The sequence below is a fragment of the Parasteatoda tepidariorum genome, chromosome 6, assembly GCF_982258835.1.
Source record: "Parasteatoda tepidariorum strain Cologne lab strain chromosome 6, Ptep-v5.0, whole genome shotgun sequence".
Taxonomy (NCBI): Eukaryota; Metazoa; Arthropoda; class Arachnida; order Araneae; family Theridiidae; genus Parasteatoda; species Parasteatoda tepidariorum.
In genome coordinates, this window is record NC_141760.1 from 85,995,381 (window position 1) to 86,240,703 (window position 245,323).

Consider the following 245,323-nt stretch of genomic DNA (forward strand, 5'->3'; position numbering starts at 1 on the left):
ATAATTTTTTGATTTATGATTAGTTAATAACATTAACTGATTTTGATTATAATTTCAGTAATAGAAATTTCATTTCCCTGACTCACTTAATCTTTTAAAACAATTTCTTACATAGATAAATTTAAAGTTTAATACAAAACAACATCGATAGTTGAAATACAATTTTAAAAAATTTGTATTAATTGTTATTATAATTTTATATAACTATACTATTAATTTGAACACAACTACAATGCACATTAAGATGAAGCTAGATAACATTTCAATAAGTTGTACACATAAATTATGGTTTGAAACTGTATGCGAAAATATTAATTGTAATGCAAATAAATTAATAACACTAAAACAAAACTCTTTTAAGCATAATGATTAATTAAAATAACAATTTACTAAAATTGCAATATTAATAACAATTAACTATAATTTATTATAATAGCAATTATTTATAAAAACAATACATTATAATAACAGTTAATTATAAAAACAATAAATTATAATAACAATTAATTAAAATATATGTTTTTAATTAATTGTTAAAAAGCATTTTTTTCTAACATTTATTTGATTTGAGCAGTTGCTTTATTTACTGGTAAATCGAATGGGGGGAAAATATGTCCTTTTAAAATATAAAACTAATTGAAAAATTTATGTATATAGAGTTTCAGTTTAAAAAAAATAATATTAATTTTACTTTATATGTTATCGAAATTCTTTAAATATTATGTATTTGTGTCGAATAAGTTTTTTTTTTTCTTTAAACATCGTCTTTAAAATATTATTAAAAAGTACTTTCTTTGTTTTTAAAAATGCATTGAACAACTTTGAAAGCAATATATATTGAAATATATATCGCACTCATGACATTTTTTGTATATTTTTGATAAACTACGTGCTACTCATTTATAAGTTTAATCGTCAAAATTATAATTAGTTAAATCTGAGGAAAATTGGCCTAATGAAAAGTTCTTAACTTGTAATTGTATTAATAAATTTAACTTGTTAATGTATTAATATATCTTAATTTAACTTGTTAATAGTAATTGTTAATAGTAATATAACTTAATTTAACTTGTAAATGTATTAATAAATCCATCATTTCTATTAATGATTCAGAAAATTCATAATCCATCAACTTTTAAAGACTCCAATTCATCATAACTTATACCAATTCATTTATTATTTCTAGTGATTTTCAATTCATTAATAAATAGAAAAGATAGAACATATAAATTTCGCTAAAATTGTCTAACATTTAAAACCACAATATTTATAAAAATTTGTTCTAAATCGATAGTTATTACATTGATATCATTTCTATGACTATCGTCAGTAATTTTTTCTTGAACTAAAAATTGTGCTTGTGCATGATAGTGTTAATAAAAAGTAACTGCTAACTTTAAATATTCTTTAATTTATTTTTAAATAGCTACCACATTTTATGTCTCAAACAAAATTCTTAGACCTCACTATAACTCAATCTTTTAATAAACTGATTATAACAATAACTTATTAAAATTATAAAAAACTTAAGAAATATTCAGAGTTTACAAGCATCATAAGTTTATAAATGTTACCAGCTTACGAATTCCGTATGCTTATAAATATAAAGACACTACAAATTCCATGAGTTTAGATATGTTCAGTGTTTACAAACACCATTAGTTTGAAAACATAAAATTCTATTATTAACTTATGATTTCTTAATAAATTCTGCATGTTAAAATTTTTGATAATATGAATTTACGTAAACTATAACTTTAAAAATATTTATCTTTTTCAAATACAAAATGGTTAGAAAAATTAGCAGTTAACTATTAACATAAATTTATTATTATCAAAAGTTTGCAAATATCGCAAGGCATACCGTTATAAATATTAAGTCATACCGTTGTAAATGCACATGCAAAGCCAACAAATGCCTAAAGTTTTTAAATAATATGAATTTTTGAATACTTTAACATAAGACAAATTACTAACTTTAAGACAAATTCAAAATTTACAAATACAAAAAAATTATTTTAAAAAAAAATTAAGAATTTACATTTACTTAAAGTTTGCAAATTAACTAAATTTAAAATGAATTAATTTTAAAAGTTTGCAAATTCCATAATTGTTTAAATATTGACAGTTTACAAATACAAGTTTAAAAATATTAATACTTAATATTTTTAAAACTTGGATGTTTACGAATGTCACAAATTTCAAAAGATTAAGCACTTTCGAATGTTATAAATTTAAAAACAGAGTTCACAAATTAAATTAGTTTATAAATATTAAAAGTTGACTAGTACCATAAACTTTTAGATATTAACAGTTTACAAGCACTATAAAGTAAATTAATAAATTATAATACCATAATTCTAAAGATACAGTTCTAAAGATACAAAAACAGAACTTGTAACCAAGCAAAACAAAAAAAAACATACACATGCAAAATATACTCATGCAAAAAACATATGCAAAACATATTACACATGCAAAAAATATATAAATAATAACAGCTTACAAATAGCATTAGTTACTTAATATTATCTGTTTACAAAAATAAGTTTAGAAAAATATAAAGCCTTAAGTTTTTTAATGAAAAAGGCTTAAAAAAAAGGTTTTTAAAAAAATTATAAATAATGAAAAATATTTAGACTTTGCAAATACTACAAGTTTTGAACTATTGAAAATTTTCAAATAAAAAATATTTTTGGAAATATTCAGTTAAACAAAGCATATTTTTGGCAAAACAAATTCCTAATAGGAGTTTATTCTTAAATCATTTTTTAAAATAATAAATCAAAATTGTGATTATCATTCAGTTAAAAACATTTAGACTTTACAAGTACAACAAGTCTTGAAATATTCAAAGCTTACAATAAAAAAATGTCTAGCAATATTAACAGTTTACAAACACAATTAGTCTTGAAATATGAAGAATCTTGAAATTGAAAAGTGAGTTACTAAATAACGTAAATTTAGAAACATTAAAAATTTAAGAATGCCATAAATTTGTATCTCATAATTTTGAGTTTAAATACTCAATTTAAAAATGCATATTTTGAAATTAAAAAATATATATAATATGAGTATATTGCTAAATAATTTTTGAAATAATAAATCAAAATTTTTATCTTTAAATGATTGGTGAAAGCCGTAATAATTGTCTCCTAAATTAGTGTGTGCTTCTGGGTATAAAAGCTCAACATCACTGACATATACCATTGAGCATTAAAACTATTAATTCATGAATCATTCTTTTGCCAAAACAGTCCCACGAAAGTGACAATGCGCAGGATTCTGAGCATCATCCATCTGCAATCAGCAAAATAACAATTCCTGTGAAGCGAAAGAAAGAATTCATGTAAAAAAAAAACCAGTGTATAACACTTAATTTTTTAAAACTTGTGAAATATAGTTATGATATTTTTATTTTAGTTACAGTTTTATTTCTTACTTCTAACTGAAAACGAATTTTTCATTTAATTTTATAGACATGCTTGACATATTAGTGTGGAATCAGAATTTTCTCCCGACAAACTGAGAGAAAATAAATGGTAAGAGTTTTTTATTATTCTAAGTAGATGGTTAAATTTAATACTACACTGTAAAAAATTCCGGATCAAATTAGGGGTACCGGCCTTCAGGATACCGGTACTTTTTACTGTAAAATCCGTTTTTACTGGAACATGATAGAGAACAAAAAATTAGATATACCGGAATTTTTAATGTAATAATTACAGTAAAATCACTGAATCACTCATATTAAATGAAATTTACTGAAAAAATTACGGTGTAATATTTACGGTAAAATGAATTTCACGAATGATGCACACGAAGTGCCAGTACTATATACCGTAATTTGATCCGAATTTTTCTGACTCCCGCTGAATAAAATACTTAAATACAAACTTAAAAAACTTGGGTACTCGGATTCTTAGAACAGCCTAAAGTCTTACTTCAAAAATTAAAATCACTTCCAACAAACATGAAATAAAAAAAATTTAAAAATAAGCAATATTTTACGTTATAAGCAATATTTTATGTTATAAGCAATATTTTTAGTAATTTTTCAAACTAATGATAATAGTAGAAATAATAGTAATCAGCGATAATAGTGAAACAAAAGCAATACTTTTAAAAAATAGCATGTTGCATTGTGCTTTCTTTCTTATTTTATATTCAAATAAGAATCCAGTTGAGTTATCCTTCAGAAGAAAGATCATTAAAATTGCAAATTCCGTCGTATTCTAAAAGAGCTTCTCAGTAAAACAATAACTCTTGAAAATAAACAATATACCGTTGCAAAAAAAAAACAATAATCATTAAAAACAGTGATAATAAAGATTAAATTAGTAATTTTTCAAAAAAAAACACTTTATCTGGAATAGGAAACAAAAAACATAGGAAAGGAAACAAAGCAGCGAAAATAGATGCAAAACAGTAATCTTTGAAAAACATACATTGCACCGTCCATTCCATCTGCTGTATATTCAAATAGAAATTTTAGATTTTTTTCTTTCAGAAGAAAGATCGCTAAAATTTCAAATTAAAATAATAACCCTTGAGAAAAAACAAGACACTTTGACCAAACATTAAACGCAATCATAGTAGTTATAAAACAATAATCCTTAACAAACACTATCCATTTTTTCCTGTTGTTTATTCAAACGGGAATGCGATTTATCCTTAAATTATTAACACTGTAATTCAATCTTTAAAAGCAGCACACAGCACTATCCAATTTTTTTTCCTTTTGTATATTCAGGAATAGGATTTGTCCCTAAATTAATAACACTGTAATTCAATCTTTAAAGGCCGCACATAGCACTATCCATTTTTTCCTGTTATCTATTTAAACAGGAATGTAATTCATCACTAAATTAATAACAATGTAATTCAATCTTTAAAAGCCGCACATAGAACTATCCATTTTTTTACTGTATATTCAAACAGGAATGTAATTCATTTGACAACTCATTCACGTCTGTATAACTTCTTGAAGTTACTGTCATAACTTTAAATCCAAGAAATCACTAAAAGTTATTAAATCTAGCATATTTTCAAAAGTCAAATACGCTTGTTCGTCGATGTAAATAGCTCGAACAAAACTCATCAGGAAAAGTTATCTTTTTTAAATCTTTCCTTTGTACTTCCAACTAGCAATTTAAATAGTTCAGTTAATTTTTAAAAGCAACGTAGATATATTATGTGCAATAAGAGAACCACAAGGATCAATCTTTACGGTTGAATAAAGAACTTTTCCATTCTGAATCCACTCCAAATTCTAACAAAATGAAATACTGATAGGATTAGCTATATCCGCACGCATTAAGATATTTCTGTACTTAAAAGGTTAAAACTTCCTATTCCTTTTAATCATCAGTATATTTTTTTTTCTAATAAACATTAAAGTATATTTCAGTTTTAAAAGAATATTATTTTAGAACTAATCCGAATTCAGCTGATCTTTTAGGATGTATTACTTGATACAATATGCTTATTACACAATATTTATGACTATTTCATACTTCAAATTATATAATCTCAAAGGAATCCTAGGAACCTAAAATTGGATAGAACCCACTTGCTTTTAAAAAGTAATTGAGCATTAATCCTCACTTTCACTCAAATAATAGTTTTAAAAAAAAAAAAAACTTTAAAAATTCTTCTTTGCTTGAACAAATACAGATTTAGAGCAAATAAATGACCGGATTTTAAATATTTATACTTTCAAAACTATTATACGTATGACAATAAGCGATACGCGATATTAAAGGAAAATATACCAAGTATTTTGTTGTTTGTTTTTATTTTCAATTACAAATGTTCGGTTTGTGATTATTTTGTTACAAGACAAATGTTTAATCTGAAATCAAGTTTGCTTCACGTATTTTATAGTTTCATAATAGTACTTAACTTATAGTTTCATAATAGTACATAATAGTACTGTTGAAATGCGTTTTTGAAATTTAAATTTTTTCAGTATTGCTTATTTAATAGTGCTTTTGAGTTAACACTATACAACGAAATAAATCACATGGTGTAATGTCCGAGGATCTTGGTGGTCATGTGATGTGGGGTAAATACCATTGCCCACACACCTGAGACACTGTTTATAGTCACCGATGCCATGAAGTTAGTTTTTTGAATTTTCGACATCGATGATTCATAAATACGGCATTTGACGTAACAGCATAAAGGAAATAACATGGCGTAAGGACCGGGGATCTTGATAGTCATGTGATTTGAAGTACCTCACACACACCCAAGACACTGTTTATGATCACCGATTCCTTGAAATTGATACCTTGTTTTCGACATCGGTGGTTCATTAACTGTGCCTTTGACGTAACCCTTTAAGAAAATCACATGGTGTTAAGTGCAGGGATTTTGGTGGCCATGGGGTTGGAAATAAATTACCATTGCTCACCTGTCCAAGACACTACTTATAGCCACCGATGTCGAAAACACACAGAATAAATTTATGTACATTTATGCAGCATTAGGGGTCATTAACAGTGAATTGTGAGGAATATAACTTTTCATCCTGTAATAAAAAAGTCGAAGATCGAACATTTGTATTTTTTTTTTTTAAAAAGGTATATTTTTCTTTAGTTTTGTGAATAACTCATTGTATTATGTGAAATGGTTTTAAAAGTACAATGAAATCTATCAAATTGACCACTCTAGCAACTTGGCCCCTTATTCAAGTTAACCTCTATTGTAGAGAACAGAATTTGTTCCATACAATAAAAGAAAGCAACACTTTTGTGATTTAATCATCCGTTAGCAATCCAGCAATTTGAGCTTTATTAAGGTTCAACATGATCCAAAATTTCTAGCATTGTAGGAATGCTCTTTATGAATCCAAATCACATCAAAATTAACTCAGTTTCTCTTCTTTCAATGAAAGAAAACTCTAATTACTTTTGTATTTCAGTTAGTACTTTGTTTGGTTTATACAAATATAAAATTAAGTCGATAAGAGTTATAAAATTAACTTAAATCAGTTGAAGCTTTATATTTTCTTGAAACTATTTCAGATCATTGCTATGCTTGTTATAAATCTTAATGCATATACTTTCATCTTTTATTAGATGAATCTATAAAAGAAGAAAGGAGCAATGAAAGGATACTGCATAAAATAAACCTTGCTCGAAACAAGAAAACCTGAACTTTGACAAAATTGAGATCACAATGAATAATTTCCAGTTTCAACAAAGGAAGAAAAATTTAAGAAGACAATATATGCCACTCAATCCATATTACATGAGTTTACAAAACATTGAGGATTTGCCTTCGAGCGATAGACAGCAATCAGAAAATGATTACGAAAACACATTCTTCTACCAGACACACGGAATAGAAATAAAAGAAGAAGTACTTGAAACGTCCCCGATCAGCACAGATGCGGATGAATCAGCACCAGAACCTAGTAGCTCTACAGGAGTTCAAAATAATATTCAGCAATCATCTACCTCTTTTATGGATACAACCTCGAACATCAATCAATCATCTCCATCTCTTTTGGGTACAACCTTAGACATCAATCAATCACCTGCTTTTTTTGTGGGTACAAATTCAGAAATCAATCAAGTTAGCTCCGAAGATTCCACTCCTTTTCAAACTATTGATATCAATCCACCGATATTAACGCGAGAAGATGTCGAAATGGATAACATGGAGACACATGAAGCTAATCAGCTTCAAACGACGGCTTTATTTCCAGATTCGGAATTAAACAAGAATAGTAACTATTGGCAACGAATTTCACATGAAAATCCATCAATGTCAGATTTAAGTTTATCCAAAAGAAGCGATGATAAGCCACGTGAACGACGAATCTGTAGTATTCTAGAGAATCAATCAAATGCATCTAACAAAAATAATATTTCTTCGTCCATCGGAAACTCAGATCGTGGTCGGTTAAATGGTTCAGTGACTGGGCCAAAAAGTATCAGCTTGAAGAGGAAGTTCAATCGGGCTCAAAATCAAAGCTGGACCATTGACAAAGCACAGAATTATCAAACTGAAGAGAATGCAGCAAAAAATAAATTTCGAAATAGGTCAGAAAACCGTGAAGAGAACGATAAAAATATTTCTCTTCAGGGCAGAGAACTAGAAAATCAGGATGATCTTCGAAATCATAACCTATTCAATACCACGTCTCCTGCATCAGCCTCGGCTATAGAGCCTGAAATAAACTCAAACTCATTTAGTCAAACAATAAGCCAGGTTGATTCAAGTAATAAGAACCATAGAGAAGTTATCAGAAACAAGAGGACAGAAACTGAACAAGATTTTTTCTCCCAAACACAAAACGAAATTCGTCAGAGCAATAATAGTAATCTCAACACAGAAACAAATGAGAATAACCTTTATGTAATTCCAGAAAGAAACAATTCCATAAATGTTTCAAATGATATGAGTCTCATGCCGATGAATCAAAAAAATTACAAAACTGTCACAAAAGAAAATAAGAAACAAGTGTCTCAGAAAGGTAATGATCAAACTCATTCCGAGATGGAGAATTATTTTAAGAATAACACATCTGATAGCAGAAACAAAAATCTATTTTCGAACGATTTTTACATAAATGAAGCAACAGGTATTAATAACAATGCTATGACTTCAATACCCTCTGGTAATGATCCGGAAGGTAGCAGAAATTCCCAACATAACACTGAAAGCAAAAACGAACATAATTTAATTAATAAAATAACTCCTTTTTGTTTAAGTACCTCAACTCCACCAGGAATCGAAAATATTAGTCAGCCGAGTCAAGATGAAGTTTTAGAATCCGATAAAAATGAATCTAAAACAAACGCTGAAATAGAAATGATATCAGATGACTCTGTTTCCGCCATCTTTGCTTCAGACTCTCCAAATGTTCCAATGCAATACATAGATCCCAATCAACAGTTACTTGGAGAAAACGGTAAAGAGATAAACTTTTGCTTGGAAAATAATAATATGTATTCAAATAACATTGCTTACACAGAAGAAAATTCAGAAGTTTTCCATGAGAATACAAACGTCCCTATAACCTCTAATAACATGAATTACAATGATCCTTCCTTTGTCAATTCACACATGACGAATGTTTCGAATATGTTTCTAAATATTGCATCAGATTGTGAGTCATATAATCCATATAATTTAAAAAGCGATCCACAAAAACACTTTTTTATTCCAAATGCCTGTGCTCATAATGACAATAATTCTCAAGTTTTCTACGAAGCAGACGGCGTAATAGTTCCTTATAGCTCAGAAAAAGAAACTTCGGGTTTACTTATGAATCGCACAAGTACCGGCATTTATAACAACAACACTGGCTTGCCCTCTATTGTATCGAACCATCCGAATGAACACTCTAATAATAATACGTTTCAGAATTTTTCGAATTATCGAAACTTTGCGGAGCTCCCCGATAATTCAGAAACACCTCTGCAAGTCAATTCAAATGATGATGATTTCGATGATATCAAAATTCTCTATCAAAGCAGTGTAAAAACAAGTGTAATTCAAAGTAGTGACTCTGAAATTGGGAATTATACTCAAATGAAATCTGGGTCTGTTTTAACGATGGTAGAACCCATCCAAAACTCAGATGATTCTTATTCAGCTCCTAACACTGATAATCAAGCTGCTTACAATAACTCACATAATTTCGATCAAACAAATTACAATAGTACAAGTGAACCATCCGTTGACATTGTGAAAGATTTGGCTGATGCAAGTGGAGTTACAGACGACGACATAATATTTATTGGAAGAATTATAAGGACTTTGGCTACCTCTACAGACCCTACAGTATTTGATACCAGGACAAAGTTTGAGTTCGACTGCATTGATTTACAAGATGTTAAAACTTACCTTCGAGTTACAAATACAAAAAATTCAAAAAGTTATTTTTGTCATCCACTAAGCCAAGCAAAATCTGTTGAAAATATTCAAGCCTTTAACTATTGTCAACAAACTTCGAATTATAAATCGAGTTCAGAAAGTTCTATCAACCACTTAGATCATAATATAAACAACGAGCAACAATTATGTCCTAACTACTCAGACGCTATTCAAAACATAAAGCAGGAGACAGATGAAAATTCTAATTTCAAAATATTTTACTGGGAAATGTCCGGGCCTCCTAGAAGTAACACAGAAAGCGTTGCAAGTTTTAACTCGTATGTTGGAGAAAATTTTAGTTTTACATATGCTCCAATTACTGAAAATTATGCTAGCACTATAATCACCCAAACTCAAGCAGAATGGGCAGCAATACACAATGACTATAACAACAATCTTCATCTTGAATGCATTCAGAATTTTTTTTACATTTGGCCTGTCAATTTTGAATTGATTGCAAGTCAACCACTTGATATCTCAAACAGTCATTCGACATCTGTGTCCGCAACTTTTAATCTTGCAATGGATCCTGAAAGCAAGGGAAATCCATACAGGTTTCTAGGATTAAGTGATTACCACGCAGACGCTATATTTGACATTCTCAAAAGCAAACTTTTACCCCTTGTGCCCCATGGGCAGCTGCAAGAAGAGAGTAAAAGCTTCGCTGAAATGAGTTGTAACGTAACTTCGCAAAACAACATTCGCAATGTTGGTGCCAGTAACTCAGCTCAACATTTCATGCAACAGTTGGTGCATTATCCGTCATCTAACAGTATGTGCAATTCTTTTGAACAAACGGCAAGCTGTGGCATTCCAGACACATTGCTAGAAAACAATGATGGAACAGGTTTTAACAGCAAAGAACCTCTAAATTACAACTATAGAGCTCCAATTCATAATAATGGCATTTTGACAGAAAATGTGAATCCTTTATTTCAAAATAAACAAATCAGTGGTGGGTCAGAATCTGGCCATACCAGTGCATTGCAAAATTTTAATTCGAAAAGACAAGTGCACTCGAAATATTATAGAAACTTGGGAACCATGGCTCCAGGTAGGTTGTGTAATCAACAGGCTTACCATAATCAGCCTGCATTGAAAAACTCTGTGAGTTATCCTGCATCCCAGCAACATTTTTTTCAACAAAATAATACACCGAATCTTGATTCCAATAACGAAAATCAAAGTAATGTGAATGTGCATGCGAATAACTTCAACTCTTATAACCACGAACCAGAACAAAATCTATATGAATGTAATTCATTTCAAAGCCAGTTACCAACGGCTCACTTATCCAAAGGACCAAATCGATGCGTAACTGTCATAAATACTAATGCTGCACTTGGATCGATGGGGCAGAACTACAACAAGAATACAAGCCAACGATTTGATGAAAGCCGTGGAATTTCAACAATTTATCAGTATTCAAATCCAGTCTACGATAATATATCTGACGATAATAGCTCTTTTCCTGCGATCCAAAATACGGAATCATTTCCCCAAAATATATCTTTTGGAAATAAATCTCGCAATATAGTTAACCCTAATGCTATCAACGAGAATTTTCGAAATCGGGAAATTATCCTCCCGCCATCGCTAGATTCTAACCAGTCGAAATCCATAGAACTGCTTCAACAACTTTCTCTAAAACCGTACAACAAAGTTAACAATCTTAATCAACGAGAAGAAAATGTACACTTTAAAGTAACCAAAGGTGGTGCCGCATATTCCTATGAAATGAGAAGGCACGAAATTTCTCATCAAAATGATCAAGAAATTGAACGAAGGCTTCTTCTGCATACTAGTGGGAATATTGTACAGGAAAGCACAAATGCAAAACTTCGACGGTCAAGGAAAGCTCCATACACACAAGCTATTATGGATGCGAATGTTTGTAATAATAGATTTCGAAGATTACCCTCAAGCGAGCAAAACATTTATAAATACGAAAGACAATCCTTAACGGAAAGAAATCCTTCAGCGCACACTGAAAATCTAAATCATCAACCATATATGGGTATTTACTGCCAACACACTAACACCCCAATGTTTGTAAGGAATGCAAGTGGGAACAACCATGTTATCAAAACAATGAATTCAAGTAAAGCCATAGATTTGTCGAACCGAGAACAGACTGGGAATAACATTTCATCTCCTGCCTCATTACCAACATCGTCTTTTTCGAATCCTCCTTTACAAATCATTCCATCAAACTTAAATTTAACTACGCCGTCAACTAGTCAACAGTTCATCAGCACTACTGATGAGCAGACGATAAGGAACATCTACCAAAATATTGAAACGCCTCGTGTAGAACAAAGGCAGAGTAGAAGATTGAATAGATTGAACAGCTGTGATGGAAATAACGCACTTGTCGATAGGAACGTAAATGCTTCAGTTAGTGAAAATGAAACCCAAAGAATAATAAGAGGCATAAAATCTGCTTACGTCGAGAAAAGATATCAAGATATGCTAAACATTTTGCAAGAGAATCAATTTCTTCCATGCTACCACAAAGAACTTCAGTCGTATTGGATAAAAGGACATCACCTTTTAGAATACCCCTCCCAACACTGTGATGATATCAATAAAGTCGTAGTTAGGTCTGGTGAAGAATATCGATTACGTACTCAATATCCGTATCCAGCAGGCATTTCCAGCAAACCCCAAGAAATTCTAGCTATTATTTTTGAAGATGATAAATATCCATCACTTCAAAAACGGCAAACATTAGCAGGTGAAGTGGGCTATACTGAAAAACAAGTTAACACATGGTTCAAAAATCGAAGACAAAGAGATAGGAAAAGGTATGTTAAATTTCTATTTTACAATTAAAACGGGCTCAGACCATGCCATTTGGAACTGATAACCATTTAAAAATAGTCTGGTTTGATTGCAGTAGAGCGTTGTTTGATTTGTTCGAGAGATATAGCATTCGCCCTCTCAATAAGGTATCCAGGTTCGAATGCCAGTGGTATCTGTTTGATACGAATTTTACTCCAGGCTCCCCCCGCGACCACAATTGTGACTCAAAATATCACAATTTTGAAGTAATAGATTAATCGTGGGTTGGAATTCCCTTTCCATCATTCTAACCGAGGGAAATTTGCGTGGTTTTCCACTCCTTATAACAGAAATGCAAGTTAGTTCCATCGAAAATTTCATCACAAATGCTATTTGTCCCAATGAGTGATCCAGGAATTCTCTTGTTTTCTGGGTAAGGTTCAAAATTACAAGGCTTCGCAGTTAAACATTGATAGTCGCAAACTAAGAATTGGGTTGGTTGTTCAGAAATAAAATTTTAAAAAAAGGAAACTAACAAGACCATGATTTACTCAGAATTGGGTCAACGCCGGTTATAAAATAAAATATTTAAAAAAAAACAATAACTGATACTTTCAATTAACCTGATCGATCAATAACCAGACTTTTATCCCCTTTTCTACAAAAAAAATCTATTAATTTTTCTATTAAGTATTCTCTGTAAATTTCTTCTAATCGAAGGAGTCGAAGAATTGTTTTTATCCCTAACTGTCCTTGGAAAGAGGGAATGCCCTTCTAATTTTGAATTTGCTCTTCCCAGTTTCAAAAAAGGAGAGAAAATGGTTTCTTTTATCCCTAACTAAGAGGGAACATCCTTCTCCGTTTGAGTTTAACTACCCCTGTTTCAAAAAAGTATGGAAAAGCTTGAATCATTTTTTTAATCTTAAATTTTTTTTAAAAATAACGTTTACACGATATTTGAAAACTTGTCACTATATATAGTAGATACAAGAGTACATATATATATATATATATATATATATATATATATATATATATATATATATATATATATATATATATATATATATATATATATATATATATATATATATATATATATATATATATATATATATATACATATGGTAGGTAGATATAGTTTTTCGATGAATATAGAGGCTGTTATATATAATCATTATAGAAAACAATAAATATTGAATACCATAATATCTCTGTAATTATCGGTAGTGATGTTATCATGAACAAGTTTTATCCCAGTTAGTTATTTAATTCTAAATAAAATTGCTTAAGGCAAATTTAAGTCTACACAGACTCTGCTGCATGCTCCTAATTTTGACCAGGTCATTTAAGGACGAGTTTTGTCCTGTAGAATATAGACTCTGAGTTTTCGCTCGCTTATTGCCTGCCTTTATCCATCAACTCAAGTGTGGTGCCCAACACATGGGGCTTTATGTCTGATGTTCGACATTGCTTGGTACTCAAGTGATGACGGGTCATTGTCATGGCGATGAGTGTTCAAGATTCTTAAGGAATGAGTCGAACGGTTTTGAGTGGAACTGAATACATCTTGAGACAATTTCGTAAAATAAAAAATAAAAAAACATACATCATCTTTAGGAAAAACATTATGTGAATTAGTAAAATTGATACAATATTGCTATATACGCTATATGGCTATGAATAACGATATAGCGCTATATCGCTATGATGATAGAACGCGATATTAAAACTCCAATGTTGCCCAGCTCAAACTTAAACATTCTCTCTGCTCTTAATCCCCTACATTTGTTTCAGATTGAATCAGTGGAGAATGGGTGCATTGAATAAAGAGGCCGTTTTGATAACAAGGAAATTTAATAATAGTAAACAATAAAACAACAACATGATGGTACGAAATAGGGCTTTCCAATAAGCCATCCATTCCAATCTATTGCCTACCACACGAGTAATTACAGAATTATTGTGAGTGATTACAACGCCCTCTTTTGGTCAGGCAGAAATTTGCATGCTTTCGTTTCATTTTGCAATAGACAAATTTATATTAATTAGACTTACATTATAAAATCAATATTAAGAGCTGAATGAACTAATTCGATATCCGTTTTAGTGGAATATTTTATGTAGCTTTTTCTACTTTTAAAAGATATCCAAATGATTAATTCTCTTGCAGAGACAAAGATGAACGACAAGAAGTAATCATAAACTCGCTTCGACATGGCCTGCCGAACAATTTTGAGGCAAATATAAAACCAGGACGTGGTAGAGGACGTGGAAGAGGACGAGGTAGAGGAAAATATAGTCCATATATAAACCAGTACGAAAATGTAAGAGAATGACATGAACACATTTTTGCACCAACTTTAAGCAGTAAGGTAACTTAAAACTCACCAAACATTTTATGAATCTCTTAAGTTTACACATTAAATAACATTGATGGAATTATTTTTCTTTGTTTTTCTGAATTTCAGGTAATGAAATAGTGCCTTATGACATTTTTTTATGTGTTGAAAAATATTTTTGGATGTTTTCATGAGAACTGCAAGCAATAGAGACTCTTTATGACATTTCTATAACAATTGTAAATACTGAAAATATTTTATAACTGTTCCATGAGAACTGCAACTATTAAAAGAAACACCTTAGCGTGTTTTCTTTAGTATGAGTACGGTAGAAGCTCTTTCCAAAAAACTTTCATACTTATTGAACTTCTTTCGATGCTTCATGAAATTTGAACAAAAGTTTATGAGATTTCTGAAAAACAAGTATGGCGAATCTCAAAAGAAATGAAATGATGTAAGCATTTAAAATTATCAAATTTTGAAAGAATAACTTCTTTCAAAAAATTTCAAGTGTTTTTATATTTTTCTATTAACTTGTTATTGACTTAATACAGAAAAATAAGTCGTATTGATTTATATATTGTCTCTTCTTAAAGCTAAATATTAAGTTTTAAGATAATGAAGTATTAAGATAATTTTTATAAAAATATATATGCATTTCTGAAAATGTCTTCATTAAAAAATATTTTGTACGAAAATATTTATCAATATTTTGTACGGTTTTATGAAAATATTTTGTACGGTAACATGAAAGAATAACAGTTTGAAAATGTTTTGTACTATTTAAAAATATTTTATATGGTTTTATGAAAGAAGCTGACTTTTTCAAGAAAATGAAATGGCTCTCTAAAAAAATAGATTTTGTAAAAATGGAGTAATTTTATGAGAAATTAAATTTTTAAGGAAAAAATTTTAAAAAATATTTTATATACATTTTATAATTTTAAAAAAAAACTTGCTGTGAAACTCATATTTTAATCAAGAATCTCATATTTCATATCGCATATCATATTCAATTAACACGCATTAAAATCATTAGTAATATCTGTCATTTAAATACCTTATAAACAAGTTAAAGCTACTCTCAGTACTTTATGCAAGTGTATTATTATGCGAAAAATATATTATGCATGTAAAAATCGAAATCTCCGTGTATTAAATCTCTTAAGATATTCTGTTTATATGATTTTGAAATATTATTACTTTAAAAAATTTATCAATATAAATAGCTGTATTAGTAGTACCTTATAACCGGTGAAACTAACTTCAGTACCTTTTGCGTGCATATGATTAAGCCACAAGCCTTATATTTTACCACCATTTAATAACTTGATAGAAAACTGATTAAGATAAAAATGAAATCATTAATCTAACAAATCAAATCTCATAAGACATTCAGTTAATATGCTTTAAAAAATGTATCAATATTTATTTAACCTCATTAAGTTATCATTATTAATTTTACCCTTACTAGTAATATAGTTATCTTTACACAATTCAACGCCAGTTGTCTTGAATTTATGGATTTTAAACATGTTATTAAATTTAGAGATTTCTGTTCCTGAATTTCTGAAATGAGTAAGAAATTAAATTAGATTTTACTTTTAAGTTTTAAAATCTATAATTTTTAACAAGTATAAGATAATTTTCTTATCCATTGATTTATTAAACTCATCTATAAAAATCAGTAGTAATGCCTAGATACTGTTTTTTTATTCTAGAAATAAGTATACAAATTGAAAATGTCTCATAAGATTTAAATAAGTTAGTTAATAAATAAAAATAGTAATTGAGCATGCAAGAACTAATGGTACCCAGATACTTTCACAAATATTTTTATTTAAAATGATATTCATCTGTTTCAATTTTTCTTTACAAGGCTTCGATTTCATAAACGCCTGGGTTAACTAAAGCCTCAGATAGGCTTTAGTTAAATATTTAGCTCTAACTACAATCTCAATTAGCAATAACTGCAATCTCATATGTTACTGTATCAGCCTGCAATCTCATATGTTACTGTATCAGCCTGTAATCGCATATGTAACTGTAATCTGATTTGTAATCTCTTGGTTGTAATCTCTTGCATTTATGCTGCATTTTCATTTATATGGTTCAATTTTCATGTCGTTTCTGACAGATTAAAAAAAATCAAAGAAAAAAAGAGAAAAATAAAAATGCAAATTTTGGGTTAAGAAAACAAAATAATTTTTTCTTCAAATTTTACAAATAGTAACAAAAGTTTCCTACAGACAGCTCTGCTATTTTTAAGAACTATAAAATAATGTTTTCTGGTGCGTGTCAGATCATTTTAAAAGCATTTTTTATGACCTGTTGACACACTTTATTACTAATTTCAAATCATAGCTAAGAAGAAAAATCTCACGTTTTTAGTCACTTCTTAAATTTTTATTTACAAGGATTTTTTGTATTATTTGTAATGTACTGTCGATATATATTTATTTGCAGTTTTGTGATATGATATTTTGATGTAAAATGTGTAACTAACTTGGATATAAATATGATATATACAACACTTTTTATACGCGTATTAAATTGATGTACTTTGAAATGTCTATATTAAATAAAGTATTTATCACAATTAAAAATGTCTTCAGACTTCTTCATTTCTTTTCCTTTTTTCGTTAAAAAAAATTATCAATCAAGTGATAACTCTTTTATCAATCAAACTCTTTTTTTATTGCATCCTACTCCTCAACATTTTTTACTCCCCTTCACAATTTCAGTTTTCTAAGTCTTACAGTTTTTGTGCACAAAACTAAGTGTAACATAAAGCAAAGAAAAAACTACCATAAAAGAATTTAAAAAGAATTGAAATGATAAAAAATAAATTTGTTTTAAGTTCATAACCAAAACTGATTTCTTTAGAATAACAAGTTTGAACTCTGTAGCCCTATAATTGCATTTCCGCTGCCTGCAGAGCGACGTGCATGGTATTTTTTGTTACAAGTTTAGCAGTGCATAAATCTCGGACAAATTATTTTTTTTTTTATTTCATTTAATTCCTATGCAATTTTCAACAAATACCTTCATAACTTAAAGTTTCTCACACCTTTTCAATATAATAAAAGTTTCGTTTCATGGCAGCAAACAACTTTGGAATGCCTTAAGCTCGAAGCATATATTCTAATTCGTTATAAACATAAATGTCTGTGTAAATGTTGCGAGATTTCCATTTCATACAAAATATACTACTTAATGTTAATGAAACGTATGTTTTATGTTTTTATTTTTTTTATTTACTTTTTTTTACATGTTTTTGGCCATTAGAATGTACTCTAAGCTATTTTGTTTCCATATCAAACAATTTTTGAAAATTTAGAAGATCAGATTTGAAAAAAATATGCATAACAGTGGCTGACGACTGCACATAGTTTCATTCTACATTTATTTACCCTTAAAAAGGCTACTGTCCCTTCCAAAATTTCTCTCACACTTCGCCCATACACAAGGCACGTTTTCCTGATAACCGCTTTTAGCATTTATAGCCTCCTAAATTAACACGTTTCTTCCTAGTTCGAGTTTCAACTCCTCTGTAATGTGTTTTTTTTTTAGAAAATCATCCACAAACAGCGAATTTTCAACAAGTAACTATTAACGCTTTAATGACATATGTCATTAAAGCGTTAATAGTATATGTGACGTGTTTGGTTATCGGGGAAGCTTTTGTTTCGTGAATCAGGTTATTGGATTCAATCTTTTCACAGTTTCTGCAAACTGATTTGATTGAAAATTATGACTTTTAATCTTAGCATTCCAGTCCAGTTACGTAATTTTTTTATTTTCGTGTTCTTCTCAATTTGTCGACAAAATTTAGGAACTGTGTCAAAAGAAATTAGAAGAGTTTAAGATTATATATTTGAAACTTTTCCTTCAGACAAAATAGAAACTTTTTATAATTTAGTATGAGAAATCAAAGTTTACAAACAGAAGAAGTGAATATTCGCGATCGCAACACTCGAATACGCCATCTGGGGAGAGACCGGTTTCATGCCTTTAGCCCTTCTCCCCTCCCTCTCCTCCTCTTTTCAGTTGTATAGGAATGTACTACGATATTTTCCCCCTTTTTAATATTTTTCCTTTTTATTTCATAAAAATATTTTTTAAAATTTCCATGATACTTTTCTTTTGAACTATGTTTAATGTAGTTTTCAGTTCCATATAGTTTTTCAAGTTAAAAGATTTTAATCTATATGAAAATCAAGAGAGAAACTAACGTACTTCCTTCCTCTATGACTTTCCACACGCTAATGGGGAAAGCATGTGAAGTGTTGCCATAGGAAAAGAGTTCTGCTCTACGCCACCTGCAGCCCATTTCGATCGCCAATACAAATTTAACAAAAATCCAACTTGTTCTTAATGGTGATAAATATTATTTAAAATACACAACAAAAACATATTTCTTCCTTGTAAAATATAATGCTGATAAAGAAAAAAAAGGCGGGACGGGGAATGTGGTAAGCTGCCAAGCTCTTTATTCTTTACTTATAAAAAAATAACAAATCATCATATCATGTTTTGCTCTATTTAACAAATAAGCGTAAGTTAAACATCAATATCAATAAATCACAAATTAAACACTGCAAAAATTTCGCAAAAATTTTTAAAATCGAGGCACAGCAAGCAGCAAGGGAAAAAAGCGCCATCTGCATTATAGAACAATGTTTTGTGCTTGTAGCTTACATAGATTAAATAAAGATATATTTATTATTAAAGGTTACAAGGATTTCTTTAAAGATCTTTTTATCTGACAAATTTTGCATTTGTTTATTATTTACTTAATCGCCGCAGCTTGAAATCCGTTATATTGCTTTCAAAAGATGTTCTATCATGTAATAAACTTTTCTAAATGTTTAAATTTATTTTATTGAATGTATATCTTTTAATATACTGTTTACTCTTCCAGTCTTTTATCATTTTTAGTTTATAATTGCATTTTAGGTTGGTTATAAATGGTCTCATGGAAGGCTGTTTTCTTACAACGAAAATATAACCTAACTTATTATCTGCCGAAACCTGTTAATATGTTTAATCCTTTATAGATAAGCATTTTTATGTCTCTTGTTGTATGTTTCGTAATATGTTATTGGGAAGGTTTCCATACCATGATCGGCAGAATAATCGCCAACTCTTGCAACTTCCATGCTGCGGCCTGCAAGAAACTTAAAAAACATTACAGAAGAGGACCAACTTCAGAGATATAACTCACAGCTTCCCCAGGGAAAACCTATACATGTTGTTTTTTTTAAGAAAAAAATTGCAAGTTTAAAACCCATTTGTCTGATGTCTGTTATAGTTAGTGAAACAGGATCATGATATGGATCATTTGATGGGATTACAAGCTTATTAATGAATATGCCAAATAATGATGCATTTTTGAATTTAGAATAATTCTTAATAGAAAATTATCAGTGATATACATATATATAACTTACTGTGGATAATAAACATCATACTAATGATTTGTTAGACAGCTAAAACTGTTTATTGGTGCTGTTTATTTTATTGCCGAAATACTTGCAATGATGCTTTTCATGTTTTTATAATAAATAATTTTTAAAAAAATGTTAATGCTAATTTTGTTTACGTTTTAGTTACTTTGTAAGTTGATTTTTAAAGAAAGATTTTCGTATTGCAAATTACGACAGAAATACTGAAGTTCCGTTAACTTTCGGGTGCTTAGCCGCAAAAACTAAAATTTAAAAAAAACAATTACAGAAGGTGACCAATTAAAAGGGTTAAACTTGCAGCTGCCCTGGGCAAAATACAATACATTTGTTTTTAGAATTTTACAAGCTGATGCCTTAGTCGTGCCTAGTAGGTAATTATTTCAAAATATCCCCATTTTCTTTTTTAATATTGTATAAGGAATCAAATTTAAACGCATTTTTCTATTTTTATTTACGTTGTATTTGAAATTTAATTTCAAAAACATTGATATTTATAAGACAATGCTTTATTTATTTACAATTATAGTGTTAGTCTGACTGTTAAGGTCACTGAATATTGACTCAATATTGAACTCAGGTACTGAATATTGACTCAATAAATTCTACCACTAGAATAATAACTTGTTGAAAGAATAATTTAAAAGTGTTATTTCTTTTTTTTCTTCAAAAATCATATTTATTTGCTTAACGACATTTTTTAAATTTCTATTGTTAATACCTTTCATGTTTCAAAATTTTAGATTTCCTTAGAACATGAAATTCTTCTCCATCCCCGTTATTTTGGACCTCAACTTTTGGAAACAGTGAAGCAGAAACTTTTTACTGAAGTTGAAGGAACGTGCACAGGAAAGTATGAAGCTTACAAATGTCATTTCTATTAAGTGTTAGCAACATTAAGGAATGTATTATTGCAAATGTCAAAAGAATTTTAAAAAATTTATGCATTTTTCGTGCTTATAAACTTACTGCTGTTGTTTTATTGGTGCATCACTTTTAAATTCTAACTGTCTAAACTAATTTTATTACAGTTGTGGAAAAATTTTACTTATGTTTTAATTGTAGACAGGGGTTTTTTTCCTTTTATTAAGTTTATATAAATTTTTTCCTGATTTATTTACATTTAAATGTTGTAGTTTATATTTATTTAGTACATCACTGACAAAATGTTAAAAATTTGAATAGAAAACTTCAATCTATGAGCAAAACTCCTACCTTCATATCTACATTTTTCCTGTAAATTATCAAAAAGGCCAAGAATCTCTCATGTTCCTTCTCCCTGTATCATTATGACATACAAATAATCGAGGTGCCTTTGTAAATTGCAGTTTTGTAATTGAGTTTTATTTTGGCAAATTTGCACTTCCAATGTTTCAATTTATTCAATTAATTTGTGTTCAGAGTTTCTGATTTTTTTTTCTTGAAAAAAAATGTGGTTTACTTGATTTGAATCAGATTTTCTTTTTCAATTAATATTAGATTTCTTAAAAGATACTTCAGTTTTAATGCATTTAATTTTATAAATATTATCATTGAAATATAATTAAAAGAAAATCATACATTTAAACTTAAATTATTGCCTTAAAACTTGTTTAATGTCTGTCTTAAAAATTGCCAAATGTATAAATTGTATTTATTAGAAAATTAGCAATGGACAAGATGGACAAATTAATATTATTATTTGAACCTATAAATTAACAATTTAAATTACATTTTAATAATTATATTTATAATTTTATATTTTAAACTATTTGTATCAGTTATGTGAAAGCTGATTTTTTTTTTAATGGTTATGTATATCATTGTAATAATGTTAATTTTTACTATGTATAGACATGGTTTTGTCATTGCGGTCACTACAATTGATAACATAGGAGCAGGCTTTATCCAACCAGGACGTGGTTTCGTGGTTTATCCAGTCAAATACAAAGCTATTGTTTTTCGCCCTTTTAAAGGAGAAGTTCTTGATGCTGTTGTAACTCAAGTGAATAAGGTATGATTTAAAGAGAAAAATCTTTTGAATGAAATGTATTTATTTTTGCAAAAATTAATGTTATTTCTACTGTTAAATAGGTTGGACTTTTTACTGAAATTGGACCATTATCTTGTTTTATATCCAGACATGTAAGTTAGTTTTTCTTTTATATAGAAAAGTGTTTACAATTTTCATGTTTCTAATTGATTGGATGTATTACACAGAAACTGTCTTGAAAAGGTGTTGTCATCATAGAATTACAATTTTCTTACTAACCATTCAAGGTATATTACAACTTTAATATGTTCTCCTAGAAAATTGTCAAAAATAAACTGTGGAATTCATGAAAAACATTTGAATATTTAAATTTTGACAAAAAATTTTTGTTATACAGTCAAACCTTGTTGATGTGAACATGCTTACCGTGAATTTCTTTTAACATGAGCTGATTTTCCACTACTTTTGGTCCTCTGTTCAATATAGGTAGTCATTTCTCCCACAGTCTCATAGGTTGTTCTAAGAAATTGATATGACTGATTTGTTTTTCTATAGGGGAAGACATGTGGAACTAAAAATTTTATTAAATTTCGCTAGTGAATACTTTAGTTTACTTTCCTATGTTGGATGCTTACAAAGCAATTAAAACTGTTTGTTCTTTTGTAATGCAAAATGAAAATGTGAATGATTTTTTTGGATACAGTTGATAAGTTAGAGGTTGTTTGGAAAACATGTGCTAATGTTAGTAACCCTGTCTAATTTGAGCAATCAATCAGTTTAGTCCTATTAGTAATTTTTCAGTAATTTTTTATTTGCTTCTATACAATTTTAAATATATATATATATATATATATATTGTCATGCCTCCATGTTGTGATGGCGCTGTCATCAAGGTAGATGTTGTAAAAAAGACAGAGGAGGGAACGCTCTGATGGAGAGCGGAAGCGAATTGTTTAGATGTCTTGGTCATATTAATTTTCTAATCTTTTATCATTATTAATAAATGTTTCTTTTGTGTTGTTAATTGGTTACCATTTATTTGGCCAATTGTGATTTTGGGAAGTATCTGAATGAAGAAGGGAAAAGGAGGAAAAATTATACATTATATCACATATATATATATATATATATATATATATACAAAACACCAAAAAGTGCACTTTTTAAATTTAGTGTGAATTATAATATTTATTTCTTCCTTTATAAGTTTAATTTATTTTTTATAAAGTAACTGTCTGTACTTATGCATAGAAGTTATTATTTGATATGAAGTGCAAAGTAAGAACATTTATTGAAATGAAATTTTTATTAATTTACATTTCAAACTGGAAATTTAAGGTAAGAAAACGCACATAGACAACATATATAGATAATAGAAATCGTCTACATATTGACGAATATTGATCTTTATTTTTAAAAAGATTCTGTACTGATAACATGAACTACTTTTAACATTAAAAAAATTTCTGTCCAAGTAGACATTTGCAAGGTTTGACTACATATTGAACATACTGGGGCTTTTTATAATTGTTTCGAACCTTTAAATTTTTTTAAACTGTTGCTTTCAACTTTTTATATTTAACTAAAATTGCTACATAACTTACCTTAAATGAGTTTAAACTTGTTTTTCTTATTAGCTGCAACATTAGCATTGGAGCTAGCTTGAAACTCTCACAGTTCTGTGAGCAACGGCATGCTTGTGACAATGTTGCCAGCATTGCGCACAAGTAACTTATACTTCCTAGACAAGCTGGTTCACATCTATTTGAAACTGCTTAGGCTTCAAGCCACCTCTAAGAATTTAACCCCAGACCTTCACAATGGCAGCTCAGTTACTATAACCACTGAGCCATCACAACTCGCATGCTGTGTCTCTGTTAGGTTTTTATAGTTTTTTTCTTCATTTTGTCTTTCTGCTCGGGATTTCAATTACCATTTATTCTAAAAGTATAAAATTGTTCAATTGTTTTTAAAAAATTAGTGTGGTGGATTTTTATCTAATAAAATTTGGATCTTTGAGCTATTAAAATTTTATTTCATAACATTATTGAAATGTGTAAATTTAATTCGTATGATCCTGTTATATACTTATTAAATTAATTTCAGTCTATACCATCTGATATGCAGTTTGATCCAAATTCAAACCCTCCTTGTTATCGTACAGATGATGAGGTAAATATATTTCTTTTTACTCAAATATTATTAACATAAAAACACTGAAAAATATTTTTTTAACTTGATAATCTGAGTAAGAACTGTAAATAATCTTTGTAAAAATGTTGATTGATATTCCCTTAGGAAGTTGTAATTCAGCAAGATGATGAGATACGGCTAAAAATTGTTGGCACGCGAGTTGATGCCACTGATATTGTAAGTTTTATTTTGTTATGGATTTCTTTTTATGCTCTTTAATGCACTTTTTTCACAATAAGTGTATTGCTTATTTAGCTTTTAATTATCTGTACTATGGATTTCTAATTTTAATTTTGTTTCTCTGAAGCAATTGCCTTTAACACTGAACTATTTAAAAAAGACAAAACTTATTTTTGTTTAAAATTATAATTAAATGTTTTGGTTTTTAAATATATTTTCCAGTCAGTAGCTCTTAAATCTGTTTGTCAATAAAATCCAGATATAATTAATAGTTCTTATAAAATTCCCTTGAGGAAAGGGTTGAAATTTTTTTATTGTTTTGTTATTTTCTTTTTTTCCTTCCTTAATCAAGTTATAAGTCAAAACATTTAATTTTTTGTTTTTGAAAATTGCCTTGCTATTGTATTCCCGTTTATTTTTTGGATTGTTTTGTTGGAAACAATCTGATTATTTTATAAAAATGTATAGATTACTGGTATTTTTGCCATTAAACACTTAAGAAAAAAAACTTTATAAACAAACAATATTTTTTCTCTGAAACCCTTTTTATTTTTATCCTTCAACAGTTAGATTTTTTTTTATTTATTTTTTTTTTTAGTCAAATCTTACATCAAAATACATATTTCATGTAATATAGTTTGTTTAGTTTCTATTCTTCTGTTCAATATGTAATTTTTGTTATCATACATATTTTTACATTTTGCTGAGTTTTTGATGTGAGCAATTATACAAAATTGTTGCTAGGCAATTTTCTATTCATTTCTTGAAATTTAATACAAATAAATTATTGAAAATTTGTTATATTGGCATTTACAGGTTTATGTTACTAGTTCTTAATGGGATTTTTTTTTTTTTTGTAAATCCTTTTTCTTTTCCAAAATGTGCCAAAGGACTGTTAATATTTTTTCTAAGAAGAAAAAAAAATTATAAAAATAGCATTTCTAGTTAATATTATTGTTTAAATTATCATTTTAGAGTGTTAGTAAAGTCCCATTTTACTGAAATTCGAAATTAATACTTATCTTATCAACCATCAGAGATATAATACAAAAAACATTATTGAAATTTTAGTTAGATCTATTTCTTTTATTGGCTCATTAAGTACAGTACTGTTTTGTATATAAATGTTATTTTCAAGTATTTTATTATTTGATTTTAAAGATTTCATTAAAATAATTTATAAATACAGTAAGACTAAATTGAACTTGTTCAGATCATTGCCTATTTTGGTAAATTAGATACTTTAGAAACTCACAAATCCGAACTACAATCATGTTATTTGATCTTTACTTTCCTACGCTATATTGAGACTCCATTCTAATGATTAACAAATTAAAAACATTTTTTATTACTTATTGTGATTCATATTCACGAGAATTATGAATCTAATGTCAAAAGCATTCTTATTAGTTTGATAGTATTCTTAATATTAAATACCATCCCCATTTTTTTCTTCTCAATTAAGCTATATCATGCTTTGTATAATTTTTGAATATTTCTTCTAACTTAACAAAGTCCTTATCACAAATTTTAAAAAAATTTATATTTTGTCTTTCTATTGTATTATTGACCAGATGGTTGTTTTAGTTATTCTATAATAAGTATTTTTGGAGAAAAAAAATTTTTTTTTGAAGAAAAATATCAGTATGGATTATCTGAAAATTCAGATTGCCAGTGTTCAGATTTGTAAAGTTGTACTTTATTTCTGTTGGTTCAGAAATATTTAATTTTTTAATAATTTTTAAGGAACTTTATCTACTCAAAAATACTTACTATAGTATCCTTTCAATTGTTAGAGTAAATTAAATAATGATAGTTAATAAATCTTTTTCTGTAGATTAATCCTAAAAAAATATTATTTTGTTTTTGATACATAAATTTCTTTCTCTTACAGTTTGCCATAGGTACTCTCATGGATGATTATTTGGGTAAGTTAAAAAAAAAAAAGAGTTCATTACTTTTAGAGATTATATTGTCTGAAAAATAAATTTTGTTTTGTTACATTTCAATTCATTTTTAACTTGTCTATTTATTTGTTTGTAAATTTCTCGCTTAACCCTCTTTGTTAAAAATTTCACCATGTGATATCAATCGCAAATTGCATAAGAGGTTTTTTTTTTTTTTTTCATATTGATTACCCTACAGCAAGAATTTTTACTTTAATAGAATATTTCACTTTAAATTCTGTGTTTTAGAAATGAGACAGTTTTACAAAAGTAGTTAGTTATTTGTCTTGTGTTTGTTGTAATTCTACTAGATTGCAATTTTAATGTTGTAAATCTACTAGAATGCAAGCAATTTATTTCACTTCCTCAAATTTGATGGGGAAAATAATTTTAAAAGCCTGAAATAATATAATAATATAAAACAATTTAAAAGACAAAAAATAGTTCACTATTAATTGTTAAAATTATTAAAATATCTTCATTTGATATTCTGGAAGCAATTTATGCAAGTTGTATATATATATATTCTCTTAACTCTGATTTTGGGAGCATTTTTGAATCTTTTTTTGTGTTTTTTTAATATTGTATTACAAAAAAAAATGTGTAAATTCATTAATTGTAAGGTTAAATTTAAAAAAAATACTGTAATCGTCAGTATAATCTTATTTATATTTTTTTCATAATTAAATAATGCAATTGTAAAACTGTATTTGCAATCCCCTATTTATGACAGAAAGAGCTCTTTTATCAATTTAATCTAAAGGATTATGGATTATAATTATATTTCTATGATATACTAAGCTATTTAAATGTTAATTTTTTCCCCTTTCTAATTTTGTTTGTAAATTGATAAAGAATTGTGTCTAACTCATTTGTATTTCTTTTTAGGTTTAAATTGACACTGCTGGTGGTATACTGCCATGTTTTTATCTGTATATTTGTTTCCTACCAAATTCTGTAAATAAAATACTTTTACACCTATGCTTATTCTTATTTGCAAACCTGTTAAAAACTTTATGAATTATGTACAGAAATTGCATATTTACATGAAATTTTTATAATTTTATATAAAGAGAAATTCTACTTGTTTACATTTATATAAACTTAAGATGCTCAGGTTGAAATATATATTTCAAAACTTAAAAAGTTGAGATAATACATCAGCTGTAGATTTTATAAATCACAAAATTAAAAACTTTTTCTTTAATATGAAGGTTTATCCTACAATAATAGTGCTCTCAGATTTTGACATTTAAACAGAAAACAGCTGCATTTTTAATTATTTGCTTACAGCTGGTACAAAAGTTTCCCTTCTAACAAAAATTAAGTTTTAAAAAAACCTATCATAGTTGTATCACTTAGAAATTACACGCATTTGCTTAGACTTGTTAAATTAGCTCAAATTCACTTCCAGTTAGACTTAATTCTGCTCATAAATAACTCAGGATGTCCTAATCTAGAAAATATCCTAATCAAAGAATTTCATACTCTATTCTGGAAGTTCACAACTTTGTGTGTTTCAATTTATTTGGCATTAAACTTTTTTTTATACAATCAATTATATCTCACAAAAACTTATTCAATAGTACTATCATTTTATTCATCAATTACGATATTTTCTAGCACATAAAACTACTCCTGAATTTTAATTTCAAAATGGTATTGAGTGTATTCAGGGTATTGTTAAAAAAAAGCTAATTAAATGTTAAATTTTGCTTTCTAAAAGTCTCAATTAAATATAAAAACTAACTTTTAATAATTTAAACAAATTATACAGATTTTTAGCCTTATTTTTATATTAATAACATAAATTTATGTATAAAATAAGAATTTGTAATGTTCAGGTCGTGCTCTGATTCTGATGTTGCTTCTATTATTTTATAGAGTAAGTAAATTTTTCCATGCTAAGTGTCAAATTTAAAAGAAAAAAGTATACTATTGTAAATATATATATATATATACTATTGTTTTAAAACCAAAATTAATGGAGGGGTTAAACGATTTTTATTGCAAAACTTTTTGTCAAAGCATGGCTAAATATTTTTGAAAAAATCAAAATACTGGTAACACTTTTTTATGGTATAGTAAGCTACCTTAAAGTACCATAATATTTTTGTAAATATTTCTGTTTCAGAAACTTTCACAAGCAAATATATAAATGTTTTAACTGTCAATAAGATATGGTGATCAGAGATAGTTTACTTCTCTTGAACTAAAGGTGGAAATTAGATGTTTTTACTATTAATACTATATATTTTGTTAAAATTAACCCCTAAAATCATGTTTTAAAAAGAAAAAACTTTTTTATGTAGAAATAAAACTACGAGAAATAAAAGTTTTTCTAGTGAAAATATGGCATAAACAAACCGCTAAATTAGAAATGAACTGCAGAGATGAAGGAAAAATAGGTTCAATAGGTTGTGTGATGCATAAAATATTTTTGACACAGGGAATTTTTTTAATGAAATTCTATAACTATTACACTACTAACGAATGGACTTAGAAATACAATAAGGCAGACTTAAAAAGAGCATATTTTTTTAAAAAAAAAGTATATGCCTTGTTTGTATAAAATTAAAAGTGTATCAGAGTATACTCTTTAACCCTTTGCAGTCGTATGCCTACTCTCAATTGAGCTAGCTAGTATATTAATTCCGACCAGCTTGATACCCATGTATAAACTTAATACAACGGCAAAGGGTTAAAAGAACTTGGTTTCTGTAGAATTGCTTTTTCTCAAACTTGACGAAGGAAATAATTTTAAAATCATGACATTACATCAGAAATATTGCAAAACAAGAACTCAGATTAAATTTTACTTCTACCTAAAACATCTGCATGTATTTGTGCTGTAGAAGAAAAATGATAAATCGGTCATGGAAAATGCATTGTTTGAAAACGGAAATTAAACAAAATTTTCAGAAACATAATTTCACCCTTGATAAAGATTCTCTGGAAGCAATTCATGTAAGTTGGTTCATACTTTAAACATTTTTGTAATAACCCTGAATTTTTGTAATAACCATGAATTTTGTAATAACCCTGAATTTTTTTTTTGTAATAACCCTGAAAATCAATAACATTGTGAAGTAAATTAATTCATTTGATGAAGCATTATACTTTTGATCAAACAATAAGTACATAATAATTACTTATATTTCTACAAGGAATGATTTTTACACATTAAGAGTTTTATTTAAACATAAAAGAGAGTTTTTTTACAAATTGCTTTTGACAATACAGACATACACAACAAATAGAAGAATTTACAATTCCAAGATTTAAGTCTTCTTTTCCTCTGAAAAAAAAAATAAAACTTGTAATATTAGAAAATATTTAAAAGCAGTTAAAAAACAGGGATACTATAAAAAATATTTTAAATAAAATTATTTTTTAAAAAAAAATAATGGGCTTTAAACAAAGGAAAATGCATTTCTCTATTAAATTAAGTAGTTGGTGCAACTTAATAGTTTCTTCTAGAAAACAAAGGGTATTCTTTGGTTACCCAAGTGCAAGGAAATTTAAACATTTTTTTTTATTTTACTTTTTATAAGTTTAAATAAAATAAAAAGTTGGCGGGACTAACAGGAAAGTATCTATTGAGCCATTTCAATAATAGATGCAATTTTTGCCTTTGTGCCTTTTTATAAGTTGATAATGATTCCATTTGTTTTCAGAATAACAATAAGTTTTGTTTTCACGAGATAAAATTTATATTATACAAAATTCATGTTATTCAAACATAGAAAAATTATAGACTCAATATATTTTTGAAAAGAAATTAAAATTTCTGTAAAGCAATGTTTTTTTTTTCTTTTTTTAAATTTTAAAACAAAAATAAAATGCTTATATCCTTTTCCTTTAGTCTCAAAACATGCTATACTTCTCACGATCTAAGTTTATCATGCTTTTATACAAAGTATTAAAAAAAAGAAACTATTTATTAAAAACAGTATTTTATAAAAATTTTGTGTATATAGATTAGATTTTAATTATAGATTTTTAAACATATAAATCTTAAATAATATTACATTAGAAAGTATAATTAAATAATCAAGATATGATTTAAATAATTATATATTAAAATAGCAGTTTCGACAATAAATATAACTATTGCAATCTTTTTTATACCTTCTCTGCATCAAGTAATTCAATTAATAATTATGTAATTCATAGTACACTGGCTTATACACTCGTAAATTAATGATTCTTAAGACTAACAAAGCATGATGTTGCTTTGAGTTATTCAAAGAACAAAGCTGTTTGGTAAAAAAGATTTATACCTTTTCCATCACAGGCAACTATTTTGACTTTATCAACTCTAATCAATTCCTGGACCTCACGAAATTCCACATCTTTTAAGACAAAAGTCCAAACATTATCACAAAACCTGTAAGTTTCCAGATGACCAGCCTAGCAGGAAAAAAAATTTAATTTTTAAGAGAATAAATGAAACACAGAAAAGGAAAGCCAGCAAATTTAAAATACAAAATCTAAAGAGATTCAGACATAATAAAGATGAAATTATGTAGAAGACATTGTATGAGACACAAATAGATAAGAAAAAGCAACCATTTCAGAATGAATTAAATTAAAAAGGTTAAGAGGTTGATTCTTTTATTTTTCTTTTTAAAGGTCATTTATTTTTGCATTATTAAGCTCCAGTAAAAATACACTTCTACTTCATTTAAATAAAATGAGGATTAAACAAAAAAAAGAAAGTTTAAAATTTTAGCTGTACAGCAATTAATGTATATGAAAATAAAATCAATTGCTTTATGTCACTGAGTAAATTAAACATACTTCCTGGGAAAACTTTTTATTTATTTACTTTTAATTTTATTGTAATATTTTTTTAAAAAAATATGTATCTTAGATTTAAATATTTACACAAAAATAATATATTTTATCTTTAAAGGAATACATTAAAGAAATTTTAATTTAACACTCCATCGGGCGCGTTGATCTGACAGATACACGCGTGTCAATATCTCTGCTTTTGTCCCCTAAAACGTTTTCTTACGACCTTGACCTTATCAGTATCTGTCCATCTGGCCCCCTGCTACTTTGGAATGCAGTAGTGACCAGTTCGGTGTAGGAGTATTTCCTGTTTCTAAGCTTGTTTGAAATTTTGTATCTGTTAGATACCCGCGCCCGATAACGTTTGTCTCGTGAAGCTACATGGAAGTATCGAGATTCCCTGAGCGTTTTTGATTCATCTTTTTCCTACGATGAGTGCTAAACGCTTTTTAGATTTGAAAAATCAGAAAGACCTAGAGCTAGTTCATAGTATTCTATTTAGTGATGGAAATGAGGAATTAAATGCCGAAGAATTTGATGAAAGTGATGCTGACGAAGAAGATATTTTAGAAACACGTGAAGTTGATTGTCATGGCAGTAAAAGTGTTTATAATGACTCAGAACTCGGTGATGATGTTAATAATGATGATTTTTATGTAGGAAAGGACAATAATACTTAAATGGGTAAAACAGATCGGAAGAAAAAATTTGACTTAATTTAGAATTGGATTCAATTATAATAATTGATTTGTCACTTTTATATTATGTATTATTTGAGCATAACTGTCCTTTTTATACTTTTTCAACAGTTTAACATGTTTAATTAAATGTTTTTTACAGCATTTAACTTTTGTAATAGCGTTTGTGATTAATAAATAAAAATTATTATTGAAAATATTAAAAAATATATGAAAATTAAATAAAAATTAAAAATATACATAAAAAACTAATATAAGGTCCGGGTGTAAAAGCCTGGACCTAAAAAGAGTAAAAATAGGAGATTTAAAGTAATACATATTAACAGAAAACACACAAAACAGAGATGTATCTGACAGATACATCGCGCCCGATGCAGTAAGTTTCGAGACGCGCCCGACGGAGTGTTAAAGATTAAGAGTCATGAATTTAAAATACTATATCAAAAAATAACAATATAGAAAAGAGAAATTTTTTCTTTTCATAAGGGATAAAAAAAAAACTAACTATAAGATTTCTTTTTTTGTCAAATTATTTAAATTTATCTTGACACGTTATAGAAGTTAGAGTAAACAATGAAGTAACCAAAACAACACATTAAATTTTCCAAAAACTCGATTAAAAATACAAAGACAAAACACTTGATGTAAAACAACAGTTTCTTGAAATATAGGTTTGAAAACTTTCAAATTAAAATAAATGACAAGGTGCGTAGTCAAATCTAAGCACCTTTAAAGTACTTTTTAAGCACTCAAAAAATATTTTTAAGCACTATTTACATAACATAATGCAAAATAGTTTTCAAAGACTTTACATGATCATGATAAAATAACTAGTTTCTGACAAAAAATTCTTTTCTTGATTATATCAGCCACGGTAAAAAGATCAAGATTCTTCGGTTCAATTTCAGAGAGTGGAAAATGAAGTCTGAAATTGAGAATATCTTGTAAAATATAGCAGTTGCTCATGAGAGAGCAAGAATCTCACCGAACCCAGTTCAGTAGACGCACATACGGACTCTCAAGTATTTCATCAAACATGTAAGATGATTGGTGTGTTATCATACATTGCGGGCCGATGGTACATCGAAATAGATTCTGGTGGAATGATTTGTGAAAAGGCTGAATAGAACTAAGTGAAAACTACACTTTTGAATAATACGCAGTCAAAATCGACAAGGTAAAAGAAAAATTAAGTACTTTTTAAAAACACCCCATGAAAAAAGCACCTTTAAGAGCGTTTAAAAAAATGAGAATCAAAAGCAAGCACTTTTTAAAAACGTTACGCGCCATGCATGAGTAGTAAAGATCACTTTTAAGACTTTTTCATAAACCGTGAAGAAGAAAAAAAATTCCTTTTTTTAATTGATAAAGTTAATATGATTATAAGCTTTAACTTTTGCAAAACCTATTATGGCTGTTTGTTTTTGCAGAACATATTATGGTTGTTTGGATATTAAGAAGTAAACTAGCTACAATGCAATGTCTAGAATGTCAGAATCAAGAGAAATAAAAGAAGCACACATTTTTCATCTTAAGGTAGTAGCGCTGCTGAATTTTCTGCTGCTTGTCAGGAGAAAAGATTTCTGATTGCTGAAGTTGTATTTCATGAATTAGCTATGTGTAAAAAATGTAAATAACAAGCTCCAAACCAATAATTTTATATTTAAGTTTTACTTAAAGTTTAAATGAACAATATTTCAAATTAGGATTACTTTCATGGAAAACTTTTTAATTAGGTTTCAGAATTCAACGTCCTAATGGACAAGCTGCATTATGATGGGGATTTTATCTAATTCATCGTATAGCAGGTATACGATATATAAAATCGTATACATGGTGATTCTACAAAGATGGGCAAAATTTTAGGAAGTGATAGTACACACCCAAGTAAGCAATTTTTATCAAAGAATGCATGGTCGGAAAAAAAAACGCAAAGATGCTGGTGCATTATGAAAGTTGTTTGATGCAAACGTGAAAGCTCCATTCCTGTTGCGAGTTACTGTGCTGCGTTACTTGTCGCCAACCTTCGGTCGCTGCATGGAAAGTTCGTGATATGCCAGGTGTGTTTCAGAATGTTCGCCTATCTTTTCCTCGCCGTTGTACTGCGTGCATAGCCGCTGCCGGCCACTGTTTTGAACACTTATTGTAATCACATGACATTAAATTTGCTTTAATAACTTAACTTCATCGTTCTTTGTGTGTTTTTGCCTCATACAAGAACATAAACTTTGACGCCCTCTAGCAGTTTTGCGTTTTGTTTTCGACCATGCATTCTTTGATAAAAATTGTTTGCTTGGGTGTGTACTATCACTTCCTAAAATTTTGCCCATCTTTTTAGAATCACTCTGTATATAGCAATGTATATTCATCTCTTTAGGAGGCAAGATGTAGATAGAAAAAAATGCAGGGCATTATCTCCACAACTAGGAGCATAGGAGTTTATATACTAACTTTGTCGTATAAATTCTATTATCAATATCACTTAAATCTCAGCAAAGGTAACTGATTTTGCCTTAGATTTACAATTTTGCCATTTCAATGAATCATTTTGCCCTTTACATTTATTCTCATCTCCCTAGCTCTCCTTTGCTTCCGTATCCGGAAACAGCCCGGAATAGTCACACAAACTATTTCTTCTTTACCAAGCACAATCCTGTAATAGAAGTATCTGAATTTGTCTCCCAAAAGATTTTATGACATTAAAAATTAAGAAATATTTAAATCATACCTTAAAAGTCAACCTGGACTTCACTTTTTGCGCCAATGCAGTATTGATCACTTTATCAAATTGCAGGAGTATTTTTAAGGCCAACTGATGAGTTATTTGTCCACACTGAAAATGTGTAATATTGTATTAGAATTTTATAATAATGTGTTCTGCATAATAGAATATGCTTTGAATAGCATATTTCAATTTTAAAAAATCTATCACAAAAAGTGGGAGGAGTTATCTATAAATGATACAGTTTTCAGGTCGATTCTGAACAATGTGTAAGACTAGATTTGATGTGTGTTCGAGGTGAAATTAAGTTGCTTAGAGAAGTTAAGGAAGAAACTAAATGGCTATGGAGTTGACTTCATAATGTTTGATTAGCACTATACGAGATAGATCCAATAAACTGTAAATGAATTTTAAAATATTTGAGTTTAATGGGGATATTTTAATGTAATATTTAGGCCTCAATATTTTTCTGCCACAGTATGCCACCACAATTGCCAAGATACCAGAGGGAAACTTCCAAAATTTCTAAAAAAAATATGTAGAGGTTTGCTAAGAGGTATACCGAGTCCCCACTATAATATTTTTTTAATTTTTTGATAGCTGAAATTTTGAAATGCTACAATATGTCTATTACTTTGGCATAGGTACCAATACAATCATTCCAATTTTAAAAAAATAGGTGTTAGACAAAAAGCCATTTTTAAAGAAAATGAAATAAATCCATGTTAACTTACGTGTGTTTGCATTTTAAATTCATGTATTTACATTTGTTTTTTAATTAACATGCATATTTTTAAATACAGTCAAACCTCGATATCTTGAACTTGAAAAGAGAGTAGAAAAAATTTGAGATATCGAAAATCGCATGTTATCGATGGTAGAATAAAGAAAAATGCTCTTTACACACCTTATTTACTATTCCATATTTATTCTAAAAACATTTTTTACACTTTCATTTAAAAAAAGATTCAATTGTTTGCTTTAGAGAAGTGTAAGAAAGTTTGTCTATAACACTTTCTAAGTGGACTGTAGCTTTAAATGTCTCTTCTGACATATTCGGCTGCCTCTCAATAAATCTCCTTACAGTGTCCACTCCAGAAAGTGCTTGTTTGTAAGTAACATTGGGCTGTAAAGCTTTGATTTCCTCATTCTCTTCTTCTGATAGTTCACAAGAAGCTTTCGTTTGAGCGATAATATCATTGTTAACCCACTGACCACACACTGTTATTGCATCATCTACGTTTACAAAGTCATGAAATTTCATTAGTCCGGTCAATCTGTTCCAATCATTTTCAGTGCAGTTTTAAGCAGAATTAACTCTATTGATTGATTGACTACTTTTGTGATCTTTAATGAATCCAGACTTCTTGAAGCCATTCATTATCGTAGAGGAAGACACATCATTCCATACCTTGTCAGTCATTCTTAAATTTTATAAATTTTTTTTTTTGGAAAATTTTTTTTAATTTTAGAAAAAAAATCTGCTTCATTTATGAAAAAAAAATTCAAGTTATGGAGGGATTAGAAAAAAAAAATCGTGAAATCAAGTTTTTTTTTAACATTGAGTGTATAGCAAATTTGAAGGGAATTTTTTTTCCTTTGAGATATCGAAAAATACGTGAAATCCAGGTTCGAGTTAGCGAGGTTCGACTGTAATTATAGGTTTATTTAGGCCTTATCAATAATTTACTTTTCTCAAATATGGATTCAATATTATTGAGCATTAGCATACTAATCCGGTTTTAATGTTATTTATTCACTATTGTATTTGGTGCTTGAGAGCTAAGTTTGATAATTTTTTTCTGCCATTAATTGATATTTTTAATTGCTAGGCTGAAAGTAAAAAAAAACGAAACTTTCACTGCTGTAGAGAATAACAAGAATTCTTACAATAATAAACACAAAAACTTCTTCATAACACACTACTACAATATATACACAATAATTTCAAAAGAAATAGATCTAAAAGCTATTTTACGCTTACTTGAATTAGCTCATCCAGTGATTCCTGCAAAGTATGGCCAAGTGTAGTGTTTCTGTATAGCTGATAACTCATTGCGTAGAATAGTAAAAACAGATTAGAATCAAATTTTAAATAATCAAATTCACAGCTTCGCTTTATTTTCTTGAAATTTGTCAGGATTGATTAAACTTCTGGCTGTCTATCTCTGCCCGACTAAAGTCTGTTAAAATTGGTAGTGACAGTAAATTGGAAATAGCTTAGACTGTGCTTTTAGCTTTGAAATATTCGTATTTTATAAAAGAATTTGTCAGAGGCAATTTTAATTGATTAAAATTTTTTTTCATGTTTTCTAGATAAATATTCAACCAAATATTCGAGAAAAATAATTTAAAGTAATTAATTTTAGATTAACATTTACATGTTTCAAAATGGCAGTAACTATATTCCCTTTTAAAATAAAAATATATAAAAAAGAACTGAAGAAAACTAGTTTTGTAATGATGAGATGACTGTATTAAACTGCTAGTAAACAAAATCACCGTATTAAACTATCTTTATCAACTCTGGACTAATACAAATTCTAACATGAGTACATCTAAATTTTCTGTTGTTCTTCTTTTAATTGTCATCTTTCCTGCAATTGTGTTTTCAAAAGGTGAATTGAGAGTTCTAAATGAAGATACGTGGTCTGAAATTATAACTGGGGAGTGGATGGTTGAATTGTACGTAATTTTATTATTTTCATTTAAATGTGTTAAATAATTTTTTTTTTAAAAATTCTATAAATATTTTGTGTTGATTGCCCATAATTGGGTAATTTATTTTGAAGACTTTAAGACGCATTTGAGTCTCTCTGCTTAGCAAAATCTATCCGCTATCCACTACAGTCTTTTAAAAAAAGGCCTATTCATTGCTTCAAAGATATTTATCATCCCCAAATCATAAGTTTTATTTCCGTATTGATTCAAACAATGTTTCTTGAACTTCTTAGTGCCTGTATTTAAAAAGGAAAAACAATTGTAGTGTCCGTTTTATATTCATTATATATTCTAACAAAGGTCTTCTATTCGGTTAAAAAGAAAAGGTGTGTGTTGTCTTTGGTATACTTTTTCTAATATGTAGAATGAAAGAATACTTTTCATTATAGTCCCCTTTACCATGTGTCTTTTTTTTTCCCACAGTGTTACAACAAAAGTTGAAAGTATACAGCTGTAGCATTGAAATGCACTATACTATCCTATTTTTGAATTAATTAAAATATATGATAATTTGACTGAACTGTTCATCTCTCTGCAAGTATACAGAAGTTCATTCTAAAATATTTCACAGATCACTAAATACTTAAATTCTTCCTTCACGATCTGAATCAAATTTATGGAAGGCAAGTTATATATCCCTTCTTAGTCATTGTGATTTTGAATTATAAATTCTTTTTTCTTTTTGTGCTTTTATCATCAATTGAAATTATATAACTTCAGTCAGTAATTTACTTGATGTCCCGTTTTGTATTATAAATGATACTCTAGATGCCTTTGTTTAAAATAAGCAACCCACTAAAAAGTTTTAATTGGGTAATCTTACCGCTTCAGTTTCTTGAGATTATTTATTTAATAAAATGTATTTAATTTATAAAATTTTATCACTTTGCTCATTCATGTGCAAATATTACAATAATGTAATTGTTCAATTTATATTTTTCTTGTATATTGTTATATTGTTTGGCTGTTCGATTTATATTTGACTTGTATATTAATTGTTATATTGTTTAGCTATGCACCATGGTGCCCTGCTTGTCAACAATTGCAACCTTTATGGAAAGAGTTTGCCCAATGGAGTGATGACTTAAGTATTAAGGTTGGCAGTGTTGATGTTACAACTAGTCCAGGTAAAATTTGTTCATTTTTAGTATAACCCATAATTGTAGTATTTTTTTGATACTCAATGGAAATATGAGCCTTAGAGAAAGCAAGAGGTTAAAAAATCGTTATTAACTAGCTATATTTCATGTTTCTCCTTTATATTGCACCTTGAAGGTTGGATACATCTGTAACATCCTTTCTCATATCCTTTTTTACTTACTCACAGATTTTTATACAACAAAAAATTCCACACACTGATATTTGTACTAGATATTGATTATTCACCATATTTGCTAAATAATGCATTGGAAGATAAGTTTGATTCGTTTATTTACCAGCTCATAAAATTTAACTGAATTTTATATTGAGCTACTTATAGATTTTCATATACAATTAGAAATATAATATGTTATGTATAATTTATGTTATATATTTTTATATGGAGCTACTTATAGATTAACTTATGGTAAGAGTAACAAAATAGTAAAATAATATGTAACTGTAGAAATTATCATTATGATTAATTGTTTATATTTTCCTAGGTCTTAGTGGTCGTTTTATGATTACAGCTTTACCAACAATATTTCAGTAAGTAATGAAACAAATATAAAAATTTTAACTTGTTTTTCAATTACAATGAAACCTCCAGGAAACACCATCTCTATGTAGCAACCACTTCTGAGAGTCACAGAATTTTTTTACATGGATTTCATGTTGAAGAAAACCGTTAGGAGAGACCATTAAAACCTATCCCAGCGACTGGGCAAACCTTTGCACCAAATGCAGAAAAAGTCTAATAAGGAAACACGAGAAAATATCAAAACAAATAAGTAGGATAAAATGCATTCAAAATACTTGTGTGATTTTCTTATTTAGAGCTCTTTTTGACAATCTCTGAAAGAGATCTACAAGCTCATGATGCAGTCAGCGTACACTAAAGACGATGCTATCAATGATTTGTTTTTAGAGTTAAAAGTTAATTACGAAGAAAAGATATTATTTTAGAAAAAACTAAGAATCTCAAACAAACAAACCTCTTCTCATTTTTTAAAGCTAACAAATTTTTAGCAAACTACTTAAACAAAAAACATAATTGTTCAGTTATTTAAAAGTACTTTTGCTCCAAGAAAATGACACTGAGTAAAATTAAAAATTTTTGCGAAAAATCATATAACTTTGATAACATTTTGAAGTTAATGGGAATACCCCTAAGAAAGACCAACCTCCATTAACGACCATTTTACTATCGAACAGAGAGTGGTCGATACCAGGAGGTTTCACTGTATATAAAATTATTGTGTCTTGTAAAAATATTACATTTGTTCTAATATGAAAATATATTTCTATGTATATAATTATATTTAAATTCCCTACAGGTTAGGAGAAATATTTCAGAGATCTAAAAGTTTTATTATGATAGCAGAAAAATATATATATATTGGGCTAACATTACACAAATTTTATTAAACTTAACTAAATTTAAAGATTACAGTTACAGAAAAAAATAATCTTAATTTTTATTAGAAATCTGTCTAAATATTAGTGATTACGATTAAAATTTTGTTATTAGCAAGCTTCTCTGCTTCATAAAAATCAAAAGCTATTTTCAGTCTTGTTCAATCAATGTAAACTCTAATTCTGCACCCGACTTACACCGACCACAGTCCTGGTGTAAATTATCCTCAATGTTAGACTGATCTTAGGTTAGAATCCTCTTGCCATTTAACTAACCTTTTCATCCTTTTCCTCTCAGTGTAACACAAAGGCGGGTTAGTTCCATCCAAAAGTCCTCCACAGGGGCAAATTTCTCTCAATACCTTGATCCATGAGTTCCCTTGTATTTTGAACTGGGTTCAAAATTATGAGGCTACAGAGTTGAATACCAGAAGTCGTAAACCCAAAATTGGTTCGGCTCTTCAACAACTGTTATAAAATAAATTTAAAAAATATATGTGAACTGTCATTTGATTGATGTGTGAATATATGTCTCATTTCACGACTATTCTTTATCTCAAATTGTTATGCCGTGAGTAAAAATAAAGGAATTAAATATCTTTTGTAAAGCATTTCTTCTATTTCAAATATAAAGAAAAAAGAGTAAGATATTAAGAGGATACTATAGAACTAGAGAGCTTATCTGGAATTCTTTTTACCCTGTATAAGTAATTTAAAATTTTAAATCTAGAAAAAGTAAATTCCTGTAAATCTAGAGTGAGACATGCTGTTTGAAATACTGAAGCAAAATTCTCAAAATAAACACATATTAGTAGACTTGTATAATATACGCAAACGCATGAATACTGTTCGCAGAAATTTTTTTACTGTTACTAAAACAGAAGACCCGCCTCTTCAAAGAAAGTTTATCTTTTTTGAGTTCCCGAGAAGAAGAAGAAAAATATTCATTTTTACTCTTTTTCCTAGCAATTCAAATGTGATTTAAAACTACTTTTTCATGATTTAAAATTACAAATTGTGATTCTGATTTACACAATTTAGCAAAAGATTTCCATGGTGCGTAGCGTTTTTAAAAAGTGCTTAAACATGCTTATTTTTGTTTTTTAAAAGCCCTTAAAGGTGCTTTTTTCATGGGGAGTTTTTAAAAAGTGCTTAATTTTTCCTTTTCGAAAATGAGATTTTTTCCTTTACTGTGTCGATTTTCACTGCGTATTATGCAAAAGCGGGGTTTTCACTCTGTTCTATTCTATGTTTTCACAAATCAGTCGACCACAATCTATTTCAGCGTACCGTTGGCCCGCATCATATGCTGGCACCCCAATCATGTTACATGTTTGATGAAATACTTGGGAGTCCGCTTTTGCGTCTACTGAACTGGGTTTGGTGAGATTCATGCACTCTCATGGGCAACTCTGCTGCATTTTGCGAGATATTCTCAATTTCACACTTAATTTTCCATCCTCTGAAATTGAACCGAAAAATCTCGATCTTTTTATCGTGGCTAATACAATCAAGAAAAGAATTCTTTGTCAAAAACTAGTTGTTATTTTATCATGTGAAAACTATTTTAAATTTTGTTAATGTATATATATAGTGCTTAAAAATGTTTTTTGAGTACTTAAAAAGTAGGTGCTTATTTTTTGTTGAGAGATTTGGCTATGCACCCTGATTTCTTAAGCAAAATTTCCTGATTTCTCATGGCTTACTCTAGGTTTCCCTGAACTAACTTTTTTCTATATTTTATATTAGTTATGGAGGGTAAAACAGAACGATGAAAAGTTTCTCCCGTTGTTTAGTTTCTGCTTAATATTATTTAAGACTACATAAAGTGTTGTTTTCTTTCCATCTATTTGTTTTCTCTCAAAATTTTCCTTATTTATCTTGGTTTATTCAAAAAATTAATTTTTATTGAAAAATTGTTCTTATATGAACTGATTGTTTCCAAAACTTACAATCATTATAAAAAAAAAGGATGCTTCATTTCAATCGTGTGGTGGCAGTGTCTTTTTAAAAATAATCGTATTGAATGTATACAATATGAATTTAAAAATTTCCAATCATGTATGCAGTACTTTTAAAAGTACAATAATAAAAAAATAATATTATAACTGAACTTACATATTTTTCAAAATAGTCAATTTATCTGTCACTTTTCAATTTATTTATTTATTATTTATTTAAAGAAAAGTCTTTGTTTTGTAGATTTTAATTCCTTGAATTCGTTATAATCTTAATCGTTTCAAAACTATGATATATGCTTGTAAATTTTGTTTTTGCATAAATTTCTTACAATTTATTTTGTAAGATATCCTTATTTGTGTTGGTTGCAAGTAACTGTTATTTAACAACTTATTTTGGGATTTAAATGCATTGTAAATTAACGTACATTAAAGACAAATTAGAAAGAAAAAAATTTTGCAGTATAGCAAATATGTAGTTGATAATAATTATTGAATGTTAAATGTGACACTTTTAAAGATATCAAATATTTCCTTTATAATTAAAAACCTTAAAATTGTTGTTTTTGAACTCAGAATTTTCTTTAAATTCTTATCTAGTATCATTATAACAATACTAAAAATAGGAAAACATTCCATATTACTAATTCATTTATTGTAACCTATTATGTACCTTATCTTACATTTTTACCTTGCCTCATTACTTTAACATTCTGATAAAAAGAAGTAAGGAAAATTGTGTAGAAGGTCACTTTTTATCAAATTTTCAATGTCTTAGATCTTTTCATTGTATGCTTGGAAGTTAACAAGATCTTACGCATACTTAATGCTATGCAAATAAAATTTGTTTTTCTTTTTTTATTATTTATTTTATATTATTTTAAATAATTCCTTTACTTTTAACATCAGATGTTAAAGATCCGAAAACTTTATTTGTGAAATAAAGGATTGGGAGTAGTTAAAATTTAGTACTGCATTTACTTATTTATATTTATTTGCATACATTACATTAATCTTACATAATCTCTTATTTGTTTAAAGATAACATTTGAACTGTAGAACTTATTAGTATATGGAGGACAAAATCTATTTATTGTTCAAGAACTTTAAAGTATTTTTTGTACTTAAAAAATTAAATATCTAATATAATTTTTTGAATTAAATAAAAAATTAAGCTTACAAAATTTTGAGTTTTACTTTTAGCCACTTGAAGTCTTATTTTTTTCCCCTTGCTATAATATTTTTATTATTTTTTAGAATCCATTTATATAAATAAGTAATTTTTTCCTGTCAAAAAATATATTTTATAGCTTAAAAGCTAATGTTGGGAATTCAATAAGGTATTTTTTTGGTACATTACTTGTATTTCTTTTGATAATATTTGTTTGTGTGAACTTTTTGAACATTTAAATCAGTACAAAAAGGACGTAAAAGCAAGAAATCAATTTTTAATATTCTCCTACAGGCTAAGACAATTATAAAATGCTTAATTATAAAAATTACTTTACTCTATTCATTTTAATATCGGTTTCTAAAAGATTTTAATGAAGATTTAACTTCTAATATCTTTAATGATGGATATGTTTACTCACTAATTCATTTTGAAAAAAATCTGATTTTAATATAGAAAACACTTTTTTATAATTCTTTTTTTAGTTTATTGAAGGTATGGTGGTTTACTTTTTTTTTTTTTTTTTTTTCAGTGTTAAAGATGGTGTATTTAGACAGTACAGAGGAGCCAGAGACAAAGATTCTTTTATAAGCTTTGTTGAAGAAAAAAAGTGGACTTCAATTGATCCAGTATCTAGTTGGAAATCCCCTCAATCTCTTCAGATGTCAACTGTATCTTATTTTTTCAAGCTTGCCATATTTTTGAGAAATATGCACACCAGTCTAGTTCAAGATTTTGGAATTCCATATTGGGGCTCATACATTATTTTTGGACTCTTGACTATTTTGATTGGTGCTCTTCTTGGCTTGGTAAGCTGTGAAATTTCTTTCTCTCCAATATTTTTTTGTAATATTTCAAAAAATATGAATAGAGTTTTTTAGCAAAGTAATGTTCACAAGCATTTTTTGACAATATCTAGGGGAGAGTCAGGTAGCCCCACCCACTTAAGGATTATTGCTTATATTTCTGTATAATATTGAGTAATATTCAATATTTTTGTATGTTTCTATTGTTTTATCATTTAATTAAATAATGCAGAAAATATAAATCAAAAAAAGAATAGTTTAACTTAAAAAAGTAGAAATTTGAAAAAACATGTTTTTCTGCTGTTTTAAAATGTGTCGGGTAGCCCCGCCCAGTTACAAAAATTATGTTTTTTTTTACTGTTTTTTCAGGTGTAAATGAAAGTGACCAATGTATTGACAAAAGATAAACCTCATTTATCATTTTTATCACAAAATTATTTTATTTGTTACATATTTATATACTTTTAGTGAATTCTATCATTTAATAACAACAAATGTCATACTTTTTATTATTATTAATGTATATTAATAGGTTGTTGTTAAAAATGCATATAACATTCAAATTTGAAGCAATAAACTAATAATCTTTGCAACCATATATTTATCGACGAAATAAAATTGGACTGTGATACACGACATTCATGTGAGCGGGGCTACCTGAAATCCAATTTTTTTGTAAATTTGAAATTACTCAAGCAATTTTTCACGTATAAACTTCTTTCTTTGTGCAAATTAAACTTAAGACTGCATACTTTAATGCTGTATGTATAGAAAAAATTATTTTTTCAGTATTAAAATGAAGTTTGATCGAAATATTCAACCAATTTTTCTTAATTTCATGACTACTGTATTAAATATATTTTCAAAACTATTGTTTGCCATATTACCAGCTGCATAAATACTTGAAACTTTGAAAATAATCTTTTTTAATATAACAATTAATGTCCGATGACCCATTGACTTGAAAAAATATTCTATACATATGAAATTGACAGTGGGCGGGGTACCCGACACTCCCCTACCTGTTGTAATTTGCCTGTTATTTGTTAAATTTCTAATGCTTGTTATTGCTAAGAAAAGCTATTTGTCCTTTTAACCTACCAAGCATATTTAAAAAATTCTTTACTGAAATTACAACTATTGCAACCGGAGGAAATACTTTTCAACTGATACCTGTTTACAGTGAATGGAAGAAAAAGTGTTCAAAAATATCAGATGTAGGAAAGTGCGCTAGATTACTTAGAAAATAAATAAGCCCTTTATAGTTAATCCAGGTGGTCAACTCACCAAGGAGTTTATGTTAGCTTTTTTTACTATTCTCCAATGTAAGGAAATTTTAATGTATGTTTCAAAATGGCTGAATATTTACTGGAAAGAAAATTTTCTGTCTAACATAAGATGGTTTTTAAATAGTATTACATAGTGCTGCTAGACAAACTTTACTTGTTTTAGTGATCAACTTACAAGATTGACAGATAATCAGGTTATGAGGGTATTACTCCTATATATTTTATCGAATAATTAAGGTCAACTTGGCAGACTTCATTATGTCTACTAAACTGCATAATTATTTAAATAGCATTTTTAGAATGTGCATACCTAGTAGTTCTTGAAGCAGTAATAATGACATTTGCTATTTTAGTTAGTTTTTCTTTGTCTAAAATTTAAATAAGTGTATTTATCAAAAGTTGTTACCAAGTTTCAATTACTAGATATCTTTAAATTGTTAAACAGTGAAATTTTTTTACAAACTGTGCATTAATTCAACTGAAAATTATAAGACTTAAAGAATATCTTACAAATTATTTGCCGTGATTTGAAGACAAAAAAGTGTCTTTATCAACCCCACTGGCACTGATATGTTGGTTTATATAGCAACAGGACAGCTTTTGTTTGATCTTACTAAGTGATTGCATGAAACAAGTTAAGGATTAATGCTTAACAACAATACTAATCAAAAAAGAAAGTTTGCTAAATATGCTTAGAACAAAATTGTTTTATAGTAAAGTTTTTGTTTTTATAAAATTCTTTAAAATCAAATGAAATCATTTAAAATTCTATACTATGCTCAAATGTCATAACAAATATTTCAATGTTAAATTTTTTAAAACTTTTTTTGTTGATAAAATAGATTGTGAAGTGCTGTAAATCCAAAACCAGCTAAATTTTGTAGCTGTAAAGCTTACGTGCTTTGTATTTTTAAAATGTAGTGTTTCATTGCCATGAGTATGCAAATATTTAACTAAAATACTGATAAAGTCAATTGTATTCGATGAGACCTGAATGATACAGAATTTTGTTAAATAGATAAAAAATTTAAAAAACAAAGTTAACTTAATCCTGCTTATTTTTTAATTAAAAAATTTATCTTAATCACTGTGCATACGAAAATCAATAAATAAAAACTTGTGTTTGCTTTAACATTGCAATTTTAAGAGTGATATAATTTTTGATAGATTTTTGAGTGTATAAAAAAAAACTGAATAATCAAATGGTATAAATGTTAAAATGATAGTCTCTCATTCATTTAAATTTATGAAGTTAATTTATTCTTTAAAAATTTATTAATTAGCGTTCAAATTTCTTGTCATGGGATAGTTCAAAATTATATATTGATGTTTTAACTATGGATATTTATTTTATTTATGGGTGTAAAGTTCAAAGAAAAGAATACTTATTTTCTCATTCCCTCATATTGAAAAAAGGAAACTTTTATGAGGTATTGGTTCTAATGTTTTTAAAGACCAGTGAAAAAGTATAGTTTTGTTTTACCATTTTTTTAAGAGCAGTTAAAGACCAGTGTGTCTTTAAATATGTATATTAGATTTATTATTTTAAACATGATTCAGACTGAAATTATTATTCCTTCACCATGTCATCATTCCCTCGCCTTAATAATAATAAAATAAAAAAAATTTTAAACTTGATAATTTTAGTATTTAAGCATGACTACTATATTTTTCTTACCTAGTGTCTTCTTCTGTATCTTATTGCAAAAAATTATACTTTTCTTTTCTTTGCTACTACCTGAAAATAACCTGTTTGTAGAGAATAACCCAATTCTTATAAGTGCAAAACAACTCCTTCTGATTTCCACATAGTTTTTAAAATCAGATATTTTTAATACAATATTATTTGTTACAAAGCACGGATGTCTATTTCAGTAACCTTTTTTTTAAAAAAAAAAGAAAAGAGAGAAAGAAAAGAGTGATTTTCACAAGTTCCTCTTAAGTCCACATGATTTTTTTTAAAAAAGAAATTTCTTTTAGTTAGCACGACTTTGATTTATAAAATACAAAAAAAAACCGGAAGGAATAAGCATTTCTTCTCTTTCAAAATGCGAGAATATTGTCCTTAATATTACAATGTATATTCTTTAATATGTTTATTAAAAAAAATTGCATTTACAATTCTAAAAAATTATTATGATGATGTTGATCGCCATGACTAATATCATAACGATAGTTGAAGTATCATCATTGACGTTTAGCTGTTACATACACATCTTAATTTGGATGATCAAGATAACAATCTCTACATCAAGAAGTTTTGATTGCAAATAATATTCAAAGGTTGGGACTGGGAGGCCCGAAAGGGCACCCCCAGTCGCCAGAAATTTGAAATTGAAAGTTAATTAATTTGTTCCCAACAGACACTTAAGCATGGAGAAAAGATCCAAGGTTGGCAAATTATCGAAATATAACATAGCCAAAATAAAGCCAACCCCCCATAATCAGTATTAGGTTTGAAAATACTTTGGCGATCGCAAATTGCCAACAAGACTATGAGAATTAATATAACCATGTAAGTGAAACATTTTTGTGGTAAGAAATTAATAATAAAGAATAATAAATAGATTTTTTTTCTTCGATTAGTCGTGGCAGTGAATTAATGAGTCTACATTGGTATTGAAATAAAAAGTTAGCCATTACATTGATCGATAAGAAAAGAATAAAATATTTTATGTTCGCTTTTTATGAAGATGAACTCATTGATTTAACTTAAATATAATTAAATTAATAATGATTAGAAAAAAATAAGTTATTAAAGAAATTTCAAAAGCTAGGAATCGCATGTAATGCCAATTGTGGCATCACAATTATATTCAGTTTTATTCAATGTATGTAGACCTTTTTTATAAACACAACGCTCTTTTATTATTACAAATTGGTTACTATTATATTAATTACTATTAAAAAATATTTTGCAGAATTTTGTTAGTAGTGCTAGATAGATTTGTCGCAGAAAGTCAAAAGAAATTTCTGACTCGGCTTCGTGGATCGAAAATTCTCGAGTGGCATTCTAAGAGGACTCTCATGCGCTATCTTGCGTATTTTGTACTTAACTAACTCTGAATAAGGGACAGTTAATCTAGGAGATATGCCAATAAGATAAACACTCACCTTGTAATAAAAAAAGAACTTCAATATTTTTGCTTTAATTTACTTGTTTAATCTCATTGAGTAGCTATGTTAATAAATTTATTAAAATGCTTCAAAATATTGAAATGTTTCTGTGTATATTATTTTCAGATTGTAGTATGCATTATTGACTGCCTGTGCCCTTCAAGGATTGGTGGAGGATACCAGCCAATTCCAAGAAATTCTGACTCCTCAGATAAAAATAAGGTAAATTTGAGAACTTAATTCATCCATCTATAATTATAAGTTAAGTCTGGTTTATAATCAAAGCTCTATAAAACTAAAAGTTTTACGTACACAGATATTAAACCCAAAAAATTGAAGAAAATGTTTTTTTTTTCTACACTTTTAGTCTTCCTATTTAAAAATATATACCTGTATAAAATTGTGCTTAAACTGATGTTATATGTTTTATGTTTGTCAGAGTTTCACATTAAATAGCTCATAAAAATTTTACTTAAATCCCATAAACTTAATTTATGTTCTCTTTTCTACTAAATGCTATTATATTCTTTGTCTTCCGTTATATATTTTTTTAAATCTTTAAGAACAATAAGTGACTGATGAAAGTAATCTTTTATTTAATATAAATTTTTAAAATATCTATCAAATTTTAAAAATTATTTACTGTCTGCTATCTTAGTGTGAGGTTTACAGTGACTTTAAGTTTTTATTTCTGTCAAATGTTGCTAATTATATTTTGTAACTAGGTCTAAATATATGTGCCATATTTATCGGTATATATTTTATGGTCTCTAATGTATTCTACAGCTGTTTAAAACATAAGCCTTTCTATGAAGACAGGAGTTAGCGATGTTTATCAGTCAGTTTCCAATTTTTGACTTATTCATTGTCTATCGTGAAGCAAATTGTAAATGCTCAATCTTGAGTTATTCAATTTCTAAAATTATCAGAGCCAGAGTGTCCCATGTTGAAAACGTCAAGAGTACTATCAATATGTTCAATCCCCATGTTCACCATTAATAATATTCTGTATTTAAAAAGCATTCAGCACCACAAGTACTTAATGACAAAAAATTTCCAAAGAAATTTACAAACTCACACAGTTTTCACTTCAAGGTCAATAAAATAATCAATTGTAAAAGGCAACCTGTTTTTAAGCATTTTCTAGTGTATTTTTCTTAACCATGGCTTTTATTTTTGATAGTTTAAGCATGTTTAAGGAGCCAAATGATTATGTCCGTTTGATTATTCAGGAGCTAATTGCATAAGAGAGTTCCGTTGCAAATTAATTTTGTATCTTGTATTGGCAGAGATGATTGTGCTCCGGAAAAAATCCGGATTTCCAGATTTTTCGCTAATTGTGATCCGGAAATTTCTGAAAATCGGAAGTTTCAAGAAATCATCGATCACATTTATGTATGAAAATTTTTGGACTATTTATTTAAAAGTATTAGATCTAGAATTTATACTTGGCATCTCTTTCATTTGTAAATATTTTTTTCTGTTGGAATAAGAAATGTGATAGAGGTAAAAGTAAAATTATGCATAATTATTAATTTAAATTATGCTGCATATCATTTATTTTGAATTTCATGTGAAAATATCAATGATTTAAATTTATAAAGACATTAATTTTGCGAAATGCGTCATTAATGATTTTATTCAAGGATTTTTTAGTTCGGCTCACAATCACCCCTCTATTGGAATAAAAAGTAAATTTGGATGGCAAATGAAAGTCTATATATTGGTCTTTAAAAAGAAAGGATCTCTGCAATATCTGATCTTTCTAAAGAACATAGAATGTGCATTCATAAATACAATTCGAGTAACTTTCAATTAACAAATTTTAATTTTTTAATAGCATGAAAGTGATGGAGAGTTTGAAGCAGAAGATGTAATCAGAGATGATAGTGAAGACATTGATTTAAGACGAAGAAGAGAGCAGCGGAATGAGGAATGACAGAAAATTACGTGACACCTAATCCATCCGGCATTATTTTTTAATTGCAGCATGATGAACTATACTTTGCTGTGTATCTTTCAAATGAGTATTTTTTATACAGATTTATTAAATGTAATGAAATTTAAATGAATTGTAATAAATCTGCTTGTAGTTTGATTTGGTACAAAACTTAATTTTATCATTAGGACCATAGTTTTTATTATGTACTACTCTTGGTGCTGAGCAACTAATGCAATAAATATTGTAAGATTTTTTTAGTCGTATCTAACCATGAAATTCTTTGTATGTTTGTGCATTGTAAGAGTATATATTGTTGCTATACGATGTGTTACAGAAAAATGTATATCAACCTAAATATCGTTCTATCTAAAACTGAAATCATTCAAAAATATGTGAATTTATCCTGATCAATTGTTTTTATTGAATAATGTGAGGAGAAACTGATTTTGTTGCAGGGAAACAACCAATTTAGAAAAGGCCCAAAGTAATGCTCAAATGTTGTATAAAATGAATAACTCTCACTTTATATATATATATATATATATATATATATATATATATATATATATATATATTAGGGCGTATCGAAAAAATCGAAATTTCTTACATCTTTTTGCGGTAGTGCGGAAAAGATGTGAACACCCATCATTAAAAATTGTGCGGAATATCAAAACTCTGGGTCAATATCTTCTGTCGCCTCAGTGGGCCGAAAGTTCCGAAAATTGGACCAAAAATCATTAAAATAAAAAATAATAATAAACAAACCCATATTTCGTTTATCGGTTTGGGGTAGTGTTTACAAGTTGCTATTCTATAACAAATACGACCATAAAAAATTTTAGAATTACATTTTAATATCTTCTGCTGCCTCATCGCCACATAATTTTGGAAAATGAAGTAAATAAACTTCGCACTTACCTCATTTTAATGGGAAGAGAGACTTTATTTTACCTCTTAAACATACAAATGACAAAAGCATACCAGGACTCAGGTACCTCAATAATACTAGGCAAAGAGCCCCAATGACTACTGTTTGTAATAATTTTTTGTCTCAAATTTTGACATATGTTTTCTGGATTCTAGTGTCGCTCTAATAAATCTATCCCTGTTCAGCGGCCCAACTCTTTTTCCCGAAGCTGCAGTAACTAGTTTCACAATCCGCTCCACTACTTGTGTGTGTGAAGGAAATTTAATAAAGATCCAGCAGTCCATTGGCATACCGTCCCTTATCATCTTCAGAAGTTCTTGTGAACTGATCTCTCTGAGAACGGGAGGCGATGTCACATAACAAGCTTGCCAGTCAATGAGATCTACATAGTCCGCTGCTTCAAAGTTAAGAGCAGGAATAACGAATCTGCGAACACAATTTCTTTCTGGGCTAACTTCCCTTGTCTTAATAATCCACCGAGCTGCAAGGGTCCTAATATGGCACCCCTCATCCGTCGACATGGCCAAAAGCATGTTTTCTGGAGCTGCAAAGTAAGCGTTGCGAGAAATAATTGGTTCGATTACGTCACGATACTTTTTAGGCAAGTAGCGAGAGGAATTGATAAAATGCCACAGGTGTCAAGTACCGCCGTCTTTTATGGAATGATGAATCTTTATTCGGAACCATGAGGGTGTGTAGACTCTTAGAAGGAATACAACTAAAGTTAGCAACTCGTTTGATGGGTCTAATGCAGATATATATCAATAGATATGTAGATATACCTCATGTAGATATACCTTAACCTAATGTAGATATACCTCAGTATTCGATTAGCAGTTGTTAGCCAGTGAGCCAAATTCAATGTTCGTGGTTCCCGGTCAGCTTGATCTGAACATCAAACGCCAGAACTAATGGCGGTGCAAATGCTTAATAAGTATTTCTGATCTGAACTGAGAGTGGTGGGATCAATATCTGGCATCTCGCATTCAATGCTATTAAAGGTAACAATTGAAAGCTTTTCGCATCCCTTGAGGTTCCGTCCAATGTCTCCGGTGTAAGATGTGGGGCCAGATGACTTGCCGTCAATGGACTCAAATAGGTGTCGTAATGGCAACTCATTGAAATGAAGTAAGCAGATAATCCATTGTACTGCTCTCTGAAGTTTCAATTCAAGCCTGCGTATTACACCATTAAACACTTTTGTGTTCACTACAGTACCGTCACACCCGAGAACAAAAAAGTTACTAAAATCATCCAATAAATCACCTGTTACATATTCGTAAATGCTATTAGATATATGAAGACTACGATCCATTTACAGGCGTAACATGTCCCATGTACATAGAAATAGGTTCCGATGGAATACAGTAATGAGCTTTTACAATTGTTCTTTGGAACTGCTTGCTCTTGTGTGTTTCTGATGTTAAAGTTTTGTCATGTCGTCCATCAAAATAAAGGCCATATATAGTGGAACGATTTTCATTTGATTTTGAGACAATTTCTTTATAAATTCTCTATTTTTCCCTCCATATTTCCACTTTTGTTTCTAACGAGGCTGGTATCTGATTCCGATATTAAACCCAAATCTTTCATAACACTCTATGCTATAGCAGCCGTGGCTCTGTTGGATACACCATATCTTTGACTGACAAGAACTGTCAAAATAGGGTTCAAAATAAGGTTGCTCTACTTTTTTGGCAGATCGCCAAATCCAGACTGTCTTGATTGTGCAAGCAGTAAACAGTTATACAGAAAAGTACCAAAATGCGTCGAAATTTCCAAAAGTAGATGCCGATGAGGCGACAGAAGATATTAATCTGTAATTCTAAAAATTTTTATAGTTGTTGTTTTTAAAATATTGTAACTTTTAAGTGCTACCTCAAACCGATCAACGAAATCTGTGGCTTTGTATTAATTTTTGTATTTTAATCATTTTTAGTCCAATTTTTGAAACTTTAGGCCCATTGAGGCAGCAGAAGATATCAACCCAGAGTTTTAAGATTCCGCTCATTTTTTAATAATAGGAATTCACATCTTCTCCGCACTACCGCAGAAAGATCTAAGAAATTTCGATTTTTTCGATACGCCCTAATATATATATATATATATTATTTTTTTTTTTTTTTTTTTTTTTTTTTTGAAAGATGTGACAAAAAAATTTATAAAAATGTATGCCATTCAATCCTGAAATTGTGTTTTATTCATAAATAAAGAATAATTTAAAAAATATCAGAAAACTCTTAATATGTTAAAAAAATCTTAAATCATTAAGCAACATATTCAAATGCTCAAAGTGTTTAAACTAAATTTTCTTTACAATATTAAAAACTACCTTTATTTAATCAATTATTAAACTATTCCTAAAAATGCAGTAAAAAATAAATTAAAAATTCTCATCCAACTCTTAATTTTTATTTACAAATAATTAGTATTGTTTTATCCTTGAAATAAGTTTTATTTAAAATGATTTTTTTTTTTAAATTAAAGCTGTTTATAATATCATGAAAATTTTAAACCCTTAAGTAACATATTCAAAACTCTTCTGTTTTTTTTTTCCTTTATTATTATTATATATTTTCTTAAATTTTAGTAGTGTAATATATGTTTTAATTCTGCTAAAGTGCTTATTTTATAATTTCAAATGAACAGTTACAAAATTAGTAATATTGTGCAATTACTTTTTATATCTCTTTTTTTTTTTTAAGATGAGGAGTCATTAATTTTAAGTTGCTTGTTATTAAATTCCTTTTTCTTACAGAATTTTAATTATAAAATCTTGTACCTATTAAATGCTAATCTTTGATTAATGCAAAATTAGTATCAAGATTATGAACGGTTTGTTCCCTGTTTTGGATTCAGTATTTTTATATTGTTATTACAGCTATTTTGTATGTTTCCAATGATCTGAAGTGTCAATCAGTTTTATTAATATTTTACCTTTCCTAAATCATTGTTATTTTTTCAATTAAAAAAAAATATTTATTCTTTACAAAACACAAATGAAAATTGTATATTTGCTCAAGACGTTCTATTTATACTGATGATACAACGAGTATTATTTGCTTATTTTCTTTAAACTTATAATAAATAATTTTAGCAATATTTGATAAAAATGACGCATCCCTTGAACATTTGTTTGCAACAGTAAAATAAAAGTTGACTGATAAGTAACTATGCAATTTTAATGTTGAAAAATATTTTCTAAAGTATCATATTGATAGAAAAATAAAAATTTTATATGTTTTATTTTTAAAATATTACGAAAATTTGTTTCTTTCGAATGTTTTCTGAAATTGTTTTTTAGTGATAATATGAAAAAGTACTTTGGTTGAAAAATAAATGACTTCAATTTCTTGCCCAAATTTCATGAAGTCATTTCGCCTATATTTTGGTTTGTGATATTTTCTAATCATTAACAAACTCTATTTTTTACTTTTATATGAGTATTGTGTTTGTTATAATCTTGTATTTCACTTTAATTCCAGAACGTTTGTTTGTGTTTGTTGTATTTTTAGATTAAAAAAGTTAAAGGAATTTGAAGAAAAAAAATTATAATTCAGTAATTGAAAATGTATTTCTTATTGGCATACAACATTTCAGAGGTGCATTCAAAACAATTTTGGTTATGTTTGTAAATGTTTTCAAAAATTTTGATTATGAAAAACATATCTTTCCCAAAATTACATTAATTAAAAATAATTTTTTAATCCTCAGAAACAATTCTGTTGGGAAAAAAATCATGTTTAAAAAAGCGTTGCTCAAAAAATTGGCTAAAAAAGGCCCATCTTTTTATTTGTAACAATTTTTCATTAACTGATGCTTTTTCATTGCAAATCGATTGAATACTTGTGCCCTTTTTTTAAAAAAATATATTAATAAAATGAGTATGTGTGAAAGTGGAATGAGTCTGAGACTTTTAAGGGTTGATGTTTAATGAATTTAAAGATATTGGCAAAGATTATCAACTTGAGTGATTTTTTTTTAACACTATAATTTGATGAAAGACCAAAATCTGTCGATGATTATTAAATCATAAAAAAAAATAATAACTGATTTTTTCCATTTTCAAAAATAACGGCTGCAAGTCCATCTTGCATTGCAGTTTTCATTAAAATGTATTAAATCATCTCATGATGATGGTTGCCTTTAAAGCTAAAGAGTCCCCACTTCTAATAGTACAAATGGTTTTAGTCAAAAATGTTTAAATAATTTTTTTCCCACGAAAAGTATCTAATATTTTACCTTACCTCATTTGCCCATACTGTTGAAATCTTATGTATGATCCCATTTTTATGTTCAGTGAATGAATTTTATTTTGTATGTGTCCATTGTTTTGTCAAAAAAAATCATTCAATATTTTTTTGATGTGATAAAATGTCTTAAAAACATTTGTGTATTTAGTCAAAGTAAACTTGGTTAGTGATCTTTCTATTAACTCTAATTTATTATAAATGGTTGCTTTCTTTAGTCTCAAAACTGTTTGTGTAATTATATTTCCGTTTCATCTGACACTTTTGATAAATTATGACGACTTTCAAAGTGACTTGTTTTCTCATTGTTGTCATGAGCTTGTATGTATATGTGATGAATGAACATTGTTTAACCGACTTGTTTTGGAAAGTTATGTTGAATAAAAAGGTCATTTTGAGATCTAGCCCTTTATTTTTAGCTTTTCAGATACAGTCGATGTTCGATATAACGAATCTCTTCAAGGACTTAATATCGTGAATTAACAAAATACCGTAAATATTAACTCACAGCTAAAAAAAAAATTCTTCATAAATTTTTAAATAAAAGTAATGTTTTTGTAAGAATTAGGTGACAGAGAAAAAGATTTGTAATAATTAAATTTTTTTTTTTGATATTTTATTAATATACTTTGAAATAATACGTCATTGGTGAAAAATACATTAAAAATAATATGCTGGTACGTGGCAGTCGTTATTGACAAATAATATAAGTCAAGATATATGCAAAAACCACACGTTTTAAGTCGAAAATAAACTCTACTGGGAGACGGACATTTCATGATTCTGACTCATCATTAATGATGTCCAGAAGAATCATTCTTTTCGAAGAAAATGTATCCCATTAGCATTTTATTATTCTTATAATATCAGGAATCAGGGGGGGGGGATATTTAGTAATCTAAAAATTTCTTTATTTCACGCTTGTTTCTTAAAAATTTTCTTTATTTAGGAAGTTAATCTTGTAATGTTTTACCATATTTTGAAATGCTTCAAAAAGAAATGCTTAACATAATATCAAGTTCACATAATATCAATTTTTAAAACTTTTTCAGCGTTTGAAAAGTGGCCACTGTTAAAAATGCTATTACTAGCCACTGACAAGTGGCAAAATTTCCTGACTTTGCTCTACCAATCACTTTCACGACATCAATAAGAGGGCCTTCAATATTTTTCCTTGGCAAATTTTTGAATATCAGGTTTTGACTGTGACAAAGCACACTTAAAGCTAATTAACAGCGTTATTTAAAGACAAAAATAATAAATAAATCACGCTATCCTTCTATTCTTTTGCACACCCAGATTGAGAACTGCAGATCTAGTGGGAATGATGTGCATTTCCCTTGGTTATATATTAATGTGTGATCCCTTATGTGCAGCGTGCGAAAAACGAAAAGGAAGGAGCAACCTAAATAACTTTTTATCGAATGATCGGATTTTCCTTTATTTTGAATCAAACTTAATGGTTAACGAGGGTGACACAACCTCAAATATGCTAATAGTGCAGACGATATTTTAAGTTACGAAATCAAACCTAAAAACGAACTTTGAATAATTGAAAAAATTTTGTACACAATTATAAAATTTGTTTATCCAAACATTATCTTGTTATCTAAACAAAAAAAAAGCGAAAATTAATTTTTAATATTTATTATTTTACTCAATAATAGTTTGAAGAAAAAAAATTTTGAATTATAAGGTATTCAAATTTTTATATAATTTTGAATGTAACTTTAGGAAACCAAATACAAACAAACTTGTACCGAAATCGGTCGAATAATTCCTCAGAAATCGAATTTTAAAAACGTCGTATGTTTAAAATTTGATTTCTCAGGAACTGTACTGGAGTGCTATTAAAAAAGAGACTACGTTCAATGCACTCATTAGCCACTGAATCATTCTGCAACAAATGGTTCCACTTTGTTAAAATTGTATCCAGTAATTAATATTGTTTTACACAATCTCCTTAAAAATTTCATGACTTTTAAACTGGATTCCTATCCAATTGTTACTGTTTAAAAGATATCTGAAGAAGTTCAAGCAGTTTTTTTTTTATATAGTTCTAATTGAAAATTGATTCATGGGCATAAATGTTCCATTAATTGACCTTTTAAAAGTATATTATTATTGTTTATTTATCAAATGTCAGTCGTTTGGCCATAAGACAACGGGTCTTCAAGATTTTCCCACTCGACTAGAGCAAGCAGATAATACTGGGCAGGGGCACTCTTCCAAAATGTCGATGTTGAGGGTAATGACATTGCAGACTCCTTGGCTAAGAGCGGAACTGATCTGCCCCTGCATTCTTCGGCATCTCTGACTTTCTCGGAGCTCCACTCCCGTTTTAACAGTAGGCTTCGTGATCCTGTGGCCCCTCCAGTTCATCATTGGTATCAGTGCAACCGCCCAGGTGGCAGCCTGACCCTTCAGTGCAGCAGGGGGGATCAGACGGTTATATCAAGATTTCGAAGCGGTCACCTAAGAACTATGTTGTTCAATAATGGTTCAAGAGTTTTCCCTGTTTGCACTAAGTGTAACGACCAACAAGCTACTCCTGAACATATACTTCAATGCCTAAATATCTCTAAAGTGGACCTCTTTTCAGATCCACTTTTTGTTACAGACTTACTCAGAGTCTCTGGAGTCATGGACTTGGTTTAGCTCCGCTAACCGTGTGGGCCAGCAACAACAACAACACTCTTCCAAATGCAAAGCAGCCGTACCCTGGAGACTCATACAAAAAGAAAAGAAAAAATTCTCGTAGGAAAGTCAACGATGTTTAAACGAAAACAATTAAAGCGATCAATCTCGGTAATTGATATTCCAAAACCAACAAAAAACTTTTTTTCGTAAAAATTTTGCATACTTTTTAACATTGACTGCTTCAATTGATGTCCCGACAAGAGTCTAAAAGACCTTCATGCAACTGAAGCAAAAATCGATCGAACTACTGGTTTTCGCTCAATGTCTGTCTAGTCTAAAAAATGCTTGTTTTGATGTTTAAAATATGTCTGTTTCCTGATGTAACATTACGAACGTTTTTTGCCACGTGACCAGCACGATAGTTCGATGGCTAAGTTAGTTAGAACTTTTTTTAAGCATTTCAAGAAACATATTCTCTCTTTTTAATAACGGTCCCGTGGTCAAAACCAGGAGGATAGAAAAGGAAAACAAAAACTTGGTAACTTGTTTATATAATTCATCTTCATGACAATTTTATGTAAATAATACGCTAATTAAACAATGTGATACCATTTTCTAGTTTCGATATAAATCAATGGGTGACCCTTCAAGTTCGATTGTGACGTAATGTTACAGTTGCAATAACCGATGAGGATCAAACAGCAATCGAAGGAGCACAAGAGATACGAATCGATGGTTCGCGTTTCAGTTGTATAAGGACGTAAAAGTTGCAACTGCAGAGACGAGTCAAGAACATCCTGTGGTTAGAGAACAGTGCATTCCGAAGTTAGCCGTTCGATCGATGTAAAACCGTTTAACAGAGGAAGCACTTTAAAATCCTTGCAATTTCTCATTTAGCTGAATGGAATTCCAACTTCCAAAGATCTCTTCATACAAAAGTAGTTAACCTTCTCATTTCCCGCAATGCCACACTGTAGTAGGGATTCTACTGCTGTTGTAGTTTATTAACTTGAGATGCACCTATGGGTGAAACATTCTTGAGGATGATCCGAAGACATGCCATCACAATTTCAGTCCTTACAGAGGGGGGCACCCCTACTTCGGTGCCGGACGTAGAAAACTTCGAGTTATATATATATCTATATATATGTTCGAATTGATTTTTTATGAAAAGCGTTGTTTTAATTATTTTAAATAAATTGCTGCTGTTTCATTAAATGACTTTTAAGTTAAAATACATATAAAGTTATCTGAAATCTATGTAGTACAATAACAAAAAGAATACAATTTTAAATACGAACAAAAATTAGAAGAGGGTTTTGATTTAAATTTTCACAACGTATCAAACAACTTTAATTCCTTTGTTATCCAATAGATTTTTCTTAACTATAGAGTTATTAAATCCAAATACGTAATCATTATAGGTACTTTGCTAGTCACTTTTAACAGCTTTTATCCCGAAAGGGTAAAATTATCTTTAATTTATTCTTAATTCAATTATTGTCTATAGATTTTAACTAGTGTTGTAAAATTCAAATATATATAATCTTTAGGTACAAAGGCATTTTTGACACCTTTTGTCCTGAAAATGTTAAATTATCTTTTTGAAAAAGCGATGAGTGAATTATCTTTCGGTTATCAGAAATTACAAGCTGAAACAGATTACTAGAAACCAAATGACAAACGTTAGATCAAAAACATAACCGTTTGATAAAGAATAGATAGAATATTTCTTTGAATTTTTCAACTTCGCATTTTAATCTGATTACATCCTTAATGTTTCTGAAAGAGCACTCATTTTCAAATATTTTAAATTTCTGAAATCCAGAATACAAAACCCAGTTGTAATATGTTTTTTGTTTTTATGAATTTTACCAATGTTTAAAATCAGGTACATCAACTCTTTTGTGAGTGAATTTGTTGACCGATCGCGGTTTTTAGTGGTCACCTTGTAATAGAGGAAGAGTTAATACCCATTGGCAAAATAAGTTTTGGTTTGAATTTGATGGCGTCATCACACTTTTCAACTACAATAATCAAGAGTAATAGTAAACTGTGCGCATGCGTTGCTATGGCGACCGCTGCTGTTTGATAATTTTTTTAGAATTCTTTTTTTCACTTTTAATTTCGTTATGCCTTTAGTTGGTGAGTTTATTTTCGAAACATGAGACCAGAGAGATCCTATAAATACTTCTTGAGTTGTGAATAAAAGAGAATTTCATCATTTGAACGATATTTTTGTTTTTATTGTTTTAATTAAGAATCAGAAATTCTAACCTACAGTTCAAACTGGATCATTTTCAATACTAATTCAGGTGAATATCACAAATAAAGAGGGTCCCAAACTTATTGGCACGGTCCCAAAAGTTACAGTTGAAGCAAGAGAAAAACGATGCCAAGGCCCAAACTTACCGAGGCTGAAAAAGCCAAAGAACATAAACGCGAATACCTTAAGCGTTACACACGAACGAAAAAACGAAAGGATTCCGCTCGCAAACGGAAACATGAAGCTTATCCCTCACAAAAGTACCAAAGTGGTTAAGAGAATTGAACCCTACCGAAGAGCAAATGGTGGCTCTCCGAACCCCTTTCAAGCAAATACGAGAACTGGGTGTTGATCACCAGTTAGGGATAAAAGGGAAAATTGTCAACGTACCCAATGACTTGCACAAAACCGTAGACTGTCTTCCACGTAATATAAATGATTCATTCATTATTCATGTAAAATTGAAAAAAAAAAGCCTAGCTTTCAAATCATATTTCATGTATGAACTTGTGAATCCGAAACGGGTGTATGATGCAGCTTACAATCTCCTTCAAACACCATTGTACCAATCCGATAATGTTATGATCTCGATTGGCTGTGTTCAATGTCTATTCACTCATCAAAAGAATTTACACAGAATGTGTCTGAGCTGCATTCAAATATGTGTGCGAAATTGTGTACCGAGCAGTTCAGGATTAACAGTTAAAGATGTCCAAGATGAAAACACAATAAAGTTGCTTTTCCAAAAAAAATTTGACAACCATTTTGCCAATGGTTGTTTAACTGTTTAACGGTAATGGCAAATATTAGATTTTCTGTGTAAAAATATATATCATTAAATAAGGATGGAAACATTTCAGTTTGACTAAAATGTAAAATTTTTATAACAAATAATTGTAATAGATTCAGAATTGTTTAACTCGAATCTTAATAAGTAATTGCTGTTGCTGACAATTTAAAGACTGGTTATTTTCCAGGTATAAAATAGGAATTCTCCAGGTTTTTGTGAAGAAAAAAAATTGCAACTTACCCTGACTATTCCTGTTTTTGGATCTAAAACAAAATTCCCTGACAATTTCAAGTTTTCCATGTTCTCCCTTACCCGTGGGAAACCTGTTTTAATCGTTCATTTGTTTTAATTGTAATTTACAAATGAACTGAACGCAATTAAATTGTAAAAAAAAAAAACATAATTAAAGCATCTTTGGTAATTTTAAACTTGCTTTTATATAACGTTATATGCATCTGGAACACAAATGTAAAAATCACATTAAGTCATTAATGATAATTATTAAAAATATGTAACTTTCATGTCAGACTCGTTTCATGTATTAACGCTTTGCGGTTATAGTCTATCGACACTCAAAAGCAAAGATGACAACATGCTCCGTTTTGTGGATATGATTAACAGTTGTGTTGCCCACCGCTACATTTAAATAATTCAAATATGTCAATTTTACCATGCCATCTTGATCAAATTATTTTGTGGTGCGCCTTCTGAAGCATTGGTGAAGGGAAATAAAACTATGCAGGTCTTAGTTTTTAATTCTTTACCACTTTATAAAATGTCATACCCAAAGTGGAGCAGTCAGCATCCCTGCAAAAGGAATTGGCGCCTGAAAGCTATCATACAACTACAAAGGATTAAAACTTTTAATATAAAGTGTGAGAATGCATTGGTGAATAAGGCAACTAAATTATAGAAAAAAGATATTTTATTGAATACGTTTTATTATATTTATGACATTTGGAAAGTAGGATGCTTGAATTTTCTATGGTGCTTTTAGCAGGACCTTTTTTTAGCTCATACAACATGAACCAAGGAACAAGAAAAAACATTGAATTTGTTTTATTGTTCTTAACATTGAAAAAACAGGGTGACTCTTAAATACAGAGTCTATTGCTCTTACATAGCAAGTGCCTACATCCGCATTCATCTTATCCAATATAAGGAAAAACTTCAAATTTTTTGTTTTTTTGTTCCCTTCACAGATGAGGAACGGCTGTGGGCAGTTTATTTTATTTCGCTCCTCATCAAAATTCACATTTTCCTGGAAAAAAAACATTCATGCATCATGTAGACAATTTTTTAAACATAAATTCAAATTTTGGTGCATTCTTTTTCTATTAAACTCCAAACTAATGACCTTTTCCCCTTTTTTATACTAATAAAATACAAACTGTTTCATTTAAAAATTCAAATTACTTCCAAAAATATTAAACAGTTTTGTAAGTTAGGAGAAAACTTTAAAAGCATATTTCTTTATTCAAAAAATAAATTATAAAATAAAACTCACATCTTTATTAAAATTTAACAATCAAACAAGACAATAAGTACGAAAATGCATTTTGCATAGATAACATTATTCTCTCCTTTCACTTTAGTATGTAAAACGCACTATTATTTATTTATTTATTTTTGTTTAACTCACTGAGCTTCTCCCCATCGTCACTGAGAGGAGAAAGAAGATTAAAATCTTCCATAGGAATACACACATTTCAAAAAACTTGACTCACTCATTCAAAAAAAAAAAAAAAAAAAAAAAAAGATAAGGATATAACCTTGATTTCGGTTTTTATTTTATTTTGCAGCAGTATTACAGCTTACAGCTACATAACTAAAACGTGTATTATAAAATGGAGGAATCATAGAGTACCTTATACTAAAAATATATCGTGATAAAATTAAAAATATAAAATGAAAAATTACAATATAAAATTGTGAATCTAATGTTCATTAGAGCGATGAAAGTGAAATATGTTATTTTGTGAGAATAAAACAAAAACTTAAGCAAAAAGATCAAAATAAAATCTCATACGTTAAATGCTGGCAGGACCTCTGATAATTATTTTAAAGTGGTCCATGCCAAACTTTAAAAGCTCCGGGCCAGCTAATCGCCATCAAATTTTGACCCTTGCTAAAGAATATCAAAGTTTGTTGAATTTTTTAACTAAAATATTTGCTACAACTTTATCTTCACTTTAGCATTCAACAAAAAGAATAGTTTTTGATTTGGCATGCTTTATGATTTATTTATTTAGAACTAAAGGGTTTATTATTCGGATTTATAATTTAAATTTTATAATTTCAGAGTAATGTTAAATACACGAAGATGAAAACCTTAAAAAAAAAAAAAAAAAGAATTTATTCGAATCTGCTTTAGCTCTATGGATAGAAAAACCACGAAAACGCTACACGGCTAGCCCAACGACAATAAGATTTTAATTCATGATCCGTCTACCAATGAGGATATTTTATGACAGAACTGTGATTAGTGCGAGCCGAAAGCAGAATTCGTATCAACCAGTCGTGGGATTCGAACTTGGGTCACCACATTAAAAGGCGAAAGCTCTGTTCTTTGAGCCATCACGGCAAACATTATCATCTTTAAAATAAATTTAATTAACATTAATTATGACTAAAAACCTGATAGGAAATAAAATTCAAATACATTGGACGGTCACGAGTTAATTGCCTACGATTTAAAATAGATCCCATTTTTGTAGAATTGCAATATATACAGTTGAAATCTTAAATGTATTAATATTAAAACGCATTTGATAAAAAAAAAAGTTTAGCCAGTTTTTTCGGGTTTAAACCAAGGATTTAATTCGAATAAAAAAGCTTTAATTTAAAAAGAAAAAGTGCAATAATATTGTTAAAATAAAGAGTAAAAATGAAAAATATAGTTTTAAATGTTGTGCTTTTAATATATTGTGAGTCAAGCTGTATTTTTGTAGATGTATCAAATCTACAACTTTATGAACGACTTGGATGGCATTATAGATCCATACTTTGTTATTTTTGTTATTTAGTGAGGTGTTTCATTAGTACTATAAGCACTTATTAGTACTACTATAAGTACTATATACATGTGTGTACGTATTATTATTTTTTTTTGGAATATATATATACATATATATGAAGAATGAGGAAAAGAACTGCCTTTCATTCCTTCTTCTGGCGCCATTATTCCAGCGCCACAACTTCCTCCGCTCCAACACCATTCCTTTTTAATCGAAAGAAACAGTTTTCGTTTGTTGCTGGAAGAATTAACTTCATAGCCCTGGTCGGTAAGGTGCTGGGCCCATGTCCAAGAGGTCGTGGGTTCGATCCTCGCCGGCCGAAGACTCCCCGTGTAGTAAATGGTGACTGATGCACGTTAAATCTGTCGAGTCTGAAAGTCCTCCATGCTCCCATAACAAATCAATACCTCTGGGGGTACTGATCCAGGAGTTCCCTTGTCTTCTGGATTGGTTCAAAATTACAAGGCAACGGAGTTGAACATTAGTAGTCGTAAACTCATGAAATTGGGTCGGCTGTTCAACGACGGTTATAAAATAAAATAAAATCATAGAAAAAACTGTTAATTCCTCGAAAACCCCACACAACTTTACTAATAGAAAGCAATATAAATATCACAAGTATAGACTGTATGAACAATAAATTATTCCAAAAATAGCTTTTTTTTAAAAAAAATTATAGAATGATATGAAATTAAATATCCAAAAATGTTTTGTACCAAATTACGTAATAAATAACTGAATAATTATAACTTAATAAATAACTGAAACACGGATATAAATCCATTATATTAAAATAAAAATTCAAATTTTAATATAAGATTCAAAATAATTCTAAAAAACTTTACAGATCTAATATATCACCACATACTTTGACAAAAATTCTAGCACGGAAACAGATTTTTTTTAAATATTCCATAATCATCCACATTTAGTACCTACAATTTTTACAATTTCTGTAAATTTCTCTTGAAAAATAAATTGAAAAAAAGCAAACTAACTGAAATCGCTGAACAACATCTCATTTAAATGGAAAGTGCATACAACATGTTCTAAATTATAACATTTTAAAAATAATATTATTTTAAAAATAAGATGTTGTTGTTGTTGTTGTTAATTTACGCCGCACTAGAGCTGCACAATGGGCTATTGGCGACGGTCTGGGAAACATCCCGGAGGATGATCCGAAGACATGCCATCACAATTTTGATCCTCTGCGGAGGGGATGGCACCCCCGCTTCGGTAGCCCGACGACCTGCGCGCGAAGGCGAGCACTTTACGGTAGCACAGTTTAACGAGGACCCATACCGCACACCCTCGGTCCCTACGCAGACTGATCCAAGTGGTCACCCACCCGCACACTGACCGTAGCCAGTGATGCTTGACTTCGGTGATCTGCTGGGAACCGTGTCTTAACGATCAGTCCACTGCGGGACTTTAAAAATAAGAACGAAGTAAATTATTTACTTACCAAACAGTAAAACAGCGTCTTCTTTAGAAATACCGCTGTTAACTAAATGTTCTTTTAATTCTTCTTCATTCAAAATATTAATTGACATATTCTCCAGAAAAAAATTAACCTTAAAATCGAAGTGAGAATATAACTAATTTAGATCGTAGAACGTAACAATTTTATTTAGATTTATTATCGTTTGCTTTTTAAAATAAAACGATACAAATTCCAGCTTATAGCTCGCACACAATTAAATAGTAAATAACTCACTCATGCTTGAGCGAAAACAACTCAAGTATCTCTTAATTTGCCACTCAAATTCGATTTAACGCTAAGTAAATATTTCGCTCCAATACAGGTGTATTCAACTTAAGTTGAGTTTAAAAAAATTTCACTCTTTTTTGAGTCAGGGAATTCATTCATTCATTTTAAGAATCGAAATCGCGTAATTTTCGATCTCTCCTTATAACATTTAAGTTTTAAAAATGTGATCAAGTTATAAATATGCAAAACATCAAAGTTTGTCCTCTATTACGCAGAAACAGTGCAAAAGATATACAGTCGAATTTCTATTTAACGAACTTCCGTTTTGCGAATTTCTCTATTTTGCGAATTTTTTCGAGGAACCAAGAACATTTTGGAAATTTCTTCGTAAAATAACTTCCAAATAGCTAAGTGAATTTTCTATTTAACGAACTTTTCTTTGAGTTCCACTTTTCCTATTTCCCAAAATATTTCAGAACATTTTAAACTTGTTAACGCATTTTATGGGGGGAATGACCTTGAATTGATTTTTGAAGCCACTTAACTTTTAGAGAAAGCAACGAAATCCCTTTCCCTTTTTGTTTGCATTTAAAACGAAAAACTCAGACAAGATTAACGGATTTTATCAGTAGCAATCAAACTTATGAACGCCTGTGGTAATGTATGTTTAAAATTACTTCTATAATAAATGCAGTTATAGTTTTTTTACATAAATTTAGTTTTTTTTAGTTGAAAATGTATGTAGCATGATGGTGTAACACTGGAAAATGTTTTTCTCTATTCTTGCTTTTTATGCAGATTTCTTTTATGGTTAAGATTTATAAAATAAATAGTAGATACTAGTTTACAAGATAAAGGTGTATCAATTGCTATTTTAATTATGTCTAGTATTTATGAATTTAAAACCTGTTTTGCGTCGTTAAAGTACTTCAAAAAGGAGTTTTCCATTTAACGAATTTTCAATATAACGAACTTATTATCGAGATTTAGCGACTTAGATTGATTAAATAGAGGTCCGACTGTATAGGCTTCCAATATTGTTATGAACTGAGATATTTTTGAGATTGTTGATGAGCATGGAATTCAGGACCAGGGGGATTAAAAACTCTTCCCCAGTGAAGACTTAGCTTAAACATTGAAAATAGTGATCTAATTATACTGATCATAATAAATTGACGACGGAGGATTTGAGAAAACTATTAAAGAAAAAGGGAAGAGTAACGAAACATTGGGTTAGCAGACTGCTGCTCAATAAACAAGCTAATTTAATCTGACTTTTTTTTAAAATTACTGATAAAGTTTTTCAACAGATGACTTGGCTAACTGAGGTAAACTCTAAAATAATGTTTTCAAAATAACCGCCATTTACAGAAACAACGCTGCACAGTCCGAAGACAAATTTAACAACACTCGCGCAAATATTTCGATGGGCAAATATTCGCAAATATTCAATAGCTTAGCATGCAACAGTAAGCATAATCTCATAGTTTTCTAGCCATCTATTGAGGAACATAGTAAGACATTTTGAAATTTGGAGAAATTAATTAATCTAGTTTTAAAGCAGAAGTAGCGAATAGTATAAGTTTGTATAGTTTTTGCTTTCTTTTAATTAATATTTATATACTATTTCCGAAGTTGTCATTTTTAAGACACCTGGCAATAACGGCATTTTCTATATTATTAATTAAAAATATAGGCTATTTACATTTGTAAGAAGTTTTATAATTCAGATACTTTCTTGCTTGTGTGTAGTTTTACTTTATATCTTCAAAATTATTAAAATTCAAGTAAATAAAAGTTGCAAGCGGGCTGTAAAGAATTAAATTGGAAAAAATCAGTAATTTACATAATTTATTCCTCTCATTTTTGGCTTTTTCCTTAAATATCTTTCCTTGTGCCACTAAATTAATTTTAAAAACGATTCACAGAAATGTACATTCCATTACTTTAAAGCCAAATTGCGAAGAATTTATTTAAAAATCATATAAGTTTATTTAAAACTCATTATTGCTTCGGTGCCCATAGAACTGTAATCTTTAAACTCTGACAACACGTTTCCAAGAGAGAGAGAAAGTTTTGTGATAAAAACATTTTTCCGGCAGAAAAGATAATTATTATTTCTTTTTTTTCATTTTTAAGGAAAAGAGCATTTTATACAACATAGTAAATAGAGATTATTGATTGTCTTATGAATTAATATTTGTTCTGAATAGTTTTAGAAGGAACACTATATTAAAATCTCATTTTTGCATCATTTTCACTATCAATTAAAAAAGTCAGAATGTATTTGCAGAAAAAGAATCAGATGTCATTAACTTATAATTTAAAAAAAAAAGAAAAAAAGAAAATGCGCGTAATATAATCGAATAAATAAGAAATGGTTGGATTTGTAATAAATTAATGTTTCTTTTAAGGAGTTGAATGGAGGGAATCTTGCCGTTAAATCTTATTACATCATTTTGTTATCATTTTTTAAATCGTCCGTCATTATTTAAACAATAGATTTCAAATATAAGCCATTAAAAAATGCAAATTTCATTAACTAGAAATTTTTTTAATAAAGAATTTTTTTTTTAAAGAAGGAGTGCTTTATACAATTGAGTAAGTAAGAGAAGATAGATTGAATGGGAAATACAGTTGTATACTATTAAATCTTATTATACAACATTTTACAATCCCTCTTAAATCATCCTGTATTATTTTGACAATTGATTCTAAATATGAGCCATGATATTGATAAAAAGATTAAGTGTGATTAGTTTTAACTTTTTTAGTAAAGATTTTTTTAACGAGTATTTTATACAATCGAATAACAAAGTAGAAAAGGTAGGATGGATTAGAATTTGATATTTGTTATGAAGAGTTAAAGGGGAAAACCATTGCTCATCTTTTTTCTTTTGCATCCACTTAGTCACTGGTCTTCGGTAATCGATTTTAAATGTGAGCAGTAAATACATTAGTAAAAATATTTAAATGTTATTAATTATCGAATTTTTCAATAAACATTTTTTTTTTAAAGAAAGAACATTTTATACAATTGAGTAAATAAAAGAAGACAGGATGGCTCAGGAATTACAATATTCGTTAGGAATTTAAGGGGATTACCGTTGTATACAATTGAATCTTATTACAACATTTTATAATCCTTTTTAAATCAACCGGTATTATTTTAAAAATTGATTTTAAATAAAAGCTATAATGCATTTGTAAAAAAAATATTGAGAGTCATTAACTTTCACTTTTTTTAATAAAGGATTAAAAAAAAAGTATTTTATATAATTGAATAATTATGAAAAGATTGGATGTCTCAGAATTTGATATTTGTTATGAAGAGTTTAAAGGAAACACCAATGCATCTCTTTCATCAATTTATAACCCCCCTTTTTTTTAAAAAAAAAAATCAACTGTCCTTATATGGATAATCGATTTTATGTGTGAACCATAATGCATTTGTACAAATATTTAAATATTATTTTTAAATAAGCATTTTTTAACAAAGAAAGAGCAATTTATATAGCGGAATAAATAATCGATGATTAGAGGGCCAAAGTTTTGAAAATTAAGATTTTAATTTTTAAAAAAGTGATTTGTCGGCATAGCAACAATGAGTAATAAGTACAAAATTAATTACTTATATAAATATATTACTCTTCTTTCCTATTTAACTCATAGCACTTTTTTAAAAATATGCTTATGCTTGTGTGAATTTACTTTGTTCCAAAACAAACATTTAAAAACAAATAACGATTACTAACCTCTTTTTAAATTTTTTTTTTAAATCAATTTTTTCGCATAACTACTGTGGGTAAGGGTGGGTTTTTTTAATGGGAAATATGAATGCTTAATTTTCTACCTGAATTGGCAACAGCTGCTTTAAACTAGTATCATGTTTTGTGTGACTTTTTTGTTCCTCAACAAAAATTTAAATTGTAAAGTAAAAAACGAGTACTGTAATCCTTTTCTTAAATTATAATATTTTTTTAGAATTTATTTTTTCGCTTAACTATAATGTACAATTTATGCAAAACTGATTGTATATAGAAAATATATACATCTTTCCTACTTATTTGACCATCTCTGCATAAGAATATAATTATGCTTGTGCAATTTATTTTGTTCCAGACAATTTAAATTAATTTGAAAAATAGAAAACTATTATTAAACTTCTCTATTTAAATTTTAATTATACCTTTCTTTAATTGAATTTTTTGGCATTTTTACAGAATTAATTTATTAAAAAAATATTATTATTCATTCTCTCCTAATTAATTATCTGTGGCTGCCAAAAAATAATTATGTCTCATAATTCCCGCGCTTAAGACGAGACGGTTGTTTCAATCTATTACATAGCGAAATTCTCTCTGCCTGCAGAGCTCCAAGGCCAAACAAGCGAAGTCCAAATTCATGATTCCTCTACGATCGACGGTGAAAAAGTTAACCGAGGTCTTTTCGGTGTTTGTTGATGATAAAGCAAGTGGGAGCAAGTGCGATTGCGTAACACTTCATTTAAGCTAAGTCAAAATTGTCAAAATTACCCTGCATTTGAATTTTACTTTGGAAAATTCGATTTTTCGTAAATATTCTCGTTAATTCTAGCTATCATCTGCTTGCGTAATTCTGCATTATGATAAATTTTGAATTATTCTATCGATTTTTGTTTATATTCTGAATCGAGACAAAACACCTGTTTTTCGATGGCCTCATGCTCGTACAGAACAAGGAGCAAGGGAGACGGAGGTTATAGATTCGATCTTACTAATGGTAAGGGACTTTTTGAATGTATATGTTGTGCAATTTTTTATCACATGACCTTGTTTAGGTCAACATTTATTCTGTTGCTAAGTCCCTGATTAATGTGAATTTTATTTATTTTGAGTGTTTAATCTTAATGAATTTTTTTTAATTAATATTGAAACTTCTAATAAGTAGATTTATTCTTTAAGGAAAATATTTTTTTTTTAAATAATTTTTCTCGAAATGGAACGGAATGTTATTATATATATATAAAAATAAACGCATTAAAAAAATTATACGTAAAAAAATTATTTAAAGATCTTATTAAAAAAGAAAAAAAAGGGAACTTGAAAAAAATAAGAAACTTGGAATTATAATGCTTGGTTAGCAAATTTTTTATTCCGTACTGCGTAAAAATATTAGAATAGTATGTGGAGATACGAACAATATTGCATTTTATGGCAAATATTATTTATTGAATATTAATTAATTTTATTGAATTCTTTTCATTTTAAATTTATAGTGCTGTTGTTTTATAACGTTTTATACATTTTCGAGTTTTCTTATTTTTCGGTATTTTTATGAAATTATACATTGAAGTATGCACATAAAAAATTAGCTATTTTAAATCATCATTACAGAAAATATAACTAATGACTGAATGTAAGTTAGTGTCATTTTATCAATGTCTATACATTGAAATAAATATATAATTTTAACAGATAAGTTCTTTTTTTAATAATTGTAAATATCAAATGATACATTTATGTATTTTCATAGCTTTGAATTTAGCTGTTTTTTTTATACTTTCCATAATACTCTCTTTGCGTTGCTTCCTTTGCAATTATGCATCGGTTTAATTTTTAATGCAGTGATAGAAAAAAATTTTTAAAGAAAAATTAAGCTTCAAAAAATATAAGCTCCTAAAAGTTAAAAAAACAATAAATTTTGATACGAGATGGCGCCACTATGAATACATATATTTCTACAAGTGTGCAACAGAAAAGTCATCTCGGGTATAAAATTTTCTTTTCCAGACAAACATGACAAAAAAATTAAATAAAGAATCATATTTTTCAATTGTTCCTTGAATTTTAAAACATCAAGGATTCATTATATAATGCGCTATTTTACATTAGTAAGCATTTTACATAAATTCCTATAATTGTAGTCAGTCTATAAAATAAAATTATCGTGGAGTGTTTTAAACATAACTACTGTGAGATCAAGTGCTTATAAAGTTAGAGTAATATATTGTTAAATTTCCCTAATAATCAACAACAAAACAAACCAAATGAGATGCAGCATTATATTGACAATTGGCTTTATGATTAGTTTTAAAACAATCTTCTATCAGCCCGGCTAGCTCAGTCGGTAGAGCACGAGACTCTTAATCTCGGGGTCGTGGGTTCGAGCCCCACGTTGGGCGATGTTTTTTTTCCCTCTCTTCATTGTCTTGTAATTCAATTATGAGTACGAGTATTTTTTTTAAAAATTGGTTTTCATATTTTTACCTAGAAGTTAATTCTAGCAATAGTTGCCTAAAATAGTGGGCATCGGAAAAAATATTTTAAATTTATAAATGAAACTGTCAAGATTATCATGATTTATGTAAATAGAAAAACACATTTTTAATACAGCTTTTTTTTTTTTCAGTTTTTCTTTTTTAAAAAAATAAGGCGTATTTTTTCATTTTACTTATTTTTGATTTTCATTCGCATTGTAAAAATTATTCTAATGATGTAATAACATGACATTCTTCTCCAAACGATTGCATAACATTGATAAAACCATACACAAAAATGTAACGTGCTTGAAATTCCTGGTGAACTTAATAAAAATGTATTCCGGCCAGACGACTGCTTGTCCGCTTGACTTCTTTTTTAGGCCATCTCTGTGTAATTGACTGACCCTATCATATTATGTTTCGCCACAATTGTTACGAAGAGCTCAATGCTATCAGATCCACTGTTGTGCCATTATCTCTGCTCGATTCTTTTATTCTCTTCCTTCGTCGTTGCCATAACAACATATGAAGGGGAAAAAAGGAGGATTACAGTTTGAGAAAACGATCATCTTTCTCCCGTTTCCAGTTAAAAGGGGAAAAAATCGCTTTAGGAGTTAAGTGACGCTATTATATGCGATTACTTGCCCCTTTGTTAGAAAACTAAAAATATAATTAACAATATAAAAGCTATTTTTTTCTTCATTTGGATTCTCTTGTTCTGAAATTATATTATTTAATTGTTTATTATTTTTACAATTCAGGGTAAATTTGTCTAGGAATTATTTATTTATTTTTAAGGGTAAAGTTAAGGAATAGTGTATCTTTTTATCAAGACCTAGAAAAATCTTGTGACAAACTTGGAAAATAATCGATCCACAAGGTTAGGGAAGCTCAGAAAGTGCGTTTTTTTCCTCCAAAACTTGTAAAAATTCTGCAACAAGACTGGTAAAAAAACCATCCCTAAATTTGGTTAATCTGGAATTGTCAGAAAATGTGATGTTGGATAAAAAAAAGTTGGTTAATAATTATTCTTTTTAGCTAAAACCGTGAAAAATTTTGAAAAAACCCAAGACACATACACAGTAACAATATGTAGTCAATGATAGAGCAAAAAAAGTTAGGGAATAATTTTTTTGTAGCAAAAACCTTGAAATATCTTGCAAAAAAAAAACAATTTTAATATTCACAGTAACTCTATTAAGTAAATGATGTTCAAAGTAAATGAGTTTCATATCAATTACTATTACTTCTTGTAAAACTTTCACGATTTCTTGTAAATTTTTCACGATTTTCTGTGAAATTTTCATGGTTTAATTTTCTTAGATTTATTAAAATTAGAATTTTAATTGGTACAAGTACAAAACTACTCCTTGTTTTTAACAATTTCTTGCTACGAATTGTTTCTTCAATGTAGCATACTTGGAGTTCAATAATAACGTTCACTATGCTAGTAAAAATACTTTTTTAAAATGTTCAAATAACTTCTTGAGACATTATTATTATTGAAATCAGTGAATAAAAATCTTATCAGGTGTCGTTTTTATGTAAGATTTTTCTGTTTTTTTTTTGTTGTTTTTTTTGTTTATTGAAATTAACTTTAAAAAAACTAAAAATCTAAAGCATTGTTTGAAAATGTTTTTAGTCAAACGTCTATACTATGGTTTAATATCTATCAACAAATTAGGCATTACACAAAACACTGCACTAGATCAACTAATAACTCTATCCATTAAATTGGAAATATCTTTTTTTTTTCCATTACAATTTTTTGTAATTCTTTGCTCTATATAAAACAATTTCCCTTTTAAAATTGAAAATAGCTTTTGTTTCCATTAAATTCCTTTATCTTCTTTACTTTTGCGTTTCTTTGTACTTTTTAACAATTTAGATTAAAAAAAATTTCAATACCTTTTATTTTCATTAAATTTCTATCCATTTCTAGTTCTTTTCTTCCTTTGCATATCTTAACTGTTTCAATTTAAGAAAATTTGTAATATCTTTTTTTTCAATTATTAATACCCTTTCTATTTTTTTTTCTCTTTGTATATTTTAACAATTTCCATTTAAAATTTTGTAATGTCTTTTTTTTCTTCTTTAAAATGTGTTGTATTTTCTCTCTTCTTTTCTTTTGTATAATTTTCCAAATAAAAAGTTGAGACTTAATTTTTTTCATTAATATACTATTTTGTATTTTTTTCCATTCCTTTCTTTATGTACAATTTTAGAATTTCTATTTCAATGTTTGAAATATACTTTTTTTTTTTAATCAAAATCATATCTATTTCTTTTCTCTTTAATTAAAACTGCATTAGAGATCCAAAATGTTCTTTATTTAATGGTTTGAGAGAAAGTTCAATAATTCCGTACATAATGAATCGGTCACAGAAAATTTTAAAAATCTAAAAATTATTATCTTAAATGATTGAAAGTTTTATACATAACTAGTCGATAAAAAATATTAGTTTCACTAAATTGTTCCGATTTGTTTAAAAAAATCTTACCCTTTTTATATTTTTATATTAATTGACTTTTATTTTATTATTTATTTTACTTTATTTTTTTAATTGAATTTTAATCTAACTTTAGATTTTGTTTGCAAAAATGCTTTAGTAATCCAAAAATTGAAAACACGATAAGTATTCTTAATCACATTATCTTTATTACTTCTTCACTTTTAAACTTTAGGTTATAGCTGTTAATTTTTTAAAGTTGAACTTAGTTGAACTTTTTTAAAGTTCGTTATTTTACTATTTTCTATTTAACTTAAATTAGTTTAAGCAAATAGCGAGTAATTTGCTGGGCAGCTAGTTAGTACTGTTATTCAAATTATTTTGTGCTGTCATTTAAATCTTTTATCTTTGTTTAATATTATTATTATATATAATTCAAGTAACTTTTGAGCTGACTGGCAACAATATTCCACTTCAAAAAGTGAAAGTTGATGTATTTTGATCGTCCTCTAAAAATTAATTAGTAAATGAGACTTAAAAGTGAAACATACATGAAAGTAAAGTATTGAAGGTATACATAAAAATTATTAAGCCATTATTATAAAACTGCTGATATTTTGATTAAAAAAGTTTAGAAACTAGCTTATTTCAAAACATCATGATTGTGTTTTTGTTTTAAAGTAAGCTTTATTAAAAGAAAACCAACACACATAAATTAGCGTTTTTCTCATATTTATTTACTTCCTATATTCCAATAATCGAGTTCTCTCATCAATTTATTTCATCACGCAATCGCCCCAACACCGTTATTTCTTTCTCCGAAACAAAAACAAACGCATCTCGCCAAGATAGCTTCATCGCCAAGCTTCTAATCACTGCAAGGAAAACAACGTCATTCAATCTCTACGCTCTTTCCTGACGTCAGATGGCTGTAGTATCGGAATCGGCTTTTTTCGGAAACATTCGGAGAATTGCTCTTTAGGTATGAGGAGATGAATACGTGGAGGAGTGAGTCGTGACGTAATCATGTTAATACGTGACGTCAGGCTTCATTACTGAAAGTAATGTTTTATGTGTCTTCTATGTCATTTTCTAGTGTGGGACGACGCACAAGCACAAAATCTCATTTACAACCCCCTGGGTGTTGCTTCTCCTTTATAAACAAAATGTGTTTTCTGGTCTTATAGTATCAAATTGTACAAGAATTTGTTTACATAAAAACTCCTATAGAGAAGATATTTAGTTCTGCTATATTTAACCTGTTAAATCTCATTCTAGTCAGTCCAGAAATTTATATATGGAATTGTCTAGAAAAAGATGGGTGTTTTTTCTGTCCTGTGATTTCGAAAAATATATGACTAAATTAATAAATTTGAATTCGATGGGGTATTTAATGCATAGGGTATAATGACAATGTCTTGGTTTTTATTTAAAATTTTTAATTCAGAACTATTTTTATGTGAGGCTTATATTGGTTACACCGATACGCCATTTTTTATCGATGCAAATTCCTCAGGGGCTGTTTCAAATATTTCGCAGTCATCTTACGTGAGGAATCGGTTTGTGATTTGCTTATTTTTTCTGACAAGGGCGGTGGAGAGGTATGAGTAATACTTGCATAAAATATTAAAATCCCTTCATTTAACTAATTTTCCAATAAGTAAATAAATAAATTTGGAACAAAATTTTGAGGGAAGAGGAAAATCGGAAATTTTTTTTAATTCATCGTTTATTTAAATTCACCTCTAAAATTAGCAAAAAATCTGCTTACGTAAGTTTTGTACGGCCCCTTATTAACTCTCTTCTATTAATAAATCTGAATTAGGTTTAAAATATTTTGACGCCATCTTGAAATTGGAGTTTTATTTTAGGAGCTGTTTGAATCCACCATTTTTAAATTAGATTTTCAACTATCAGATTCGCGAGTAACGACTCTCAAATTTTCGTTATAATTTGCGGCTATTTACAGTTTTGGGTGTCATATTTATATATTTGGCTGGCTAATAATTTAAAAATCCGGTTCTTTGAAATCAGTCACCTTCGTTTTGCAACGGATAATTGAAGAAAAGTTTAGAATTTTCTTGACATCTTATTACTTTTTAAGCTTATTATAATGAGTCCAGATATTCTAAGGCTAATAAGAACTCATTTAATTGCTCAGCAGCCTGAATCACTATAATTCTCTATTCAAAATGCCGTCATACTACAAGGCTCATTACAATAAACAAAATCTGACCGACTGAGTAAATTTTGAGCTGATTGAAGCTGATATATGCTGATTGAAATAAGCTGGTAAAATATGAGGCCGAATCGAAAAGTTAATTTCAAATTAGCTTGACGCATTGCAAAACGACGAAGGCTGCTTACAAAAAGCCGTTTTTTTCCCCCTTCAAAAAAATTAAGTCTTCAACATATAGCAAGATCAGCGAGATTTTTATGCGGGACTTAAAATACGTTTTTCTCTAAACTGATTTTCTTAAAATGGTTCACAGAAACTGATTTTTAAAACTATTTTGTTAACGAATTCTATTAAAATTGTGTATCAAGTGAGGGACTTTTTTGTTGAATCATATGTTAGAAATTAATATTTTGTTTAAAATTACAAATTTAAAAACCGGGATCGATTTAAGACAGCCGTCTATCGAAAAGTCATAAGTTTTTTAAAAACCGGGATCGATTTAAGACAGCTGTTTATCGAAAAAGTCGTAAGTTTTTCGCGTCAATGGCGATTACGTTTAAGTGTCCTATAAAATAGTTGACAGTATGACATTCGAGCGACGAATGTATAATTTCTGGAATATCTCATATATTGTTTCTGTATGCAGTAGTTGGGAGTTTAAGAACATATATTACCAGAAGAGGAATCTAGTTCACAATAAAAAAAATTTCTTTCATTGCACTACCGCCTGTAATGACCCTTATTTTGATAAATAATGTTACATCAAACCTTTCCCGTTTTGGCCTTGGATTTTCACTTGGAAATTTTCATTATGGTTACATCTTCTGTTACATCATTTAAACTCTGTGTCTTCCTGTAGGTCTTAAAAGGACACAGGGAGAAATTTTTCCTGGCAAATTCTGTTTTCCCTCCATTGGTATTTTAAAATTAAGAGAAAAGTCATTTTAGGTAAATCACGAACTTCGAATCATAAAAATAATTCATGGAAAAATCAATAAATCAATGCAAAAACTTATTGCAGGATAGCTTCACAGCTGCGCAATCCTAATCAATTTTGCCATAATTTGTTTGCATTTTGATAGATTGAATCTTTTTTCAGCATTGGAAAGTTCATGGTTTATTTTAGATATCCCTGGATTCACTTTTCTGTACTTTGAATTTAAAATTACTTATGAACAGACTTCGATAAAATGAAAACCCTTTCGTCGCCACGGAATCACAAATGTTTTTAAAGAATTTTTTTTTTTTTAATGTTTAATTTTTATAGAACTCTACATTGATTACAACCCCAGGGATGAGTTTAGTAAAAAACCAAAAAAAGCTGAAAATAGAAATCCAAAAATGTTAGGTGCAAAAGCACTTTTTAAATAATTGAAAAAATATTTGAAATTTGAACAAGAAAAAAAAGTGTATATAGGAAGCATTTATCCACAGAATGTTATCAACATTTCAATAAAAATATGGATGCGAGATTTTATTTATTTATTTATAGTGTATATGAATATGAATCTCAAAGCATCTAAATCACGCGAATTCGAATCTCGACATCTAATTTTAAAATCGCGTGAATGCGAATCTCTATGTGTGATTTTAAAATCGCGTTAATACGAATTTTGATGTCTGATTTTAAAATCGCGTGAATACGAATCTTGATATTAGATTTTAAAATCGCGTGAATGCGTATCTCGATATTTGATTTTAAAATCGCGTGAATACGAATTCTGGTGTATAACTTTTAAGTCACTTGAACACGAATCATAATAGTGGCTTTTAAATCGCGTGAATACAAAATGCGATTTGATATAAAATCGTAAAAATATGAAACACTTTGCGCGATCTTAAATCGCGATGTGTGATTTTAAATCATGTGAATGTAATTTTAAATCGCGTTTTACATTGGTAGGAAAAACCAGAAAAATGAATTTTTTTTCTCGTAAATTCGAAAATGACAAAAAAGTTTTTTTTTTCAAGAAGATGGTTTTTTTTTTTTTTTTTTTTTTTTTTTTTTTTAAATAATAATAGTAAAAAAAAAATTCGCGAATTTCGTAGGTTATAGATTATACGCATTATATTATTATTATTATATATTACCGTGTATATTATATGAATCTGCTCATGAAGATGAAAGCGAATTTGCCACGAAGGACCCATGGTAATTAATAGCGCCTTTTTTTATCACATTTGTTTCCAATTTAAGATTTTTCTTTAACCTTTATTTTCTTTCATTAATTTTTTTAAATGGCCCCGTCATGCCATGAGCCTTTATTTTATGAACCAAATTATGTTTTTCTGTTTAGTTAAAATACCTAATTAAATGAGCCCATTTAAATACTATTATCAACGGCTAAACTTAATCTGCATTACTGAAAAAAGGTCACAATTCAAAATCCATTCCAAAATCACTTGCCATTAGAGAAGCTGGATCAATACTTTTTTACCACTGTTTTATGGGAACAGAATATTTTTACGAACATTGCTTGAGTTTAGAACTTTTAAAATAATGCAATGATTAAAACTAATTAAACTTATACCTTTGAATTTATTAATTTTTTATCTTAGCATTTTTTTTATCTCGTTGAGAAAAACCTTTTAATTATAATTTGGAATCATGCTGTTATTTATGTTCTATATTCCGTTATGTGCAGAGAAGAACATTCTTCGAATTCCATTGTAGTGACGGAAAAGGTCACAGGAAGAAGAGGGCACACTTTTAACATCCCGCGGATTTCGCCATCCGTTTCTTATCTATTCGCCAAACAAGACAATTCTCCCGAAGTTACTAATTTTTCGACGAAAAGAAAACTATTGGGGTGTGTCGATCTAGCACTTACTGCTATTCTTATATATATTTGAGCACTAGATGCTATTTTATCCGGTTTCGCTACATGAGGAGGAATTGAAAACATACCTGATTTATATATTATTCATAGAAATTCTATGCATTATTTTACAAAGTAGAAAAGTATTCTGAAAAATCCGATATAATTCTGTAGTTTTAGATACAAAGGGCTTAGAATTGAAAAAGTACCTGATTTATATATTTTTCATAGAAATTCTATGCATTATTTTACCAAGTAGAAAAGTTTTCTGAAAAATCCGATATAATTCTGTAGTTTTAGATACAAAAGGCTTAGAATTGAAAAAGTACCTGATTTATATATTTTTCATAGAAATTCTATGCATTATTTTACAAAGTAGAAAAGTATTCTGGAAAACCCGATATAATTCTGTAGCTTTAGATACAAAAGGCTTAGAATTGAAAAAGTACCTGATTTATGTATTTTTCATAGAAATTCTATGCATTATTTTACAAAGTAGAAAAGTATTCTGAAAAACCCGATATAATTCCGTAGTTTTAGATACAGAAGGCTTAGAATTGAAAAAATACCTGAGTTATGTATTTTTCATAGAAATTCTATGCATTATTTTACAAAGTAGAAAAGTATTCTGGAAAACCCGATATAATTCTGTAGCTTTAGATACGAAAGGCTTAGAATTGAAAAAGTACCTGATTTATGTATTTTTCATAGAAATTCTATGCATTATTTTACAAAGTAGAAAAGTATTCTGGAAAACCCGATATAATTCTGTAGCTTTAGATACAAAAGGCTTAGAATTGAAAAAGTACCTGATTTATGTATTTTTCATAGAAATTCTATGCATTATTTTACAAAGTAGAAAAGTATTCTGGAAAACCCGATATAATTCTGTAGCTTTAGATACGAAAGGCTTAGAATTGAAAAAGTACCTGATTTATGTATTTTTCATAGAAATTCTATGCATTATTTTACAAAGTAGAAAAGTATTCTGAAAAATCCGATATAATTCTGTAGTTTTCGATACAAAAGGCTTAGAATTGAAAAAGTACCTGATTTATATATTTTTCATAGAAATTCTATGCATTATTTTACAAAGTAGAAAAGTATTCTGAAAAGCCTGATATAATTCTGTAGTTTTAGATACAAAATGCTTAGAATTGAAAAAGTACCTGATTTATATATTTTTCATAGAAATTCTATGCATTATTTTACAAAGTAGAAAAGTATTCTGAAAAATCCGATATAATTCTGTAGTTTTAGATACAAAAGGCTTAGAATTGAAAAAGTACCTGATTTTTATATTTTTCATTGAAATTCTATGCATTATTTTATAAAGTAGAAAAGTATGCTGAAAAACCCGATGTAATTCTGTAGTTTTAGATACAAAATGCTTAGAATTTCAACAATCTACAATTAATAGTCTACAACTATCTATTAGTTATAAAATCAATTTCATTTTTTTTTTTAAAATTAAGCTTCTGATTAATTGATGATTATCCGAAAACTTAACAAAAAAATTAGTATTAAAAGTTTTCATTTTATTTATTTAAAAAAAAAACATATTGCGTTTTATGGCGCAACTTGTTCAGTTATGTCATAAAACGGGAGAAATTTAACAGGAATTTCTTCCTCTAGTCTAACTGGAATTCCCGAAATTTCTTCGTAGAGCGCAACTCTTTCCGGAAAACCTTGATTCCTGGAGAAGGAGCCTCGACCTGATCAAAATCAATAATCGTATCTGAGAATTGTTGTGAATTTCTTGAGCTTTCCTGGAGTAATCTAATATTTTATTTCTGTGTTCAAATATTTTCTTGTGTCAAAGAGAATTTTCATTGTTCTGATCTATGGAGTATGTTCGGGAAAAAGTACTTGTTTTATGTTTCTTTAGTTTTACAGTTAATGGGGTCAAGTATGAAATAGAAGAAAAAAAGTGTTTGAACATTTTTATTAACTAAACAGGAGCTTGTTCGCACGTTTTGTGAATGTCATTTTTTTGTGAGTGTGTGAAAAATCTGTTTATAATTTACTATTCTAATATAGACGGTAAATCGCCATAGTCTAGTTTAATTTTTTAAAACTTTTATTTATGAACAATCGACCCAATTCTGAGTTTACGGCTATCAGTGTGAAACTCCGTAGTGTTGAACCCAACCCAGAAGGCAAGGGAACTCCACGATCCAGCAAACTAACCTCCGTGGAGGACTCTTTGATGGAACTAACCTGCATTTGCGTTGCATGGAGAGAAAAACCGAGAAAACCTTCCCTGTTTAACCGGACTGTAAAGGGATTATAACCTATGATCCGTCTACCCCTCCGGATATTTTTACATCAGCAGTACGGTCGGTGCGAGCCGGTAACAGAATTCATATCAACCAGCCACCGCTGGTATTCCAACCAGGGTCACCTCATTAGGAGGCGAACGCTCCATCCTCTGAGCTACCGTGGCTCATGGTCTTGCTAGTTATAACCGTTGTTGAACAGCCTACCCAATTTTTGGGTTTACGACTTGTAATATTCAACTCCGTAGCCTTGTAATTTTTAACCCAATCCAGAAGACAAGGGAACTCCTGGATAAAGTATTGGGAGAAATTCGCCTTCGTGAAGGACTTTTTGATGGAGCCAACCCGCATTTGGCTACATGGAGAGGAAGAACACGAGAGCCTCCACGGTTAGCCTGACGGCCAAAGGACTCTTACCCATGATCTGTCTACCACTGAGGATATTTCACGTCAACACTGTGGTCGGTGCAAACCGGATGCGGATTCGTATCGACCAGCCATCGCCGGGATTCGAACCCGGTTTACCTCATTGGCAGGCAACGCTCTGTCCTCTGAGCGATCGCGGCTCATTGTCTTGTAGTGTAAATGTGCAAAAGTAAGGTCATGTCTTTGAGATTTTGTGAAATATAAAGGTTAAAAAATAATGATAGAAAAGGCCCTTTTCATCTAAATAAGATATACGTTCAATAAATTTTAGTTTCAAATCATGGCATTTAATCAGTACTAATTTAAAATTAAACGAGTTCATATCAATACTATACACAGAGCACCGTTTAATGACGTCATAGGCTCTGCTTTTCGAACGAAAAATTTTGTGATGGACATGATTTTAAAATAAAAAAATATTATAAAGAAATTGTTTTTAAGATGAAATATTTTATATTATACGAATAAATAATTTGTGAAGGTGATTATGATAAAAATGTTTTTGTGAAATTTAAATAACTTTGGTGATTTTCTTTCCAATCTTTTAAAACTACTATTTACTCTTGTTAATGATTTGATTTATAGTTGAAATAGTATACGAATTTTTTTTTTCACTGATCGATTTAAATTATAGCATTTTGCTGCTTTAATTTCTCTTTGCGTTTTATAATGATAACATAAAAGAAAAATATAACAAAATGTAAAATATTTCCAAATATTCAAAATTAAAGGAATACTGCAAAGGTGTAAACCGTCTTATCTTTTAAGTTATTTCTGTTATATTAATTATGCATTTACATATATGCATTATTAATTTGCATACATTAATAATGCGATGACATCATTACATAGTTTTTTTTTCACTGATCGACTCAAATGGAAGCATTTTGGTTTTAAATTTTCTTTTGTATTTTGTAATGATCGCATGAAAGCGCATGATTTTTTTTAAAAACTTAATTTTTTTTTTTTGTACTATATAAAAATTGAAATTTTCATTGGTTGCTTTTTGATAAGTCCGTAGCTAGTTCTTCTAGCAGCTAATTATAATCATTTATACCTTAGTCTTCAATTTCAACCTTTTCAAAAGCACAAATTAAAAATCAATAAACCAGCACACTTTTAAATAATTTATAATATTTTTTTTACTAATTTAAAATTAAAAATTGCTTTTAAATTTTTATTAAACAATTTTCAACATCAAAAAATTTTGGTTTTAATATTTTAATTTTATTTTTTCGTTTAAAATATAATAAGTTAAAAATTATTAAAAAAAAAAACATAATGCTATTTTTTTATTTTGTTTTTCAGACCAAAATTTATCAATCGTACGAAGTAAAATCAAACTTAAATAGTTAAAAATAATGAATAAAATAAAAAAAAAATCAGAGGTTACGCATCTTTTCATATCACCTTGGAAATTATCTTCTAGTTCTGATCTTTCTTTAATTAAACCAGAATACTTTCCGATCCTCCATATAAACCTAATTAAAACAGATCGGACAAACAATAAATAAACTGCTGTTTGTAGAAAATGCAACACCATGAAAGAATCATCAGAATCAAATGAAATTTAATGCAGAAACGACTTGTACTGATACAAATAAATGATGAAATTTTCAAAACAAAAGAAACAAATTAAGCGTCCGAAATCAGTATTTGGTGCAGCCACCACGCGCTGCAATAAGTGCTGCTATACGACGTGGCATGGAGTCAAACAGATGTTGAATATCTGCTTGAGGAAGAGAATTCCATATCGCTTGTATGCGCAACCAAAGTTCGTCTTTGGAAACTGCAGGACGCGGATCACGAGTGAGACGCCGACCAACCATATCCCACACGTGCTCAATAGGCGACATATCCGGCGAATAAGCAGGCCAAGGAAGAAGTTGCATGCGTTGTGCTGAACAGAAGTCTCTAACAGTCCGCGCAACATGTGGGCGTGCATTATCCTGCTGAAAGATAGCTCCAGGGATGCCTTGAAGGAAAGGAACGACTTCGGGCTGTAGCACTTCACGGACGTATCTGTTGCTATTGAGATTACCCTCAATTCGTATCAAATTGGATCGTCCATGATACGAAATCGCACCCCAGACCATAACTCCGGATGTTCGACCACTATGTCGTTCAATAATACACTCAGGAAGGCAGCGTTGACCGGCATAACGTCTAACACGAACACGGCCATCATGGGTCCACAAATTGAAGCGTGATTCATCTGAAAAGACAACTTGGTGCCAATCAGCTCGCCAGTCTCTGTGCTCAAGAGCCCACTGCCGACGCAGCCGTCGATGATCCGCCGTGAGGGGAATCCTGTATAATGGCACCCTTGCACGCAATCCACGGCGCAGCAGACGACGACGAATTGACGAAGCCGACAATTGTACACCTGTAGCAGTAGACCAATGTGCTGCCAGCTGCCTGGAGGAAGCTGTGCGATCATTCACCGCCATGCGGAGCAGGTGTCGATCATCGCGCTCTGACGTCACCTTCTGTCGTCCAGTGCCTGTTTTTCGAGTTGTTCGGTGCTCGTCGGTCCACTGCTTCCAAACTCGCATCACTGTGGAACTGTTCCGCTGCATACGAGCTGCTATTGCGCGATAGGAAAATCCTCCTTCTCGAAGGCCGATTATCCTCCCTCGTTCAAACTCCGTAAGTTGCTTGAATTTCTTATTCTTCCGTCGTGGAGGCATACTCAGGTCTCACTAAACGTTTGCCACTAACAAATAATCATAGACTATTTTCAACGTCCCGCTACAGCACTTTATTTATACGCTTTCAGCATCAATTCAGAGGGCGCTGCGCGCGCCACGCACGCGCGATGGCTCTGAAACTTTATTAATTTGCATAATATCCTATAATTGACATTTGCTGCGAATTTCATTTGATTCTGATGATTCCTTCATGGTGTTGCATTTTCTACAAACAGCAGTTTATAAAATAACACTATTGAACAACGCAAAAACAAGCTATTCAAAGGATTGTTTTCAAGTTTCTTCCAACGTTAACATCATGATAATTTTAGGAATTGTTTTGGGAGAGAAAGGACAAGGTTGTTTGAACTTTGATAAGTAGGTCATATGAGTTGGACGACACAGATGAGGCGATTTTCTTATCATCGCAATATTGAGATCATGGCTTTAATTATACCATGAACTAACTGTTCATCCAAGAAATTAAAATGGAAATTAAATATTTATCACTACAGATATTTAAATAACTAGGTTTTTTTTTGTAGTAAAGGAGATTGGTTTGAACAGGGATTCCCAAATGGTGTTCCGCGGAACATTAGGGTTCCTGTTATGATTTTCGAAACCTGTAATTAAATTTAGATCCGATTACTTACTCATTATTTATTTAATATGTTCATTATTTTTATGACGTCATTTAATTAACATGCTTGTGAAAAAGGAAGAGCAAAATTTTAAAAAAAATCTAACAACAATAAGCACCGAAGAGCCATTACATTATGACCACACTGCTAATAACATGTAGGACCATCTTCAGCCCTCAAAACTGCTAGCACCCACCGTGGCATTGATTCCACAAGGTGCTGATAGGTAGTCTGAGGTATTTGGTACCAAGCGCTCACCAACTGGTCCTGCAATTCCCTCACATTGCGAGGGGGTAGCGTGGCAGCACGAATTTGGTTTTCCAAGTAGGACCACAAATGCTCTATTGGATTAAGGTCATGTGAATTCGGGTGCCAAGACATGACTTGAAAGTCACTGGAATGTTCCTTGAACCAATCCATGACGATTCGACCCTTATGACACGGTGCAAGTACCTTACAGTCGTCAGGGATTGTTCTATGAGGATTAAGGGTCCTAAAATGTGCCCCATGAAAACATTGTTCCTGGGGGAGAAACCATGAAAACCTGGGCGAGCTCATTGTTATAGATGGAGGGTGGCCATAATGTAATGGCTCTTCGGTGTATATTGAATGAATAAGAAAAAAAGAGACTCATTTATGAAAAATCGCATTAGTATTTTGCATAGAATAAAAATAACCAAATTCAACAATGAAGAAACATGTGTCTTTAATAACCATTTCGTCTTTATTTGTATTTAATATTTCGGTCCTTTTTCGTCTTTATTTCACTGAAAACCAAGTTTTATCTCTTGTCTATTCAGTTAATACACACACTGAAATCAAATTAGAAGACTATATGCAGCTCTAGACTTGTATATGTCTGACAACATATTTATTGATATAACGATAGAATGAAAAAAAATTCCTTTTTTATTTATTCATTTTATTTTAAAAACGTCGTTGAACAGTCGACCCAATTTTGCGTTTACGATTACCAATGTTCATCTCCTTAGCTGTGTAGTTTCAAACCTAGTCCAGAAGACAAGGGAACTCCTGGATCAAGTATATTGAAAGAAATTTGCCTTCGTTGATGACTTTTTGATGGAACTAACCCGCATTTGCGTTACATGGATAGGAAAACTACGAAAACCTGATGGCAAGGAGACTCTAACGAAGGATATTTTTATATTTGTTTTACATAGAGTGGAAAACCTCTCACGGTTAGCTCAACGACAATCCCATGATTCATCTACCAATGAAGATATTTTACGACAACACTGTGGTCGGTGCGAGCCGGGTGCAGAATTCGTATCGACCTGCTATGGAATCCAGTTTATCTCATTGCGGGGCTCTATCCCCACAGCGTCTTTTTATTCATTCATTAAATATTTTCAAAATAAATAAATAAATAAATAAAATTGCAATCATTAAATATTTTTAATGATTGCAATTTTATTTATTATTTTATTATTAATATTGCAATTTTATTATTATAAATAAAATTGCTGTCATTAAATATTTTTATTTATTTATAAATTTATTTATTAAGTCTCGGGGCTCCGCCTAAAATGATTGATTACTTAGTGTTTCATAGCCGGAAAAAAAACTTGGGAACCACTGGTTCTGAATATAATTTTAAACACATAAAATCGAATTTAATTATCGGTTTGTACTCATGGTTGTTGGTAGTTCCTCAAAGTAGTGGTGATGCAAAAAAGCTATTACCGTTTGCCACCCCCCCCCCCCTATTTTATATTTTCTGTTTCTCTAATTATGTATTTTACTGCAGACGAATTCGTAAACGGACCGCAATATTTGCCCGTTATGACCGAATTCTCGTAAAAAACGTGTTCATGAAAAAAATAAAAGAATTTCATATACTTACTAAATTATATAGAACTTTATTTTTTATTTCTTTGCAGTACAAAAGAAAGTATGTAATTTGCTGTGAACTGTCTGATTGTCTTTTTGTTATGTTATTTGTTTTTTTTTAATAAAACGCATGGCCCGAAAAACATTTGCATCCCCGTTTTCGAAAAAAGTACACGTGTTCGCTGGTCACAAATATGATACTCGCTAAAACCGGGGTGGGCTCTTTAAAAGCGATATATGTTCCAATTAACTATATTTTTACTTTCTACCAACTTAGTAGTTTCGATTATTTTTTTGTTAAATCAAGACTCGTTTGGCGAGTTCTTGACAAATTGGAATTAAAAAAATAAGGAAAGAAAAAGATTTTAAACTGCAATGTTAATTTTAGTTTTTATTCATTAGCTCTAATAGAAATTTATTTGTAAAAAATATTTATGGTAGCCTAATCTTCAATTAGAACAGTGGTTTCTAAACGTTTTCCATAAGTTGGGACTTCTGAATATAAAGTTGCTTTATACGGTCTATATTTAAATAAAATTAAAGAACATATCTTTGATACCTCTTAAAAACGGACTTAATCAAGTCGATCTGTATCTTACTTTGATGATGTAACTTCATATGTGTGAATTTTAAATTAAATGTTCTAAAATAATTCAAAAAAATTGCAAATAGTTATTTTAACCATCTGGTTGAAAAAATTTTTTTTTGTTATTTTGTTGATGTTTTTATTTGCGTAGTGTTCTGTTAATAATTTTCATATTCTTCATCAATAGTTAATTTTTCAAGCATATAATTAAATATGAAATTTACATAACAGTGTTTCATTAATTTAATTATTCATATTCCGAATATTGTTGCTTTTGGTACTTACGTATTATCCTGACGATTATTTCCGTCAAATCTGAAAATAATAAGTTTGGAACTTGTCCAAATTTTGAATATTTTCTCGTTTTCGCATGAAATAAATTATATTTGCATGTTATCTATTTATTGATGAAGAATTATTATGTAACAATTACTTCTGAATATACTAAAATGAGTCAGGTGCGGCGTTGTAGAAAATGATCCACGGGATAATACGTAAGTACCTGTTTTTTTATATCTTTTTTTTTCCCACACGAATTAACAGATTAAATCTAGACAAAAACAATGTTCTACTTTAAATACAGCTTAGTTTCCTCTTTGATATAAAGTAACAATTTGTACCCATGTATTTGAATTATTTTAATTCCAATAACTTGAACAAAAAAATTTTAACATTGTTTCATCAGATTTTAGGTTGTTCAAGTATTATGTAAGCAAATGAGGGGGAAAGAATGAGGTAATTTTCATATTTGTTTATTTTTGTTTACAAGGAGGTGGGAAGGAAAGTATGAGACGCGAAAAAAATTTCACTGTTAATTTACAAAAATAAATAAAAAAAATTATTAAAAAAATTTACGATTTTGTTATTGGCTTAGTTTAGTTAAGTACGAACGAGAAATTTCATAATCACCAAAAACATTAAATGATGATTATACATTATTTGAACTACCCCTTTATGTTCATGAAACAACGTCATAAAGAAATTGTCTAACTTAAACAATAATTATCTTATATCTTTTTTATTTCTGTATGTTGTTTCATTATTATTATCTGAGTTGTCTTCGCCGGTAGCGTGGCCGAGCGGTCTAAGGCGCTGGTTTAAGGCACCAGTCTCCTCGGAGGCGTGGGTTCGAATCCCACCGCTGCCAGTGTAAACTTTTTGCAGTAAAATATCAAAATTATTTTTTAAGATCATATTGCACATTTTTATTTTAGGCAAACATTCTGATGGTATTATAAAATACATTTCTTAGGTTTAAATAATTGATTGTTGAAGTGTATTCAACAATTTTAATTATCGAAAATAGACGCTATTTAACTTTTTGTCGCAAAATATCGAAATTATTTTGTAAGATCATATTGCACATTTTTATTTTAGGCAAACGTTTTGATGGCATTATAAAATATATTTTTTAGTTTTAATTAATTGATTGTTAAAGTGTATTCGACAATTTTTAACTATCGAAAATAGACGCTATTTAAATATAAAAAAGAAATTTATTTTCAGTTTTTTTAATTTAAATAAATTTCCTTTTTAATAAAGAAAAACTTATTATGTAAGCATTACAATCACTAACTACACAAAAAGATAACAAGAAATACAAGCGGCAATAAATAATTTAGAACCTTTCCATGACAATTTATTCCACATTTAAATTTATAATTTGAAGTTAACAATAATGCTAGCACCATAATTACATTCTGATAATAATATTATTATTATTACTAATACTTTTTTTAATTTATTTACTAATAATTCGTCGATTCACTGATTTTCCGTTTTATGACTTTCTTACCTTAATTTTTTTTTTCTTTATTTATTTAACTCTATTAATAATTATTCACAGCAACAGTTGCCATAACGATGTGCTACTCATTATGTATCATTAAATTTATAATTTTTGATAGCTAAAGTTCGATAGCCTCTTTATTTTAGCTACCATGAATTTGCTTCAGAAAGCATATTATAAAATAGCATTCTAAACAATCTTTTTTTAGCCAATTCACGTTGTAAATGTAAATATACTATATAGTTAGGCAGGTGTTCATTAGAATTTTATTTATTTATTTAGTTATTTATTAGCACTTATAAATTAATTAAAAATATGACATTACTTTTTTTAATGTTGATGATCAAAAATGTATTAAAGCTATAAACGTAATTTGTTTACGCTATAAAATTAATTTTTTTTAAAAAGAAATTAATATGGGATATATAATAATGTAAACTTGTACTTGCAATACTTAGAAAAAGAAAAAAAAAATGAATCCTACGTGCAACGGAAATTATATTAGTTGTCCTAGTATAAGTCCTAGACTCATTGCAACGAGCAAATTGAATTGAAATATGAGGGTTAACGTCAATTTAAGTTAGTGAAAGCTAAATATGCGTGTTAAAACAAAGTGTTTTATCTCTCTTATGTATTTATATTTAAATTTTTATTCGATTGCTAATGTTTTCACATAAATAAAAACAAATAAATATAATTTTTTCAAAAAAAAGAAAAAAATCCCAATCCCCTTAACCGAACACTTCCTAAAATATTTGAGGGTAACTAAACAGCTTGAGGATCAAAAATTATGTGAAGCAGGAAGTGCAGACGATCCTCCTTACCGTTATTGTGAACAAGAGAATAGTTTGTTCTCCCATCAGGAAATAGTTTTTTTTTTTCGTTTTACCTGTCAATAGGCATGAGAAATAGTTTTTTTTTCGTTCGTCTTTTTGGTGATTTACTAAATTTTTTTTCCTTCATTTTCCCATATGTCATCTTATTGTCTTTAGCTGGGATAATTGTTAGCTGAGGAAAAATAAAGTTGTTGTTTTTTTTCGATAAAATAAATAAAATTCGAAATAATTTAGTGCTAAGAATAACACTAAAAATAGTTTGACTTTTATTTAATGTCCTTGAATAATTTTTTGTGTGTGCGTGTGTGTTTAATGCATAAATTTGAAAAACTGTTAAGCGTATAAAAATGAAAAAAAAAAAAATGCGTAAATATTAAGTTTAGTTACACTTAGGGAACGATTTCATTAAAAATTTTCAGTTTACTGCGAATTTAAAGAGTATTTAATTTTTCTCTACTGAATTATTTTTAAAATGAAAAAAAAGAAGAAAAAAAAAGTTTTCATGCATAAAGCAAAAATAATGCGTGAGTTATTATTATTATTTTTTTTTAATTATCATTCGTTTTTTTTTCATAAATGAATTTGATTGTATCCTGGAACGATTTTTCCAGTTTTTTAAAAAAAAATGCTAAGTTAAAAAGTAGGAAAAAACATATATTTTGCTTGTGTCACTAACCAACATCTAAAAAATAGTTACCCAAAATAATATTAAATAAATAAAAATTAAAAGAAACCAGATTAAAATTGTAGTTAATAGAAAAGTAGCTATGGTTATCTTAATTAAAAACTAGGAACTTTCCATCATGCCAAGAAAATAATTTATTAGCATTAATTAAAAAGATCTATCAGACAAGAAAGCGTTAAGGCAGTGTGTTGCAAATTATAATAAGTCCATTTTTAAATATCTGGGGCTAATTAATTAAAAAATTAATTTGATGCAAAGCGTAAAGAATGTGCTTTTTGTGTTATTTTAACGAATTTGAAACATGTAGGTCTTAGAGCAAAATCATTAAATAATGTCACGCTTAATTAATATAAAAACTAGTTTTCGTGTTATTTCAATAATTTTAAACTGGTCATTTTTAAGTTCTGAGAAAATTCTATTATCGTTTTTAAATTCAAATAAAGTTTATTAATGCAACACACTTCGGTAAAAAAACATACAATGAGCAGAAAAAAAAATCTGATTATACTTAATAACTCTTGATCTAATGATAAGACTTTCACGTAACAGCTCAACTCTATCTTAATGCTTCAGGAACTGATATTAAACATGCTTATTTTTTCGGTATATTTTTTCCTCTTTTTTCATATTAACATACATTTTCTTGACTCTCAAAATATGGGGAAGGCAGCCGCAATCTGGAAAACATGGTCTCAATAATTAGGTCAAGAGAGCTGTCGAAAGTTCGAACCCCTTCATGTTAGTACGTATTACTTTATTCGTATTTCATCATAACTCAAAAACTTTTCAAGCAAATCGAAAATGTTTGCACACAATTATAAAATTCGTTTATCCAAAGAGCAGTAATTTTTAATAATTATTTATTGTGTTATTTAAAAATGGTCGAATTTTTTTTAAATTTTTAGACAATTTTTTTTAAATCGTTTTAAAGAATGTTATTTTGTATGACAAATTCCAAAATATCAACGAAATCGGTCAAATAGTTCTCAAGATATCGAATCTTAGATATAGAACTCTTTTAAATTTTTTTCATTGTCTGAAATATGATTCCATGGCCTGTGATAGTTGATTCGTTTTGATCCACCAATACGGTTTCAGATACTTTTTTTAATCACTTCTATTTCTACATAAAAACACAATATATCGCTTCAATTGTTGCCTCAACTTCTTTTTTATTAAAGTTAAGCATTGTTTTCTCATTAATCCTTTTCTTGATTGCGCGTAATTGATGTATCAAGAGGTGTGAAAAGGTGATGTCAATAAATGCATAATACAGTCAAACCCCGCTATAGTGAACTTTCAAGGGGTCGAAATTTTGGTTCACTATAATCGAGAGATCACTATATCCGTACTGCAAACAATTTTAACTAATTTTTCCGAACTGTTCCCTTTTTTTTACACATTATTTAAATATATGACCAATAAAGAGAAATATAAAAATGATTAAAAAAACAATATGTAGTAACAAAAAATGTGTTAACTTTTATTTTTTATTACTCATCGTCTTGCGTTCAAAAAACTTAGAGATGGGGAAACTGAGATAGAAGAAACAAACAAGAAAAAATGCTTATGGCTACATTCCATCACTCAATAGATGGTTTTAAAAATCGGTATATTCATTTTATGTAGAAATTTCAAAATTACCAAAAAATGAAGGAAAAAAAGTCAGTCGCAGACAGTAAAAAGTTCATAATATCCAACTTCCTCTCTTCTTTTGGTACCCTATATCCACAAAAAATAATATTAAAATGTGTATAGTGAGGCACTATATCCGGGAGTTCAGTATAAGCCATGTTCACTATAACGGGGTTGCACTGCAGTAAAAATAATTTAACAATTATTTTTATTATTATTAAAATTATTATCTCTTACTTTTACCATTTCATAGACTTACTAATTGGCTGAAAAATTTAGCAATATTTTCTATTTCAAAGTATAATTGAGCAGAAAAACGTTTTTATTAAAAATAATGATTAATTATTAACAGTTATTTCAATCTTAAACAGGAAACTTAATAAGAAATACACTTAAAGTCCTTCATAACAGGAAGAAACTAGTTAATTTTAAAACATAAACAACATAACTACTATCACTTCCTCCTCCAACCCATTCCTGCAAAGATAAATCCGACGTTGCTTCGCCTTCACCCGTAAAAAGCTACCAAAAAAATAAAAAACTTTTATTATACCTTCACAAGGGACAAGAAAGTAGATAGTAAGAGCTCTTTCATTGCTAGTATCAAAAGTAACCCAAGGTTTCAAGCGAGACTAACGGTCCAGCAAGCAAACTCAATAGTTCGGACTTGGCTAGAGATAAAAAAAATGTAAAATAAAATAAAAAAAATAAAAAGAGCCAAGTTTAACTAAACAACGTTCTTCTTTAATTTTACGGGATTTCAGATGTTTATTGAAGCATAGAGGTGCTATATAGAGCGATTCTGAGGTAAATCAAAAGTGTTAAAAAAAACTGAAGTGTAACACGACAAGCGATAGTGCAAGAGTTTCGTTTGATGAGATGTGTTTGGTTTAATATATCGTTAAATATGTAGAGCGATTCAAAGTAGGATCGTAACGGTAGAATTGAAGTAATTGATGTTAATGTCATAACAAGCAATCAAGCATGCTTTATATTTAAGATTTACGTCCAAAAATTACATAACTTTCTAGAAAGCAAACATTTGTATGAGTAGATGTTTTGTAATAAGTCTTTAAGCAAAAAAAGGAAGCAATTTTTAAAAAAAGTTATTTTTCGTTTCGGGGACGTTATTTGATATTGCAATTTGCACTTTTCTTAAAATTTATCATTTGCGTGTAAGTGGTGGCTGTGGTTTAGCACTCATCCATATTGATAATGTAGAGCTTTTAGCTTTTCAAATCGGAAATGTTAACAGAAAAAGAAGAGAAAAAACTGAAGTGTAACACGCCAAGCGATAGTGCAAGAGTTTTGTTGATGAGAGGTGTTTTGTTTAATATATCGTTAAATATGTAGAGCGATTCAAAGTAGAATCGTAACCTTAGAATTGAAGAAATTGATGTTTATGTCATAACAAAGCAATCAAGCATGCTTTATAATTAGGATTTCCTATATAAGATAATTCCATGCCAAAAGTAATTTATAAAATTCCATGCTAAAAATAATTTAAATTAAGTGCATACTATTGAAATAATGAACTGGAATGTATATGTTAGAAAGTGCTCTTGATTTTATAATAGATTTTTGTTAATTTTATAATGTTGTTTCGTATATAATAGATTTTTGCGTTTTATTAATCACCACATTTTACAAATTTAGGATCACGTACCAATGAAAAAAATTTCAGGCATCCTGTCCCATTTTTGTTTTTAAGTCATTTTAAAAACCTTTTAATAAAAATTAAATTAGACCCTTGAAGATTCTATTGGTATTAATAATAGCTGAAACATTTATCACAAACTTTGGCAATGCTACCTTGGACATATATAGGACAAACCAGTAATGCTCTGAAATTTAGGCTGAAGGATCGGAAAAATTTATCCGTTATCATGAGATCAATAGGAACCGTTGATTTTCATTCAATTTCGATCATTCCAAAATTATTTTTTACTCTTCACATATCAGCCGTTGAGACATGCTTCATTCATAATATTACCGATTCTATTGTAAATGATCTCAGTTCTACCCCATATCTACATTATTCATAGATATGTTCTAATTCGATTTACCATCTTCGGCCACTGCTACCTCCTTGACTAACGCTGCTTCTTTTATGTTCCGATCCATCGAATATTATTCCTCCATTTTTGCTCTTTTTCTTGCATCTAAATTGTACATAAGTTCATGTTCAACACGTGGATGATGAACATTCACGTAATTTCTGTGACCCATCTATCGTATATTATTCTTCCATTTTTGCTCTTTTTCTTGCATCTAAATTGTATATAAGTTCATGTTCAACATACGGATGATGAACATTCACGTAATTTCGTTGACCCATCGCATATCATTCTTCCATTTTTGCTCTTTTTCTTGCATCTAAATTGTATATAAATCCATGTTCAACATGTGGATGATGAACATTCACGTAATTTCCTTGACCCATCATATATTCTTCTATTTTTGCTCTTTTTCTTGCATCTAAATTGTATAAAAGTTCATGTTCAGCACCTGGATGATGAACATTCACGTAATTTCGTTGACCCATCGTATATCATTCTTCCATTTTTGCTCTTTTTTTGCATCTAAATTGTATATAGGTTCATGTTCAACACGTGGATGATGAACATCCACGTAAGTTCTTTGTGATTAGTGCGTCATGTTTTGGGCGGTCGGAACATGCTGACCTTGCTTCCATATTAACAGTTTGAGGTCGCGTGTCTGTTTTCAGTTCCATCAAGTATAAACAAAATACGATTCTAAAGGGTTCAGTTTAATTTTCTAGCAATTGTTATGCTTGTTAAAAGCAGTAGCGTAACAAGCAATTTTTTCCGCGTTAATTTAGCTTAGAAAAATATTACAAAACGTGTTTTAAAATCATTTAAATCGAGAAACAGATAAAAAACATTTCGCTATAAATGTTTGAATGTCTTCCTAAATAAATAATCCACGCATCAAAACCCGAGACGGAAAGTAAGTGGGTAAAAAAAAAATAATTACACACATTCGAAGAATAATATTCGGTTTTTCCTCCTTTCGATAAGAGATATCTTCTTGCTGTGTTCTCTCTATGATGTAAAAATGAATTTTGAAGTTTTTATACTGTATTGTGTGACTAGATGCCGATGTGACAACCCTACCAGGAAAAAGTAAACGCAATGCGGTGTCTCAGAGTGCATAATGAAGCCGAAAAATCTTACAAAATAAGCCTTATTAGTTATTAATAGTCCAACCTAAGTGTGATGAAAAAGGTAGTGATGCATGAAAAAGTCAATCGAGTTTCTCTTGTTCCTCGTTTATTTTTAAATTCAAGATTTCGAATAGCTTTCCTTATAGAGTTTTTAGTTAGTTACTGGTGTAAACATTATTTTTCCTTGTTAAAAAAAAGTTTTTTTTCTTCTCTTTTTTTTCATGGGGAGAGGGGAGTAAAAAAAGTGACCGCAAGTTTTCTAAACCACATCCTTTACATTTATTTAATGCTATTTTATTATCGAATATCAATGCGAAATTTTATTTATTTATTTAAATTGCGTGAAAACGAATCTCAATGTGTGATTTTTTAAATCACGCAAATACGAATCTCGACAATTTATTTTAAAATCGCGTGAATGATTTCGATGTTGATTTTAAAATTGCGTAATAAGAATCTTGATGTTTGATTTTAAAATTACGTAAATACGAATCTCGACGTTTGATTTTAGAATTGCGTAAATACGAATCTCGACATTTAACTTTAAAATCGCGTGAATGATTTCGATGTTGATTTTAAAATTGCGTAATAAGAATCTTGATGTTTGATTTTAAAATTACGTAAATACGAATCTCGACGTTTGATTTTAGAATTGCGTAAAAACGAATCTCGATATTTAATTTTAAAATAGCGGGAATGATATCGATATTGATTTTAAAATTGCGTAATAAGAATCTTGATGTTTGATTTTAAAATTACGTAAATACGAATCTCGATGTTTGATTTTAGAATTGCGTAAAAACGAATCTCGACATTTAATTTTAAAATAGCGGGAATGATTTCGATGTTGATTTTAAAATTGCGTAATAAGAATCTTGATGTTTGATTTTAAAATCACGAGAATACGAATCTCAATGTTTGATTTTAAAATTGCGTAAATACGAATCTCGATGTTTGATTTTAAAACCACTTAAATACGAACTCCAATGTATAATTTTCAAGTCTCTTGAACATGAATCATAATAGTGACTTGAATAGTGACTGAATACGAAATACGATATTTGATTAAAAAAAAGAAAAGCATGAAAATACGAAACACGATGAGCGTAAAGAGGAATCACTATGTGTGATTTTAAACCATGTGAATATATTTTTAAATCGAGTTTGTATTCGTAGGAAAAAGAGTAAAAATGAATCCTTTTCTTTTCGGGAATTCAAAAAGACAAACTTTTCTTTTTTCCCCTTCTTTTTGCATGTATGTATGAATTCTTTTTACCCATGAGATTTCTCTATAAATTTATTTTCCTATAAAATTTTCTTGCTATGACACTTATGTCAGATATAGAGTGCTGGGTATCCTACAGAATGCCATTGTTTAATACTTTACTAGTAATACATACATAATACGTTATTCTCTGTGTTAGGTATATGAGTAACAACTTATGCTTTTAGAAAAAAAATTGCGACTGAACAATATGACTTATGTTATTATAAAAATTGTAAAGCCAATTTTTTAAAAATTTGACTTACTCATAAGTTTCAACTGAATACTTTCTCTTCTTATTTTTAAACTATTAGGTGTGGATTATGAATTTTAAATGATTGATTTATTATGCTTATTTTTTTAAATTTTTTTTTTCATTTAATCTGCATTCCTGTATATTTCAGTTCTAGTTTGTGCATAAACAGTTAAAAAATATTCAGTAACTAATTGCGCAGATTAATTAAAAAAATATTTAAAAAATTACTAAAAAAAAAACAAGTGTTTCAAAACTATTTAAATTTTTTAAGCTTAATTTGAAAAACAAACGATTAAAAAGCTTCATGTGAAACAAAAATCTATTGAAAAACAAATATATAAAAACTATTTAAATTTTTTAAAATTAAAACTAATTTTATAAAACTAATTAAAAAAATAACCAAGTAATAATAAATTAATATATAAAATTCAATAGTTAATTATTGTTTTAAAATCAAATATTTTGGTTTAAAAATTAAGGCCTTTAGACAATTTCAAAGAACTCAATACTTACAATGTTTGTTTACATTCATTACTCTGTTATAATCAAGAGTTTTTGAAAAATATTACGAAATGGAATCATACAGGTAGAAAAAACAGTGATTTCATCAATAGGTAATTCGCTTTTAATTTGACACAATAGAAATTTTATTTCTTTTTCTCAAATGTTTGCTTTTATCACCATATTACTTAACACAATACTGACGGGCGTAAAGAATGAATTGTGGTCTGAATAATGCAATTTAAAGGACAAAATATGTTAATGACATTTTCAAGGCTTTATGATTTACTCATACGGGCATTTCAATTTAATAAACAATCTTGGCTCAAGTCTAAATTTCGCTTAGCCTTTACAAAGCATAATTTAGTTTCGTAACTTATATTGTATATAAATTGACTTTTAAATATACAAAAAAGGAACTTCATTTTGTGGGAAAATAATATTTTATTATCAGTATTGTTAAATGATCTTGTTGATGTCTTTTGCATCAAAACCAATTAGATTAATTTTCTAGATATTTATGGGAGAACTTAAAAACATATGGATGGCAGTTTGGAATTTTAATATGAGCTCTGATACCTCTAATGCAGTGTTTCCCAAAGTGTGGTACGCGTACCCCCAGGGGTACAGGAACAATTCAGCGGGGGTACGCGTTCTTATGTGAAATATCTTACAACAAACGAAAATTTCAAAAACTTTTATTTAAAAACAAAGCTAGCCATGATTATACGTATTTTTCTATTGGCTATTTTTTGCTGAGTTAACAGTTAATAATTAGTGGTGTCAACAGCCAGTTGTGATTTTTAACTTTTGCAAAATTTTTTTATCACAGCAAAAGCAATATCATCCTTCTCACTGATGCAAATAAACTTATTGACGAAACTTAGTACCAAAAAAGAAAAATAAACATATTTTTGAAAAAATACATTTATTTTTTTATTAGTGGTACACAGCGTTACGAAAAATTTAGAAAGGGTAAGCAAAAGTCATAAGTTTGGGAAACACTACTCTAATGTAAGGTAATATTAAGATAGTTTTCATTATGGGATAAAAAATTTTTTGTTTTAAGCAAATATATATTAAAAAATTGATAAAACTGGTTTAATTAGAGTCACTTGTATCGAACGCAGTTAGAGTTAGCAACTCAAGATTATCCTAAAAGAGAAAGATGTTGGATTAGGTTACCTTTGTCTTTGTCTCTTACCTTTGCTGATAAAGTTAGGGAAGTTTCACTCGAATTTCGCAATCGAATCACGTCAAAGTTAAGCAAAAATATTATTGATTGGTTAGTTCATCTCCATAAGTATAAAAATATAACTAATTTTTGTTTATTTGGAACATTTTCTGCTAGAAACAGCTTATTAGCAACAACAAAAAAGAGTTTTAATCATAAATTAACTGTTAATTATTCGGCTTAAAATAGCATACAAAAAAAATACTTGATTAAAATGTCGTTCCATTATCATAGTTTTTAAAAGTTGATTATTTTTTAAAGTATATGATTTAAATATTATTTTCGGGTATATTAGATATTCTAAAATAGTTAAGATCAATTTTTTTTATGCATACCTTACATTTAGAGATTCCACCAATTAAAGATGTCTCATCGATAGTTCCGTATTAGTCTCCAAAAAATCTAAGGTTTTGTTCCTTTTCGGTTAATTTTGGTCCTCAGCCAATAGCCGATTGTTACGCTTGCATACGTCGTAACTATCTAACCACGTTAGATACATCGGCACTTCAGTTTTAATGGATACTAACCAACATTGTTTTATTAATTATCGGGACAAAAATAACAATGGAACTAATTTTATATTTTTATTGTACTGCAGTTTTTAAAAATAAATATAAGTACGCTAAAAAGAAATTTTATCGAAATATAAATTTTTCTTTAACGCAAATTTGTACTTATTGGATTTCTTTTATAGATTGTCTATTATTATGAACTCTATTGGTGTTGTACTCAAGACAAATTTTCTATCAAAAATTGAGATACGAGTTATATTTTATTAGAAGCAGGGAAATCTCTCTAAATACAGTAAAATAATTCATATCAAACTTATTTTAGATTTAATAGGATAAATAAGGGAGGAGATTTTTTAAATAACTACCTTTAAAAAAGACTGTAACTCCAGCAAACAAGTAAAACTTTTGAAATTTGTGAAATATAATTTTAAAATATTCCATTCCATTTCAGAAAAAAACATTTTAGATAAATCATTAGCATGTTTGAAATTTTTTAAAAGTAATTTTCAATGAAAGGAGGTGCGAAGTAAGGTAAAGTAGCAGGTATTTGAGAGATTAAGTAGTCACGCTGAAAAAATAATTTGATTTCAAACCAAATTTAATTGTGGAGAGTTCCAAACGGCTTCAAACTTATAAAACTGTTGCCCAAAGTTGTTCAAAAAATGCAAAAATTACAGCACCAAATTGGTTGAACTAAAACCACTAACTGAACTAGAACTGTTTAGTAAGTTGCACCAAATGCAATTGTGAACTATCATAAACAAAATATGACATAACAAAATCATTCTCAATTATTTTTGTAATTCATTTCATTAACGGAAATAAACTGAAAAAACTAGTGGTTATTTTCTCCTTAGATGTAGATTTTGACTGAAAAAAAAAAAAAAAAAAAACTTTTTATGTGTACATGTGCATTAATTTGTCCTATTTTGGCAGTCTGGGCTGTTGCGAAATCTGTGTATTCCCTTTTTATAACAAGAAGGAAAAATATGCTAAGGTCAATTAGCTTTTCGACCTTGAACTGCATTTACTTCGCGAAAGTTTGCCGTAAAATCTTCTCTCATTATTACTATCAGTAAATCTTAATAAACTGTTCAGTTTGTATGTAAATAACTATTTATCTCTCTCTCTACATATATATGTATTTTTTCAAATGTTTCTAGATACTGTACAAAAATTAATGCGTCGCATTATCGAATCCTGCTTATTTCTCTTTGGATCTTCTATTTTTTATAAAAACGATTGTATTAGACCTGAAAATAACAAATAAAAAGTTAAGCAACCGGTCACTTTTTCCGTCATTTTTATTTTATTTATTTATTATTTATTATTATTATTTTGAAAATCGTTTGATGATAAAAGTGCATCAATGCAGAAAGACCCTGGAAAATAGAATTTTCATTAAAATGTCCAATGTCTCCATTCAAACCCATCAATTAGTGATGGAAAGATTCATTTATAAGGAGTTTTCTTTAACAATTCACATATTTTGAATTTGTAATAGATGCATTAAATATATTTTGCCTCCTCAAATATTTTTAAGTAAAATTCTTTAAAGCCAGTATGTTTAACAAACTTTTATCACATATATATATATATATTACTTTTCAGTTGAATTACTTTCTTATGGCCGTAGATTATTTCAAACATGATTCTTTTTAAAAGTATAATTTGATCCAAGACAAAAAGTTTGCAAAAATGGCTATTAAATGTAAAGGGCCTATCAATATCGGCCACCGACTCAGTACGTTTGAGAAAAAAGTGTCTACTAAGTTACAGTTTACCGGCCACTGGCTACTAACTGAAAATTTAAATTTTTAGCTCTACATAGTATATTTAAAAGTTTAAATAACATTCAGCGAGAACTTTATTTAAGGTTATCGAAAAGAAAACAGTTTTTCAATTTTAAACTATTTTCTTTCTTTCTTTAGTTTTTGTTGAGAGACCGCACTGTCGCCATCTTTGATTAGAGGTTAAACTTTTATTTCTTTTGTGTTCGTTTTTTTTTTTTTCTTTTCTTTTTTTTCTTTCCAAATTTCTTACATTTATATGGTATTATTCGGCACAACATTATACTTTTCAAAAAAATAAATTGATTCAATAATAATTAATAATCAAATTTCCTCATTTTTGTGATAAACAAATTGTCATTTTTTTTAAAAAACAAAATTTAATGTATTACAAAAACAAAGTTTTACATGATCCCCTCCCCCCTCATATGTAAAAACAATCAAATTGCAATCCCCTTGTAGTTGTTTACGCAATATTTGAACAGCCCCTTTCAAAATATTTTTCTCAGTTCAGTGCGTAACCAAGATAACAGTCAACTATTTATTTTTATCTAAGCAAATAAAGAACATTAACTGTTCCAATAGAAATTCAGTTTAATGTCATTCAAAATTTAACTGTCGTCGCTGATTGTTTACGTTGAATACAAAATACTGCGAAAATGAACATCATACGTAAGCATTAATCTTAAATTTATAATGTTTGTGGTAAAACTGCTTTTTATTCCCTTTCAAACTAGATGAAGGAAGAAAAAAAAAACGAACGGAAAAGAAAATGAGCGACATAAATGCGTTCCAATTCCAAATGAGGTAAAAACAAAAATAAATAAAAAATATTTTTACTTTCATTCTATTGAGGTCGGTCAAAAATATGAAGAAAAAAAAATTCGATATTGTGATAAAACAGCGGTTCCCAAATGGTGTTACCTGGAACCCTAAGGTTCCGTGGTAGAGTTAAAGGGATTCCGCGAGTTGGCACTTTTTATTAGAAGAGATAACTTTTGAAACCTCTAATTATATTTAGATCCAACCTATAATTAATAATTTATTTAATCGCCCGGTTCCCTTTATGAAATTTATATCAAGTAAAATGCCAATGAAGTAGAAATGGTATTTGTTTAAAGGAAAATATAAAATTTTTAATAACAATATATCAGGCATAAAACCTAATTTAAGATTGATTAATGACAAAACGATGAAAAATCTTTATTCTTCTAATTAAATGTTTTAAAAGTATTCTCCTATAGTACATAACGTGCACAATTACCTTAAACTTTATGTAAAAAGTTGGGATTCCGCCGAAAGAAGATTGATTATTTCGGGTTGCGTAGCCGAAAAAATTTATTATTTTGGGTTGCGAACTGCTGTGCTAGAGAATAGTAATCAAAAGTATGACCGTGGCCCAAACATTGAAATTTCGATAATTCTTTGAAAAATACTTTTATATTCAGCAATTCTTCAGTTATGTTTTCTGCCGATATTCTGAGTATTGTCAGACACTTTTAAGGATTGGAAATTTTCTTCAACTAGAATGTTTTTTGTCTTCACTTTTTCATTACCCGATTTCATTTTTAAAAATTCATAAAATGTGTTAACTTCAAATGCATAATTATAAAAACATTCCAAAAAAATTATTTTGATGTATAAATAAAAATATTTTGTTGCATTTCTTTTAATAACATCTTTATCAATAATCAGTAAAATAATTTAATCAATAATGTTCTGATCAATCACACTATGATGTTCAGGGGCGTATATAGTGTTTTTATCTCCCCTGCAGAGTAAGTTATATGGAATAGTTGCATATGGATTTTATATGGAACAAATGATATTATATGGAACCAATGACATTATGTAGAATCAATGATATTATACGAGTGTTGAGTGATAAGTAATTCGGAAGAAAATAAATAACTTCTATGTAAACAATCTCCAAGTTGATTGAATAATCAGTATTTTCTAATCAGAATAACACTTTCTGCTCTTATTATTATAAGCTCAATTACTCTTAGGCTTATAAGAGGATATTTTCTCATTGCTCAATAAAATCGATTTTTTTTTAAGGTCCAGATACTTTTTATTGTTTCACGATGCTTTCATCAAGACCAGATACTTTCGGGCAATTGAAGACCCATCATTCATTGTTAAATTAATCAGATTCAATATACTTTTCTATTCAAAGCTCCTTTATCAATACAAGACTAATTGCAATAAGCTCAATTACTCTTAGGCTTATAAGAGGATATTTTCTCATTGCTCAATAAAATAGATTTTTTTTTAAAGATCCAGATACTTTTTATTGTTTCCCGATGCTATCATCAAGACCAGATACTTTCGGGCAATTGAAAACCCATCATTCATTGTTAAATTAATCAGATTCACTATACTTTTCTATTCAAAGCGCCTTTATCAATACAATGCTAATTGCAATATTCATGAATTTCGATATTAATGAAATTATTAATATTGAAAATTAATGAAATATTATGAAATTCACACAATATTAATGAAATTCACATATTAATGAAATTCACACAATATTAATGAAATTCAGGTTGATTGAATAAATTTCCGTACTTATTTTAATTAGCCTAAAGACATATGAACTAATTGTTATAAGCCTGAAAAATATTAGGCTGAGTAAAATATACTGGGAAGTTTTCCATATAGCCTGGCGCGTTTCAAAATGACGGTTAACTGCAAACAGTCGGATTTTTATATAAGTCTGCCATATATATGTCGTAATGAGATGATAAATATGGAGATTTGATCAAATCTGTAAAGTAGATTATCAGTTCATTTTAGCCACCGCTCGGTATTTCTTACACTGATTTAAGGTTGAGTGGTTTTTTATCCGATCAATCAGTGATATTCAAGAACTTGGGGAGCGTCAACGAATCATGGTTTTTTATCCGATCAATCAGTAACATTCAAGAACTTTGGTAGCGTTAACGAATCATGGTTTTTTATCCGATCAATCAGTGATATTCAAGAACTTGGGGAGCGTCAACGAATCATGATTTTTTATCCGATGAATCAGTGATATTCAAGAACTTGGGGAGCGTCAACGAATCATGATTTTTTATCCGATGAATCAGTGACATTCAAGAACTTGGATTGCGACTAGGACTCGACGATGTTGAGATTGTGGCATCGCGATGTATTGTCACGATATTTTGGATGTTTCGGTACATTAATGTTTTATCTTTATTACTGCTTAAATTCGCAATTAGTAAGTTGCATTTTTTATTAAAAAATAAACGTTGCATTTTCTTATAATTATTTTTCAATATTTAAAGACATGGATGTCTGCAAAATAGCAGTTAAAGAACATGAAACGGCTGGATTGACGGTAAAAAAAAATCAACAGGATTCGCACGCTCACAATTAAGAGAAAACCCTTCCGTAATTAAGAGATTCAACAACACTTCGATTCTCAATCACATTCGTATTGATCACGGATTCATCGAAACGATGAGTCACGATATAAAAAAGACGGGGAAAGATAGATATCACTGCACACAAAATGATATTCGCGCTTGGAGCTTGCAGATATCGATGTACTATCAGAAACAATGATCAACATCGTGCATGCTGACATCGATGTCAACGATACATCAGGAAATATCGTACGCATCTCAGTCAATCACAATTTCTGATGCTTCGAAAAATTGACAATCCAAACATCGGATCGGCGGTGATTGCATAGAATCAATATTTTCCGATACATATCTTCCAGTCCTAGTTGCGACGGCGAATCATTCAATTTCTTGGACAAATTTTAAAAATCATTGGAAAAGTCTTCGGATTTAAGTACTTGGACTTGGCTTTCAAGTGCGGACTTCTGCATCCAATGTAAACAAACAATCGATATTGTCTAGCTCGACGATTTCTGTTTTATGTTTGTTTGTTTTTGTTTTGACTACGTAATCTTAAATGATGGAGCATATTTTGGCAGAACCCCGGCATTATAAAAAAAAAAAGATCATTAGCAGCTGTAAATATACTAATGAAAAAAGAAAGAGTGAAAGAAATCTTGGTGTATCCGTTAGTTGAAAATAAATTTCAAAAAGAGAAACTTTGAGAATCAGAGAAACATAATTCTTTGTTTTTGATATTAGTTGTTTTATTTGAATTGAAAAGCTCGATGAGAAATAAATATTTACTTCTTAAAAATGCACATTCCTTTCATAATTTATTCACTATAAAAAAATATTTTTTAAAAATGTTGCTACTTTTTTCATTTGCATGTAATGAATTTTATATATTAACTATATGCCAATGAAATATTTTTATAATTTTAATAAGATTTTAAATTCTATTATATTTATCGTAATTCTATTATATTTATTATAATAGAATTAAGTAAATAATTTTATAAAAATAACCGGAATTAAATAAATTAGGGATTATTGATTGAATATAGATATAATCATTACCGGTCCGGAAAAAATAAAATTAACTCTCGGAGCTCCTGTAGAAATATACTGGAAAGTTTTCCATATAGCCAAAAAAAAAAAAAAAAAAAAAAAAAAGAAAAAAAAAAAAAAAAAAGAAAAACCGTCGATTTGATAAATTTTGTTATTATTTTGTCTCCAGACCCCTGTACCCATGGTACTGCACAGCGAACAAACACCGGACTTTCGATTCCACAGGTTTTATGAGAACGTATATTGCATGTACTCGGCGTGTCTTAGCGGACTCGAGGATCGAACCACAGCCCCTCTGGACCGGAGTCCGATTCTGCTACCATAGTCTTCAGAAATTATGCGCTCTAATTATAATGGTCCCGCAATTACTGATAGTAAAGACACGTTTCCTAGTAGAACACCGAATTTAAGCATCACCGGCTGCGGTCCGTAAGTGGGTGGGTGACCACTTTGATCAGCCTGCGTAGGGACCGAGGGTGGGAGGTATCGGTCCTCGTTAAACTACTGTTAAGTGCTTGACTTCGCGCGCAGGTCTTCGGGCCACCAAAGCGGGGGGGCCATTCCTTCTGCAAAGGATCAAAATTGTGATGGCACGTCTTTGGATCATCCTCAAGGATGTTTCACAAACCGTCGCCAATAGCCCATTATGCAGCTCTAGTGTGACGTAAATAAAGTACCTACGTAACTAACTATCTAAATATAATTAGAGCATACATAATTTATTTTATTAGTTTGTGTATCTGCGATGACCCAATGAAATGAAAATAGGAGAAATCTTAAAAGGTCATTAAGGAAATACAACTAGCAACAATTTTAGTACTACTTATTGCTTTTTGTTTCAAATCTAATGTCCTTTGATTTAGTGGTACAGTTTTTACTAAAATTTATAAGTTTTACTAATTCGTATTTTAATTTCAGATTTTTTTTTTTAAATAAGTTGTTTTGTGAGTGATAGATACATTGTCGCGCATATTGTATGGTTATTTGCGCTTTACCTGAGCATTTATGTAACGAATTTCTAACATTAAATTGTCTGTTCCACAAACTTTTGTTAAAAAATTACTCAGAATACAATCTCCTCGAAGTGAAATTTAAATTACTATTCTGAAAGTTATAAAATTTTAATTTCTTTCCGCCATAAGTTTGAGTTAAATGCAATGAATTTAATTTAAAAATATGTAAGCGGTATTCTCAGTTATTTTAAAGTAAAAAAAAAAAAAGAAAAGTAAACCAAGATTTTTATATTAAACTCGAGAGAGAAAACTAGATTTAATGTTTTCTGAACTATAGAGATAGTAACTGTTTCACTTTGAAATTAAAGAACATAAATTTTAAGCATACTTATATTAGTCAGATGTTTTAATAAACTATAATCTCTTTGATTATATGGATGCTTTATTTTATAAGCCTTCATTTTTTATTAGTTAAATGGAATGTTAATTAATGCCATAGGAAAGATCTCTGCTTAGGAGACTGCTAATATTGTATGGAGAACTTTTTATTTTTTATATAGACCTTTCAATAATTTTTATTTATTTAGTCTTTTTAAATGAAGTATACATATATGCCGATCATGCTGTTACTATTTTCTAGTCTGTCACTAGTCCCGTTTAGGTCTAGACAATTGCATGGTCCGTCTAGACGTTTGTTTTCTTTTCGAAGGGGTTACGTGTTTCTACAAGTCTTGGGATACCTAAAATATTAAAACTATGAATCGAATCCGTGTTGTATTTTGTACCGTGTTTAGGATATAATCATTTTTAGTTATTTATTGACCCTGTAAATATTTACAGACTTCGCTTTCCTTTTGAAAAGTTTTGTAAAATTTACTCTTTCTCTGTATGTTAAAAATTAAGTTCAATTTTTGTTGTAAACTATAGCTGTATATTTGATAATAAGCTGGAATTTCTTTTAAGTCTATATGGTTATTTTACAATTAACTAACAAATGACCCCTATATGAGTGTTCTTTTTTTAATTATTATTTTGTTATACATGAGTGTATTTTTTTTATTTTTTAAAATTTTTAAGTGAAATATAACATTTAAATAAAGTACACATGCAGTCTTTAAACTTTTACTTCTAGATTAAGGTCAGTGACTGGGAAAAATCGTTCGAGTAATTAATTGACGATAAAAATAAATTTATTATTAAAGCTACTATGACTATAAAAATTCAGGTGCTTCGTAAAATACATGGCCTCTGACCGTAAATTAACGTTGTGCTCATAAAAGTTGACTTTGGGCTTTATTTGAGACTCGGGCAAATTATGTCTCGATTCCAGGCGAACCATGGAACTAGTACTGTCATCTCTCTAGATGTGAGAGAGTTGGTTTAGGAGGAACCAAAGGAAATTATTATAGACATATAAGGGGGCCCATAACGTGGTACAATATAAGTATGTATATATTTAAAAGTGCGTTAATGGCGTTAAAATGAAGAAATTGTTGCTTATATATTGCATACATATATGGCCTTATATCTCCCCTCAATATTAACCTATTATATTCAAACTCGGCGAGGTATTAGATTATAACATACTATAGTTCCAAAGAAAATCATTATAGACAAATTAGGGACCCAATGTTTTTTGGCCACGGATGGGCTTGATATAGTCTTGGACGGATAGACGTGGATGCGTTCGGGATCTTTGTATCCGTAGTCTGATGCAACCACCAAAGAAAAGGATGTACAGCCCAACTTTTATTAGCAAGCCTATATCTGAGTAGCGGTCAACTCTACTATTTTGCTTAAGTTATTTGCAATTATGAGCACTGGGCTTTTTTATTGTCAGAGAAACGTGCTCTTTGCATAAATTAACGGACAACGGACGAAAATTTCAGAGATTCGAGGAAATAAAAAGGGATAAATAAAGACAGGGAGAATGATTAGACTTTTCCTCTGGGAGAGAAAAATTAATAAGAACTGTTCTTTTTCTTTTTAAATTAGTATGAGTTGGCATAGAGGATGCTCATAATGAAACGTTGTGTTTGTGATTTTTATTTTCTGTATTTATTTTTGTTATATGAAATTTTTTGTGTTATTAAAAAGGTATCTGTAAAGATCCGTTTTAACTATAAACATATCAAAATCTTTGCTGTATGGTATATGGGAATTTATTTAGAAATGTATGGGGGGAGGGGCTTTGCTTGCCAGGTTTTAATACCCATTAAGCACTTTCAATTGTTTAATTGAAACTGAAATCGTCACACATTCGATTTTAAATTTTTGAAAGGAGAATATCAAGGCATTCTTAATTCCTACTATGCTATGTGCACTTGATGATACGGAATTTTAAATGAAACTTTACTCTTTGTACTAATTAAAATTTTATGTAAATAACGTTTAGATTAGAAGTTTGATATGAATGGATAACAAACAAGTTTTGCTTTATTTTATCTAAGGTTTATGGCGTACATAGACTCATGTGTGCTCCCTGCAAGATTTATAACTGCGCCCTATCTAAGACGTTTTTCTGAACTATAATATGCAACAAAAACATTATGGAGATACATTTGGGTATTTAAAATCATTCATTTTATCTGAATTTATATAAATTTATATATTTTAGTTTGTATATTTTAATTTAAATTATTTTAATTTTAATTAATAAGGAATAAATAATTGCGATTGAAAAGCGGAATTTAAAAATCTACTAAATTGGAACATTGTATACACTTACCAACTTACCACATTAAAATAAAATTAATCTTAATGCGCGAAAATAACCCACTATCTTACAATAATTATATTCAAAATTCAGTTAAGGGTTATTACTAATTGTAATGTGAATTAAAAAAATATCTTATAAAAAAATTGTGATTCAAATAGTTGGGATAGCAACACTCTAATGAATGGAGGGCCTCATGTCCAAGTACATGTTGACAGCAATTATGATAATTTCATAAATATCAGAGTTTCAGGCAAAGTTTTTTTTTTTTTTCAGTCAACTTAATAAAATATTTGCATGAAAGTAAATTCTTTTAAATAATTATAATTCTTTTTTATTATCTTAATTCTTTTAATTATTTTTTTTCCTTTTCACTGGACAACTTTGTAATATATTTGCATGAAATTAAATTCTTTCAAATATTAAAAATCATTAAAAACTAAAGAACTGATATTTTTCAAAATTATTTCTCCTTTTTTTATAAAAAAAAAACAGATTTGTCGAAAACAATATAAAGATGGGGGGAGGGATATTGTATTATAAATTGAATTAAATCCATTTTTACATATTGGATTAAAAAGAATTAAATTAATATTTACATATTGATATCTTTATTTATTGATTAATGTTTACATATTAATATTAATACAGAAGAAAATTTTCCTTCTCATTTAATACAACTTTCTTCCGGGTAACTGCAACCTTGTCACCGGTCAATCATTTTAATGAGTGTAAACTATAAGGAAAGTGACCTTCGTCTTCTAACAAACCATCCTTGCGCATGGTTATTGAACCAAACCTGAGAAAGTGATAAAACAAATTATAGAACTGATTTGACTAAAGTCTGGAACCTTGGCCTCCATTGGAACGAACATTGTATCAGAATTTTATATTCAATTCCATTCATAGCATCTACCAGTTCTTTCTTACCCTGATATTCAACCTTGCCCCACTCTCCAGGTTGAAAAAGGAACTTTTATCGATTGACTTAATTTTTCCTCCATCGATACACTTAATTTTTCCTCCATCGATATTTCCCACTGTCGCTTCATTCGTTTTGTGATGAAAATTGTTTAGTTCATATCAATTTAAACGTTTTGTTTTTATTAGATGGCACGAGTAAGTTTGTTATTGTGACGTAGGGTCGAATTCATGACCTTATTATGATTTTGGGTTGTGCAGCTAATAAAGTGAGAGCTTTAAAGTTAACTAAAGATAGCTTTGTTTTTATGGAATTTAATTTAAATTTTGCTCGTGATAATATTGTTTTTGGGTGTTATTTTTTGTTTTTGATGTTTCGGTTGGCTTGTAGTTAATAAAAAATTAAGTAAATGGAAGATATTTTTGAGAATTAAATTTACTTTTTGTAAAAATATTGTTTTTGTGTAAAAGTAACTTTTTAAAAATGAAGGTATTTACATTAAAATGTATGAATTATTTTATATACTACTTGCTGAATACCTGTGCTTCTTGCGGAACAGAAAAGAGCAACAATCAGTAAATCAATACGGAACGGAATCAGGAGCAAAACTGAAAACCTGCTCAGTCAATAAAGCTAAAATACACAAATATTTATTTAGTATTATATGCTGGTGACTTTTTTACCTTGCTGGTTGCTTTTCGTTATAAGGTAAATAAAAAGTATTTTTGTAGTTTATCTCATTAAAATAAAGATTAACTGTATTTAATCTCATTTGACATGATATTGTTGCTAACTCATGATAGTAATAGTAAAAATTTACCACCATAAAGCGATTTTCTCTGGTACTTATCCCTTTCGAATGCCCGTAAAAAACCTCTTCCGAAGTAGGTACATTAAAACTGGACAGTATTGATGCAGTTTTTATAGGTACCAAATGCAATAACTGTACCAATTACCATAATACTAGTAGTGGCTGTATATTATCAAAATTAACTAAGTATCATTGGCACCAATAGTATCATGGCGAATTTTTACGCTTCTTCTAAGCGACTTAATTCCATTTTTTAATTAAATTTGAGTTTTAGTACATAACCTGTTTTTATGTCAATTTTTTTTTTAAATACGAATAAATACTTTACTATTTAGAGCATAGTTTATTTTTTATTTCAATTATTACCTGTTATCAAAACTAATTGATCATCATTGCCGTCAATAATAGTTTTGTGATTTTTTACGTTTATCCTAAACGAGTGTAAACCTTTTTTTTTCTTCATTAATTTTTCTTTTCCGTACATAACTTATTTTTTCAAATTCAATTTCGCTGATTTTAAGTTATCGAGTTTTATAGAAACACACTTTAGAAGCATGTAATTATGAACAAAATAAACACGTGACTATACGTGGCTGATCACTTTACATGTACTATGATGGTGACACAATCTAGTCTGACACACAGAAAAAGATACTATTTTTTTCCTTCTATTAATCCGCTAAAATATGGCAACAATCTACCAACGTTTTTAGCACCAAGCTAGAGAGAAACGCTCAACTTCTAGTTAAAATAATAAATTTATCGTTTTCTTTAATTATTTTTAATTAAATGTATGTTCTTTGTAATCTTTTGGTTATTTGTTTTAGTTTAGTTAATCCTTTAAGCATGTCGTGTGTTAATGAATTCAAAGGTTTATTTTGAAAAGTAAATTACAATTATTTTAAATGTTCTAATTTCTTCCTATTTTTCTCGTTCTCAAATTTATTTCAATGTTGAATTAAATACGTATTAACATCAATTATATGCATCATTAATCGTTTTAAGCTAATAGAAGAATAAATACGGAAAAGCGTTTTAAATGTAGTTTTTCTTCTTTTCTTTGTTTACAGTAGAATTAATTACATGGCAGAATAGATGGAGACTTTTTGTGTATTTAGATCATTTATATATTTTCGAAAATAACTCCTCATAGCTTTCTGAAATCACGTAATTCGTGGAAATACAAAATTCATAGAGATAAAAATGAGGGAAAGAGGTCTAATTATAGTCATTTTCTCTGTATTATTTTATTCTAATAGTGTTCCATGAATTGCTTTAGAATTACAACGATTACTGCTATTAAAATGCGGTATGATGCAGGGTTCGAAAACTTTTAAAACTTTTACATGCCCTGTCGGGTATGTTTGCTTACAAATTACATGCCTGAACATATTTTTCAGTTGTATATTTATAAAAACATATGAATGGAGCTATTATTAATCTGCCCAAAAATCACATTAACTACATTATATATATATATATATATATATATATATATATATATATATATATATATATATATATATATATATATATATATATATATATATATATATATAAAGACTTATTATAAGTATAAATCAGATGTATTACTAATAACTTATAAGTATTAGGTATTGCAAACAAGAAAATATTTAGCACGAATAAACATTGATGGAGTAAATGTATAGTATTATTATTAAAAAGGAAGTTATATGTTATGAGAATTATCAAGTATTTTCGGCAAATGTGTGATGCAGTTCAACAAGTTACTTTCAAACGATGTTACAAAATTTAATTAAAAAATTCTTATGCACAACGCTTGGAGTACAATTTTTTTTTTATTTTATTTATTTTTTATTTATTTTTTTATTTTATATAAACATGACTTTAGAGAAATAAAAATGAAAGAGCTAATTTTGTTTTGTAAATTCTTATTTATATAAGTAAATTCAATCCTATTTAGATGTTACAGAAATATTCGATATTTTTTTATTTTCTTGCCCTTTTGCCACTACTTATTGTAATATTATAACTGTCGTATAGCCGACCCAATTTTGGGTCTGCGACTACCAATGTTCAACACCGTAGCCTTGTAATTTTGAACCCAATCCAAAAGACGAGGGAACTCCTGGATCAAGTATTGGGAGAAATTTGCATTAACTTTTTTGATGGAACTAACACGCATTTACGTTACATCGAGAAGAAAACCGCGAAATCCTCCCATGGTTACCCTGACGTCAAGGGGACTCTAACTTATGATTCGTCTACTACTGAGGATATCTTACGTCAGCACTGTGGTCGATACGAGCCGGGTGCGAAATTCGAATCGACTAGCCATCGCTGGGATTCGAACCCCGTTCATCTCATTGGATGGCGAGCGCTCTATCCCTTGAGCTACCACGGCTCGTTACTATTTATTCATCCCAACAGACATCTTGGCAATTGTCTTTAATAAATGAGGGGTGCTTAAACTTTTTGCGGTATTATTGAAAGTTTACATGCCCTGCCGAGCATATTAAGGTCAAAAATACATGCCCTGGTCATGTCGGGTAATATAATATTCGAGTCTTGACTTGTTGCAAGTTTATTCTCACTGTACAGTTGGTTCAATAGGAAGGTAGTAAATAAGAAAGAAGTAAATAAGAGGTTTGTAAATAAGAAGGTAATAAATAAGAGGTAATAAGAAATAAGAATTTATGCAAGAATTATCTTGATGTCATGAGAATAGTTCTAAAACTTTTAAGCATCTGTTTTGAAAAAATAAGTAAATAAAATGGTGTTTTATTATTTCAGGCACAAAATGCATTAATTTATTGATTCTTGAATGGAAACCATGATTCACTCTCTCTCTTATAAAATAAAAGGCTTTCATAAGCTCAGTTTTAAACATACTCGAAATCGAGCAATATCGAGTCACTTATTTTTAGCATTTCCCCAGGTCCCGGCTTTTCCCACTCTATTACTTATTTATTTCTGACAAAATCTTCAGCCTTTTTATGTTTATATATTTCATGAATAGCAGGTTGCAAGTACATGATTAAAATATTACTTTAGAACTTATTGAATTTGATAATTTATTACCTCATTTGTTGTTCAAAGAACTGCAGTTTTAAAACACCTGATTTTTTAATATTTTTTAAAAGTTAGATAAGATGTTTTACACTTAGTAATTTTTATGTGTCTGGTTGTAAGTAGTTTTAATGTACACCATAATTATAGGAAATACAATTATATAACCCTTTTAGAATGCAAATGTTTAAACTGTAAAATGGTCAGGGCTTCCTCAAAAATTACTCTTTTCGTATTATTTTCGTATTTGTATCTTTTTCTGCATGATGTTTAAGTTTAAATCTTTCGTACGCGCTATTTATATTAAAGAGCCGTGTTGGCTCAGGCGATAGAGACGCTCCGGGTTCGAATCCAACCAATGACTGATCGATACGAATGCAGCCAACCATCATAGCACCCGGCTCACGACGACCACAGTGCTGGCGTAAAGCATCCTCAGTTGTAGACGGAATCATGGGTTAGAGTCCCCTTGTTACCAGGGTAATCGTGGTAGATTTTTATGGTTTTCCTTTCAATGGAACGCAAATGTAGGTTAGTTCCAACAAAAAAATCCTCCACGAAGCAAATTACTCCCAATACTTGATCCCTGAGTTTCCTTGTCTTCTTGGTTGGGTTCAAAATTAAAAGACTGCGGAGTTAAACATTGGTACTCGTAAATTCAAAATTTAGGCTGCTGTTCAATGATGGTTAAAAAAAAAATTATGTTAAAATTATAAGTGTAGATTTATACTATTTTCTTCTAAAGCTTCTACAAATTCAAACGTTTTGCAATTCGTTTTGAAGAATAATTATTGAAGAAATATTGTGGTTTTATTTACTTTATTACTTTTCCATTTCCTTTTAAGTGTTATTCGTAAATTTTTATCAAAAATTATAAGATTAATTTTAAGTTATTGTTAAGTTACTATTTTTATCATACATCATTAAACAAAAAGTGCATTTATTATTAAATTGTTGATGCAATATTAAGTTTGCAAATGAATTGTTAAACATCAAATTATATATATATATATATTTATAGTCAATTTTACGTAAATTATTTTCGAGTTAAGGTTTTATTAATGCAATTTTAAAATTTGGTGTTTGAACCTTTAGTAAATTTTACACTCAAGTATTATTAAATTAAAAATACTTAAATAAATAACAATTTTTGAAAAGTTTGTTACAAATTGTTAAATACCTAACAGGCAATTATACTTTATAATGAATTTAAATTATCACTGCTTAGAGTTTAAAAAGCTTTTTATAATTCTCTTTAAAATATTTTTGTCTGAGATTTATTTTTTGAACTTATAATGGCGTATAATGAGCTTTAAATTTTTCCAGACGGTGAATAAACTTAGAAAATCAATATAAGTAAGAAAAATATTTTATTCAAAACACTTTGTTTCGTATTATTTTATATACAACCTATATATTAAAAAACTGACTGTCTGCAGTGGCTAGACTTGAGATTTCTTCAACAAGACATTTCTGTAAAACTCATCAGCATTGGATAATCGATTGTTTCGTATCAAGCTGTTCAAATAATATTTCTAAATTCAGCTATTTTTTAAATTCTCTTATTTCTTACTGGCAGAATTATAAATAAAAATTTGTTTGAAACGGAAAAGATTTGTAAATGGTTAAAAACCATATAGTTTCGTATTCAATGGTTTTATAACCAGGCAAGTTGTAAACGGTTTCAAAACCGTAAATGTAAAAAAGTGTTTTTTACCGTAAACTTTGCGGTTCATCGGATGGGCAGATTGCTGCCGATTATTTTACCATAGTTTTAGAATGAAAATTCTAACTGATCAAAGATATGAAAAATTCCGAATCAAATTACTGTAAAAAGTACCGACAATTTGGATAATCGATTGTTTCGTATCAAGCTGATCAAATATTATTTCTAAATTCAGCTATTTTTTAAACTCTCTTATTTCTTACTGGCAGAATTATAAATAAAAATTTGTTTAAGACGAAAATTTTTTTGTTGTATTATTTTGCTAATTGTAAATGGTTAAAAACCGTATAGTATCGTATTCATGGTTTTATAACCATGCAAGTTGTAAACGGTTTCATAACCGCAAATCTAAAAAAAATGTTTTTTACCGTAAACTTTGCGGTTAATCAGATGAACAGATTGCTGCCTATTATTTTCCATAATTTTAAATTGAAAATTCTAACTGATCAAAGATATAAAAAATTCCGAATCAAATTACTGTATAAAGTACTGACAATTTGGGTGATCATCCGTAAAATTCATTGTCAGGATCCTGATTCCTCTCCCACGCATTTGATTGACCCTTGACCTGAGGGTCAGAGGGTGAAGGACACTGGAAGTGTCGTCCCCTACATTGGGGGTGGAGCAAAGGACTGTTTCTTAGGAGAAAGAGGATTTTTTAGAGATCAGATTAGTTTTGAACGCAGAAGAGTTGAGTTTTATTAGTTGAACTATGATAGAAAAAGTATAAACGAAAGATGGAGCAGTAGCGCTCCGAAACATTATACTCTACAGCTCATGTATAATTTTGTAACTTTTTTGTAAATAATTATATAATCCAGAATAATGAAATAAATAAGCTATAACTGAAATAATCCTTGGTCATCCTTATTGAGGAGTTCTTTAAAAACGAACCAAGAGACAAAATGTCTCACATTCATTATTACCGTAATTTTTACAATAATATTTATTTAGTTAGAGCGATACAGTAATTATTGCTGTAACAATTTAGGAATATCAGATTTTTTATAAGTATCTTTTTCTGGTAAAAATGGATTTCACAGTAAAAAGTATCGGCATGCTGAGTGCCGGTATTTTTACGGTAATTTGATCCGTAATTTTTTACCGTGTAGTATCCAATTTAGCTAAAGGTTCCACCGTTTATTGATAACTTTGTAAAGTGATTGAACAGTAAAGTGACTTTGTAAAGTGATTTAACAGTAAAGTGACTTTGTAAAGTGATTTAACAGTAAAGTGACTTTGTAAAGTGATTTAACAGTAAAATGACTTAATTTATTTAAAGTGATTTCTAAATGATCCCTTAACATATTTAGGAATAATATACACAAAAAAAACCTTTAATAAACAATTGATAGTGCTTATTTTATTGTTTTTAAATGTTTCCAAATTATCTTGTTCGTTAAATACGAAATCTTATTATATGCGGACTTGTTTTAGGTAAGTTGTATAGTAGTATAAATTAATGCTAAAGACGAAATGTAACAAAGTTAAAACTTGCATCTCAGCAGTAATTTATGCGAAACTTTAAGCAGTTTAATTTTCAACTTTTTAAATCAATTTTTTTTTCTTAGTGAAACAGTGTTAAAACACATTGTAAATATTTAAAATAAACTTAATTAAATAACTGTTAGAAATATTCATTCATTATCCATGATTATATAAATTGATTTATAAATCACTCGTAATCCTAGGATATTATTATTTACTTGTAATCCTATAAAATAATTTAAATAATTCTTAATGGCATAATTAATTTCTCTACGCAGACAATTTGGATTTTCTTTCCTTTTTTTAATGTTTTTATTTAATTAACTAAGGACATTAAAGAATTAAGAAGTAATAAGGTTAATTATATTTATTAACGTGTTTTTATGATTATATTATCATTTATCGGATTTAAATAAAAATATGTTAAATTTTTTAAAACTTTTTCTTGGTTTTTTTCAATAAAATAGAGACTAGTTTTACTATTTTCATAATTAACTGGCACTTACTGAGTTTTATAAAAATGTACTGTATTAGTTATTAAATTATCGCAATAATTGAAACGTTAAAGTATTATGTTACAAGAACGGTTTTTCTTTAGAATTAAAGTGTCCTTTTACAAAAAATTGTACCATGCTTATTAAATTTGAGTAGCAGAGATAAGGGAGAAATCAGGGGATCTGGAAAAGATGAGAAAATCTGCAGAAGTCAGAAATTTTTTATTCAAATAACAAGAAAAAAAAATTTTGTTATTTTTTTTCTAAAAAAAAATTTTGTGCGAATTTTCCCATGATCATGTGCAGTACACAAATAAATAAATAAATAAATAAATAAATAAATAAATAAATAAACAGATTTACTGAGTAACTTTTGATCTGATGATCAGATCATCACGCTCAAGGACTCAATCTTCATGGTTCAAATAAGCTAATTAATTATTGCAGACGATATTCTAAGTTACGAAATTAATTTTTTTAAAGTACCTTTTTTTCTTCGGCGGATTTGGATTTTTTACCCCCAAGATATATCAGCAATCTGGGAAATATGATTCCAATAGTTTGGTCAGGAGACCGGTCCAAAGTTTGAACTCCTGACTGAATCCGTCTAAGAGACAGGCATGTTTATTCAAAGAAAGTACGTTTTTATGCTAATTCGCTACTTAAAATATCGTATGCACTTATTAATTAGCATATTTGACGTCACCCCTTCAAACCTTTAGCATTGAGTTCTAGATCATGAAGATCCGATCATTAGATCAAAAGTTACTCAGAAAAGTTCTTTTTTTTTATTTTGCGCACTGTGCATTCTAATTGGTAACATATGAATTGATATAAAACTATTTTAATAAAATAACTCAAAACTTCATTATGAGTTGACCAATGAAGTAATGTGTTACCACCTATACCTCTTATACAATGACATCATAGAAAGTCCTTATTTTTAATCGGATTAGTAACAAAGAAATGAAATATCAAGCGTGTGAGTTGTCATAAGGATAGAAGCGTAAAGGTACATGTTTACTAATTTCAACGAAAAGCTGAAGCGAATTGTTCATATGAACAAACTAAGTGTTCTATATTATGTTTTAATTATATTTATACAGGTTTGTTATTAATAATTTTATTCATTATTATTGTTATTTATTGAAAAATGAGTATTAGTCAAGCTGTTACGCTTTTTGAAAGCATTATTTATGTTTAGTTTCTGCAAGTTCTTCTATTGCATGTCATTTTGGAATTAAACATCCTAATATTTAGGCCATTCGACAGCTTTACAGTGATAGCTCAAAGGTCTAAACTTTATAAATGCCTTTTTAACAAAGTTGTGAATCTTTAATTGTAATTGTTCCCTTAAAACATAATTATTGTTTTGTTTTTGCAAGTTTTTCCATTGCGTGTCATTTATTTAAATTTAAAAATGTTTAAATTAATAACTTATTTGTGACTAAAAATTTTAATTTTTTAAAGAGGAAGGAAAAACCAAATTAGGGCAAAAAAATTTGGAAAGAATCACAGAAATTTCGTCAAATGGTGAAAAATAATATATCTGATAAATAAATCACGTTTTAAATACTAATTAGAAAAATTAATTTGAAACTATTTCTAATAAGGGTTTTATTACTTCAAAAAATTGTTATTATAACAAAAACTTTAAAAGTACCGAATTACGCAGGAGCTTTTTGAATTAATACTTTAAAGCAATATAATTTTTCTAATTTTTTAATTAAGTATCTTAAATTTAACCTTTTAAAGCGAATTATTAAAGTTTCCAATTGAGGAGAAAAGCAAAAAAAGAGAAGTAACCTTTTATAGCCAACAAAACTCTTCGTATATGGTATGAATTAAACTCGGCAACGTATTCAAGGTAAAATTTGTAATTCTTGATTTTTTTAAAACATAATTAAATCAAATCGGACAAAATAAATTTTATGGTAGTTCTCCATTTCGTTAATGCAAATAAATTCAGGTATTTATTTATTTAGTCTTTTATTTATTCAAGTAAAAAGGATTAAAATTAGCAACAAAAGAAACAGTTGAATTAAGTATTTTTTTTTTTGTATAGGCGACTTCATCGTCTGCTCTAGCGAAATGGATAAGTATCCATTTTATCAGTAATTTTAGAACCTAAAAAGAAATTTTTTTTTTAATAAGAAGGAAACAAAAAGAAATCAGTCATAGAGATTTTTTTTTTCTGTATAGGCAACTTTATCGTCTGCGCTAGCGAAATGGACAAGTATCCATTTTATCAATGATTTTAGAACCTAAAAAGTAAATTTTTTTTAATCAGAAGGAAACAAAAAGAAATCAGCCCTAGAGAATTTTTTTTTTTTTTTTTTTGTACAGGCGACTTTATCGTCTGCGCTAGCAAAATGGATAAGTATCCATTTTATCAATGATTTTAGAACCTAAAAAGTAATTTTTTTTCATAAGAAGGAAACAAAAAGAAATCAGCCCTAGAGATTTCATGAAAAAAGAGTTATCATAATGTCGCATTTACTAAAGTAAGCTGTGGTATTTATTTCTTGATCACTATTTCCACGCATGTTATGTTTAAGCGTTATGTGTTTTCCCTTATTAGAACAGCTGTTTGTATCAATAGATAAAAGTAATTTCTGCGCGTTGAGCACTCTTTTTAGTTAGTTATTTTAAGCATACTGCGCTGTATAAATATGAAAACTGCTGCGTTTTTAGAGCAGAGGAAATGGTGGAGATAAATACGATGTAACACACAATGTCTAAATATAAATCATTTCATAATGCCTGCATCTTAATAAATTTTATTAGATAAGATCAGAAAAAAAAGTGGAAGAACTTAAACTGATCGTAGAAGGTAAATGCGTAATCAAGTATTTATTTACTTACGACTAAACAAACCATACTTAATTTTTTTTTGCAATTATCATACAATATGCACATACAATATATATATACTACTTCTTATACAATACGCACACAATAGCTAATAAAATAAAATTATTAGAATACGGATAAAAAAAATCTAAATAAATAAAAAAACAATAGTGCTTTAAGCAATTAAATGAATTAATGAAAACAGGTACGAAAAAAATAAAGAAAGAAAACGAAAATATTAAATAATAATTCTTGGAAAATCGCCTGAGAAAATATTTTTCAACTTAGTAAAAAGTGTAATGTTGTATGTACAGTTACTAACATATTTTCGCAATTAGATACCTGCAAGTGACGTCATTGTAGGAAAATCGTGGCATTTGTTCATTCAGAAACAAATCTGGTTCGACACACACGAATGACGTCGCTTACAGGTATCCAATTAAATCTGATTTAAGTCACATGGTTTGGCGTATTTACTTCACTTCGTCTCAAGTTGGAAGTACCCAATTAAAATAATACGTTAAATTTTTTTAGTTAATATGTTAACATAATATGTTAATTAATATTTAAATAATATGTTACATTTTTTTTAGATATGAATTTTAAGTCCCAGAAATATATTTTTATATGTATCTTACTTTGTATGCATATAAACGCTTTTTTTTAAATTTTTTATTTTCTACTCATATAAACGTGATATATGTAATTAGAAAAATAATTTTATTATTATAACAAGAAAATAAAGTTTTAAATAAAAATAGAAAAAAATATTAACCTTAATTTAATGCTAAATAATAGTTAATTAAATTTTAATAGTTAATTTAATGCTAAATAATAGTTAATTTTAAAAATTAATTAATTAATTAAATTATTTTTTGAATAAAATATAACATTTAAAATAATTGTGAGCAAGTTTAACTGATTATTTTGAAAATATTAATTTGTGTGGTACCCAACATCCGATACCCAACTACCCTCTAAATTACAGTTTTATGTAATTTATTGAAAATTCAATTAACATCAGTGAATTAATATTTTTTAAAATTCTTAAATAGAAAAAAAACTTCGTTCAAATATATTTTATCTCATAATATTTGTTATTTTAATGCATTTAGGGATAAGTATTTTTTATTTTCTTCAACATTTTAAATTTCTTCTAATTATCAAAACATATGCAATTGTAAGCAATAGCTCATGTTAAGTTTACACTTAATTATTATTTAACATAAAAAAAGAAAAAAATTGTGATGAAACGTTCTTATTTACTTACTTATTAGTTCTTTTTTAAATTTCATAATGAATTGCCAGAATATTAAATGAAAAAAGATTCTTCAACTAATCAGTTAATCAAAATTTGTAAATCAAAAATTAAATATATTTCATTGAATCTTTTTTATCTGTTAATTTAAAATTTTAGTAAAATTTTCCTTATTTCAATAAAACTCTTCAAAATTTCAAGCACACTTTCGTTTATCTTATTTTTGAATAAATAAATAAATAAATTGAAATCAGTGGCGCGACAGCCCATAGAGGGCCAAGGCCTACTGTGCCCATCTCAGTTTTCTTGCCCTTGGGCTCTGTGATGCAGGAGCAGATGTTCCGGTTAGGTGGTCAGCCGAACGCGGAACCCCCAGTGTTTGGTTCAAAAGCATGCTTGGTACTCGACCTACTGAAGGGATGAAAGGCCGAGTCAACCTTGCCCGGCCTGAGGATCGAACCCAGGATTTGTGGCACGGGAGCGCTACCACAATAAATAAATAACTAGAAAATATTTGTAAAATTTTTCTTTTTTTAACTTGTACATTAAATCAGCCGAAGATCAAATAAAAAGAATTCCTTAACTACTTAAATAATTTTTTAACACTTTTTTATGGTATTAGACCCTTGTTTCCATATTTGTTCATTAAAAAAAGTAGCCAATCTTTTAACCTAACTATAATTTGCACTAAAAGCTTTGTTTCATATTTTTCTTTAATGAAACAAGTCAAAAACTGGGAAGCATTCCTGTGTTTCTTTTACAATGAATTTCTCATATTTTAACTTGTACAATATTTTAACAAACTATCAGATAAAAAAAAAAAAAATTCTTAGACAGCTGATAGTCATTTTATATACTTTGTTACAGCATTACACCCGTGCTTCCTTATTTGTTTATTAAAAAAAAAGAAAGAAGATAGTCTACCTGATAAAATATATTCTATGAACCTCTTATACAATATGAGGAAACATCAACTACCAGATTGCCTTGAACTTAGAAAGTGTGGGCTTAGAGGACTTAAGGAATGAATGAGAAAGTAATGATATTTTCTTCTACGGTCATTATTTTTATTTATTCATTAAGTTAATGATCTGATGTCTAATACAGATTTTAATACTTAATGATTAAACTGCAGGAGAAGTGCCAAGAGAAATTATTTTATTCATTTGTTTATATTCTTGTTGTTATCAATGACTTAGTTTCGCATAGCATTGTTATTAAAATTGCTCGTTTATTTAATTTAAATTTACATAGATTCAAATCAATGATTTTTAAGAAAAACTAGTGAAAGTTGTTATAAACCATTACCTTGCATAAAATACTCATAGTTAATGTAGAAAAGTTGTTTTGGTTTTTAAAAATACATTAGGTTTAGTGTTGCATTAGAGCTTTTTTTGCACAGAATTCATATTAAAATTTTTTAATAAAGTTCCTATTTTTTTTTACTGTAGTGATTTAAATAAACGAAACTTAGCGATTAGAATAATGATTTAAATCACTGATCTTAATGATTTGATTTATATAAATGGCACTTTGCTTATACTCTTAGTTGACGTAGAAAAATTGTATTGGTCTTTAGAGTACATTAGTTTTAGTGTTATCTTAAGTCCTTTATACGCAGCATTGTTATTAAATATCCTGATAAAATTTTTAGGTTTTTATTTTATCTATTTTTTACTATAGGGATTTAAACAATGGTTTCTTTTAAAAAATTCGATTCATTATTATCGGTATTTGAATCACTTTATTTCAATACTTGATTCAAATCATTAATCCCCTGCTTAAAATACTCTTAGTTTATGTAGAAAAATTTACAATGTTTTTTTTAAAAAACTATTTTAATATCAGAGTAGACAATTTCCATTATGCAAGAAGTTGCCATCAAATCGACTTTAGATAACCGAGGGATTCGGATTCAGGAGAATCGGATAATCGAGGTTCTAAGGTATCAGAATTGTACAAAATTTGACTGCAAACTACAGGACGAAATTATCGGTCGCCACTGACCACACTAAATATAACGAATGGCGATTAAAAAATTATTTGCCAATCGCCACATGAATGTCATTTTTTTCGTTGAAGATGCACCTCATGTTCATTTTATAATTATTTTTTATATGGAATTATTAATGTGGCGAACTGGGTTCGAATCCCAGTCGATACGAAATAAGTCGAACCGGGTTCGAATCCCAGTTGATACGAATTCCGCCTCCGGCTTGCACTGAGCACAGTGCTGACGTGAAATATCCTCAGTGGTAGACGGATAATGGGTTAAAGTCCCTTTGCCGTCAGGCTAACCGTGGGAGGTTCTCGTAGTCTTCCTCTCCATGTAACGCAAATGCGGGTTAGCTCCATCAAAAAGCCCTCCACGAAGGCAAATTTTCACCCAATACTCGGTTCCCTTGTCTTCTGGATTGGGTTCAAAATTACAAGGATACGGATTTGAACATTAGTAGTCGTAAACTCATAAAATTGGGTCGACTGTTCAACGACGGTTATAAAATGAAATATATGGAATTGTTGTGAATATTTTAAAAGTTGAAATTTTACTTTATTTTGTGCTCGTTTCTTAAAATTTTTCCTCATTTTAGGAATGAACCTTGTAATCTTTACCATATTTCGAGAAATGTTTTACACTACACTCAAGAATTTTTTAATCGTTTAAAATTTTCATTTTTTTTTTTTTTTTTTTTTTTTTTTAAATAAGACCAACTGGCAACTGACCAATAGCAAATTTTGTCCTATTTTCCAAGCAAAATAGGGCAAAATTTGCTATTGGCTAGATTCTAATTTTAATATTTCCTTTTTTCCCTAATAAAATGAAGTCTTCGGCCCATGACAACTGGAAGTTAGTGTATTTAAATTTATGTCATAACAAAAAATGACTTCAAACTTTAAATCACAGCATTTTAAACAATGAACCCAGAAATTAACAGACGTTGCATGCAATAATAATATCAATGGAGACACGAAATTAAATATATTTTATTATCTACGACTGTTGATTCGAAATTATAAATAACATTTTATGCGAATTTGAGACATTTCAAACTCGTTTCTCAACAATGTCGAAGGTAGCAACTACAGCACTTCAGTTAAAACCTTCGCCTGCATTGTTAATAAATAAAATAAAATAAAAGGAAATTCACAATATATTGAATGTGGGGAGGGGGTATAATATACCTATTTAGTAGAACATAATGAATGTAACATGCTTAGTGTTAATGAACTCTGTTATCTTGCGCGTATGACGTTGTGAAAAAGTTGGTTTTTATTATGGAAAAAGTATTCCATGGTTTGTAATATCAATTAGCTTTTTTCAATCTTTTTACTCATATGGAACTCTTGCAACAAAGTTCAAAAAAATTGCTCCGTTCCTATAATAATATTTTTTTCATTATCTTTTTATTAATCGTTATTTTCCTAAGCGAAAAATGAGCATTAAAGTTGATTGTTTCCGAAATCTACTTTCCTTTCAAGAACGATTCTAAGGTAACAATTTTATTTTAGGTTTGTTTTTAACGTAGGTATTTCCTTAAAACTTCCGATTATTAGGTACTTGCAACTCAAGAAATGAAGTGATTAGGCCTATCCATGTGATTTAAATCTGATTTAATTGTATACTTGCAATCGACATCACGCATGTGTGTCGAACCTGATTGGCTTCTGAATGGAAAAATGCCTCGATTTACCTACAATGACGTCACTTGTAGGCATCCGATTTAAGCTTTTAAATTCCATTAAAATTTTTTTTTTAAATTGTTTACTTAAATGTACTTATTAACATCACAGCCAATTAAGTTTTGGTCGAAAACTTTTTGATATCTTGATTAAAATTCTTGGTCAAAAATAGAAATACTTCTATTTGTCTCTGGTAAGTTCTCATACGGTTTCATAGAGAGTTACGTACCTGAACTGGTACAACAAAATGCGAAAAATTATTTCTTATAAACAGAGTACAGAATATCTATTAATTATAGGTTATGAACAAGAAAATAATGGAATAACTCCTAACACAACGTTTATTATCAAATATACGTTTGAAAAGAAATTTATTTACTAAAAGTTTTATTTTAAGTATTCGCTAATTTTGATGATTATTTAAATATTATACTGCAATTTTTTTTTGAATTTATGTAAAATTTTCGATTATGTAAAATCTATATATATATTTCTCTAACACGGCCTCATTACAACTCCCCGAATGGCAACGATAAAAAATCGACCAATGATTGCCGCTAAAAATGTCACATGCCAAATCTAGCTGAGATGGCTCAACATATAGCGCTTTTAAAAACTGAAATAATCAGAGAGAGCATAAGCTAGGCAGAAGTGAGTAGTCTTTGTCGATAGATCTCTATTTTAGTATTTTGTCGAAAGAGCTTTTTTTTCACGAATTTATGTATTACGAATTTATTTGACGATTTTTGATTTATATCACGAATTTATTTGTTTTACTAGAATTTATTTGTTTATGCAGGTTTTTCCATTGCAATTCGCTTATTTCAATTTTTAATAGACTTAATTATAGCCAAAATTTTAACCTTTTTAAAGAGATAACAGTTTTAGAAATTTTATCTTAAGATTTTATACTATAGCACATTTCTAATAGGTTTAACGAATAACATGTCATTTATTTGAATTCAAATTTATTTTAATGACTTAGTATTTACTAAAAATATGTAATTTTTTTAAAAAAAAAATTGTTATATGGATTTGAATGATTGTTTTGAATTTTTAGAACTTTGTGCATTTGCAATGTACCTAAGTTAGTAGCGAGCGAAGCGAGCTTGGTTTGCGAAGCAAACCATATAAGATTGCGTAGCAATTTTCAGGGGCGAGCAGGGGGCGCAGCCCACTAGTATGAATATATTTGTATAGCATTATGGTTTTTAAAAAGAACTATTGTTGTGAACAGATTATTATTTAACGATATGTGATAGATACGTCTTCATAATGATATCTTTTTGACAGGTAAATTACAGAGATTCTCAATCCATTAATTTCTGTTTTAATACTTTATCATTAGCTATCAACATTTGTTTTTCCTTCTTGAATCTTTTCAATTATGATTTTCTCTTCATTGTTACTCACCAATTTATATTAAGTTCTGATATAAGCTTCTTTTTTTTATTAACATATATGGCAACAGCAATTTTTGCTATAGGGGAAAAAACTATAAAGTTTGATGTTAAAAAGTTTTTTTCTTTATCGTAATTGTGAATCGTAAAGCAGAAGTTTTCTCTTTATTCTCTTTATTTTTATCGTATTTTCTCTTGATGAGTTATGATAATAACTTTTTTTGACTAAAATATATTGCAATAGTAATTTCGTGTACGGTTTTACGGTTTCAATACGGTTTTATGGTTCGAAAAGTTTTTTCTCCTTTTTATAATTGCGTATCCTAAAGCAGAAGTTCTCTCTTTATTGTAATTTATTACCTTGTGTTGAGTTCTGATATATATTTTAATTTACTAAAATATTTAGTAACATCAATTTTGCCTTGGGGAAAGGAGCAGTTTGTTTAAAAAGTTTTTCTCCTTATTGTAATTTATTACTTTATTTTGAGTATCTAACCCATTGTGGTGGTCCTGAAAGAGTGGATACCACCTCTGGAGAACGCACTAGGTCTGCTCATCGGCAAGACCGACTGTGCAGCTCATTGGAAATATAAAAAAAACTTTATTTTGAGTTCTTGTATAAACTTTAATTTACTAAGATATATTGCAACAGCAATTTTGCCGTAGAGAAAGAACAATACAGTTTGATGTTTTAAATTTTTTTTCTCTTTATTGTTGTTGTGTATCTTAAAGCAAAAGTTTTCCTATTTTTGTCATTTACCATTCTATATTGAGTTCTGATATTAACATTAATTTACTAAAATATAGTGCAACAGCAATTATGCCGTAGAGAAAGAACGATGCTATTTTATTTTTATAAGTTTCCCTTTTAAAAACATGTTTTAAAATTCCTGAAGTAAATACTTATTTGATTCATTTTATGATGAGACTAAGTTTTCCCAGAAATCGATTAGATTCTGAGAAATTCTAGAAAATTCACTATTAAACAAATTTATTACTACCTTGTACCTATGCTTGTACACGTCTTAAAAAATCGGTTTAACATCGTATAACAATATTGGTTACTGAGCGATAATACATTTAAATTTGAACAATATTTTTGTTTGCATTGCATTGCATAATAAGGTTGAAAATAGATTCATTATATTTGTGGTGATGATATGATTTAAATTTGAGTCGTATTAAGGTTCTGGGTCATCATTCTGCTTTAGCATGACCTAAAATTCAAGAAGTGTAAATTTTGGTATAAAGCATTGTACACGAGGACATGAAACTAACCTTATCTAGACTAAGTCTCGTTAATAATGCTAAAGAAATGTAATTCCGTTTTTTTTTTAAATTTAAAAAAAAGAAAAAACTTAACTTTAAAATTTTGAATTTTTTTTTCATGCTTTTAATTTTTAAAAACGTCATCGTTGTTTTTAAAAACGTCATTTCAGCTTTAATTTTTTGAAAACGCCAAAACGTTTTTTCAGGCTTTTTTTTCTCTTCAAAATTACTCCTTAGAGAAAAATTTAAATTTTTACTAGCTTTTTATAAACATTAAAGGACGTTAACGTTAAGAACGTACACGAGGACATGTAATTAAACTTATCTAGACTAAATCTCGTTAATAGTGTTGAGGAAATATAATTTATTTTGAAAAAAAAACTCAACTTTAAAATTGTGAATTTTTTTCATGCTTTTAATTTTTAAAAACGTCATCGTTATTTTTAAAAACGTCATTTCAGCTTTAATTTTTTAAAAACCTTAAAAGTTTTTTCATGCTTTTTTTTTTCTTTTTAAAATTGCTCCTTAGAGAAAAATTTATTATCTTCCTAGCTTTTTATAAATATCAAAGGACGTTAACGTTAAGAACGTACACGAGGACATGTAATTAAACTTATCTAGACTAAATTTCGTTAATAGTGTTGAAGAAATATAATTTCTTTTGAAAAAAAAAACTCAACTTTAAAATTATGAATTTTTTTAATGCTTCTAATTTTTAAAAACGTCAAAACTTTTTTTTCATGTTTTTTTTTCTTTTCAAAATTACTCCTTAGAGAAAAATTTATAATCTTCCTAGCTTTCTATAAACATTTAAGGACGTTAACGTTAAGAACGTACACGAGGACATATAATTAAACTTATCTAGACTAAATCTCGTTAATAGTGTTGAAGAAATATAACTTCTTTTGAAAAAATAATCAACTTTAAAATTGTAAATTTTTTCATGCTTTTATTTTTAAAAAAAGCATTATTTTCAAAATTACTCCTTAGAGAAAAATTTTAAATTCATCCTAGCTTTTTATAAAAATTAAAGGACGTTAACGTTATGAATGCACACGAGGTCATGAAACTAAACTTATCTAGACTTTATCTTGAATTGGAGAAATGTGATTCCTTTTTTTCTTCTTCAAAAACTTAATTTTTAAATTGCCGCGAATTTTTTTCATGCTTTTAATTTTTTTAAAATAAAGCATTGCTTTCAAAATTACTCCACAGAAAAAGATTGAAATTCATCCTAGTTTTTGTTAACATTTCAGAAAGTTAATTTATATATTTTTTAAAATATTGTAGGAGTAGATCAATATTACTAATTTTATATTTTGTTTACCTTTATTTTTTTAAGCAAAATCAAAATATCTTAACAAAACAGAAAGGGGTAAATCGCAGAAGGTTGAAAAAGATGGTATGGATTTATTGATGGCAGGAAGCTTTTTAGTAGTTAGTTTCATGTCACCTGCTTTTACAAAAAGCGACAGTTCCTTCGTGCCCCCTTCGCCAGATGGTCTCGAACTTGAAATTGATAGTTTTCCATATTTGGCACTTCATCGCTATTTATTCTTTTCATAAAGCTGTTCGTGTTCTATATAGTGAAATTTTTCTGTTTATCATTCATCCTCTGTAATAAATATTTTTTTTATTTTATCAAACTCTTATTATCAGTGATGTTTATCAGTTGTTTATAGGCAAGGGTTTATAAATATAAGAAACTTCTAGAAGTTCGAACCACCACCATGTTATGAAATAGAAAGCAATGTAACTATTTTTTGAATGTATAAAATTACGCTAAAACGATCATTATTTTTAAGTAATACTGTCTGAAAATAATTAAAGTGGTCCAAAGTGTGGTATAAATAATTATTTTATCCTGTCTTTGGTAAAATGCAAGTAATATTTCAATAAAAATATCAACTCATCCTGTCATTTATACATATATTTTTTAGTTAAGAGAATTAATTTAAGTAAAGTAATAAACCCATACTTTTATTAATTATTTTCTGGAATAGTTTAGTTTAATAATAATTTCCTGTAAAGGTCTCCATAGTTTGGCCAGGAGAGAGCTTCTAAGTTTGGATCCCTTAATGTTAATTTTACTTTTTGCGCATTTCGCTATATCTCAAGAACTTTTTATGCGAATTGAAAAAAATTTTGCACACATTTATAAAATGCTTTTTTCCAAGTAGAATTCACCTCAAAAAATAATTTTTAGTAAACATTTATTAAGTTTCATTATTTTATTTAATAATGGTCGAAAAATTTTGAGTTGTAAGGTACAAAATTTTTCACAGCATTTTAATGAACATAATTTTGCATGGTAAAATAAAGTAATTGAGAAAAATCGGTTGAATAGTTTCTGAGAATTTGAATTTTAAATATCTGACTTTTTTAGTCACTTATTCGGGTATTTTTGAAAAATTTGACGCTTATTTTGTAATCTGAAGCAAGGTTAAAATAAAATTCTTCTCGGAAAAAGTTACAAAAAATTTGCAAAATGTCCTCTATTATGTTACGTATATACTCTTAAAGTAGCATTGTTTGAACTGAAAATTGCCCCTAAGAAATTTGCGGTATATATTTCTTCTCACCAATGGTTATTTTTTTATAAACTTTACGCTCACTTTTTAATCTGAAAAAAGTTTTAAAAGAATTCCTCATTGCAGAAAATTATAAAAAATTCATAAAATTCCCTCCAAATTTTTTAACTATATACGTTACGTAGCATGGTTTTCACTAATCAAATGCTTCTTAAAAATTTTGGGTAATTTTTTCTTCACTACTAAAGGTATTTTTTGAACATTAGATGATTTCTTGGCCGTGCCACCATATAAACCATGCCACGTTCAGAGCATATACTATATGGTTAACATAATGGGGGAATTTGTTTATCAGTTATTGCAATGTGCAATTTATTTGAAATTTATTTCAAATGAGTGCCAAATTTTTTCGAAAATAACAATAGATGTGAAGAAATAAATACTAATAACTTTTAATAAGCAATTCTTTAGTCTAAACCATGCGACGTTAAGAGCATATATATCAAAATAAAGGCGGATACTTGGAGAATTTTTTATAATTATTTGCAATGAGGAATTTATTTGAAACTTGTTTCAGATTACAAAGTTATGGTCAAATTTTTCAAAAATACCCATAGATATGTAGAAATAAATACTTTAAATTTTATTAGGAAGTATTTGTTTAGTCTAAACCATGCGACGTTAAGATCATGTATATATAGTTAACGATAAAGGAGGACTCTTTGCAATGAGGAATTAATTTGTAACTTGCTCCAGATTAAAATAACAGTTTCAGATTCTGAAAAATATCACTTTAAAAAATTGATTGATTTTTTTAAAATAAACCGATTTTTTAAAGTGTTATTTCTCAGGAATTATTTATACTATTCATTTTAGTTGTTGTGGAATGACCACTTTTTCCTAGTAAAAGGCAGCTTCTTTTACCCGGAATTACACTTGCTGTAAAAACACAATTATTTTAAAATATCATTATAAAATAATTGTTGTTGTTCAGTTATTTTTCAGCTAAGAAAAATTATTGTCACGATAAAATAATATGATTATACTTGTATAGTTATAGTCTAAACTGCAATTACATTCACATTCCTGAATTTATTTCTTTTTAAGGGGCGTCTATAAATTGCCTGATTAGATAACGGGTGGGCCTTTTGAAAAACTCACTATCTTTGTGAAAGATAATTTAATTGAAAATACAAGTTCTATTTCTTTTTTTCTTCTTTTAAATAAATAAATAAAAATATGATTATGGGGACTCCATAACGGTGAAAGGGAGGTCTGAGATTGTTCGAAAGATGATCATGTGATTTATGGACGTTTCCGTGTTTTTAAATTATCGTAAGAATATTATTTATTTTGAAAATAAATAAAGATTTTAGACCAGATGTAATTTTGTTATAAAATTTATTATTTGTTTTCTCCCAATTGTTTCATTTAATTTACTCGGGAATATTGCCACCACCTGTCTGTTCATGACAAATAATTTACTAAAATAAATTTTGTTTACAAGTTTGAATCACATATTTAATTGGGTATACTATAGCCTACGTCACAGATCGTGTTATTCCTACTGAATTTAACTAGTAAACAGCATTTTCTGCGAACCTGATTTCTAGCAACAAGTAAAAGCATCAAACGAAGTGTCTTGTTATAAGTCGCTACTCGCCAGGTTGGAATTGTATTAGTCTAGTTCCTTTGGAAATAATTTATATTGTTGTTTTACCGAAGTTTATGAATTTAGTAAGCATATTTAAAACTCAGTTTATTAATTAAACTAAAAGGTAAATGTTATTCCTAGTAAGTGGAAGTAGTTATGCTTTTTTCATATTATACCCAATTAAAAATATGTAGGTCGAGATGTAAGATCGTTTGCAGATTGAGTGAATGTTTATGAAAACGATGAACAAATTACAAAACAACTAAACTTTTTGTTGTCGTAAAGCCTCGCCTAAAGATATTCTATTATGTATACAAAATTAAAATCTGTTTACAAACATCTAGTTACTGGAGATAATTTGTCAGTCAAAAATTATCTTAGTAATCAAAAGGAAAAAAATTAAGAAAGAATTCCAAAAATTTTGCAATTTAATTGCTTGCTAATGATAATGTGTTTTGTCCTCGAATTTTAAATCAAATTTATTCTAGATCAAATAGTAAATTCTAAATTGTGTGAAATAAAACAAGCTAACTATATCATATTTATTTAAAAAAAATATAAAATCATTTTTCTTTTGCCAAACTTGAAGCATTCTACAAAACAGGTACAAAAAAATGCTTCAATAATTGTTTCCTATCATGTATCAGAGAATATTCCTCAAAAGAATTCAAAAGCATTAAATTTAGGATATCCAATATATTTTCAAGTTAAAAGTGTAATTAGTATCCTGAAGTTTCTACAGAAGGAGCATTTAAATCTTTAAGTTGACAGTTGTCTCTGAGTTTTTAGATAAACTATTGTAATCGGTTTATCTTATCAACTCAAACATAATGTTGTAGTCTTTGAAGTTTAGACAAGAAAACATCTCAAGCAAACTTCAACCTTTATTCTCCTTTTCTTATGATAAAAAATAATTAGAATTAGATTTATACAAAGAATCTGATTCAACTGGTGTTTGCTCTGTTTGGATAATCTTAACAGTTTCTTTTACGAATTATTTTTTAAGAAGGGAAAAACTTTTTTTTTTCTCTTTGGGTTAGATTAAACATAACAAAGTGTCTTTTGTTAATTTTTTTTTAAAATTTCATTAAATTTCTATCTTATTTTATAATAACAAATCATTTCTGTTTTCTCTTGGTATCTATTTTTAATTTTCCTGTTTGTTTTTTTTCATAGAAAAGAAGGAAAAAAAAGGAAATAAAAAGATAACCTAGTCATTAAAGAGAAGGTTAATGTTCTTAATTAATCACTAATTAATCTGTTAAATCATTAATTGACCTGTACACATCATTCTCTCTCTTTGTTCATTTTATTGTTTATTTTATTTCATAACCGTCTCTGAATAGCCAACCCAATTTCTGGGTTTACGACTACTAATTTTCAACTCCGTAGACTTGTAATTTTGAACCCAATCCAGAAGACAAGGTAACTCCTGGATCAAGTATTGGAAAAAATTTGCCTTCGTGGAGGACTTTTTGATGGAACTAACCCGCATTTACGTTACATGGACAGGAAAACCACGAGAACCTCGAACGGTTAGCTTGACGGCAAAGGGACTCTAATCTATGATTCGTCTACTACTGAGGATATTTCACGTCAGCTCTCTGGTCGGTGCTAGCCAGATAGGGATTCGAACTCGGTTCACCTCATTGGAAGGCGAATGCTCTATCCCCTGAGCCATCGTGGCTAAGTATTGTTTATTAGCAAATAAGTATAAGAACTACAATAAAAAATATTAAAGTAATGAGTCTCGTAACAGCCCGTTATAAGCCAGAAGGCGCCGCAATGTTGTGGACAACGGTGTGGTAGTGGTAATGTGACCAGCATAGCGCCCCGACAATTCTTACTTTACAGATAAGCTAATAACTATTGATCTGAACTTGGGTGTGGGCTTCAAGGCTTCACTGAGAAAGGAACCCAGGACTTCATAAAGCAGCTCAATGCCTCAGCCACTGAGCTATCGCAGCTCATCATAATGTAATCTGACATCGGTCAGATAAGCTCCAGAAGGTCCCTGACTGCAAGAAAATCCTCAACAAGAAAATCCTCAACAAAAAAAGGATCTGAGGTAAATCCACATTAGAATGTCCAAGGCAAACCAGAATATGTTTTGGCGAAGCTGGTTGAACACTGAATTTTTTTTTTTTTAATAGGGAAGATCTTTCTGCTTTCCTCAAAAGTAAGGCACTTAAAATGGCCACTTGCTAATCTGGCCATTTAATATCCAGCAGGGTACTAGGGGATGTATCTTTCAATGGAACAAAGTTCCCGATTAGTATATGAGAAGCTAGTGGCTACAGCTCATAATAAAAACGGCAGTCAGTATTGACGAAGATTTACCATTCTAAAAAAATTTTGTTTGTTTGGTATGTTCATATACGGGGAAATTGTGTTTTTGTGCCTGACTTCATGAGTTTCAAAAAATATCCTATTTACCAATTAATTAGCATATTCAATGCACATGTTACCGTTAAAGTATATAATGCAATTATTTCATAGAATACTTAGTTATTCCATGAAATAACTGATCGTGTCCGTTAAAGTGTGTAATATGTTATTAATTTGACACTTTAACTAGTTATTCTATGAAATAGCTAGGTATTCTATGAATTAACTAATGAGAGCCAGTTAAAGTGTAAAATAAGCAATTGATCTAAAATGAAATAACTAGATATTCTATAAATAAACTAATGATAGACAATTAAAATGAAAAAGAAGCAATTTATCTAATTTATGGAGCGTATAAATGGTATTTATCGAAACGTACCAAAAAATCATTTGTTACAACAAGGATTACTTAAATGACAGTTGGAATTACAAACAACATTATTTATAAAACAAAAACATTTTTTGTTGAATAATTCATAAATGCAGTAGGATGGAAGGTAAATGTATTTGTCGTGCGAGATATATGATATAGATTATTTTACACTTTAACGGGCTGCAGATCGTTATTCTATGAAATAACTAGTTAAACCGTGAAATACAAGAGAGTTTTACACTTTAACGGACACGATCAGTTATTTCATGGAATAACTAGGTATTCTATAAAATAACGGATTTCATACTTTAACGGTAACATATACACCTCTAGTCGTTAGTATTGTATTAAAGTAAAATCTGATTATTAGGGTAAAAAAACGATACTAATGGGAAAAAAGTAAAAGTTAAAATTTAAATTTATTAACAGTAATTTGTTTATTTCAAAAAACTAGTTTAGCTTATCGTTCTTAAATATTTTTTTCCCTTCCTTTTTGTTTTTAAAATAATTTAGTAAATATCTATTCTCTATCTTTTTCTTGAATGAAAAATAGTTTTGATCTAGATTAATTCTAATAAAATGCTTTTTTTTTTAAAAAAAAAATCAAACTGATAAACGAAAAAAAAAAAAAATCAAATAAATGTCGCCAATTACGAACAATTTTGTTTTCAGAATAAGTTTAATGATTCGTAAATGGAAGTTGAATTAGAGCGAAAACATCTGCTTCCTAGCGATGATGATCAGCATTCAGCTTTATCAACTCAACTGAGTGCTTTTTAGCATTTTGTAAAATTATTTTCTGTAAGGGAAAATTAATTATATTCATGCCTGTTCATCGATGTAATAGTCTTACATGTGTCTGTGCACTTTAATGTGTCTAGGAACTGTCTGCTCTTCTCATTCAGAATAATTAAATTAAAATCTTTTGAAATTCGAATGTTTTAAGCAGTTATTATTTGACAATTTCAATGAAAGCGTTGAACTGAATGATAATGATTTAGGATTACTTTAATACACTTGAATAAAAGTAATTGATTACTCTGAATTAATTGTTGCTAGTTACAATTCAATTGTAGTTACATTTTTAGCTAAGTTCTATTAGGGTGCTTTTTCTTAAATAATAATTTTGGTTTCGTTTATTTCTTTGGAACATGTTGTAACGATGTATTTCTGTTTTATTCTAGATTCTGTTTTATTCTATGTTTGCAATTCAATTGTAGTTAAATTTTTAGCTATGTTATAGATGGGTGCTTTTTCTTCAATGATAATTTTTAGGTTTTGATTACTTCTTCAATAATATTTTCTAGGTTTCGTTTATTTCTTTGGAACGTGTTGTAACGATATTTCTGTTTTATTCTAGATTCTGTTTTATTCTATGTTTACAATTCAATTGTAGTTAAATTTTTAGCTATATTATAGATGTGTGCTTTTTCTTCAATCATAATTTTTAGGTTTTGATTATTTCTTCAATAATATTTTTTAGGTTTCGTTTATTTCTTTGGAACGTGTTGTAACGATGTATTTCTGCTTTATTCTAAATTCTGTTTTATTCTACGTTTACAATTCAATTGTACTTGAATTTTAGCTATGTTCTATTAGAGTGTTTTTTCTTCAATAATAATTTTTAAGTTTTGTTTATTTCTTTGGAACGTGTTGTAACGATGTATTTCTGTTTTATTCTAGATTCTGTTTTATTCTACGTTTACAATTCAATTGTAGTTAAGTTTTTAGCTATGTTCTAGATGGGTGTTTTTCTTCAATAATAATTTTGAGGTTTTGTTTATTTCGTTGGAACGAGTTGTAAAGATGTATTTCTGTTTTATTCTAGAATCAAGTATGCAACAACCACTATAGATTTTTAGTTCAGATTTTTTTCTAGAACTAAAAATCTGTAGTGTAACAAATTGTGTAAATTATTTAGTATAATTACCGTTTGTGGTTTTCCTCTTACTGTAACGCGCATGCATAGTTACATCAAAAAGAAAGTCCTCCACGAAGGATAAGTTGTTTCAATATTTACGAGTTCCCTTGTCTTTTGGATTATAAAATAAACTAAAATGTACTTGCATCGCTCTGTTGCTTTTGTTGTAATAAATAATGCTTGTTTCCGACGAAGGATTTTATCTTATTTTATTTTCACTAAACATGAAGAAAAAAAAACCTGAAAGTGAAAATATCAATCTACTAAAAATATGTTTGTTTTTTGACAATTAAGTTTGCATTAAATCGCTTTCAGTTAGCAATCATTGGTGATCGTTCTTGTAACTTCCTTACCTCAAACAAGATAAAAACTAACACTATCTAATCTGTAAATAATAATCAACATAGTAATGTTTATGCAGATCTATTTATAGTGTATTCTTCGACTTAAAGTAAATAACAGTTATTTCTTATCTGTTCGCACTCCTGCTTGCACATCTATCTATATAAGAGATATCTGTCACTGTTATAAGAAACATTACTTTTTTGTTAAAAGAAAGTATTTTATCCTGAAATTAAATGTAAAATAAATGCGAAAGTGAAAACATAATCGACAGTGTAATATTTTGTTAAAAAACAAAAAATATTTCTTTACACCAGTGTTACCCAAATTTATGACTTTCGTGTACCCTTTCTAAATTTTTCGTAACGCTGTGTACCACTAATAAAAAAATGAATGTATTTTTTACTATAAAAAAATTGCACGGAAGTTAAAAACCACAACTGGCTGTTGACACCACAAATTATTAACTGTTAACTCAGCAAAAAATAGCCAATAGAAAAATACGTAATTGTAAATTTTCATGGCTACCTTTGTTTTTAAATAAAATTTTTTGAAATTTTCGTTTGTTGCAAGTTATTTCGCATAAGAACGCGTACCATCGCCAAACTGTTCCCGTACCTCTGGGGGTACGCGTACCACACTTTGGGAAACACTGCTTTACACTAATGGCAGAGATCGAACTTATATTTTATCCAACTTATACGGATAGAAGAAACTTTATAAATATACATAAACAATAATATTCTTGTTAATAGATACAGATATGATGGAAAGATATCCTTGTTTAAAGTAAGTTAGAATGAAAGCAATTATTGTCTTTTTAAATATTTGTAAGTAGTTTATAGCAAACAATTTCATCCATTAAAAAAAACTATCTGTATGCGAAATATGGAAGAAGAAAAGATTCACTTATAAATTATTTTGTTTTTCTTAATATGTTTGTATGTACTTAACCATACACAAATTTGATTTCTCAATTACACAGGGGAATAAATTTTTTGTTGCATTTATAGAAATACTTGATCTTCTCTAATTTGGGTGTGGAGATTTTGAATGTGAAACTAGATTTGCTCCTAAAGCTACAGATATTTTTTTTAAATGACATTTTTTTTTCTTCGAAATATAGTAGTTCAAAATAGTTAACTGGCGGTAGCGAAAATTTTGCGACAAACTTCTTACATAGGGCAAGTCATCAGGATTTAAGTTGCATAGGAACTCATGCCCGGAAATCTCATACGGGAATAGGGGCGCTTCTCTTTTATTAACTATTTCTTCATGCGTTTTGAACAATCAAAATAGGAAGGCGTCTCTATCTGCGTACGACGACATTTTCGGCCAGACTTCTTGTGAAATTTTTATCCTGATGATTAATTGCCCGAAATCCCCTAGAAATATGTCGAAACCTTTTCGTGACCTAAAACTTGTATATTTCGCTAAAAAATATATTAAAAATGTGATTAAAAAAATATTTGTAACTTGGAGAGAGATTTATGTGACCCCATGTTATGCATAGCGTTTTTAAACTTATACATTTCTCTAAGAATTATAACAAAAGTGTGATTTTTAAGAAATATCGGTAACTTGGAGAATGATTATTGATTACAGATTTGATTTGAAATCAGCGATACCAAAGTACCTAAGATCTGTTAAAAAAATCTTATGAAACAAAAAAAGAAGGAAAAAAAAGGAGAGAGAATTTGTTCTCCACTGTTTAACAGCTTGAGTGATCACTTTCATCAGCTTGGGAAGGAGCCGAGATTGTTCGGTATCGGTCCTCGTTTACCCCGTTCTACCGTAAATTACTCAACTTCGCGCAAGTCGTCGGATCTCACTCACTAAAGTGTAACTTTTTTTTATGTAAAAAAAAGTACTTGACCTCCTAATTACGCGTAAAATAAATGTGGTATGAAATATCCTCTTCAGATATTTCAATATTCAAATATTCCTCTACAAATTAAAAAAATATTTGTTTTTAGTAATAAACCATTCTAGTATTTAGATTTGCTTTACCAACTGTTGGTGGCCTTTCTCCAAACTACATTAAAAGTTTTTTTTTTAAAAAAAATTTTTAATTAAAAAAAAATAAAATAAAAAACAACAATTTCAGTGTTTAATTTTTCAGATTATAATTGTTTTTGTATTAATTTCGAAAGTTTTATTGACTTTCGAAAATTAAAGTTATCTCTTATCAGCTCTAACTCGCGTCCATGTAACTTAAATTTAAAATTTATCTTTCTCATCGCAGTGCAATTAGTGAAACTGTAAAAAAACGTTGCTTTTTTTTCATTTGGAAGAACTTAACTTTCAAATTAGGCATAAAATAAATACACGAGAAAACTATAGAATTAGTTAAAAGTGTTTTTTCCTCTTTGAAATAAGTTTGTAATAAAGCCTAAAGCAAATATTTAGAATTGATATATTAACTGCTGGTGATCGTTCTAACTTATTTGCTTCAGACAAGATTTTTGTAAAAGTCTAAGCAACTAAACCAAAATATTTGATCAGATAGTCTTATTTTTAGCATATTCGTTTCCTTTAACAGCGTAAGTGGTTCTTTCTTAACATCTCGAATTCCTGTTATAAAAAATGACTTGAGGATCATTAAGTTTGAAGTAAAACATAAAACAAATGTATTTACATTTAATTTATTAACTATTGAGGATCTTTCTAACTTATTTAATTTAGACAAGATTTTTTAATGGTCTTAATAGTAATTAAGCCAAAATATATTTTCATATAGTCTTATTTTTAACATATTCTTTTCCTTTAACTACCTAAATGGTTCTTTCTTATCATCTCAAATTCCTGTTCCAAACAATGAGTTGATGATCATTAAATTTGAAGTAAACCATAAAACAAATATGAACATGATTTATTTACTATTGGGTGATTGTTCTTTCCTTCAAACGAGGTAAAGAAAAAAACCAGCACTATCATTATTTAATTACCAGAATATTGTTCTTTATTCAATTGTAATGTTTTCTTCAACTTAAGAAAACAAAAGCTTTTTCGTATCAGTTCAAACTAACCACCAAATAACTTAAACTTAAGATTTAACTTAAAATCTCTGCTATTAGTGGAAATGTTACTTCTTTTCCATAGAAAATACGCTACCTTCTAAATTACACATGAAATAAAGGCAAAAGTGAAAATATGGATATCATTTTTCTTAAAAAATGAGTTTGAAGCAAACCATATAACAAATATTTAAATTTAATTTATCAACTATTGGTGAGCATTCTAACTTATTTACTCCAGGCGAATTTTTGTTTAAGTAACTAAACCAAAATATTTGCACATATTATCTTATTTTTAGCATATTCTTTTCCCTTTAATAACCTAAGTGGTTCTTTCTTATCATCTCAAATTCCTGTTCGAAACTATGAGTTGATGATCATTTAAAAAACATTACCTTCTAAATTACGCATAAAATAAATTCAAAATTGAAATTATAGAATTCATTTTTCTTAAAAAAATAAGTTTGAAGCAAACCATATAACAAATATTTAAATTTAATTTATCAACTATTGGTGAGCGTTCTAACTTATTTACTCCCGGGGAATTTTTTTTTAAATAGCTAAACCAAAATATTTGCACATATTATCTTATTTTTAGCATATTCTTTTCCCTTTAATAACCTAAGTGGTTCTTTCTTATCATCTCAAATTCCTATTCAAAACAATGAGTTGATGATCATTTAAAAAACATTACCTTCTTAATTACGCATAAAATAAATTCAAAATTGAAATTATAGAATTCATTTTTCTTAAAAAATAAGTTTGAAGCGAACCATATAACAAATATTTAAATTTAATTTATCAACTATTGGTGAGCGTTCTAGCTTATTTACTCCAGGCGAATTTTTTTTAAGTAACTAAACCAAAATATTTGCACATATTATCTTATTTTTAGCATATTCTTTTCCCTTTAATAACCTAAGTGGTTCTTTCTTATCATCTCAAATTCCTGTTCGAAACAATGAGTTCATGATCATTTAAAAAACATTACCTTCTAAACTACACATAAAATTAATTCAAAATTGAAATTATAGAATTCATTTTTCTTAAAAAATAAGTTTGAAGCAAACCATATAACAAATATTTAAATTTAATTTATCAACTATTGGTGAGCGTTCTAACTTATTTACTCCAGGCGAATTTTTTTTAAAAGTCTTATCAGTAACTAAACCAAAATATTTGCACATATTATCTTATTTTTAGCATATTCTTTTCCCTTTAATAACCTAAGTGGTTCTTTCTTATCATCTCAAATTCCTATTCGAAACAATGAGTTGATGATCATTTTTAAATGTAATGATCACTTGCACTCCTGCCAAGGTTGGATCAAAATAGGGTGTCTTTTCTTTGAGTGTGCGTGCTATTAGAGCATTGAGTTCCATTTCTTAGACGACACGAAACACTGACAGTCAGAGGGTCAGTAATCTGTAATTGACCTTTCTAGAAAAGATAATATTTAGTTATTTTTAACGTGTGTGGCATTATATTATTCGCCTATTATGAAATATACCTTTACTCAGAAATTCTACTTTAAGCCTTCATTAATATGATTCGTAGCTTGAAAAATAAATAAATTTTTATATATTTATTCATGCATTTTGCCTAAGGGGTTGTCCATAAATTATGTCACACTTTATTCTGATGTTTTCGACTCAGTCTTCCCTTTTGCCACAAAATGTCACACTTCACTGTACCACCTTTGTGACATGTCACACAATATTACTTGCACAATGCTGGTAGTTAAAAAAACAAATGACTTAGTTATGGACCATGCTTCGAGTTTTATATTTAAATAAAACATACAGAAATATATTTTATTTTATTTTACAACAAGCTTTGAACAGCCATCCAATTTTGAGTTTACGACAACCAATGTTCAACTCCGTTGCCTTGTAATTTTTAACCCAATTCAGCAGACAAGGGAACTTTTGGATCGAGTATTGGAAGAATTTTGCCTTCGTGGATGACTTTTTGATGTAACTGACCCGCATTTGCGTTCCACGAAGGGGAAAACCACGAAGCTTCTTATGATTCGCCCCACGACAAAGCGGCTCTAACCCATGATTTGTGACCATTACGTCTACCATTGAGCCATGATTCTAACTATGACATCTACCACTGAGGATGTTTTATGTCAGAACTGTGTTTAGCGAGAGCCGGTAGCGGAATTCGTATCGTCCTGACAACGCTGGGATTCGAACCTGCTGCCCCTCATTGAGAGGTGAGTGCTCTATCCCCTGAGCCACCGCGGTTCATTCAAACATGCATAAAAATAACTGACATAAAATTTTTAATTTGTTGATTTTAAAGGTTATTATTTTAATCAAAATGTGTGTTGTCATACTTCTTGTCACGCACTCCCACCCCTTGTCACTAATTGTCACAATCCTCTCCTCTAAGCATGGCATCATTTATGAGCAGCTCCTAAATCTTATCCTCTTGTTCATTGTAAAGTTATAAGATAATTAATATATACATATTTATTAATTTTTATGAATTCACTTTCATATTTGCAAAGCTGGTATCTTGCATTTGAAATGATTTGCTTGAGTAGTACTCCCCAAACTTTTTATCTCCGCGGACCGGTCAACGTTTGATAATTTTAACCGCTGCCCTCTGATGGGGGCGGGGCGATGGTTTACATTTTAGATGGTTTGATTTAATAATTTTAATTTAATTTTTATTTAAACATGCCTTCAAAACAAAATACAGTTACATGCGGGTATGGGTGAGTATTAAGAGATGAATCTCAGTTTTAAGTTTATCTCAGATTAAGTTTCATCTCAGCTTCCAGTTAACCTCTCGTTCTTAAAAAGTCTCACAAATCTGAGAGAAATACACCACAGTAAACAAGATTGAAATATTTTAATGTTCCTTGGACTGCCTGGTACCGTAACGCTGACGGTGGGGGGGGGGGATCCTAGAGCTCTCAAATTTCTACTGAAGCTCAGTGCCCAATGAAAGTGCAAGTTTTAATAGTTTCTTAACCTTAACAAGCAGAATCTATTGTTTTTTTATTTTATAACTCTGATAGCAGAAATCTTCCAGCATGACAGCTGCCGCTGCGGATTATTACAGCATCTGCCGACCATTTTAATCTCTGATTACTGAAATTACTGAGAGGAAATAAGAAAAAATTAAAGAGTATTGAATTTTTTTTTTCTAACCGCCTGGAAAAGACACTTTTTCCATTTTGAAATCTGATACGAAAAATGAATTGCTGTAAGAGCTGCTAATTGGAATTGTTTCGTTTGCTAAAGCGAAGATTTTTTTTTAATTGGCCAAAATATTTTATAATCTAAAAAAAAAAATATAAATAAATTTTAAAAAAAAATAAAAGTCCTCAGATAATTAGCAAAGAGATTTAATTTTCAAAAATATTTAAATAATTTTCTTTAACAATTAATTAAGTTTAAAAAAAAAATTTGAAAAAAAAAGTCTTTATTTTCAATTCTTGGATTTTGGCTGTTTTAGAATATAATTGTTACCAACCTTCAATATACAAATTTACTTTTTGCATGATATGTTTAGTCCAATTTTCTGATAATAGTATTCAATTGAATGCTTTGGGGTCGCAGACGAACTTGAATTTATGAAGATTGTGGAGATAGAATCAGAGTAAATGCTGTGACCAGTATTATATATCGCCAAAGGGAATTAATCCTTATACACAATATCGACTAACTAGAATGATATTATCTCAACTAACTGATGTCGATACAAATTACAATGGCTTCCTTTAATTTATCGTTATTTTATCGCCAATATTAATTTTGACCTCTTTCTGAGGCGCAAAATTAAAAGGAAGAAAACAATAAAATTATTATTCCTATTGTTTTTTAATATTACGTTTTTTTCAAACAAGATTCCATTTTTGTCTGAGCAAAAACGTATCATTTTTCGTAGAACGTATCATTTTTCGAAATAAACTTCTATCATCACCAAAATTCTTTCCGTCTCCCACGTCTTTCAAAAATGATGTACCCTCTGTTTTGCTTTTTTGGTCTGACAAAAATTGATTTTTTCAGCTCTCTTTTTTGTCTATTTTTAAAAAGTTGTTATTAAATTATTGATTTTATTTTATTAATGGTATTATGCTTTCGGATTAATACCAAAATAATTGGTGATCGTGCATTGAACTTTTTTTTGCTTCAAACAATATAAGCAGTTTTATGAATACCTAATATCCAAACTATTATCATTTATGTATGTGTGTATTGCTAATGTGATACATATTACTTTAGAAAAACGAATGTAATGTAATGAAGTATAATAACTATTAATATCTAGCCATTGTCCCATTGTCATTTGCTTAATGTATTAATAAGCAATATCGGATCTGTACGTTCTAGAACTCAATATTCATGGTTGAAAGAGGATGCTAAAAATATGCTAATTTATTAGTGCAGACGATATTTTAAGGTATAAAAGCAGACACAAAACCGTACTTTCTCTAACTAAGAACCCCCCTCTCCCCTCTGATGGATTCGGATTTCTGACCCCGAAAATTCTTTCTGTGAAATATGGTCCTAATAAGTTGGCCAGCAGAGCGGTCCAAAGTTTTGAGAATTTAATTTTACTTTTTTCGTATTTCACCATATCTCGAGAACCTTTTAAGTAAATTAAAATATCTTTGCACATAATCATAAAAATCGTTTATCCAAGTTAAAATTGATAATTCCATGCGAATTATAACTTTTAGTAAGTAATTATTTTTTATTATTTTATTAAATAATAATCGAAAAATATTTGAAATTACATTTCAAATATTTTTGAATACAACTTTTTAATGATTGAAACTATTGTAATTTTATATGGCAAAATGTAAAATGTGAGCGAAATCGGTCGAATTGTTCCTGAGAAATAGAAATTTAAAAAAGTCTTTTTTTAAAAAAAAAATCGATTTCTCAGGAACTATTTGATCGATTTCACTCAAATTTTGTATACTGCCATTTAAAATTGCGTTCTTTAAAGGGATGGAAAAAAAACTGTATGTCGTACAATTCAAAATTTTTTCGACTATTTTTAAATATAATAATAAAAAAATAAATATTTAGTGAAAGTAGAAGATAAGATGCTGCTGCCTGGAATTATCTAAAAAAAGAATAAAAAAAAGAATTGAAAACAAAAAGAAAAAAAAAACGAATTTTATAATTTTGTTCAAAAATTTTTGCAATTCGCTTAAAAAGTTCGCGAGATAAGGTGAAATACACCGAAAGTAAAATTAATATTAAAGGTGCAAAACTTTGGACCGCTCTCCTGACCTAACTATTGGAACCTATTTCCCGGATTGCGGCTACCCTCTATATTTTTAAGGTCAGAAATCCGAATCCGACGAAAAAAGGTATGTTTATTCATAGAAAATACAATTTGGTGCCTGATTTCGTCTGATTTAGAATATCGTTTGCACGAATTAATTAGCATTTATGCGATCACCCACTCGAACTTTTATGATTGAGTTCTAGAACGTGAAGATCCGAGCATTACATCAAAAGTTATTAAGGATGGTCCGTTTTTCGCCCATCCTTTTTTCCACATTGTACGTTAAATTAAATAAAGATAATACAATACTGAAATTTTTTTTTTTATTTCAGTTTTATTTATGTATTAAGCATTCAATATATACATGACACTGCTCACCATATTATCGAATACATTAAACCCTTTTAATATTTTTAGCTCCAAAAAAGTTTTTTTTTCTCTGACTGCTAATTTATCTCAGAAACGATACAAACGATTATTTTAATTATTTTTCTAGATTGCTTAAAGGAGTATTTTCTGTGTCTAATTTTTTCATGTGGATTTTCAGATTTTTGCAAGCATTTTATTACACAATTTATGTCAAATATTTTCTTCACTAATATTTTTTGAAAACTTTTTCTTTGAAAACTTTTTTCTTTTTCTTTGTCATAGCTTGGTGATCCTAAAAACTCTCGAAAATATTCACATTCTACCACAGAGAAAACAATTTTAAATTATGTAAAAAAGAAAAAAAAAAAAAGAGGCAGATGATTTTTTTTTAAACAACTGTAATTTTTTGGCGATTAACCGTTCTAGAAAATATTCAAATTCTACTACTGAGAAAACGATATTAAATTAGATAAAAAATTTAAAAAAAGTTTTACAAAAAATTAAAATGGGTGTTTTCAATAAGTCGTAAAATTATTGATTAAAGAAAAAAAAAATTGAATCTTTAAAATTTTTTTACTCACATTTATGATCAGAAATAAATTATCAAAATAAGATAAATCCTGCAATCAGAAAAAAGATTTATTGCAGCCAATCACTGCTTCTTCAGGCTTAGGATCGCTATTGAAAACCCTTTTTGAATAAAAAGAAGGACAAAGATCTTTTATCTTTGTCTTGACTTCCTCAGACTTGTACCTTGAAAAAGAAAAAAGAAATTCTTAACGATCTTTGAAAGGAATGTTTTAAGAACCATCTTTGGTGCTGTTCTCAATATCTGGAGAGAAAAAAGATATAATTTTGAAATTCATAGAATTTTTAAAAGTGAGAATATTAATAAATCCATAAAACTGAGTAGAATGAGATGGGCGTGGCGCCGAATTAAAATGAACCCAGTGCGGACTGCTTTGAGGGTTTTTAATACTACACCCCCCCCCCCCCCCCCAGCGACAAAAGATCAAGAAAACGACACAGAAAGAGATTTAAACACTGAACGGATGAGGATTTTACCTAGAGTGTGAAGAACCTGAGCGCAATTTCTGGGAGAACAACAGATTGAAAAAGCTTCTAAAGTAGGCCCAGGCTCAGAAAGGGCTGACGTAGCAATGCTTATGATGATGAAAGAAAAGGAAATTTATTAATTTGAGATAAACAAGTTGAAAGGTTTTCGGAAATGTTTATTCAGACCTCTGCACACCTTATGCCCTTCTGTTCCATCAAACAGCTTATTGAGAGGACCCTTTAAATATAAGCTCATGAAGAGCTTATCGACCGTACTTCTTCTAAGTCTTGGAGGGCTACCATCCTAAATTTGCAAAATGGCCCAAGACGAAGAGCGGTGGCTGAATTCCGCTTGGCCACCGGTCATGACAGTATGCACTCTTTGCAGTTCTGGTGAGGACATGGACTCCACGCACCTTCTCCGCTGCTCTGCACTTTGCAGGAATTCTATCACTCAACGCTATTGGGAAGCTAGAGACAGGTTGTGATTTATAGATTTTGTGCAGCTTCTTTTGTTTCTGTTCTTATTTTTGTTCGATGTTTATGCATGCTGTTACTGTTTATAATCTGCCATTGGAAATGAAAATAAAATAAAAAAGGTTTTCGGAAATGTTGTCCTTGCGTTGAAAATAATACTGCTTGATACTTTTGTTAGATAGCAGAAAATTTGCACTTTCTGAGTGCACCGAAAAGATTTTTCGGCAGTTACCACAACAAGTAACTAATTTACCGTCAACTGTCATAGTTACTGAGAATGGCCAAGATTTTGTTTTGCTACCGTGAACAAATATAGAATATCTTCCCACCTTGAAAAATTCCGGATGTCGCTTTATTTAAAGAATATGTCTATTTAAAGACCAGCGTAATTTCTGTATGATCAAAACAAGAATATCCTATAATGCAATCCGCTTATGACTTTGTATCGAAGGAAAGTATCAATACTTAGCAGCGAAAAAACATCAAAAGAAAAAGATTAAGACTTTGCATCGGAAAAGCTACAAATTAAGATTATTGATACAATCGGATCAAAGTATCATCCTCAATACTTTATATTAAGGTTACTAAATTTCTATGTATGTTTTAGATTATTCTTGACGATAGTAACTTGTGTTACATTTGTCTTTATTTGGAAATAAATCTTTATAATTATGACAATCTAATGCAGCGGTTCTCTAATGGTGTTCCGAGGAACCTTAGGGTTCCGAAGAAGGATAACAGGGGTTCCGAGAGTTAAGATGTTTTTTACCAGTAATGATAATGTTTATATGCACTTAATAATCCACAAATTATTCAATATTTCTCTTGTTTATATGAATTTCTTTTTGTAAAATGCAAACGAAAAAAAAGTAGCAAAATTTAAAAAAAAATTTTTTTTTCAATAACAATATATTTAATAAATTATTGGAAAGAATATGTACTTATAAAAATTTTATAAGTATTTCTTATTGAGCTTTTCAATTCAAAATAATAACTAAATTCAAGAAAAAGGGAATACGTTTTTCTAATAACTATTCTCATTGCTTATAACAGTTCTTTTTTTAAAAACTATAATTCGGCTTATTCTATTCATTTTCAGCATATGCATACAACAAGAAAAATTCATAACACTAAATATTTCATCGTACACATTAAATTGCTTCCAAAATATTTACTAGTCTTTTTATTTATTTATTTATTTTTTGTTAGTATATTTAAAACTGTGCTGATAAACTTCCTTTTTATATTATGCCGGAGGTTCCACCAAATAAAGCTCGTTCATTATTTAGGGTTCCATAGCCCCCCCCCCCCCCGAGAAAAAAAAAGTAACCGCTGGTCAAATGCACCGCAAAGAAACAAGAAAAAATATTAAAAATTAGCAAAACAGTGAACAATGAACAATTAAATGTGAACAATGAATAATTAACAGAATGAAATCGATACTAACATATAATTATAAATTCTGATTTGTGATTTAATAAGCCTTATTTGATAGTTTTGGTAATTATACACAGAACTGCGATTATCAAAAGTAATAGTTTAAAAAAAAGCATCCTTAAAGAAGTAGAATTTTGTTTATTATGGTTCGGATACAAGAAGAATTTACGCATCAACTATATTTAATTTAGTATCGGAAGAATGCATAATTAAATTATTAATTTTTAATAGTCGTAATATTTAATTGGCTCTAAACATCGTTTTAAGTTTGTCAGAGTCTTCGTGGATCGAATCAGCTTTCTAGTAAATAAAACTAACATTAAAGGAATTTTTTAAACTCTGTCCTTTCTAAACTATAGGAACAATATTTTATTTTCCAGATTGCCTAATATTTTGATGGTCTAGAACAGGGGTTTCCAACTGGCAGCCCGGGGGCCGCATCCGGCCCGAGAAGTCTTTTTTGTGGCCCGCGACCTAGAATATATTAGTTGTCATTTTTTTGCGGACAATTTTCGTAAAAAAATCTATATGGGTTTAAAATACTTTTCTCGTTAATAAAAACCTAATTTCTTCGTTACTGTGAAATTTAACATACCAACGGTGCAAAAAAATTTATTTCTCATGTTTTGCATCCAAGGAAATATTTATTCAAATACAAAAATAATCGTGTTTGTTGTTCTTTTTGTATTTTGTGAATATAATTTAGCATGTGCGTATCAGAAATTTTCTCGAAGAAATTCTCCTATTTAACTTTTTGAAACCACTCATTTTGAACGAAAATAATTTCACACACATTTGTAAATTTAAAACGTAAATATCTATTCTCTGGTGGTTGCAGCAGACAAACCTCAATTCTCTCATTGAACATTTTGTGTGCTACTATGTAAGTTTTAATAACAACCTTTTTAAAGTTTTATATCTTAATAATTAGATATCTGTTGCACATTAATTGTTTAATACATAGGTGCACATTAAAAGTTTCTGTAGCCCGAATTTTTATTATTTATTTAATATTTTTAAAAATATTATTAATAACAAATAATTTTAAAAATCTACTTATTTTAATTTGTAATTCAATACTTTTGTTTTGTACAACTTGGTAAAAATCTGACAGTAATATTTTATGTTCCTTCAAACATAAAAGAGTCCTATATAAAATTTTGATGAACTTGCGGCCCTCCATTTGATTTGTATTTTGAATTGTGGCCCCCGGCCTCATGTAAGTTGGAAACCCCTGGTCTGGAATCAGAATCTGTCAGATAATATGCATATTTATTTAGAGTACGTTTTTGTGTCGTAATTTAAAATATCGCCTATACTAAGTAATTAGCATAATTCGGTTTATTCCTTCGAACCATTTAGATTGCTTGTTAGTAGTATTGATAATCCGATCATTAGATTAAAAGTTAAGCCGTTCCCTTTTTTTTAAAATTTAGCGCACTGTGTACATTTCTTTGGTTAGGGAGCATACCAGGGAGTTGTAAGGTGGTGAAGGAGTTGGCTTGCAGTAAGAAAGGTCTCGGTGTTGGATTCCGGTCAGAGGCATGGATGTTCTTTCCTTTTTGTACTATCAGTTTTTCTCACTGTGTTGGCAATGTTGGTACACCTAATATGGTGCCACTGATAGAGTGGTCAACATATCTGACCTTCTGATACTCGAATAACGATTGTCAATACTATGGGTGGGCATTGGAAAAAAACAACAAATAGATGGTATTTTAAATAAATAAACAAATCTAGGCAAAAACGTTTTTGTTTAAAAAGTATATGATGCCTCTTGTTACTAATGGTTTGATTCCTCAACTGCAAAGAGAGGGCACACTAGGGGCGGATTAAGCACACGCGGGGCCCTAGGCCATTAAAATTTTTGGGGCCCTTAGATTAAATTTTTTTCTCGTATATTTTTTTTTATATTCAAATATAAAAGTATTTGTATGTCTTTTCATTTAAGAAAGCATATTTAAAATAAAAATAAATAATAATAAATTAAATTTTACTTTATTTTATTAAATTAGAACTAAAAAATAATCATAACATTTTGAAAACATTTGAAAAATCATTGCTTTTCTTAATTTTTAAAAATTTATTTTCAAATAACCATTTTAAGGAGGCCCCTAATCATTGGGGCCCCAGGCCATGTCCTAGTCTGGCCTAATGGGCAATCCAGCCCTGGGGCCCACCTGCTGAATAGAAATTTTGGCAGCAGGAATGTTTCCCACATAATTATTAAAACTAGACCTCTATATAATTTTTTTTTGAATATGTTCTTTAAGCGCTTAGATCAAACGTAACTTTTTTATTTCAACATTTCTGAGAATTATTATTGTTATGGTGTAAGATTCTTTTTCTTGCTCCAGCTCTACAGTCGATCTCGATAAGATTTAACCATCTCAATCCATCAGATGCCACTGGTGAAATCTTCGCATTTAAATATTTCTTATTTAAACTTCAGTTAAACTGTATTCTACCTTTACCCAAATTGTTTTCGTCTTTATTTTTCTTAATTTTCAAAATGTTGTGAAAGTTTTTTGAAACGTAACATTTTTCCAGGGTTGATTCAGAAATACTGTTCCCATGGAAGCAACTTTCGTGCTTCCGTTTGTGTACAGTATGCAGTTTATTTAAAGTCAAGGGGGGATATTCCCGTAAATGCCTACTTTGTGTTTTCTGTCTTACTTTCGAATTTATTTAAAAACATCGATATTTTTCCCCTTCTTTGCTGAAAAATTTTGTATTATTTTGTCGCAATCGACTAATGAATTCTATTTTAATAAGAAAACGTTATGAAATGTTATGTAATTATGATGTTTTGCGTTTTCGACTTTGGCAAGCTAATTAATGATGTAACTGATTACGAGGTATTGCAATCCTGACACTCGTCAGCGCATGTTTTTCTGTTTTGTTTATTTTTATTAGTTATCTTTTATCTACACGCGTCTTAACAAGATACTACCCATTGTGGAAAATAAATTATCTATCTATATGAAAATGAATGTAATGTGTCTGTGTTCGCATAGACTCCTAAACCATCTGACAGAAAGCAATGAAATTTGGTATACAAATAATTTCAAGCACGAGGAAGGTCACTGTCAACATTAGAACATTCTACGGTGAATCGTTCTAGCAGGATGAGCGAAAAACCTAATGGAATTTACTGATTGGCTAAGCGTTAGGCATTGTTTTAAATTTAACAAATCAATTTTCACATATTTTAAAGATACATCATTGATAATTGCTTCTTTTAGCTTCGTTTGATCAAAAAATAGTTTATTGCACGTATTTAAATATTTAATTATATAATTACTTATTTAAAACCAACGGTAATGGAATAGAAAAAAATATTTATGTATTCAAAAGCAATAATTAACACGTTGAATGCCATGGGGGTTACCGGTAACCGGCACTAAAATTGTTCGTAGCGCCACGGGGGTCACCGGTGACCTCAGTGAATTAAATGTGTCACGAATGATTAAAAAAATTAACTGTTTTGTTGTAAATAATATTTCATCAAAATATGCAACGCATACTAGAAAATCATTTTGGCCAGACGGGCAAGCCATGCTAAATTAGAGTGGCATTTAACGTGTTAATGGGAAAGTGGTGGCACCAATGAGGTTTAATTACGCCAATTATGCTTAATTAATTAAGGTAATATATGCATATTGAAATAAAAGAAATAAGCAATATACTAGAAAACAAAAGAAATGGAGTAAAGGTATTTATTTGTCTAGAACAAAAGTAAGAAATCGTCATACTATCATTGATGACAATGATGCTCAATTAATGTTGGTAATATATATTAATTGAAATAAAAAAAAAGTAACTTCTGAACTCAAAAGCAAAAATAAGTAGAAAAGATACTTATTCGCGTTTTGGGTAACCGTAAAAAAAAAAATCTGCATATTATTATTGACACTAAAGCTCAATTAATATTGATAATGTGTATTAATTGAAGTAAAATAAAATAAGCTATGTGCTTAAGAGCCAAGCTCATGGAAGAAAGATATGGGAAATTTGTTTAAGAAAACCGTAAAACATACTCATTCACAGATGACGCTTAATTCATATGTATCACTGACGGTAATATGTACTACTGGTATTATGGTAATTGGCGAATTGGTTCTGATAAGAATTCTACAACGGGTTTTCCGCAGTTTCAGAAAATATTTTTTCCAGTGGTATTAATATCCAGTGTATTAATATTTTAAAGAATTAAAAATAAAAGAAATTTTTTCCACCACGACTTATAAATATTTTAACAGTAAATTAAAAGTCAGATAGAGAAATGGTGAGGCTCCAAAGTGCTTATGAAGTTCGAATATATATATTTTTTTAAAAATTCGACTTTAGTTGGCTGCCACTGACAAATATGTTTAAACTCAAATGTTGAAGGGTTATGTAATAACTACCGAATATACTTATATAGGTATAAAATATAATATTGATATATTTGGTGATTTTTAAAACTGCACCAAGCAGTTTTAAACCCTATACTTTGGAATTAAGTGTTTATTTTAAGGGGAATTTAAACTATCATGAATCGGCAGTGAGCAATATCATTATGCCAAGCAGATGTTAAATACATTTTATCTTTATTCAAGGGTACGAATTAAAAACAACGAGCTTTGCGTACTTCAATAACATAAAGCCACCGAAGATAACAACATATAACATTAAATTAAAATTGCTCTTCCTTTTTTGCAAACTCCATTAAATAAGGAGGGATATTCATTTTACAACGTGTCCCGCAGTGGACTGATCGTTAAGACACGGTTCCCAGTAGAACACCAAAGTCAAGCATCACTGGCGGCGGTCAGTGAGCCGGTGGGTGACCACTTTGATCAGTCTGCTTAGGGACCGAGGGTGGGCGGTATCGGTCCTCGTTAAACTGTTCCACCGTATGCTCGACTTTGCTCGCAGATCGTCGGGCTACCAAAGCAGAGTCGCCATCCCTTCTGCAAAGGATTAAAATTACGATGGCATGTCATCGGATCATTCTCAAGGATGTTTCCCAGACCGTCGCCAATAGCCCATTGTGCAGCTCTAGTGCGACGTAAATAGAGTACCTACCTATCATTTTACAACGTCTTAAACTTCACATGAATCAGTAGCAGACAGAATGCAAGTAATAAAAAATAGTGCGTGGAGTTCCTCCGCGCGGAAGAAGTTAAACTTCGTAACCTGCGACGTTAATTGTAGAAGAATCAGCAGTCATAGAAGGATCACTAGTTCTATTCAACGACTCTTTTTCTTGCTCCGCTCGCTTCCGTGCTCTGTAATAACCGTAATATTGTGCATTTTTCCCTCGTGGACCTCTTGAACCAGTGGAAGTGCTTGTGGTTGCCTCATCGTCTTGCCATGGAAAATGTATTTGTATTAATAATGTATGTGAATGCGTCATAATGTAATTTCAAAAGAGAAAACCTAACAATCAATTTATATTCACCAGAGACGTACCCTGACATAACCTTAAATCCGTCGCATTGTCCGTGGGATTGTTTTCACTCATTTTTTACAATTGTTATCCACTAAATTTGAAAATAAAAAATACTATCCTATTAAATTATATGTGTATCAAATCAAACTAAAAAAATATTTATAGAAAAACGATACTTTAATGACTTTTATTATTTTTATGCTAGTGAGAACCAAAACAATATGGAAATGAATGAGGGAAAACTGGATCCTACCACGTGATTTCCTGGCCAATAAAAATGTAGCGTTAAACGTTTAACGCAACCTTGTTGGAAGTCGCATAAGAAGTATAACTTCAAAAAATTAACTAATATTAATCAGAAATTTTGCTAGAGCAAGCTCTATTTAACGGAATATTTATTTTATGTCGTAGACCTTAAATAATTTAAAGGCGCTTGAGAAGAAACAAACCATTTTTTAAAAATGAATTACAATTTATATTCAATGATATCCCTTTGATTTCTGATCCATTAAAATTATTTTATATCCTTTACAATTTAACACTATGCGTGTTGTGCACTCACATTTACAATAGTTCTTTGTTTTAGATAAACACTTTTATATGTAAAATTATAATAAAAATATCAAAATGACTGCATTTTATGATGTTTTCTGCTGGACGAATTACTGAAAATTTTAAAGGAAACATTCATGAATGCAAGCTTAATGTGCAGTGCTATCTCACGTTGCGGATTTGAAATGCAACATCATTTTCACTCTAGAATTAATTTTTCCTTTTTGTATTAACACGAAGCATTTACGATAATTTTTAAAATTTAATTTTATTTCATTAATTTAAACTCTCAATTTTTCTAAGTTGACTCCAAAAATGCCATGTTTTCCTATGGGGGAAAAGCTGTAGACTACTGTATAAAATTTCGTACAAAATACTTCTAAAAAACTGCTCCAATTTAGAGAACGAAATGTGTCTTAGCAATCTTATTATTTTTTAAAATCATATACATATATCTCATTTTTTCAAACACAAAATGCACTGACAGGTGTCATTCAAATAGTATGTAAGCTGTTTTGGACTACCCTTTTCTCCATTCAGCAAAAATAAGTGAACTTCAAATATCCTTCTATGCTTACGCAAGGAAGTCGCACTGCACCAGGCCCTTGTTTCAGTTTTTGACTTTTATTCTAGTAATCTAAGTTCAAGAATTTTAGAATTCGAATTTAAAATGTAACTATGCATGAAGAGCAAAATGTATGTTTTAATTCATATTATAAAATTTTAAAATTAAATGAGGAAATGTTTTTTCTTTTTTTTTTTCGTCTCCGCAAATTTAATTTTTATTTCAAATCTGAAATTTTTGCGAGAGTAATATTTCCAACATTTTTTTGTAGGAACCGTTTAAAAAATAAATAAATATAATAAAATAATAAAATATAGTAAAATAAATAAAATAAAAAAATGTGGAAATAAAGGATTTCACGTAAGCATTGTTAGCAACCATAAGCAAATCAGAAAACCCTACCCTTTTAGCTGCTTACGTAATATTTTAACGGCCCCATAGCATTTTATGGAATAAGAAAATCTATCAACTCATAAATATTTTATTCTAAAAAGTACAATAGTTTTATAACATTTTTTTAAAATCCAACTTAGAATGGTTTTTAAAATTATGCTGTCCTATGTTCTTCATTAGCTCATTGGAGAGAATTTACACCATTAGTTTTTATTTTTTAGATAACATTTAGTTTAAAGCGTAACAGTCAATATTATGTCATAATAGTGCAACAGGCATGCAAAACTGTAAACTGAAACTAACGAGGAAACGAAGGACAACTTTTCACGATAAGTCTAATATCAAATACTGAATGCCGCATTGTCCATAGAGTGATTATTGATTCGGGATTCTGATGAAACCCATCGCCTCATAACTGTTCACGTGAAAACCTACTTGGCGCAACTTACTTCCCTTGGCTGCACTTTGGCTGTTCTAGTTGTCATCCGTCTGGGCAAACCCAAAGCATACCTCTCATTGGTCAAAGTTGCCTTCTGGTTTCTCGCGACCAGCTGACTCTCGAAGTAATCTAGTTTCTGTCTGTAAATTACGCGGATATTCTGAAACTAACTTGTGCGAGGAAACTTCGTCAATTTTGACGGATATCAAAAATTTATTTATTTATTAAACTTCCCCTAAAAGTGAGTTTGTTTATTAATATGAAATCGTCCAACCTCACTTAAGTTTTCAAAGCGTGTTGTGTTTGAATTTGCTATTTATTTATTCTTGAGAAGTTACGTGGCAAAACTGTGAAAAATTGTTGAAGTTTTGGAAACTAAGAAATCTCGTGTGACTGTGATAGAGGATTTTATTTTTCTGTTTACCTATGTGGATTTATTATACATAATATTGCTCTGGATTTCCGATATGGTTCATCCAGGTAAGAAAATATTTTTCTGTTCGTTCTTTAGTGTTTATTTTTCTCGCTGAACTTTCGCACTTAAAATGAGGTCATGTCCTTATCGCTTTACTGACATGCATAAATTGTTCTTTTTTAATTAATGAGGAGTCTAAAGGGGGAGAAAAGCTAGTCCCCAAAATTTCCATGTTGATATTTTGAATTTTTTGCGAAATATATAGCATATTTTTCATTTATATTATTTTTTTTAACCTTCCAATGGCAAAATGCCAATCGACGACCAACCAGGAAGTGTGTGCAATTCGTAGAGTATTTTTCTTAGATTTTAAAAGGTGTAGACGGAAACTTTATTATTAAATTATTTAAGTAGCTGAGTGATAATTATGCACTTCGTTATTATTTAAATCCGGTTCTTTGTTTAGTGCTCCGTGTGGTCTAAAGTTTCTTTTTTTTAGTAAGGTGAACATCACACTATATTTTTTTAAAATTTATTTTGCTTGCATCAAGTTTTAATTTATGCACTTGGTTATATTAATGCATCTACGTTTTTATTTATTATTAAAGGTTTAATATTAGATGCTGCATTCTTTTAAAGGCTTTATTTACTTTGATTTAATTATTAATGCAGCAAAAGTGTCCATAATATTATGTATAATAGGCCGTTATTTTAAATAAAATTATAATTACTAGAAAATTTATTTGAATTATTAATGTTAATCACTTTTTATTATTTTTATAATGGCCAATTTTTTTAACAGTATTTCGAATAATTAAAGTTGCATTGTCAAAAATGTAGAATAACTACAAAAGTATACATAATACGTAAAGTGTGTATATTTTGATACATAATCTTTTTAATATTAAATGGTTATTGTATAATAAATATGTTGCATTAGTCCTGTATATTTGGTCATTTTTTTCTGAAAGTAGCTCTCATCTTTTTAGGCCTAGAATCTGCCAATGTTTTATTTACAATTAATTTGCTGAGAATATTCTTTGTGTTGTTAGAGGTGGCTATACGTATTATGTTTATTAACTTTTCTATCTTACTATGAAGAGGATATTATGGGATTGGATCTTGAAGTTTTTTCAATTTATATTTTATTATGATTTAACCATTGTTGACTGTTTGTTGAAAAATTTAGTCGCTTATAACAAATTGACAAAGATATTCAGGATACAAATTTTGTATTCTTTTTATTTGGAAGAAAAAATTAAAAAAGCATAGTAGTCATAATAAAATTTGTATTTCATCATTAAAATAAGAATGTGAATTATGAACAAGGTTAAAGAGGAGGAGTTTGCTGTGGTTCTCTCTTTGAATGTTATTTAATTATAGATTGTTTCACTGGTTTTGTATTCATATAGTTATTCGTTCTATTTTATATTTATTTGCTACAGACATTGCTTAAAATATTATTTTTGCACAATGTGGCCTATGTTTAATACTAGTTTTACTCTAGTACGTAAAAGTTTGTTTACACAGAAGTAAATACCAACATTTGAATGTGTTTGACTCAATGTTAATTCCTACTCTTCATCATTTTATGCTTGATATGCAATGCAGATCTGAGTATTATGAAGAAAAGAGGATTACGAATTTAAATTATTTGGGCAATTAGATAAGTTAAAAGTTTGAGATATAGGGAGTGAGTTTTCCACTGTTAACAAGCACTGTAAATGTAAATTATCTGAGTACATATTTATGTCATAATTTTGTGTATTTTTTTAGTTGTTTCCTATATTGTTAGAATTTGAAAATTCCTAAATTGCAAAGATTATGAAACAGCACCATTTTTTGAAAATGTTGTTTGTTAGTATCTGGAGATCATTGATATTTATTCAGTATCTAGACTGTATTGCACATTTCCTCTACATAGCAATTAATAAGTCTTGTTTAATTATTTTGAGCACAGTAGCATTAACAGATAATTTTTTTGAGCATTGGCTGTGTTGATTTATTTCACCACTTGGCTATGTCGTTTCTTTTATGCTGTCGCAAAGCACTATCTTATTTAAATTTCTGTGCATTCAAGGTAAAATGGGTATAGTTTGTTTAAAATATCTGTAAGCTTTTGTTGGAAACTTATGGGTGAGGATTTGAATATAAACAATAACAAGATTTTGAAACTAGAATGAAATTCAGAAAATTCTGGTGTATCCTTCAGTGCCTTTCAAAGTTTCTTAATTCTTGCAATATATCAGATAAGGAAAACATCCGATTCCAAGAGAGCTAGGAATGTTCTCGTATGTTATTTCTATCTTCTATTTATTTCTGTGTCTGATTAAGTCTTAAGAGGAGCCAGGCAAAAGAGACAGGATTAATTTCAATGAATGGCAATATATTTAAATATAGTCGAGTTAATTATGATGGACGAAGCAACATCATGGACTTATGCTGTCCGAGATCTAAGTGAGACAATTTCATTCCTCTCTGTTTGATGATGAGGTCCAGGGGTATGTCATCTTTATTGCCATGCCCTCCCTCTATGTTAACGATATTGAACTAATTTGATACTTTGTCAAGTTTTATAATTGATTTTCTATTTAAATTTGCGTGTAATTATGCTAGTCATGAAATGTTTATGTTTTATACAGTACAATAACAATATATAAGATCATGTCATTCAAGATTTAAACATAAAAATAAGTCTGAAGTAGTAACTCGAAGGTCTTTTAACAAATTTTTAATCTCTAGCGCCACCTGTGTTTAGTTTAAGCCAAATGCGATAAAGTCATAAATTTGGCAAAAAAAAAAAATTGTGTTTAGGCAAATACTTTTTCCAAGGAAAGAAAATTATATTAACTCGATCCTCAAAGTTACATGAAAATGAATTTTTCTTAAGAAATCAGTATTTTTTATTAGATTACAGTAATGTTAGGTAGATGCGCCGCATAACCAATTAGAATTGGGTCCCAATAATATAAGTCTGAAGCAAACTACTCTAAAATAATTTTCTATGGGGAAAAAATTAATCATAAAAAATGTGTTAAGATATGCTTTTGGTGAATACTTTTGATATTTGGCTAATTTACTGGCTAATAATTTGAAATCCTTAGCACGGGCCCAGTATATAGTTTTCCTTTTCCATCCATATTTTATGGTTAAGCAATGATCATTGATAGATTGATATTTGACCATTATATAGCAATCTTGAATTACCTGGCTAGAATCTTTTTTGGTTAATAATTATTTTATTTCTGGTTGATAATTAGGGTTATAATTTTGTCTAACCTGAAGAAAAAATTATTTTTTTCTTAAATGTTAATAAAAAGGAAGGGAAAACTTTTGGTTTTAATTTTCAACCCAAAATCGCAGTAGAATGCATCCAACACCACTGCAAATGTTTCCTCCATCACCAATGTTTTTACTATTTTATGTTGCCCGTATAAATTTCTTTTAACCATATTAGATACTATTTTACTTCATAGTTGAAACTAGTTAATGTTATCAGTGCATTAAAATTTTTGGCACTTTTTCTATTCCTATTTAGCTACAATAATTAAGCACTTTAATTTATCATAATTTCATTATTGTTTGTTCTAAGTTACAAGTTAATTTAAAAAATAATGGATTATAAGTATGAAAATCATAATTAACATAGGCTTAATTTTGCCCTTACATATTTGCAATTATTGTTTTGTTTAATTTCTTAAACTTCAACAACATTCATTTAAAGTAGTGCAGAAAAAAATATAGTCCTAATTGTAAGAAAAAAGATCTAAGTTAAAAGTTGTGATAAAATACTATCAGGTTGTCTTATTCCTGGAGAAATTTAGGAATTTTGTTGCTTCCAAAAGATCCAAGGCATCATTTTTTAACCTTTTAAAACATACTGCATATAATGAGCACCAGTTTTGTTACATATCCTTTCTGTGTTCAATTCTATATAATATCTGAATTTAATAATTTTTGTAAATTGCACAACCTTGTGTGACCAAGGTACATTAAAATAGTTCCAAGGATGGGAGTGAATATTGTTAAGGGATTTGAATGAACTTGGAACATTTGTTGTTCAGCCAACCGCAAATGCTGCTTCCTCTTCTCTGGTGCAAGTTAAGTTCTGTTAAACCTTGCTGGACTCCATTTTCAATGATACCAGTTTGTTTGGAAATATAACTTTTGAAGTGGAAAAAAAATTCTTGAATTTTATTTTATTTCATGATGTCCAAAGAAATCTTTTTTGAATGATCCATTTTTGTAAAAAAATTACTCACAGTAAAAATAAAATTTTTACACCATAAGAATTCTTGCTCCTAACTCTTAATGCAACAGTTTTTTTTCCTTCACAGTTTTGAGGGTGTTTTAATTTTGCAAATAATGAATTGTTCCTTTGCTAATGTTTCATTATTTACAGTATTGTTATTAATTTTTTATGTTCACTTAACAGAGTTATTTTAATAAGGACCAGCTCTTAAAGGTTTTTTAACTGATTATAGATTTTAAAAACTTAGAGCAGCGTTTCGCAATTTTTTCACACCTACGGTACCTTAAATGATCTAGTGGCGGAATCCTAAATTTATATATTAAGTTATCAGCTGTGAATGTACTAAAAACTGCAAATTATTTTGACAACATTAAATAGGAAGAATAAAATTTTTGCAGTCATAGTCTTATGATTAAAGTTATAGATCTCATTCTATTCAATAGTTTAATTCGAAGGCCTAATATGGCATCTGAATTTTTTTCTAATGTTTGTGTGATCTGAATTATAGTTTTAGAAAAAGAACTGGTTATAAGAGAAACATAATTCTGGAATTGCGCATTTTTATTTTAAATTACGAAGTTTGATGAGAAATAGTGTGCTATTTCTTATAAACGCATATCTTTTTCATAATTTATTCAATATAGTGTTGTTGGGGAATATGTATATATATATATATTTTATAAAAACATGCTATTTATTCCATCGGTATTTTACTTAGATAATTTTATAAAAATAACTAAAATATCAAATTGATAATGGTTTATTTTTGCATTTAAATATAATGATATATTTTAAAAATAATTACTGATCTAAAAAATTTAAACTCTCGGAGCCTCTGTGAACCTTTCGCGGAACCCTTGTGTTCCGCGAAACACCATTTGGATACCGCTAAACTCTTTTTAGTTGAGTTTTGAGCAGTTAATAGAACAGGAGATTTGAACCGAACAATTCTGAATTTTGTTCTAAAAGACAAAATCTATTAAATATTATGTAATACATAATAAATCTATTTTATTTGATCTTAGATTTTATTATTTTTTAAAAAATGTGGAGAAGCAAAGTTAAGTTAAGTCTTGCATATGAAATTTGGAGAATTAGAAGAGAAGATGAATGTAATATGGGAAGAAACTGCTCCTATGTGTTTGCACTTGTTTGTTATCCTGCACCTTTTTCTGTTGTTCCAAGAATTCTTCTTTTAGCACCACTTAATCGAATCTTTTGGAAAAAGTTTCCTTTTGTTTTATTTTTAGCTTACTACTTGTTTTGACGTTTTTACGGTCCATGTTCACCTTTTTGTTATCAGTCTTAAGCTGCAGATTTTATTTATTAGGTAATATTTAAAATTTTATTGACTATACATTCAGGTCTTACATATACACGTTTGAAAAATTGTTAAATTTTATTGTTATATATAAGATTTTATTTTACAAAAATATTAATTTTAAAAATCCAAGTGTCTAACTGGGAATTTTAGAATGTTCAACATATGTTTTTGTCAGCTAGTAAGTTGATAATTATCTTTTAAGAGTATGTTGTTATAAAAATTCTCAATAATTTTAATAATTGCAATGCTTCTATCAAAATACATCACTGATTAGTAAAAATATATCTAGGGCTTAGTAAAAATGTGTCTTATTATGTTTGAAATGCAAAAATACGTCGTATGCTAAGGTGATAGATTTAAGAAACTTTTTTTAAAAGCGTATTAAATAATGAGGAAAAATATCTTTCGAAGAAAAAATAAATATTATCGCCCTGTTTCATGTTAGGGTATTCATTGATTAGAACAAAGGAATTCTGAATTTTCTATTTAACAAATTTGTTCGAATATTGACTTCTTAAAATTTTTTAAAAAAAAATTGGCATTTAAAAATACCTCAGTTTATTTTTACCTCTGCCTTGTGTCCTTTACGCAATTTTCCTCAGAGCAGTCAACCTTTTTATTCTATACTCGCAACCTTAGATCTTAACCTTTAAAAAGTACAAAAAGCGATGAATAAAGACGAAACGATGACATTCAAAAACTTGGAATAAGTGTCTGCGGTTGCTGCCTGTATAATTTTCTTAGGATAAGATCTTTGTTTTTTAGAAGGACGGTGGGTTTAATGGCTTTCAGCGTCGATTGGAAAAACAATGGAACATGGAATGAACAAAAAATATCGCCTGCTGAAGCCAAATTTTGTCGAGTCAAATTATACCGTTACTTCAGGTTTGCTTGGCGTATTCATTTCATGATTATGTAATGGATTTTGTCATCTTAGTTCTCGGGTTTATTAATTGGTGTCTCGGTTTTGAGTCGAATTTTCAACATTCGTTCAATGGCACTGTATTTATTAACATTATTTCGCGTATATTAACATCGAAGCGTAGATATGTATCTCTACGCGACATAGGGATATTATTATATTCTCAGTGATGTTTCATGCATTAATTTTGTGTTTTTAAGAGATGAGAGCTTCTAACAATTTAATTTTGACATTACGGCTCTGAATTTTTATTTTATAACACTACAAATTGCGATAACTTTTTTTTCACATTGCAATGTGGATTTTTTTTAGAAAGGTTAATTTTTGAAATTCTAATATATTTGTTATTAATCTGTATACTAGTTAGATGATCGTGTCCACATCGTCCAATTATTGTTATAGATAAAACTAGTTAATTATATTTGCATTTAGTTTTTCTTTATTAGTTTGCCTCAAAAATTTTGAAAAATTTGTCTATGAGAGATTTTATTATGAGACATGTCTCAAAAACTGATTAATCTCATCCCTAGGGTTCCTTGGGAAGATCATAGATTCTGAGAGTTATAATGTATTTTTTTATTTTTAAAACTAGTAATAATTATATTTATATATTGCCAATGAATACATTTTTTTTTCTTCTTAATGCATTTAATATGTTTCGAAAAAATTGCACTTACATTAAAAATTCTATGAGTTTTTCTCATCCGGCCTTTAAATTAAAAAGAAAATAACTAAAATCACGATAAAGAAATTACCTTTCTATTATCAATGTTTATTACAGTTTTTTGTTGAAAACTTTAATTCAGATGACTTATATCTTTTTTAGAAAATACATACACCAATAACAAATTCATAATATAAAATAAGTAATTTTTTTCCTTCCCCAAATTATATTCACAGCTGCTAATAAACTTTTTTTTATGAACTTTTTTTTCCACCAAAAGAAGCGTGATCATTTAGGGTTCCTTATCTTTAAAAAAATGGAGACTGCTGACTTAAAATATAACGTATTTTAAATTATTTTTTTTGGTACTATGCCTTTACAAACTTATTGTCTATGCATAAATATAATTAGATTTACCATCTTTGATCAAATATTTTACTTAACAATTAAAAATTATAAAAAAAGGTTAGAAATTCAATCTCCTCTTCTAACCTGCCTATTTTTAAGTAACAATCTCATTTTCTGCGTTTATTCGAAGCACGGGTCTTGGGAGGATATTGGTAATGCAGAATGCCTTTTTTATCATAATTTCAGATACGCCCGAATTCAAGTAATCTCCCCCCTCGCATATTTATTTCTAGGTAAGTCTTGTTTTGTTCTAAGAACATCAATTAGAGACTTCGCAAAAATCGAGTTGTTTATGTGTTCATAAAAATATATCTTAAGATGCTCACGTGTTCGCTTTATTTTAACTGCTTTATTTACTTTTATGGTTGCTTCTGTTCTTCGATTATTTGTCCTCGATATTTTGCTTCAGAAATTTTGTTCTTTTCCAGAAGTGGAAGGCTATTTTTATTCCGTTTTTTCGAACCATAGCTTTTTGCATTTTGCCAATTGCCATGTGGCTTACCTAGTAGCTATAGTAGTATCCCAGGTGGTTATATGGGGGGAACTGGAGGAAGTGGAAACGTCTTTCCTTTTACCGAAAAGAGGAAAGAGTAGCTAATCAAGGTCGCTGACCTTGAGAATCTGAACTAGGACCTCTGAATACATTTGTAGGATCGTTTTTGAAAAACACCTGGGTATTCACAATAATTTACCTCTCTCTCAAATTACCTATTGATAAATCTCATGCCTAGAGCACGCTCTCTTTATGTCTTTTTAAAGTGCAGTATTTGTTACCATTCGATGTATTTCACAGGGCATTTCGCTTGTTTGGTGATTTTATATTTGAAACTTTTTTTTTTACGGTTGTAAATAAAAGGTTTTAACCTAGTATGCATCCATTAGCAATTCAGTAAAGTATGCAATAAATATTGATGGTGCCTTTTTTCTTGTAAAATGGAGAGATATTTGTCTAGGTGGAATGTTGAACGAAATTTTGTCTGCGCACATTTATGCAGCTTTTATGTGCGTCGCCAGTGTTGCTTGCAGGTTTGTAATTATACTAATAAAATATATTTTATCTTTATTTGTTCTGAATTTTGTGTGTGCTCAGAACTTTCCGTTTTCTAAGAATACAAATGTGGATTTTTTTTTAAAAAAAAAAAACAGATATGAAGAATCGAGTAATTTAGATTTTTGATCCAACATCTTTTTATTTTAATTAATAATGCGAGAAATCACAACTTTACGAGACAACACGAGAATTAACTCAAGCAATATTTTACTGCTTCAGTTTCTTGGGATAATTTTTATTTAATACACACAATTCAACAGCTTTGAATTCAAAAATGGTGATTTTAAGCAATTAAATTCTTTAGAAACGGGAATTCTTGTCTAATTTTTGTTTTTCGTGTCAGTTAATCAGCAAGTTGTGTGAAAATTTTAAGTTTATTTGGACCTATTTCTTACTGAAACTTTAAGATTACAGTTTCCCCCTATTGTTTAACCTTGGATAAACAATAGCCTTTTTTAAAATTGTTCAATTTTAACCATTTGTATTATCGTTAAAATTTTAATGATCAAACAATATGTTTAGAATGACTGAAAATTATATATTTTTTCTGTCATTGTTTTCAAGGTTTATCATCATATCCATTTCGTTGCGCTTGGATTTGGGTTTATTCGAAGGACTGTTATTCGTGTTTATATTGCTTTTAAATCGGCTTTCTTATTTGATCAAATGAAGCGTTAATGTTGCTATCCTCTTAGTTGCTAGCTTTTGTCTAGCAAAAACTGTGGTTGGGTATAATCGATTTCATTGGTGCATGAAGTGATATGTGATGCTTATTTTATATCAGCTTGCTGAAGGCTACAATGCACCATGACTTGATTACGGTTGTTTTGCTGTTTGTTTACGACTGGTAATTTGTTTGTTTAACGTTAGTACCATTGCTTTTAGGAAAATTCGTTTATATGTTGCAAAAAAATTTAAGATTTGTCAGGATTGAGCTTCTTTCTTTTCATGATTGTTAGTTCTAATGGGAATAGTGTAAGAAATCTATGGAACTTTTTCTCCTGAACTCTTTATCATTAAATTGGGTAGTGGAATGATTTTATGTAGTGTGCAAGTGAATTGCAGGAAGACTTTTTTTTTTCTGGGGCCACTATGAATTCAATATTTATGTTGTTGCCTCTTGCCAACAACCGCAAGGCTGCTTGATGCATATAAGCGAATTTAAAGCAGAGGGTCCGTTTTTTGTTTTTTTAGTGGCGCCATCTATTGCCAAGAATATTACTTTTACCACACACATCTCACAGCCCGTTTATAGGGCGGATACATTCATTCATCCACATATTGTAATTTTGACCTGAATCAGAAAGCGATCAGTCTCCAATTCAGTACTCCCTGAGGTATGATTTGTTATGGGAGCGTGGAGGATTTTGTCACTTTATAGATTTGAAGTGCACTATTTGCTACACGGGAATCGAACTTACAAACTCTTGGACATTAGTCCAACCCCCTATTCCGGTCCTTCAATATTTATATTATTTAATTATAATTTAATTACTGCTTTGTGAATAACTATATTTTTAGCTGCTATTTTTAGGTGCATTTTGTTTTAAAAATTAAAAGACAAAGTATATGCTTTATATATTTCAGTTGAAATAAATATTAAGTTTTACACATTTTTATGGCAGGTTTTCAGCTCTCCTCTCTGTGAAAAATTTGATTGTTTTAAAAGTTTAAAAATTTGATTTAAAAAACAGTTATGCTGCAATAAAATTTTTGATGCTAGTAGCTATCTAATTTTTCCCTCTTAGTTTTTGATAGGAAGGCACTATAATTATTCAAGAGCCACATTTAGCCCCTGAACTGCAGGTTGTGCTCCCCTATAGACCTGGAAATAATCATTAACCACAAGGCGAGTCAGGAAAAATAAAATGGCGACTCAAATAAGTAACCGATTACTTTTTACCGTAGGTTTTTAATGATAAATTATACATCAATGCCGAAAGATAATGTCTCCATTCAAAATTTTGATCCTTAAGGATCCATCAGGGATTCAAGGATTCAAGTGGAAGCAGGGTTCTTTAACAAGCATTTCAAAGTCATAATTTATACATTAAATGTATTTCGCCTTCCCAAATATTGAAGTTTTTAAAGTCGGCTTGTATAATTAAATTTTGCCACATATTTATATTATTTTTATTGTTGGATTAACTTCTTATAGCCGTAGACTATTTCTCTTGTGAATGTTTAAAATTTTTTTTTGCTCAAAGTGGGTATAAATGAAAAGGACCCATCGATATATGTCACCGTCTCATTAGGTTTGATGAAAAAGTAGCTACTAAGCTATCAGTCTACTGGCTTTTAATTAATAATTTAAATTTTCCCGCCTAATTCCCTTATTTTGTGGCAAAAATTAATCTAAATATTAATGTGTATATTTTTTGTATTATGTATAACAACATAAATGCTAAGTAGTATTGTGTAAATTTAAAAAAAAAAAAATCCTATAGTTGTAAGAAACAAGTTTATCTACAAGTTAAACCGATTTTTTTTAAATAATTAATTAGTAATCTTTCCAAATCCAATTCTTTATTACTAATTCCATGAATTTGAAATTCAGGAAATCTTCTCAATATTAGTTTAAAAATACTACTCAAAAATATTTAATATCAAAATCTGTAATTGGAGTAAAATGAAAGCGAAGTATAAATTTGAAGCGAACCATGTAGTATACTTTTTCTTGAAAAATGTATCTTAATATTTTTCAAATTTAATTTCCCCGTTATTAAATTAGAGAAACCAATTTTCTGACACAGACGTTGGCATAGACGTAACATTTTTACCGGGATAGTCGCCGAATGGGTTTGTAGACATGAATAATGAATTTGTTCAAAGTTTTGTAGATTAAATCTATTCAAATCGCTCTGTTAATGAGAGAAATGAAAAGAGTTAAATCTGATTAGATGCAAACGGTCACCATGACAACCTGTTGTTTTGACTACGCGATGCTCCTGTTTCATTTCCTAACAATCTGGATTTTCTTCCGCTTTCGAAAAAGGAACTGGCTTTTGTTTACATTTCTTCCTAATTAATAGAATTTTCTCTTTAACCTTATCAGAACTTAATTACTATTGGTTGAAATGGAATGCATTTTTTAGGCCTTGTACTCAAATGTCAGGAATTCGTCTGACGGTTTAACTAATGTAAAGTTAGTCGAACAAGAAACGGAAACAAAGCTAATTGCTATTAAAATTATTGGTATAAACTATTAATTTAATTGCATTGAAGGTAATGAATTTTTGATAACTAAGGATTTTAATGGAATTCGGTTTCAACGTTAACCATTTTAATGTAAAACCTTTTATCGACTTAAGATCTTTCATTACTAATTAATAGCATTGATAATTCCATTTATTTTTGATTATCGTTTGGTATTGTTTTACTCATTAAAATATTTCTTTGAATTTAATTTAAACCATTTAAATTTTGCATTTTGAAATCAAATACATAGTTTCCTTTAATAAATATAATTATTTTCCTCGGAACAGTTTCAAACATGTAATGTGTACACAATATAGCAAACACAATGTAGATAAATATAAACACAATATAGTTAAATGCTGACGTGTACAATTATAATATAGTTCATATACAAACATCTCCTCCCTATGAGAGAACAGTATTGAGAATTATAGCTTGAACAACGTACGGCGTTATGATGTCGATGTTGTATTGTAATGCAAACGATGCTTATTGTGTTGCAAACAATGTTGTAATTTAATGCAAATTATGTTGCAATATAATGCAAACGATGTTTTAATATAAACTGCGCCTGAATCTCAAGACAAAAAATTGGGTTGTGGTTAAAGTTGCAAATGTTTGTAGTTGATTAAAATAAAATATGGAATTCAAAATTTTTTTTGACCGTCTGGTGTTAATATTTTAATAAAATACAAAATGATACACAAGGATATATTTTGAAAAGAGGGTTATTATGGTATTGCAAAGTATTTCGTCTTTTTTTTTTAAAGGTCTATGTCAAACGATTTCCTTTCAGCTGGCAACACCTTGGATTTTTTTTTTTGAGAGCAAAATTTTCATCCGAGCTATCCTCAGAGCCCGAAGTGACCCCAAAAGGAAAAGAGCTTTCATTGGAAGTAGGAAAAAAATCGCTCAACTTGCTTGGATAGAGGGAAAAAACTAGGTTAATTCTTTACTTGCTGGATTTTTGTTGTTTGCCTTGTCACGGAACTATCTTGCTGGTAGTCAATTCGGATAAAGAAGAAGCGAGCTCTGAGCAGGGAAACGAACTCGTTAATAATTTGTTTTCCCTTTTTTTCGGCTATTGTTTTTGTATGTTTTGTTATTCTAGAAGATCTTGGTTTTATTTTCGAAAAATTCGTTTAAGTTCACGTTTTCTTAAACTTGTGCTCCTCCTTCTGTTTGTTAATTTTTTTTCTTCTTTCCGTTTTCATTTTGCTGTTCTTTATCATTTATTTAGTGGCCTAAAATCCCTAAACTGTTAGGTTTCATTAATGACGAGCAAATAATTAGTAATAAATGTTCGATCTTCTTGTTGGTTGTGGTGTGGAAATTTGGAAATAGGGACGCCATTTAAGTAGCTGAACGGGGTCAAAATTACGCGGCATTCCTATTATAGCTGTTACAAAAGAAAAAAAAAGATACAAGCCTTAAAAAACGGGTCTAATTGTATGGTGCTGATGTTCAACGATTTGTATTAAACATCTTATTATTGTTGTTCGATTATTAAAATCTATTTTTCTGGCATTTTGCTTACCTAAAATGCTACAAATTTAAGTTCCATCAATGGTGTGTAAGCAAGTAGTCAACAATGCTTTTGTTCGCGATAGTTTAATTTTCATGTATCGATGTTTTTTTCTTTTGTCTCTTCAATCAATTTTAAGATAAAAACGAGTGCATACGTATACTTATCAATATAACTTAAAATTCTACGTAAATGTGACTAAAGATAACATTTATTTGTCATCTGTCAAATAATTATACATAAATATGTTACTAACTTGTTGACTCAGAGATTTCAATTTTGTTCGAAGTTAGAAAAAAATACAGTAATTTTCAACCGAAATGAGTCAGACTTGTATAGAATGTTTTTTTTTACCTGATTGAGACTAAAAGTACATGCTCAACAAGTTTCTAGATTTCCTACACTTTGTTTCTTTCTACGATTTTTCCATAATTTTTAGTTCAACTTAAGTAATAAAAACATCTATTTTTGTTATTAAAAAATAATCAGCGAGTATTTTTTCAAAGCTATTATCAAATTAAACATTGGATTGCATAATGGTATATGACATAAGACACGATTATGACTAAAGGATATCCGTTTATATCAGTTTTTGCAGGTGCAAGATGCTGGAGAAATAAAAAACCACGTGGCTTTTTTTGCGATATCAACAAATCAATATCCTATTATGTAAGATAATGGCTGTCGTTATGAGATTAATAAATAAATAAACAAATATGCTGTTCGTGAAAAATGATTTCTGAATTGTTAACATAGCGTTGAATGTGTCATGTTCGTTGTTCAGTTATCTATCAAAATAGATAAGTAAAAAGTAAAATAAATTGATGAAATTCCAATACTATTATCGTAATCACAAATAGCTCGTGAACCTTTTTTTTTTTCTTTCAGGTTGTGAAAATTATTTATTTTTATAATTTTCACAATAATTATTGTTATAATTTTACGACTTAAGTTAAAATTTTAGAATGTCTGTAATATTTACACAGTGGAGAAAAAAAAAAGATATACTCAGGTTGATTTCTTAACTCATAGTAAGAAGAGAATGTTTTTAATAAAGATAAATATGTTACGTAACGAGTTTTTTGAACATGTTTTAGTTTTAAATGTTTTAAAACTAGTTAGAATTAAACATTTAAAAAAAAGTCTAATTAAAATATACATCTAATATAATAAATTTTTTTTTTACATAATACTATACATTTACAATTATATATAATTAAATATAAAAATTTAATGTAGTGTCGCAGTTTTCCAGTGTTGTTTGGTATATTTTTATTGGGCCGTAAAATTACATGGTAGAATCAAGTTTTCCCGTATTAATATCCATGCTTTTTTGTTTGTCATCAGCATAAAAATTAATATTAGACAATGGTATTGTTTTTCTTTTAAAATATTTTTGTGTCGCAAATTTAGGGGTGTTCAATTTATTTTTCTTATTTTACTCTGTTAATATTGAGCATTTTTTACCGATTTTTTTTCTTAATTTGGAATTTAAAACTAAATGGTTGTTTCTTTATTATAACGTACTTCTATGATATTTCATTATTACGCTACATTTTAAGATAAACTTATTTGATTCGGTGTCCATATTTATTATCTTTAGTAAAGGTATTGTTTTTCGGTATAAATTATACTAACATGTCATTGTCTACTACCATTAAACAGTTTCGTTAACGGAATTAGAACCTAACAATCAGCTTCATGCACAAATTTTATTTAATATATCAACAAAGCGAATTTATTAAATTGCTGTTGTGTTCTCATCATATTTTTTATACTTTTATATAACACTATACCTTTAATTCTAGATGTTATAAAAATTATTTTTAAGCAAAATTATTTACGTTAACTAAAAGAAAACACAAATATTTTTAATTCTACATAGAAAAAACTTCTTTAAAAAAAACGCTCTGAAAAGCAGCAGAAATTTCAGAAAAAAGTAACAATAAAGTAAACGAAGGAAATAAAAATATGACCACCGAAGCCGACGTCTTCAGGGGGTACCGGCCTCGGTAGCCATAAAAACAAAACCATTTCTAATTGAGGGAGAAGCAAATGCTTAAATTAACTCCCTCAGTACCCCGATGGTTTTGTAAAGAAGTCCAGGAAAAAAAACATGCAATACAAATAACAAATTAAGAAAAGAAACTCAAACAAAATCATCAGAAAAATAAAAACTCACATAGTCACAGATCAAACATCGATTTCACAAGCAAGCAGAATGAAAAGAAAAAACTAATAACTAAAGAAAACAACGCTCTCTATTACAATGCGCAGATGAAGAATAAAATGAAAAAAGTCAAGAGAAAGAAAAACGTAACAAATTAATGGAATGCTTTACGTTAACTAATAGTTTATTCACACATAAGGTAAATAGAATCATTGAAGATCTTTCATACTATTTTCTAATCAAATTCGGCTTAAACATTTAATTTAAAAAAATAAAGGTTGGGTGTGGGAAGGGGGGGGGCATAACCGTACGTAAATAGAATTCTTTATAGTACATATATTTTAAGTGGATATTTTTGACTTTCGTGGCGAAAGCTATTTTAATCTTAGAAACCAATTATTGCAAGGCAATCATCGGGGCAGGTGAACAGCAGCAAACTGGGGGCTTAGGCCTCTAGTATATAATATTAAATACCACTACTTTTGATTTTTATTGTTATAAATTTCATTTTTAATATTGAAATAAGTTGATCGAACAATTATAAATTTTTCTTCATATATTTTTATAAGTTACGCAAGTTATATGTATATTTTTCATGTTTTTTGGCTAGAAAGCGGGAGCCACAAGTTGAGCGTTTCAATTTTTACTAATCCAAAATCAATTGTATGTTTTTTGGACAACAAAATATATTTAGAATTGATTCCATTTCTCTCTTTAATTTATCTGAAAAGCAAAATTGCTTGTAATTATTTTATTTCTTGCTTTAATTATTGCAGTTTAACTACCTCAATTTTTAACTTAACTGAAACGTGCAAACATAGCTTGCGTATGGTATTTTTTATTTTATTTTTAAAACAGACCACCCAAGTTTCTATGTTATCCTGTTGCTTTCAGATGTGTTGTCAAATTTATCTATCTCCCCTTATTTATGAAAGTTGAACCTCCCATTTTCTTATTGTACTATTCTTATCTCTTATCATTTAGTTCATTCTTTGGCTATTCCAGCCTGTGGTTTTTGATATTCTGAGTATTTCAATCTGTAACCAATCAATGATTGCACTCCTTGCTTGTCAAGGCAATTTCCATTTATATGGAACAGTATTGTTCTGTTAGTTGAAAAAATGAACTTAGAAAACTGTAAGGATTAAAATGACATTTTTTTTTTAAATACCCAGGAATACTTAGGTAATTAACACCCCTAATGGAATTTTTTAGCTGCTGTGATTTTTTTTCTTTGTTTTGGCTGTTTTCACCATTGTTTCAGTTTTTTTCGATTATCTTTGATTCATTATAGGAGATATTTATTTATACAGTAGCATTCAAAGGTCTCTTGATAAAGCGAAGTGGAAACAAATCCAAGCATAATACACAATTGAGGGCTAAAAATAAAAAACACTGAATATATAAAAGAGGAAACTGTTTTAAAAAAGCAGGGAGGGGGAACCCGGAGATTGTTGATAGTTAGTCTTTTTTTTTTTTTTTTTCATTTCACCCTTTTTGGATTCTTAGTCAACGTTTATAAATGAAAGGAACTGACGTTAAATTCCTGTTATTATTTGTGTAATTGTGTAGCGTTTAAAATACAATTATTGTGTAAACATTTATAAAAAAAAAAAAAAATTAGGTGTCTCCGCCCTTGTTCGCTTCGTTCACCAACCCCCGAATCCTATCATTGAAGATTAAGGGAGAAGAACCTTTTCAGGGGTCTGTCTAGGTTTTTCTGAGAGGTACCTATTTTGTGAAAATTTAGACATAATTTGTGAAAACTTGGAAAGTTATATTAAAAAATCAACACAAAAACATAGTAAAAATATAGATTTATCTTTTCTTAAGGATACAAAAATAAAATTTTTTAGAAAAAGTATTGTGTTAAATTACCGTTTTCCCTGAAGTTGAATTTGCGAAACTACCGTTTTTCCTAAAATTGAATTTGTGAAGGTACCGCTAAACGGTAGTAAATTCGGCCTGGACAGACCCCTGGTTTATGTCCATTTTTTTTTTTTTTTTTTTTTTTTACATGAATTGCGATTGGATTGCTACCTGTTGTATTTTGAGGTTGATTATTATAATTTTTTTTTAAACAATAGCAAAAAGAATTGGTACCCCCACCTCCCCGAGAGTTATTACTCAGTGATTATGGGTTATTGTGATGCCCTTTTAGGCATTGTATATTTCCTAGCTTTTAAAATGTCTTTAATTTCATAAATTTTATTTTTTAATCATTCTTAATCCAATTTTAATTACATTAAACCTATTATTTAGTTTTATTACAAATTATAAAAAGCGAATATAATTATATTTTTCTCTCTTCATAATCAATGTAATGGCTAGCTTTTCTTTAAAATCCAATATAAATGCTTGACTCATTAATTCACTGGCGCTACGAAATCAAACATCAAGATCAATTTTTTTCTCTTTACTTCTCTTAATCACAAAAATTTATCAGTTACAGGGTTATATTAATTCAGCGTTTTTTTTTTTTTTTTTTTTTTTTAAATTATTTTGTATTTGAGTTGTAGCCTAATTATTTAAAATTTAATATTAATAACGCGAGGTTGGTTTTTGTGTTCGGACTGGGGTTTTACATGCCCGAGGCCCTCTCAGTCCGACAGTTATGGCGTTTACAAAAATCATCATTTTTAAAATGGAAGTTTTTCTCTCTGTAAGGCTTCATTATTTGTTATCTTCTAAAAATATTCCATAATAAAGCAACAATTCTTTTTTCAAATATTTTTGTTCAAATTCTCTGGAATAAGTCCTCTTTCACGAGAAACGCGAATGTACAACTTCACCCCCACTACAACTAATGTCTTCCCAATAACTGGACTAAATATCTTGACAAAAACTAATGAGAATAAACTGTCTTCACGGCCGCATACTTTGGGAAAAGTAGCAGTTCCTAACGTTTTTTTCCCTCGGAATCAGCTTTAAACATATCATACATCGTTCTCCCCTTGATATTCTTGTTATAGGATTTTTTGTCAAAAGTCGTTAAAAAAAGCTGATTTTGATAAAATTTATAATTAAATAAAATTATAAATTTTGTTAAATTTATAATTACATAAAATTATAAATTTTGTTAAAATTTATAATTACATAAAATTATAAATTTTGTTAAAATTTATAATTACATAAAATTATAAATTTTGTTAAAATTTATAATTACATAAAATTATAAATTTTGTTAAAATTTATAATTACATAAAATTATAAATTTTGTTAAAATTTATAATTACAATAATATATTTATAATTACAATAATAAATTTATAAATTTTGTTAAAATTTATAATTACATAAAATTATAAATTTTGTTAAAATTTATAATTACAATAATATATTTATAATTACAATAATAAATTTATAAATTTTGTTAAAATTTATAATTACAATAATAAATTTATAAATTTTGTTAAAATTTATAATTACATAAAATAATAAATTTTGTTAAAATTTATAATTACATAAAATTATAAATTTTGTTAAAATTTATAATTACATAAAATTATAAATTTTTTTAAAATTTATAATTTTATGTTAGCATGTTTTATTAATATGTTAATCGTAACGAATTGAAATGATTGCTAGATTTGAAAAACAGTCAAATGTACTTGGAAAAAAATCTAACTCAGGAATGCAGAATATGCGACCAATAAGCAGTGATAATAAATGAGAAGTCATATTATTTGTTAGCAATATATAACGATAATCTTTTATCATATTACAGTTTCTTATTGGAAACTGTTTTTACCTCTCCTCGATCTTTATATTTTTAATTAATTGTTAAAATTAATTTATATAATATTAATAATGTTTTTAAGACTTGTGTCTGGCAGTATCTAACATCACATTTTTAATTTCTACTTTTCATCAAATCAAGCATGAGCAATAGATAAATAATTATTTAAAAAGAAAAAAAAAAAAAAATTCGAAAACCTTTGTACAAGCAGGAATTTTGAGTAAAACTCTCGTTAAAGATATAATTCAAAATAGTCCATCAACACGTCAAAAATAATCGAATGTTTATTATTATTTTTTTTTGTTCCATCCAACTCTTTGTACATTTTCCTATATACTTGCTTACTTGAAAGTTTCTAAATCATATAGATTTTGAGCAGCAAAGCAAAATATAACGTAAAACAAAAATAATTGAGAAAAAATTCTCAAAGCACTTAGAATTGCAATAACTTTCAATCAAATTGGAGTTTTGAAAAATAAAATAAAATGAAGTTTTCATGGGAAAATATATTATTCTTTTATCATACCAAATTTTAATCCATTCTAAGGACCCTTATGGTATTTTTTCTAACAAGTTTACGAGTTAATAATTATTGAATGTTTATTTTTCTTATTCCATCTTAATCTCTGTATACTTTTCTATGAGCCTCAGCAATTTTAAGTTTCTAAGTTTTATAGATATTGCGCTGTAAAACAAAATTCAGCGTTAAGGTAAACACCCAAAACTGACGTGGCTGTCCTTACGATTTTTAATTCTAGAGCTTATCAAGATTTATTTTATCAACTTATTTTGTCCCTTAACTCATGCACTTTTAGCGTTTTCCACTTATTTTAATCTTGGCACTTCATTTTTTCGTAAAAATAAAAAACAAATTTTCGAAAAAAAAAAATATTCGTTTTTTTGGAATAAAAATTTTTTTTTCGGAAAAAAAAAATACTCAACGCTACACCCAGACTTTATGTTTGAAAATTAGCTTTTCAAATATCAAACTTTTATGATAATAACTATGATATAAAACCAGGGTGTAGCGTTTTTAAAAAGTGCTTAAAGGTGCTTATTTTCGTTTTTTAAAAGCCCTTAAAAGTACATTTTTTTAATTGCGTGTTTTCAAAAAGTGCTTAATTTCCCCTTTTTCAAAATGAGATTTTTCCTTTATCATGTTGATTTTTGCTTCGAATAATGCAAAAAGACACAGTTCACATTGTTCTATTCAACGTTTTCACAAATTAATTCAACCCCAATCTATTTTGGCATATTGTCAATCCGTAGTGTATGGAAAGCGCTATTCGTTTTACTTAATACAAAATATCATAATTTTTAGCAATTGACAAAAACAATGCCAAATTTTTTTTGACATGACGGTTAAAAACATGATAAAACGGTCGATTGTCAAAAACTTTCCAACCTTGCCTGATTATAATAATTTTTTAAAGTGCTAAAAATATTTTTTGAGTGCTTGAAAAGGTGCTTATTTTTTGTTTAATAATTAGGCTGCGCACCCTGAAAACTTTTCTGACAATTAGTCTGATTTATGACAAAATTTATAAAAAAAAATTTAAATAAAATGCTATAAATAACATTTTTCATCCGTCATAGTTGTAAAATTTATTATCGCTTACGTTTGCGAATCATAATAATTAAACCTTGTATTTGTAATAGATTTCTTTAAACACTGCATCCGAAGTTCCATTCTTCTTATTCATCGTTCGAAATAATACAATTAAAAAAAAACTCCTTGGAAGCATTTTCCCACATTCTAATTGGCAATTCTGCGTCAAACTAAAATCCTAATACCTCCATAATTACGAGGCTTTTAAATATAAAAAGACAGGCGTATCCCCTGCTTGTTAATTGAGTTAGCAAACCCCGTTTGACCCACGGGGCCGAAGAAGTGCGAATATTATTAATCCACACATGGCTGACGACCAACGGCGTAGAACGAGCCAGCGAGTACGTACCGAGAGTGCGATGCCCCGCGGTCATTGGTCTTTTCTGCTATTTTTCCAAATCCCTCGTCGCCAAAGACTCTTGCCCCTTTCGTTATTTTGTATCGTTGCGCAAACACGGTGAATGAAATTGGCGAATATATGGCTGTTTTTTGAGGAGTTAATAGCGATTTTCGAAATCTCTCATTTAGAGGTGTATGAACCCCGTTTACCGGGATGCATGCTCGGTGACGAAGAAAATGTTTTATTTATTTGTAAATGCCATTCTCAGACAAAAATGCTTTCTTTTTGTGCTGCAGTGCGATTTTTATTTCTTCATTAAAATTTTTTGACATTAATTACGAACTTATTTTATATGACTGTTCATACTAAGTCGTGTTTAAATTTCGTTGTCATTAGAAAGTTCGTAAATTGGCTCTTACAATTGTTTTTTTAAAATTTTTTTTTAGAGTGAGAGGGCACAACTTTTTCTCATAAAGCGACTAGGTAGCTAGAGTGCCTCTAATAGTCTAATTTTTTTTTCTCCTCACATCAGCGTCCCAAGAGAAACATTTTTTCCTCCTTGTCCCCGATGTTTGCTCGAGGAAGGCAGGTTTAATTTCGTAACTGAAATCAGGGGTCTGTTTATAAGAAATTTGGGTCCGTTAACGGACCCTTCACAAAATATCTTTTCATAAAGACGGACCCTTCACAAAGTGATTTTTCTTTTAATCGGACCCTTCACAAATTTGTTTATCTTCATTATTGTTTTGTAAATTGAATACACTCTTCCCATGGCAGAAAACAAGAAAGATGGATGTAAACGAATTAAGTTTTGTCTTCGGCAGACGATTCTTCCATTATTCGTCTAAAATGAATATTCCTCGTTCAGTAGTATAGGCTAAATGCCAAATATTTTTATGTTGCATCTCTAATTTAGAAGCAGCAATTGCTGTTTATTTTTGAAAATTTAATTTTTTTAATTGTAATTATACAGTGCTGAGCATATTCTTGTATCTATTAACAATTAAAAAACTCCTTGAAAAAGTTTTTTGCAATAACCGGACCCTATTTGCACAAATTCACAAAAGCAGGACCCTGGTTAAAAGAATGTGAGTAATTTTTTCACAATTTCACGAAAGCCGGACCTTTCACAAAATGTCTGGACAGACCTCTGGTCTTGGTAGTTAGAGTGCCTCTAATAGTCTAATTTTTATTTTTCTCCTCACATCAGCGTCCCAAAGAGAAAATTTTTCCTCTTTGTCCCTGATGTTGCGCGGGGAAGGCAGGTTAAATTTCGTAATTGAAATTTATTACGCTTCAAAATCACTGGATATTTGTGTGAACGTAATTATTGTCAATTTTACTGCAAAGAAAGATTTAAAGGTAAAATTTGCTAGGCTAGTATGCATTATCTTATTATTATGCTTTGCTCTACAGTTAATTTTTTTCGTCTAAATAGAACTTTAAGTTATGTATCAAGTATAAAGGAATGTATAATTGCGCTAGGTAAAGACTTCTAAGTTAGAGGTTCCCAATTTTTTTACGGCTACGGAACCTTACAAATGATCAAACATCTTTTGACGGAACCCAAAATATGAGTAAAATTTATTAGCAGCTGTGAACATAACTAATCAAAGAAAGACTACCAATTATTTCGATAATATTTAATGAGAAGAATGGAATTTTTTTGAGTAATCGTTTTATTAATAATATTTTCACAGTAAAGTAATGGGTGTTACGTCAAACGGTTGAATTCGCAGACGTGCTGTGATACATAGTCTAGTTCTGAATTTGTTTTTGGTGTTGAAAATGAATTCTGAATTATAGTTTTTGAAAACTAACTTTTATAAATGTGGAGGGTTATCAGAAAAATATGATTATTCTTTATCTCGCTTATTTCGTTTTAAATTCAAAAGTTGGATAAGAAATATTAATAATTTTTTTTTATAACTTATGCCATTTTTTTACTGGTATTTTACTTAATTTTTTTAATAAAAATAACCAAAATATCAAATAAATTATAGTTTAATATTTGGACATAAATATAATTATAGGTTTCAAAAACCATTACTGATTTAAAAAAATTAAATTTGTGGAACCCTGTGATCTTTCCACAGAACCCTAGGGTTCCGTGGAACAGCATTTGGGAACCACTGTACTAAGTTATTGCTTTTTTTTGGAATTTTAGAATTTTAAAAAATAGTAGATCGAGACTTTCAGCTTATCAGAAAACAATTGTTTTGCAAATAAAATTTTCTTAAATTAAAAAATGAATGCATATATTAAGATCTAAAAACCTTAATATTGCGCACTTCGTATCCTTTCTAGAAATTTGCATCTGTTGGAAGAAAAACTGAACAGCCCCATCTGAATATAAAAAAAGAAATGTACTTAGTCGCACATAGCTTTTAAGCGAAACAACTAAATCAATTACACCATTGCTATATTATACATATTTTGTTTTCGATGTGTCGGTTAAGCTGCAAGACAAACTGAATTACCTGGGGAACAAAATTACCAGAAGTGCAAAATTAAAAATGCATTCATTCTCGAAGTTGTAACATTTTGAGCTTTCATTAACTATTAAAAAGTTGATCCTTTCGCCTTGTCAGGGACGTGAATTGTTAAATTAGATGGAATAGAAAGTAGGACAAGGTTAAAAGGGAACTGGACGCTTTATTAATTATGGTATTTCATTAACATCTTTTATAACAATTGTTAGTTTAAACCTCTGTGGATTATATCTTGACTTAGTGTCTTGATCTCAATGCATAAAAAAATTGAGTTCTTTGTCCGATTTCGAATTATTGTTAATGGCGTAGTTGCTATTTTTGTTTACGAGTTTGTGGAAGGTTGTTTTTCTACTCTTGTTTTTAATTTCTCGTTTGAGTTGTTGTTTCATTTCAATGTTTACATTTACAAAAATTTAGGTGTTTTTTTATTTTGTTAGTTGTGCTTTATTTTGTATAATATTTCCTCAATTATTTATCTTTTTCTGAAAGGCAATGATATTCTAGCATTTTTTTAAAAGACTTCAATGACATTCTTTTTTCCCCCGTTCGTATGTTTAGAAAGATTTTTTGTAAATACTTTAAATGGTGTTTACATTAAATATTTCAGCATTTTGCTATAAATATGTGTTTGAACATCGATGTATGTTCAATATAATATCTTTTGAGCATAGGTTTAAAAGTTTGAATTGAAAATACATGTTCATTGCCTTGTTATGCACTGGGCTTTTTCATTCAATACTTTTCATGATTCTGTATATTTTTTCTATAATTTTTTTTTTTGGTGATGTGATAAAAATATTTTAAAAATCGTATTTATTATTTATTTGTTTCTAATATAAATTTTTTTTTAAATGTGTGGGATCAGAAAAAAATTTAATAAACACTTTCAATAATTCATTTGAAACTACTAAACTAGCAATTTCTGTCAAAAGAATAATAAATTAAAATAACAAATAAAACTTTTTAAAAAATTCAAAAAGTTAACACAAATTTTATGATTTTTTATTTTATTTTTATTTAAATTCATTAAATATATTTTAGGCGCAAAAGAAATAACAATGTGTTCTAGGCCTTTATAATTTTTTTATTTATTTGCAATTGAAATATTTTCTTATATCTTCTAATTAATAAAAAATTATTAAATCAAATATCATTAAATGTAAAATTACAATGCATTCATCCTATTTATAAAGATGAGTAGATTCAATTGGACAGTTTTTGCATTTTTTAAATAAAAAAAAATTAATAAGATCTGAAAAAAAAATTTTTTTTTTGAGGGTGTGGGAGTGCACCCTATTGATACCCTATCCCATAGCAGGCAGTGCACCCTATCCCATAGCAGGCGGCAATGTCTTCTGCTCTAGCAGGTGACTAGACTATGACTATAATCTTGAGTAAATGATTAAGTGAATACTTAGTAAGGACTAGAGTTTAAAATTTCTATTAAATATTTTCCACAAATACCATACTATACTGCTGTTACAAGAATATTTAATGACATTATCTGCTCTCTGATCTATACATATTAACCTCGGGTAATTATTATAATTCCCTAAATAAATAATCTAAATTTTTAGTTTCTTTTAAGTTTCGACTAGGATTGCTTTATACGGTTTTCTTTATCTGAGAAACTTTAAATACTGTAGGATTATTAGCGATAAAAACTTGTTTTAAAATTATCTTGCTTTATAGAAGTCACGCTAAAAGCAATTGTCCCTTTTGTCCTTTTTCTTAAGCACGCTCTTATCCATGTGCACCAATTCATTACCCTCTGTAGCAACTGATATTTTAGTCTATGTAGGTCACGTGGAATTTATTTGTAACTAAACATGCCATCTTCTCGCTCTCAGTTCTTTGAGTTAGTAATAATTGCAAATGGTTTTTTAAGCGAAAAAGAAGAGATTCTTGGAACTACAGATTGTGCTTACTGGATGGAACTTCTCACATCTTACTGAGAATATGTTTCTTTGTTTTCGCAAGTTTTATTTTTGAAGTTATTCCGCGGAATAGTTGAAGCGTAGATGGATGTTTAATCAGACGTATCTGTGCTTGATTAGTAATGAATAATTAATTATGCATGATGAACGTGGTGAATACGTGTATTATTTAATCAAGGCGTCTGAGAATGCTTGTTTTTTCACCTTTTTCCAGAATACCTTAATAAAAGACAATAATCGTTATTAATATTAGGCAATAGTTATCAAAGTTTCTAGTTTTGTTCATATGATTTGGAAACACGTTTTGTATACCTCTTTGTTATTAAAAATAAGTAAATTGTTAATCTTTTTGTTTGCCTTTATATATACGTTGCCGGTTAAGTTAAAAATTGTGTACAATATTTAAAATTGAACTGCCAATAACGAAATGATTAAACATTTCACACATTGCGTAGGATTTGTATAATCAATAACTTTTTGATTTTTTTTCTACTCTCATTAGTTTTTTTTAATATTTTGTTTTCTTTATCGAAAAGATCTGTTTTATACTAGCTTGGGTATTCGTTGTAAAAATCCGACAGGAATTTGTGAGGCATATCTTTGTTCCATACACTGCTGTTTTTTCAAAGTAAATTGCCATTGTCCGGTATTCCCTACGCTAGTGTAATTTTTAAGAGCCATTTCCCGAAACTACTGATACTTTGGTTTATTTCTAATCTGAGATTATTCATTATTTATTTATTTATTTTATGGATCTAAAAGCTAATTAAAAAAAAAGTAGATAATGCATACTAAGCCTAACAATATTTTTTTTTCTTCTAGATTTTGTCATTTCTATCCCTATGACACTCAGTTCCCTTTAAGCTTTTATGTATTTTGACTAGCCAAACATTTATATATATATATATATAAAACACATTCTTTTAAATAATATGCAATGAATATTTTTGCCTTGCCTTAATTAACGTAATAATTTACTTCATCAAAAGTATATTAAATGTGTTATTTACGTATGTTTCATGACATTCAATTCCTCATAGATTAATTTTACTAATATTTTTAAAAAGCACTTCATAAATCATATTTTATAATCTTAAATGTCACCTTTTAATCTCCTCTTATCTGTTGTATCAGTGGAAACTATTAAAGAATATATATATATAAAGAATGTATATATAAAGAATATATTAAATATTTATATATATACATAATTTAATGTTTTTTGAATTTTAAAATATTCAAATTTTTGCATAGTATTATTGTTATACGCATAATAAAGGACATGTCGATTTTTTTTCCGTGCACTTTTCGCGTAACCGCACTCTATTCCGTGATGAAACATTTGCCAATACTCCTTTCGTCCTCTTCAACTGACACAGTTTTCAGCGACGCAAATGATTCCAAATCCTTGCATAACGAGGTCGAAATGAAGTCCCGTTCTACATTTCCCCCCTCCTTCTACTTTGTTTACTGTTGAAGTTTGTGTCTTGTGCAAGCTTTTCTTGTAAAATCTACGGAACACACTGTCATAACAACATTTCTCTTTCTGTTGACGCAGGTTCCGAAAGCTAAATTCGATTTCTTTGTATCCCTTTCAAGAGAAATATTTATTCCAATCATTTCGGCGATAAATAAAAGTATCATGTCCTTGGAATTCGCTTTTGAAAACTGTTCTTTTGAAGTTCACGATATTTTTTAGTTTGTGGATGCGTTCGCGAATATATTTTTTTGTCACACCAAATGAAATTTTGGATTTTTTTTTTCTTTAATAATGTATGTTTCGATAATATAAAATGGTTTTATCAGTTTCAAGTTCTTTTTCTTTTAAATTGTTCTTTTGACGTTGACGATATTTTTTAAATTTGTTTATGCGTTCGTGAAGGTTTTATTTTTGTCAAGTATTGTTTTATATGCTCTTAATTATTGAGTATTTTGAACGCCCTTCATGGTGTGTTAAAACATTTAATGATTTGATCGATGTTTAAATTTTTTTTAGTTGAATTTTCTTTTTGAAAATGTTCTAAAGATAGACTAGTAATAAATTAATGGTTTGTGAAGATTGATCTTATATTTATATGTCGTTATTACTAATTGTTTAGGTCTTCGGATCATCCCTAGGCTTGTTTTCCCAGACTGTCGCCAATAGCTCATTATGCAACTCTATTGGGACATAAATGAAGCATTAGTACTAGTAATTGCTTGTATGCCAAAGCCACTATAACTAACTATGAAATTAAGATTTATATATATATATATATATATATATATATATATATATATATATATATATATATATATATATATATATATATATATATATATATATATATATAAAAGTTTACAATTTAATAATTTAAGCCCTTAGATAAATTGGTTTTTTTTTCTTCTTTTTTTTTTCTGGATTTTATTTCTCGCGATTTTTCTAAGTACGAGTATACGATTCCCGTCAAATCGAAATATCTACGTCGAAAGTAACAACTCACATAGAATTTCATCTGAGTGTTACATTTTTACTCAACATAAATAAAAGTGAAATTAAATAAAATGCTCGAAATTTAATTACAATATCAATTTACCAAAACATTTGAAATGCAATTAAAGTAGTTAGTCAGTGATAAAAATGTTCCACAGACGATCTCAATGCTTGAAAGAAAACGAACAATAACACTTAAAATCTGGAATAAAAAAACTCTTAAAGCTGACTAGTAAAACTTAACTTATCCAGTTCTACGAAGTTCTTTTTAATTATGAAGTTTAAATGATATTTTTACTTCAAAAGAGTTGGCTTTTGGAAATTTACAGTGTTCTTTGGAAATAAGATTGTAAAAAGAATTTCATAATATTGTAGCTGATTTAGTTGTAACTCTAAATAATAATAAAATTTTTGTTTAATTTCTTTGAAAATTATGGTTTTAAAACGATCATAAAAATACCATTACATTCGTCAGAAAATTGAACTAATATTGATTATTTTCTGATATTTCGAAGGAAAATATAAAATGATCACGTGCATGAATTGTTTGCATTAGTTAGTGTGCCTTCTTTTGTTGTGAAATTACAAGGTCATTGTGGCTTGACTCAAGTCAGTTTCACTTTGTTTTTGTTAAAGTGATGCAATGTAGTGTTGATCATTTTCTCTAGGGCATTTGTGTCATGTAAACAAGGTCAGCTGAGAATTTTTGTGCTATTTGGTTATTATCCTAATATTTTCTTGATAAACTTCTGGAATTATTTCCTTTAAATCTTGCAGATTTTTGTTTTCTTTTTTTCATTTAGATTATTAGTTATCGAACCCATCACCCTTTAAATTGTTAGACGTGTATGAATATTTATATCAGCTGTTATATTTCAATTGTTATGTGTCATATAGGAAATGGTTGAATTTTATTACTTGTAACGAATGTTTTTGTTTTTGAATATATCAGTTAACTAACTTTAACTCTAGTTTATTTTTCAATTAACTCTTTAGAATAATTCAATTTTTTTTTAAATCTTCTGTTTTGGCCATTAATTTTATCAAACTATTTTTAATTTTTAGAATTACAAGCGTTTAGATTTAATATCTTTAATTATTTGATTGTATGGTAACTAAACCATCAGCTTGCACCTATTTTTAAGTGTAAATATTTATTAAATATTATATTTCGATTATTTAGCGGAGATAGTAGTAAGCTTTGTAAGATTGAAAAACTGTTGCTTGAATGATATAGTGTATAAGAGGTTTATTGTTACTAAAATTCAATTATTAATTAAAATTTGAAATTCCTACAAACATATTATTGATAGACAGCCATTTTTCAGAAGAAAACTTGTAATTAAAAAAAAAAAAAAATCAGAATGAAAATAATTTTGGGTAGTTCTGAATTTACAGTTGTGTTTCGTTGTAAATACAACGAATATTTCTTTTAACAAATCATTATTTTCGTATAATTGAAATATTTCAGAAGACCTTTAATTTTGAAAAATCGTATCAGCTGTAATTACAATTTGACCGATTTGCATTGGAACAGACATAATTTTTCTGATATATTAAATTTACAATAAAATTAATCTTTTTAATCAATTCATTTTTAAAGTTCACAGAAAATGTAAAATTTCTTCAATCGAATCAGTGCGAACGTTTTTTTTGAAAGATCACGAACCCTATTTCTAATTCAGTTCTGAAATTTATAGTTATGTTATTTATGATACCACAATGAATATTTCTTATAAAAAATAATTATTTTAAATTTAAGTTATCTCCTTAACATAATTTAAACCCCTTAACCTATTATAGCATAGTTTAATGATTCCCTTAATTTTGAAATATCATTTTAGGTCTAATTAAAATTTCGTTAATTTGTATTAAAACTCACTTAAATTGTCTCGTATTCTGAAACGACAGTTTAAACAAATAATCTTTCGAATTACTTTAATTTCCCCAGTCCTAGGAAATTTTTTAAATTCTATAGAACACAAAGAAGGTATGAGTTTTACTCAGACCTCCTATGATGTTACCTTCCCTTGATAAAAATTGTTAAGGTTGCTGAGTAATTGGAATATTGTTTGGCAAGTCTGTTTCTGGTCTTACAATTCCTTATTTCCAAAAATTCATCTGGTTATTGCAATTGTGCACTTTTAACAATACTATTTATTCTACTCTTTTGCTTGTTACAATAGTTTGATTGATTGTAATGTCATACTTATGTATGTTATCAGCTTTGTTACCTCCGTATGTGGTCGGTGCCTAATCTGTAGATGTCATCTCATGTTTGAATGCTAAATATAGGAATTCAGTTATTCATTGGGTATTGATGTCTTAAACTTGAGTGAGAAATGTTAATTTTTCAAACATTTTAAAGTGGGGGAAAACTGGTTAATTTGCAGTTCTTCTCTGATTGGTCAAAGAAGTAAACTATCTTTGAATAGTCCTTGCTTGAAGTAGCATCTTATCTAAATATATGTTCAGGTGGTTGTACATTATCGTAGTAAAATTCTTGTAGTTAGTTACTGATAATAGGTTGCACACTCATCATATTTGCTATATGGAAAACCACAATTTGCTGCTTCTAGCGGATACTGCTCAGGATTATGGTAGAAAAAGTATGTTTTTTTGCTAAGTCGCAAGAATAAATATCTTCGTGTGTGATATTGCCTTTCTTCTCTTTTTTGTATTGTTGGCAGGTTAATCATGACTTTATCAGCCAATCGCTCTAATGTTACTAAAGTTTAAATCTTGCTGCTGAACTATTAATTCGATTAATGTCTTAAGTCAATATTTGTATCTATTTTCTGAGAATTAGTTTCTTGCATATTTATTGATAGGTATCTGCATAATCTGATTTTATTTTTTTTATGCGTGTGCGAGTGTGTGTTATTTAGCATTGAATTGATTTGTGCACGAAATTTGGCACTTCTTGGTTTTGCGGGTAGGCTGCTGAAAGTACGATACTTTTGTAATTACTGCTTATATTATGATAACGATGTTTTTTGACTACATCAATTTCTGAATACTGTGATATAAGTTTGCAATTATCAATGCGTTTTTTAAGTTTTTATGATGAAAATATATTTTAACTATTATAATTCTGCTGTTAACGAAATTATAAATGAGTAATGCTTGTCTTCTTAAATAGTTTATTACTTATGTTCTCTATTCTAGACATTTGAAACGCATTTGCAATTTGAAAATATAGAAACATATGAAATATTCTTTCAATTTATTTGTGATTTCCAATTATTAATTTATCGACTTTAATTTTTATGCTCTTAGTATTATATTTAAGACATCCTTATTCACTTCTGAGACCCAATTACTTGCAATCTAATTTTCCAGCAATAAAATTCAGTGATTATTGAATTGTTTATTTATTTTTTAATATTGTGATTGCATTGCAATTTTTTTGAAATTTAAATAAGCTTAAAGAAATTTTTGTAAATAAATTTTTCAGTAAAATTTGAATTTTCAAAATTAATTAAACAAAAATATTTGTTTTATATTAAGGTACTTAAATTGTTCAAAAATCTATACAGGAACAATTGAATAATAAAATTTTGTTAAATAATTTTTTAAGTTTTTAGTAAAACGGAAGCTTCTAATTTCTTTTTACTGGAGCTGTTAGTTAAATTATAAAATGCTCAATCGCTTAATGTTCATATATATTGCTTTTTTTAATTTTTGTTTGATTAATTTTTTTCCTAATTTTCTTTTTTGTTGTCTTCCCGCACCTGTTATGTTATTCCTTTACTTAAAATATGATTGATAAAGAGACTGTTTTTAAATATTTGTTAATTTTTTTTTCAGTGAACCTTAATGGATCGGAAAAAGTTGGTGTTGCTGATTTTGATTTTATAAAGCTGTTAGGAACTGGTGGTAAGGACTTATAAAATAGTTATTTTTTTTTATCTTAATATTTATTAATACCTTTATTATGTAATGTTTATTTAATATCAGATTAATATAAGTATTTAAGGTATACTATAGGCATAATCAGGAGGGTTGAAAGGAACGACAATTAAACTTTTGAAAATAATTAAACTTTTGAAAATAATTAAACTTTTGAAAATAATTAAACTTGGAATGTTATGTCCCTGTAAATATTGAAGGTTTGTCGTTATTAAAAATTTTGTATATAAGCTTGTAATTTAACCATTCTAAAAATAATTTTTATCCTCCTCAATTTAATTTTTATCCTCCTCAAAAATAACTAATTTATTAGAAGATTTTATTTTTAAATGTCTTGTTTGTTTCACTATTGATTTATACAAGTTGCAAAATTTTGAACATTTTCATTTTCTTAACTAATAAAAATAAAACACCAGCTAAAAAATTTATATGGATGGGGAGCTCAAATATGATAATTAAAATAAAAACTATTTTTATAAAATGCTATATTTTTTAGGCATTTTATTTGTGCTTTTTGTTATAATTTTCTGTAGCCTATATTTTTTATTTTAAAAACCTGTGTTGAACAGCTGACCCAATTCTGAGTTTGCAACTATTAATGTTCAACTCCGTAGCCTTGTAATTTTGAACTCAATCCATAAGACAAGATAAAGATAACTCTTGGATCAAGCATTGAAACAAGGATCAAGCATTGAAACAAACTAGCCTTCATGGAGTACTTTTTGATGGAACTAACCTGCCTTTGTGTTACATAGAGAGAAAAAACCACGTAAACCTTCCACAGTTAGTCCGACAACAAGGGGATCATGACCCATGATCCGTCTATCATTGAGGACACTGTCTGCAGCACTTTGGTCGGTGCAAGCAGAGAGCAGGGTTCGAAAGATCTATTTCCCAAACCATCGTGACTCTGTAGCCCATATTCTAGCTTAAAAATTATCCTCCTTTTTAATAAGTTACAAATCTATTCTCAGATTCATAAAAGCTACCCTGTAGATTTGTTGCCTAAGCTCATATTTTTATCCTGTAATTTTATAACATGTTTATGCATGATTTTTCTCTCTAATTAACCATTCTAAAATTCTTTCAGCCTATGGAAAAGTATTTTTGGTTCGAAAGAAGAAGGGGCACGATGCGGGTAAGCTGTATGCTATGAAAGTATTGAAGAAAATAAATGCAGTACACAAGCCTAAGACGTTGGAGCATGCAAAAACAGAACGTCAAGTCCTTGAAGCAATTAGAGAATCACCTTTTTTAGTCAATCTTCATTATGCTTTTCAAACAGATGCAAAATTACATTTGGTGTTGGGTAATATATTTTTTGAATCTTTTATTTTTAAAGAAAAAAATTAGATTTTTTTATTTTAATTATGTTTGCCATTATTATTATTAAAATTTCTACAGAAGTGTTTTTAGAATACAAAGTATATTGTGCAGATTATAATTTTATTGGTTACAGTACACCTGCTTTTTTAATGAAATCTTTCTTAATTTCTTGTATGAGACTACAAAATTGCAAGAAATTTTCAAAAACTTGTTAGGTTGTTATTATTTTTTCTAAAAATCTTTATAAATTTTTTTTATTTATTTTTCTGCAACTCTTCTTCTGCACCGACTTTGTCTTTTAAGTAATTTTTTTTTCTTCAAATCCATTTCTTGACTGATATATATTTTCGTGTTTGGAAAAACTCGTGTTTTAAAAATTTAACACAAAATAATTTTTCAAATACTTAAGTTATACTTTTTTGTTTTTGTTTTAGAAAGTGTATTTAAGTTTTATTTTGTATTTTAATATTGCCATGGAATGTACAATTAAAAATTTTTGATCATTAAAAAAAAAAAAAAAAAAAAAAAATGAAATCTTTGCATTTAAAAAAAATTTGTTATTATATTTTTATTGTTGGTATATTCATGCAATAAATATTTATAAAATTTAATATATTGTCAGAAGAGAGATAGCACTTTAATAAGCAAGTTATTTTTTAGCACAAATTATAAAAATTAAAAGCTGTAAACTAAATTTATGATTCAATGAAAAAGAAAGGCAAAGTAATGGAGGCATGCATCTTTATACATGGTAGGGTTAGATTCAAATCAGTTTAATCAATTTCATTACTACTAAGTTTTGGTTTTCACCAAATCACTCATTTTTCTACTCAAAAGCTCTACTTCTGTTTGGAATTTCATTTTGCTTTCAACCTTAGGTACTGACCTAGAATTAAAGCGTTTTCTACCTGCACTTGACTTACTTTCTATCTAGGCAACCTAATTTGCAGACAATAAAACCTTATTGCTCTTCTGTTATTCAAATTGTTCTTTGTAATATTGTAAATGATTTTATTAAAAAGTTTAATAATAAATTTGTTTTATAATGACAAATTTTTTCTTGTTTTTTACTATTTTACTTCATCTGTTTAAAATTACAAGAAAAGAGGGTTTAAAAGAAAAACTTTATTCCTTTAAACAAGTGCATATTGCCTTATTTTCCTTCTATTCAGTTAATTACCTATTTTTAAAATATAGAAGTCTTAAGTACTTATAGACTGTAGTTTTGAGATAGACTATATAAGTTCATAATCATGAAACTTATTTTGAAAAATTGTTACAAAAATAAGCACAGAAGTTTAAATGAATAACAGTGGAATACAAAAAAAAACTATTTTTGCAGTTAAAATCTTTAGTTTGAAAGAAATTTTTTAGAACTTACTATAAGTTAATGTGCTATACATTGTGCTTCATATTTGCATGTACAGTTCAATTTATAATACTGCTTGTGCAGCTAATTGTTTGGATTTAACCTTATTGCTTTGTTTTTGTTTTTAATTGTTAAACTAGTTTATCTTTTGATTTAAGTATAGGAATTTCTACAGTACTATAGTGACTTCTGAATTTAATACAGAGAGAATTTGAGCTTCCTAAAGGCTGCTAATTTTTGTAGCATTTTTCTTTTCTTCTTTCTTTGGGAAAGAGCTGTATGTGTAGAAATTGCCCATCATGAATTTTCTTGTGTTTCAACAGATACAAACAATAATTATATTCTTTTAAGTATTAATGCATGTTAAATGAGGTCAGATGAATTTCTGTATTGAAGCTTCTCTCATATTATAATTCAGGGAACATCGGTTTAATATATATATGGACATGCAAGTAACAATATTGAATAAAAAGAAATTATGAATTAAAATCAACAGTATAGGAATATAAAAAATTATTAATCGAGTGAAATATATTTTTTGTCTTTTCTTTCTCTTTAAAAAGGCTTTCTCCTTTATTTTGTCAATCTTAATCTTTTAAGACTTTCTCTTTTATTTTGTTAATCTTTATCTGTAATAGATTAATTTTACTCATTGTTAATTTTATATTTATTAGATTATGTTAGCGGAGGGGAGCTATTCACCCACTTGTTTCACCGTGAAAAATTTACTGAAGATCAAGCTAAGATATATGTTGCTGAAGTGATTCTTGCCTTAGAACATTTACATAAGGTAAGTTTATTTCTTAAAATTTTATTTTTCTCTTTATTTTAATCATTTCATGAAATCTTATTTTTTATTCTAAGAATTCTTTTATTTAAACATAGCCGATACTGCATCGCTCCTTTTTAAAATCCAGCTAAGAAATTTCATCTTTCTAAAAACCAAATTTAAAATTTTGAGAAGCTGTGATTTCTATTTACAGACAAAAGTGGTCGGCACCTGTTTTAGATCAGTTACTGAGATGCCTACTAAAGTTTCAAAAGGGGTGACCAAACCACCTCTGGATAATAGCATAGGATAGGGTAATTTCAGATGTAGGCATTTTGCAATCTGAAGTAGTTTATTTAATAGAAAAGAAATAAAAAATAGCCTTTTGTTTACCTTTATTTTATCTTAAAGTGCATGATGATTTTTTCAAATATTCCGAGGCATCCAATTTTTTCTATCCTTGTCCTTTTTTTTTATTTGAAAAAATATTCATTCTCTGTAGCAAAATTGGTGCATCGTTAAAATAAGTTGTAGATCTGTAGAATGTAGAAATGAAAGGGAACCAAACTGAAAAGACGTTAAAAGCAAGAACTCATTATTCATGGGTTACAGTAAGTCTGAGTTCTACTGTATTTATGTCAATTCTAATTTTTCCATAATTTCAGTGTCTTGAAATGCAAAATTACACATTTTTTAAGGGAAAAAAATAAATAAATGTAGGAAAAGCACTGCATTCAATAAAAAAAAATTTCTCTAGTTTTTTGTTCAATTTACCATGCATAATTTCCTTCTCTTTAAGGTTAATAATTATATTTTTCCATAGTGAATGATGGTATGATGATTTAATGTAAATGGAAAAAGAATTTAGTACTATCTCATATTCTTAATTTAAAAAGCCCAATTTTTTGCCACATTTTGATTATGTGAATAGTGCAAAATTAAGAAATTTGCTAAAAAATTGTTATAATAATGTTTATTTATGTCTGAGCAACAGTTGATTTGCTAATGAAATCTTGTAGAATGCTGTTTAGAAATATATATATGTTTAAATAATGTTTTTTACTTTATTTACTGAAATAATTTGCAAATGTAAGCAATTCAATTATTAAATTTTTAAGTTTGTTTTCTTAATAGTATCAGTGAATGTTTTTCTCTCTTGTTAAATTTTGCCATTTTTTTTAAAAATTTTACTTTGTTTACATAGGGTTATGAGTTAATCATCTATAGACTTTTCTTTGTTACTAATATGTTTTTTTTTAAATTTTTGTTTTCAGCTTGGCATTATTTATAGGGATATAAAACTTGAAAACATTCTTCTGGATTCTGATGGGCATGTTGTTGTTACTGACTTCGGTTTAAGTAAAGATTTCCGCTCTCATGAAGAGGTACATCAAGTTTTGCTGACAATTTAAATATTTAGATTTTTATATCATATAGCCAATCGAGAGAATGTTGTTTGCAGTTCGTTGTTGCCAAACAGTGCTTATTTATTGTTTATTATATTCATTTAAGTAATTTTAAAATTACAATTACAATTTGAATTATGTTTCATTCATAGTACTTTTTTTAAATATTTTTTTCGAATTGTAAATTTTTCATCAAAACCAAGCAAATATGTTGTCAACATATATACTGTGCCAAACAAATATACTGTGTCAAAAATATTGTTCAAATTAGGTTTCTGCTATGCTGCTATTTTAGTATCAAAGTAGTATGTGTTTTATACAGTAGGCCAAGTATTTCTTATTTCAAATATATAATTTCGTATTTACAGTTAAATCTTAAGAACAATCAGATTCACAAGAAAATTCTTTTAAGGCAAATATTTGACATTTTTCTTTTTACTATACTTTGTACTTGACTAGAGAATTTAACAGCATCAGATGTATAAAATATTTTTTATTATAGTAATAATAATATATTTATAAAATATTTTGCTAATACTATTATTGTAGTATATTTTATAGCAAATTAGATACATACTATAATAGCAAACAAAACATGATGTCTATATGATCTCTGGTGACACAAAACATCTTGAAATGGTTTTAAAGTTGAGAGGCATAACTCAATCTCCGTGTCAGCTGTATATGCAAGTAATTGCATACTTTATCTTAAGAAAAATCTTGTTCTAGCGCATGATCTGGAAATCTTACCTTTTTGTCCAAAAATTAATTCTTCTCGTAATATTTATGGATTGTGTATTTATTTTTTTTTGCTTTACCTTTAAAGTTTTTTTCTTTCCTTTCTTTTTGTAAAATGGTTATTGTTTTTTACTTAAATTACTTAATATACTATAAATTACTTAATTTGTACTGTACATTTTTGCTAGTACAAGTTTTTCTCTCTTTTGGATATTATATATAATTTGCTAGTTCTAAGCACTTTTGCCGCTAAACAATTTTTAACAAGCATATTTAGGATTTTTCTGTTATGACTATTATTGCAGTATTTTTGCTGACTCTTAATCAAACGAACTCGCATTTTAATGGTGGATTTTCTTTGGATCACAAAATCATAACTAACATTGAGTGTTCATTTTTGACGAAGTTGCACTTTAAATTGGCATTTTATTCATTAGTTATACTTATCAGAATTTCTTTCTCAAAAATCCAATACATTTTATTTCTTTTGATTTTTACTTAAACATTTATACAGGTACATTGCATATACGCATAAAAAATTATACATGTTTACGGCATTTTTTATATGCAATCAACAAATAATTCAAGTGTTGAAATAACATAATTGTTGATACTGTAGTTAAACACATATTTTAATTATAATATTTAATGTTTAGATTGAGTTTCAATTTATTTTATTCAACCCTTGATGATTGTTTTTCCATCACAACTTAATGAGGAATAAAGTAAATTCAAGGTATCCGCACACCTGGAAAGTCATGAAAAATTATGGAAAGTCATGAATTTCAGTATTGAAAGAAATTTCTCATGAAATGTCATGATTTTAACTATTTTTTAAAAAAAATCATGAAAAGTTATGGATTTAGGTGGTTGAAAAATCTAATTTTTAAAATTAAATTTAACCCTCTCCCCCAAATTTGTAACAAAATCCCCAGTCTTACTTGATTAAAATGTAAAATGTTTTTATTGTGTTCTTTAAAAATTATGTTCTTTCAAAAAATGAAAGAAAAAGCATTTTTAGAGCGAATTATCTTTTAAACTTTTGTGATTTCAGAATTTTTGTTATTATTATTATTTTATTTTATTTTATCAATTTAAAATTCTAGCTGAAGCAAGCCAGTCATTGGCAATTTTTTTTATTTCAATTGCTTGGTAGCCATGGTCCCTAACAAATCGCATCTGGTGCACAAGATTTCAGCAAAATTTAGCAAAAATGTGAAAGACTGATATCCATTCTGTAACTTGCTAACCCTAAAAATGTTGAATTTTTTTGTCAAAAGAAATAAATAAATAAAAAATCAAGATTTATTTAGTTTACAGATTAAAATTAAATTTAAGGTGAAATTGAATCTGTCTGTATCTCTATTATACATATCTGATTTCATTCATATCTTGTATTCATATAAGTTTTCAACTTGAATATTAATGTTTTGTATTTGTTCATAGGAACAAAGGACTTTTTCCTTTTGTGGAACGATAGAATACATGGCTCCTGAAATTATAAAAGGAGGAACAACCGGACATGATTATGTGAGTAAATTTTCATCTTTATGTTGCTGTTGTGATTTTTAAAAACCCCAGATATTTTATAGATTTTTAAATTTATAGGTTGCTGATTTCTGGAGTGTTGGTGTTTTGTTATTTGAATTGTTGACTGGTGCCTCTCCTTTCACAGTAGAAGGTGAAAAGAACACTCAGGCTGAGATATCTAAGTATGTTAAGTAATTTTTAGTAAGCTATTGCAGAAACTACTTAAATGCTTAAAGAAAGGTTTATTTTATGGATTTTTGCTGAGAAGTGGTATGTGCAGACGTGCTGACTCTCTGGATTTTGCCTGGAGTCTTCGGACTTTTAAATGATATTTTGGGTTTTGTTGAAATCTCTGGTTTTTATTTATTTGTGCATTAAGCTCAATTTTAGCTGTTTTCCTATCCATTTGCATCATCTGCTTATAGATGTTGATTCCGAAATAAAAAACCCTGCCCACGTGATACGACATCTAAATCTGATAGATTTAATTTTTAAGAACATGAGTAGATTTAATGATAATGTTACCTTAGTAGTATGAATTGTTTTAAGCTGTGAAAATTTTTCGTGAAAAAGGGAATATTTATTGATGGATAATGAGCATCGTGAAATGAAGTGATTTCATTATTAGTTCTTTCGAAAAAGGTAAGCAAGCATTTTGCATGTGGTTTGCGTCGTTAGATATGGCAGAAAAGAGAATTATAAAAAGTATCCAATTTATTTTAATAATTTATATTCAGAATAATTTCTTTGCATAAGGGCTTCGAAAAAGATAAAACTATAAAATTTTCTAATGATAATCTAAGACCATTGAAATTCAAAAAGTTATTCAAAACTTTTGACTTTTTATGTGACGTTAAAACTTCTATGTTTGTAAATAAAAGTAATTTACTAATTTTCTTAACTTTATTTTAATTTATTACTATAGACTTCCTTCTGAATGTTTTACATAGAAAAGTCTGCTATTTTTTCATTTTCTCAATTTGGCATGTCTGGGTGTGTGAATGCTATGTTTAAAATTATTAAAAATCATCAAAGAAAAGAAAAACAGTTTTAAAAGTGTAATTAAAAAGCTAGTTTAGAAACATTAATAGCTAAGGAAAAAATATTTAAGCTTTTTTTTCTTCAAAGAATGGTATATTATGTGTGTTATGTGTATTATGTATGGTATAATTTTTTATTTCAGTATGTGGAACTAATGAAATCTGTATTTTATTTGAGAGATATTTGTTGAATTCGTGACACTAAAAGTCACATGATTGATTTAATACTTAATTGTACAGATTTTGCTTTCTTTGGTATTTTTCATAGAATAGTTTGTTACCTAATCTTAGATTTAATTTATACAATAGCTTTCCTATATTTAACCAGACTCTTTTAAGTTTTTCATTGTTTATTGATATAAAGTTTAGTGCGATCAATGCTTAAAGATTTAGCCTTTTAAGAATTTAAGTTATTAGCAAATGAGCCCTATTGAGTTTTAAGTAGAGTACTCAATTTTTATTTGTTTAATCTTTGATAATACATTTATTAATATGAAAGTTTCTGTCTTATATTTTTTGCACGAGTAAAAAAGTAACTAAGCTCTCCCGATTTATTAAACATACTATGATTTTCCAGCCCTGTTAAATTTAATAATTTTGAAGCTAGAAAGAAAATAGTCAACCCCTTAATAAGAATTTATAATAATAATAAAAATTTGTTATACTAACAGCAATTTATAAAGGTTAAAATGTTAGTATTTGCTTTTAAGTCTATTGTAAAGCATTGGAAAATTAAATTCCCAAGCTAATTTAGCTTGAGAATCTGAGAAAGATATTGCAGTTTTCTTTTTTTTTTTTCCTAAAATTTTTCTACTCTTTCTGAGTATATTTATTTTTTTATTATATATCTAAAAATGTTGAAAATATACGTTTTTGAAAAACATTTAAGCCAGATACTTTTCAAATTGTAAAAAATCTAATAAAACAAACTCTTAAATCAATAGATCAATAAGGATTGAATTGAATTGCTGGCATTTTATATTTTTAATTTGGTTTTTTAATGGAAGATTCACTAACTAACTGTTTCAAATAAAAGATTTCTATGGGCAGTTTTGCTATCAGTCTTTCGAGTTTCATTTTATATAGTACTCTAATCTTATTTAATTAAAATTTAACTACAGATACAGTTTCTAGGATATTGGATATAGTTTTCATTAAAGTCTGAAATTTTTTTAAATGTTCTATTAGGTCAGAAATTTTGGTTTCTTTTTTGTTTTATGTAGAAATTTTTTTTTGTGTATTAAATATTTTTATTTATTTTTTAGGAGGATATTGAGGGGTGGTCCTCCTATTCCAGACAAGCTTTCAGCTGAAGCTAAAGACTTCTTAAGGCGGGTCCTTGTGAAGGATCCCAAGAAACGACTCGGTGGTGGTCCACAAGGGGTGGATGAACTCAAACAGCATAGGTTTTTTAAAGTATATATCATTTTGTAATCCCTGTGTATTTCATGACAACCATATATCATTTTTCCACAATCAGTTGAGTTATCTATTAAGGTGGTAGAGATGTTGGTTTGTCGAAATACAATAAAACAAATTAAGGTAAATAAACATTGAAATTTCTTTCAAAAATTATATTTGAACTTAAATCAAAACCTGATTTTTTGTAATTTATAAAATGTTTACTGAAACAGTTAAAATGTTTTGCCAATTTCTATAAAATTAAAATTTTTCCAGGTAAATTGTTTCAATCAATCTTTTTTAAGGTAAAGAAATATATATTTATTAATTGATTAAGTTTATTTAAGCATTTATTTTACTCCCATTCTTAAAGTAATGACTAAACCATTATTTCAATGTTAATGTAAATAAAATAGTCCCTTTCATTTAAATTAATACAATTTTATTTTTAAAGTATTAGGTTTTGCTGTGTATTAAAATTCTTTCTATTAGGTGCTGTTGTGTGTTAAAATTATAAAGCTCTAAAATTCTTTCAATCAGGTAAAAATAAAATAAGATATTATAAAATTAATTTATTATAATTTAAATTTATTTAAGTGGTGCTTTTTCTGGTATGAAACGTCTCAAAAAATTTCTAGCTTCACTTATTCTTTTGTTATATGTGGATAAATTTGCCTTTTTTATTTCTTAAGGCCTAATGTAAATGTTTTGATTTAAACAACATTCCACCTAAGTAGAAAACACAATTGTATTTTTGTAATAATTTTTTTAAAAGATTTTGAGATGATTGTTTTTATAAACTGTATAAAACATTTTAAAAAATGTATTTTATTTAATATTTTGTAATTACATTAATTATAAAAATTTGATTTGTTTTGTAGCTGTGTATATTTTAACATTGTGTATACATTGTTTTGGTAGCAAAATTTATGGAATGAATTTGCTGCTCTATCTTCATAAATGTCTGCAATTATAATGCCGCCAGACTAAGATTATTATTGTAAAAATTCAATCTAATCTAACATTCATGTAGAAAAGTTTGCAAATATCTTACTATATATAAAAATCCAATGATGGTGTAGCAGTCTTTCATTGTTGTTCATGCATTTTTATTGGCCTGAAAATCTCGTGGTAGGAACCAGTTTTTCGTCATTCATTTCCATATTGTTTTGGTTGTCACCAGCATAAAATTAATAAAAGTCCTGAAGGTATTGATTTTCTATAAATATTTTTGTATCACTAATTTAAAGTAATTTTCTTGTACTGCTATTATTATGCTTTTAATTCAAGTATAAGTTGAATTTATTCAATATAAGTGTATTTAATGATGCCAAAAAAAGAAGACCGTGTAATCTCTATGTAGTTAAGCCTTTTAATCAAATAGCTGAAGAAAAAACCTGTACTTTTTATTCTTTATGGGGTTTTCTCAATTCAGGTTTTAATTTTTTTTAGAAACAAGTTTAGAGATGTTTTAAACAAAGTTTCAATAACTTCTCCTCATTTATTTGTTTTCTTTTTAAAAATAAAAGCAAAATTCAACTGAAAAATAATATGTAGATGCTGCAATAATCTGCATCACCAGCTGCTGTGCTGGATGGTTTCTGCTACCTTCTGTATTGTTTTGTATATGTTACTTGTGATTCTGTTGTATGCTTATTGTTTTAAATATTTTTTACCTCTGCAGTTTTAAATACATATTTTAAAACAAATACTGAGTTTCAATGCATTTAAAATTAACACTTAGTAATACAACCACATATTTTTATTTAAATATTTTTTTTATTTTATTTAAAACTTATTTTCTTTTTGCTTCTTAACTTAATTTCTTTGCTTCAAAATAATTTAAGTAAAAATCTTATTTTATGTTTTTAATTGCAATTTGTCTTTATTAACTGTTATTACACATCTCTTTCATAGGCGTAAGTTTTTTTTCTATAACAATTGAAATTATACTTTTATAAATAAATAAACTGGACAGTAAAATTTAGTTATGAAGTTAAAATATTGATAAATGTTTTTCGTGCTTTTAAGCAATAAAATTTTTAAACTTTTTTCTGTTAATTTCAAAACATAATCATAAAAAGAAATTTCATATTGTGTGTTTTTTATTTTATTTATTTTTGATGTCATTAACAAATCTTCTTTACTTAATAGTGTCTTGATTGGGATGATTTAGTTCAGAAAAAAGTGAAAGCTCCTATAGTTCCTAAAATTTCAAATCCTCTTGACACTAGAAATTTCTCTGAGGAGTTCACTTCTGTTGATGCTGTATACTCGCCTGGCGGTGTTCCCCCTCCAAATCACGACACTTTATTTAAGGTAAATTATATTGCCACATAAGAGATTCATCTCTTACCTAATGGATTCATCATCTTGCTATTTTCTCATAGTGGCTATTAATTTTAGCTATTTAATTGCTTGGCTATTTAATTTTAGCTATTTTCTCGCTAAAATTTTACATGATTGGATTCTAATTTAAAAAAGTTTGATTTTGTGATCGATGTTGCAATTTCTGGCAATTACTCTAAATAGTATCGAACTAGTTACTTGTTTTCCTAAAAATATTGATTAATAATTTTTCTTATAGTCATATTTTTGAACAATTTTGAGTTTCAGATTTTTTCTTTAATGTGTGCAAATTTTTAATGAAATAAAAAGAAATCTATGTTTCATAAGCATTCAAATAAATTATTTTAAATGAGGAAAGTCGTTTTATTGTGTTAGTAAAACATTTTTGATTTTAGTTTATATTTCTAATTTTTTTAAATGAAATGTTGTAGATTTTTTTTTTTACAAATTAAATATTGTAATTATCAAAGTTTTATGAGGTATTATCTATCTGTTAAAGTTTTTTGGTTTTATGTAATTTGTTTTTAGTATTGAAATTGGTTTATATTTTAAAATCAGCAATTTTCTAACATATTTCTGTTTGCTACTCAGTTCCATAAATTAATGTTTTTTAGTTAAGAAAATCTTAGAGCTCTTATTTTTTATTTCTTGTTAAACATGTCAAAATCTTTCTTAGAATGTACATGCATTTGTAACATTTTAAATGTATTTTTTGTTTTAATTTTAGGGTTATTCCTATGTTTCCCCTTCAGTCATCTTTACTAGAAATGCTATTAGTGATGATATTGTTGGATCACCTGATGAACCAGATACAGCAAGACGGTTTTCTGAAAGATTTCCGGTACTTGAGTTAAACAAATGATAAATTGTTTAATTTTTTATTTGAGATCAAGGGTAGGAATGATTTCTTAATTTTTTTCTTAATAGAACTCCCCTTTTCATAAGAAGTATGAAATCCTCCTGGAAAGAAGTATGCTCGGAGATGGAAGTTTTTCCGTCTGCAGGTGAGTTAAATGAAATTCAATCAAATATGAAATATTCTCAAGCATTATTATTGTAGTAAAAGCTAAAATGTATATTTATATTTTAGCTGTAACTTAACCTTTGTTTTCTACTAAAAGTTTCTATTTTCTACAATTATAATAACTTACCTTAACAGCATTTTATTTATATTGAGTTTGCTTTATAATGAGTACAACATTTGAATATTTTGCTGTTCATTTATAAATTTTCTTACTTAAAAGCTTAGATTTGCTATTTTTTTTTGCCTACCTATCTATGAAATAAATTGAGAATATTCATTTAAATTAAATAGTTGAGTAAATACAGCTTTGAATTTTTTAAGTATGAAAATAGGAAATAAAGATTATGATTTGCCTTCATTTCTTATCTTCAAATCTATGGCTAAATTTATTAATCCCTAAAGTCATTAAAACTGTTTGCGTCATAACATTTACTTGCAGTTTTATTTCTTCTGCCAGTTATTATTTTGGCAGTTTTATTTGTTACAGAGAGTCAGGTTTTCTAATGTTAATTCATTTATTAGTACCTTCTTTCACTGAGATTTATGAAATTTAAAAACTTGTCAAAATAACTTAATTTTCCATAGTAAAATAAAAGTAAAATATCTTTCCTTAAGAAATTGATTAATACAAAAATGTCATTATGAGCTTTCATCTCAGCTTTTCCATTACATTATTAGTGTAATATTAAATTAAATACGTGAAAAGTTTTTAAGTTATTTTAGTTTTTAAGATATATTTGGTGCATATTCTTTGTTACTTAAATCTTTATTAGCTAATGGATAAAAATGTAAATCTCTATTATGTGATATATTTCGTCAGACTATACAATTGCAGTGATCACTTGAATTGCTGAATATGTTGCATTCATTATAATTTTATTCATATTCTCGAATTTTACTTTTGCAAATTTCATTGCAAGTTCCTTTCATGTTTTCAGGAAACTTTAAAAATTTTGTTTCATTAATTCAAGCTGGAACATTAAGAGCAAATAAATTTGTGTTATTTTTTGGAAGATGTTGAACCTAAGTGAAATCATGTTCGAAAGAAACTAACAAAATTGTTTTTGTTGTGATATATGGCCTGAATTTCTTTTTTGAAATATAAACTTCGACAAGGGGAATCTACAAAGATATGGCAGTACATCAAAAAATAAAAAAATATCACTATAAATAATTCGGTCAATTTTCTTATTCAACTTTTGGAACCATATCTTCCCTATTTTAACACTTTTTTTTAACTATTCATAGATCATGAATCTATAATTCATCAATTTACCCATTCATTACAAATTTAATTTACAAATTTATTAATTTAGTTATCCATTAATCATGAAAAATTATATGATAATAATATTTGCTTTTTAATATTTGCTTATTTTTTTTAAGGAATTATAAGATTTTGTGAGAGATATAGGAATATTATTTCTTCCTTTACTAATGATTATTACAATCCTTTCTTTACATACTGATTGAGATTCATGTGGTAAAGGGCGCCTGATTTTATTTTGCATTAATCTCTTGTCTTTGCAACCAAGAGAAGAATAAAAAGCATTTCTTCCTAAGAACTCTTTTTATGTTTAAAATAAATAAAAACAATAATGGCCAATTATCATTATGGTGAAACAGAAATATTACATACAAGCATATTTCTCTTCACTCTGAATTGGCACATAGGGCTTCTATCATAGATTTCCATCTCACTCTACTTGTGGACAGATATTTTGCCTCTCCCCATGACTTTCCGATTTTCAATTAGTTTACAATCTTCCTGCTCCAAGATTTTTACATCTCCTCTTTTCCTATTGCCCTGAGGCTTTCAATCAAAAACTTATTTTATTTAATAAAATTTTCTGGTTGGCATAGAACAAGACCGATCCATTTCCATCTAAGTTTTTTGATTTCTAGATCAATCCATTTCTGTTCTGCTTTTCTATGAATTCGTGCATTACAAACTTTATGGAACCACTTAATATGGAATATTTTTCTTAAATAATTAATAATAAATATGCTATTTTTATTGTAGTGCCATGTCTCAGATTCATATAGTAGGACAGATTAGTAAAACAAAGAAATATTAATACAAATTAAGAAAAATTAAAAACAAAATCTAGAAAAAAGGAATTGTTCATTGTATGTACTTAGACTTCTTAAATTTATTACGTGTGAGGCTTCTTAAATTTATTATGTGTGAGGCAATTTATTCATCTTTAAATTTCTCAGAAAGTGAGTTAAGATTTTTTTAATGTTGAATGAATAGTAACTATGAATGAATTTGTTATTCATTCATTTTCATAGGGCTGTTCAGAGGTTTCACTGAATGTATATTTGGCGAGTTTGATTTTGTTAAATTCTATAATGTTTTCCTCTGTATTTTTTATATTAAGTGTAACATATTTATGTAATTTTAAGGAATATGTAAATGTTTTTTATACATTATTTCTCTTCGGATACTTGTTTATGTATAACAATGTATTTGAAGAAACTTTTCTTATAAAGTATTATTTTGTCAATAAAATTTCATTCCTTTTATCTTTAAGGGTGTGTATTGATAAGAAAACTAAGATTGAATATGCTGTGAAAATAATCCATTCGAGCATTGATTGTTCGAGAGAAATACTTAATCTGCAAACATGTCAAGGCCATCCTAATATTGTGAAATTTCATGAAGTCCTCTGTGATGAGGTAGTGTATTTTTTGACCACCTAGTAGATCTTTAATACTTAGTGTTTAGATTATTACTTAGTATTTATTGATTATAGTTTATTTTAACTCGTATTGTTGGTTTATATTCCCTGATTATTAAAAATATTTTTTATAAAACTGATAATTATATCATGTTTTAAGCTAAAGAAAATAGTTTTTCTCCGTGATACAATATAGTTGTAAAGTCTCATATTTTTTTAAGAAATATTATACTTTTGTTTCAATTTCATATAATTAGTACTTTTTTTTAAAATAAAAATTATCAATATTTTTTGATGGCTATCTATCAGAATAAATGCTAATATTGCATAATTAATGTCAGTACAAAACAAAAATTGTTTTTAATTTTTAAACGAAAAATTTAAACTTTAAATATATCAATTAAACTTTTTCTACCTTTAGGAAAAAGTGACCATTAGAAATAATTCATTATATTCATTATTATTCATTAAAATGATTCATTAAAAATAATAAAAAAACTGATAAAAGGAAAAGTTAATAAAAAAGCAAAGGTGAGTCTGTGAAGAAATTATTCTTGGTTCTGAAATGTAACTTCAACTTTGAGAATCCCATTTTGCTAGGTTACCTGTTATGTCTTACCTGTTCAGGAAAAAATGACAACAAAAGAATAAAGTCTATAAGAAACATTCCATTAAAATGCTGCTCTGTAAGTAAAACTGAAAAACCCCCAAAACCAAACAAATAAAAAAAAGTTCTCAATATTAAAAAAAAAGGTTTAGAGAAAATTGTTGAAATAGACTTGCCGGAATATAATTAAAAAAATCAATAGTACAAAATTTAAGGTTCAGTATAAAGTAATCAAATTTCAATTCTTCGCTTTTCGATTCGTCTTTCAGACCATAAATTAACAAGTTTTAGATCTTGATAAATATGCGTAAAAACTAATTCTTATAATGTATAGTAGAAAATACTATTTTACATTATTTTTTATGAAATCTTTTTAAATTCCCCCCAGAAAAACTTTGTCGAAAAGTACTCTTCATAAAAATACTTTGCCAATTGTTCATTACATTCCTACTATTAATTGCTGAAAATTAATTACTTAGAATTACTAAAAATTCACATGTTGGTACATTATTTTCTTGCATTTTGTTTAGTGACTTGTGCTGATCACTTTAAGATTTGATGAGCTTAATAATAATTTCCAAGTGAGCAATACTTTTTTAGTTTTTGTTGCTTGAGAGAAAGGGTAGATGGTAACTAAAAAGTACTTAAACTGAAGATACAAAAAATTTTATGGAACTATTTATTCTTAAAGTATTTTTTACCTTGAAAATGATTCTAAATTTATGTATAGTAGGCTTTCTGAAAGTTATTAGATATTGCGTTTTTACCCATTATTGAAATTTCTTTCAATGCCAATTATAGTTTAAATTTGTTTGTTTCAAAGCTTTTGACACCTTTAAATTAAGATAAGAATTGCCTGTAATCTACCTCAGTGTGGGTGATTTACCGATAAATAATGAACATTATTTATCATTTAATTGTGTTAACATTAAGACAATTAAATGATAGGAATTTAAGTTAATAGTATACGTTTCCCTTCACACAGTTTATTTTAGAAAGGTATTGACTGTTTTGTTTCATATCTTTTTTGTCTTGTATCAAAGATAACTCCTAGCTGTTTAATTTCTTCAATGATTGAGTTATTGACTTTTTTATTTTTTACCTTGTGCTTTAATTAAGTGTTGCTTTATTCAATCGAATTTTTCTTTTTTCTCATTAAAATATTTAAATAATGATATTTTTAACACTCATTATTGCAGAATAGTGAAACTTTTTATTTTTTCTATTTATTTTATCTATAATTTTGTATCACAAATTATTCATTAATTTTGTAAAATCACTGTTTTGCACATATTTATTTTTGATTCTGTTTTAATTTTAGCATTACACTTACATTGTTTTGGAATTGCTGAAAGGTGGAGAACTATTGGAAAGGATACGAAAGAAAACTAGATTTACTGAGAAAGAGGCTTCTAGAATATTCCGTCATCTTGTTTCTGCTGTGAATTTTATGCACAAAAGTAAAGTTGTTCATCGTGATCTGAAACCAGAGGTAAGAATTTTTTTAACATTTCCCAACACTCTTAAGCATTTTCTAACAATATATTAAAGGTGCCATTTGTATGACTGTGCTGTTTCTTTTTCATAGAGAAAATAAAATGGATCGGTATTACTTAAAATTTTTCCTTCAGATACTTAAGAAAGTTAACATTTCCGAATGTGTGAACCTTATGAACCATTTGAATAAAATTAAACATTAACCACGGCTCCCATAGGTCAGGAAGAACAAAGAAAATAGGAGTAATCAGGAAATTTTATTTTGTCTAAAAAACAGTAATAAAAAGAGAAATAAAAAAAATCATGTATAAAACAGTTAAATACTACAATTCCAAAGGAAAGTTGCTCAATGTAGCAGAAATTCCATAAGAAAATTGAAATCAATAGAAAATTTTAAAGAAGAAAACAATGAAAATAATGAAGAATATAAAAATGACAACCGAAGCTGACGTTGTCAGGGGGTACCAGCTCCGGAAGTCATAAAACACGAAACCTTCAAGAGAGCACGACAAATGTCTAAAAGTTGCTCTCTCTGTACCCCATCTCTTAATGCAATTCTGTTTTATTATGTATGCAATATGAATATTATTTGTTTTTATTCTAGAATATGATTGTTGACATATATGAGTATTTCAATTCATTTGTTATTGTCTTCAAATTATCAAAAACTTTATTTAATAGGTTTCTTTGCTATATATTTATTGGCTTTTCATTTATTATATATATATATATATATATATATATATATATATATATAATCAGAGTTGCCACTCCACAGGGAAAACCTGGAAAATACAGGGAATTTAAAAATCACCTAAAATAACAGGGAAAATGCAGGGAAATTTGAATTTTTTTTTACAAACTGGGAAAATACAGGGAATTTAGTTTTCTTATTTTGGTCTTTTAAAACATGGTGACCACTCAAAGCGTAATCTAAGGGATATTTAACCATGATATTTCAGCTATACTAAACTATTTCATTTATCATAGCATTATTAAAGTATGTTCAGCTGTTTTTCCAGCAATTGAAACTAATAAATAATAGCTCTCACAAGAGCACAATAATTGTTGTTTCCTCTTAATATATTGCGTATAACATGTACAGGGAAAACACAGGGAATTTTTTTTCCTGATTTAAGTGGCAACCCTGATAATGTATATACAGTGGTGGCCAAAAGTGTGGACACTTTTTGAAAGTTTCATGTTTTTCACCTTTGTGTGCTTGTAGAATATATTAATTTTCACTTAAATGCAAACATTTATATATCAAATTGAAGGTAATTTAATGTAGAATTTAATAATAAATACAGTATTACAATATCTGTATTACAAAAAAAGTTATACAATTAATAGTAAGATCTATCTTAGATTTGCATTTTTTTAAAGTGATATTTACACAATCAATACTTAGTAGGATAACCCTTAATTTTTAAGACAGCTTTACAGCGTCTTTTCATCGAGTGAACGAGTGTTTGGAGTTCATCTTTCGTAATCACATGGTGCCAAGAATCAATTATAGCTTCACTTAGTTGTCTTTTATTGGATGGACGTTTTTTTCGTACAAGAATTTTCAAACGTCGCCACAAATTTTCAATTGGATTGAGATCAGGGCTGTTTCCTGGCCATGGTAATATGTCTATGCCTTTATTTTGAAAGCATGCTTTGCATACTTTTGCTGTGTGGCGTGGAGCTGAATCCTGCTGAAAAATAAATGGTTCGTTGTTGGGGAAGAGATCCCTGATGGAAGGTATCAATTTTGGTTTCAGGACAGTTTCGATGTATTTTTTGGCATTCAGGATGCCAAATCTGGCCGAAAAAAATGCACAAGTGCTACTACCGATAGAAAAATTAAATGGCTATGCCTTCAAGATAGAAAAATGTCATCAGATGCCATTAGATGTGAAATGAATGCAGCTGGTATTGCAGTAAGTTCAAGAACAATAAGAAGGAGCTTATCAGGATTTTGACTACAAGCTAGAATTCCAAGGAAAAAACCATATATATATATATATATATATATATATATATATATATATATATATATATATATATATATATATATATATATATATATATATATACTACAGGCTCACTACAAGGTGACGTCACTCAGGTGACTACAAGGCTCACTGCAACTAAGCCTAACAAAAGATGACATTTGTTTGCAAAGTGCTGGCTTTTTGAATTAGCCTACATATATATTGGATTAAATTTCACAAATACGGAATTAGTGTTGTGTACAATCATTTTTTTTCTTTTGTTTAATTTCCATGTTTCATAGTCTTAATACATTTCATTATGCTCTTCAATGGTATTGTATTACCATTTTATAGTTTTATCTCATATTCAGTGTTCAGTAGTCAAAATTTTAATCAACAATTTTTATTACCTTTTAGCAAACTACTAAAAGAAAATTTATAATGATTAACTTCTAATTTTTAAAATTGGTCTTAACATAAAAAATTCTTTTTTAAGAATGAATTTAAATATATAACTTTTTATATGCTCTTATTATTTTTTATATTATTGATGCAAATTTTTTTCCTCCTTTAGAATCTTATTTTTGTTGATTCATCTGATAATGCCGTCATCAAAATCGTAGATTTTGGGTTTTCTCGCCAGAAGCTTGCTAACAATGAACTTATGGTTTCTCCTTGTTTCACTATGCAATATGCTGCACCTGAAGTGTTAGATGTTGCTCTTCCTGTTACTTCAAATCTTCGAATGTTTGGTCGTAATGTCGGGTACAACGAAGCTTGTGATTTGTGGAGCTTGGGTGTTATATTGGTAAGTTTTAAAAAATTCTATCTAGAAATTATTACTTATGCTTTTATTTTATGTAATTTGCTGAATAATGAATCTAGTAATACCAGATATGCTATTGAACTTGATTATTTGTATCAAAGCAGATTTTAAATTTGAATTGATGTAAGAGACAAAAGTTAAATCTACTTTCATTTGAGCAATATGTCTAAATTTTTCTTACATATTGGCTTGATTTTTGACTATTTTAAATCTTGAAATATTTGGATCCTACTTCTCTGCTGAAGTAGGAGATAAAATATTGAGTGTTTGAATTGTACTATAACTTTTTGACTGTTTTTTCAAGACTTTGTATTATGAATTGAATGAGTTAATGCCCCTTAGTGATTAACATGTTATTTTCCTATCTTATCGGTTTTAGCGTTTTTTTATTACTGATAGAATTTGTTCATTTCTGGTCAGCAGGCCCCCAATTTCTATTTTTAAATTTAAAAAAAAAAGTGTTCAAATTTAATATTATAAAAACTAAAGTACATTGTATACCTTCATAAACATATGATTTAAGATGTATCTAAATAATATTTGTAAAATAGGCAAATTCATAGATACAGCTAGATGAAATTTTTTTTGAAAAACAATTTTTTAAAATAATTTTTTAGACTGGTGGCTAAAATGTATGTTTTTTATGTGTATGCTGTGTTTGTTTTTAGAACAGTTAATATTTTTTAATAAAATAGTATGTATATAAATATTATTAATTCAAATTTAAGATTTCTTTTCTTTTTTTAAAATTTTTGTTAGCATTAAAAGCTGAGAAAACAGTCTTGAATTTCTTTATATCTGCAATCAAGATATTTCTGACTGTTTCTTGCACCCTACCAATTTTAGTAAATTTTCAAAAACATTTCAAATTGTATTTCTTATGTTTTTTTTTTCATTGTACTTCATATATTTCTTAAACATGAAAAAAATTAAAATTTCCTTCAGCATTATAAATGTGGTATTATCAAATCAAATGTAATTATAAGTTATCTTCCGTTTTTAAAATTCAACGGAAGTTTTCGGAATTTCTACTACTATCCACAATTAGCTTTATGTTATAAGTTCAAACTGTTAAAAACTTCTTTTTGCTGTTCGATAGTTTAAAATTTTATATCTAGTCATGTTTTCAATATATAAGTATTTTTAAAAATTACTATGTCAATATTTTGCTAATTCAAAGTATCATTATATAGTTTGGAACATTACACTTTTAGAACATTATAATACGTAATATTACTCCTCAATATTCTAGAATTATTGCATTCATATTTTTAAAATTGGCTTTCTTTGAATGGCTAATGAAATTTTAGTTGATTCTTAAATCTATTTTCTTAAGATCAGTTAGAGACTGAATCAAGATCAGTTGGATACTGCATCTGAACTTCATTTAATTTCAATATCATTTATATCTTTAAATAATTTTTCATTGTCCATGTTGTTCATTTCATTTTTTCCCATGATTCGCTTGCTGTTAAGAAGCTTTGTTTACTTTTTGTTAACTATTTACTTTTTGTACTTTCTGTAAATATCTGTATCAACAATATTGCTATCAAACTATATTCTTATATATGACCATGGATGTATTTTTACAGAATACACTTTCTTCTTATTCGTTAATATTTGTGAAAAACCTGTTAGTTAATTGAAATTTAGACATCCCTTTTACCCACACAGAAACGTTTAACAATGCTAAAAAAAGTGCCCATAGAATAAGTTGATATAGAATATTTTAATTGTATAAGAGATGTCATTAAGGAACTTTTATCAAGAATATGATTATAAGCATCAAGCAAATTATTGTTATATAATAAAATAGTTTTGCTTATATATTTATTGTTATTTTTACTCTTATTCACCTTTTCCAGACTATAAGTTTTTCAAGTTTGGTATACATATCAAAATTGTTTGTATAAAATTGCAATGCTATTCTATTAGGTATAAAATATAAATCAGTGTAATAAGTGCAAATAAATTGTTTTACTCCATGTATCTATATATTTATTTTACACTATGTAAGATACATTTTTCATAAATATTTTAAAATAAGCTTAAAGGCTTATAATAAGCTTATTGTATACTATTATCGAGGAGGTTGAAGTAGTTTCTATAATTGAATTTTTAAGATTGTTAATTAATTTCGTATTGTTATAAATTGTAAAAGTGGCTAGCAGTTTAAATTAATAAAATTTTTTGGGATTTCAACAGTTATTGCTGATTTTCATGGAAAGAATAGCTGCAGATTTTAAGTATAATTAAATTTAAAATATGATTTTTTTCATGATGGAAGTTTAAATGATAGGAAATTGTTCTTTAGTGTTAAAAAAAGTGAAGTAAATAGGAATAAAAATAAGTATTCTAAACTTTTTGTGTTTCTCTCTGTTTTGTACTACATAAAAACTAAGCCATTTTAAATAACTAAACAGTATATAAAGCTTTTGTCCAGAGAAATTAAGTAACAATAAAACATCAAGAAATAGGCAAAAATTTTGAAGTAAAAATATGTAATTTAACATTATTTTTGGTTTCATTTTGTATATCTATTTTTGCCAAGTGTGAAAGTTTGCACCAGATCTTGCAATATGTTATAAAATAAAATAGTTTGTTGACATAGAAAGACACGGACATGTGTGATAGCAGTGTTTCCCTTGACAATAATTAGTACTTAATGTTTGTGTTATTGCATAAAATTTATTCTGTGATTTGATTGTGATATTTATATATCTGTTATTTTTAAATTAAATTTGTACATATTTCTTTTATAGTTTGCTATGCTTTCTGGAAAAACTCCTTTCCAAACATACAGCAGAGAAGTGAGTGCTTCTGCTATTATGCAACGAATTCAGGAAGGGGAGTTCTCTTTTTCTGGTCCACAGTGGGACGTTGTTTCCAAAGAAGCTAAAGAAGTCATCAAAGGTTTGTTGACGGTTGATCCTCAACAGCGTTTAACTATGCACCAACTTAGAGCCCATCCTTGGGTTAGCAACCGAGATCTCTACTCAAATAATTGCCTTTGGACCCCAAATGTCCTCAGCTCAACCTCTCCAAGGGCAGCTGAAAATGCTCTCAACTTTCAAATGAACGTCTTTCACAAAGCAACTGAACGAGGCTTTTGCTTGCAGGATGTATCTGCTGCACCGCTGGCTCAGCGTCGTAAGCAGAAGAAAAGTTCCACCGACGTTGGAAGTACTTCTTCTCTAAGTAGTGACATTTCATCCAGCAGGACTTCCAACTCTTGTTACTCTTCTGGTGAGAAGGAATTCTCACGAAAAGCTGTTGACTCTGAACATTCCGTATTTGATTATTCCAAGGAAAGAATCCACGATTATTTATCCACCCTTCCAGATCTGGCTAAAACGGAGCCACTCCGAGGCACCGTTACATGGTCCGCTAGAAAGGCCCCTGAACATCATATAGATGTTTGCAGACCTACCACTAGATCTACCAAGCGCAAGCTTGATGCGAATCCTCCTACAGTTTTACCTGTTGAGGATGAAGAAGATGACTGTATCGTTGTTGCCGAAATACCAGCTAATAGGTACACTAAAAAACCTAAAAAATCTAAAGTGGCTCCTGTCTGCTGACAGTAACTAATTTGTATCTATAAATTTCAGCATGCCTTTATCATACTTCATCTGTAATTGAGAGCTTTTTTTTATATCTTCTCTGGTCTCTCGGATTGAATTTCACATTTCATTAATTTATTACTATTTTCTTATATGAAGCCAATGAATTGAATCCGGCATTTTTTCTTTTCTTTTTCTCCTAAAGATTTTTAAAAACCCTTTTGTAAATTTTACAAATTGAAGCAGACTTACCAAGTTCGTGCTTGCCTTAAATCATAGGGATATGTAGATTTTTGTAAATAAAAGTAAACAGAGATGAAGTATATTGTGTAAAACGTTTTGCAAGTAGATTTTTTATAAAAAGAAAATGTAAATATGCTGCAATAGGGGCCAGTTAGACTGTTCAGATTTGGTTATGTAAAGCATGAAGTCTTTCAAAAAAATGCTAAATTACATTTAACTATATAATATATTAACTATTTATTAAATACTCTTTCCTCCATTGAAGTGCCTCGAGTTAACTTTGCATTGTGTAGTGATAAGATACGATTGAGCTTGGAAAATAGTTGTTTTTCCTATGGTGAATACTTTGTTAATGCATTAATCTATCTAAATCAATTCTACAGAATGCATTATTTATGCATAATGTATAAAGTTATATTAATATGTCATGAATAAGTTCATAAACATATTAATGTTTAACATTATATAGGCTAAAAATAAAGTTAGCTTTTAATGCTATTAATGAGAGAAGTATTAAAAATTACTGAAATTTATATAATGTTCAACAAAACATTTAAGGAAATTGCTATTTTGATAATTCAAAATTATAATTCAATGAGTAAGTATATTCAATTTAAGGCACTTTCCTGAAACTTGTCAAGCTTTTTGACAAATTTCTTGTATGTAAATAGTTTGATTTAAATTATATTTAATAATTTATTGAAAAAGACGGCTGTGATAGAAAGTTTCTTTTGTGAAAGCAATAGAAAGTAACTGTGTTCTAAAGAATGTGCCTTGAAGCTAAGGTAAATGCTTAGTTTGTTATGCGTTTCGTGGAAAAACGTGATTTGAATTAGGTATTAAAATAATTAAGATTGCGAATATACAATTGAATCTGGTGTTAAAATTTAGATTGTGAATTTATTGCTTTGTAAACACACATAAAAAGCCTTCAATTATTAGTTGTTTTGTTTTTTTGCAATGTTTTGCTGCATGGATCGAGGTTTATAACTTAATATTTTTTTAAGGTATGTAAGCTGTGTTAATATGCATGTAATTATATGGAATTTATAAGCTCATTAGCTAGTCTTTAAAGTATGTTTATTATGCTTATTAAATACTCATAATTTAATGAAAACACATTTATAAGGAATCTAATTTGTTTAGAATGATTTAATTATTGAATTCAGTATGCATTGATTTAAAAATTCAATGTACAAATTATCAAAATCTGCTGTGCTAATTTAATATCTCTATGGGATTTATGGTGTCTAAAGTCAATCTGATGTTTCCTTAATCGAATTTTTAAATGATCACTAAAAATTTTGGAATTAGTGTCTTAGTGTTTACAAGTATAATATTGCTGTTACAAAAGACAAGTAGAAAATTATAAGTACTTAATAACATTATTTCCAACATGAATTTTATATTCTAACTCTGGATTTAAAGCAGCTTCTGTAGTGAACTGTGAATCCCATAGAGTAAGAATCATAATGAAAGAACATATTTAAAGCATAGTGAAAGTTCCGTAAATCAATGTCACTGTGATAAAGCACTGTGCAACAATCGCTTTTGTATTTTGCATCAAATTAAATGAAAGAAATTTCTCGCTGGCTAGTCACAGATTCTTATTTCAGTGTTGATATATTCATTGGTTTAGGTAAAATGTATAAGGTAATTAATTTTCATGCATAAGCAGGATTACTAAGTACCTGATATCAAGATTTGTTAAAATGGTCTAAGCTATGAATGTGAGAGATATATCCTGTACATCCCAGATAAAATATTTTAAAAGTTCTTTTTGCTTATATCAATTATGATATTATTTATTGCCCGTTTTATCAAACTTGGGTTAAATTCCTTGAACTGCTTAAATTCCATCAGTGATTGTTAATATTGATTACAAAATGAAATGTATTAATTTGAGCTACTCAAATATGGAATTGAGCCTGTTAAAATTTGAACTCAAATGTAACATTCTTTGTGCAACTAGTGTAGTGCCACATATTGAAATATTAAGAGATTACTTACCTAAATTGGAAGAAATTTTGATAAAAAAATTTGAATACCTTTGTTTAATAGTTGCTTTTAAGAAAATGAATTTTGAATAAAAATTACTCTTCAATTAATATATTCCATTGATGTACAAAAATTTTTTCAAAAAGTTCTCTTTTTTGCTTTAATTTTTTTTCTCCAGCTTTATAAAATTAGCTTCCAATTAAAATTGTTGTTTTGGACAGTAGAGCGTCAAACAAAAGAATCTCAGTTATGTTCAGTTAGCATTCTTATATGTGTAGAAACAACTTGAATATTTTCAAGACAAATATAATTAGGGAATATAATATTATAAAATAGTTTTAATGAATACATATCCTTTAAAGTCCAATTAAAGATAAATGCCTTATAATTAGAATAAATTTGGTGCCTCTGTATTTCTTTCAGATTTGATATATTAAAAATAATGTATGTATGAGATAATATATATAATATTTTAGATTTCGAGAAAGTATTTTTCAAATCCGAGGATATTTTTTAAAAATAAAACCTAGTAATTAGAACTGTCTTTCTAGAAAATGAACACATTAAATTCTAGTTAGTTTTAACAATTATTTGTTAAATTTTGATCTAATGAAATCCTGATCTATCAGATTCTTCTGATTGGATACAAAAATTGTTAAATATTTAACAATTCAGCAATTAATTAGTATATTAGATTGAGATTTAACTTATAATTGTTCTGTTAAAGAAAGAAAACGCTAATAAGTAATTTTCCAATAGTTCTAATTATAATTTTTTATTTGCAATTTATTTATCTACACGAATATTAAATCATATTAAATTGCTTCAAATTATATTAATCTTTAAACATTTTAGTTTAGTTGCTTTAAATGCTTAATAATTGTGCAAGGGGTATAAATTTATTTGAATATTTTTGTATTTTAATTTAAAAAACAGCATAATAAACTATATCAACATTAAATCCTCGACGACCGAGTGTTCAAATGCTCATTTCCTTTAGATTTATTTTCAAAAGCGCATAATTTCATTACAGTATAAAATTAAACTCTTGATAAAAAAAAATTTTAATCACAAATTTTGCTTAAATTAAATAATCAAGCAATAATTAAATAAGCAATACAAATTTGTATTGCTTGTATAATTATATATTTAAAAACCCTAAGAATCGCATTTATCTTTGAAAGTATAAAATATTTAGTTACAATTTATTCTAAATTTTGCATGCTTCTTGCAAAAAAGTATCGCTTACCTTTAATTGAAAAAAGGGTGAGGAGTTTAAAAAACCAGTGACAAATTATTCTTTTATTCATCAATGTTAACAAAATGATATTTCTTTTCATCATATCTTAATTTTAAAATTATTTTTTATCCCAACTTAATTGTTTGTTGTTAAGTTGTTTGTTATTTCTAATAGAATTAAATTATTTTTAAAATCAGTTTTAAAATCTTAGGTCTGTCTTCCAGTTTAAAATGTCAAACGTTTTGTTTGAAAATTGTGAATAAAAATTTCGAAATAGTTTTCAAATCAGTTAAATACCAAAATTTTAGGCAGATTAGTTTATTACTTTGCTTGTAAAATTTTCATGATTATTTAATTTTTGAATGATTGTCTTTCAATGAAGTCCTTTCATAATTTAATATTCCAAATTACGCATTCAGCAATTCTGTTCTTTCAAAGCAATATGTGATAAAATACCATAATATGCAACTTTGTTGAAAATATAAAACTTATACAAGATTGACATGTGTTTAAATTGTATTTGTGTATTAGCTGAAATATCTGTAAAATTGTTTTTATTTTAGTGAAAACCCATTTAGTCCGAATTTTCTTACAGTATTTAAAGTTGACCTAATTTCATATTGCTGTATATTTTCCATATTAGTTTTGCTTTTACAATACTATGGCAATAAATTCTTCTTACAATTTAAATTTAATTCAATGTTATATTTAAGAAATATGTTTTATTTTTTAAATGTTTGTGTTTGTTATTAGCCAGGTAAACATTATTTTTTTCAATCTTCTGGCAATTTTTTCAATCTTCTTCAGACAGTATTCCAAAAATGCTTCCATATCATTGAGAGAAACAAGTAAAGTGATATTCAAGGCTGTATTTACTATGTTTTTAATTATTTAGAGTTGATTTACCATTAAAAAAATGTTACTTAACTTAAAAAAAAAAAAATTCTCACTCTAGTGTTTGTTTAACATGTTATCCACAATACATTGACATAATTTGTAATGTGTTTTTCAGTCATGTAGAATAAGATATTTAAATAATATATATATATTTATAAGTCATTCCATAATACAGGAATAAAGAGTTTTCTATAATTGAGTATAAATATCTATATATGTTTGCATGTGTATATATTATATATATTCAGGCAATAATACGTTACACGCACTTTGATTGAATTACTTTAATTTTTAGTCATGTTTTTTCATTCAGGTGTTGTGTCATCACTTGCCTTGTTGAGGACAAAAAAAAATTATGTGACATTGATATAGAGAGTGAATATGCTTTTTCACTGAAGATATGTGAAAATAAATATTTGATTTTGTTACTTCTTCCCTTTTTTTCTGCCTCTTTTCATTTTATTGTATTAACAGAAAAAGTTTGTTACAAATTCCGCTATTACAACAAATTACGCTATTACAATTTCGAGAATTTCGCTGTTACAAGTTCCTGGGTCACCTTTGAAATACTAATAATAAAGATACGGATTTTGTATGTTTATAACTAGCTGAAAATTTGCCTCCCGTTTTTATTAAAAAATTATTATTTTTTTTGAAAGTGAGCAATGTTATGGCAATATCATTTCACTTTTATGTTTAACCCTTTGATTGAGAATTTTTGTTAAACATATTTTCTATAATTTTTTAATTATTTTGTATTAATTTTGGTCAAAATAAGTGAAAAATATTATGTAGTATTTTAATAATTTATAGGTATGAAATGCAGCTTGAAACACCAGTAACTTTTTATGCATTAAAAGCAAAATCATAATTATAATTTTTCAAATTTGCCGTTATATGCAGTTATTTAGATATAAGATAAATAGTTATATATCATTAAAAATTCTTTAATTTACAACACCATCTATTGATAAATTTTTGAATGTGAATAAAAAGAAAATATTTCAAGCTACTTTATTTTTTATATTTTAGTACAAATATAATTCCGATAATCTAACAGATTTTTTTAAGTTAATTATTAGACTGTCTTTTATAATGAAAAATGCAAAAATATTTTTTGCTTGTAATTAGAGCGCCAGAAAAAAATCAAAAGGGCATCGGTGTCTCATCTGCATCAAAGATTTAACTCTTTATGTATATAAAGTTATGTGTGGGCGACCTCCGGCTAAGTTCTCTTCCTTCTTACAAAAGAAAAATTCAATATTAAAGAATCTTGGGACGTACTTCAAATGAAAGAGCTTTTGTTGACCACTTAGCTACTGTTTCACTTCATTTTCTTACTTTGCAGCTAACTTTTGAAAGCACCATTCAGTGTTATTGATGACAACAAAAGCTTATTTTTCCTCTTGCCTCTTGTAAAAAGTCTCAGTCTAGTCTACTGTAGTTATTAATGTTTTTAATCAAAAAAGTTGTTCAAAATAAAAGGGAAAGAGTTAAATTTTTACTTCATGGTTTATTTATTTTTTGTAACGTTAAATAATTTTTATTGTAAAATTAAATTTTTAACAAAATATTTCCTCTGCAATGTTTGAATTTTAAGATAGCAAATTGAAGTGATTTTTTTTAATGCAAAAATTAGTTGGATATCAAATAAGTATGTAAGTAAAAGAAGTAAAGAAAGCTGAACTAAAAATACATACTTGTTAATATTGAGAATTTTGTTTATGTAATGAACCAAAAAAATTAAAATGCGTCGGCAAAGAGACTTTTTTCTCTGTGCCCCTTAGGAGACATTTATTTTTTAATTTGTATGATTTACAACAGAAATTCCCAATTATAAAATTTATGGGGACTTTTAATTTAGCAGGAATTAATATTTCACACATACAACTTATCCTTAAAAGGCAAGGTTTTGTTTCATACGAAATTTTATTTATAGAGTATTTTTAATCTAGCATACAAAAATTATTGTATTTGAAAGTTATCAAGCAGGGAGTTCTGAAACCTCCGCTCTTAGTATATAAATTTATGATTCTTGTCAGAACTAAAGTAACAAATTAGTGATCTGAGGATGGCTAGTTCTTAGTTAAAGGAGGAAAAAAAAAATTAAGTAAAACATGATGCGAACGAATGAAGGTGAAATTAAAAATTACTGAAAATTGTTCAATTCCGAGAGGAAACGGAGAAGGTTACTCATAGAAACGCTTCAACATTTCTCCAGGCAATCGAACTGGTTTTGATATTTTTACTACCCTCTTCGTCAAAAGTGATACGGAAGATTGCGATTACGTTTTTTTTCTTCCTTAAACATCAATTTGAGACACTCCTAATATGCATACTTTTTTTATTTCCCTATTGACATTGACAAAGAATTTAAAAATTTAAAATAACTATTAGTTTTTAAGGTCAAAAGCGCTTGGTACGCTGTACACGCCTATCTCCCAACCTTAGCCAAACATGTAGCCTTTTTTTCAGGGTTCTTATTTTTTAACAGCCGTGAGAGGAATGCTGCATGATTTTGATCTCGCTCAGACGCCGTGGGCAGCACCTGAGCTGCTATCCATCTCTCTGAACTATCACGCCACAACTAGCGAAAAATTTAACTTGTACCTTGCTGCGTACACGCAGTGATTGCTTAATCTGTCGCCAGGATCGAACTCTCAACCCCCAGTTTTCCATTGGTGAATACACCCAGTACACGGTTCTTTCAAAATGTGATTCGAATGACAGAATGTATGGAGATTCTAAATCGCAGGAAAAAAAAAAAAAAACGAAGAAATCTAGACTTAATGTGCAGATTTTTTTATTTCATTTTTGAAAAGGATTTTGAAAATATGAATTAAAGTTGGGATAAATTTTCTTTGTATAAGCCAACTCAGATCGCGGAACGATCTGAAATTTACTGCGTAAAAAAAAAAAAAAAAAAAAAAAAAAAAAAAAAAAAAAAAAAAACAGCCTAGAGCACAACCACTCATTAATTTAAAAATAATTAAAATGTGCTTTAGTTAGTTGAAAAAAGTTTAATGATATAGGTATTAATAAAAGGCTATGTTAAAAAAAATTAAAATAAAATCATTATATGACACTATCTTAGCTGAGTTGTATTAACACTTATCTCTTTTATAAGTAATTATCATTATTTTGGACAAGAGTTGGGATATTTTGTGGATATAGCCGAATCTATCGTCAATGACCAGAGGCTGAGTTATGCGGTTTTAAACGAAGCTCATCCCGATTTTGTCTGATCTTTTGTCATGTGAACATGATATGGATTATATTTGTTGTGTGTTAAAATGAAGTTCAATAAGCAATCTTTTATGCACAAGCTAAAAGTTTATGCATTATTGAATTGTCATCGTACTATGCATATGTTTAACTAATTTTTATAACTCCTAACTAATTTTAACAAATGTGTAAAACTAATTTATCTTGTCTTAATAGAGTTATATTCACCCAACTGCATAGTGCATATTAATTTGAGTAAATAATCTATATATATATATTTCTCTTACACGGCGACAAAAAAAGCCTCATTACAACTCCCCGAATGGCAAAGCTAGAAAATCGACCAATGATTGCCGCTGAAAATGTCACATGCCAAATCTAGCTGAGGTGGCTCAACATATAGCGCTTTTAAAAACGGAAACTGAAATAACCTTAAGCTAGGCAGGAGTGAGTAGTCTTTGTCGATAGATCTCCATTCATAATATTTTGTCGAAAGCGCTTTTTTTCACGAATTTATATATTACGAATTTATTTGACGATTTTTGATTTATATCGCGAATTTATTTGTTTTATTATTGTTATTAGTTATTCATTGAAAAATGAGTCTCAGTCGTGCTGTTACGCTTTAAGATTTTATACTATAGCACATGTCATTTATTTGAATTCAAATTTATTTTACTGATTTAGCATTTACTAAAAATATGTAATTTAAAAAAAAAAAAAAGTTGTTATATGGATTTGAATAATTGTTTTGAATTCTTAGAATTTTGATAGACCATAGAATAGACCATATAAGATTGAGTAGCAATTTTCGGGGGTTGGCGAGCGTCAGCGAGCAGGGGGCGCAGCCCATTAGTAGACATTAATTTAAAAATTCGTTTGTTAACATTGATTGTTCTATGTTTTATTTTGGTAAAAAATTTCTGACTACCAAGCTATTTTACTTGCCATCCATAAATTGTCAATAAGTTTATCGGATTTTTCATTTTTATTTTTTAGACTCATTCAATCTAGATAACTAGTACTTTCATAAAAAAATATTGTAATTAAAAATACTCTTTTTTTTTATGAAATTCTCTTTATTTAAAAATCTGATTACTTATTTTAAAAAAAAAGGAAGTCTGAACAAAGTCACGATAAATTAAAACTTTGTTTTATCGTAATTACTTGTCTTTGTTTTTCATCTTCATCTTCTTTTAATTAAAAAGAAGAAGAAAAAAAATCTTGTATTTATCTTTACCATGCTTTATCTCCAGGTCGCAAATGTTCATTCTTAACGTATTGTTGCGAAGGAAAAGCATAAAGAAAGATGCTAGCTTTACTTTTTCTTTTAGGTAAACTTTAGTAATCTATGTACATGTTCAGATGTATGTTCTACAACTTTTTATGACAGGTAGAAAGAAAATAATAAAAAAAAATTGCTATGCTTCAGCAAAAGTAAACGCAAGAATTATTGAATCGAAAGAAACGCCTCTGCGGTGCCCCAGGCATTCAATATCTTGCGAAGGATTCATAATTTCCGATGTTTGCTCGTGAGTTTGCTTACTTAAGACTTTCATTATAGGGAATCGCATTCAGTTCCTTAGGGTGTTTGCTAATAACCTTAGATGTCTGGATGACCGGCATATATAAAATACAGAAAAAAAAATTTAGTTGGAACGAACCGAAAACTATGCAGATGTTGATGTTTTATCAATAATTATAAATCCATATTAAATTTCACTTGATTAGCAAATATAACAAATTTGAAACCGTTACAGAGTATTTAAAGATATTGTTTATAAGTTTGGATTGATCTGTTGAAAGAAATAAAGTTATTACATCACAGGAAAGAAAGAAAAAAGAAATTAGACAATGAGGAACATGTTACATTTTTGCTCAAAATAAATACCAGACCATAATTTGTTCATTTTGCACGCACGTATTTTGCTCATTATGTATGTTTAATTATCTGCAATGTTATTGTAGGAATTGATATCATCGGCCACCACGGTGTTAGTTTTGGTGATTTTAAGAACAGTGAATTGTGAATGGCATCGTTTTTTTTTTTTTTTTAAACTCTTTTTCATGGAATGTTATGTTTTGTGCTTTTCGTTAAATTTTTTCATGTTTTATCTATATAAATGCAAATGTTGTGTGCGCTAAATCGTCGTTGCGTATTTGGTATTTAATCTCATACTTTGGTATTTATAAACCGACAAGCTGGATTTTAATATTTGAAACCGTTTGCAAAATTTGACATTGAGGCGTCATGCTAATGGTTGGAATTATGGAATGTTACTTTCAGTGTTCACTAAGGAATATAATTCATTAATTGAAACATTGTATGGTGAATCTTCAAATAAAACAGATATTTCGGTAAGATTTCAAGCATTCATAGACGAAATTTAGAATTCTTAAACAATCAAACTTTAAAATTTATCATGGAATAAAAAATCCGACAAGCTGGAATTTATTATTTGAAACCGTTTGCAAAATTTGACATTGATGCGTCATGCTAATGGTTGGAATTATGGAATTTACTTTCAGTGTTCACTCAAGAATATAATTCATTAATTTAAATATTGTATGGTGAATCTTCAAATAGAACAGATATTTCGGTAAGATTTCAAGCATTCATAGACGAAATTTAGAATTCTTAAACAATCAGACTATAAAATTTATCGTTAAATTTTAACGAAAAAATATGTTACAGATGTCGAAATTGAAGAAGAACTTATAAATTCAGGTGAGTATTCTATTAAATTTTATAAGATTCAAGAATCAATTAAGTCTTTAGACAGATCTAAAAATATTATTGATGCTCATTCGTCCACTTATATGAAATGACAAATGCGATTATTACCAAAAATAAATTTGAAAAAAAAAAAAATTTAAAAAAAAATTGATTGTGATTTTAAAGGTAGGATTGGATTTTGCAGTTGATTTTTTATAAAATATTTTGCTCAATATGTGTATATTTAGCATGTTACTCATTCTATTATTTATGTGACTCATTCATGGGTGCAAGTCTTCCGTCCCCAGGACGGATTTCCGTCTTTCGAAAATGTCCGCGGCCGGAAGTAAGACGGAAACAAGACTGACCCGAAGACGGAAATCGGAATTTATTTTTTTCTGTCCTTAAAAATATTTTTCAGGACTACGTTATTGCTCTACTTTCTTATGTCCTGTTGTTATTTTATCAAAAGACAGATGAATAAGTATTTTTTGTACAGTATTTAAACTTGATGTATTATGGTAAAGCTTTCTTAGATAGTTTGCATATGTCGAGGGGGTATTGTGTATGTTAGGTATTTCAGTCAAAAAATTTTCAGTCTTGGCCTTTTTTCCAACTTGCACCCATGGATTCATTCTACTGGTATCTACTTCCATATTCAATTACAAAATAATAGCCGGTGACGTGATATATTTTCTACATAAAATTGCCGTTCAACGAATTGTTAAGTATGAACAGATTCCGATCAGTTTTTAAGCTGTAACCCAAAATCGATAACAAGCTTACTCAAGATTCTATTTGATTACTAAAGAATGAGTTAACTCCCTCTCAACTGCTTGTTGTGGGCCATGGGGTTCATGGAAACTATACAATTTTGACCAAGGACATGATTGCTGTAAAGTAATTAACGCTTATAAGCCACCTTTACTTCCCAGATCTATCTGGTATCCATCTATCTGAAAGTCGGTGGTCAACAAGCCGGACCCTAGTTTTTCACAAACTTTTGATATCTAGTTATGTTAATTAAAAATTTTTGAAATGACAAATTTTGAGGCTTCACAATTAGCGAAGCCATTAACGTAAGCCAGGAGTTATTAAAAATAAATTATTTAGAGATGTATCTAACAATGTATAATGGCAATTTAAAACAGATTTAAAGACAGCGAAATATTTTTTTGAAACAGTCCTAAAAAATAATGAATAGTAATTAACAGTTCGAAAAGATTTTTTACTATGTTTTTTTAATTTTTTAACTGCTAATCTTTGTTAAGCATAAAAAACAGTATTAATACTCCATTCACATTTTCCTAACACTTTCTATGAACCAACCTGTGGAAACATTTATCCAGTTTTTTTTTGGAAGAATTGGTTGTAATAGTGATGATTTCTGAGACAGTGTTCCTTGTGTAAGAGGGATAACTTCAAAGATGCAACAAAGAGCTCAGAGGACAGAGCTTTCGCCTCCCAATTATTTGAACCGGGTCCGAATCCCAGCGATGGTTGGTCGATAAGAATTCCGAACCCGGCTCGCACCGACCACAGTGCTGAAGTATGAATATCCTTAGTGGTAGACGGCGGAGGCTTGAGTCCCCTTGCCGTCCGACTAACCGTGGGAAGGTTTCGTGGTTTTCCTCTCCCTGTAAGACAAATGATGGATAATTTCATCAAAAAAGTGCTCCACGAAGCCAAATTTCTCACAATATTTGATCCTGAAGTTTCCTTGGCTTCTGTATTGGATTTAAAATTAAAATTACAAGGTTACGGAATTGAACATTGGTTGCCGTAAACTTAAAATTTGGTCGGCTGTTCAACGTCGATAATAAAAAAAGGGAAAAAAAAGATACACCCAAAAAAATCACTTTATTTAGGGAATATTTTTAAAACGAACAAAATATGGCCATATAAATAAAAATGAAACAATAAGCAGCTTCACCCTTTATAGAGACGAATAGATTCATTTTAAAAGGATGATATTTGTAATTATTTATGGTCGAACGGAGGGGCACTTCGGCATCCAATCCCCGTAGTCCTAACGCTAAGAATTTTGAATTATCAGTGAATGAATAGTTAGACATAGACAATAGGAGCAATGAAAGAGATCCAAAGTTGGCGAGTTATGGATAGAGTCAAAAACAACGCCATCCCCGCGTTATAAATATTAAATTTTAAATAATTCGGGGACAATTTAATCACCAAAAAGACCATGAAACTGTAATATAACCCTGTAAACGAAGCGTATTTGCGGTTAGAAAAATAAAGCAACTTAAGGAAAATAGAGTTGAAAATTGATTTTGTTAATTGAATAGTCGCGACAATGAATGAGCTATACAATTCTATTGAATTAAATATAAGAAAAAATTTCTTGAAAATCTTTTCACTTAACTTTTAATTTTGATTTCCTTTTCACTTTCGTGTTACATGAAAGACGTGTCAAGTTTGATCGATTTTAAGTCATATTTTATTTCGCTATATTTTTTGTGGAATAAAAGGCTCTATAATTTCCCCGGTAACTATGGGAACGACAATTTGTTGGTGTGATAAGCCGGTACTAAAAGATTATACTTATACTTATATTTTTGTGGTAATGTTAATGAGAGTTGGAAATTTGCATTAACTTCAATAGACTCAAAATAAAAATTTTCTTCTTTTGAAAAGAATGTTAGTTTCAGTATTAAATAATTAGTTTAATCAAAGGTCAATTTCAGAAAAAAAAAAATTCTTTAAACATTTCTCGTTACGTAATGTTTTTAAAAAATTTTTTTTTCACACAAGATAATAACAATATATTACTATTATCTATGATTACCGTGATTTTTTATGAATAAATATTTTTTATTAGACGTTTGACTCGTTTTGTTTTTCCGTTTCTACGATTGAATTAATGTGGTTAATTATTATGCAATTGTTATTTTAAAATTCGTTTGTATTATAATGGGATATTAAATCTTATACAGTAATGACGCTTTACAATTGAATTAATGCTTTACAAAAGACTAAATTTTCCTTTAGAAAGATTTTGGATTCGGTAGGAAAGGTTTGTTCCAAAAATATTATCTCACCGATCAATTCCTATGATTTATTATTGCGTAATTTCTATTTCTAATTTCATGGGTAAGACTAAATTTTACATTAGAAGGATTTTGGATTTGGCTAACTCTTTAGGGAAGGATTCCGTGTTCCAAAAATATTATTCATTTAAAAAGATTTATTATTATTTAATTTTTATTTTAAATTTTTTCTGTAAAAAAAACATTAATTGTATATAACAAGGACAATTCGAAATTTATGTAATGTTCTTGATTAGGTGAAATTTTACATTAAAGTGATTTGGGAAAATTCATAATTAGTTCAATCGTAAATTTTTTTTTTCAATTAGCAATTTTAATATTAACAATATTAAATCTTAAGACATAATGAGTTATATAATTAATATTATCTTCCAGTATTGTCGATCATAAGAAAAATAATAACGAGAAAAAAAAGTAGTTCATTGTCTAGAGAAGAATTTTTAATTTAAAGTTTTAGGATCTGAAAAGTTATGGTTTTAATTTAAAACTAAAAAATGTTTTTATTATGTTCAGATCAGTTTTAAATATTCTGAGAGAAAAATTCGATTTAATTAATTGAGATTTCAACAAAGCTTGTTATACTCTAAGCTGAACAATTTTTTAATATTTATGTTATATTTGTTAGATATTTTTTAACATTATGTTACAATTTTTTAATATTTATAAAATTATTTATTATAAATATACCGAAGTGTTGTCAAAAATTGAAATCAGGCAACTTTTTTCATGGAAACTTGTTTTTGACATGAATCTGATCGAAACTCATAAAAAACGCGAACGTTGCTGCGCATCAAGCATCACTGACTGCTGTCAGTAAGCGGGTGGCTGACCACGTTTATCAGCTTGCGTAGGGACTGAGGGTACGTGGTATCGATCCTCGTTTAACTGTTCTACCGTAAAGTGCACGACTTCGCGCGCAGGTCGTCGTCGGGCTACCAAAGAGGAACCATCCCCTCTGCAAAGAATCAAAATTGCGATGGCATGTCTTCGGATCATCCTCAGGGTTGTTTCCCAGACCGTCGCCAATAGCCCATTGTGCAGCTCCAGTACGATGTAAATAAAATGCCTACCGACCAACCTTATTGCTAAAGTCCTTTTTAGGGGTAGTTTTAGTAATTCATCATGAGCTGAAACGAATTTATCGGCATTTAATTCTTTATTGCATGTTATTAATGACAGAAATACACTGTCTACCAATAAGTATTTGGATACCTATGCAAATGACTATATCTGAGGTCCTGAGATACGTCACGTCCTCCTGGTACGGATTGGGACCCTTGGTTCCCATTCATGGTAAGCTCAACACCGATGCCTACTGCACAATTTTGGATGACAGTGTGCTTCCTACGCTGTGGCAGTTTTACGGGGTGGACCCCTGTTACTTTCAGGATGACAATGCTAGCTGTCACGTTGCTAGGGTCACAAAGGCTTGGTATGGTGCCAATGGGGTTAATTGAATGGACTGGCCTGCCCAGAGCCCGGACCTGAACCCTATTTAGAGCCTCTGGGACGAGTTGGATCGCCGAATCAAGGGGTGTACTACCCGTCCAAAATCGGTGAAGTAACTTACATGTCTTCTCCAGGCCGAGTGGAAGAATATACCACTAGTCGTCACTCAAGGACTTGTGGAAAGTATGCCCCGGAGAGTTCCCGCTGTAATTGCCTTCTCGTGGAGGCTCTACCAACTATTGATTATGAATAAAGTTTGTTTTTCTTTTCAATCACTCGTGTCCAAATATTTATTGGTAGATAGTGTATTAAGTGTTCTTTAGGTCACAAGACTTTTATTTTAATCGCAATGCGGAATTAAAAAGTATATTTTCGTAATGTCAGGAGGGCTGTGTTAAATTTAGTTTATTAATTAGTGCCCAGAAAAGTTATGTAAAAATAAAGTTGCAAAAATACTTTTTTTTTACTCGAAATTTGAAAAAAATGAATTACGCTCCACCTCTTCAGATTTTTTTTACAAATAAAAGAAAATATATATTTTACTAAATTATGTTATAATATGCGAAATATTTCAGAAATTTTATTTGGACATTAGTTAGTTATTGATAATAATAATGAATTAATTTCCATACCGTGTACATTACAAAGAATATGCATTCTACATATGGTAAATATATATAGAATTCATATTGTTCTCTATTAATTCTGTTTGATGGATCGTATCTAGATGAAGTGATTTATTGGGGCTTAGATTATACTTCAAATTTGAAGTATGAGGTTCTGTGCTCGATTTTAAATTTTATCATAAATCATTTGTAAATTCTAATCTGTCTTAATTGATCTACCTCCTTTTTGTTTGCCAAAGAGCCAGCAACGTGTCTTAAATTAAAATAATTCCACTGCTTTGGTTTTGGTGAAGAATATGTTAAATTAAAATTTAATAAATTTCAAAATATCAGTTTAAGATTGCATAAAAATATTATGCATGAAAATATTAAGCATAAAAATATTATAAAAGTAAAGAAAAATAGCTGATGAAATAAATGTATGATTTGCTGCGTTCTGCTTTGAAATCAGTTTTTGTTCTCACCAAGTTTTAAATTTAGTATTTAAATTAATTTAAATACTAAATTTCTACAAATAGCGCTACTATCTGAAAAATTTAATTTTATTTTATAATCAAGTAAAGCAACCGACCCATTTTTAATGTTTGCGACTCTCAGCGAATCCGTAGCCTATTAGTTTTGAACCTAACCTCTAAGATAATTGTCTTGGTTCATGCATTGGACAAAAAAGCCTAAGAGGAAGATTTTTATTTTATTTTACTCACCCGTATTTACGTTACTTGAAGAGGAAAACCTCGGAAACATTTCATTGTTAATGGGTTCTAAGAAGATATTTTAGGTCAGCATTGAGGCTGGTAAGGGAAGCCGAGAGCAGAATTCGTGTCGATCAACCATCGCATGGATTCGTTTACTTCATTGGATGGAGGGAGGAGTGCTCTGTTCCCTGAGCCACCGCGACTTAAAGCTGGAAAGAATATAAAATTATATTTTCTGACGTATGTAGAACTATTCCAACTAAAATATTTGCATGGGTCTATTTCGGTATTATTTTCAGTCTATCCTACGCTGTTACTGTAAGTAGCCGTTATTTCGTTATTCGTCTTATAGGTTCTCTTAGCAGCGACATCTTGGACGAGCTTTGTAACTAATTTGGTAACTTGATAAGAAAAAAAGATTCTGGTTTGAGCAGCGGAACGCGTCGAATCATACACGACGGGTATGTATGAAATATAACTGAAAAAAGTCTTCTTGATTTAGTGGTTGGAATCCCCTGCCCTAGATGATCAATGAATGTTTTAAATCTCGTATTGTGAATGTTTTAAAAATTTTATCCTTTAAAATTCATTCACCTCTTGCATTGTGTTTGTCCATTGAGATCATGTTTAAAATCCTAAATTTAGTCATTCTAATTGTGAAAGCTTTTATGTAATGGAAAATAGCTTAAGGACATTATTCATACTCTTCTGCCACCCATTGTAATTAAATTTAATAAAACAAATTACGAGTAATTTTTTTCTTGGATGGAGAACAATGGAATGAATAGAAAAAGGCTGTGTCAATGGGAGACAAGAAAAACTATTTTCGGGTAGGAAAAATAAATCGTTGTCTTAGGAATAAAAGAAATCTTACTACTCTTAGGAATTGTAATTGAAGTTAATTCAATTGCTTCATCCAATAAAGATTGATTTTGAAACAAGCTTCCAAAAAAAAAAATATCTTTCTATTCAGAAGAAAAGGAAGCCTCGTAAGAGGGCAGCAATAAATAAACATGTATAAAAAAACAGACATTACTTTTAACAGTTTTTGTTTTAATGGTCGAATTTTCACTGAGTGCCAATCTTAATAGTTTGCAAGCATAATTCACAGTATGTGAGGAATTAATAAGAACACAAATGTCGAAAAATTAGTTTTTGAGCTTGCTGAAAAATGCATTTTTTTAAAAAAAATTCCTAGTGAAAGGAAATCTGAATTTAGTTTTATATAAAAAAGATCAGAGTGATATTCTATTTACGTTCAGAAAACTCATTATAAAAGCATAATGGAACATGAGTTTTATTTCACATCCTTCTATTCACGGCAAAGTCGGACTTCTTAGTCATTGGGCCACCATCATCATTTTGTAGCAAGTGACAGGAGACGCTACTGATTGATTAATTAGTATACTTTACTAAGTTCAATGTCATCTCTTAACCGCGGATTAATTCACGCTTACCATCCAGTATAAGAAAGCACCAACTTAATGCTATTCTTCTTATTTTTCACAGTAAAAAACGTTATGGGTACATTTATGATAGATCTTCATCATTTGGTTCCATTAACAAAAGTTGTGTACTTTATTATAACCGAATTCGCTTACACGGTGACTGTTAGCTGCTTTCAATTAGCCAGCCTCAGTGACTAGGAATGAGCTGCCAACTCAACCGATCATATCGAAGATAATATTTGGCAAATATTCAATTTCAGCAATAAAATGTCGTCGCATCTGGTTAGTTGAAAACCCATCAGGGGTAATTAAATCTGTAATTAATGACCTATTTAATTTCTTTTAGATGGACATTGTATTAGTATAAGCTTTATTCTATTTTCAATGCTTCATAAGCTTATTTAAGCTTTATTCAATTATCAAATTCTTTCTTGGGTCAATGGCTATATATTTTCTAATATTTACTTAACAATTCGCACTAATGCCTGTGACTAGATTTATGTAGTATATGGAAAGTAGTAATTATCATATACAAAACTTTAAAATTGACAAAATTGTTGATTTTAGGAATCATTTTGTTTAATGAACCTCTAATAACAATCTTCTCTACGCGGCAGTAATATGCAGACTTTTTTTAGATGGCAGAGGAATTTTAATTTAATTCTCATGTTACATTATCTATGATTAATTAATTACAACGAAAGTGAAATCGTGCAAAAAAAAATAAACATTTATTTTAAACTTAAATTAACGATTCAGAGTGAAGTTCATATTTCATAGCGTAGTTTTTAATTTAGAAAAATATTCAAATACCACAAATTGCCACGGAAATTTTTAGTTTACGAGCCACTCTTTAGTGGAACCTATTACAAGAGAGAAATAATTTTGCTCGCAAATTGAAGATATAAGATAAATGAATTTAAGAAAATATTATGTTACTTCACTTTTCACGGATGCAATTATCTTTTCCGCCTGTATCTTTCCGTCAATGTTATCTTTCTCGAAAAGTTAGATATTGACATGAAAAGGAGATTGACTTATTACTTCTTTTGGTAATTTGAGCAGACCGAAACATTTCGTTTGGCAGATTAATTTACCGAACTTTGTCATTTCCTCATTTCGTGTAATTAATTTCGCTTCGTCTTCAAATAATTACAAGACAGTTCTTACAAGAAATCAATTTTTACTGTGAGTTGTAGAGCTGAGAAGGAAGTATAAATTAAACTCTCTGACTAAAAGTTATATGATTCAACTTCTTTTGTTAAAAGGTCACGTGATTTCTTCACAGATTATCCACACGGAACAAAATTTCCTATTTATATTATTATTATTTTAAGATTAATTTCCATGTGTTTTGATATATGTTTTTGTGCTATGTGGGAAGTATAGCATTTTTGAAATATTTTCATTCACTGTAAGCGCTTCGTGAAACAAATTAGTTATTAGGCTGCGCGAATTTCAAATTTCCTTACTAAGACTTATCCTGTAGACTTATCTTTGGACTCATGATTTCGTCCTCTGCATTTACTATATATATCTCAGCCCTATAAGAACTGGACATGATATAAAAGCGTGTCTATATCCCTCTCTGCTTAGGTTACGAATTTTAGTGTATTTTTGTGACATTATAGATGGCAAGACTGTAGCAACTCATCTTAATATTCCAGTCATTGATTCGCCTTGACTCGAAATTGGCAGCTTCCTTCAGAATTTGCATGAGATTGAGACATCGCTCACAGCCTTCTGAGTCTGTGTTACTTGCTATAGATGGTAACACTATAGCAACTCTTCCTCATATTCCAGTTACTGGTTCACCTTACTCGAGATTGGAAGCTTTCTTCAGAATTTGCATGAGATTGCAACACCGCTCACAGCCTTCTGAATTTGTGTTACTTACTATAGATGGTGACACTATAGCAACTCTTCCGCATATTCCAGTTACTGGTTCACCTTACTCGATATTGGAAGCTTTCTTCAGAATTTGTATGGGATTGCGACATCGCTCACATACTTCTTAATCTGTGTTTTATGTCACTCATTGTAGATGGTTACACTACAACAACTCTTTCTCTTATTCCAGTTACTGTTTCGCCTTGACTCGATATTGGAAGCTTTCTTCAGAATTTGTATGGGATTGCGACAACGCTCACAGACTTCTTAATCTGTGTTACTTACTGCAGATGGTGACACTATAGCAACTCTTCCTCATATTCCAGTTACTGGTTCACCTTACTCGAGATTGGAAGCTTTCCTTAGATTTTGTATGGGATTACGATATCGCTCACAGACTTCTTAATCTGTGTTTTATGTCATTCATTGTAGATGGTTACACTACAACAACTCTTTCTCTTATTCCAGTTACTGTTTCGACTTGATTCGAGATTGGAAGTTTCCTCCAGAATTTGTGTGGGATTGCGACATTGTTCACAGACTTCTGAATGAAACACTATTCATCCCGTACTCTGTATGGGAGTAGTGCAATTAAACAACTAACAACTGAAGTTAAACAACTAACTCACAAGACCATTAACCTTTCGAAGCTGAGCGACTATTTTAGACAATAAAGCGAATATATTTCTTACAGCCATTAAGTTTCGAGTCTTGTCTTCGTCATCGTGATACACACTTCACTTTAAACTATTTTACTTGAATTGCAATCTTGAGGCTTGTTAACATGTCCCGCAAAAATTATTAGAAAATAAGTCTTTATAGAGTTTTATGCTGGAACCTGTTTAGAAGAGCAAGATCGCATACTGGACATGACCGAATTCCTAGATGTGTATAGCGTCAGACAATGCATGGGAGTCTCTGTGGAAAAGTTATTTGCGTTGAGAGCGCAATGTAATGAAATCAATTCATTAACGAATTATAAATTTGTTAAACGGTACGAAATGAAAAATTAGTTTTTTTCTTTAAATAATTTTGTTTCTTCTTTTCTTTCTAATGGATTAGTCTTCTTTTCATATGTAGACGGCAGTTCCATCTTTTCAACGTCATAGCACTGAAACCCTTAGAAATGGTAAAATAGAAGGTTTTAAATGGGTGCAGCAAAGATGTTCCTGTGCGTTAGGGAGTAAATAAAAACGGGATCGGACTTGTTTTGCACATTAAACTAAACTCAGTGGCGCGACAGCCCATAGACTGCCAAGGCCTACTGTGCCCATCTCAGTTTTCTTGACCTTGGGCTCTGGGGTGCAGAAGTAGATGTTCCGGTTAGGTGGTAAACCGAACGCGGAACCCCCAGTGTTTAGTTCCCAAGCATGCTTGGTACTCATTTATTGACCCACTGAAGGGATCAAAGGTTGAGTCTACCTTGCCCGGCCCGAGGATTGAACCAGGGACCTGTGGCACGACAGCGCGAAGCGCTACCGCTCAGCCACCGGGCGTCTGTTTTGCACATTACACTAGTTATATATTTACCGAAATTATTCATGTAGTTTGTGTAATAGAAATAAGTGGCTAACAGTTTTATTTGAAACCGGGGCGAAAAAATTAAGAGAAATACCAATGAATGTTAGAAAAAAAAATTAAGTTGAATTGTTTTGGTTACAAACATTAGCACAAAAATATTGTGAAGCAAAATTTGAAACTTAGTTACATATTATTTCCGGAAAGTCTAGGGGTCATATTTTATGCATAATGTCTATATTTTAACGAAACGAAACGCATGCCAAAACACTTGCAGTACTCTTTTTGTTTCCTCTATATTTAATTACTTTAGTTATGTCTCTCCAGTATCATTTAACTGAATAATACAAAGCATTAATTCGTAATTCTCAATTTTGCTAATGCTTCTGTACGCGATAAGTGTTACACGCGTGTTAAAATTTTTTCTATTTTTATACTAAAATTTTTTAGCAAACTAGATATTACAAATCACACATTTGGAGTACACGAGGAAGCGTAAATGGTAAAATTAACAACAAAAAAAAAAATAAATAAATAAGGAGGGGAACACTTATTGATCGTCGTTGTCTGTGAAAACAGCAAGCATCGTAGCACTTAAAAGTGACAGTTTTACGATCGCTAAATAACGATTCTTTGAATGGATACCTTTACGGTACATAAACTGGATTTCTTAAATCTTCTGTTCTGCGGTATGACAACATGGATCGTTGGGGAAGATATGATAGGAGTAACGACGATTTTGTTGTTGCCATTCCCGCTCAAGAAATAAATCCTTTTCTATTATTGTGGTTTGTTTGCGTTCAATGACATAACTAAAAGCAGAAAAAAAAATAAACTCAGAACATCTTAGATAGAAATCCATGCCAAAAGTTTCTTTATGGTTCTGTCGTTTACCGGTCGTTTTGGGGGGAAAATTGATGGCTGACATTTTATTTGTGGAACCTTGTTAAGAATTCTTTCTTTTCAATAACTAGATATCGATAACTGGAATGAACAATTGAGGTACTGCTGTGATGTATCTTTATACTTGTAGTTTTGATATATTAAAGAATTATGAAGGAATATTTGTGAATGCGGAATTTGTTTTGTCAGTACATATTTGATTACAATATCTGTGTGACAAAATACTTATAGATATTGTCTGGTAATCAGGGGCATTTTGAACTTATATTTTTGGGAGAAGGGGGAATTCCTATTTTGCAGAATGAAGTTTCTATTTTGACCAAATCGAATAACCAAAAAAATCGCCTACAAATATTCTTTACATGCAATAATATTTTATTGTAAGTAAAGAGCAATTGTAGGCGATTTTTTTTGTTATATGGTGACACCATGGTTATCATCAAGAGCAGCTCTTAAGAAATGCAAGTTGTAAATAAACGTTCTGGAAAAGAAGTTTAAAATGCTCTTGCACACTAGAATTACATCTAATTATTTTAAACGTATATGAATCATCTGATAATCATTGATGTGGTTTTAGAGAAATTTAAAAAGTTGATTCTTACAGTTATTGTTTAAATTTTTATTTCTTAACCACTGGAAAAAAATCTTTAAAAAGTACAACTGCTGGCAGTTAAGAAACAAGCATGATGTATGATTTGTATAATATATTTTTTCATCACTCTAAAAAAATGTTAAGTAAAGGTGTTATATTGTCTAATTTCGTTTGTGCTTTCTTAAAAAAAAAGAAAAAGATAGAGAGAGGGAGAGAGAGAGAGAGAATAAAAATTTTCAAATATGCCGAATAGAAAAAATAACTTCCAACTACTTCAGCCATTTCCAACTTAATTTAATTATTAAAATTATTCTAAAAATGTTGAGAAAGAACGCTGAATTTTTCAGAAACCCTATAAGAGAGGTACCCGAAATACCTTTCACACATCCAAAAGAAATGGTTAGTATTAGAGTTTGCCACCCAGTTAGTCGGATGGTGATAAGCAGAGTTGTTGTGCTGCCATCTATATCTGCTTGAGAGAGTTAGGTTTTCCTATGAGGTTATGCCATCTATATCTATTAGTTTTTTCTTGGGTTATCCTGGTTCACCAACTGAAGACTGTATGAAATAGAAACTCTTCATGCAAACTTTTCTAATCCCTGAATAGATCCAGGTTCAAGAGGATAACAGTCTGTTTTTTGACAAAAAAATGATTGGGTTTGAAATAGTGGAGTTTGTTTAGGGAAGTTCTCAAGTGGTAGAACCCTTTTGTAATAATAATAATAATAATAATAATAATAATAATAATAATAATAATAATAATAATAATAATAATAATAATAATAATAATAATAATAATAATAATAACAATAATAATAATAATAACAATAATAATAATAATAATAAAAATGTGAATCCATACTATTTTTTTATAAATTGTTCTGATAAGTTATAACTTTAGAATATAGTTATTAACTTTTGTGATTACAATGTGATTAACAATGTTAGTCAACGATAAATCGAATGAAGAATTCAGATTATATTTGAGCATTATTTGAAATCAGATTCACGTAATATGTTGTCTCTTATCAAACAGCAAAAGGTTTTACAGGTTTTTCTTGCGTAATATTCCATCTTGTTGAAATAAGAAAGCCATATTACGAGATACAAGATAGTTACTGTACTTCCCGGTGATTTCTTATCACACGAAAATTACCTAGTTATTTATTATTTTATTATTATTGTCTTTGAAATATTATTCATTCTTCGAGTACTCATCTTGTGCTTTGTTCCTCCATCCATTCTTTTTTTTAAATTTTGAATTTCTTCATAACGTAAAAAGATCTATTATAGTTAATTATTTTTCGGTCCCTTTTATTGGTCGTAAAACCACTTGATTCTTTAATTAACAAAGATGTAGACTTATTTGCTTAACTCAAACTATAAAAACTTCTTTATTTTTCATTTAACGATATTTATTTGTAATATTTATTCACTATCCTTTCTTAGTATATTTCTCTGTTATTATTACATTTCTAATTATACTTTCAAGTTTTAGGCTTATAAGAAACAAGAGTGTTCTTCATTTTAAGGTAATTCTATGAAATTGCCTTATTTCGCAAAATTTTATGACTAATATATTTTAAATGGTAAACTTAATGGCAATTTTACAATTATCATATAGTAAAGAAATTTGATTTACTTTTCAAATAAGCTTTGGGTAAAACTGTGCCCAGTCTTCATATGCAATTGAAACATTACAAAATTACTAAAGATCTTTTCGCAAAATTATTTGTTTATTTCTTGTGCGAAAAACATGTAACGAGTTTTTATAGTAACAGAAAATAGGAATTTAAAAAGCAAAAATGTAGATGAGCCAGCAAATGTAACCGAGCCAAATAGATTAGATTTAAATTTTCTACCAATTGAATCGGGAACTAATTTAAGAAACTCAATTGGTATAAATGCAAAAATTTTTTTGAGATCTTTTAGTTGAATGTTTTTTTTCTTTTATTTTTAATTTCAAGGTAACAATCTGTTCTTTGTCAAAAAATGATTGCATTTGATATAGTGGAGTTTGCTTAGCGAAGTTCTCAAGTGGTAGAATAATAATAATAATAATAATAATAATGTGAATCCATATAAATTTTTTATAAATTATTCTGATAAGTTACAATTTTAGATTATGGTTAATTAACATTTGTGATTATAATGTTATCAACAATGCTAGTCAACTATAAATCTAATTAAGAATTCAGGTTATATTTGGGCATTATTTGAAATCAGATTCGCATGGTATATTGTCTCTTATCAAACACCAAAAGGTTTTACTGGTTCTTCTTGCGTAATATTCCATCTTGTTGACTAAAGATAGCCATATTACGAAATGCAATAAGATAGTTACTGTACTTCCCGGAGATTTCTTATCATTTTGGTTACGGATTAATAAGATATTTCAGGACGAGAAAGATAAGCATGTTACCAGAGTTTCCTTTTCTCATAGCCTTAACGAAAAAAATATTAATTCTGGAGATACGAGAGCATAGATGCATTTATTTAAATAATATTTATGTTCGAATTAATCTTAAAATGCTTTATTATTTTACAGGTCATTTCCAATCAACTACATCTAATATTTTCTTAAAATATAGCTTTACATAAAAATAAAGAAACATTTTTAATGAATCTTTTTTTTACTAATTCTTTTTCTATTAATTAGTCAAGCAGACGTTCCGGTCAGGTGATCAGCCAAACGCGGAACCCCCAGTGTTTAGTTCCCAAGCATGCTTGGTACTCATTTATCGACCCACTGAAGGGATGAAAGGCTGAGTCAACCCTGCCCGGCCCGAGGATCGAACCAGGGACCTGTGGCAGGGACCTGCTCGGCCCGAGGATCGAAGCGCTACCGCTCAGCCACCGGGCGTCATAAATATTAATGGATATCCTATTTAATGTTTAGGTAAAACGTATAAATATTTGAAAAAGTTATGGGGCCCGCAATCAGGAAATGAAACATATTTGAAAGAGAAAAGATTTTTACTCTTGAATTTATTTTTAATTACTTTTTATAAATTTGGCTCCCCTCTAAGGCACATTGACATTGGTGAACATACACGCAAATTTCAATTTCTCTCTTCAGAAAAGATAGTTAAAAGGTTAGCCTTGATTCGGCAAACGATTCGCTTGAGTATGAAATATCGTCAAGGCTCAAACGAAAGAAAACTTTAACGAGCATAACGTTTTAAGAGAAAATATTTACGGACAGACCTGTACTTTTATAGTATTTTCAAGGTTAGCCTGTATTATCAGCTTTACGGCCACCAATATATTTTTACAGTAAGTGGCTAGTACACATTTTTCTAGCCTCTCGCCAAATTGTTTAGATGTTAAACATGCATTGTTTTCGATTATAAATAAAGTGTTTAACGATAATATATTATTTTGCGATATTTTTCTGATGGTAATTAAGATAAAATGGAGTAATAACATATTAATAAAACAGCTCGCAACATATTTGGAGCTAAAAGAGCCCTCTCGTGAAAATTAGGATAGTTTTGCATTCTTAGAGAAAAAAATTTAATCGATATAAACATTCGAGAATGCAATCTAACATTGCATGTTTATCCCTTAAATATATAAAATGGCATTAATTATAAAATTCCCATTTTTAATACTCTTATCAGCAAGAGTTCACGAACAAGTTACATTTTTTATTTGAAAGAAAAAAATTCTTAAAAAAACTAAACTAGAAAAAAATAAAAAAACTTTCTAAGAATCAATTTTTCTGAAAGTGCATAATTAATGAGAAGACTAATGCCTAATCAATTAAAAAAAAAAGAATGTAAGATTTCTCATTTCTTCATTCCCCAGGAAAAAAGTTATTTTTTAAGTGATAAAAAGTTTTTTTTTCGAAATTAATGCGGCTTATAAATGTCAATTACTTTTTTCATAAATATAAATTTCTCTTTACTAACGTAACTTTTTAAAAGTTATAAATCAAACTAATTTAATCAAATTTCTCTTTATGATATCTAGGATATATTTTATCTTTAAAATCAGAGTAAGTAGTTTGAATATTTAATATTATACCTTTTTTCGATTCCCGAGGAAAGCAATTAATAATTTTTAGTATACTTTTTTTTGTTTCCGCGTTCCAAGCTGAAATACATTATAATTTAGTATTTTTTTCATAGTTAATGGTAGTGGAATTTATAATTTAATGTTAGATACTTTCAGTTAATAAGTATTGGTGCTCATAATAAATTCCGGAAAAAAATATTTTATTTTCTTATTTTTATAAATGTTTATTTATGCACTTAACTAAATGAAAATTTTTTTGATAGAACATAGTATATATATAATATACATCATAATTTATTTGTAAATATTAGAAAGTAGATTTTTACTTTCATTTGTTGCGAGGCAGAATGTTTCAACATAAATATGAAATGTTACGCTTATTCTCTTATAAGTTACGAAGCTGTCATGAATATAATTGTTAATACTTGTGCATGCAATGTCCGTATGTTTTTGTTATTAAGAATTTTTGATTAGAATATATTCTAGAATAAAATATTTTAGGTTGAAATTTATCCACCTACTTTAACAGGAATGAGAAATTTTCCAGTGGAACAGGCACTCATTTTAATTTTGAAAGTTTAATTGTTAAGCCGGAACATTTTTGAATCTTTAATATTGCAATTAGCCTAAATAATAGTTGAAATTGTCAGAAACGAAACTGTGGATATTTGTGCAGGTCAATTAGAACCCTTACAAAAAATTAGATGCTTTTGAGTTTGTTTTGAGGTTGACAAGCGTTAAAAATATACACTTGAGGAAGAAAATGAGCTCATAAAATAAGTTCAAAATGTAGAGAAAACATGAAAAAATTACAGAACAATGAAAAAAGGGGAAAAAAGAAAAAATAATAATAAAAATAATAAGTAACAGGAAAAAAAATCCGAAAAACGGAAAAAAATTAATAAAAATCCGGAAAACAAAAGATATAATCTTTTCATCAGCTCACACGATTATATCCGTGTGAGCTGATGATTAATTTTTTGCACCCTATTATTTAAAATTAAAATAATAAGGACATTGCAAATATTTTTTTACTTCATCTGTAATTTGTTTAGTTTTAAGTTATGCAGCATAACCCTTTGTAACTGATGGGACGCCGGTTTCCCTGTTATATATTTTTTTCTGACCCTCTAATTACAAGCAAAAATATATTTTGGCATGTTTTAATTATAAAAAGCAGTCTATAAGTTACTAAAAATATATTTGATTATCATTAGTATTCATTAGATTATCATTTGTCGGAATTATCATTTGTATTAAGGTAGTTTGAAGTAAAATTTTTTGTAAAAAGTAGTTTGAAATAAAATTTTTTGTAAAAGGTAGTTTGAAATAAAATTTTTTGTAAAAGGTAGTTTGAAATAATTTTTTTTTCATTCATCTTCCAAAATGTATCAATAATTGATTTCGTAAATTTGAATAAATTTCAATGATGAATTACTGCTCTTCTTCGAACTAAATAATTGCAAATAAATTTAAATTTGAAAAAATCAAGCGAGCTTTGAAGTAGCCGTGTTTGGAAGATTTTATCATTAAGACAGAAAGAGACACTAGTGTTTCATGCTGTATTTCATAGCCATAAATTATTGAAACGGTAAATATCATATTTTTCAATTATTTTGGATTAAATAATGAAAAAAGTTTGAAAAATATGTTTAATAAAAATTAAAGGGTTCAAATACGTTTCATTAGTTAGTAGAAATTAGTTGCAGGGCACGAAATAAACAAAAAATAAAGTAAAGAATATAATTAAACATAATTAAACATAAATGTAATTAAACAGCAATAAATCATTAAAAATACTGAGGCATGAGATTTATTTGAAAGACAGAATGATACAATTAAAGGTTAAAAATGTTTTATTTTTCAGAAATTTAAAGGCTTAGCTACAAGTTGTGTAAAGAGTAAGTAAAAAAGCGAGTATTTTTTTTGTATTTTTTAAAAATGTATCTACATTGCTTATTTATAAGGGGAAGAAAACAAATAAGTATAGCGTATTTTTTCTTAATTTTTCGTATTTTTATTATTTTTTTATAATTCAGGGACAATAAGAGCAAACTTATTTGTAAAGAAATAACCTGGAGCTAAATTAAAAGAGATACTTCTTATTTTTTGTAAGTTGAGGTTTTATTTTTTTTGTCTTTTTCAAGCCACAGTAAAAATAAAGTACTTTAAATATATATAAAAAAATTAAATTGCACTGAATTTTTTCTACAAATGATCTTATTTTTCAAATAATTATTTCACAGCAACGAACTTCAGAGATGCTTTTTAAACTCCAAGATGTAGCAAAATTACTCATTTCTAATTTTATTCATTCTAATTAAATTCACCTAATTTTTCTTCTTGCATGATAATTAAACTCAACTTATTCTTCTATTTTTTGAAAATTTTAAGTGTATGTTACATTTTTTAGCAAACACATTTTTTACAAAGAATAAATTTTTTAAACTCCGAATTATTTCTTAATATTGTTTCGAGATTTATAATACAATGCTCAGAAAATCTTCGATCGAGTACCCCCAGAGTTATTGATTTGTTGTGATAATATGAAGGACTTTGTGGCCCGACAGATTTAACGTGCACCAGTCACCATTTACTACACGAGTAGTCTTCGGCCGGCTGGATTCGAACTCACAAACGTTAGTCCAGTGCCCTTGCAGGTTATCCCAGCCTCAATTATATTTACTACTTTTTGAAATTTATTCCATTAAAGTTAAATGACCAAGCAATAATGTTGCACTAGATTAATTTTTCTTTGTACAAATAGCAACTCTACAGATTTTTTTATTAATAATGTGAAAGCTACTTTATTTCAATTTCACTCTTAGATGAATAATAAAAAAACCTCGCTTTTCTGACAAATAGTGAGAAAAGTTATTTTTCAGCAAGAATTTAAGAATTAAAAATAAAAAAGAAATTACAACTAAATTGTGGTTTTAAATGGAACGGAAGGTACTTTTTCCGTTATTAAAAATTAATTCACTGTTTGTATACGGTGTAGTGTGCTGAGAAATTTTGCTTAAGGTTATAAAAGTTTCAAAAAGCGAATAAAAAGATAATTATTGTCACATGTTAGGCGATTTCAACTTAATAAATAAAACACCAAAACATTTTTTTTTTTTTTAGCTTATGTGAACGATACAAGAGAAAGAAGTAAGAAATTTATTCTCAAAAATATTCTTTTTATGTTATATTAAGGCTTCGTATTTTTTTTGTGGATTTTATTTTTAGCAGTTGATGCTTCTTTGAAGTGATTTTTCTTTTCTTCGAAGCTGAAATTTGATTCCCGAAAAGAGGAATATTGGAACAAGTTAGCTTTTCCTTTTTCTCTCTCGAAATTTTTTAGAAGGGAAATTAGAAATAGAATTTATTCAATCAGATTTATTATTATAATAAAAAAATAAACTATAATAACATTACATATAATAACATTACATATAATAACACACTATAAGTAATATAATACATATTTTTTCATAATAGTAAAGTAACACACTATAAGTATTATAATGCATATTTTTTCCGTTTTTATTTATTACCTAACTAGCAATAAACATCAATAAATCAGTACTACAGTACACTGCAAAACACTACACTGGAAGATCGTACACAAAACTGGAAGAAAAATACCGACACAAATGCTAAAGCTAAAACAAACAATTCCAATGTTTTTTATTCATTTATTATTATTTGTTGCCCATCAAGGTATCTTTACGTTATTAGATTAAGCAAATCACGTAATTAGTAGTTCATTTCATCCAAATAAAGATTAACTTCATTCAGTATCCCCTGGCACAATGCTCGATGCAACTCATATTTAAAAATTTACCACAATCAAGCTACTTTCTCCTGTAATCTTTGAAGGGATCATAAAAATGTACAGTATTGGTGCAGTTGTTATCGGCATCAAATTTATTCGTAAAATTCTTTGTACACAAAATACTTAGAAGTATAATTTGTATCTACCAAAACTGCACCAATTTCCATGATGGCAGTAAGTGCCTATTACCGAAATTTCCCAACGAATTAGTTACATTTCTCCTTTAATTTTTCTTTTAAGTTCAAACTTAATTTCTTAAATTTCAATTACCGATGATTTTAAATTATTTAGTTTAATAGTACACATCTTAAAACCATAATTATAAACAAAATAAACACGTGGTTTCAGATAACCTTAGGAATACTAATTTAGTGATGTATTCCACCTATGCTATCTTGATCAGGTGGATCATTTATATAGTCTGGCATAACCAGTAAATAATTAAGTATTACAGAATGAGCAATATACAACTTTTTTGATTAGAGCTATAAGCTAGCATATATAACTGATTATATCTTTAAAATATTTGACGAAATTGAATCATCTTTAATTAATTTTAAAAATTTTTTCGCTAAGCCAATAAGAGATTTCCCTTTTTTAAATGTCTCTCAATGAAATACCCGCAAGGGACGTGTGGGTATCTCGATCCTGATGGGTCGATGAAACTTGGCATTTGTTTACGTTAGCAACTGTTCTTTCCATTCTATTTCGAGCAAGCCGAGCCCTCAAGTGCCAATTCTCTTTAATAACACAGTCTATATCCTTCGACAATGATTTTCACTATATATTTACACAAAGACTGAAAACAAAGATGAGCGCGAAGACATAAAGAACATAAACTTATTACGCATCAAAGTTACTAGGTACACAACAAAAATTATATCACGTTTACGGTAAAATACATAAACAAATAATAAATATAAGTTAAGTAAAAGAAATAGTCGAGTATTTAATTAATTTAACGTTAATTTACATTCTAAGTTATGTAGAGAAACTTAGCTAAATTTTAATGCGTCATTTTGCTCATAAATATTAGCTGGCTCTGACGTCATTAGTCACATGGCTCGGTATCGGTTGTCTTCTTCGGTTTCCAAGTACCTAATTAAAAGTATGATTAAAAAAATCAAAAATCGGACACATGTCGTATTTTTAGAGCTTACGGT

General features: G+C 28.6%; 5 protein-coding genes and 1 non-coding gene across 9 annotated transcripts; 5 read left to right on the forward strand and 1 right to left on the reverse strand.

The window, feature by feature from the left end:
* The first annotated feature begins 10,235 nt into the window (after window positions 1–10,235).
* On the forward strand, window positions 10,236–15,439 carry LOC107440511 (uncharacterized). The gene is made up of 3 exons (XM_071179086.2): window positions 10,236–12,701; window positions 14,852–15,053; window positions 15,150–15,439. Exons 1-2 carry the CDS (start codon window positions 10,417–10,419, stop codon window positions 15,015–15,017), a joined length of 2,451 nt encoding a protein of 816 aa, XP_071035187.2. The 5' UTR covers window positions 10,236–10,416; the 3' UTR covers window positions 15,018–15,053; window positions 15,150–15,439.
* A 4,301-nt stretch (window positions 15,440–19,740) lies between these two features.
* Polr2G (DNA-directed RNA polymerase II subunit Rpb7) lies at window positions 19,741–27,757 on the forward strand. The gene is made up of 8 exons (XM_016053451.4): window positions 19,741–19,870; window positions 21,229–21,338; window positions 22,319–22,478; window positions 22,559–22,609; window positions 24,564–24,629; window positions 24,756–24,827; window positions 26,725–26,758; window positions 27,665–27,757. Exons 1-8 carry the CDS (start codon window positions 19,859–19,861, stop codon window positions 27,673–27,675), a joined length of 516 nt encoding a protein of 171 aa, XP_015908937.1. The 5' UTR covers window positions 19,741–19,858; the 3' UTR covers window positions 27,676–27,757.
* Window positions 27,758–29,946: 2,189 nt separating this feature from the next.
* On the reverse strand, window positions 29,947–37,160 carry TfIIA-S (general transcription factor IIA subunit 2). The gene is made up of 4 exons (XM_043041791.2): window positions 36,981–37,160; window positions 35,003–35,107; window positions 31,060–31,189; window positions 29,947–30,074 (listed from the first exon to the last, which is right to left on the reverse strand). The coding sequence occupies exons 1-4, from the start codon at window positions 37,050–37,052 to the stop codon at window positions 30,058–30,060; spliced, it is 324 nt and encodes a 107-aa protein (XP_042897725.1). The 5' UTR covers window positions 37,053–37,160; the 3' UTR covers window positions 29,947–30,057.
* A 247-nt stretch (window positions 37,161–37,407) lies between these two features.
* LOC107440506 (thioredoxin-related transmembrane protein 1) lies at window positions 37,408–50,934 on the forward strand. The gene is made up of 6 exons (XM_087166137.1): window positions 37,408–37,681; window positions 38,729–38,844; window positions 39,361–39,406; window positions 43,935–44,211; window positions 48,741–48,836; window positions 50,455–50,934. Exons 1-6 carry the CDS (start codon window positions 37,545–37,547, stop codon window positions 50,551–50,553), a joined length of 771 nt encoding a protein of 256 aa, XP_087022263.1. The 5' UTR covers window positions 37,408–37,544; the 3' UTR covers window positions 50,554–50,934.
* Window positions 50,935–70,552: 19,618 nt separating this feature from the next.
* Window positions 70,553–214,750, forward strand: LOC107446208 (ribosomal protein S6 kinase alpha-5). Of its 4 annotated transcripts, none has more exons than XM_043041792.3 (15): window positions 70,553–70,922; window positions 189,603–189,671; window positions 190,795–191,013; window positions 193,074–193,189; window positions 194,443–194,553; window positions 196,759–196,842; window positions 196,921–197,024; window positions 199,148–199,298; window positions 201,438–201,602; window positions 202,360–202,473; window positions 202,560–202,636; window positions 205,194–205,338; window positions 207,269–207,439; window positions 209,998–210,231; window positions 213,012–214,750. In XM_043041792.3, the coding sequence occupies exons 1-15, from the start codon at window positions 70,856–70,858 to the stop codon at window positions 213,828–213,830; spliced, it is 2,646 nt and encodes an 881-aa protein (XP_042897726.1). In that variant the 5' UTR covers window positions 70,553–70,855; the 3' UTR covers window positions 213,831–214,750. The 4 variants fall into 4 exon arrangements, with proteins under 4 accessions (XP_042897726.1, XP_042897730.1, XP_042897727.1 ...); XM_043041796.3 differs by lacking the exon at window positions 70,553–70,922 and adding an exon at window positions 157,207–157,754; XM_043041793.3 differs by lacking the exon at window positions 70,553–70,922 and adding an exon at window positions 188,225–188,401.
* On the forward strand, window positions 89,389–89,470 carry TRNAL-AAG (transfer RNA leucine (anticodon AAG)). Its single transcript has one exon. It is a non-coding gene; the product is annotated as a tRNA-Leu (tRNA).
* Window positions 214,751–245,323: the final 30,573 nt, after the last annotated feature.

What these genes read in the sequence shown, in the direction of transcription:
- LOC107440511 (XM_071179086.2), top strand. Translation starts at nt 10,417, where the DNA reads ATGGATCCTGAAAGCAAGGGAAATCCATACAGGTTTCTAGGATTAAGT. An exon ending in AGACAAAGAGATAGGAAAAG is followed by an intron (nt 12,702 to 14,851) that starts GTATGTTAAATT and finishes ATTCTCTTGCAG; the next exon opens with AGACAAAGATGAACGACAAG.
- Polr2G (XM_016053451.4), top strand. An exon ending in TTGTAACTCAAGTGAATAAG is followed by an intron (nt 22,479 to 22,558) that starts GTATGATTTAAA and finishes ACTGTTAAATAG; the next exon opens with GTTGGACTTTTTACTGAAAT. An exon ending in GTTATCGTACAGATGATGAG is followed by an intron (nt 24,630 to 24,755) that starts GTAAATATATTT and finishes ATATTCCCTTAG; the next exon opens with GAAGTTGTAATTCAGCAAGA.
- TfIIA-S (XM_043041791.2), bottom strand. Translation starts at nt 37,052, where the DNA reads ATGAGTTATCAGCTATACAGAAACACTACACTTGGCCATACTTTGCAG. An exon ending in CACTGGATGAGCTAATTCAA is followed by an intron (nt 35,108 to 36,980) that starts GTAAGCGTAAAA and finishes ACACATTTTCAG; the next exon opens with TGTGGACAAATAACTCATCA. An exon ending in AGTCCAGGTTGACTTTTAAG is followed by an intron (nt 31,190 to 35,002) that starts GTATGATTTAAA and finishes TTTTCCTGCTAG; the next exon opens with GCTGGTCATCTGGAAACTTA.
- LOC107440506 (XM_087166137.1), top strand. Translation starts at nt 37,545, where the DNA reads ATGAGTACATCTAAATTTTCTGTTGTTCTTCTTTTAATTGTCATCTTT. An exon ending in GCTTTACCAACAATATTTCA is followed by an intron (nt 39,407 to 43,934) that starts GTAAGTAATGAA and finishes TTTTTTTTTCAG; the next exon opens with TGTTAAAGATGGTGTATTTA. An exon ending in ACTCCTCAGATAAAAATAAG is followed by an intron (nt 48,837 to 50,454) that starts GTAAATTTGAGA and finishes ATTTTTTAATAG; the next exon opens with CATGAAAGTGATGGAGAGTT.
- LOC107446208 (XM_043041792.3), top strand. Translation starts at nt 70,856, where the DNA reads ATGGCCTCATGCTCGTACAGAACAAGGAGCAAGGGAGACGGAGGTTAT. An exon ending in TAGATTCGATCTTACTAATG is followed by an intron (nt 70,923 to 189,602) that starts GTAAGGGACTTT and finishes TTTTTTTTTCAG; the next exon opens with TGAACCTTAATGGATCGGAA. An exon ending in GGAGCTTGGGTGTTATATTG is followed by an intron (nt 210,232 to 213,011) that starts GTAAGTTTTAAA and finishes TTTCTTTTATAG; the next exon opens with TTTGCTATGCTTTCTGGAAA.